General features: G+C 36.5%; 1 protein-coding gene across 1 annotated transcript; it reads left to right on the forward strand.

Annotated features, from left to right (window-relative positions):
- Positions 1-56122: 56122 nt before the first annotated feature.
- KCNH8 (potassium voltage-gated channel subfamily H member 8) lies at positions 56123-231814 on the forward strand. Its single transcript, XM_059477280.1, has 16 exons — positions 56123-56198; positions 112063-112296; positions 126725-126856; positions 141697-141824; positions 143990-144230; positions 159237-159394; positions 164513-164720; positions 186782-186979; positions 191685-191884; positions 193631-193880; positions 198194-198408; positions 213108-213146; positions 214841-215196; positions 219113-219219; positions 220317-220393; positions 231104-231814. The coding sequence occupies exons 1-16, from the start codon at positions 56123-56125 to the stop codon at positions 231812-231814; spliced, it is 3330 nt and encodes a 1109-aa protein (XP_059333263.1).
- Positions 231815-288358: the final 56544 nt, after the last annotated feature.

The following is a 288358-nucleotide window of genomic DNA, read 5'->3' on the forward strand; positions in this document are numbered from 1 at the left end:
GTGCTTTGTGCAAAAGCTCTGTCAACATGAGGGAGAAAATCCATATAAAACAATATTTATAGCCTGTAGGAGCAAACAAGAGTAAAAATTTTGGCAAGATAAATGTTTCATGCTTCAAGGAATGATATCCAGTTTGAGGGATAGGAGAAGCATTATTTAGGCAGGGAAAGATGTAAGGTTCAGTACAGGAAGCCAAGAAAAATAACTCCCAATCTTTTATTCTTTCTGTCATGCTTATGATGTCCTCATTCCTGATTTTCAAACATATGCACTATACATTACAGTCCTTAAAAACATGACTCTGGTATTTCTTGAGGGGACTGAAACCTTCCTTCTGCTGTGTCAATAAGAAAGAATTTATGAGAAAATGATACTGTCTGCTAACAAAATTAATCCAATCCCTTCAGGACTGAGTAGGACTGAAGCAATCCTTTACAATAATCCAAGGTCTTTGCAATTCTACTGGACAAAATGAAGTCCACTAAAATGAGAAGACAATCTCAGATCTACAGACTGGATATGTGGAGGGTCAATCCACATGGCTTTTAAGAACATACATGTTTCTGTACCGAGGGCAATCATCCTGAAATAGCAAAACATGAACATTCGGAAAGGAAGACTGATGGGCCGAATGTCCTCTACCTCTTTACAAAAGGAAAAAAAAATGGTAATAGAAGAAAGCAAAATCCTCTTTACTTAATGTGAACCTCTGTCTCTGGTGTGCAAGTCCTTCGTGTCCAAAGATAATTAGCACTTTATAATGCTAATTATTATAATTATGTCTGAGAAAAAAATCATTAAGGGGTAGGGCTGTTCAATGATTTTCAACTGCCCCCTCTATTAAAAAATAAGGTCATTGTTTGATTAGCTGGTTTTAGAAGCTAGAAGATGGAAACTGTTACAGAAAAGGCTTTGGTTATTTATTTTCTCATCTAAGATATTTGGTAAATACTTTAATAAGAAAAAAATAATGTAATAAAATATGGCTGTCATAAAATTGCCTCAAAATTTCTAACTACATGGTACCAACATATATAATAAATAAGGTATTTATTTTTATAATTTTTTGGCATAAGAATGTGAATCCAGAACTGAAAGTAGCTAAGAGAAATCATCTTATAACTTCTTCTGTCACATATTTATTGGAAATACCAAGGGTAGCAGCTGAAAATTGAAAAGCATATGTTGTAGAACATTAATAGGAAGTTTACTTTTGGACCAAAAGTAAAAAATTCAAATTGCAACATTCTACTTGAAGTGGAAACAACCAAATGAATAGAAATTGCTTTTGTCCCCCCTCAGTCAGTTTAAAATTAGTACAAGTACAGTTTAGTTGCCGAAAACTCTAAGTTTCAGATTGTGTTTTTAGATGTACCTTCAAAGCACCCTAGAATTAACATTATGACCAGTAATTAAACTGTGAGTGATGTCAAGTGTTATGTTTGTTCCTGAATATAGTGAATTAATTTCGCTGCAAACGTGGAAAGATAGTTTGCCGTGAATTCATTTGGCTTAGTTTTGTTGCTGAGCAGGGAGCCAAGCTGGGGGTTATTTTCCCAGAAATATACAGAGATATGAGAGAAGGAAAATGGTGACTCTGAGTAGGCTGTACTACAAATGGAGCAAAAGTTGTGTTGATTTAAAAATATCTAATAGATGACTTCTAGAAGGCAATGTACCTTAGCTGTCAATTCAGAAAGTGAAATTAGTTGTTCAGATACCTTTATAACACAATCTATTCAGGTAGACATAGGCACTAAAAGGAAGAGTATTTCATTATTTTTACAAATTAGAATTATAGAATTGAACTAAAATTAGAAAATTACTCTTCTGTTCCTGATGAACCATGATCTCTGACTTGGGCTGATACGCTGTCTTAAGTATTTGAGGGTAGAGAAGATATGACTTCTAACATATGCCTTAACTAATATTTTGTGAAGAAGGTAGTTTAACCACTTATATTCCATATACCATAAAAAAACTTTTGCAGATTTGTTTTAATGTGGAGCTTAAGCAGAAATAAAATGCTTTGGCACTCTGGATCAGACACTTCCCTACAGCTCTAGAGACAGCCCAGATTTAAAAAGAAAAAAAAAAAAAAGTTATTCAGGAGGAAAATATTTCCCTCCCAAGGTTGTGAAGAAAGATCCTCACTGATGTCTCCAGATGGAAATTAGCCCTTCACATATAATTTGACATATTAAAAGGAAAAGCTTCCCAGGAGAAAGCAAGATATTTGTTGCATAGATTGAACTCTTTAAAAGGGAAAAGCTTGAATGAATTTTGAGATGGCCACTTCACATTTTCAGAAGATGGATACTGACAAATAAAGAAATGTAATGAAAAAAAAACCCACTAATATAAAAAACAATAATCTGTGAATACTCTCTTTCTAAACACATATGCAGGATTTTTTTAATACGATGACAAAATTGATCCATGTATGATATTTCTAAAAGAGAAGAAGAAAGAAAACAAAGTAGCACTGGAGAACACTGGCTTAATTATTTCAGAAAACAGTTTAAGTGCATTAAATATTAAGTTAACATATGATAAAACCGATAAACCTTCTATTTTTCTCCTCTGTCTCAGAATTTCCATTATTATGATTTCAGGCAACCATCAGAAATTCTATGTTGAAATTCATTTTAGTACAGCACTCAAGCCTGTTCTTAATTTTGAAACCCAATGAAAGTAACAGAATTACTTGCATGCTTAAAGTTAAGCACACTCACAAGTACTTGTTCCCTCCAGAGCAGCATCCCTTCATCCCTAATGAAATCAAAAGAGTCTCTTATGCCTAAAATTAAGATGCTGTATCTTCTATTAGTATCCTGTGGATACTGAGGTCAAAAGCTGATCTGAATGAATGAGGCAGTCAGGCATCCCAAATTGCCTAAAGCTAACACTGATTCTAGGGTGCCTTTATTTTAAACACCAGTAGAATGTATAAGTAAGGATGTTTTTTGAATTAGCTCTTTTCTTGTCCTTGGTACTTCTAATATGTCCTTGACAGTGACCTTTTCTCACAATGCACTACTCTATGGAAAGAGAGTAAGACCTCAGCCCAAGCACTCTAGTCATATATGATATCAGTTGCCATCACAAAGACATTTGACAGGTACCAGTTTAAAGCCATTAATTTTTATCATTTCAGCAACCTTGGTCCATCTAGCTCATCAATGTTGAGTACCTAAATGATTATGTAAAGGCCGTGTTGAATGGGTCCTGGAGCCATCTGGTCAAGTGGAAGATGTCCCCATGACAGTGGAGCTGGAACTGGGTGGTCTTTAAGGTCCCTTCCAACTCAAGCCATTCTACAACTCTATGATTCTATGATGACATTGATTCTTTGCATCAGAAAAAGAAGGTGGGCAAGATTGATTCCTTTCAGTTAAATTATAGCCATGACAGGGACAAATCTCAGAGTTAAAGAGTGATTCATGGACCACTGGTATTGATGAGATCATGGTGGGTAAGCCTGCACCAATATGCAGATTTAGTGTGAGAATTTTATGTTAATGGTTCAGCTAAAAAGTTGATGATAATGTTACTTGCTTGCTTGCTTGTGAAGAACTGAAAGGGATTTCTAGATCCAAAGAACCTAAGGAATATAATTTGTTCCACTACAGACAGATTTAACATGCAATCATGGAATCACAGAATGGTTGAAATTGGCAGGCATCGCTGGAGGTCATCATCCAATACCCTGCTCCAGGTGGGTCACATAGAGCCAATTACCCAAGAACAAGTGTAGATAGGGATTTTTTAAATCTTCAAGGAAGGAGACTCCACAACCTCTCTGTAAAACTTGTTGCAGAGTTCAGCCCCCCTCCAAGTAAAAAACCACTTCCTCATGTTTATGGAACCTCTTGTGCTGACACTGAACATTGTGGATTTGTCCAATGTGCATGGCCTCTTCAGGTGTTTACATACATTTGTAAGGTGCCCCATTAGCCTGCTCTTACGAGGCTTAATTGTTCCAGTTCTCTCAGCCTTCCTTACATGTGAAGGGTTCCAGTTCCTAATCATCTTTGTGACCTTTCAGTGAACTTCATAGAATGTTAAACAGAGTTTCTGTTGATAGAAATATTGGCACTTTTATGTGCCACAAAGGAGAATAAAAAGTAGACTTTCAAAGGAAATGTCCCTGTGTTTTGCTGTAAAGTAGTGAACTCCAAGGCATGATTGGAAAGAGCCATTTCACACCTGAACTGAGTTCTGGGAAACACATAATTCAGCCATAATCAGCCATCTTTTATTGGAAATAATATGTAGATGGCATAGCCAATTGTTTATAGCATCTTCTATTTGAGTAGTGGTTCTGCCACTATTCTGATCAGCATTACTCAATAAGTAAAGAACTACATAAAGAGGTAAGAATTTCTAATAAAGGCAGATGGTAGCTAGACTGTAAAAATATTGCTTATTAATTTTTTTTCCTTTGCTTCATATAGTGATTCTGCTATTGCAGGCTGGGTGCCAATAATTTGGGGTGGTGAGACATGGGACTAATACAAAATGTGTTCAATTTATAGTTGGGCTAAAATAGAAGCAAGTTGAAAACAAGCAAAGTTTAAGTCAGACAGTTTCAACTTTATAAACTTCCTTGCTCTAGTTTAGAAATATTACTTGTGATGAAGCAAATCTGTTGGTTCTGGTGGGTGTAGAGCCCCCAGTGCAAGCTGTGAGATCTCTAGCCCAAAGAATCAATAAATCTTCTAATTGTGTCATGCCACGTCTGTGATTTAGGTTGGAATATATTCTGTGATTTGTTTAATAAACTTGCAAGCTTAAATACCATGCTTTTGTGGGATGCTCCCCAGGGATTCATCCTTAAGGGTGCCCAAATGTATCTCCTCTTCCAGTGACCTACGTAGGAAGTAACATGAGACATGTGGTGGTTTAATTAGCAAAATGTTGGCATCAGATTAATAAAGAAGAGAATATCCTTTTCTAGAGTTTCTGTTTCATATAAATATCTCTCACAGAGCTCTGGTTCCATATGGCAATTAGAAGTACTTGTTAACAGTTGTTTAGGTATATGAATAATGAAGGTGAATTTTCTGCAAGACTGAAAGAAATAAGGATGGACAGACTTATTCAGATGGAATCCAAACTCATCAATCCAAAGATTCATGATTTTTTAAAAACTCAGACCTATATTTTAAGCTTCTAATATTCTCATTTCTCTTTAGGTTTTTAAGCTTATAGTTATTAATTTAATAAGTTTTTATTTATTTTTGCACTGCTAAGGCTTACTTGGAAATAAAAGTCATTATTCCATGAGAAAAATCAGCATCTCAAAGAAGCGCTCATATATTAATGGGTAATTTGATTATCTGCATAAGTTGAGTACAGTTTTCAAATATAGCAAAACACTGGGTACTGGATTTTAAGAAAAACAAACCCACCAACAATAACTATAGTATATTTATTCAGTTGAATTACCTTCCGACTTTGGAACACCCATCAGAAGAGAAAAAGAAATTTTGGATTTACATATATTCAAAATCTTCCAAAGGTTCTTTCAGTCTTATTGTTTGAGAGGTGAATTGTGAAAGTCTGCATTTCCCCCAAAATATTCAATATTTTATTGATGACCACAGAATTCATAGAAATAGCAAGATTGCACACTTGTGCAAACTAGAACTGCAAGAGGAAAATTCTTTAGGGAAGCTTCAGTGAAGAAAAAACCTTGAATTAAGACTGCTCATGTATAATTTTAAGATTTTCCTCCTGGTTTGAAAAAAAAATGTCTTCAGCTTTCTTGGGTCTAGGAATGTACTGTCATGATTTGTATAATTGGCACTAAGGTTTCTGAGATAAAGGAAAATAGAGGCAAAACTATGATGAAATTTTTTCAATTTTTTATCAGCCCAAAAGTGGAGTTTGGGAGTATCCCAATCCTCAATGCATTAGGTTTTAAATTATCTTTTGCTCTTCCTTTGCTCGTTTCAACTTCTTAAAAGACAAGAATGGTTCTGTTATTTGTATGTCTTCCAAAGAGCAACTTTTAACAAGAGAAAAAGAAGACCTTAAACAAATCAGAGACAGATCTTGACAAATAGACTAAATAGCCAGACAGACAATTGATGATCATGATTGAAAAAAAATCCTTTAGTCTTCTCTTTCTCTATTAAAAGAGTGCTTCATTTTTTGGACTTCTGTCATCTTCTGTGATGAGGAAGGCCAAAGGCTCACTAGGAACTGAGGCAAGGGATATCAAGGACAACAAGAAGGGCATCTACAAGTACATCAATAGCAAAAGAAGATCAGGGAAAATGTGAGGCCACTGCTGAATCAGATGGGTGTCCTGACACAGAGAAGTGGGATTACTGAATGCCTTTATTTCTTCAGTCTTTACTGCTGAGGTTGACCCTTGGAGTCCCAGACCTCGGAGGTAACAGAAGGCTGAAGAAAGGAAGACTTCCCCATGGCTGGGTTAGGTTTGAGATCAGGTAAATAGACTTTATACCATAAACCCATGGGCCCTGAGGGGATACACTCATCGGTGCTGAGGTAGCTGACAAACAGTTAAGCCATTCTTCATCATTGAAAAATTATGGAGAATGAGATCAGTGGCCAATGAATGGAGGAAGAACAATGTTACTCCTATCTTCAAAAAAGGCAAGTAGGAAGACCAAGGAACTTTCTGGTCAGTCAGCTTCACCTTCCTTCCATCCCTGGAAAACAGATAGAGCGGATCACCCTGGAGGTCATCACTAAGCACGTAGAAGAAAAGGTCATCAGGATAGTCAGCATGGATTCACCAAGGGGAAATCATGCCTGACCAATCTGATAGCCTTCCATGATGACATGGCAGGATGTATTGATAGGGGAGAGCAGTGGAGGTTGTCTACTTTTACTTCACCAAGGCTTTTGACACTATATTCTGCAGCATCCTTCACCAGTAAATTTGGGAAATGTGGATAAGATGGGTGGACAGTGAGGTGGTTCAAGCACTGGCCGATCATGATCAGTGGAGTAGAACCCAGCTGGAGGCCTGTAGTCAGTGGAACTCCGCAGTAATCAATACTGCATCCAGTCTTATTCAACTTGTTTATCAACGACCTGGACAAAGGATAGAATGCACCCTCAGCAAGTTTGCTGATGATTCAAAACTGGGGGGAGTGGCTGATACACCTGAAGGCTGTGTGGCCATTCAGGACCCTGATAGGCTGGTAGGGTTGGGTGGAGGATCCTAATGAAATTCAACAAGGGCAAGTGCAGGGGCCTGCCCCTGGGGAGGAATAACCTCAAGTACCAGCACAGGTTGGTACTTCTTGACCTACTAGAGAGCAGCTCTGTGGAAAAGGACTTGGGAGTCCTGGGGAATGACAAGCTGACCATGTGCCAGCAGTTCTCTTGCAATCAGAAGGACCAATGATATCCTGGACTTCATTGGGAAGAGTGTGGCCAGCAGGTCAAGGGAGGTGGTCCTCCCCATCTACTCAGCCCCATGAGGCCACATCTGGTTCTGTGTACAGTTCTGGACTCCTCAGTACAAGAAAGCCAAAGAAAGGATTAAGTGGAGTGCCACAAAAATTATTAGGGATCTGGAGCATCTCTTTTATGAGAGACTGTGGGAACTGGGCCTGTTAATCAAGAGAAAAGACTGAGAGGGGATGTCATTTGCATATAAATATCTGAGAGGCAGATGCCAAGAGGATGATGTCAGACTCTTTCCAATGGTGCCCAGAGACAGGACAGGGAGCAACAAGGCCATGATACAAACCACAAGAAGTTCCACCTCAACACGAGGAATTTCTTTACATTGAGAGTAGCAAAGCACTGGAGCTAGCTGCCCGGGGATGTCATGGGCTCTTCCTCTCTGGAGACATCCAAAACCCACCCAGATGCATTCTTGTGTCACCTTCTCCAGGTGACCCTTCCTCGGCAGAGAGGTTTGACTAGATGATCTCCAGAGTTCTCTTCCAAACCTAACAATTCTGTGAGTCTGTGAATCATGAAATTAAGGGCTCAAATATTTTGGTATCCTTCTGACTGAATTAGTTCATAGTTCATTTTAATTCTCACATGACTACAAATAAACAAATTCCACTTAGTATAGTGTTTATGTTCAACTACACATTCAGAATGATATTATTTTTCACATTTGCCTTAGAATAATAGATAGAATATTTTATTTGGGAGGGACCTACAATCGCCACCTAGTCTAACGGCCTGACCAATTCATGGCTGATCAATTTAATACATGTATTTAAGGCCATTTCCAAATACTTCCTAAGCACTGCAGCTGTCAGCTGTCTTCTAGTAAGCCTGTTCCAGCATCTGACCATTCCCTCTGTAAAGAAATATTTCCTAATGTTTAGTCTGAACCTCTCATGTTGCACCTTTGAGCTATTCCCATGCATCCTATCACTGGACATGAGAGAAAAGAGATCAGCACCTCTGTCCCCTTCCCCTCCTTAGGAAGGTGCCAAGAGCCCTAATGTCTCCAAACTCAACACACACAGTGTTTTCAGCCACTCCTTACAGGACATTCCTCAGGGCTTATCACCAGCTTTGTTCCACTCCTCTGGATGCATTCAAGGGCCACCACATCCTACTTAAATGGTGGGTCCCAGGGCTGCACTCAGTGTCCATGGTGAGGCCACACCAACGCTGAATGCAGGGCATGGTCACCTCTGGCTGGCTGCTGGTGCTGTGTCTGAGGCACCCCAGGATGGGATTTGCCTGCTGGGCTGACAGGGCTCACTGCTGACCAGGACTCCCAGATGCCTTTCTGTGGGAATGCTCTTCAGCCACTATCTCCCAGCTTGTGCAGGAAAATTTGTACTTGAGCCTGGCATCAGAGTTAATTGTGGTTGAAAGCTTCTCAATTTTATTTATTTGTTTTCTTGTTTATTATCAGAATGGTTGAATATCTGTTGTAGAATTTCAAATTGCTTGAGCAGTGTGTCAAACTCTCTTTACATGTGATGAAATTGTTTTATTCTGCAAAGACCGTGCCCTGCAAAAGGAGAGGAAGCCCACATTTTTTTGTTCTTAAATGTATGTAGGTTAGCAAAAACATTTTTCAAAGGATTTGAGTGAGACTTATGGAACATAAGCAACTAAATTATGATACTTCAGAATTCTTCAAAGACTGTGCAACAGGATATGGTTTATATTGTTATCTGGGTAAAACCATAAACTCAAAGAGCAACAGATCTGCAAGAATGATTTTCTCAGAAAATATGTTACTTATGCAAGCTAGACATTCGAAGATAAAACATTGATTTAAAATACTTGGGGTTAAATTTAATGAAAAGAATAATAAAGAGTCCTGATGTTGGTTAGTGTAGACAGGCATAACATAGGCTTCCACAATTTATTTCATCTATTCCCCTTGTCCTGCTGTTACACCACTGCTATTTCAATTTTGAGCATTGTGAACAGAGGCATATCCATGTTCTGAGCTCTACTGGTTAATATAACAGTGATTCTGCTACAAAGGTAAAAGGAGAATAAAATAATCAGGTTTTCCTCTTTAAATTTTTTTTTCTCGTAACCTCCAGGTTTGAAGCTAAATTCCAGTAACAGAAAGGTTAGTATCTTCATTTAACAAAGAAGCCTTCATGGACTGACTCCTTTGAAATCAATGGGAGTTTGTGAGAATCATAAATGGCATTGGCAGGGAGTAATTGCAGGGTCAAGGAACAGTGTGTCAGAGCACTTACCTCTGAGATATTTCTCTCTGCCTATCTGTTAGCAGCAACAAAGAGAATTTCTTTCATTTTCTTGCAGCAACTGGGCCTTTTTAAATAGAGGAAGAAAACTAAAACATGAATTCATTCTTACTCAGATTTGAATTGAATGAATAGAACTAATGTATAATCTTCTTTCTGCAAAGTGATAAATATTTACAGTGTGTAATGAGATTTCATGTCAAAAATTGATGGTATTTATTGTGTTTTAATAAAAGCAGATTTGAAAATGTTAGTTTTATTAAAGAAAAGAAGTGTTGAAAATATTGCCATTTTCACATTTGTTTTTTCTATGGAGACCTTATATGCAAAGACAGATTTTGAGCTAACTATATTACTATGGAAATCAGTCGCAACAGAGCAGAAATGGTATGAAATAATGAAAACATTAATACTTCTTTACACCTTGTTTCATTTATTTATCGGTTACACTCTTCTTTTTTTTTTTTTCCTTTGCTATTAAGGCTCACACATTCCAATAATAAAATTTCTTTTCTCGATTCAAATTTCCAGAATTTATAACAAGAAACAGACATTTCATACACAGAAATATGGAAGTTAAGGGCACTGCCATGTAGGTGTTCAAGTTAAGTGCTACACAGACATTTGTGTCTCAGTGAAGAAATTATTTTCAGCAATATGCTGTTGTTAGAACGAAGCTGTATCCTCTCTCTGCTCAATGATGAGTCCAGTCATCAGTTATTTCCAAACTGACTTATGGCAGTACCTTAACAAATGTTGCCATTAAGTAATCTGCTAAGTCTATAGAGCTCAGCTTTCTTGGGGATTTAAGACACATTAGTCAAAATATCGGTACACAGGTGCTGAGTGCTTGAAAATACCTATGTGGTTCCTTCCATTTGTATAAAACTTTTAATCATTTAATGTTTCACAAATAGATGAAGCAGGTGATCAGGCTTGTTTTTAAACAGCTAAAAACTCTAAGCAAACTCTAAAGTAGTTCAACAATATTTAGTTTCCAGGTCATGTATCTTCAAAATCCCTGTTGGCTGGTATTCATGTTAAATTAGTGAATGATTTTCAAAAAGATAAATGCACAAGGAGTTTTTGTTGTAAATTAAAAATACAAAAGAGGAAAGGTGAGGGCAAAATATAGTAAGATGTGAAATTTAGCCTATTTTGTGCAGTAATGATTATTTTAGATTGTATGTATGTAACATGCATGTGTATATTAGCATGTGTAACTCCTTAAATCAGCATTTGCTCTTCAGGCAAACAGAAAGAAACCTCTTATAGCGTCCCTTTAACTGGCATGAAGCCAACCTTGCTCATTTTCTGCAGCTGGCATGAAAATAAACTCATTTTCCAGAAGTGACCCCCATTATTTCATTTTTCCTAGCTCCCAACAAGTTGATGAGCTATAATACAAAGCAAAGCAATTAATTGTTATATGGCATCTTTGTTAGAATAGTAGTGGTGATCAGCAGTTGGGGAGGAGGAAATAGTCTTGAGCATGTAGTAAAATACAGATTTTCAGCAGAGTAAGTAAGTAAAATGGCTTCAGATAGAAGTTACTATTTAGTCATGGGTGGAGAAGAAAAGAAAGGTCTTACGTAAAGAGGACTAGAGATTTCCCAACTAATTGAGATAGCTTTGGGGAGCTTCTTGGTTTTTCCTTTATTTTTGTTTGCTTTTAAAATTCTAAATATCCCTTCTGCACTTGAAATGCAAACGTCAGCTTTGGCAAGGATGGAATTCTCTTCTGAGAAGAGGTGTTGCCCTACAGTGCTGCTCTGCCATGGAGAATTACAAACCAGAGCAGAAAGTCAACAGTCAGTCAAGACTAAATCTTCTACAGAGTGACACCAGACATGGCCTGGGCTCCTGCCTATGGGACAGCTGCACCCAACCAGTAGATATTTGTTGTATTTCTTGTTGAATTTTGTTCCACTCTCTATCAGTAACTAAATATGGATTGAAGTTGTGCCGGAAGTTCAGCCTCTTCCTAGTTCAGCACTGCAAATGCGAGTCACTGGCTGTTCTGTTGGTAATTGAGGTCTCTTCCTTCTTTGTCACACTCTCTTTCTCTCGGAACTTCCCATACTAAAAACACACAGGAACTTCCAGGAAAATTTAGCCTCTTACAGACTAGATTCTTCCCTAATTCTAGGTCTGAACTGTGGACATTTAGTGGGAGGCCAAACCAGGGAAGCCCATGTTAAAAAATAAGATATTATAAAGCAAGTCAGTGAGGCCATTACTGTCATTGGAAGCAGAGATTCCAACTCTATTGTTGTAAAGTACTGCCAAAGCTGGGAAAGATGAAGGGAGGGATTTTTCAGCAATGAATGACTAAGAAGACAGACAGTACTTCCTAGAGAGAAGGTAAGAGTAGGAGATCATTAAAGTAAAAATGGAATATTGCAAATAACCCATTTTGGCACCTTATATTTGTCAGAGAGATAAAGAGAAGAGCAGCAAGATGTCGTGCTGTTGAAGAAGGATGAAAGAGGCAATTGTGATCTGGATCATCATCTGGATTCCATGGAAATGACGATGAATTAAGTCTACTACCTATGTTACTTTAGAAGACACAGTAGAAAGGGGAAGAGCCTGGGGAAACAGGAATGCAAATTGAGAAATTCTTTTTAGCAGCAGTATGACTAACACAGGTTAAAACAAATTGGTTTTAACAGATTATTTTTAATCCTTGTCAGTTCATCACATTCTCTTGCTACTGGGTGTACAGCTGAAGAGTATAGAAGGTGTGGGAACATTAAGCCAGGGACCAGAAGGATGAGAGGGAAGATCTAGGCTGTTTAAGATGGTGCTCTTATCAAGACCATTCTTCACCACACTATAACTTTTCTGCATGCTGTGATGCAGCCCACATTTCTTTCCATGATCAAACAACTAAAACAAATTCCTTCTTTGTACCTACACACAGAGATGAAAGACAAATTTGGAGTGGCGAAGTCACTTGATGAGAACTTAGGGTCTAAAACACCTCTCCAGTTAACATTTAACTTACTGATTTACTACAGGTCTTTGGAAGGCTATCAGAAGCTCCTAATACAAGTTATATATTAATGCTTCAATTGTTACCTGCAGAAGGACTTATCTTAACCAGTAGTGACTTCATTTATCTTCAGCCCTTTCTTAAACTATAGAATAAGCAACTCTTCTGCCAAACTGTATCTCAAACCTGGGCAAGAAGACCTTACTACAGGCATAAAGGAAGTAGTCAGGTATCTGTCACCTGAATGTGAGGTTCTAATTCTCATGTTTTGAGACAGCTGAACTGTAGCAGATGTCGTGGGTATGTGTTGTGTTTGGAACATCTGCCTTCTTCAAGGCTATCTGAGAATGAGGTTTTTCTCTTTTCATGCTGTATCTTTTGATGTATCTGGCAAATGCAGCAACTCCGAACCATTAAACACTAGAATGGTATGTGTACTTGTTTCCCACAAAAGACAATGTTTTTTGTCTTGCTGACAACTGTTTGAACTAACCTCCCTCACTGCAGAAATATGCAGTTTTGTGAGAAATGTGTAAAGTCTTGATATTGCTGTATGAATGTAGGAATGACAGTCACTGTGTGAGAGTAAACTGGTGAAGTAGTACTACAGCAGCAACCACAAATAATCTGTTTGGTCCTTAATTTCTTGGTAGAAACTACCTTCCCAAGGAACTACAATAAATATCTTGAGAGAAATTTGATGGAATTTGATGTAACTCAGTTTCTCTGATGGAAAACAGTTTCCACCTTTGACAGAGGACAGCAGGAGTCTTGAGAGAGAAAGGAGGGGCGACAGTGCTGTCCATAAACAAAATGTTGATGGAAGAACAGTGGCATGTCATCTCCTTGTAATGTGGCATACAAGGAGCAATAGGATGTACAGCAGCTCTCTATCAGGAAATCCACTTAGAAGAGAAGTAGAAAAACCAGCAATTATTCAGCTGAAAACTCACAACAAGAACTCAGTTAAAGGTTACCCAATGGGGTGGCATCAGTAATATTGGCTGTGACCTTCTGCTTTAAGGGAGAAAGGAAGAAAGCCTGCTGTAACTGGAACAGTAATGTCTATTAAAATGCTATTAAATTTTGTTAGCATTGTATTTGTATTTGGGAACACAGCATGTTAGATGGCAGGGCTTCTTAAACACTACTAAGACTGACTACCTATTGTAAGGCTATAGTCTTGCAAACAATATCTGAGAAGAATATATGTGACTAGTTCCCATACAGGCTTGTGAAGACAGTCAAAAGAACAATCACATGGAATTTGTAGATCAGAAAAAACATAGAAGGAGGACATGGCAATGTAATGAAGAAGAAGCACACATAGATATTTGTGAAAATATTGAACAGAGTCTGAGGGCTATAGTCTATGTAAGAGAAAAAAAATTAGAAAATCTTTAATTGGTTTTATGATTTTAAAATATCTACCAATACTGAAATGAACTTCATTGTTATTGAAGCATATTTCTAGGCAAGTCGATGACTCCACTACTGTTAAATTTTGTTTGTATGACAGTATTTTTATAAACATGTTTATAAATAGGAAAAAATCTGAAAAAAAATTTGTTAAATCATCCATAATAATTATTGTTTTATGTTTTCTGCAAAATACAGTTCATGTTGACCAAACACCAGGTAGCAGTGTGAAGGATTTTTTTGTTTCAATATATTACAACATGGCTTTGATGCTATCAGTGACAAATACATTCCAAGTTCAAGTGACAAAATCACAAAGATGGAAAAATTGTGGAAACTTTAGCCCACCAGTGAGATAGCTGGCCTGCATGAATCATATTCTACTGAATATCCTTTACTTTGTTATCAACCTGAGATTGACCACAGGATCCATCAAATCTGTAATCTTTTGCCCGTTAGAATAGCTTATACACTATAAACATTTAAAAATAACCAGATCAAAAGCCATTAATTTAGTTAGCATTGCTTCTTGTAGTGATTCTTATTAACCTTTCTTCTGATCGTGTTATTACACTTAGGTTACATATTTTGTTCTGGTCCTGGATATAAATCAAACGTAAGTCCATTTCAGCAAAGAGTGATACAAAAGAGATCAGAGCTCTGTGCTGAGATAGACAGGCTGACTGTCTCAGCTGGCATAAGCTGTTGGAGTTGCAGGAGAGCTAAGTTATTTTACCCTAGATGAGAATCTCTTTATTGTGTGTCTCAGAATAAGCCTTTATTGAACCAAGCCCAAGGGGAGAAAGGGAGAGAAGAATGATGGAAAGAAGGAGACCAAAAGGTACGCAGGGCAGAAGTAGACAAAACCCTCTTCCCCTATCACTGATTACAAATTATTATACAAGCTGAGCCCCATATTGTATACTTCATTTACAGTAATTGTACAACAGCTGTATAATAGGTGTAGTTTAAGGTATGAGTGTTGCTCAGAGTGTAGCTTAAATGTCCACAGTGAGATGTGAATATGAATATGAATGGTCCTGGCTGCATAGTAATTGGTGGTATTATGGGAGTGAATGGAAAAGCTACATATGGATGAATGGGTGGGGCTGGGGAAGGGCTCAGCACAAGAGACTAATGGTAGATTTTATTTTCTCACATAGATGGCTTTTCCTTTCAATAATTAGCCAGCGCCAGTAGAAGCAAATAAAGAGAAAGAGAAGGAGACTAGTTTGGCACATTGAAGCTCTATGCTCATTACATTAAATCATTCCAATTTCCCTCTCTTCACCCCACCTACTTAGACATTGATTCATCCACATTAAACTTGTAACAAGTTCCAGCCTGCATGGGGAAAAAGGTTTTGAGAATGTGATAGCGTTAAAGCAAAAGCATGGTTGTACAATATACCTCAGAACTCTAAAAAACCAGCCAAAAGACTACCAAAAATAACTAGTCTGGAATGGAATCATTCTTTTTCACACATACTACTGGTTTATGTGTGTTGCTGTTAGGGTGTTAAAAATGAGAGGTGTATGATGCTGCGCAGGAATGATGATTTGGAGTCAGAGCTAAGCACAAAATTATATTTGTTCAGTTTTCATCTTTTGTTACAATAAAATTTGGAAAGCTTTTTCTTGTTTTGCTTGAGGGGTTTTTCCCTTGTGTTTTTTCTTTATTATTTTTGTGAATTCAAGTGCATGGCAATCTTTGATTCGACTGAATATGTGGTTATCAGCCAAATTATGAAATTTCGACTTTTTGGATTATTTGAACAATTTATTTCTATATCCAAAATTCTGTAAGCACAAACCAAGAATTATATTTCACGACAGGAAAGGCTTTAAAAAAAATCTTGTATCTGCCGTATCACAGATACCACTTATATTGAAACTTCATATAAACTCAGAGGCTGATCATGCAGATGTTAACACTTCAGAAAACTTGAATTCAGTGTACATGTGCTCATATCCATGATTGTTTGGGGGTTCTCCCTCCAGCCAAAGTATATGAATCTGATTTTGCATTTTAGGTTGTAGTGCAAAGCCATACAGTATGAAGTAGTACATCATAAAACAATTGAAACTGATTATATATCACATTAAGACAGAAAATACATTTTGTGCTAAAAACTTGACAAGTTGGTGTTATGCATATTACTGATCCTCCAGGTCCTTGTCTTTTTGATGACCATTTTTTATTTTGCCAGACATGATTTCCTAGAGAAGACATTAAAACCAGAAAACCTAGTATTTCATCATGCCACCTATTTATAAATTCTAAGGAATAAACACAGCAAAAATTAATTACAATTATTCATGTTCTTGAAAATGACAGTACATCTTGAAAATGACAAGCAAGAAGGGTCACTATTGCTCACTTCTTTTTTAAAGCAATCTTTGTTTACCTAGTTCCCAAGTGTTAAGAGCCAGTATGGTACATTTGCATAGGATAACTAACATATACCACACCATTTTCACGTCTGCAAGTACACGTGAGTAACCGTAATTACACGTGACACCAATTACTCTATTACTTTGTATTAAATTATAATGGAAAATTCCACTAGAGAATTGAAGCCTAATTGCATCTTAATTTGCATATTTTTGCATATTAATTACATCTCAGATGAATAATAAATTTCAGCAGATTTTTAATTTATGCATAGACACAAAAACAAGTGGAGAAATAATTTACAAAAAAATACCAGCAACTATTACTTAGGGCATTCAACTAATTTTGCTTAGTTTAGCAAAACAAAACTTGGTTTGTTTAATATAGCATCTTTAGGCTGATTGCTGTTTATTGCACAATATGTCAGTTTTGAAGCACAGAGAGAAGCTGAGTCTTTTTAATAGAAAAAATAAATGTTAATTCAGAGCATTTTAAGTTGAGGGATTTTACATTTTTGAACAAAATGTTTGCAGGACATTGCTATTTAATTAATTTGAGAATGGGCTTAATTGTGATACTTTTACTTTTAAGACATCTTATTAGTTGCATTTTTTAATGAAGGAATGAAAAATAGAATATTAAAAAAAAGATTTGATGAGGAGGTTTCTCTGTTAATCAAATGTAGAATGTTTTCTTGTTTAAAGACAGCAGTTAAGCCACTACAATTTTGATGACTATTAGTTTCAAACAAAGGGCAAAATTAAGGCCAGGAAATGTGTAACACTTTAAATCAACATATATTTAAATAATTCTGGAGGTATTCTGTTTATTTCAGAGTCATTTTATACACCGGAAAAATAGCTACATTATCAAAATTCACAAAAGAATCTTACTTAAACCTGCAAAGCTTTTCTTAACTTTAGAGACAAAATCATTCAAGTTCCCCCCATTAAATTCAGCTGGACAACTCACTTATACAAAGTTAGGAAGGTAGGAAAAGACAGAGTCAATAACAATGTTTGCTCTTTTTGGCTTAGCAGTTCTCAAATCTTTATTCAAAAATAAATACATATTTTATATGTCTCCGTAAAATCTATTTAACAAAAAACAATTAACAGTATGAATTTCACAAAAAGGCTTTGCTTCCATAAATTTCAGCCACATTATCAACCCACTTACTGCTTTTCAGCCTAGTCTATAAAACTGAAGTCCCTTTACGCTGTCAATTCATCCCAAAGCCTAATCTGGTATGATGCCTTTTGTACCTGCTGCCGCAGTCAATCTGAGACTGCCTGCACAAAGAATAATTCTATTGATCATTTGCCAAATTGTACAAAGAGAATGGATGTCAATGCTCTAATAAATCAGGAGACTGTCAAGATGAATGAACACATTTGTCTTCTCCTCTGCTCCAAAAAATTTTTTAAAAACCCACACAAAACCAACAAACCCTAAAGAAGCATATATTTTCTAATTTGTTTTGTAGTTCTGCCACTGTAGTGGCTATGCAGAATAGGAGAAGACTGTGTAATCTCCAAGAGTCCACTCTATATATCTTCTGGTGCAGCATTCAGGATTTTGCCAGTTGAAACAGCCTGGGAGACTGTAAAAATGAGTACTTCATAGCATATATTTACATTGTACCAGTTACGGATCATTATTGTTACTTGTCAAGCAGGAATCTGATGAATACCAAGCTGTTCTTTTTGTTTTACCGGGACACTTTTTAAAATTAATATATCCCTAGACAAATTTTTCTTTTCTAGAAAGCACTGAATGTAGCAAATGTGTTCTTGTTGTGATGTTTATTGCTATCATGTCTCTGGCTTCTGGTATCGGGCGCCTGTCACTTGGTTCCATCTGCATAGCACACCAAATCCCATTAGTAGCACCATCTTTAGTAGCCTTCTTGTTAAAAGTTAAAGCAGTCTAGCTTTCAAAAATAGCATTCTAATGAGGATCGGGATTGTCCTTTTACATTCTGAACGTCCCATTTGGCAGGGTTCAGATAAGCAGAGGGAAATTGCGCTCAATGAACTGAAGTGGGGATCTGAATCTTCAACTGTTAAACAATAGTTCCCTCTCATGGACGTTGGGAGCTACCACAGTTTGCAAAATGTGGCTGGACAGTGGCAGCATTCAAAAAAAAAAAGAAAAAAAAAGAAGAAAAAAAGAATATTTCTTCCATGCACCAAACATGAGATATTTGCCTACAGAAGGGAGGAGAAATGGTCCCCACAACACTCACCATTACCTTTGTCTATGGCAAAGGCAGGTGGGAATGCAAGGTCTTTCTTACACTTTGCAAAGGGAGGCACTTTTCCTTTGCTTTTTTTTGTTTTCTATAAGGTGTTTTAACTGGGAGAATACTTATCAGGCACTTTATAATAACATTATGTATTGTTTATTCAGTCCTCACCGAAACAGAAAAACTTAGCATTTCATCTCAATATACAAATTAGTGTAAATAACTTGGTGAAATGAGATTATAATAGATCATATATTTTGTAGTTATATTTAAAATCAGTCTTTGATATCTTGAGATTGGGTTTGGTCTGCAAGACAGCAAAGCCTGGGTTTCCTTTTGGAATTTGCAAATGTAAAGTAATCCTGGTAATCTGCATGGATGTGAGAATTCTCTTCCCACAGCAGCTTCCTTCTTCTCCCTTGAATGCCTACCGCAATATTTCAGGAAAAAGTTATCTACTTTTCCTCAAATTGGTGTTATTTAATTCTTGTGCTGCCTACTTCTGTAATATTAGGTTGCTTTTTCCCTTTCCAGTTAAGCACCACACTGGACATCACAGAGAAAGTAGAAGAGAATTTGCCAGTTTATTTTCTGTATTTACATGTCCTAATGAAATGCCTTTTAATCCTCTGCAGATCTATTTGGGCTTTGAATTTTAATATTCTCCTGCTTTATTTTGGAAATCAAGACCAGCTTGGAGCTGCACTCTTGCAGAGATGTCGTTCCAAATCCCTGAGTTATCTCTCTTTCAGAAGCATAGTTTGATCAACCAGTTTAGCAAAGGCTGAGGACAGATGAAAGGTGACATTTTTTTCCTGGATGGAGTTTTCGGTATTTGACTTATATCAAGACAACCAGGCTATGGTACTCCTTAGATTCCAAATTTATCTTGGTACAAGACTTCTTGCAGATGTTAACAAAAATTAGTCCTAAATTCAAAAAAATACTTAAAAATTAGTCTTAACTTCAGAATTACAAAAAACATAATGAAATTTTTAGAATTAAGATGGAAACAGAAATTATTTATCTAATGATTTATTCTAGCATCTTAAAATGTTTTGGAAATTTTTTTTAAAATCCAACACAGCTGTCAAAATAAACTGTTTGTAAGGGGGGATTCTATTGCAGCATATGTGAAAATATTTTTGCTAATTTTACAAAGTGTAAGAAATTCGCAGGGAAAAGAGCAAATTCATTTAATGTGAATTTCAAAATGGAAGTAATGGACACACTTTTAAAATCAGTCATGCAAATGCTTTTGACATTTGTAATATGTAATTTCCAACTCTATGTAATATTTGTAAAAATATATTGCATGTACAAAATAAGAAAATTATAGTGAAAAAGACATGATTCTGAAAGTCACATCACAGGGCTATGTGCAGGCAAAAGATATTGATACAAAGGCTTGAGGAATAATTTCTACTGTTTGTCTATAAAACACGTAAGGAGGTGTGTCAATGCTTTCCCAAATGCTTTATTCTTGTTCTGATTAACTCAAAATTAGAAGTTAATTCTTGGCCTCTTTTCAGAAGGTGAGCTTTAAGTATCTGTTCGCACATTTATATGATGTGGATGCCTGGCTTCAGGGAGATGAGTTAGAATAACAGCTCATTTCACACAGAAGTATCATACATATAACTGAATCCTAATTTCCCTCCTTTTTAACTCTAATTGCCCCATTTCACTATGCTATGCACCTGTAATACTAGAGATAAATAGGCTTCTTTGAGGCTGTAATGGTAATTTTTGTCATCCCTGTCCACTTCAAGGAGCATCAGAAGATGTCTGTTTCCACTAGCAACAGAAAATGAAAAAGATGAATTGCAAATCTGATGCAGCCATGCCTTGTGTAGGCATGATCTTGTCCAAGTGACCAATCTCAGTTAACCCAATGAGCTCTAAAATTCAGCACTTGCCTGATACATTTCTCATTTAGGGTGTTTCTGTGATTTCCTCAACTTTTGTATGTCAGATGCCGGGAATCTGTGTATTTTGTCAGGTGAGATTTCTCATGTGCAATGCAATGTTGTTGAAGGATAAACTGGATTTGCAACAGAAAACATAAATCCATTAATCCTGGAATCAAACGACCACAGCAGCCAAGTGTGACCTGTACAGTCGGGGACTGGCTACCAAGCCTAGAGGCAAAGTAGAGCCAGGTCACAGATCACCAACAGGAGCAGTAGTTCCCTAGAAAACTGAGCTGCTCTTGTGTTTCTGCAGTGGATTAGATTAGGACCTGTGGCTGTAGGGTTCACTTTTCCATAGTAATCTCCTCTACCCTATAGAAACAGTGAATCTGCAACTTTGACTGCCGAGAGTTCTCCCTATCCTGTTTGGGCCACCTCAGCTTTCATCTGTGTGCTTATTTTTCCATAGCTGAGCATCCTGACTTTGAGTTAATATTGATCTGTCATCTTGGGATTGCCAAAATTGGTTTTAACTCAGTGCTGAGATGCTTGGTGGAGGGTCTGGTGTGAATAATATGACAATTAGAGTTACATACCTATCCAGGTGCAGGGAAATGCAGGAAACTTTAAGTTAAGCATCTGAATATAATGCAGAAAAGGCTATAGAGATTTCAGGTAATCTTTTGCTTTCATTTATTGCTTTGGGGTATTTATATGTTTTAGTTTCATATGTACTTAAAGCAGTTTTGTACTTTGTTATAACATTCAGGAAAGCTTGGAAGTAGAAACAGGAGAAAGAGATGCTGAAATAAAACGGATCCATTTCCCTCCTTTACAAGCAGATATAAAGAATAAAATCCATGTGATGAACTGATTGCAGTAGTTGTCTTGTGATTTTCTTTGACACTTTTTCATTTATTCACTTGCAATGCAGAACATAGCAGGAGAGCAGCACCTCTGTCCTATTTACTTAGGGGCTTGGAAAGAATGCTCAATGTGCCAGGTACGAAGAAATGAGTATCTCTCAAATGAGTGGATGTTACTTCAGTCTTCAGAGACCTTGGGTCTACTCTTTTCCTTAAATTAGACTCTCATTCCTTATTCATAAGATTGCCATTTTTCATCTCCGCTTATGCTTTCAAATCTCAGCTTTGGAAAAGCGAGGTTTGCTGAGTCAGTAGCTTTAACTGGGGTGGCTCACTCAGTATTTTACTTTTCCTTGTAGTTTTTTCTTTATCGCACCCATGAATGTTAATCAGGAAGGGAAAGTATTGGGGAAATCCTAGCCTTTCTTTAAATCAGCAAAGTATTAGCTGCAGAAGAAAAAGCACAGTATGATTTGTAGCTGCCAAAACATTTTTGGGTTACTAAGCTGCTTACCATGTTCTTTGTCTCCTATCTGCTATATAAAAAGACTGTTTAAAAACTGTGTGAAAATTTTCAAAAACACCTTTAAAAGATTCCATTACTTAAAGTGATTTGGATAATTGCGTTCAATGGTAGCCATTATTTAAAAATATAATTAGTTGCTGAACTCAGAGAAGGAGGGAAATTTCTGCAGGTGTTTCTCATTATTTGCTATGCATACAAAATATCTGCATAAATTACCATTATTATTTCAATGTATACTAAGAAACAATAAAGCATTAGCAAGCAAAGGAAAATGTTGTTGACCCACAATCTGTGTTAGCGGCATAGAGTTTTGGCCTTCAGTGTTTTTGAGGCACATGTGCAACAGCATTCAAGATTGAAATTACAATTTTGCACCTGTAACAACATTAAATATGTAACAAGAGTCTATCAGAAGAATATTGAAAATGAAAAAACATTTGGAAAAAGACAGTAACGCATGCTACATGAGTGTGACACACAAAACAAGTATTGATAAGCAGAACTTTTCGTTCTGTATTAAGGCTTCAGGTAAAGAAAGACATAAGATCTGAGCCTCCAAGAATATATTTTTAAAGTTTATTGATGTTGCTACAGAATGATTTGTATGTGAGATGCAGACACCATTTGGGAACTTCTGACTTTTAATTCTGGTTCTGAGCAAGACACCCTGCAACTTTGTGAAAGTTTCTATTTCTTATTCTGTGAAATGGAGCAATAGTAATAATAAGATATGAACAATAAGCAAAAAAACAATTGTCTACTAGATGAGTCATTTTGAATATGTGCATTCTTTATGAATACAAGTAAGAGGAAATTTCAGATAATCTTGAATTTCATAGAAATTTATTCAGCTTTAGAAACTTGAGTTATTCACTGATTTATATGTTAGTTTTATGAGCCCTTGTAAAAGTAAGCTTTGATTAGATTACCAGAATTTTGATGTAAAAAAAAAGCATTCACTCATTTCAACAAAAGTTTTATCTTTCCCATCTGAATGGGTTTTATTTTTGTCCTTTTATTTTTCAAATGTTATCCAATAAAGGGGAAATGATAGTAATCTGAATTCAATATATACCCATGAATAGTAAACAAATTAGTTCTTTCTTATTGATTATGAATGCTTTGCATCTTATCACAGCAAGTGGTATTCATAACACCCCACCAGGTAGAAAGAGCAGCCTTGAAGGGAGGAATAAGTTTTTCTCACAGTACACACTCAGGATGGAATGGTGTTCACATCAAGACTTTTTTAGCACTTCAAAGTTCATAAATTGATGATGAACTTATGCTCTGAAGTCTTTATGCTGTGAGCAGACTTTGCATTTTACAATACAATTGTATGATGTTTCACTTCAATGTGGGAGATGCAGTCTCTCTGAGACTAAAGTCCACAAAAAGTCTGAAAGGGCAAAGGATCATAACTAGAACTCCTAACAGAAAATATTAATATAGACTTCAAATAACCATTTGATGGTTTTTATACTAGATCAGATTTTTTTTTATTAGTTTTACAACCCCCTTTAAAAAAAGTAAAAATCAAACAATAATCCGGTGGTTCTTGAATTGCATTTGTTACTAAAAGAATGTGATATGTATAAATGCAAGATAACACAGTGTGAATAAAAGGTTTCAGGAAGACTGAAATGATGCAGTGGCTATCTGCGTAGGAACAGATTTCCGTGTTCTCCGTCCCTTATTCCTGGGATAATGCAAGACCTTAGACAAAAGTGTATAGGAAGTGACTCAGTTTTTTGGAGAATTCTGTATTTGTAAGTCTCCAAAGGCCCCCCCTTGAATTCAAGGATGGAAATTGATATTTAAAGTCACTAGGAAGCATCTTAATGTGCAAGTTCAGAATCAAGAGCAGAAAATATGTTGGTTAAGTTATGTCTTATGGGAATCAAAATTTATCAAAATTTTTGGAAATCAATTGCATTGGTGAGTAGTCAAGTTAGAAATTTTTTAGTAATCCACTGGTGATTTGAGACCAGTTTATTCCATGTACTTACCAAGTTTCAGGGAGCATTGTCTTCCACTGAGCAATACTCTTCTATTCTTACTATTCTAATTTCCCTTGCTTAATGTAAAATATTTTCTCTTCTGACTAGAATGTTTCTTTGTTTTTGCTTTGATCTGTAAATTCTTTTTAATTTGGAAGGCCTATTTTTTTTGTACTGTTCTTGGTGGTTTCCTTATTTTTAACTGGAAAGGGGTAAGAAGTTGTTTGTAATTAGTTGAAGTATGATTATCTGAAAACATAACAGTTGCAAAATTTAAGTGAAGGAAGAGTAAGAATTCCAGAGCACATGACAAGTGTAAGGATATACTGTATAAAGGTGTCTAACCAGAATAACTATGCTGTGTGACAAAGACTGTTCATTTAGAAAGCACCATATATTTCATTTACCTAAGAACTAGCTCCATTTAATGAAGTATTACATTTAAAGAATTATTCCTCATCCTCCAAAAAAAATCTTGTAACTTAAAATTCCATGTGCTGTACTAATATTTTTAACAGTTCAAGAGAATAACTGGATACCAGCCTTGAAATTTATAAGGACTCTGATCTCCATACACTCTTTGGTGGTGTATCACAGTAACATGAAGGAGCAGATTTATTCATTCTTTCTTCTGAGATTAAATGTAATTGGTTTAAAGAAATAATAATTCTTTTGTTTGAGTTTTATGCATTTCTTATGAAGAGCTAACACATTTTTCTGCAGTCTGACAAAGTGTACAGTCTTTTATCCTCATTTCCCAGTGGATAAATACTTTGTTAATTAATAAAGTATTATACTAGTGTCTGCACTAGCACTTAGTGTCTGCATTTAACAGTGGAAGGATTTTATTCAGATTATGTTAATAGATTGTCTGCTTTATTTTTGCATTAATTACAACCTTTTCCTGTGATGTTGTCATAAAAGAATTGTCCCTATGAATACAGGGGACTTGTTTGGATTATTTTTCTTTAACTGTCCTGAAACAATGCCTGTTGTATATTGTTATTTATGCTATTAAGCTGGATGATTAATCATATACTTACAATTATAAAAATTACAAATTCAGCTTTTCTTCTGCTTCTTAATTGTTTACAAGTATATCCTGATATACATATGTGGTATTGTATACATGTGTGGTATACATATCATATATGTATCTGTATATAAGTATTTAAAGCATGTACAAATTTGTGAATATTTTAGATTTTCTTGGTGCAATTTTTTCTGATTATGTCACTTTTATAATATCAGCTAAATCACATCCTAGAGTGGCAGAGTTGCTAAAGAAAACATATGAGATTTTTTATTAAGCAAGATTGAGGAATGAGAAAAAATAATTATCAGAATGAAAATAAAATTTCACCATAAATACTTACCTTTGTAATGGTATTGTAATTCTCTGCTTATTGCTGGATTGAGTTGGTCCAGAGAAATGTATAATTGCAGTGGCAGGTCTTTGCATCGAGTCTGTAAGACAGTGTATGTCTGTGGGAAACAGAGGAGCTTCATGGAATTGTATTGTAGGACATTCTTAATTAGCTGTTACCTATGTCTATGTCCATGTCTATGTCTATGGAGTGAGAAGAAGAAACAGTTTCATTTTCAATGTCTTTTGGACACATTTCTTTGAAAGGGGAAATTCTTTGCCACAATAGGAAAGCACATTGTATTATTTGGTTTTGTATTTATTTTGTATCATCTAATGATAGAAAGAGAATCTCCTTGTTGGACATTTAAAATTAGTGAAACCTCATTGTATTCTGTAGGAGTCTGATTATACTGGCCTGTAAATAGAAAACACGTGACATTTTTAGAATACTCAAAACAAACCTAGATGTGACCCAAGGAATTAGTTCTATTGAAGAAGTGTTTTAAAATATACTGCAATTAATATTTTCTTTCTTCTCCATTTCCCAATGACTCTGCTGAACTGCTGATACATTGATAATGAAGTGCCAAGTTTTCTATTTAACCTCTTATTTATTCAGCTTGTTCTTCTTATTTTCAGATAAAAGGACCCCTAAAGGCATAGATAATTTTTAAAAATCTATCTGCAATCATAACAAAGATAATTGCTACACGTGCTTCAATTAAAATGTCTGAGGTACTGGAGATATTTTGGTGGAGTTCCCAAGTTAGAGCTTCACCCAGGTGCCCATGACTCAGAAGGCAAGAAGCAACTATCCATGGCTTTGGTTTTTTGGGGGGTTTTTGGTTTTGTTTTTTTTTTTTTTTTTTTTTTTTAATAGTTACAAGTATTTCCTGCAAGCTTAAATAAATAAATAAATGAATAAAGGCCTAATTTTCCTGTGTTAAAGCTGATGGTCTATATATCACTATCTGCAACCAGGACATGATTCCCATCCCCTCTCACACACCCACCACAATAGCTTAGATGGCAGCCTCTGCACAGAGGTGTACCACCCTAGGAGAGCTGAAGCTCTGCAAACAATCATCAAGGGACATTGGCAAAACTATCTGCAGAACCTTACTCACTGTGCTCACAGTGTGCTAACACCTATCTAGACCTCTCTGTTGGTGCTGCTTCTATTGTATTAATCCAAATTCACCAAGGAAAATAGGTGAAAATAAAAAGGCAAAAAATACAGATACACCTTCCAGTTTTTTATATCCTATAAGCCACTTCTACTATCTAAATATTGCTGGGTTTATTTACTTTACTAACCACACTCAAATAAAACCCCTCAACTGAGTGTTAGATAGAGACAAGTAAGTTCAGGCCTGGGAAGTCTTCTGACTAAATGAAATCTAAAACCTGTGAATCTAAAAAAAACCCATTTTATCAATTTTTGAGACATCAGTTTGTCTCTTAAGAACTTATAGAATTTTGGAGGCTAAAGCATGAAGAAGCTTTCAAAGGAATTTTTCTTGAGGTCAGGAGAATTTTTTTGCAGTGAATCACCTCTCAATCCCCATTGCCATCATATTTGCATTTTGAAATGGTTCAAACTTGGAGATGAAACTGAAGTGGAAGCTGCACTCCCTAATGCATGTTGGAAGAATCACCAGGAGTGTTCATGTCAGGTGTTCAGCAGCTACAGTTTTCTTTCACAGATCTGTTCCTGATACATGACACAATTTGCCAATACAGAGTTGGCCAACTGTATACCGCAGAGGATCTGCTAGCAACTGGATACACAGATTGTGGGAAAGAGGAATTTCATGAGCACAAAAGCTTGCACTTGCTCCAAGTGGGAAATTTGTATTACAGAAAGGTTCTTAACCTTCTGCTGTTTTCCAAGGGGACTTGAAAATCGTCTCCTTGAGAAGACAACGTGGACAACATTGAACTTCTCCCAGTTTCTAGGAGACCACGCAAGTCATGATGCTTCTGGATCTGAAGCATCAGTCTGAAAGCTGCCTGCTTCCCATGACGTGGTCCTACCAGCTGCTCCTCCATGCTGAAAACACTGTGAAGTTGTAGGAAGAAGCAGAAGACATGGACAAGACTGACAATTACCAAGAGAATGATGCTCAACTAACTAAAAGAAGGTGTCTCTCTTTTTTCATCACTGGAATAAACATACATAAGGGCAGCTTTATTCTACTAATTCAGAGGTGTTGACTGAAGTTCTTACTTGAAAAAAAAATCAAACTTGAAAAAAAATCAAACATGCCCAGAAATTAATGGTATGAAGGTGATCTTCTGATAGTACAAAATCTAGTTTTTCTGTGGTAAAGAACTGAGGGAACAAGAATGCATTTGTTCTTTGGAATGAAGTAATGTTTTTAATTATTGTGAAATATTTAGAGAAACCAGCAGACCGGTATTAGCAACTTTTCCAGATAAACAGGAGTCTTTGTCATTAAGCATGTTAAAATTTGATGCAAACACATTGCTACCTTTAAAGTGGAACATTTTTCTTTATAAACCTCTAAATATTGTGATAGCTATCAGCTGTCATTCATCTAAGGACAGTGATGTAAAATGGCTGGAATTTCAGAAGCAAATCTGCAGAACCTATTATATTTTTGTAACATATTTGGAGGCTTTCCAAGCCACACTTTCAATATAAGACTAAGATGGGCAGTATTATTGGACTATTTTTTTGATAATGCATTTTAACAGTTTGTTTGGAAGGCCCTGGGCAATTTGGTTAGTGCTGTTTGATGGAGCAGTGTCATCAGCATGAAGTGGAACAGTTCTGCTTGTAAGTGTCTGGCAGGAGATCCGAGCTTCTGAGCCTCATACCGGCATAAGCAATAAACAACATGTTATTGTATGCTCCAATTTATATTTTTATAGCTGAAGAAAATTAATAATGCATGAGCATCCAATAGGTCTCCATAAGACTCTGCCTTGAAAATAAAAATACAAACTACAGCTTGTGGTAGTATAAATGTCTCTACTTCATATCTGTGAGCACACTTTCCTGTCTCTCGAGGCAGCAAGAACCTGGGCTGAATTTTGGTCCTGCTGAAGTCAGAGCTCCACTAGACCCAGATGTGCCAGCATCTCACCCTGGTTTGCAGTGCTGAATTGTGGCAATGTTGCTGCTCTAGAGACTGCGTCAGGTGCTGCTGCTGCTAGGCAGTGCAGATAGAGAGCAATCCCTCTTTGTAATGCTCAGCTGCCCTTTTGTTCCCCCATGTTGGGTTTGCACACCAGAAACTGCATAGACATTCCTCATCAGACGATATATTTGAATTCAGATTTCCCTGTGCCCGTACTCTGAAAATTTATCTTTATTTGTCTTAATTTATCTTTTATCCTTTTTTTCTGCCAAGAAAAGTGTTCCAGATTATTGATTGTGTGAAGCTGCAGAAGGACAGAGGTACAATGGGGTTTTTGACAGGTGAAGAGTTGATAGGGTCTGCCACTAACTGTGCTTTTTGGTCCAGAATTGTTGAAAACACATGAGAGCTGGAATGAGTGTGATTGTTTCCATACCATACCAGAGCCAATGTGTGAACGCTGCTTATCTGAAACTTTCAGGTAAGATTTATTCGTTGATGCAAAACCAGAAAAAGAAACACCTTGGAATTGAGCATTATACCTCAATAACTAGATAATAATATTGCCAAAGTAATATTTGAAGTATTTTTAATTTGCATTTTGCAGGCAAACCTTTCTCTGTTTCATGAGATGGAGTTGAACTGGCATGAGCATTTGAAGCCATTTTCTGGTCTTTATGACACAGCTGCAGAAATCCTAGTTGGTTATTTGCAAATTCTTGGATGCTCTGCCATTGAATTAGATCAAATATTGCTTTTCACTTGGCCTTTCCCAGGATCTACACATGCTTTACAGCTGCAGTTGTGTGGTAACAGATTTGGGTCTGTGAAGTGCAGGATTACTTCACAGTATACACCAAAGTAACCAAAGTTAGGGTTAAATTGTCCAGTGTACATAAACCAATGTTGATATCGGTTGTGAGGGAGAAAAAAAATCACATTTAACATAACAGTGGAGCAGTGTTGGAGAGTTGGTGATACCTAGTCTAGGGATGATGCCTGCCTGGAAGACATAATTCCACAGTGTTTTGGACAAACGTCAATATGAAAAGCATATTCTAGTTTTGGTCTTCGTATTGTGGCTGTGGTGTTTCTACTCTACTTTGTAATGCTCTGAAACCTGATTTACTGTATCACGTAAGGTAAATTAGAATAAATAAGCTCAAAGGCAAAGATATAATCTAGAAATTCAGCCCCACTTTGCTGCCTCTGACAATGAACCAGTCTTTGGCTATATAACTCACCTTTACCAGAAGTCAGGCAGAATTCAAGTGTTCATGGTAATATATAAAAACCCTTTATTTATCCTTCACAAGAGCTAGGTTCTAGTTCCTTATTTATTTATTTATTTATTTATTGTTTAAAGAGCAACTATAAGATGAAACCTAAGAGGAAGAGATTTAATTTTCATTTTTAGTGTTTGATTGCACAGAGTGACACCTGATGGCTGCATAGAAGATTGTCTTAGTAGTGCACATTGTGATAGATAAACACATTTTCAAGCCAGAAGGATTCTATTAATGTGAGCCACCTGGAAATTAGCACAGGTCTCATAATTTCCTCAGGTGATTCTGGTCTAGCATAACCCTAATGAAACAATGCTATTCATCACCTGGAAAGACAGTGAATCCTTCAACGTGTTAAAGTCTGCCTGTAAAAGGATGTAAATTGAATTAATGTGCCCTTGTCCTAGGGTGTTTAATGATCTAGGTAACTATTCTGGTCTCTGCTTTTCTATATTGTTTGTTGTGTTTTTGTTATGTTAAAGCTACTAAGGTGTAGAAAGTATGCAGCTTCCACTGGTAAGTTCTTCCATTTTATACATGACGTTGTGATTAGCAAATGAATGTATCTTGATGGTTTATTTTCTCTTTCCACAAATTTTCTAGTTTTGGCTAAAAATTCTGGAGCATAGCTATTATCATGTGAGTTTTTCAGATAATGCTTCTTCTAAAGGTCCTTGGGTGCAGAGGTGGTGGGGTGTTGCAGAGAAGGAGAACTTGCTGGAAGTTTTCAGTGAAGACGAGAGTTCCTCCTACTTGCAATAGAAGAAAGGATTTAATAATAAAATGTCATTTTGGGAATTTTCCTTTTCACATTTGTTCTCTGTGGCTGTACATTTGAAGCAGATCTAGGTGTCTCTTTCATGTGATGCATGAATATTCACTAGGAGCAAAGTAACAATTCCTGGTAGGTGAACTCTGTACCATTAGTCTAATATAATCAATTGCATTTCAGATTAGGGATTTAGTTTAAGCAAAAGAAAATGAAGCTTAAAAACAGGGAAATAAGATGCAAAATCTGGTTAACTTTGTCTTTATGCAGTTAAAAGTCTGACGACTTCTGTGGTTAGTAAAACAGATTAAGTTTCTATGCTCTTAAGTACTATAGTACTTAAAATACCTCTTGGATTTTATTATTGAAATTTTCTAAAGTTTTTAGTCAACATGAATAAACAATAGATAGATAGAAGAATATTTAAAAATTACATTACTTTAAATGTCGACTGTTTTGAACTCCATGGAAAAAGAAACTTGGTCAACACTTACAAGCAGTATTCTGGTGCAAAAGTTAAGAGAATACAATAAAGAGCCCTTCATAAAAAAGTATAATATTTGCAGGAGCAGGGATTTGCTTTTCATATCAGTAGTTTCATGTTTCTTAATTTTTAGGGATTTTTATAAGTAGCTGTATGACAGCTTTTATGATAATATAGAGATCTGCAATGTTGATAAGGATTTAGATTACTAAAGAGAGAAAGCAAACAAGATCAAAAAATATGAGGGACAATGCAAAGTAGAGTCTTATAAAAAGGCTGCCTTTATAGCTCATCAGTGCAAATTTCTTGTCAAAATGCTCCTTGAGCTAAGTAAGGGTTACTTATTCATGTGAACACCTGACTTATAAAATCAATCAAGCACTGATATCAAAGATGTCTGGCTTTTACATCTATTCAGGTTGATGCTTCCATTAACTTAACTTCATACTCTAAAAGCGTATTTCAGTTCTAAATATGCTGTGTATAACTCATTAACATCAGAGCCCCCAGCAGTAATTGCTTGAAAGTGAGTAAAGAAAATCGGAAAAGATGAAGAGCTGAATTGCCACTTAATGAAAGAAAAAAACCCACAGACACACACTTAAATTGGCTATCATGCAGTAGCAAGTCTCTTCTCTATGGAAAACATTCAGACTGCATTTACAGTTTGTGTTGAGATGTTTAAAAATGTGTTAAGTAATACTAAATATGACTTAAAAGCTCAATGTGCTTCTAGATGGAATTTAGCTCAAAAATTATGCTTGTTAATGATCTTTTCTTTATATTTACAATATTTTATGCTTCTTCACTCTACATATTGTGGTTATGCCAGTCTTTAGAAAGATCTTAAGAATGAAGAAAAACTCAATTTGGAGAAAGTATGAAGTAGCAGAAATCTGTTTTTCAGAAAACTTCAGTTCAGGCAAAGCAACACCACTACTTCCATTGTCCGATTGACCTTTGGGAACTGAAGTCTTTTGAGTCCACAATAGGCCTGAGAGTTTTCTTGCACGTGTTACTTGCGTGTGGTCACCATGTAGCAGAGGGGATGGCTTCCCAGGGGAGTCTGTCAGTATGGCTCCATTTGCCTTGGTGCAGCGGGACTGACTTCCATCAGCTGCAGATCTGTGTGGGAGTGTGCAGGGAACATCATGGAGGCAGGCAGGCAGCAGCTTTAAATATTTTAACATCATGAAGGCAAATAAAGGTGAGGAAAACTTTTGTCAGCTTATCAGGTTACAGCAATAAATGTTTGATTTGATTGTTATAATGAAGCACTAGGATGTCTGTGTGAGTGTGTGCTACTAGAAGCTAGATTGAAACATTTTGCAGGAACTGTTGGATTTGGATTGAAAACTGATTGTTGTTGATGCAATTTATATTGATTCCTCTGGTGCTTTTACTCAACCTTTGTGACAAAAAATTTCTTGTTTTCAAGACAGTTCTTCCAAATTCCTTCAGATAGCTCTTGGGAAAAAGAAGGTGATACAGTGCACTGGCACGGCTTAACTCTAAATCATTCACAACTCTTGCAGAGACTCTTACTGCAGGATGAATATTTGTTATTTTTATCCTGGGAACTAACATTTCAGTTTAATAATGCAGTAAGATCTATTTTTAAAACATCTATGTAGATGTGACCAAAGTAGAAACTAAATATTTAAGTACATATATGCTGTGTGCTAATGATGGATAGGGATGAAAACTGCTCCACCACTGATGTATGGAAGGATAGATTAATGTTTTACTGGAGTAGCTGTAGAGATTAATTTCTCTCTTTTGCTTTACAGTGTGTTTTTCAAAGAGATTCCAGGTAGCAAGTTTTGGGTTGGATTTCTCTCATTAGAATCAAACTCTAAGCTTGACAGGGTCAGGATGGAGAAAAAAACCCCACCACTTTGCTTGGCTGCTGAAGTTTAAAAAAAATCCAGTATTTTCAAAATAACAGTGAAGTTTACTTTTTTACCTTAGCAATAAAATTAGAAAACAAGATATTTATTTTCACACTGCACCTGTTTCTGAACACCTTCCAGTCATGAACAATATGATTCCTATCAGGCCATGTGCCACTACTGATATTTTATCTCCCTAGAATGACAAATGCACACAGACTTTTCCCACACATATGTATGGTATTTTAGGTGTGTCAAAGCTGTGCTGCATGTTTTTAGCACTAAAGGGAAAGTTGAAAGCTGATAAGCCATTAACAGAAGTAAACAACAGCAGTTTTCTGTTTGTTCTTTGGATCTACAAAGCCCCATTTTACAGTTTTCAATGTGCCCCAGCACAAGTGTAATTTTTCTTCTTGCTTCTACCGCTACTAATTCCTATTGAGTCTAATTAACCACTGTTGCCAGGGTAAGCACTTCTGTATATATTTCATAAACTTTTCTTGGATTTAAATATATTTTTAATGCTTCACAGCTTTGTGGTTTTATACTGTACGTGTTCCAGAAATCTGCCTTTGGTAGCTCCTACCCTTTTCAGGCACATGTTGAGCAACTCCATTTTGGCAAACCAGTATGACCATCTGCCAAAGCACAGGCACAAGAATGGCAGAGGTGTGGCTTGCCCTGGGACCTGCACCCACAGGTGGCCCGGTCTTGGTGGAGTGACATTTTGCAAAGACTTGATGGCACGTGCTTCTGTTGAGAAGGCAGAGCAACTTTGTCTTTGCCACTTCAATGGTGCATTGTTTCTGGGCCTGTTTCTCCTACCTCAACCATGTATGATGGACACTTTTGTAGCTGGCATGGGAGATGTGGAGTGAGAAGGTACCACTGTTCTTCAGAACGTTGTACACTGCTCTTCAGAACACACAAATGAGTGCTTGGACCTGTGCTAATGGGTGCCATGGAAACAGGATTTGTTCCTCACCCCAGTCTGGGCTTACGACCACGTGACTTGTATCAGACAAGTATGAACTCAAGCATAAGGTTGGACCCATGCTTAAAATCAATCCTGAAGTAGCCGTAATAACCACTCCACTGGTAGGGCTGAGTTTGCAAGAGCTACTTTGTGCCCTGAAAATGTGAACACGGTTTGCAGTAAGTTTCCTTAGTTGGTAGGATTTGTAAGTACACATCCTGACTTAGACTTTTCCAAGAATAGAGTCTCTACACTGAAAGAATAATAATTAATTTCACAGGAGACAAAAGTCCACAATGAATGAAGTATAAGGGCTTAAAAAAAAATTACTAAATCTAACAGTCTGCCAAAATGCCCCCACACTAATTATTAAGCTTATATAATTTTTTATGGTACTCATTAATCTAAATTGAAAACATGAGCCACAAATTTGAGTTCACCACAAGTCAGTAACCTGTTACCTTTTGTTTTCATTATCATCTGCTGTTTTTCTACGCACACAAAAAAAATCCAATCTGAATGTCCAAGTATTTCATAAGTACCCTAGATGAGTAACACTCTTGTTCCAAGAAAAACATAGTCTAGTATGGAACAAAGCACAAGTAATTAAGAGGAATAAAAAGGAGATTAGAGATAACATAAACAGGATCCGACTGCTTTCCTGTGATATTTTTGCTTCATTCTGGAGTTGTCAGATACTAAATGATAAATAAAATCTGTTATTTCCAACTGCTGCACAAACATGCCAATTGCCATTTTCTGGGCTTTACTGTTGGGCCTGCCTTTGTAATAATGATTAAAGGGGTCAGTTTTCAAGCAAGTAGTTTTGTTGTTAAGTTGGAAAGTATTTCACAATAGTGAGTAAATGCAGAATTAAAATTTGGAAATGCTGGAGAAGCTGTAATTGGAGCATTCAAGACCAACAGCATTAGTGGAGTAGGAAATGTGTGCCAGTGTGCTTGCATAGTACAAGAAATATTGTGAGACAGGAAAAAAATGTGGGCTGCTGAGGAGAAAGACTTGTAAGGGAATATTTTAGGTAGAGACAAAATAGAAGTAACTAAAGGTTAATGTAGTGTGTTTGGCTTCATTGGGCAGTAGGAAATGGCAGAGAAATACGGCAGAGAACTCCCGTACGGCCTGTGGGAAGCTGGCAGAGAGAGCTCAATTAATTGTGTGCTGTTTTGAGAGTGAAAGTTTAGGTATTCTAGGGACAGGGCTCCAATGGGACTTCACTGCTAATTCGAAGATTAGGCTTGCCCCTGAGAGTTCAAGGCTCCAGTTTTTGATACACAGACAGAGATGCAGCTATCTGCCATGTTAACATTCACAGTTTAAACTGCTTTATTTTTCTATAAGCTTCTAAGTTATCCCAAAAAAAAAAAAGAAAAAAAAAAAAGAGAAAATATCTTGCTATGCCTGTTTCTTTTCTCATTCTCAGCTTCCTAAAACATGCAACCCCAATTTTACATAGTATCCTGTAAAGGTCAAAAGCAAGCCCTGCTGGATCCTACTTCACTTAAACACTTGTACCACGTACAGCTGCTGTGAACAGATAGAGGGACAACAGGCCTTTCTGAGCTATCAGACTTCACCAATTAATACATTTCTATAATTTGGCCTCTGTCATTAGTAACTTGTGGGAGGTGTAACAGCAAAGCACAGGATCCGTTTTTTTTATTTTTCCCATTACTCCCACCTAAAGTCAAGCTATTTCTTTTTGTATGACTCCCTCATCCTTCACATAGCAAAGAGGAGGAGGAAGACAGCCCCCTGTCTAAACTCCTGTCGCTGGATGAAGCTGGTATGAAGGATGTTTAGAAGGCCGGGCGACGCTGGCTCGTCACCGGCCTGCCTCGCCCCGTCACACCGAGCGCAGTGCGCGCAGGCGCCGCCAGGGGGCGGCCGTGCCACGCCGGTCACAGCGCGGGAGCGATCCCGGCCCGATCCCGGGTGGAGCCGCCCGGGGGCTGCTCGGGGGAGCCGAGGGGGAAAAAGCGCTGAAACAACACCCACAGGAGTGTTATAATAAGAATCCGCGTGTGACTGTTGTTTTCCGGGACACCGTTAACCCTGCTTAAACCAGAAGTGTTGTGACAAACTATATGAGAAAATATTTTAGATGTGTGCAATAAGAATTTATTAGTTGTGAGGCACAATTTATAACCCAGAATTTCTGAGTGAGACACTTGAATATCACAAAATAACAGGATAATGAGGTTGGAAGAGACCTCTAAGATCATCGAGTCCAACCTATGCCCTAACACCTCAACTGTACTATAGCACCAAATGTCATGTCCAGTCTTTTTTTAAACACATCCACAAATGGTGATTCTACCACCTCCCTGGGAAGAGCATCCCAGTACTTTATTATTCTTTTGGTGAAAAATTTCTTCCCAATATCCAGCCTATACCTTCCCTGACGTAGCTTGAGACTGTCCTCTGTATGCGTTAAGATTGCTAACAGCCTGTTTCTGTTGCTGGCTTGGTTTTGTGTGCACAGTGCGAAATAAAATTTGTCAGATCTTGATTAATAAATAAGGTTTGTGCAAAGAATGACACAACAGGACTGTTTAAAACACCTGTTGCTCTGATTTAAAAATCAATACTGCTGTGCCTTTGAAGAGAGTTAACCCTATGCCTGAAGTGGGTCAAAATATTTCTTAAAGTGCTGGAATGCTGCTTCTTGAGGTTGAGTCCAAATATGAATTTCTGTTTTGGGCTCACTCTTTTTGTTTGTAAGATATGTGAAAGGCCATGCTAAGTAAGAGGTGAGGTAGGTGGATATGAAAGAAAATAAAACAGTGAAGGAATTATTAAATAGCCATCTAAAAAAGTCCTCTGAGTTCTTCTTCAAATGAGGTTATGAATGAAGGATTCAAAATATCAATATTAGAGAAATATTCTGTCTCTGAACAGCAACAGTATTGAAAATCTTCTTTTAAGCATTAGAAAAAAAAATTATGGAGTGTTTAAGTGTTTGAAATACCTAATTTTGCCAGGAAAACATCCAACACTAGATAAATCTAAAATTTTCACATTTGAAACAGAATAGGTTTTAAGCGACATAATTGGTTTTGAGGTAATGAGACAAAGTATGAGACCTTTGGGTTTCTCCCACAGAAAATGAGATTCGAGAGGCTTTCCTGGAAATAGTTTGTAATGTTCATTGGAAGTAAATGCATCAATTGGTTTTCATAATTGCTGTTAATTTCACTATTTAGGATTGTGAGATTAAGCTTTTTACTAGGTTTCTTCTCTCAGTCTTTAATCTGACAATCAATATTCAGAATTCTTCCGTTTGTAATCTCAAAAAGTTCACTCCTTGGGTTAACATAATGATGAGGTTTGACACTGGCCAAATGCCAGGCACCCAGGAAAGCCATTCACTCCCTCCCCTCTGCAGCTGAACAGAGGAGAGAAAACTTAACAAAGGTTCATAAGTTGAGATAAGAGCCAGGAGTGATCACTCATCAAATACCATCACAGAAAAAACAGGCTCAACTTAGAAATATGAAATTAATTTTTTTAATTACTAACAAAATCAGAGCAAGATAATGAGATGTGAAACAAGCCCTTAAAAATATCTTTGCCCCCCACCCCTATAGCACCTCCTGCCCTTCCTTCACCACTGACCTTGGTGTTTGCAGAGCTATTCTCACTCTGCTCTTCTCTAATCACAATTGAAACTGCACCACAGCTTTTGTTTTGATTTCTTCTCAAATCTTTTATCCCAGAGGCATTACCACTATTTATAATTGGTCCAACTTTGGCCAGCAACCTGTCCATCTTTGGAGACACCAGCAATTTCCTCTCCTGTACACAGAAGAAGCTTCTAGCAGCTTCTCACAGGAGCCACCCTGTAGCCTCCCCGCTGCCAAAAACCAGGCCATGCACAGCCAATACACATAATTACCCACAAAAGTGGGTGAAGCACAGGAGGTCTGTGCTGAGTTTTTGAACAGTCACATTCACATTCGTAGTGCCTTTTGGGCCAGCTCTTGCTGTCACACAGCAGAGCGGCAAAGTTGTTTCACTGAACAGTTTCATACAGTGTTTTCCTGTAGGTTCCTTCTGGTCCCTTTATGCATGTGCTTATAATGGTGTTTTCTTGATAATATCATCGGAAGTCACATTTTTGAGTAGATTCTGAGGAAACACGTATGGCCAATCCCATAGCACACAAAAAAGAGCAGGCTGTGTCTGAGCAAGAGAGGGAGTTATGCAAGTGTTCCCTCTTGATCTCTAAAGGCTGAAGTAATTCTGTAAAGGTCCAGAAATATAAAGTTTAATTATTGCAATTACACACCTGAAACAAAAGGTTCTCTAAATGACCTGGGGATTGGGAGTTCGGTGAGCAGATGATTAGAAGCTAGACTAATCATGGTCGGGTCTTGGTTCCTTAGAGAGCTGGTAATTTCAAAGTGAGTGACTCCCTGTGTGTTGTTGCATTTACAAGTTGTGGTATGCTTAGACATTGCAGTTCAGCTTGATCCTTACACAATTTGCTGCATGTATTTGAAACTTGTGTGATTGCCTGGTGATGAATGCATGGAATAGATGGAAGACCATGACATATGCTTAAAATGCTGCTTATATATGATGTAGGAGAGAAGACGTTGTTTGGATTTTCTGAACCAAGCTCTTAGATGGCTAGGAAGCACTTGGTATTACAGCCAGGCTGTATTTGATGCCTTTCTTCCCCTAAAAGAGTCTTTGTATTCTTCTTTTAAGGTCCTGATTAATCTCACAAAACAAGCTGGTTATGTTAATATATGGTACATTAATAAAACTTCATCCTGCTATATATCATAAGTTTGTGCAGTGAGTGGTAGGACTTGTAGATGGATTGATGCCATTCTTTCAAGATCCCTTATTTGTTGGCTGTGGTATTTTAATTCAAATAAAAAAGTTGTCTGATTCTGTTAAAGAGGTAGTACTAATCTAGTTCAAAATTAGTTGAGAGTAGCGGCAAAGTACTTTCCTGCTGGCTTTAAGGTGTGCAGGACACCCAAAATGGTCTCAACACCCTAGGAAAATCTATTATTTCATTCTCTAGCCTGTAAATCAGTATGTTTTTCTGTTACAAATTATCATCTCTGGAAATTGCAAGTGCTTCACTGAGGAGTTGTGTGCAGAACCACAAATGGAGGTGGAGGGTGTCTGCACTATTTTTGTTTGCTGTTCAATACTTCTCTCTTTTGTAAAAAATATAAAGCATTTGTCCAATTGCTGTGGCTCTTTCCTGACTTGGTAACACATAATTAAAATGTGATTGAAATGTCTGTTTCATTTCAATTTGTGAGCAGAGGACTCACTTTAAGGAACTGCACTGTGCACTGCCTCTGGCAGCAAAGGTGGCTTCAGAAATCTGTGTCACCAGACCTTGTGCTAGGAACCTTGTCCCACACATTGTGCTGACACAGATTTTGGCAGGGCTACAGTATAACCTGAATCAGAGGAAACATACAGGCTGGCAAAGGAATTTGATTCTTGAAGTTTACACTGAATCTAGAAGAATTTTCTGTTTTGATTCATTGAGCAGCTATTAAACAAATTCTACTGCCAAAAGTAAGGAGGCAGAAACTCTTCCAGGGAAATTAGGAGCACCAAGGAAGGAACTTGTTAAGCTGATTTTGTTTGCTTTAGGCTGCTTTTCTGTTTGTTTGTTTGTTTGTTAGTTGGTTGTAGTAGTAATGAATTTTTTTCTTAGATTATATGAGAGAAGGCAAAGACTTATAGAACACTCTGCAGGTAGGAACATTGGAAACATTCATGTACATTTATAGATATGTTGCTAGCCAGGTTTGAAGCTGAAAGTAAACTGCCTATGCCGAGTAGATAGAATATTTTTATTTCTACCATAATTTTCACTTTTTTCCCCCAAACTGTAACAAACTCTTAGATATCAAAGCAATAATCAGCGACTTGCCCACTGAGCAAACAATCCAGAGCTTTTGAGCCAAAGACTTCCTCTGCTATCTTCAGTGAACTGGAATGAGAGAACAAACTTGGCAGGCAAAAACTAAATTTATGTCACAAAGTGATGCTACTTTCCATAAGTATAATCTTACCTTTTGAGTGCATATACTTTTTCAATTAACTCGAAAGAACTCTGCTGCTCCAGCAGTAGAGCACCAAATTTTACATGATAAGCTGGGTGTGAAGCTCTTTTCTGAGAACTGGACTTTTGCATCAGAATCATGAAACATTAGTCATTTTTGCTTCCAGGTTACCTAATGACATTAGGGAACTGGTTTCTCTTATTTTTAGTTCAGGCTCTTTAGCAGTAGGTGGCATCCTACTTTAAGATTAGAATGAACTGTAAAGTTCCTAGCATGTGTTGTCACTCAGTCTAGAAAGTTCTTAGAATTTCTTTTCTATTTCTACTCGTGTGCAGTATGACCAAGGGAGGACTTTTTTTGGCTTAAAGTAAACAGGAATGTGTATGAGTTCTGATGTGAGTACCATATACTGCCAGCTTGCTAGTACCATGCAGTGAAAGTCCTAGTTTAAATTGAATTTGGAATTTGTTTTGCAAGATTTAAAGCAGACCTTTTTAAATCAGGACAGATGAGCAAAATCAAATTATTAAAGGCTTTTATGAGAAGCTGGATTGGTTTCAGCTTTCTCGGATGCTCATTGTGTTCTGTCTGCAGTACCGGTGGGAAGTGAAAATAATTAATCCTGAAAATTAGATTGAACGGCTGTTGAAAGCAATAAAAGGAAGGAAATTAATTGCTAGTATTGATACACTATCCTTAAGTCATCTCACTCAATATCACAAAGTGTCAGATTATGTGCTTAGGTAGAAACTAGGGAAAAAATATACACTCATATTCCATGTGTTTAATGGAAAAAATCTAAAACAAAGTTTTGAAAGGAAAAGAGTCAGTGATGGCTCTAAGTGATAATGCAGAAGGAAATTGGGGATGGTAAGAGTCTTGGGAGGTGGATGACAGGGAAATCAATCAGTAACTGAAGCTGGTTTTGTGGGATCTTAATATGCTTCACCAGAATCCCTGTGACTTGGATTGGCTATTCTCTTTTCAGACTCTATAAAGGTTGTCAGAGCTGCTTTAGCAGCCTCCAAAAAGGTTCCTAACTTCCTTTTCCTTCCTCTCGGTCCCTTTCCCCTACCCTGAGGATTTTGTGTATAGAAATACACTTTCAGTACAATTTAAGTACAGATTGCTGAGGTATCCCTGAGAGCATTCTTTGAAATACCAGTGCTCACTGAAGTGTGAATGGGAACTGCCAGGAGAAGGTAACATTTGACACTCAGTGTCCCAAACTGGGTGAGGCACCTCTTTTGTTTTAGTATGTATTTATTTATGTGGATTTTGGCCAGCACAGATTTACCTAACAGCTGCTCATTCTCTTTCTAATATGATAATTGTATCATGCTGAAAAGGAAGAATACTCAGTGCTTAAATGTTTTTGTGTATCTAGCCCTTGTGATGCAAATAAGCAGCTTTTGTAATATTCAAAATCACATGGGTGCACAGCAAAAAAATATTTCATTTATTGTCTAATCTTTTCTCTTTAGCTGATCACTTAGATTTTGCATAAGAGAGCCGCTCTGTTTTAATAAGTGGTAAAAGATTTAGGCCTTGTTAAATGTTCCATGAAAATGTACAAAGACATTAAAAGGTGTTTAAATGTTAGTTTGATAGGAATTGTGTATTTAACTTCATTATAATAACTCATTTGCTTAACATCATTCATGTACTTATGTAACCACCTGAATGTGGGCTGTGGAGAGACAGGTTTATAAAAGAATTTTTATGGCACACACTTTCATCTCAGTATTTATATTTCTGAAAGGAAAATGTTACAGCAATATGATAGGTCTTGGGCCAATGCATCTTGTATATTGCTGTCTCTGGAGTCTGCTTCATTACTGATGTATTTGTGAAACATATCACTTGCCCATTTAATAATAAACGATAACACTGAGTTACATGCAGTCCTGTATTGCAGATAAAGCCTTGCTAATGTTAAAAACAGTGTTTGGTGAATGGGAATGGTACTCCTCAAATAAAATAATATCTTCCTGTTTATGTTCAGTTTTTACTAATTTACCATCCATAATCTAATTACAAAATAGGCAAATAGTTAGAAATGGGATATGGGAATTTCAGCATGTGTAGGCTGTTTAAAAAGTGAGAATACTAATGAAGGAAACATAGAATAAGTTGCTGTGAGACAACACATGTGCAAAGCATATAAGGGAGAAGACCCCCTCCCCCAGTTTTAGTGTCAATTTTACATTTAGACCATAGCTGGAAATATTGTGTTTATCTTTTTCCAATTTCAAATGTTACATAACAGCTATTGAAACACTTTCTTAAGGTTTTTAAGGAAAGAGAATGGATTGTTGCCTTAACAAAATCTAAGTGAGACTGCTAAGAAAGATCCTTCTTTGATAAAAGTAATTCTGTGTACATCTAAAACTTAGTTTTTAAAGCCACATCAAATACAGACAAGTGAATTAACTAATCATGTATGGGTATTATTTCAATTTTTAGGCTTTTTTAAAAATGTTCATCTGATTGAGGTCCATGACACCTGCAGTGAAAGCAATAGATCTTGTGGGAACTCAAAAATGTATATGTTTATAGTGTTTAGAGCCAACGACTGGAAGCAGTGCTGTATCTCCAGTGCCATCAGTATAATTACACCAGCAGAGACCTAGGCTTTCTGTCTATTCAGGAGCTTTAAAACATATAAATAATCAGGTCATGCTGTGGCTGGAGGCAAACATTGACCACAGTCGTGGAAAAATGCATGTTGAGAGTTTAATACTTGAGTATGCTTATCTTACAAAATACACTGCAGCAAGTGCTAAGGGTATTTCCCTAAACAGAGCTTAATGTTAAGCATATTACCAGTCCTATATTAGAATATGTTTTAAGTGTTTTGCTGGATTAGCTCTGAAGAACAATAAGCTTGTGCTTACAGTACTAGAGCATTGATTCAAAGTTCTTATTCAGAAAATTAAGTACAGAAAAAAGCATGTATTTACCTGAGTACAAGTTGTATTTAAAGTATTTGCAGCAGTTGTGTATATGGCTGAATTGAAGTGGGCCAAAAAATGCTCATACAAGCTCCTTTCCTGTAATTCAACCTGTGGTCAGTAAAAATATGAATTTGAACAAACTTCTGCTAGTTATAATATTCATAGTAGCATATTGTCCAATTAAACTATAGAAATGGAGGCACATCTAGCTGTGAAAATAGTATCCAACCTCTTCTACAACATTTCTATAACCCAAAGCCACATGAATGATGGAACTGCTATCAATCTGCAGGTCAATAGCTTGTATTTTCACCTGAGGAATCATCTGGTCCAAATTAATATTTCAAAACACATTTTAAAAGTTAATTCTTTCCAGAATATTTCACATACTTCTTACATGTTCATTAAAATTGCTTCATGTGGTAAGGCTGCTCTTTTAGTGATGTGACTACGCTGGAGGATGAGGGCCCAGATCACACATGATGCAAGGGCCAGACTTCCCAAGTGTTCAGGGTCTGACTGCATCCTCCTTCAGCAGCTGCTGCTGCATGGCTGAGGAGGTTCCTGCCCCTGATCACTCATCTCTGCTCTCTGCTGACGTGTCCAGCATTGCCTGGCATGGTGGTCCTTGGAGCAGCCTGCCTCACTCGGATTTATCAAAATGGGCTGGATAAGATTTAAGCCTTGTCAAATGTTCCGGGTGAGCGAATGATTATAGGGCAATATTAAGACTGGAGAGAAGAAGAATGGGAGTCCTGATGGCTACAATTAATTTTCTTCATTCACAGTAGAGGAGAAAGTGAGAACAACTTCTTATGCCTCCATTGAGACTTCCAGAAAAAGCCAAGTGATCCTCAGGAGGCAAAATTACACAAAGCAAATAAACATTTTTGTAAATCCTCTACCTTTCCAACCTTCCTCTTTAATCACCTAAAAACCTTTAAAATCTCATCTTTAGTTGTTAGTACCTTGAACTCAGTGTTTTACCTGACCTTAATTGAAGTTTGAACAGGCTGAAGCTGATCCATGCCCTTTATTTTAGTCAATATGATATTGCAATCTCAACCGAGATATAAGATTCTCTACTGTAATTCTTGTTATTCTCACCTATTAGTCACAAGATGCTGTAAATATTTTTTAAATATTTGTAAAATTTTTTTAAATTTTTTGTAAATATTGCTGTCACGATATTTGTAAAGATACAAATATTCCAAAGATAAACAAAAATAAATTGCAAAAGTTATTTCATATTACTCTTCAGAGTAAGAAAATGTGGTAATACTTAATGTGAAATACGATGGTTGTCCATATTTTGGTTTAAAGAGTGTGAAAATCCAAATGCAATCTTACATTTTGTGCTATTTTAGGTAGGATAAGAGGCCCAAATATCAGGGGTGTTAGAATAAGCTTGTTACTATGTGAAATTGAATGAGATGAACTTTTAAGAGAAGGATATCAATATTTAGCAGCTGTGAAAAATGTAGAGTATTCATTCCAAAATCTGGAAGTGTACTCAAATATGCCAATATTCCAAATTTGGAAGACTCATTCAGAGTTTTGAAATTAAATGTTTGTGAAGAACAACAGGATTAGTGAAAAATTATTAAAATAAATCTGAGAACCACAGCATCAATTCATAACCTTTGCGTGTCTTGTCAAAGAGGAGAGAATTAATTCCAAAGGCAGGTTAGGAGTTATTAAGTGACAACTTACACTTTGAATTGTTTTTCTGAGTTTTGTACAAGAAAAATACTAAATGAAAGTGATAGAATAAGGCAATAGGACTCTTCTTTTACTTATCTAATAACTTACTGTGGCCTGTTGGTTGCCAAATGCTTTCTTGTCTTGTTTACCAAATATTATTTCAGTTATATCACTACAATCCTTGTCTTTTTCAGCAGGCATTTTCATTGACTGTTTGCTTATTGTTTATTATAATAATTCTTTTTGTCTTGTAACTGAAACCTCTTAAACCCTGGTTTGTGCAATAGTTATGATCACATTTCAGTTCTTTACAAGTTGTTCAAGTGTTTATTCTGCACATAGTTTATCATGAAATATAAAAATAGCTATATGTTTTGACAATTAGAGAAAAGATAGAAAAGTGCTTATCTCAACTGCTAAAAAAATATAACAAACTAAAACTACTGTGAGTGATGATTGTCTGCCCAGGGCAATAAACTATAGAATGTTCCAGCTGTAAATTTATCTTTATAACCATTTACAGAGCATAGATAATGTCTGTTTCTTTACCAGCCTAGTAAATATCTGACCTAAATTTCTAATGAAAAAACCAGCTGTTTAGATTTCAAGAGCCTAGAAGTTTATTTGGCATGTATATTTTAGTAATGTTAAATTTACTTAGGAAAATTGTAAGCTAATACCAATGAGATAACACCATAAACTGCACCTACATATTTACCTGTGTATATATATCATCAAGAAAAATTGGATAGAGGTTCCCTTAATTCTCTGTGTTCATCTTCTGTCAGATGATCAGGTAGTGGAGAAATACATAAAGTTCATATTGTTCATATATTTCTTAGTTCACTTGAGTAAGCTTGTGAACTTGTATTTTTGTGAGACTTTTGATTGTTGTTTCCTGTGAATAACCTGGTAGAACAACTTAAGTAGAAAAAATCATACCAAAAGGTGGGAAAACTAATTCTGTACAAATCTTGAATTCCCAACTGAATGTTTCAGCTCATCATGAATTTGATTCCACATTATTTGATCCCACTAAATCACTAGATAAAATAATTCCCACCTCTGCTGTTTGACACTAGATCAAGTACATGAATGTGATCACAGGTTTCTGTTCCTTAGTATGAAACAAATTAATTTAAACCTTAATCTGAGGAGGTTTTTAGTACAAGCAGCATAATAAGATGCTATTTCTTGTAAAATAAATGTGCTTCAGAAGAACACCTGGAAACCTTTTTCATGGCCAAGAAATCCCAAAACAATACTTAGAAAGTGCCCATGGATTTTATATTCTTCAGTTATTATGAGCTTGGAAGAAGCTGTGAGCTTTTTTCTGGACCATGGCTACATTATCTACTTTAATGTTTTAATTTCAGCTCTTTATGGGACAAAAAGTGCTGACACAAATTCTGTACTGAGCTCTAAACTGCACTGTAACAGCAAATGCCATCCTAGATAAAAGATTAGTCTTGAAAATTGTACCAAGAATATACCAACTAGTCTATGCAAAAAGGATAAGGATATTAATTCAACCTGACTTGGGAGCAGATTATACTATAAATAGGACTCTGAGGCTGCAACTAATGCAAGGCTGGTAATTTCCTACAAAATCCATTGCATGTATATGTGCCCTAATCCTGTAATATGATCCTCAGTCTAATCCTTACACCTACCTATTATGTCACACTAATTTTCCTGCGCAGAGAGCTCTGCACACCTGAGGCTTTACTTGTTTGCATTCATTGTGGGATCAGAGAGATGCTTATAGATGGAACATACAAAAGTATGAGGAATATTTTATATAGAAGGTAAGCTAATAGAGGATTGACACATCTGAAATCCCAAATTCTTTGAAATATTGAAAAAAATTGGGATACATCAAAATCTAAATAAAAACAAGAATTTTTCAGGTTCAAAGTGTCAGGCAGACTATTTTGCAGTGCATTTTGGAGCTGACTGAAGTTCAAGATTCATTTCTTCAAACAAAGTCCAAAAATAACCTGTTTCTGCCCCGTTGGAGGTTTGCTGGAAGAAGAGCACACAAAAACTAGATGGATGCAGCATAAAACTCCTCTTAATCCTGATTTCCACGTTCTCACAACTGTTTCAGCTATAGGCAAAAATGCTGTATTTTTTTTTTTTCCTTTTCTTTCTGTTTTTTTTTCCTGGTCTCTGCATGATTAAGCATTGCTTGAATCTTCCTATTCATTCTTAGACCTGGTGTGCTGCCCACTCTCCTGTCCTTTGATTTCATCTCCTTCTACTTAAACCCTGTTTTGCCTGTTGTCACAAGTGTGGCACAACAGATTTAGTCCAAAGTTCAGTCCTGTGCCAAACACTTCCACCTGTTAGACATTTCCTTAACTGCCTACTTCCATAGGATTTCTTTGCCAATTCTTCAACTTAGTCGTTGAGGTTCTTTTTATCTGAACAGTAAAACTTCTCTCCTGCAGTCTTTCTCTATCTCTGTCCTTTTGCAGTGTTCTTCCTCTTTGCAAATGTCTAACTCAAAGTACACTTTCAGGGAAGATGCATTTTTGAAAATCTCTCCAAAATAAGGGAGCAAGATATATGTTTTTTTTTTTTATAACAGTGAAAACAGGGTAGTTTTTATTATTTATCTGTGAAGATTTGGAGTATCTTCTAGGTAGAGAAACATTACTTCTGACTACTGAAGTATCTACTGGTTCTCCTGTTTAAATGGCCTCATGAGAAGAACAACTAATGAAACTCTTATTAAGATGGAAAAGAAGTTGATGAGTTGGAGAAGATTAAAAAGCAAATCAATCAGCATTAAGGCTGATCTGTTACAGCCTCGATGGATCAAGTTAGACTCTTATTCCTTAATTACTTGCTGTTTAACTGTTGTCTTCTGAAGAACTTGTTATGTAGAAGTAAGATTTACTGAAAAACAAAGTGTTGTGGAGGATTTATTGTGTTTCAGGAGTTTTCAATTTATTTTCAAACAGTGATGCAATTGACTTAAGTAGAAGAAAATTCAGTTATCACTGTTATAGTCAAAAAGTCACGTAACCTGAACTGTAGCTAACAAGGGTTTTATCTAAAATCAGTGGGAAATGGTGCTTTTATTCTATTTCTGAAAAAATGTATGTGCTGCAGTATCTTAAGCAATTTACCTAGTCTAGTTGATGCAAGGATTCTTGAAAAAACTCCAACCACTTCAAATATTTTTTTGATCAGTACTCTGTAGTACTGTAGTAATGTGTCCCCTGTTGACAGAGTGACAAAATTATCCTTTGTCTCTTAAAAAAGAAAAGAAAGTCCAGAAGTTTCTCTAGTTTCTCTCCTCAATTAGGTAAAATGACACCTCATAGGACCTTGGGAACTTCACCTAAAACTTAAGGATAGCCAATTGGACAGAAGCCAAAAAGTCCTGCCTAAGCAATTTACTAGAAAAAGAAGAGAACAAAAGGAAATAATCACTTTCGTGAGGTGATTTACCAGGAGCAAGAACCTCTTGCCCTGGCTCGATTTTTCTCTGTAAAGAGCTTTGTTATTTTGCCTTTTATTGAAACTTTTCTGTTTCCAACTCTGCCACAGAAGCCATCCTGCCTGACTTTATGCCATCTGAGGTGGCTGAGCCGTATCGGGTGTGATAGAAATCTCCAAAAGCTTATAAGACCTGGCTCGAGGAGACCCTCATATCAGTACTCCTTTTTTTCCTTGTCCCTCTCACTCTTCCTCCAATTAGGAGAAGGTATTATTACATTCAGTGGTCTGACAAATTTATTATTGCTTCAACTAACTCTTGGCAAAGCAATTGATCTTGTTGAGTCTGTACTTATTCTAATAAAGCATCTTTGGGTTTTTTAAGTGCATTTACACTTTATAGACAGGCATTTTGGAACTATAGAAATATATTTTCCTCTAACAATTTGGAAATTTTCTTAAGCTACTGCTCATGATATTTTAACAATACATTAAATACACTTTTTTTTTGTCTCTGTGATCATTGTATTTACTATCTTCTATGGCAAAGATTAAACACCTCAAGATACCTTTAAAATACATGTCAATTAAGGTCACTCTACTATATATTTTGAAGTAGAAAGTACCTTTGACCTGCCATAAGTATTGGTCCTGAATTATTTCTGTGTAAAACAATGCTGAAATAATTAAGTTCTCATTGTCCAGTTATTGTTGAGAGATTATGAAAGGTACTGAAAAATATGCTGATTATACTGATATAATGGGGAGAACTTCCATTTTCTCTGTTGGAAGTTTCTAAAGCAAAATTTAATATATGACTTCAAGTTATTGCTGTTGACTTCTGCAAAGCTTGCCAATTGCACCTTAGAGAAAATGTGCTATTACTGTTAACACCCAAACAAGCCATATATTGAGTGGTATTAATATTTACCATCAAAATCCCTAAATATCAGAGAATTTTCACCTGTTTCTCTCTAGGAGGAAGTTTTTGGTAGATAAATTAGATGTCAGGTCTTATTTATAATTAATATAAAGGTCTATTTAAAGTACATACATCATAGCACTAATTTCTGTGTCTTTATGATATGAAGTAATTAAAAATACTTGTACATTATGAGTCAGGAATTTTCCAATGATTTTAACTTGTTTTAAACATAAATCTTATATTTTAATATTAGATTTTCACTTTTTAAAATGCAGTAAAGTCCAAGAGAAAAGAAAGAATAAGACCTAGTAATGCCACATAGGCTTTTTATTAATGAATCCTCTGTCAAGGCAATTGCAGTGATAAATCTGAAGATGACATCTAGTGAAGTTCTACTCTGTTTCCTTTGGAGTGTTCTGTGTCTTGGTAGTCTTTCATGACTTGCAGTGATTTATAACAAACAATGTTGCTCTCACTTCCTGCTCTCTTGTCACTTCATGGATGGTCACAAAATCTTAATTCCCATCAGCACCACAACAGTGCTGGGGACCAGCATAGCTGAACTGCTTAATTCTTTTAGCATTATCTGTGGTGCTCTGCAGGTCAGAAAAATTAATAAAGTCAAACCAGCTGGCGTGTCCCAGCCTCTTCTCCATTGCACTGGTGCAAGTCAGGAAAAATATGGCTGAGTCATGGGAGTTATTTTGGTGATGTTGAAGAAGATTAAGAAGAATATAAATTGTGCTCAAAAAATACCAGGCAAGGAAAAGAAGAAATTGTTTTAGACTGATCTGGTTTAAGGATTTTAAAATAGGTGTACTTATGAAGGGATTTGTTCTGTCTTTGGAGCTGCTTTTCAATAATGGTATTTAGAATGTGATCACGAAATTTAGATAGCTATTTCCCAGCGTTCAGGGGATATCTGTGTGGAAGCATGGTAGCACAATTTCTAATTAACTTGGAGGAATCTGTGGGAGGAATCACTTTTTACACCTACATGTAGGAAGGTGATGTTTAAGGCTTAAGAGAAAATCCCATATCTAGAGCTGTGCTTGTGATTATTCTGTATTCAAAGCATCCTTCTGTGTCTCTTATACAATCAGTATCACCTCTTAAACTTTTGGACTGAGTTCTCCTTTGTTTTCTCTGAGCACAATCTTGCCTTGCAAATAATTCTGGTTCTGTACTCTTTGAATCCAAGCAGATAAATGATAATGGATTGCATTTTATAATGAAATTATTTTAAACTCCAGGTCATAAAAAAGCGAAGTTCTGGCATTACTATAAAGAATACTGTCAACAGCTATTTTGATATTCAGAAAGTGAATTCATTCCTTTTTAAAAGAGAGAATTTGGAAGAAAATTAGTACTCCTTATTAACAGGTGAACTGAATTGGTGACATTTTTTGAGATGTGGAATAATCTACAACATCCTTTAGCATCAGCATTGCCTCTAGTGCCACAGTGAGGGTGAAAGGCTTATGATGTCTTTCATACCCAGGAAATACGAAATAAGCCATTACAATGCCTCAGTCTCTTCTGAATTTAACTTTCTTTTTATCTTTATTTTACTGCAACAATTTTAAGAAGAAAATTTGTTCCTATTTAGTTAAACATAAGGTTCATCACCAGAATTGTAGTGTAGCTATTTTATTTTTTATTTTATATTAGTAGTATTATTTTTGAGGGCTTTGGCTTTAGTTTGCTGGGGGATTTGGTTTTGTTTTCTGGTGAAAACCAAACTTCATTGAAAACAGATATTGTTTATTCAGCTTTAGATGTTAATTTTGTGCATAACTCCTTTATGCAGTATACTTTTTTCCAATAAACAATGAGTTTTTCCCCACATGATGGTGCTCAATTAATGTGAGAGCAATTGAGTGTCTTCTTAATTCCTTGTCACTTGAAATGTGGTTCAATAACTTTCTGAATGCTATCCAATCTTTTCAATAACAGCTGCTAATTTGTTTCTAGCTTTATCAGAGGTTTTTGTGAAATTTTGTTGTTTTGTGAACATTAACCATATCCACACAATCCTTGGAGGTGAAAATTGTGATTCTACTTTTATAGACAGGAAAGTGGAAAACAAATTTTATAGTCTTATTAATTTTGAGATCTGATAGTCTATTCACCATTTTTTTTTTTTTGACAACAGAGCTACCTTTAGGTCTTACTTCATTTTCTACTTTGTAGAAAACAAGAGGCAGCATCTTCTCTCATCGTAAATCTGACAGAGACATGAAACCTGGATCTCTGAATGTATGAAGAGATTTCTAACCATACAAAACACAAATCAGTATTGTATAAATCATTCATCTACTTAGCTGAGCAATATGTATAATGGAATTAAACCTTATCCATGATTACCTATATATTTCAAAAGAAAACAAAAGCATAAATTGCAGCCTAATAGGGTGGTGATATCAGTATAATCAGGACCTTGTGCATCTACCACAGTACTTTTTCAGTACTTTAGTGAATGGCATGTCTCTGAACATCAGGTTTGCATCCTTTAACACCAGTGCTAAAAAGAAATGAGACTTTTGCCAAAAGGTACCATGGGTGTCTGCCAGGAGCAGAGGAAAAGCGAGCTTTAAATCTTTAACTTCAGTAAAAGCACCACCATGTGTGGATTCTCCTGTTTGCTTGCAGCTTCATCCAGTTTGTAGGAACTCAGTCTCCTCCTGAGCCAGAGGTGCTGGCTGTGCATTTAAACTTCAACCCAAACTGTCCCTTGTTTGTTGGAGTTGTAATTATGCAGCTCTATTCTTGAAAATTTCTCTTGTTGGCATATGCACAACAAAAGGCAGGGGCCAGCATTTCTTGAAGTGCAATAGTCATTTATCAGGATAATATTCTTAACACACACACTACTTCAGACTAAATTAGCCTGTTCATTGCAGATGAACAGCAGGTTGCCATTCTTTGCCATTTTCTAGTATTTTCAGGCTTTTTAATTTCTTTGTTTTCCACTGCATGCCAGGGTTAACAAACAAATAAGTGGGTGGCAATTTTAAGCACAAAAGTAAACTGCAGGCAGTCCTTGTTAATTTGATTTTCACTATCTCCTTTCATTTGCATAATTGTAGCAGGTAAGTTGAGGTCAAATGGTTATGCCAGGGAAGCAACTCCTGACTTCTTGCTTCATGAGGTAATTCATGATACTGTGAAATATTAATAACAAGATTTGGGAGCAGTTCTGTTGGATAAATCATAAATGAGGAAAAGTTATGAGAAAAAATGCTACAACATGCTGCTCCTTGCTTATATTTTGCGCAAAACTCTGCCCATGCCCACATTTCTGGGTAACAAGCAATAATATAGATTATACCATGCCTCACAATGTAATGTGATATGTTGAGTGCTCAAGTAGCTGTGGATAAGTAGGGGGAAATGTAATGCTGAGGTTTTATTTACATACTGTTGAGTAATTTGAAGTGGAAAACCTCATTTTCTTAGATAGTCCTTCTGGTCTAAACTCTAAGCCCCTGAATAAAGTTCATTTGCAATCTCTGGATGTTAATGGCATCCTCAAGAGTAGCAGCAGTGCTATCAGTACTTAATTTCTCAGCTTTGGTACTGTTTATCTGTATCTCATATCCATATATTTTTACATATATTTATGCTTTTGAATTCAGCAAAATGCTCCACAGCAAAAAAGAAAGGAATATGGGGAGTGGGCTATTTATGTAAATTGGATATAGACTAATACACAAAAAATCAAAGTTAGATTCCAACTCTTGCTTACCTGTCCTTTCCAGCAAAAATAATATTTTATTAGGCACTATGGTCCGATATTCCAGATATTAGAAATTGATACAGCAAAACTGAAAGCTGGTTTCTTAAAACAGGCTAAAATTCACCCAGGTTTTTAGGTTTTTATTTTCATTTTCCTTATACACACACACACACACACACACACACACACATATATATATATATATATAATATATATCTGTGACTATTCAGATTACCTTTTCTTTTCATTTAAAGCTTAAAAATAATTTTCCAAATAATTTTTGGTTGCAAAATTTCAACTCCTCCCTTTTATATATGTTCAGCTCTTGTCTGCTTTTCTTAACTATTTCTTCTTTGCTTACCAAAATTTCAGCCTGTTAAATTTGTCTGCTTTGAGCAACTTTAAGAGTTTACCGTGTTTTGTAGTAAGCTCTCTAAAGTACCACTTTGTATTGAGGATTACTCTTATAAGTAAAAGTCTCTAGAATTTGCTAAATACAAGTGCAAAATAAGGTAGTGCACTTCAATTTCTCATCTTTTGTAGTTTGAGCCTTTTTATGTACATTATTTTTGTAATATATTTTATTAGCTTTACTTCAAAGGCATTTGGGTGGTTGTTTTGTGATACACAGAACACAAACACAAAATTTTTAGGGGCTTAATTGTTACTAGTTGTTCATAGTATGTAGACATTTCCACAAGCAATTGGTAACAGTATAGCATGAGTGTGAGTACTTGTGAAGAGCAGCAAACTTCCTCTTTCCTGAAGTTCTCAGAGATGAAGAGGCTTTCCAGCAGCATTTGGTATCCTTCCCTCTTGTGCATCAGCAGAATTTCCTTTCAGTGCCATTGCTATCACATCCCCCTGGCTAGTGGTGAATTTCAATAACTAATTTCTGTTCACACCTATTAACATGGAATATGCCATGCAACTCCTCTGGCACTTACCCATCCTTTCTGAGCTGTGTGTTTGCATAACTTTTTGGCATTCTTTGTCCAAGTTAAGTCCCAAGGCTTTATTAAAACATTTTTTGTCTCATGATTAAGAAGTTTCCAGGAGCTCTTAATAAAGCTCTAAACTTACTGAAGCTGTTATGTTATACAGCCCTCAAAACACTTTGATTAGAGCTCAGACTTGATGTGGCCATTTATGGCCTTGCAGACTTATCAGGCAACAACTTGACTCTCCTTGTCTCTTTTGCCTTTTGTGATGACCAAAATTGAAAAATACATTTATATGTTTAAGTGTATATGAGGGTTTGCTTCTCCTGACTGCCTGTACTAGGAGTAAGAATACACTCCTTTCTCTTTCACTGCATCCCTACTTAAATGGTGTTTGGTCAGGCCATGGAGAAAAATGCAAACTGAAACATAACTGCAGCACCACAGGCTACAACATAGGCAAGCCTTTTGTCAGGTTTCAAAGCTTTGGATTTATCTTAACAACCTCTGTTGCTGAGCACTTTGGCAGAAGTGAAAACCTGATCATGCTTTTCAGAGTTTTCCAGGTATTGAAATAGGATTTTCTGTATTTCACTAGTGAGTACGTGTATCATTAAATCCAAGTAGCCAGAGAGGCTAAATGGAAAACTATGAATAGAAATTAATTTTGTGACTCTGCTTATATTGAACTGGAAGATATGAGAATAATAAGGAAAATTTAAAATTGCTGGTATAAAAATTGTGTACTTTAAGGACAAGGCTGACATGAATTTGAAGATTATTAGGTAGCAAGAAACTGATAGTACTTTGAGATCTTGAAGACTTCCAAAGTACTGTACAGACAGTCTCTCAGTTCATGTGCTACATCTGAAAACTGATCTGGCAGCTCTGTATCAACTAGTTTGTGAAAGGCTTCTAGTACAAGGGCAACTGGACGCATTCATGATCTCAGCAAAATACTGCTGCATTCTCCAGAGCCAAGGTGAGGTTACCATGGGTAGGCTTTATATTGTACAAGAAACCCTGTGTATCAGCATTTTCTGAGGTTCTGGGGGCTTTCTGTGTTTCATTATCTGTTGTAAAGAAAGACCTTTTTTTTTCTTTTGTAACCTCTCTGTGCTGCTTATGCTGAAAAGTGGGAATCAAAGTCTTCTAACCATCTGGAGAAAGAGAATCCTAAATAAACAGGAATAGCAAAAAATACAAATAGCAGTACTGTAAAATAGCAAGAACCCAACAGGCTTCCTCTTCACAGTGACTTTGTAGATTAGGGAGTGTACTCCCACTACTTTTCTCTAGAGTCGTTTAATCCTGAAAGAACATGGGGAAGTTTTTCCATTGCTGCTACAGTAAGTGAAATGACTGTACTATGGAGAATTGACTGGCAGTTTTTAAAGAGTCATGATACCAGTCTGAGCAGGTTACTCATCTGAATGTGGAATGCCACTTCTTTATTACTGTTGTTCCATATTTATTTATTGGAATTTACACAATAGACCTTCTGGGCTAAGATATGCATTAATTCTCTCTTTGGATGGCAGAAAACAAATATTTCAGGAATTTTTCAGGGAAGAATGTTGAAAGAATATTATAGGATGTACTAACAATCACAGAAAAATATATATTCCTTAAATGAAATAGCCTAACCATGCAAATAATATCTGAGGCCGCACAACTGGTGGGGAATTATCCATGTCCCAGTCTCACTTTCCAGTGAGCATCTCCAGAAGCATTTGCTATCTATCAAGGGTGTTTCTTCTTGCAGCAAAGTAAGAGGCTGCGCTTTACCCTGCGATATCATTACTCACAAAGCAGGGTCCCTGTGAGCTGAGATACCTGGGATCCTTCTCAGGCGCTGGAGCCGAAATGTGTCTGAGGCTGCCGGGGGGGGAGGAGGCTCCCCGCCCGGGGCCCCGCCGGTCCCTGCGCTGCCCCGCCCCACCCGGCTCCGCTACAGGTGGATAAAGGTGGCTCTTCCCCGGCTCCCTGCTCTCCTCCAGCCCGTCCTTCCTCACGGCGGCTCTCCCCAGGCGCCCCCCTCCCCTGGCCTTGGGAGAGGTGCGGGGAGGGGGCGCGGGCGCTGCCGGCCGGGGGCGCGCCCCCGCACCTGTGCGCGCCCCCGCACCTGTGCGCGCCTCCGCACCTGTGCGCGCCCCCGCACCTGTGCGCGCCCCCGCACCTGTGCGCGGCTCCCGGGGCGGGAGCGCCGTGCGGGGCCGGGGCTGACGAGCGGGGGGCTCCCGGCGCCGGAGGCGGCGCGGCGGCATCCCCATCCTCCTTCTCCTCCCTATCCCTCCGCCTCCTCCCTCCCTACCTTCCCCCGGGCGCCCTCTGCACTTTCTTCTCGAGCCACCTTCGTAGACAAACTTTGATGGGGAACCTCGCACCGCGCTGGAAAAATGCCGGTTATGAAGGGATTATTGGCACCCCAGAACACCTTCCTGGACACCATCGCCACCCGGTTTGACGGCACACGTGAGTCGGGGCTGGGGCTCCGGACTGCCGGAGAAGGGGATGCACGGGGGGCATTGCTCCTACGGTGGGAGCTTCCCCTTCCCTCCGCCCCCCGGGGGTTCCCTGGCGCCAGAAGCCGGCAATGAGGAAGGCGAGGCGAGGGAGCTCCCAGGCTCTCTCTCTCTCCTGCCTGGCTTCTCCACAGTTTTGCAGCGAGGAGAGCGCCAGGTCCCCTCCGCCTGCGATGCCCTGCGCGGGGGCTCGCAGGGGCTGGAGCCCGGCTCCCTGCGGGAAAGTTGCGCGCTGGGCTGGGGCGTCCCCCGCGCCCCGGGCAGCCCAGAGACCGCCCGGGAGAGGCACGCTCAGAGCCTGGGCTGGGCTTTGCTAGGAGGTTTCGGGAATCTATTTTGTTGAGTACCCCCAGCCTTGAGGCGTTCGAAATGTCCTCAAAAGCTGAATTTCTGTGAGTCGAGCTCGGCAGTGGCGGAGGCTGCGGCAGGGGGTTGGTGGCGGCAGGCGGGGCGGGACCGAGGGTCCCCCGGCGGTGGCAGCGGTGTCGGCCCGGCTGCAGCACCACGGACAGGTCCCGGCCCGGGCGGGTCCCGGCCCGGCTCGGCTCCGCTCCCCCGGGCGGGCGCTGCCGCCCCCGGCACGGCTGCCGCGCTCCCCCTCCGGCCCTGCGGGGGGACCCGCCTGGGTCCTGACTTCTGTTTCCTCTTCAACGGGGCTCACGCATAATAAAAGGAGCAGGGAGATAGCGGATTTGGGCCAAAATGGACTGCCTTCCCTTTAATTCCCTTTTCAGAAATCTAGTCATCAACAGGGGAGAATAAACAAACTCAGGTTTGAGTTGCTGTTAGCTGTTTCTTGACTGAAAACATTGCTATCTAATTGGTTTGGTATCTTCTTGATTATTGGCATTCCCTCTGTGGTTCAATTACCGTGTGATTAAGACAGCTGAACTGTGATTACTGAATCAGCAAGTTGTAAACCGTCAAGAAAATGATGCAGTCACAGAGATCAATTGCAGAGAAGCACAGAACTGCATTATAACTGCTCTGCTAGTCTGAGGATACACAGATAATTACGATCCAGGGTTGTGTGTAACTGATACTTCACTATAAAGCAGTCTCTTGTAAGACTACTTAGATGTACCTTTAAATTCCTTTGACTACAGAACTCAAAGTCCTTTCCCTCCTCCTCCAACCTTTTATTTCTACAAAGTGTATGGGTATTATTTACTGCGTATTGGAGCATGTGGCTCTTATTAGAGTTTTGTTGCTGATATTGCTGTTTGCCAGAAAAGCAATCCTTTTCTTTGTGCTCAGGACCCTCCCCCTTCACAATGGTTTCCTTTCAAAGGATGGAGCACACAGCCTGTGAGCTGTACACACAAACACTTCACATATTCTATACTGCTCTTCAAAGATTCAATTTAGCAAGCAACATTAGTGATGACATCCAGGTCTCTTATTAAATGAAACACCAGAAAAATGTCTAATCCCCATCTTCTCACTGACACCAACAGGCGAGTGTGGTAGAAAGCTCTTTTCTTAGCTGGATTCTACACTCATGCTGAGCTCCTTTTAAAGACAATTTTGCTGGCTTTCACAAAGTGAAGGACTGACCTTTTCTTAAACAAAAACCAGAACCCAGCATCTTACATTGAAATTTAATGCTAACAACTCATCTGCTTTTTCCTGGGATATAATTGAAAAAGAATGTAATTAGGTGTTTAAGTTCACCAGAGAGTGCAGCACATTACCTATTTGAGTCATTGAAATATTTCTTTTTAGTTAGCCTTCCAGAATCTGGTTTAAATATTAAACAGGTGTATTCTAGAAGTTCTCATTGTATGATCATTGGCATGTGAAATATTCCAGAACGTTCACACAGAAACATGTTTTATGTACTATGTGGTTTTACACCTAGAAAAACTTTGAAGGAAGACACTGTTCCATGGAAAACTGCTGGCATGTCTCTTAAAATACAGAATAATGTAACATCTCCTTTAGAGCGTTAAAGTGATGAATCAGCTTCATGTCATCTGAAACAAAGTTTCAGAAATAGAAATTATTTCAGTTCAGAAACAGCTCACCTGCTTTGTTGATTTGGAAATGCTAAATTAAAATATAAAATTAATACTTCTTTTACTGGCCAAAAATTTTCAAATAAAAAAGCACAGTTTTTCAAAATATGTGCACATATCTGACCATCAAGTAAAAAAGTTAAAACCAATTTATTTTTCATTTAAATTGCCTGTGTGGCTGGTATTCCTGAGCTTGCTCAGGTGGCTAAAGCTAGAAGTAGTACCCATGGCTAATCCTTGCAGGAATCAGTCCCATGCCTTACTAGTTTTATGGGTGATACAGTCTGTGGAAAGAGTAGGATTGATACATGGCACTGAACCTGAGGTTATGTTTCACAACCTTTGACCTCCCACATGCTGATATTTAAATTTTAAAATAATGTCTCATGTCCAATGTAATTTTTTTCTTTTTCTTTTTTTTTTTTTTTTTTGCTGTTGTTTTAATACAGTCTGTAGTTAACAGACCTCTTTTCAGTTTAAGCCTCTGGGAAGGATATATTATGTTGTCATCAGTGATAGACTAATCCACCAATGCATCTTTAATCCAGAAGAAGGATAATTCTAATTCCGGGCAAAAGTGCAAGAAGGGATTCCAGATAATATTAGAAAATATGCTTTGCTTTGCACGGAATTTTCAAAATTTCATTGACAGAACTTTTTAAACTATACTGTTGCAGTGACTTATGTCTAATTAGCAGTTATAAATTTCACTATGAAATACTGCATATCTCAAAAATAAAGTCCTTGGCAGGTGCTTCAGCTGCTCAGAATTCTCCCAGTAGATTTTTTTTCTAGAATGTTACACATCAGTATTCTTTACATATAAGACCAATAATATGTGCTAAAGAAAGCAATTAGATAAATTTTGGGCTTACTATTAGCTGTGCAGGAGATTGCAGAAGTCTCCTGCATATTTCCCATTACCTGTGTTGCAGATGTGGAAGAGCAGCATTAAAGGTTTGCTTCTCTGGATTTCCATGGCAGAGCTCTTGTCTCTGCCTGTGTGCTGTCATACAGACACCTTCTTCCAACCCAAAAATATCTTTTGTGGTCCTGCATCTTAATTTAAGTTAATGGTTTCTCACAATGTTTTCCTCTCCATCCAAAATGTAAACACTAAGTCATCCAAGACTTTTTGTCCCCTCTGTGAACAATGTGTTTATTGCCTATGTGGAAAACAAGCATTTCAAATGAGTGGTGTGGGGTTTAGGGGTTTTTGTTAGTTTAGTTTTGTTTTGTTTTTTATATTTTCGAGACAAAATAACATTTTAAAGTGTGAAAATATTAAAAATATAAACCTATAATTAACCCCACCACGAAATATTATGAAACTGAATGTCTGAAGTGAGTTATTACACTTCAAGCTTTTCAATGGAAAATTTGCATATTGTTGCTTCTTAACCCTATTTAGATCAGGCAAAGCATTCTGAATTAGTTGCATGGTAGGAAATTATGTTCTATTATTTTCATATGTATATACACACATACATAAATGTTCTTCATGCACTATTTATTTATTTTAATAAATACACACCAAAGTCATGGTTTCTGGAAATGTGTGTGACTTTCTCGGAGAGTAAAGTTAACAGAGATTCAGCAAATAGCCTTATTAATTTTTATTTAAAAAAAACCAACAATTTTGTGTATGGTTATACTATGAAATGACAGCTGAAGTTCTATAATTATCTCCTGTCTGTCATATGTGATCAGATTCCACATTAACTTCACATTCTTATTGACAATTTTACACTACCCAACCTGAAGATCAAGCTGAGTAAATTTCTTCTTGCTCAGTGTCAATGGTGATAATTTGTTAATTCTCTATTTGCTGAACAACTTTTACATTCAAATATATTTTCCAATTAAAGTCGTGCTCAAGTACTAACAAAAGGATCTTTGCACCTAAACAGCAATTTTCAGAACTGTTTGGTTTTTTTCCTTCCTGATAAAATGGAATCAGTTTTCTGATTGTTTTAGTTACACTTGAGATATGGTTGAAAAGCACCTGATGAGAACATACAGATTTAAGCGTACTTCTGCTGGCACTGTGGGTAGAACCAGGTTGTCTCTTTTGCATCATTGTCAGTTGGTAGAGAGCTGAAAGCCTTTGTGTGCAGTGATCTTTCCAGATTGCAGATTGCCATTGAGGGTCATATTCCTCCCCCACTCTTTCCCAGCTACCCCCAGCACTTGCTTTCCTGTCTCACAAACAAACTGGTGAGGTCTGCTAGGTTGAACCAAGGAACTAACACTTTCTGTAACTTTGTTGTCAAATTCTGTCTCATTCAGGGTGAATCCTATCCTCTCTACACCAGTCAATGTGCTGCTTAATAGTATCACAGAAACTTCAAAAGCAGAAAAGTGCTTCTTGGCTGCCTGGGGGTTCTACCTCACACAGGCTCAAGGAATTGCAGCAGTATCAGGTGTAGGGGAAGCAACAGCTGAGTTTCCAGGGGGAGGAAGCTTTTCATCAGACTCCAGGACCAGAATGTTCTACCTGACAAAGAAAAAATATGCTCCAGTTACACACTGGGAGCAGAGTGGCTGGAAAGCTGCCCAGCAGAAAAGTCCCTTGGGGTGCTGGGTGACAGCTGGTTGAACGTGAGCCAGTGTGTGACATCCTGGCCTGTTTTAGGAATTGTGGGGCCAGTAGGACCAGGGCAGTGATCACAGACCATACACGGCACGGGTGAGGCTGCACCTTAAACACTGTGTCCAGTTCTGGGCCCCTCAGTTCAGGAAGGACATTGAGGTGCTGGAGTGGGTACAGAGCAGGAAAATGAAGCTGGTGAAGGGTCTGGAGAGAATGTCCTATGAGGAGCAGCTGAGGGAACGAGGGTTGTTTAGCCTGGAAGAAAGGAGTCTCAGGGAGACCTTATCACTCTCTACGACTGCCTGAAAGGAGGCTGTAGCCAGGTGGGGATTGGTCTCTTCTCCCAGGCAACTGTGACAGGATGAGAGGACAGTCTCAAGCTGTCCTAGGGGAAGCTTAGGTTGGGCTTTAGAAATAAATTTATCACTATCCCTGCAGGTGTGCAAGGAAAGACTGGATTTGGCACTTGGTGTAAACATGGTGGTGTTCAGTCCTAGGTTGGACTTGATGGTCTCAGGGGTATTTTCCAACTGAGTTGATTCTGAGATTCTGTAAAATCCTGCGACCAAGGAAGGGTGACTCAAACTGTGATAAGCACTGATCAAAGTCAAAGAGAATTCAAAGCAGTGACAGTGGAAAATCTGGTGGTCTGTCAAACTATCCTTCTGAAGGAATAAGAGCAGGGAAGCTGGTCAAATTCCTTGTCATAGAGATGGGGTGAGTTGGCCAGAGGGAAATTTCCAAAGATACTTCTATTCTTGCTCCTATGTTAATCCAGAATTGTTTCGTGCTTTTACTCATATCCTTGAACAAGTAAATAATGTGGTGTTGTGAATTAATCATTTGTCACTGGAAAAATATACAGTCAACACTGGAAAGAATATTGCCTGTTCTCAGCTCAGAGCCCCAAAAAAGCAGACCTTGCCTGTCTTGACTTTTCTCTGTAAGATGTGACCAGCACTGCACCTTGCTGTAGCTCCATTACTAAAAAAGGCAAATATGATTTTTAATATAAACCAGGGATTGGATGCTGGAACCTGTTTTGTATTGTTGCTTTTTGCTGGAAGTAACCAATTGGCTAGATTAGGCAGCTAACTGGAAAATCTTTTCCTCATCTTTTGGCACAAGTTTTGGTGGTGTAGAACTTCATAATTTAAGGTCAGTTTATCTGTTTTTCTTCACTTTCAGCAGTTAGAGTGAATTCTGATTCTAGCTTGAGCTAAAATTGGACCTGAAAGATGGAATTGGAAGGGTTTCAAGGCATCTTAAGACCATGTTTTGCTTAATTTTTCAGTTCTAGTTCTAAGGACCTGATTCAAGCAAACAAAATGTATTCAGGCATTATTTTTAATGTGCAATCACTTTAAAATCATGAAAAATGGTCATTACAGCATGTTTTATTCAGAGTCCATGTTATTGCTAGAAAAAATACTGATTTATTCAAATTCCTGGGTGATGTTCTCTTATTTTTTGCTAGACAGAAATAAGGCAGGATCTGTAGTTCCTCCATTCAGAGGCTATATAATTCAGTAATCACACTAATCTTAGATTAGTATTATAAATATAAAGCTGGACTAATAGCACACATCATCACTTCAGAAATAAACCCTGTATTTGAAGTCAAGGCAAGCATTTGAAATTTAAGAGTGAAAATATTAATTAAATAAGGGATTTTTTTCCTTAGTAGCAAAATAATATTATCTTCTGTATTGTTTTTGGGTAGAAACTTGATTCACAGTGCAGTGATCAATTCAAATCTGTATATTTGAAGTTACATATATTTGAATGAACGTGTAGTTTGTGTTAGTGGAAGAATTTTTTAGTGTTTCTAAACCATAGCTGATTATCTGGATTCCCACTGGAGAGTTTCTGTAAAAGTCCCTTTATTCCCTTCCCCAGACATGTATTACTTTTTTCTCTGTCTATGCATTTCAATGAGTAAATAGATTCACCCTAGAAACAGATTTCTCTTATGGCTATCATTACATTTGTACATTCAACCTCTATTATCAATTTTTATTTTATTTGTGCAGGTAGCAATTCTATATGCATTCCCAGCCTTTTTGGATGTAAAGGAAAGATGCTCAGAGTATTTTTCAGGGCTCTAAAGAGTAGAAATGCAGCAAAAACACTGCCTCAAGCACATGTAGGAGTGTAAACAAATAGATGTACATGAATATATTAAAATATATCAGGCAAGATAGGGGTTTACAGAGCATTCACTGCTCCTAGTACTAGTCTGAGGAAATGAATTTTTGAAAGAAAAACAAGGTACATATATTGCATTTGCTGTAGCCTGGAAAAGGTTAACAAAGACAGTTGCTACAGCAGTTTTGCATCATCACAAGCAAGCTCATCTTACCTTGTGTTAAAGTGACTAAAAGGAAAAAGCAGGTAAGGAACAACCTGCTCACAGAGTAATTTTGTTTCTTGCCCACTCACTCTAAAAATAAATAAATAAGAAATAGGGAAAAAAGAAAGGGTGGCAATAGAAGGAGGTGGGGGAAGGGGAGGCACAACAAGATAAGAAACCAACACAGCATTCTCAAATCTCAGTGAGGAGAGAGATTTCCTTAACAGCAAGGAAAAAAGTCTTCTTTTGTGCTTTATCTTGCCAAGAGCTTCTGGCTCCTTCTGTTTTCTGGGACTGATAGTAGTATTCAAAGACTTTGGAACAGGTGTTGTTCTTAAAATACAAGCGCATTCAATGTTGAACTTGACATTAAATATCGTCTGAGCATCCCTAAAGCTTAATGCTGGCTGTCAATCATTTCAGGGACAGCTGAAGACACTTGTGTTATGGAGAAATATGTTGTCTTCCCTGTTGATCTTTTGAAGAGAAAACAGCTTCCAGTGTGCCAGCACTCAATTAGCTTTCTCCTCAGTCCTTAGTCCTAGACTCCTAGTCATCAGAAGTATTTTGGTTTTTTCTCTTTTTTAAACTTGTAGAAATATAGAAGGATTAATTCTGAGCTGAATAGACCTGAAATTCATTGTTACAGCTTTTTTCGGTGGCCTTTTCTTTTTGCCTTCCATCTCACTCAATAGTGAGTTATGACATGTGACTAGGCATCTTATTCCAAAGGTATGAAAGAGAATTCTGAGATGGTCCTTGTGTCATTTATTTGATATTTGGAATGAGAAAATTTTCCTTGGACAGATAGCTTGATTTTATTTTTTTTCCCTCTAAATGTCAGATAATTCCTGGACAATTGATGAGCGTGTTTTTGGATAAGTTCTGCCTTTTCTTACATTTTTAGTTAGGAATTTCTCACAATCTAGTTTAGGAATTTACACTGATATGAAAAACAAGAGGGAAACTATATTATTTTAGAGGAAAGTACTTTTGCAGAAAAAAACAATCTTCTTTGTGGAAGATCAAAAGGACTCTTAGGAGAGTAAAAAACCTTCAAAAGTCAATAATAATCACAGTGTATCATTGGCAAGCTGTTTTCTCTACTTTTTGTATGTTTTTTAATGGTTGAAATCAAAATACATGGTATTTCAATCCACATCTTTCTTTTTTCTGTATGAATTATGTTTGTGAGATGATAAGGCATTCATTGCATTTATTAAATTGGATTGTTTCTTTACTGTGTTAAAAGATCTTGAGGCTTGGAATTTGGACTTAACATTTTATTTTTTTCACTTCCAGAACTGTGGGAAGAAGAATGCACCTCATAAAACGTGTAGTTACAGAATTATATGTTAGCGATTTAAATAATTAAAAGTTCAATGTAGAAAAGAATAGTTAATAAATATTAATGAAAGGTCTTGAGCTACGCATTTGCCAAGATTAGGGAAAATTAACAGGATCACTGATATACAGAGGAATATACATAGCTGTAAGTTGTGTCTGCTTCAGTGCTGTAATAATTGGGTGACAGCATGGGAGGAAAAAGGTGAGAGAATAGTGTGGTTGTGCACTATGTTTTGGGGGCCTTTCAAGGTCTCACTATAAATTAGTCTTTGTGATTTTTAAAGCATGGTTTTAATGGCCCTCTTTGAAGCAGAACTATGACTAAGTTATCTTCTTAGTCATGCTCAAGAATTCTTCTGCACTGGAAACAGAAACCAGGATGCATTAGAAATCCTGACTGTCTTTGCTACCTCTTTGCATGTTTACAGGAATATTTCTATTTGTTGTTGGTTTGTTTGGGATTATTTTTAGTTGACGTATGTGCCATGTTTAGACTTCACCAGGAGAGTGACTCTGCTGGCATGCCTTGCAGAGCATGAGCAGGGGATGGTCCATGGACCTGTTGCCTGGTCTTCCTGCCTGGAATTGGGCAGGTGATGCTCTTCCATTGTACAGCACTGAGCACTTTCCCTAAGGAAAGGGAGGCGTGGGAGGCTTGGCCGCCCACATCAGTCATGTGAACTCACTGCAGCGCAGTGTGGGACCACAGACGCGGTTCATCCTTTACACACTTACAGCTTAAAGCATACTTCCAGATTTTATTCTGATAGGGTGGAGATTTGCATCCAACTATTATCAGTTCCCTGTAAAATCTTGCTATTTTCCTGTCTGAATCAACGGTTTTTGTTTTCTTCAAATTCATTAGCAATTACAATTAATTATTAATTAACAAATTTTTGTACCTGTAGAGAGTAGCCACAAGTGATGTCTGAATTTTGAAAAAGCAGTCTCTTATCCTTTAAGAACCTTTGAAAACCCAAGATTATAAGCAACCTTAAACACAAAATTGATTATTTTTTTAAAAAGTTTACTTACAGAATGAACTCAGTGGTGATTGATTTTTAGAGATAAGGGATAGTCCGGGGTGGTAAAGTGTACAAGTGATGTTTGGCCAAGAAAGGAAAAAAGGAGGGAGCAGTTGTGAAGAAGCAGAGATGGATTGACTGATGGGCTTGCTGAGTGAGCAGCAGGCATTGCTCTGGAATGAACCAAATGCCTCCCCACGCTGCTGATCGATCCCTGCAGCAGAGGCAGTGATCAACAACAGTCAGGATGGACAGGCGGAAATTGCTGCAGACATTTAAACACATCAGTCATGATTCTTACATAAATAAGACAAGCAGGTGTGGAACTGTGTTGATACTGCTGTGAGCAGGATCCAGATGGGGATTTGGGATTTTGGTTCCAATTACAACTCGGTGCTAACCATCAAATTAGATAGTGGGAGCAGTAACTCTTGGAGAAATAGAGACTTTGCTGGCTGCATCCAGTTGGAGCTAACTGAATTGCAGCTTCCCCCCCTGCTTTTGTTCTGATCCAATAATGCAGTTATGTATCAAAAATGTGCTTCCTTTTGATGCCAACAGTATGTTCAGAAAAGCAATTATCTATCTGGACATTTCAATACTTAGTATTTCAAATAAGCTTATAAATAGAGAAACATATAAGCTGATGATAACCTGCATTAATTACAGAAGAAATCATTCTTCAGATAGGATAAGCACTTCATTTATTAATTTTTTTGCTGATATGTGTCTCCTGGGAATGATTGCTTGAACTGTCAGGGGAGCTATAGACCTTCAGTTTCTGTCTTTTGTAGTGAATTATTGTAATGTTGCTAATTTCTGCTGGGGCTTTTTGTGGGTATGCTCTTTAAGCATAAACAATCACAACCTCATACTGTAACAATCTCATCTGGAGTATATCAAATTACTGAAGCAATGACTTTTATATAAATAGGTATGATCACTCAAAGAAAAAGGAGGAAATAAAAACAGCCACTTCATGCATCAATAAGTCAGATGTGAAGTGCAGGTAAATAGTTAACTGGCACTCTCACAAGTGATAGGCATGAGGAGTGTCTCTTCCAGGGAAGCAGCAGACTAAGTTCAGGGAAATAAAATTCATTCAATAAATAAATAATCTGGTATTATAGTAATTATTTTGCAGTTTCATTTTACTCTTCATTTAAAAGCAAGTTTCCCTTTTACGAGTCCAGTGTCGGCAAGGTCCTCTCACATCCTCTCACAAGGAAGACAAAGGCCAGGAAGCCCAACAGTAGAAATACTGTGTGACCCACACCATGATGGATGGATCTTAATAAGCTGAGTTTTAGGAGCCGAGTGAAATAATTACGAGTAAAGCTAAGAGGTTACAATTAATTGGGAGAATATTATTAGGTTTTTCCCCAGCCTGATATGGTTGATATGTCAGTTTATATGAACTGTCATTGAAAATAATGCCTCTAGGTGCTCTATTAAAGGTTGTGAGACATCTTCTGTCAACTTTACATATTCTGTTTTATGGTATGACTTTCTAAGAAAAGCAAGAATGAAGAAGAAAGAAGTTTTTTACATTTATAGAATGAAGGCATTGGCTTCTAATCTTTTTGATGCTCAGGCATCTATAAAATTGATTGTATTTAATTAAGATGTACATAACTATTTATTCAATGAACTATTTTTCTAAAGTGAAGTTAATGAGAAAGAATCCTTGTTTCTTAGTTTGATAGTAGCTGTTTTTCTAGCCGTTAAATTTTGACATATTGCTGTGCCGAGAAAAGTGATTTTATTTCCTCTGTTTTAATGCTTAGAGTATTGTAGCAGTTTGCACAGCACTTGAATGTATTGGTGTTCATTTATCATGGCTAATTCATGGCTTCCAGGGAGGATCTGTGAATGGCACAATAAACTAAATGTAATAACAGAATAGTTTGCTCCTGAAAGCAGGTGCTTCCTGATAGGTTTTTCAGGCTTGGCAAACAAAGTTTGTGGCAGCAAAATAATGCAGTGAGTGTTCTAATAGTTTGGCTGTGCAATAAAATGGAATCCTTCCTTTTTGACAGACCAGTATTTTCTTTGGCACATAACACAATGCCATCTTGGGCCACATGATGCAGAATATCTCTGGGGCTGGTGATGAAAATTTGGATATGTCTTTCAACCAGGCTCAGCCCAACTGCAGGGCTTGCTGTTCTGCTGCAGGGAAGCACCAATACTTCTCTTGCTCTGGGAACCTCTTTTCCAGATAAGTCCTTGAATAACAAATCAAGTGTCAGAGCTGGCATCTACATAAACAGTGTAGACCCCTGGCAGTAAAGGGTCTAAATTACAGCACTGTCTGATGGTCCACAGGCCTGTCTGCTGGAATTGTGAGACAAGAGTCAAGAGCTGTTCTCTGTATTTTCAAGAAAGTAAAATAGTCCCCAGAAATAAATCGAATTTTCTACAGAAATTTAATTTCTTTCTGGTAGCACTGCTGCTCCATACTGAGGGATATGTTTGTACACTTGCTAAATCCTCAATAGCTCCTACATGAATTTTATACTTGCACTTAAAATCAAACATGTGGTGCAATTACAGAAAACCAACCAAAATATATTTCTGAAGGCAAAAAAAAAAATCTTCAGTTTTTAATTATCTGAAATTTTGGATCAGTCCTGAAATTTTATCAGGTTTTAAGCTTTTGAAGTAATTTTCAGTAACCTTTCACATTTTGTTACACAAGAAATGTCATGACGACCAAAATAATTTCAAGATCTCTTGTAACATCTAGGTATTTCTGTTGTTAAAATATGGTGCTAGAGAACATAATAACTACAGCAGAAGAGAAATAGAGAAGTAAAAAAAGTGAAGGCTGTATCTTATTTTCAGAAGTGTAAATTACTATAAGAGTTGCAGATGCAAGACTTTCACCACTAAAAACCACTCTTGCCCCTTATCTATCTTATTCTTGCCATGAAAGGGACAGGTTTCACACCCTTAATCCTTCCAGTATGGTTCCTTTATATGAATGGATTGTTGCATATGAGAAGCATATTTCCATCCCTGTGTTTCCAAAATTACTCTTATAAAATGACATCCTGACAGGACCAGAGTAGCTGGAAATGTTAAACTTGGCTTAGACTGTACTGATGACAAACAGGAAGGAACAAAGCATGGAACTAGGCAGTCTAGGCCATAGAAACTCCTCTTGTATTAGAAACAGAAAATATCTTGCTTTTTCTAATCTTATAATGGTCTCAATCACGGACTTTGAAGAAATGAAGAGGATTTTTCATGACAGGAGATTTGTAACAACCTACACTATGATGAAACAGCACGTCTATAAAGAGCAATTCTATCTTTACTTGCAATGCATATCTTTCAGAACATTAACGCTCAGTCAGCAAGACAAAACCTTTTCATATAAATGTGGTTTTAAATGTCCAGGAGGAAAAAAAATGTTCCTCTAAAAAAATACTCTACTTTCCAAAAAGTTGTTCTAATGACACAGCTTTCACATAGCTTTCAGACCAAAATCAGAAAGCAAATTGCATAAATGTTTAAAAGGCAAAAAAAGCCTCAGACTAAAAGAGGAACTCAAATAAACTTACATCATTGAAAATGTGGCAATAATAAATTTATGTATTTTATCACATTGATATATTTTTATTTCAGAACTTCAGGATTGCAATATTGTGTTCTACCACATTTTGGGAAGCATCAAAAACAGAGTAGCTTTTACTGGTATTAACTGCATTTTCTGAGGGACAGCTGAATTTGTTTTCAATCCACTGAAAGTAAAAATAAAACTACTATGAATACTCTAAGGTGTCACAGTATGTTTTCCTGCTTTCTAAATCATCAAGACCAGAACCTCCTAACACTTCAACCAAGTGCACGTAGCTGCTTCTTCAGTGTAGTATCTTTTCCAATTCCTTCCATTCCAGCTGGATACCAGTGACCCAACCTGACTTTCTCCGAAGACAGCTCTTGACCTGGCTCAGATCAGTTGGAAAATTTCTTGTGCCAAGTGTGGGAGAGTTGTCCTTGAAGTGTGGGGACATTTAGTTGCTTCCTTGTTCACCAGGCTAACTGTAAAAGAACTCGGAGGTTTTATTTCCATAAATAATACCCAGGTTCCAAACAGGTTTGTGAGAACAGCAGCACAAGCCCAAGTTTTTCTCCATAACTTAAATATAAAATCAGTGATGAGAAATGAAAACCATTAGGCCCTAGCCCTGGACTGCTCACCTTTATTATGCAGTGAAAATGGTACCAATTCAAATGGATAGCTGGCAAATTACTTTGGATAATCCTTTTCTCTTATTTTTAATTAATAATTTTGTTTCCTAATTTGACAAAGTGCTGAAATTCTAACATTTAATATTTGCTAAAATATCAGAGATAAAAATCTCTTCAGCTCTCGCAAATATATGAAAGGGGTAATAAATGAATCTGTGTGCCAAAGAATCCTTGTTTACCCTTGCAGTTGAGCTGCTATATGAATATTCTGTAATCCAGTACTGTCAAGCTGACACTGAAATTTTGTGAAATTAGGGCACGAGTCATTTTTCTTGGGGCTATTTTATAAAACTTATTGTATTTCCTCTTCCCTGATAAATATTGTTGAAAATAGGCCGGGGATTTAGTGTTGAGAAGAGAGGAGATGGGGAGAAGAATCTGAGGTGTATGGGAAACAGAGCCACTTAAGTCCTATTTATTACAAAAAGCAGCAGTACATTAAAGCTTCCTTGAGAGATTCAGCAAGCATGGGCAATCCATTGCAGTTCAAATATCACCCTTTAGAACACTCTGAAATAGACACCTAACTGATTCTGTATTGAAGCTTTCCAATTTAAGGATTTTTTGGCTTCAGTAACCTGAAATAAATGTGATGCATTAAGTCTGAGTCTATTGCTGTGAGGGAGAAAATAAATCAGTTGAAATGCTCAGAAGATAGTCATATATGCTATTTGTCCTTCTTGCTATTTTAGACAGGAAGGTTTTTTTAGCACTGAATACCTCTGAAAGGTATGCTGAATGTGGCACTATTTTTCTTTGCTGAACTGGTTCAAGTTATTTGCAGAATGGAGTACAGGAAGGTGCTTTTTTTTCTTTTGTCTGCAGAGGGAACCTTACATTCCTAATCTTTAGTGCTTCTTGGATGCACTCTAATTAGAGTCTAAAATAGACTGTATAACTCCCCTTCATAGCTGCATAAAACTTATAAGCATCTCGTAATAGCTCCCCTGAAATCTCTCATATCTGCAAATAGTGAAACCAATTATGTTTGAGAGTTGCCTTTTTCTGCTTTTATGGAAGGATCTTGCATAACACCCTGAGAAGCACACCTCTTAAGAGAACTGATGTAGAAAGTGAAAGAGTGGTCAAAAGCAGAGTCACCTAGTTTCTTGCCTTGCATTTTTTTCCATGCAGATGAATTTGAACTAATTTCATCAATAGAAATTACTGCTTAAGTGGAATAATTTGTTTTCTTGAAACAATTTAGAAATAAATGACATTTAAATGAATTTTCTAACAACATTCATTTTTGCACTGCTTCAGCTAAATCATATACTAACACAAAAAATGAAGCAGCTGGAGATAGTTCTGACACTTGAGAAAATACCCAAATTTTTAGCCATGAATTTAACCCATCTGGGTATCAAGAATATTTTTTTAGATATGTGTGATATTGGTAACAGTCTTAATATGCACATCATGTGTTTTCTGATAATTAAACCATTATTTGAGTATATATTCCGTTATTTAATATCTTTAACATTGCTGAATACAGTTTTGGTTTTGCCCAAAAATGTACTTAAGCAATATGAACTTAGCTGGTTTTGTTATTAGAATGAAAATCTGCTTGCTGTTTGTTTGGGTTTTTTTAAATACTGAAATAATCACTAATGTAATTGCCAATGAATCACACATTGCACAATACTCCAAATCTTTCATGCAGTCTTTTGTGGTTTTCCTTATGAAAACAATTTCTTCCTAAAATAACAGCATTATCTGGCATGCAGTGTCTGAACATCATGTACTTACTATGTCCTCTGTTGTTGTATGCAATGGTAAAGATTATATCAGAGCAGTTTCCCTATAAACTGAACCATTGATTTATAACATTTTATGCCATTAAGTACCTCAAAATAGTTTTATCCACTGTTAGGATGAGTTATGAAGTTATGCATTTATAACACAAAAATCAGCAGAACAGAAATACTTTTAAATATTCCTTCAGATTCAATGATTGTAAAATGCCAGAGCTTTATCATTAACAATGAAAAATAACTCTCCAGTTTGGTTGCCTTGGCCTGCATTCATATTTCCATGTGTAGAAATGGGGCAATAAGGAACAAGTTCCCCTGACAGATCTCAAAGTACAGGTACAAAATAATTTTATACAAAATCATCCATATCTGATGAGTCAGCATGTTATATATAACTTGCAGTGCATTATCTTTTATAAGTGACTTCATTCTTGGAAATATAATTTTCAGATAAGTCCAAGGAATGAAGTCAATTTTAAACTAAAATTTGAAACTTCTGGAGGACCAAATGTTTCAGTGTCTTTATTAGGAATACACTTACTAAATAGATTGCCAGACATAAGAAGGGGACAGGCGGGTCCAGATGGTGTTTTCACCATCTGAAAAGTGTCCTTCTCTCCATTGATTAGAGTACAGAAGTATAGAATAAATGCCTGAAAATTAACAAGACAAAAGGGATCACCAGTAGTGTTTTTTCACTGTGTTTAAATGGCCACAGTTATGAAGTTCAATCATTGAAGAATCCTGATTCTTTTAAATAAATTGATTTTAAAAATATATTTTATATATATATTACAGCAAGTTCTAATTGCTGCAGTGATTGAATTCAAAACCAGTTCAGAGATAAAATTTCTTTCTGACAAACCAAGTTAGTATTAATATCTGAACTTAAGTCTACTGGCCATAATTATCATCAAAAGCAGGTTACATCTGCAGAGAAATGTATTGAAAGCTGTGTGCCAAATTAAAACTGGGAATGGCATTTCACAGGGTTGCTCTGATTTTACTCTAGGTCTGAACTTAATTCTGTTTTTAATGAAGCTAAATTGCAAATTAACACCCCTGTATAGCACTAGGCTTTCAGTGCAGAGGTAAATAGAGTAGATGTAGAAGCAGATGGAAGTGAGAAGCTGCCCACTCTAGGTTTAAAGGAAACAGGTGGGTCAGGAGCGACTGGGTTGTTGTTTGCCACTTACCTCATGTTAGCTCATAATCCCATAAACCTTTGGGAGATTACTGTGATACAGAGCAGTCCTGTAACAATGCTTCTCATGGTCATAATCAGGGAAAAAGCTGTTTCCCAGTAAGCAGAAGGAGCTCTGTGCACCCACCAAACCATAAGCCTTTTCAGGGTGAGCCCTCTCAGCCTGGAAATACTGACTGCTTGCCACTGTGCTCTCCTTCACTGCTCCTCAGGAACTCGCAAGCCCAGACTTCAAAAAGGAAAGAGGGCTGAAAATGTCACTCCACAGATGAGATCATTCACAGATAGAATATTTTCCATGGGAATGTTATCCTCATCTCTCCTGATACTACTTGCAACTGTGCAAGGTGTTTCATTGCATAGTGGGAAAATACACAGGCAGTAGGTTCATGGGAATACTTGATGTCTGTGCTTTGTAACATTATTATTACTTTAACTCAAACTAACGCGCATCTTTGCCTTTAAGGAGTTGCATTAAAAATGAGGTGTGGTCCGAATAGCTCATACCAGTAGAGTTGGAAATTTAAGGTCCTTTTGAACCCTAATCATTCTATGATTCTAAGAATAGGTCTCCTATATGTCTTTTAATGTAGATAAAACCTGTACGTGTGACCCCTGTCTGGTATCTGCACTGTGTTTCACAATTGCTGGATGCATTACACCAATCAGAATGCCCTGCTAATTCCATGCAGTCTGTGGGAAGGGGAGAGTGGGCATGGAGACCTGGTTCATTCTGGGTCTGGAATGGCAGGAAGCATCGCTGGTGCTGTAGCAAAGTGCCAGATCCAGTGAAACCACAGTAATATGCACAGTAGACTGCATTTCTGCAGTTTTCTGAAAGTGATGATCCACATGTTGCATTGCTGCTCTGTCCCTCAGTAAAGGCTTTGCCCACTATTTCTGGATTTCCCATGGTCATGCTTTCTATCTTGCCCCTTCAGAAGTAAGTCCATGGCAATGTACTGCACAAAAATATAGGAAATTAAATTCTTTCTAAGTAGGAAGATTGAGTGTGGTATGAGGGCAAATCTGAGGGGAAATTAAGATATCTGATAGTTCTAGAGTTGAGTAGAAAGGTAGCATTTTGGATGATTTAAATTATACCTTAATTCTGGCTCTTGAGGCAGTTACAAGGCTGAGTAAATAACAAAATTCCCTAAATCAATTCTTTACCGTCCTTGAAATGAGACTTCATGTACACCTAACTTGCAAGGGAGCTCTGAAGAATATTTAATGCTTTTAAAACATCTTGAAGATGTACAATGATCTGCAAATATTGGCCTTAATTACTAAGAAATTATTCATTTCTCAAATCCATTAACACTGTTATTATTTTATCTTGTTTAGTGCTCTAAAATAAATTTTTAAAAAAAAAATGATGTCAATTAAAGTTAAAAAAGAAAATTATTTTTACTCTGGTCCAACATAAACCTCCTTTGGGGTAAGTGGCCATTTCCACAAAAGCCCCACCCTGTTTGGCAGAGCAGTAGGGCTGTGCTAAGTTCCAGCTGCTGCTCTGAAATGTCACCCACAGAACAATATCAACGCTATAATATTTTTTGTTTAACTCCAGCCTAACTGAAACTTTCGGTTTCTCAGTTATGATGCTAGTTTTGTTTTGAGAAGATATATGATACCTGTGTAGTTTCATGTTCTCCAGGTATCATTGCCAAATTAATTGAAACAGAAACATGTTGTAGAAAAGGGTTTATTTCCATGTTCTTTTCAAAGTTAATATATAATGTTGCTATTACTCCTTATCATTTTGTGTTTTAAATACTCTGGTTTTTGTTTTCTTGTAATTTTTTTCAGTAGGAGTTATCCATTCTTTCTTAATGCAATGTAATTTTTTTGAAAACATCACAATAAGAAACAAATTATAAAGGCTTCTCTTTTTTTTTTTTTTTTTTCCTTTCTAAGCACTTCATTTTCATTTTAAAGTTATAGTACTTACATTTTCTTCCATTCTATGTGTGAATGCTCCACACTCACTTTCTAGGAGTCAGAGTGATGCATGGATGGGACAGATCAGAGAACTTAATAGCTGGAAGACCAGAGATTCTATTTGTTAAAGACTGCTGAATCTTAAGACAAAAATGCATATATATTACTCTTTCAGAGACTTATTGTGGAGAAATGCTACTATCATGGACCTATTAGAAAGCCTTTTCCTGGAATTTCCATTTTCTTCCCTTCCTTGACTTCCGAAAGTCTCTTCTTTTGGTTTGTTGTTTTTTTTTGTTTTGTTTTGTTTTTGTTTTTTTGTTTGGTTTGGTTTTTTTAACATCTATTTGATACTATTCAGTATATTTTTACATTCTTATAATGCCTTTTTTTGCTTTCCCATAGAGACTGGGTGTACATGGGCAATGGAGAGCGTGATCACAAATCTCTATGGCCCTCATCCTTTCCAGCTGCACAGCTGGCTGTCACTCCAGCTGTTGCTCTGCTCTTGTCTAGGAAGAATTTAATTGTTCACTGACTAATAAAGAAGTGTACTCAACCCTGCTGGCTCCCAACTTATCATGGACCAAGACTCAGTCTCTTCCCATTTTTTGTGCTTAGTAATTTTTCCAGGCCCACTTTTTAACTTTTTGTCTATAAATCACAGGAGTGGTGGCACTTTATCTTAACATATTCTTCAAGATTTCACCAAAAATAGTTTTTGAAACATATAAAAACAAGGTCTTACATAATCTTAGGCAAGAAAAATATCTTCTGAATTGTAAAGTAAATAATTATTTCATGGGGATAAATTCCAGAAGTTCATGCTTATTTAAATCTTAACCTTTAAACCCTCAGAGGAAGGAAAAGTGTCTACAGGACACCATTGCTCAGCAACAGCTTACTGTTCAGACTGAAATATTTAAAAAACTCCTACGCCTATGTGCAGCCAAAAAATATATATAATAAATGATGAATGGTGAACCTTAAATCATATTTTTATTTGAAAGATAAGAGGAGAAAATATGGGGTTTTTTTTAAAAACAACATTATAAGTCTTGTTTGCCATCCATTTTTAGTAATAGGTTTTCATATTATGTGCTACAGTCCGTGCTATTTCTTGAACATTTTCATACAGTCTTTCAGATCAGGATGTGCCATAAATATCAGAGTATAAATAATCTATCATTATACAGATATTTAATAAATAATGTATGGCTGTGACAAGAATGAGCAAGCACGACTTCTAAGGCAACCTTTTGCAACACTGATAAATATATGCAAAAAAATTTGTAAAATTTATTCTCAAATTATAACAGCTACACACTGATGTAGCAAGGAGACGAAGTGAATGGTTAATACACAGAAAAAAAGTGTCTGTCTCCTGCAGAAACTTTTAGTTGTGAATACAGATTTTAATTTTCTCTTAAGCTATTGCAGTGCTAGGTGAGAATATTACTACACTATTAGTAAATCAAGTAAGGAAAAAAGCTGATGTATACCCCACTTCTGAAAATCACGATGTTAAGTAATGGTGCTCTGTGCAATAGTCTATGAAAACTTTTTTGGGTGTATTATCATCAGATGATAAACATATCAAAATGCAAAAGTATAACAAAAAATTCTGCTCAACTGTTGATTAAAAATGCAACATCATTTTTTCCCCACTGTTATTGATTTATCACAGCTAATAATTTTCTTCTTTGTGTGTGAATTTGAATCTGGAATACTTCTTTGTAATTAACTACTTTGATTTCTTAAGAATATTTTATATATAGAATTGCTTGATGAAAACCATTCCTTCCCCTGTTATCTCTTCCAGTGATGAAATGTTCCATTCACTTCTGAAATTTTGTAGATTGTAGCACTTTCTCCCTGAAAACCTTTTGATAATAGTTTATATTCATGTTTGCACTATTGCTTTGAAAAAATACACAATTTAAAACTAGAGGCAGAGATAAAATATGTGGGCAATTTGTTAAACATGGAGTTGTAAGTTGTTTTCCTAAATATAACATATCATCATGCCTTTGGGTCTTCCAGCTCCATTAAATGATATGGAGATACCTGATTTTAGTAGGGAACAAGAAATATTTAAATATCTTGCATTATGCATGTTGTTAAGTAGGCATATATTATACTTTTATTTAATCAATTGCAGTTAACAGCAAATGATGTCATGTCTAACTTCTGGTGTAATACTGAGTAAAACTGTGATCATGACATACTTTGATGACATGCAGGGCTCCCAGTGCTCCAATTGTTTATCACTACAGGATCATTCCTCTTCATTTTTCATGTGTGATTTAGAAGTGGTAGGTCAGATGGGCTTTTGATGAGTGAAGGAGCACTAGGCACCTTCTACTTTCCTGTAGAGTCAGATTATCCATTTAGACTAATTATAGTGCAGAAAAATGCCACAAAGATATTCTGTTTATTAATAGTTTTTAAATGCTGAAAGGAGCAACAAGAACCAGAAAAAAGTGAAATTACCCTTCTTAGTGTTTCTAAAAGTTGCAGCAAAAAAATACCCAGAAGTACATGTGGCTCCTGAATAGAACAGTATTTCCCTACCAGCCAGTGCTGTGCATGCAAAATCAGGGGGGGGGGGAACACTCATCTGGGATTGAGTGCACTGAAAAGCACACTGAAATCTTACATTAAAAAAAAAAAAAAAAGTGGGGCTCTGATTATTTTGTCAGAGGACAAATCCTTTGCCTATGTTCTGTGTCCCAGTGGCTGGTTTTAAATTCTGCTCAGCAATTTGGCTCCTTTGATAAGTGGCCTTGTTATCACATTGACTTCTCTCACAAAGTTGTTTTTCTTTTTGTTCCTTATGCTTTATCATCACACAAAGTATCTTCCAGTCCTCTCTGTAGGGAGATTAAGAATAGGTTTCTGTATATATCAGATCCCAAGGGGAAGAGGACATCTTTGGGACGATAAATCACATTCTTTTGCTTAAACTACTTGCCAAAACCCTGATTTAAGAAAGAACTGAAACAGAAACTTGAGAGGAAATGTATGTCCAAATCTAGAGACTTTATTTTTCTCTTTACCCTTCATTTTGTTTTCTTTAGTTTCTGCTTGAGTGTAAAGGAAGGACATTACGTGATAGGTTTTTTCTTCTGATGGTGACTCAAGCTTATGGTTTACTAGATTGTGTCTACTCAGCTTTTTTACATTTGTTTTTTTGAAATGCAGAACTATATAATACAGGTAATACATCCCTTTATTTCATCAAGAAAATGATAGTTATTACTTTTGTGGCCATTAGGTCTCTGTTTTTTACCCCACAAAATAGATGGTCCTCCTAATATACCTGTCTGATCTTTCTTTTTTTTTAACTTTTCCATATTATTTAACTCAATAAACTTGGGTGCTTCTCAGTTAGTCAGGGTTTGTATTTCTTTGGCCACAATCACAATTTGATGATTAGATATTTATTGTGTATGTATGTGTAAGTACATATGTACATTTCATAACTTCATTTTGTATAAAGAAATTTATATGAAATACCAGAAATAAGCCTGTGTAAATAAAAGATTTTTTTGAATTTGGGGAGCCTAATAGAGTCTAAAAACTAAACAAAAAAAAAAAAAAATTTTGGAGCATTTGTGAAAAAGTTTCCAGAGCTGCAGTGATCTTAAATGCTTTCAAAACATTTTGAACAATTGTTCCCCTTTCAGTCACAGTCTCTGGGATGAAACTAACCACAGAATTCAACCAGTAAGTGATGTTAGCTCAAATTTATGAAAATGTGGTTCACGGAGCACTTGTTACTTAACCTACATCCTTGTTTGTAATTTAGTTTCTGTTAGGCTTAGTTTCAGTTACAGAACTTGTCAGAACCAGATTCCTGCTGCATCCTAGGGTTATCTTCTGCACTGCAGGGTGTCTCAGTAATGATGGAATAACATCCCCACCGCAATTACACAAAGTAGTGTTACCACTGTATTTAATACTCTCTTATCTATTTTAATACAGTGTAACAGGTGGAAATTGAAGGCAACCTGCTGTCAACACAGCAGCCCAGCATGATGTTCTACCATTTCTGTGAGAGCTACATAGATGGTAGACAGATTATGATAAATGCAAGTAATAATATAAAGTTTAACAATCTCTGTCAAAGGGGAGATAAATCAATAACACAATGGTTGTTTTCTGCTTCAGATTTGTTAAATAGATACGAAACTAAAGAGTCCTAAATGAAAAAAGACTCCTCAAGCAGGAAAAGATATTATGATTTGTCCATGATGTATGATTATTTGTTTCATTTAGGTGTAAATACAAAGATTTCTTCAGAAATTGAACATGTGTACTTATTAATATATAACTTGCATTAGATTATACTATTGTAACTCTACTTAAAAACCCATATTTAATAGACAGTAATCTGTCACAAATATTTTGATTTGGTATATAAACTTTAGGAGGTGAAAAGCCTGTGAAAACAGACTTTAAAAAATATAAACATGAATAGTGGTCATAAATTTGTATTTTTAAGTAGGTTCTAAATGTTGATAAGGATTAATATTATTTTCTTTTCTAGTCTTTCTAATTTTATTTTGATTTTCTTTTTCCTCTGAATATATGAAATTTTCACTTTTTGGAACAAAATCTGCTTTAAATTATTTTAATTTGGTTTTTCAGGTTTTTTTTTTCATTTCCTTTCCATACAGTTTTGATTTTTGAGTTGTACAATAGCCACTGCAAGTCATTTGCCTCAGCAGTCAAGCTAGCTCTTTAAAGCTTCTTTACAGAGCTTTCCCTGTCAATATGTGGTGAAAAGAAGTATCTCAGCACACTGCTGGTTGCGATTTCAGCTTCAGCCTGAATCATGCATGGCATTTCTATAGAAAAGGACAAAACCAGCTCTTCAGGTCAAGTCTGCATTTCATGTACAATCCCAGCAAGCTAAGTCTGCTGGAGAATGGTTCTAAATTAATTCCATCTTCACTAATAATAACAACAGGGCCAGAGTCTGCAGTCATTCCCTTCAGCCATGGTCTGATGATTATTTCACAAACAGCCATGTTGATTTACAATGTTGTTTGTATTCTCTCGGGGGTGATTAAGATCTTCACAGTGCAGCCAGTGTGATGGATATTATTAGTGTTCTTGATATGTTTTTGTGCAAAAATCAGCCAACATAGATTAATATAATTTCTGCCTACTTTGTAGAGAGGTGGTGAGGAATACTCAGGAGAAATACATGGCAACTGAGACAAGGGATTGTGGTTTCTCCAGGTGAAGACAGATTCAAAGAGGAAGGCTGCTCACTCAGTACTGATCATATAATGACTTTGCTTAGTACCTTATGTCACTAAGAACTCCTTTAATTTCAGTTGGAGCCACTTTCAGGGCAGATATACCCCAAGACAGAAATTATGAGGATGGACAATTGTGGTAAATTATCTGTGTGGGGCTCGGTTTCTAATCATCTCCCAATAGAATCCTGAACAAAGAAAAGCAGCCTTTTCTCTGGTGCTGCTCTTCTTCAGCAGAGGCAGGCAGGTGGGTAGAGAAAAATTGTAAGGAGCAACTGAAACCTTGAGAGCTCCTTTCTCTGTCATCACATCACCAGCTGTAGCTGAGGGGAAAAAAAGAAAAGGGTCAACTCCTCTTTCTTTCCAATTCTCTATTTCCTTCCCTAAATCACAAAGAAAAGAGGGGATGGAAACCAGGTTTTATATACTGGAAGGAGCACTTACTAAATTCTCAGACCTATTTGGTGTAGAAGGAAAAATGCAGAATATGGCCCAATGTTTTTTTTTAAGTTTGAGGAAGTAATTAAAATAAATTTGTTTTGGTTTTCACCCTGCTCTAATTACAACACAGAACACTTCAAACACTTCAAATGTAGTTGTTGCCAGATCTTTTTGCATATTCAGAGTAAATTAAAATAATCATCGTGATTATCTGACAAGATCTATGTAAAGTGATCATAAAATAGGTGGAATACAGTATTAATTTTCTTACTATAATATGTTGCCTAAAACTGAAGTGTTGTGGTCCCAGGAGTGATGTATGGGTAAATATTAATCTATGAACTTGATATTACTTTTCCATATCATGCTTGTAAGTCACAGAAAAGTACATAAAATATTTCATTCTGTCTTTTCCAGTTTTGAGCAGAAAGGTTATGAATCTGTGACCTGTCATTATGATCTCTAATAACTGAAGACTGTAGTTAAAAAATTGCTTCTGAGGAAAGTTGTCCTAGCATAGTGAGCTAAACTTGTAAGAGCTTTCTTTAAAAAAAGCTAAAAATGTGAAATGAAAGACATATTGGTTACACATACATTTAAAAAGGATAAATAAGGGAATTACTCATTTTCCCTCCAAGGGTTTGGATGTATCATTGCAGAGAAGAATCTGGCTCTAGAATAATATAGTCATCTGAACTCTTCCTATTTAGACTCCACATGGTATTTAAAAAACTTAGCTATTTTTTTGCTTGTTTTTGTAACTTGAAGACATGCTCAACATTAAAATAGTATTGCTGAAAATTATTCTATAGGGCAAAACAAAGCTAGTTGTGTCATTTTCAGCTGACTAAAATGCTATGTATAAAGGGAAAAGATTTATTTTACATAATGTAGACATTCTGATGCAGAAACGAAGATTTTCCGTTGCCTTTATTACCTCCTTTAGCTTCTTCTCCATTTCATCCCAGACTTTTTTTCAGAGAAGTACACAACCTGTATTTAAGGCATGGATTCTTCTATACCTGTCCTAAAATTACTGACTCCAAAAAAGTAGGAATAAGGACTGACATATCAATTATGCTGAACAGCAGACTGTCAGCAATGATGCAGATGCAAAAGATGAAGAAGGAACAATGGAAAAATACATTATGAATTACATGCTTTGGTGAATCTTTCATGTAAGTTTTATTTTGGTATAACAATTATTTTTTAGTGGAACTTGTTTACACAGCATTAGAATAGAATTGATTTTAAAATTCTCTATGAGTACTGAGTAAAGTGCTTTAATCTGCAAACTGGCATGTAAGATGTTCATGCAAACGAGATTTTGTGTCTCTAATATCTCTACACATATTTCTAGGTTTACAGCAGATGCAGCTATGGTTACAAGTATAATGAATGCACGTACTAGACAAAGCACAGATATTCACAGTTCCATTGAAAAAAATGGGAAATCGGTCTGCTGTTTCCAGCAGGACTTAGCCTGTTCAGATTTCATTTAATTTCTTGTTGGCAGTGGTATCAGTCTCTGCTTCTCTTTGAATGTTAAACCATGTGCTCCTGGCATAGGTAGGGGAAATGAGCAGCAACTGAAATGGTCATACACCTGCTGGCAAGGAGAGGAAAGAGCTACTGGAAACTGCCTTGGTAAAAGCACAAAACATCATCACAAGGTGCCTAAAGTAATACCAGTGTGGTGCCTTGAGATTTTGAGATAGGGCACTGGATTTAAAGACTTTCTAAGGTGTTATTTTGGTTTTTTTTTTTAAACTGCAAGGTTTACATTTTAGCTGAATTTTAGGAAATTTTAATTTTTAATTAATTTTAATTTTAATTAATTTTAATTTATATAACTGAATTGTGTACAATGGACTTTGGTAGATTTTATTTAGCAGAAATTGCTAAGTTCACATATTTGTCATCTTCCTAAAGCATGCAAGATTATATATACATATATATATATATATATATATATGTACACCTCTTCCATCTGTACACCTTTTCCTTCAACCAACAACATCATCAGCCATTTCTTGCAGAGCTGCTTCTGAGGCACAAAAACATTATTTATTATAATATTAAAAATATGTTGTCCTCGTACAAGGAACACTGAACAGATAGTTTTGAGTCACTACATCTCCTACCATGCTATTAGAACTGGTGGAGAGAAAGAATTAAAATTTATTAATGTTTACTCTTTAGTAAATAGTCTTTCCTAGCAGATGAGATATGGAACAGTGAATAGACATGCTAAACACTATTTTTGATGAAACTTGCATCATAATGTCAGATAACATGTGTTTGTGTTGGCGTCTCTCACTAAGAGATCCTGTGTTCCAAACAGAACAATGGGCAAGACTGATCTGGATTTTGTTTATAGAGGTCCTTTCAGAAATTCTGTAGACTCAAGCATTGCCTTTACTGTTCTGCAAGCTTCAATAATCACTCCATTACAGCTCTATGTCTTTTTTGCTTTTTTTTTTTTTTTGGCATTGACTAGTTAGTTTAACATAACAAAATGCCATACAATCAAGAGACAAAAAAATAATCATACAAAGAATGAAGAGTCTTACAGGTGCAAGTCTTGCTACCAGTCTTTAAAAGGTGTATTTGTAAGATTTCATCCTTATTGTTCCGTCTTTACATATCCATTTTTTAAAATATCTTTGAATTCTAGTGAACCCTTTGAGAAATCCATAATTATAACCTTTCTTATTAACTAGTGTCTTGAAAGATTTAGTATATTGAAAAGGAGGAAAAATCCCTTGAAATATTTTCACATTATATAAAAATGTCTTGGGTTTGACTTGGAGAGTATGCTTTTCTTTGAAAAAAGATTGTGAGTGACTTTGATGGATTACATCATGCAGATGAAATAAAATATTAGATGGATTAGAGATGATGGAAGGTTTTCCCCATTGTAAGGAGGAGAAATGTTTAGAAAACAACAGTTTCTGCCTCTCACCTACATGTAATTTAAAGACACGTAGTAAAGTACTGTCCAGTGAAATATTTAGAAGTGGAGTCTTTGGTCCAATGAAATTTTTTAAAAAAGTTTAAGTGTTGACAGACTGATCAATTTTAGCTGTTGATCAGGAAAATATGCATTTTACATAAAGGCTTGAAACTCTGAACTGCCATGGATGCCTGTGATTAAGCAAATGCAAATGTTCTTGGAGAGGTTTGAATAGAAAGACACAAAGCCCAACAGCAACAATCTACATCACATTTTAAATGTCAATCCTTTCCCTAATGTCTTTCTGTTAGGATAGCAGACCTATTTGGAAAAGAGGTGCTGACTTCCTAAAAGAAAAGTGAATATCTTGACTGTCTGAGATTACACTACTTCTGAAAACTCCTGTGGCTGGTGATTCAGCCTGTGACAATTTGCTTATCAAAGACAGGGTTAGGCTGTGAACCAAGAGCAATACTCCACCAGCCCAGCTGATTGAATATGCAACTTTCTATAAGCATTTCTGTGTTTATTACTTTGTGTATGAGAGGAAATATATATGGGAGATAAATGTGAGCGCAATCCTGATGTATGTGTTTAATATACATGGAGAACAGGATTGAATCATGCTAACTAAAAGTTCCAGTCCTGTCCCAGTCAGAAAAATGTTCCAGCTCATAAGGGAAGAAATCTGCAGGAAATTGCTGCCTAATTAGATCTTCCATTAATTTGTTCATTCCAGGCAAACATTTCACTCTGCTTCACTTATTAGTAATGGATTTTTTAACCATATGCAATAGAATTTGGTCTGGGTTTAGGTGAAAGATTTGCAACAAAACTCTCAAGTTATGTCTTTGAGGTTCTTTCCTTGAAGGTATGAAATGAGATTTCGTCTGAATCCACACCTCTTTCATAAGCAATATTCACTACAGCAAACATTCAATTTAATCTGCTGGTGTCTGTCAAACTCCCACATTTCTTCCTCTGTTACTAGCTCCTTCTTTATAGAGGGTGCAAGATTAAATAGACAAAGTTTAAGGTATTTTTGTAACTGTTTTAAGTAAAATAACTTGGAAATTAAATAAGTACATTATTAAACTGCAAAGCTAAAGGACTTTTTTTTTTGTTCTTTCCACTTTGACTTTTGATGATAATGATCAGGTGAAAAAGAATAAGGTAAGGGACTGTGGTGTAACTGCTGAGTATTGACTTGTGACTGTACATATATGTGCAAAGATAAGCCTCTGTGTCATGTTGGATAATATTAATTTAGGAGCCACAGGGAGAGAGAGAATCATTCCCTTTAAGAAAGAGGAATAAGGAAGTTTTATGCAAGTATAGGAATCGGTCTGTCTTTTTGTCAAGAGGGTGAGAATGAAAATATAAGTATGAAAGTCAATGTCAGATTTATCAACTACAAATATTATAAGCAAAACATTTGTTTAAAGTAGATGACAAAATCCCTTCTGTCTATACACATGAGATATTAATGTGTCTTACAATAAGCCAAAGAGTAGTTTTGGAAAAATATTGAGTTTGGAATTATTAAGTTAAAATAGTCATGGTGACCCTTGTTATAAACTGTGATTTATACATTTGTTAAATTGCTTTCTGTTTCTAGATATATAACATTTTTCCAATTCTTCTTCTTCAAAACAAATTGTGTTTCATTTGGGTACTTTGAATGAGTGTTTGGAATTTTCATCTTCCATCCTATATAAAACTTGTCTTCAAACTATTTCATTTTTTAAGTATCTTAAGTACAATGAACTTTTCTGCTCCTGTGTCCTTAGTAGCAAGTAAGGATTTGTCATACATGAAGAACATTACATAAAATTGACCTATTTTAACATAAGTAGCTATGCAGGCAATTCAATTCATAAATATGAAATTATAATACATTTCAATGAAATATTTCTTTTATGTGCTTGTAAATAACTGCACTTACTAGGAGATAATTTGTGACTAGAGAGGCATTTCCAAAGTATAATTGTTAAAGTTTTTCCCTCAACTCTTAAATAAAATTACATTGATATTCTGAAATAGGAGACTCAGGAAGCTATGACACAGCCGTATCTTCAAATGAGTCTCCAGGACAGAAATACAAGCTGTATATTTCAGCAGTTCAGCACAATAAAATGGGAAAGAGACATTGTGGTAAATAAAATCCAAACATACTCATAGGGGACTGGCATGCCCAGCGAAATTTGTAGTTGAAGCAATTGGAAGGAAAAAAAATCAATATTATAAAAAGTTGAAATCACCTATGTTTATCATCACAAAAAGTATTCAGTCATAATTACCAGAATGGAACAGTTAGATGCTCTTCCTGTCTAGGTTTGCCAGTTTGGCTGCATTCATCAAAACTGTCTCTAAAAATAATTCAGGAACAGTATAAACAAACTTTAAAAAATAAATAGAAATCCTCTTCAATGTTATTATGCATTCAGTATTTCATGTAAGTGGTATAACATTTGCTGTTAAGAATTCTGTATTTATATGAAATGAGCCCATGACCAACCCTCCTTTGTACCTCATGGGCCATAGGGTGGAAAATTCTGCAGGATGCTTCTGAGTTCTTAGCACCTGACAAGTTCCATGTCCAGTTTTTGGCATTAGATTTTAATGCTGCTGCTCTTGTTTTCAGACCATTTTCTTCCAAGGAAATGGAACACAGGTCTGCAGGTACTTGTTTACAGAATCTTATCTACATTTGCTTTTACATGAATTATATCATGACTTCACTGAGTTGAAGGAAATAGAATTATTTTGTTTTTGATTTGTCCCTTTATGTGCACTTACTGTTTTCCTGATTATCTTGTAGTGTTTTGCAGGAAAATACAATGCTGAATAACATCTTTCACTCATTTAAATCTGAATTTTCTTGAAACGTAAGGGTAAGAAGTAAAATGTCTGAGCATAATCATTTGAATGCATTCGAGTTTTTTCTAAGTTACTTTTTCATTATACTTTTTTGACATTTTCCTTTTCAAGGTCAAGTCCCCGTGCCTTTAGGGGTTGCTCTGTGGTGCCACATGGGTGCTGCTAATTTTCTGAACTTTGCTTGGTTCTTGTGGCTGCTATCAGAGTTCAGGACCAAGGAGATTGTTTCAGGAAAGCTACATGACCACTTCTTTCATAATCAAGCTTGCTGTAAATGTCTTAATTTAGAAGGATAGCATATAGTATTGTCTCATTTAAGCTTATGGCCCAATTCCCACTGGAATTCCCAATTCAATACAACATCATCTCAAATACACTTTGAGCTTACTTAGGCAAAGAACTGAAAAAAAATCAAGTGGTATTAAAAATACCACCTTAAACTTTCTTGTATTTTTCTTGTGATGTTTCATTTTTTATGTGAAATGCATGTTCTCCATATGTATATCACAACTGCCATGGACTGGAGAATTTTCCAGTATGCTGCTGACTTTCCAAGATCATTTTCATTGTTACAATTATTTTTGGTGTGTTATTTATAGTGGGTCTTCCTTATTTTGAAACCATACGTGCTAAGAAAATTATGTGAATCTGCAAATGCAGAGCTATCCCAGACCTTTCAGAGGAAAACAGCACCAGGCAGAGTCAATCTATTGCATCCAGACAGAGGGCAGGAGCTCAAGGATGGTGTGACCCATCAAGGAGTCAGAATGTTACAGCAGGATGCTGAGGTACCTGCCCTGTTTTCCTCTCTTGCTGCTGTGGTCCACTTCAACTTGTGTTGGGTTACCCTTGATCAAGTTCATCAGGGGCAGGTAAGACCCTATAGATTCTTGGATTGGGTCTTTTTCTGGTGTTGAAGGTAGAATACTTTCTATTGAGCATCTTAGACTATTTCCTAGAATGTCTCTATTTTTGATGTGCTTGTGGGGAAAAAGAGATAGCAACGCCTTTTTTTTATAAGTAATGCATTGGCCTTTCAAGTCAGAGAAATTATATGAAATTACTACAATGGTGTAAGAATGTATTCAAAGTAAACATAAAGCAGAAACAGAGCTGAAGATATCAGACATATTCAGTTACAGAACCTTTTGCAGATAATTAAGGAAGATAACCGATCACAATTTTTGTCTGTTTCACTGGGAGTCGTTTAATGCTGAAGATGGAGCAATCACAATTTAAAAGCCACATGCAACCTTCTCATTCTGAAAGTGCTGTTGTTGTGGTCTTGATGTTAATTAAAGCAGTTTAAAGGATGTGAACTTTTCAACACCTGCTGAAAATTAACATCACATAGCTGCAGTCTTCTACTTTATGCTCCCTTCAGACACCTTTTCTGTTTGGGGATGGAACCTGAAGCCTGTTGGTACTGGCCCTGTTAATATTTGCTTGAGAGTCAAGAGAGGAAAACTTGCCTGGCCAGCAGCAGCCAAAATCTGGCATCTTGCTGTAGACTGCATGTTAAGTAAACAAGAAGAGAATCTCGTTCAAACATGAACAGATGATGATCTTCCATAAATGTTTTAGTTGAGAAATTAATTTTTGAAAGCTGTTTGCACTTAGGCTCAGTCATAAAACAGGAAATGCCTTCTCAGTGATTTTCTTTTGACATTAAAGTCTTTCTAATCCAGTTGATCTAAAAAATGACATTGTTAAACAAGACAGGCTATTACAAACCTGTGAAAAGGTCCAGCCCCCAGTCAGGGGACTGAGGTAGAAGCTTTCTGTTCAGGTTGTGTATGTATATTCCTTAGGTTGATGGTCAACTTATGCTTTGTGATATATACGCAGGAAAATAGGAATGGAACATATATGCAGATATGCCTGTAAATCCTAATAATAAGCTTTACTTGGATTTTATTTGCTTTAATTTCCTTTTCATTTTTGAACAGTAATATATCTTACACTGGCATTTCACTTCATTTTATAGGATTCTTTATAGTCTTTCACTGAAATCATTATTGTTATTGTACTCTTACATTGAAAAAAGAATTGTCAGGCAAGTGTGGAATTAATTTCCTCCCTATAAATCTAGACTCATGATGACTTTAAAGGAAGAGTAACTTATAATAAAAAGAAGTAAGATTTAAGATTTTTATTTCATTGCAATCTTTCAGTATAATATCATAAACTACTAGAACTGCTTTGAAATTTTCCAATATTGATTTCATGGATGTAAAGTATCATCTCTAAGAAAATGTGTGCGAATCATTATTCCACTGTTTTTTCATTCTCAGTTTATTTTTTTTTTTCTAGATTTAAAAAATCCAACAAAACCAAATCCAAAACAAACAAACAAAAACACCTTAAAATAACCTTGTCTATATTTTAGTCAGACTGCAAGGTTTACTCTTCATTAGTATTTTAAGATGTAATTTATTTTACTAAAATTCCTGAGAGGTGTAATGTTCAGTCATTAGTGAATAGTGAGAGGTTTCAGAGGATGGTACATAATGTCCTGAGCTAACTGTTTGCAGAGTATGATTCCCCAAGCTCTCCCTCCTCTTTGGCTTGTAGGTGCAGAGAGTATCTGCCAGAGAAGACAGGTCTCAATTCAAGACGCTGGTGTATCTCACAAATAGCCATATATGTTAAAAGTATTTGAGGACAGAAAAGGAAATGTGTTTCAAGTGTGTTCTCAATAGCCAATACACTCTCTAGACTATTGGGAAAGCCAAGATATTGTCACTGAGCACAACCTGAAGTATATTGCATGCTGTAGTGACAGTGGGAAGCCACAGCACAAACCTGAACTTGTGTTACTAGTGAAACTTGTGATGCTAAACAAATTTAAGGCATATTTTCTTTGTTCTCCTGTCTTTTTTTTTGCCATGTCTAGCTGTTTGATATACCAAAGCCCTAGGTTCTTTATAGCCAATCTTTGAAATTAACTTCTTTTCAGAGAACTTGGTCCAGATAAATCATACTGCATAGCAAAAAAAGCCATATATAGCTAAAATTGATTCCATTGCCTTGTCTGTCAGGCCTCATATTGCCTGTAAGAAAATATTTTATGTAGGACCTGTTCTGAAAACAGTTTTACACAAGGGCACATTCAGAATTTCTGCCCCTATTTATAAACAACATGAATCATACAAGATGACTCATGAGAATAACTGCATGTAGAAGTGTGGGACTGTACTGGGTAAGGTTAGGCTGCTGGTTCTTGCTTAAGAAAAAGAACCTGACTTGTAGATGATTTGTGTGCTCCCTTGGCAATGTGAAGCTGTGTGCTATGCCAGTGTGGAGTCTCCTGGAAAAGAGGAATCAGGTATCCAGGCCAGAAAGGCATTTTCCTGCCCAAACATATCAGGAAATTACGATGAACCAGCAAACTTGACCATGCATATTAGCTGGTGCTTCTCTATAGACTGCATTGAAGGCTTGTTCCAGGACAAAGTCACGGGTGACCTCAAGTCAGAGGATGTTTGAAACACTTTTGTATTTATAGTGGAGTAGAGGAATCCTGAAATGTTTGTGCAGGTGTCTTCTGTAAGCAAAAGCAGGCACAAAACAGAGATTAACCTTTCAAAGGATTGAATTTAAATTGTTTTTCAGTTTCAACAGTTTACTCTTCTAAAATTTGTAATCCAGATTTTCATAGACCATGGTTTACCTTCTAAAAGAGTAGTAGAGTGTAATAATAAAAGGGAGGTGACCTCTGTTTTTCCATGACTTTTTGGACTGTATTAAATATGCTGCTCCACTTATCTAAATATCCACCTTAAATCAAAGCCATCTTCTCTCTTTATAACTAGGGGATAAAAATAGACAACTTCAGGGCATGATTCATTTGACCTCTCTGTGACACCTACAGTAAAACAGATGAAAGGTGACCAGGAAACACCCATCATCCCTCTAGATCTCTTTACTAGACCAGAAGTCTTGTTCAGATTTGAAGTATTTTGAATCAGTGGAGACTTCACCAAGATTTAAGGAATGGACTTTCTTTAAAAGTACAAGGAATATATACCTTGTCTTCCTGTGTGTGGCTGTTGTTTCAATCCTGAATGTGTGTTGTCTAGGTATCTCTGGGGAAAAAATAGCTTCAAAGACTCTGCTACACAAATATGTCAGAACATACTGTTCTGTGGGTGGCAAGGGCATGGAATCCTGAAGTCTCTGTTTATAATACTAATTTCATTATACAAGAATTGCAAAAAAATTAATAACAAAACTAGTAAATTCTTAAGTGTTTGCTGTTTCTGTCTTAGATCTTGCAATAGATTTTATGGTGTCAGACCTGTGAAGGAGATATAGGAGTCTACAATGGCAGCCATGTCACAGAAGGAGGTAATTTAAAAGAAAGATGGCTAAAATTTTTCTTTGTTCCGATTAATAGTATGTTTGAAACTATGGTGGTGTCCCTCTTCTTAAAAGGAAGGCAGCTTTTTCTCATGTACTCTATAAGAAATTCAGTCAGTCTATTAGCATTAGAAAAAAATTCTGGAGAAAGAAGAGTTAGGGGTGACTAAAACCCAAAATGTGTAATATCCTGGGATATTGGTGACTGTGATCAGCCCAGTCACTTTCTGACTCAGTGAATGTTATCTTTCATGTGGAGTAGAAAGGACTGAGAGACAGAAATTGAATATGTAATTCAATAATCCAGGTATTTTACAGATTCAACCCATTTTGGATCAAATCCTGCATGCTGAATAAGTCTTTTTAATTTCTGGTTACTGGTAAAAAAGAAGGAAGGCAACAAGGACAAAGATGCATGCAAATCTCCTTTTCTGCTAGAAAGAGGAGGCATCTCATGTTGTACAGAATCTGAATTTCCAGACTACAGCATTTCTGATGAAATTGGTTCTCTGTTCCACGGGTACTCAGTTCCACGGGGCTGTGAGTTTAAAGTCTTAATTTTGTTCCAAGCTTGCTGAAGTTATAGTTGACACATACTGCTGTGACTCTTTTGTGTATGCCTCATGTTGCCACTCAAGTTTATGCTCCTACAGTGTAATAAACTTGAATCACTGTATCTAGAGACCACTTTCAAAGCACGCTTAATAAATGCAGCCCCTCCATAAACACTGCTTTTAAATTGGAACTGGCAGGGTAGAATACATAATAAATGTCTGCTTAGTTGATGGAAATACCCTGATTTCATTCGCTCATAGAATGAAATCCAGAACAAATAAATGTCAGTTTTAGAGTAGGGGAGTCCTGTTTGCCTGCTACAACTCTTTATTCATAATGGGAAGTCTGCTCATTTAGAAATATGCTCCCCTGTCAGACTCAACTTATTGATATTTCTGCTTATATAACTTGTTTTACTTCAGATTATTTTTGCACTCATACATACGTCTAGAGTGTGTCCAAGGAAGGCCAATAAAGCTAGGGAAGGGTCTGGAGCACTAGTGAAGGATCTGGACTGAGGGAGCTGAGGTTGTTTAGCCTGGAGAAGAGGAGGCTGCAGGGGGACCTTATCACTCTCTACAGCTGCCTGAAAAGAGGCTGTAGCCAGGTGGGGATGAGACTCTTCTCTCAGGTAAGAACAACAACTAGAACAACGAGCAAGGGACTCAAGTTGCAACAAGGAGGTTTAGATTGGTTATCATTAGAAATGTATTCACTAAAAGAACTGGCAAGCATTTGAATGGGCTGCACAGGGAAGGGGTGGCGTTACTATCCCTGGAGGTATTTAAAAGACATGTAGAAGGGGCTCTCAGGAACTTGGTTCTGTGGTGGATTTGGAAATAATGGCTTAATGGTCAAACTCAGTTTTAGAGCTCTTTTCCAGCTGAAACAGTTCTATGATTCTAAGCTTTTATTAGCTGACTTGGAAAATATTGTTAAATAATTAGTAAGTAGTCATTGCAGGTGACATAATGACTGCTTAATTAATACTTATTTCTGTCTATGTGCTTGAAGAAATACAAGTACACATTTTCAGCTTAAGCCAGCTTCATTTATTCTAGATATTGTTTTTAATCTTGAGGCTGAGCACAGTGTCTCAGCTTAAAGTAAGTTATGAACTTCAGTCAGCTTTTCCCAGTCTTGATGAATCTCTTCAAGGTGACAATCTTCTTGCAAGTCAGAGGAGAAGGTTTGTACTGGCAAGGAAAGCTGCACATGTCCTGTGTCTATACCACAGATCTATTGAGCTATATTAGTGGGTTATACAGTTGGCTATCAGGAAGGTTACCTACCCTTTTCTCTCTGTTATATTGCACGTTATAACTGGCTGCGTGAATAGGTCACAAACAATTAATTTCCAAGCTCAAAAATAATACACAAAAACTAACTCACATTTTCAATCTTTCATCTAAGTTGCAGGCAGCACCTTACATCCTTTTTCAGTAATCGTCTGAGTGGGAATGTGGGACTAGAAATGACTTGTACTGAGCTAGAGAAATTAGTCAGAAAAACAAAAATGAGAAAAATTAGAGAGGCAAAAGGGGAGATACTAGAAATCAGAGAGGGAAACCAGAAGTATAAGTCTATCCCATGTGACAAAAAAAACAGATCTCTGTCCCCAGTATAATAATTCATATGGATCCAGTGGGTTTTATTGGGGAAGACTGAAACCCATTTTCATATAATTCAGTCTGGGCACTGATTCTCATGCACAAATCTACTATATTGTTTCTGAGTTAAGATTGGTTTTGGATTTTATGTTTATTCAGTTTTGCTTTACTTCTGGTGAAAGATCAGTTGCTAAAATTGTAAAATAATAATCAGACTTGTAGAATGAGTATTAAACAACAGTTTCCTCCAGCAGGCCTTGTATGCTGGAGCGGGATCAGTTCAGACAGCAGTTCCATGCAGAGGCAGGTCACATAACAAAGTCCATCAGAAGTTCTCTTTTCTTTTAGCAGTAGCAATGAAGGTACGGTTTTACTCTCTGAAATCTTTTCATATTTCTGCTGTTAGTGATTTGCAGATGGATGCAATATTGCAGAGCTTTGACATGAATGCATCTTGAATTAACTTCTGATCTGGTGTCAGGGAAAACATTGAATTTGTTATAGTTCTTATAGAGAAAAAGATGGGGATTTTTAAGGGATTGAATCAAGGGAGTAGATACTCAGTATGAAATTGCAGGGGAGATCTCAGAAGACACAAAAACCTCCATTCTAAACTTTACAAAATGGTCTGTGCATTAATGATTGGAAAATCATATTATAAATTAAATTTCAAAATTTGCATAACACTTTTAATCTCTCTGGAATGTCTTTTCTATGAAAAATCTTTTGAACAGTCTATTAAAATGCTTTTAGAGAGATGCCAATGATGCTTTTCTTTTATAGCTTATAAATATTCTAAGGGTATTAACTTATGAAGCAATTAGTCCTTTTGATACTATTGTAATTTCTCTCTTTAACAGATAAAGGGTGAAAAACCTATTGATACATGTTTCAAACTTGTCACATATTTTCAGATTGACATCTTAATGCTGTTCGGCACCCTTGTTTTGCAGGGAGAAATAATTTTAAAAATGAAGCATCATCAAGCTAAAAATAGCAGGAGAATAAATAATCTGACATCTGTTGTAAAGTGGAACAAAACAGTTTATAAAAGAGAGAATGTGGAAGTTTAGAAACAAATTCTATTTATTGACAGTAAAACATCAACCTAAAATGATTATTGCCTTAGTTGCTGTTTCACTGGCTCTCTTTTATAATAATGATGTAATTCAATAAAATTGGTTAATTGCTAGATTGTGATCCTAAAATCATTGTGTCTCCTTCAGTATGCAGAGAAAATATTTTGCACAAAATGCAAATGAATATTATTGAAATCAGAATCTAATTTGCCAGCTGCCAGGGTAAAAGTGCTGGATTCAAATGAAATACTTTCAAAAGTACTAAAACTTAATCCAAGTTTCCAGATTTCCATCTTTTCTAGAATAAGATAAATTTATTACTGTTAAATGAGTTGCCCTGGAGATGTACCAGAGTAACTGAGAGTGTGGAGAATGTGATTTTAAATATATGTATCTCTGAAGATGAAGATTTGAATGTGGAAGAACATATATAGATAAAAATGGCATTAATTCCTTCTCATTATGAATTGTTTTTCTTAGGGAATCAAGGAGAGGAAATTATGCTGCTTATCAGAAAAGGGTTTTTGTTTGGCTCTCGTCTCCCATCTTTCTTCTTACCTTCATATTGAGTAGTAAAGTACATTTCAAGTAGTACACAGAACCATGGAATCATAGGATCATAGTATGGCTTGGGTTGGATGGGATCTTAACGTTCATTAAGTTTTAACCCTTTTGCCATGGGTAGGGTCACCTTTCATTAGAACAGGTTCTGAGTCCCATCTAACCTGGTCTTGAAGCACATCCAGGAATGAGGCATCTACAACTTCTCTTGGCAACCTGTTCCAGTATCTCGCCACCCCCATAGTAAAGAACTTCCTTCTAATGGAAACCTACATTCTTCCAGTTTGGAGCCAGTCCCACTTGTCCTGTCACTACATGCCCTTGTAAAAAGTCTCTCTCCATCTTTCTGTGGGCTGCCCACAGGTACTGGAAGGCCACAATTGGGTCACTTTTGATCCTTCTTTTTCTATGTTGAACAATCCCAATTCTTTCAGCCTTTACCTTTAGGAGAGGTCTTACATCCCTCTAATCATCTTTGTAGCCTTCCTCAAGAGGTTGATGTCCTTCCTGTGCTGGGGACGCCAGAGCTGGATGCACTCTTCCAGGTGGGGTCTCACCAGAGCAGAGGAGGAGCATCACCTGCCTAGCCCTGCTGGCCCAGGATACAATTGGGTTTCTGGACTGTAAATGCACCCTCCTGGGTCATGTCCTCTCATCCAGCAGCACCCCAAGTCCTTCTGGACAGAGGTGCTCTCAATCTCTTCATGGCCCAGCCTGTGCTGGTACGGAGTGTCACCCCGACCCAGAGGCAGTGAGTGCCTTGCTCTTCGTCCTGTCAAAACTCATGTGATTCCCAGGGCCCACTCCCTCAGTCAGCCCAGCTCTCTCTGGATGTCATCCCACTCTTCAGGTATGCCAACTGCAAAGCTTGGTGTCATCAGCAGATTTGCTTTATTCTTTTTTGATAACATGATTTTGGTCTGCACACTCATGACTCCAAAGAGACATCAAGGGAAACCAACGAGGTTGTACTTGAATAAGCTTTTATCAGGATCCATTCAGCTGAGTATTTTTAGACAGATTCAGAAACTATTAAATGGAGAATAACTATGGGAAGCAAAAGTACAGAATTTAACCTTGAGTTGCTAATATCACACTTACAAGAATAATCTTTCTTAATGTATATTGTGACAGAAAAACAAGATGATATGAGACAGCTTTTGCATACATTTGGAATCAAGTAAGAAGTAAAGAAAAAAAAAGAGGAAGAAATAATAATAATGGGAAATAAAGGGGAGTTCAGTGCTCTCACAGCTCCTGTAGGAATCTTATGAAGGATTGTAACTACAATTTACATATCCAGTCAATAGCAAGCTCGAGAGTTTCTATTCTAGCTACTACTTTTTAGTTATGGATACGGTGTCTTTGAATTATGATCAATGGTACTTAATTTTTAACAGATTTACAACCCAAAGGAAGAATTAGGTTCAAAACTTCTTAATTAAAAAAATTAAAACAAAATGAACAAACAAGAAAGACCACCCAAACCCCAAAACCAACCAACCAAACAAAAAACGCAAAACCAAAACCAAACAACAACTACAAAATACAGTGGGGTTGTTTTTGGCTAAAGAGTCACTGGCTAAAAAGCCCAGTGACTGAAATAGGAGAGTCACATCTGATTTGAGCTCTTCTGCCCAGTAAAATTACAAAAGTAGATACATTGGACCTTTATATTGCGCAAAACATGGTACAGCAGTGACCTAAAGCTAACACCTTTGGATGAGGAAAACCAGTGTATTATAACAATTCCAACCAAAAGTAAGCATATTCTCTAACAAAGGCTTTACTGAATCTGAATTGATCTAAATCTGCATCAAGAAAAAGATGTTGTTTAGAGATTTTCACTTTCATAATTTTCGTTATGCAATACCATTGCATCATCTTACAATTCGGTTAATACCATAATGCAAACATTTCTCTTTGTCTTGATTCCAAGAAAACAAGCTGTGAGCTGTATTATTCTCTGCCAGCTCACTTTCCCCAGAAAGTAATCTTGGGAACTTGCAGGATGAATTAAAAAATATTAAGTTTGTGCAACTGGCCTGCAGAAGAAACAATCAGAAGCCATAGAAAGTATTCCGAGCCATTTGTTTGGCTCTCAGCACCTGAGAAGTTTGACTTGGCTTACTCTCCTTGAAATAGGGACCTCAAGAAGAAAGGAAGGAATCATGAGGGGCACATGTAAGGAAAACTGCAATAGAGAAAGAAGAGGATTTTAAGTACATGGCATAAGGAAAGGAATTAGGAAGATGCTCTTTTCATAGTGGACTTCTGTTACGAAGTCAGGGGCTAGGAGCTGCACATCCATATACCTGATGACCTAGGGTCTTTTCCAATCTAAACAATTCCATGATTCTTATATAAATCTCATTAAAGAAACCCAAATTTTTGTTTCACAGCTAATAATTAAGGAATGTCTATAACTCACTTGCTATAACTCTGTTGTGAAAGGCTTCTTAGAACTTTTTTCCCCTTGCAAATAACCCTGAAATTTGAAATCAATTCCAGGAAACACAAGTACAAAGCAGAAATCTTGCATGCACTTCATTTGCCTTTCAAGACAGTTTTTGGGTGAAAGCATCACTGATGGTGCCAGTCAACCATCAGTAATTCTGTGTTCTGAGATGGGGTGCTGTATGCAGTGGAACATCCATGGGGCACATCTGTCTCACAGCTGAGAAACAGGTTTCTTGTGAATTATCATGTTCCTGAAAAGTTTTATAGATTGCACATTAATCTTGTTATGAATGTGGTCTCTGTTTACTTGTGACTTTGCAGAGAAAAAAATCCTTTTGGAAATGGAACACCTCAGTTACAAAAATTGGATGTCATGATCAATACAAATCTTGCTTACATGTCCGTGCAACAGACGTTTTTGGCTAGATATAGATTTTAATTTTTGTCTGAGCTTCTTTTTAGAAACAACTCATACTGGGTTTGGAAGTGAAATAAAATAAATAGGCCATTTGTCTCTTCTAGTTTGGTTTGAGTTACAGAAAATGAAAACTTACTCTTTAGATTCAACAGCTGAATAGGACTGGGTCAATTACCATCAGCTCCCACTTTTTCAGCATAATTCAGAGCAGTACCTGAAGATGTCTGGCATGTCAGTAAGAAATGGAGAAAATAATAATCAGAAATTAAATAAGCAAATAATTACATACAAATATATTGAAAAATGTGAATGTTACTGGATTTAATTGAAAATGTTGTAACATGGTATATACTTGTAAAGTGAAATCCTTAACATTGCCTCTTTTTACACAGGAAGATATTAAATGTAAATTTCACAGTTTCCTTCACTTCTTTTCGAAGCTGAAATATATACAAAAGATTGTTAGGTTACTCACTTTTCTACTGTGGACATATAACTGACAGAATAATCTGGTTTAGTTGTATCTCTTGAGGGCTGGGACAAGATCAAGGGACTCAAACTCTGAATTAGGCTATTCATTCTTCTCTGGGAAAGCCAAAATGGAAGAGAAAGCTGTTCAGGAAGGAGATTAGTTGTTAAACGCTGCAAAGGCAAAGGTCCACGTGACTAACCTTGTGTTATAACCTTTTAGTACCATAGATTGAGAATGTGTGATTCTCAGATTCTTGCTTAATTCAAGTTTGAGGCAAATGCTATTTCTGTCCCATTCTTGTTATTTTCTGTCTCCTAAATCCAGTCAGAGACAGATACCATAATAATCAACATAAAGCCCCTTTCCTAGGGATTCAGATCACCCAAGGAAATAGTGATAATTTTGGGAATTGCAGTGGCAGTGGAGGCCAGAAGAGGTGGGAAAAGAGATGAGAAACGAGTTTGACCACTGTTTAAAGCAGAGGGCCTGGATGACCTCTACAACTGAAAGGAACTGCTGAGAGTGGCTCTGGAGAATGAAATTTAATGTCTTTGTCATGGAATTTGGTCTTCTAAATGCCATTTATACATTACCAATTTGTTAATTCATTAAAATGTGGGGATCAAATGCCAAACTGAAAATCCTTTACAGAAATATCACCAGTGTTCTTCTTTCCAGAGCTCCAAGCACATTTACCTTTCCTGCATGCTACAAAACTGTTGGTTAATGCATTACAGAGGCTATATCCCGAGAAGAATAAAAGCTTCGGGAAATGTTTTTCTTTATTTCTTTTCTTAATTGATTTTTCCCTGTGTGCTGTTTTATATTTTCATTACCATGGTGCATGAAACAGTAAAAAAATAGCTTATCCTTTTTACCTTTGGTTTCTTCTTAAATTTTTTTATAAAGTCATTTTTTCATTATAAAAATTCATTTACTTGAAACTTTGATTAAATTTTTATTTCATTTTAGTCTTAGTTTAAAATACTTGGATGCGTTTGAATAATTTTTTGAAGTCATGCTATTACAATGTAGAGATTATTTGTACAAGGTATTTTTAAAAGCAAATTTAAATGTTTAGTAAAAGCTAGTTAGTAGTACTTCCAGAGAAATACATAATACACTTCCTGCTTCTGAAGAACCCTTTGAAATATAGTCAATTAGTTGGTGGGCTAGAAACATGGGGAAACACTGCTCTGGGACAGGCCCAAAGTTTCATCCTATGACAGTATTCCAATTAACTTTGAAGACTTCTAATCAATCACATATTTTTATACAGTAAAAAATAAACTTCAAGGTGTTGTTGTAAAAAAATATTTCTTATGATGGCTTCAATAATAAGAATACCTTAATTACATCTAAAACTCACTGCTTATGCACTTTTCTCTTTGAAATATCTTTAATGAAATGGAATGAGGAAGTGAAGCCAAGAGGTTAACAATCTGGCCTGTGCAGACATCTGTATCCCACGGTGTCCTCTGGATCTGGCAAGCCAATTATGTCACTAACATCTTTCCTGATTTCACCCCCATTTTTTAATCAATTGTTTTTCCCTATTTCTAATTTTTTTTCTCTCTCTGTTCCCTTCTTTAGTGTATCTTAATTTAAATTTTGGCTCATGATGAAAGCAGCTTAGAGGACTTTATAAATTTTTAAGTGGATATGCTCATAAAGCAGCCTAGACAAAGTGCAAGTAGTTACTACCACTGACAAAGGATAGGGAATGCAATGGGAAAAGGGAAAAGGAAAACCATTCAGAAGCCACCTTGGAAAGCAGTGACAGTATTCATTGAAGGGCTCTGGGCAGTTCTCTGGTGCAGTGGTTGGCAGTGAAGTAGATGATTTTTTACCTGTTTTTTCTCTATTGCTGTTCACTTTTATCAGAGCCTTGTTTAACCCTCCCTCCCTCTCTTCCCCACTGGTTGTTATCATTAAATGAGGCATTAGTGCCAATTGATGAATTAGCCAGCAGTGATGTGTATTCATGGCTTGTTAAGTTTGTGTATATACATTTTACAGGTTAACATTTATTGATACATAGATCATTATCAATTACTTGCATGTGCATGGTGTTTCAGTTCTATCTGATAAACTGATATCTCGTGAAGTGAGATGAGGAGGCAGTGGGAATGGAGGGGCATTCTTAAACCAGTGTTGGGTGCTTACTCTGAGAGGCCACCACTATTCAGCCTTGCAGGTGCAAGGCTGGGAGAAGTGTGATATAAGATCTTCAGTATGTGGAGAATAAAGGTAAAATATTCCTACAGAAGTTGAAAACTGCCTCAATAATGCAGGCAGAGGTTACAAAGCCATAGTATTGCCAAGGGTGTGGTACCAGAGACACCACAAAACATTTGTTCTTCTTTCTGATGCAAGTCCACTGTGTCATATTTTCTACTCTTATGTGAGGTTATTTAACTTTAAAGGTCATGCTTCATACCTTTTGTTTGTTATTTTTTATCAAGAGTTGTAGATTTTGTGAAGTTTTGCCCAGAGTTTCCATTATTGCTAATGTAACTTAAGAAAGTTAACTTATGCTGCTTTGCACAATGTGTATAATTACCCTGTTTACTTATATTTAGAGATATAGAGTGGTCTGAAATAGAATAATTTTCCTACATCACAATACAATCCACAAGTTCAGACTCTTATTTCATGCACCTTATTCAATTAGCATTAAAAAAATGCCAAAATCAGTAACTAAAAAATGTATATTTTTTCTCTTTCCTCAGAGTAATTTCAAATTAAGAAATTAGTTCTACAGTATCTCACCTACAGATGATTTTTGACGTTTCTTTACAAGAAGGAAAGACATGGGCATAGTCAGGTGCATCTACTCAACATTTAGAGCTTGGCTGAGTAAATATAGTACAGAAGGGCTCTGATTTCTATCCTGGCTTGATGTTGATGTTACCTACTTCCTCTGCTTTAAGATGATGTTAAATCTGAAGGATTTTGGTCACCACACCCTCCACATATGATAAATATAAGTCCTTATTCTGAGTAATGCCTTGAAGATATCACTTCCTAGCATTCCAGTGGAGCTGAAGCTCCTGACCTCAATATTGAGGTTGAGTAGGTTAAAGGTAAGGTTTTACACTGCTTTGGTGGTTTGATCACCTGTTTTACAAATATCATTTTTGCTGGTGTATATGATGCTGTTGGTCAAATTCTCCAACTGATTTTTAGTCTCTGATTATTTTTTAACTTTCAAAACAGTATTTAAAGCAGCAATGAATTTCCACATTTATAACATCAGATTGCATAGGAAATGTGGCAGTATAATCATGTTGTAAATTATAGCTTTCTTCTACTTTTGGTGTTTTCAGTAAGTGCAATTTATGGAACCTTATTTCTGTATTTTTAGTATTTTTCTCTGTTTGCTCAGTGCCACTTTTACTTGATGAGATAAAGATATAAATATCTGACTTTCTACAAATTACTTCCAAACTCTCAGAATGAAAAAAATTATTCTCTCTAGCATGAAAACTTTGCAACCAGATACAAGCACCTGTTGTTATTTGTATAAATACTTTTCATCACTTTCTTCAGATTGGGCTCCAGAAAAACTAAGCAAAACTTAAAACTTCCTCCCATAACAACACTGGAATTAGACTGCAGCATTCTTATACCTTTTTCCTGTGGAGCAAAAAGTTGTGTTGCTTTTGTCTAGCAAGTACAGCACCAGCAACTGGGATTTTTTTTACTTTAAAATATTTTGGACCAGTTAGAAAAATTTAATTAAAAACTCTAGCGGAATTTGTATGTTTTGACTGATAGAATTCTCAGAAACATTACCTGGCTCCCTAATGATACTGATTCACTGCAGTACAGTTAATAGGTAACATTTTCCTGGGATTTTGGAGGTTTGGGACTCGCATTAATTATTGAGCACTGGCCTGTTGTTCTCCTGAGAGTCTCTTTCTGAAGTAAGGTTCAGACTTTTTTATGTTTAGGCAGCGCTTTGGAAAAAAGAGGTGGGAAGGAGTATTGGTTTTGTTCCATGGCAGAATAAAACTTTTACTTTAGAAATACCAAAGCTGGTTCTGTGATACTTAGTCTCTTTATTTCCTGTAAAAAAGAACTAGAAATAGAAAAAACAACAGACAAAAAAGGTCTAGATTTGAGTAACTGTCTTCAGTCCTGTCATTATTTTGGTGCATTTCCTCTCTTATCTGCACTGTTCAGGTCCTTAGGGGTTCAGTTCAGTAGATTTTTTATTATAGCAATCTCTTCCTGTACCTAATTTCTTTCATTGAGAAAATATTTAGTCCAAACTTGGTTTTTTTCTCCTTCAAATGTAATCAAAACCCTGACAAGTCCACTGTGTGTTTATATACATATTTCTTTACTGCAAAGTACCAGATGTTTTGTATCTTCAGATCATATTCATTTCTTGAGCCAAAATCTGGATTTTTCTCCAGAAGACCCTCTTATGGCAGTGTTAGTGTCAAACCATTCTGATTTCCCAAGCAGCTCCTTCTGTAACTATTTGTATATTTTGCATAAATCAGGAGGTCCAAGCTCAGGTACTCCTGATGTAAACTATGCCAGTCCTTCAGGAGGTCCATAGAAACTTTATGATAAGAAATAATAGCCCATGTCTACTTCCCACATCTGCTTTTCCATTAAGGTTATTCCACTTTTTTTGTTCTACAACAAAACTCATCCTTCCACACATTTTTAGCCTTTTTCCTCTGGATTTTTATGAGATCATTCTTAGTAGAGAAATCCACTACAAGATGGTTATTTTTCCTTTGAATATGATAACATTCTCACCTGTAATCTCCCTCTTATCATTTTCCACCCTCAAAATATTGTTTTTTTACAGATGTTGCTCAAGACAATGTCAGTGATTCCCGTATTGAAATTCTTAGGATATTTTTATTCAGAAAGGGTGAGTTTAGGATATACTGTGTAATTGTTTATTATGGCAGACAGTGCAGTATACAACTCTCCCCTCTGGAAATGACATTTCCTGGACACTGGTCATTATTTTATGAACCATTTTTAATATGATTTGTGTCGATTTTTCAGAAGAGCATTCTTGGAATAAGCTTTCTTTTCCAAGGCATTATTTCAGATCAGTGTTCCTGCTCTAAGAAAACTGTGTGCAGAAATCCTTGCTGTTTACAGAGAACTCATTTCACTGGAATGGGCACGAGGGAGTCTGCTTTTTCTCCCCATTAAAATTAACTCAAGATTATCCTTTAATTTCAGGGATTGAGAGATGAGCATATAAACTACAAAGGTTTGAAACAGTTACTCTTAAAGTTCTGACACCTTAATATTGAAGTACAATATTTAAAAGGGAAAATCAATAAGTAAAACTCACCACTAGCTGTCATGAAATTGTCATGGGAGTCATAGGGGATTATAAAAGTGACAATGAAAAGCCCAGAATTTATATATAAAGGCTAGTATACATGAAAATCAGCTTTGAGCCTCTTTGAGTAACAACTTCAGGTTAGTGTAGCGCTTGTATAAAATGGAAAATGTTTCTTATTCAAAGAATATAATAGCAACATGTTGTATCTGAACAGATAGTGGCTTTTGCATTGGCATTTGGGTAACCTGCCTGTGAAAATGGAAGTCATATGCAAAACTGAGGATCCTGCATCACCCTCTGTGGAGCCCAAGTGCTGCATTAGGCAGATGGTGCCGAGGAAGGATGACCACTGTCCCTCCTGCCTTCAATTTAAAACCTAGATGTGGGTCTGGTTTTATTCTGAGGATACATAATTTTGTTTAGGTGAGGAAACTTTGTATAAAATGCCCCACTGTCACCAGAGGAGAATTAGTATGGTTATGATTCAGGACTCACTGGAGTCTCTCCACAGGGAACAGCTTGGTCTGTTTCTTTCATGGTCAGTTCCAGGGCTGCAAGTGGAATTTCTTCTCCTTCATTCTTGGGAATGGTGGCTGAAAGTTCCATTTGCTCAGCGTGTGGACAGTAAACACCTTCTGGCCATGCATGGTGGAAGCAAGTGGAAGGACCATAAAGATTTTCCACTCTCTTTGCACTAATATCTTTTTATATTTCTGTTGAAAAGATTTGCTTTATATCCTTACTGATAACATTCTTTTATATAGGATTTATAGAAGCCACAATTTTTTTAACATGGTCACTTTAAAGAGGAAACAAATTTCCATGAAATCTCAAAACTAATTTCAAAACCCTGGCAATTTCTCTATGTGTTGATATATGTGGTCCTTTACTGCAAAAAGATATTTTGAGTCTTCCAGACCATATCGACTTCAAGTGATAAGATGAAACTTTCCCAATGACAGGTAAATAGTCCTTGAACTTCACATCATCACCTCATAAAGAAATTTAGTTTCTTGTTTCCAGTATAGATGATATCAAGATATTTTCCAAGTCCCCGAGATACCACTCCATAATTAACATATTTTCATATGAAGAAAGGAGCATTAGATTTCAAAGAGCCAGGAACGTGATCTTTCAAAGCCATTTCACACTGGTTTCAAAATGTCTACCTTACGCTCTTCCTCTCAGTTGTGCAAGAATAATGCCTGGTAAATCTTTTTTCCTGTATTCTTCCACTAGCTCTCTTCTCTTAGCAGAATCTGTAACATATGGCTGCTCATATATTGCACTGTCAGTAGCAGGGCACTGAGTGCAAATATTCAAAGGGTTATCCACTGCAATAGCGTTATAAATAGGTTCATCAAGCATGTGTATAGTAAAGGCAAGTGTAGGATTCTAAACACACAAAATGTTATGAAATGGTGAAAATTTAGTACTCCTGTAAACCAAGCACCAATTGTGAATAGCTGGCATATTGCTTAATACAGCTGTAAGCCAAACAACTTTCAACTCCTTATTTCATTTCTACTTCAGACGAGTGACAAAGGAAGGTATGGACAGGATCACATGAATAAGTATTTGTTGATGATGTGGCCCTTGACTTTGAAAATATTTCTATTCAGGAAGAGTGTTTTCTGCAAATCTTCTCAGTTGAACACTTGAAAGCAAGTCATGGTCCCGTGCTCTTAAATCATTGGGCTATATGATCTGAGTTTATGAGAACTCTATGTGTTAATTTGATTTATAGCAATTCCATTTCTAAATTCCTGGTGAATCTTAAATCAATGGAAAAGCTGGGAAAACAAAACAAACAGCAAATCAGATATTGCTGGGCTAAGCAAATGGTTCTTCTGCCTAGTGGATGAACTTAAAATTTCCATGTATTTTATTGGAGAAATTACAAAACATGATTCCCTTGGAAATGTGAACCTGTGCACCCTGCTGTGCAGTGGGCACTCACAGAATGCACTGTACAGCAGCTGGACTCCCTCATGAGGGGTATGGAGTTCAGTTCTTTCAGAAAAACAAGGATCTGGTGAGTAACTTCTGGATGACACTGAACATTGTCACAAAATGCTGGTGACTCATGAGTTGCAGTGTCTCTTGATTGGTAATGTCTTAGTTTTTCTGGTTTTTTTCCCCAGTGCCATGTGCTGTTTTACTTGCAACACTTCAATGCCTATGAACCCTGCATGTAAATATTTGACAGCTGCAATATAGCTGTTTTAGTTACATCTGCACTGTGTACTGGCAGTCACTGCACAATCAATAACACAAATAAAGTTCATCAAATGTAATAGTTTTTTACTGAAAAATAAAATTTTTGTTAATATCCAAAAAGAGTGGGAAAAGAAATATTTTGTTGCAGCCTTGATTCAGCTGACATACGTAAGTTTGTAATTCCAGGTAAATATAAAATCAAAAGCAAAGATTTATTTTGGACTAATTAATATTTCCTTTTGAGGAAAATATGTAGCTATTTGCTTCTGCTAGTGGAGCTTAATTTTGAAGAATTTGAAATTCATCTCTACTGAAAGTTGTTCCCCTTTACTATAGTACACCCTTTACAATTGCACTGCATGTTTATCTGAAAGGTGCTCAGTGATGATAAATGAGCAGCCACAGCAGTCCTACTATTTCAACCAAGTCCTTCTCAGTCTTGTATTTTAGAGTTTAGGTAGATTCAAATGATACTGAGATTGGAAAAGAAATAGGAACATGCACAAAGATTTCTAATGGAGGAACAAATTTTTTTTTTCCTTGCTAATATGCCAGAAGCCCAATTCACCACGAGGTTCACTACTGCTTTTGTTTCTCACTTTGTTTCTCTTTGATACAGTCTGGCTTTTGGTCTGCTCTCTTACAGGAGTAGGTAATTTTACTGGTCATGCAGAAAGCTGCAGTCATTATTCCAGTATTGACCTGATGCACTAATGACAAAGAAAGCTGGGTTGGAGATTGTTAAACACCAAGTCTCTTAAGTGGCTTAAGATCTTGTGTTTATCAACAAGACTGGGAAATGATTGAGCAACCAGATGCCCAAATTTTGCTTAGATATTTCCATGCTGAACTGCATTGCAGATTACCTCTTGTAGCAATAAATATTGTATACAGTAAAGCATTTGTACTGTCAGACTAAATATTATTTTGTAAATATAAAGTGAAAAGTTTATTTCTTAGCTGCTGAATTCAGAACTTTTCCACTTAATGTAAGTTATTCCTGTCAGTTCAGGTCAAGTGGGACCTATGGAAGCTCACCCCTTTAGCTGAGTCCATAGGTCTGGGTACTTCAAATACTGATTCATAACTCTAAATTTGTAGCCGTTACCCAATTTTATGAATCCTTGTAATTAAATGAGTAGGCCAATTAAATTAATTTTAAAGGTTACAGTGAGTTACAGTAGTAGGTATTTGTTCATAAGTCCATACTTGTACTTCATAATGCAATACTTTTTCCTCTCACTGTACTACTATAAATTCATTGGAATATGCATTCATTTTCAGGGAAGAGTGGGAGAAAATATCATTATAATCAGTTTGGGGTTTTTTTATTTAGATCTAGATAAATCTTCACCTCACATTAGTGACCCAGTCAAGTGTACTGAGATTTTACAAAAGGAATTTTAATGTCTGGAAGTGTATGCATTATAAAAATCATCTTGGTCTCAATCAGATTCAGAGGACACTAGCTGGCAAATGATTTTGAGCTCTAATTAAATTCACTTGCATCTAAATGTGCTGACATAAAGCTAAATGTTTTCATGCACTGCTTTAATCGTTCAATTAATCAGTAATCTTAACTGTTAATGTGGTCGTGTTCTCCGTCACGGTAATTTGCATGAACCTGGAATGAGATTTCCCTTGTTAACTTGCCTGTGTACAAACTGTGGAATCAAATTTAAGTGCAGTACACCCTTTCAACTAGAAGAATTATAGACTGCTCTACAATATGTAGAGTAACTATGAGAGTCACTTGTTTATTTAATGCAGCTTCTTCAATTGCTAAAGATTTTTTCTGTTGTAGGATTTTTTCTTCCTCTTTCATTTTTAAATAATTTAACTTATAAAATTAGAGCGCTTGTTGGGTTTTCTCAGTTGCAAAAGAAGTCAGGTGTTCTCCTGATGAAAACTTCTGGACTTTGATTGAAAAGAGCTGTGAAAAGAACTGTGAAAAGAACATAGAAGCACAATGATGAGATTTACATCAGACATAGCCACGGTATTAAAGCAAAAATCCTTTTGTCATTTTTTGCTGGATCCTACAGTAGGATTCATGAAGGGAGTGCAGAGTATAAATGTAACACAGTGTCATTGCAAACAGCCAGATAAATTGTGGGCATTAATTAGGAGGAAGAGTATAAAGCCTTTTTCTTTAATTATCTCAATTGTAAAACTCTATCATGGGATGTTTGATGAATAAGATTCTCTGTATAAGATAGCATGAGATCTAAATTTTTGTCGCTCCAGTTATGATTTTGGGGTATCACATCATTGAAACAGGGCAACATTGTCTAAGCCTGTGATTGAAGGTACAGTTGTCATGGTTCTGGCTCATCTTATTTGATTGTCTCTGGCTTTATGCTGTATTTCTGGCAGAGATTTATGAAAACCACGAGTCTTCCATTGATCAATGTCCTATCCTCTCCAGTATGTTCTACTTCTGAAATGAAGGCCGACATGCAAGCTCCTAATAGTCTTCCTTCAAACTTTCATGTGAAAAAGTAACTTGATCTTCATGGAAAATGAGCTTAAAGTAAAAGAATCACAATTGAAAGAAATCTGCTTTTAAATTGCGCTGGCAAGCCAGGGACCTCTCTCACATTCATCCATCTCTGCTGACTTGCTGCTAAAGGAAAACCTCGTGAATGTTGGATATTTTGTGTTTAGGCTTCTTCTCATCTTAGCAGAAGCACTTTTAAATCGTCCTTCACACAGCTCTTGCAGGCTTGAACAAACAATCAAGAACTTTTATCCAAAGCCAATATACAAATATCCAATTTGAAATTTTAAAAATTTATTTTGTAGAGACTTACACAACTTAATTTCTGAGCTGAAACCTAGGGTCAAGTGGTTAAAAAAGCATCCAGTCTGCCCATTCTCTGGAGTCTCTGGCAGTCTCACTCCCAGCTCAGAGACTTTCACTGCTGGCATCGAGGTCCCTTCCCTGTGGGTGGCTCCTGTGACCTGACAGGTGCCTGCTTGACTCCCTGTACACCCCACACTCACAGTCAGATCAGGTTTCCTTCCCATATCCACTACAGCTCTCCCAGAGCAGAGCTCAGATGACTCTTTCCATAAAGACATTTGTTCTTGGTGCAGCAACACAGAAACATCCCCAGCTGATGCCTCCAAGGAGGACCCTCAGCAAAGGAAACCCAAGGATTTTATACCCTCACAGTCTCTCCTCACACAAGTCTCTCTTTCTCCTGAGTCCTCTGCTCCTGCTGCGTCTCCCAGAGTCCATCCACCCATCTTTGCACCCTTTGCTGACCAAAGGGTTGGCAGCTCATGGTCTCTTATCTCTGGCTCCCACTCGAAGCTCACTTTGCATCTCAGTGAGCAGATGGCAAACTGAGCTACCTGCACCAGATTTATTCCTCAATACTCCAAATCTGTTCTTTCTTACACAGATTTTCAGCAGCTCTACTCTGTTGCTCCAAAGGCCCTGGGTTACATTTTTCTCAATAGATCAAGTATTTTGCTTGGATGCATTTTCTTATCTAAAAATTGAATTAAAAGGAAACATCCACCAGTAATCTAATATTGTCTCCTGATAAACCAACCTGATCAATGAAATAACTTAATATTTCAGCCAAAGTGCTGAAAGCATAATATGGAATTCAACAACTTCTATATTATTATGGAAGTGTTGCAATCTGCACAGAAACATATACCAAAATATACAGACCAACAGGTTTGTATCACTCATTGTAACTTTCCTACTGCAAGTTCAAAAATAATAAAATATGTTGTCTTCCAGTCCATAAGTTTCTAATAAATTATTCTGAAGAATATTTCATTTATCTTACTCTAGATTTAAAAATCCAGCTACTTATCATTGAAGATCATGAAATTAAGTGCTGGATTTGTTATTTGTGCCACAATGAACACTGAATGATAGAAATTTCACCCTCAATACTTCTTTTTTGAAATATTTTATAGCGTTTTACATACACAAGTAATAACTAGGCATATAAAAGATTTGAAGCTATAAAAATAAATTACAGAACTAAGCAAACCTTTAACTAGAATATTTTGAGGTATGGGTTTGTTGGGCTTTTTTTTTATTTTCTTTATGCAATAGGGAAATATTAATCCCTTTATAAATGTTGCTGAAGAATTGGATTATACATATAATTACTGGGCATAATATTTCTTGTATGTTTTTAGTATGACAAGAATTTTTTCACCAAATTATTTAGATATGTCCCTTAGTTTGTGATTATAGGTGCATCACTCATTATTTTTTTAATTCAAGTTTAAGAAGAGCAGCAAATATAATTCTGATTGCATTTTCCTGATGCTTTGCTGTTGTACTACAAAAAGTTCAGTAAAATTAGGCTTACAAACCTGCTGATATTAAGAGAAAGATTCGCTGTTATTCTAGCTGGTACTGAATTGGCATTTATAAGTAAACTGGTTTATTTCATGAATGTTAAAGCAACCACAATTATTCCAGGTTCATTTTGGTGTAACTGACAATAGAGTTTGGCCACCTTATATTTTTCATAAAGCCATGGTATGCTTGGTAAGCTCCAGTGTATTCCTGTTCATACTGACATTCATTCACTACTTCACATCCTCTCCACCTTTTGTGTCCTTTTGGTGTTCCAGATTCTGCTTCATACAACTCTCAACAACTAGAATTAAAAAAAAACCAAAACCCTACAGCAGTCTTTGCATCACATAATTGTATTGTAAACAACAAGAATCAGAGCAGTAAATTAATTTTCCAGCTATAAATATATTTGGTATGAATGATCTGCTGGTCTTGCACTGTAACACTTTCATTATGCACTGCAGTATATGATTTTAATTCTCTTGGCAGTGTGGGGATTTAGTTTTGTGTTGACATGGGCAGCAGCATGTTAGTGCATGAATGGTAATGATACTTTTTCCCCAGTTAGGCAAATAAAAATGACAGGCTAAGTCAAGCACTGCACTGAACCAGAATGAATTTTAAAAACACATTATTTGGTAAGTGGGAAAAGACTGTTTTAACATAACAATCATTTATTGAAAGGATTTAATTAAATCCGTACAAAATGTGGGTAACTGAAGGAAAGTCTTGAGAGAAAATTGGTCATTTAATAAACCTCCATTACCTTTAAAATACTGAAAGCAGTATAAGACATAGTGTTTTATCCCTTGGGTAATTAAAGAGTAACATAGTTGGGTTTTGGGATTTCACAAATGTAGAATTCTTGTGACAGTTCAGATTGAAAAACAGACTTATTTTTTCCTCTATTTTAGTGTATGGATTCTGTTCCTCCCTTCCCAATCATAAATTATACATGGGGATTAGGTATATCAACCTGAGTTTTCCATTAAAATAATTCATTTCTTTCTCTTTAAATTTATGAAAATTTATCAAGGGATTATGAGTTAGTTAATAGTATTTCCCCTTAATACATACACATGAATTCACTTGCACATAAGTCTGAAAAATGAGATGTGTCTGTCTTGGGACTAGACTGCTCCTAAGCTCCTGTTAGCAAGCTGTAAGGCAAACACTCCTTAACAAGCAAAGGGTAAAAAATAGTCTTTCTCCATGTGAAATGTAGACAGATTCTGCCCATAAAACTTTTTTATTTTTTTCACTTTAAGATAAGGATACACAGGCAAAACACTTGTATCAGAAGTTCATATGTTATCTGGAAAGGTTCTCCCTGATAATGGAAAAGTGCTGTAAAGGGTCAGAGTTGTTGACATCGGCTGAAGATGAAGTTCTGAGGTTCAAAGCCTTCAAAACCGTTTCAGAGAAGGATGGGAATGAGCTATTAGGCTGCCAAGAGGTTCAACTGTTAGATTTACTGAAGATTTGAAATCAAATTAAGACACCGCATTTATTTGATTGATGTCCATGTCAATATTCTACTCTTGAATGTATCATACACAATAACTGCAGCTTCAACACACTGAAAAAATATAAAGAGCATTAAGTATAACAGAATGGAGAATCTTTGATGTGCCTGTTTCATATGGGAGAAGTATGGTGGGACTCCAAAAGAAAGGTGACTGATTTTGAATGAAATATTTTTTCCTCAGAAACAAAGAAAACAAAAAACAAATTAACAAAAAACAAAACAAACCAAACAAAAAACCCCAAAATCAACCTCACCTCCCATAAAGGACAAATAATTCCTTGTAGTTTAGAATGTCCTTAATTCCACGTATCCTGGTGTGTCGCTCAACTGTGTTTTTAAGGATTCCCTTGCAAAATTCTATAGAATAAATTAGTTTGCTGACATAGGTCAGCATTATCTTATTGAGACCATGGATATTTCTGGGTTTTATGGTGTAGCTGTGTCTGTTTAGACCGCAGAGTAGTCTAAATTGCAGCATAACATTTGAAATTTCTCCAAAATTTTGGTATTTGTCACCAGTCCTTGGTCAATGGTTGTTTCAGTGTGTTGGCTTCTATCTCAGAGGCAAATATCATAAAGTATTCCTAGAGGAGACAATGAGGCAACTTGTACCAAGCCATGAAGAACTATTGTATATGATCTGTGGACTAGATCTTTGACTCAATTTCAGAATACTAGCCTGAAACCAGAAGTTATATCCTTGTTTGCAGGCAGTTGGGACTTTGCTTTACAATATCTGTCCAGTTGTGCCTTCTTATGATGTTATAGAAAGTACTGTGCCAAGCGGTGCAGAATTTGGACTTTAATTCATATTTTACTTTTGTGTTCCTCTGCAGATAGTAACTTTATCCTTGCAAATGCTCAGGTGGCTAAGGGATTCCCCATTGTTTACTGCTCTGATGGCTTCTGTGAGCTTGCTGGATTTGCACGGACTGAAGTCATGCAGAAGAGCTGCAGCTGTAAATTCTTACTTGGTGCTGAAACAAATGAGCAGATGATTCTTCAAATTGAGAAATCGTTGGAGGAAAAGATAGAATTTAAAGGAGAAATCATGTTCTATAAGAAGAATGGTAAGTCTTTCTTTCCTGTTCTGTTAGTCATAAAGAAAGAAACTTAGCATAAATGCATATAATATATAATGTTCATTTCTAAGTAATAATTTAGTTGTCTATCATGAAACCTATGTGAATAGATTTGAATCATGTCAGTAAGGTAAAATTGAGACCATGTGTATATTGGTGTTATTGATTTTATATGAATGTGTTGCAAAGCTACACAGATTAAATTCAGGGTTCTAAACTACATTGTGAGATTTTTTGCAGTCACTTTGACACTCTTTTTACTGCTTTTTCTTCTTCTTATACTGAAGTTTTTACTTCTTATTGTTGGAGTTGGAATGAAAATATTCATATTCACCACAAAATATGCTATGTAAATTTTTCAATGCCATCAGTAAAATGCTCGAGTGTCTGAATGAGCCATGTAATTTCTTCTCAACTGCTATTACACATGAATAAAATAATAACTTTCAAAAAGTGAAAAATTTATATTCAAGTATGTATTGTCACATAAAAAAAAATCCAGGCATTAAACAACCCCATAGACTATTGGAAATTTCAATTTACACCAGCAGTTTTGACTCTTATGGCAAGACATTTATGAGGAAAATTTTTTAGTCAACTTGTATGAGGCACAGAAGACAGTAGGCCATGATGCACACTTCACAGCTCCTTTGGTTTATATCAGTGCACTTATTCCATATATTTCTATTGCCACATTCATGTGATCTTCAAACAGGTGACACTAAGTTTGAGATAGTGACAGGATTTCAACCATGATAACAGAAGCAGTGATCCGTGGACTCAATGGATCCATGGTTGTTGAGTATCACCTTCTCTTTTATTACATGGCTAGAATTTATAGGCATATGTCTAGACTGCATTTTCCTCATAGGTTTTCTCTTCTTCTGTTTTTATAAATGAAATATTTTCCTTTCAAATAATATTACTGCTATTATATGCTTTAAAAACTTATTTTCTAAAAGTGATTACTGCATGACAACAAAGTGATTTGGAGTGTTAGGAGAAGGCAACTTCAGTTTCACTAGCAAAAAAAAAAAGGAAGAATGTTCCTTAGTTGGCTTGTGTTCCTGATTGCTGCTCTTCATAGCATAAAAGTTTGACGTTAATTTGGAAGATTCTGCTAAGTGCTTCCTAGTCTTGACTTTTTGAGGAGGCTTCAGAGTGTGTGAGTGTGTTTGGTTTTGTTTTTTAGCATATAGAAGAGACTCACACAGTTTCCTGAAATAGTTTCAGGAAGGTTATGCAAATAAAGTAGTTCCAAGTTGTAAAACATGTCTGGATATAGGGGAAAAGTTATTTTAACCTGGAAGGATAAGAGCTGCTTTTTTCTAGTATTCCATAGTGATAACCAAGCATGATAAGAAGATACTTCAAGGTATTTAAATTACAGAAGTAAAGCTAAGACATTCATTAAATTGTCTTTGTCCTGAATGATAAATTGTGATTCCTTTATATTTTGAAGGGGTGCTTCAAATCTGTAATAGCTATGATTAACACAGGCAGAGAGAGATTGCAGGTCAATTATCAGAGAAGTAGCTGAATCACAGATAAATAGATAAAGAGAAATTGTTGAGGCCAAAAGAATTCCCACTACACATCCTACATGCATCCCTCTGCATAATTTGACTGGAAGCTACCCCAATACATTTTCTGAATAAGAATAAATTTCCCCAACTGCCCATTATATTTTTCATTTCCATGTGTTTCTGTACCACTGGGTAACAGAAATTAATAGGTATTAAAATAACATGAGAGTTTCTTAGTGTAAAAGCTAAATTTATCTTAAAAAATAATCTTGGTTTTTCAACTAAGCTGCAAAGTGCAGGCTCCAAATTTGGCAAATCAGCCGTTTTAGCTAAATGTTTTTGCTTTGGAGTTGGGTTTGGGGCTTTTCTCAGAGGAAAAATTGAACTTCTGAAGCTGTTAAACTTATTCAACTTTTTGTCCAGAAAAAGGTTTTAAAAATATTTTAAGACATAAGAACTTTGGGAATAATATACTTGAAATGATTGTGTGGATACTTTCCGGTATATCCAATATGGAAAATCATTGATTTTTTGGGCTGATATAATGCCAGGAACATAGGTCACTGGGAGACAAGTAGCTAGCAATGCCTAGTTATCACAGGGCCACATTTCAATGTCCTGTTTGGGCTTTAGGGTGGCAGAGGGGAACCACCATCTGCCTTTAGTCTGCTACTTGGCACAGCTTTGCTTTGTTGGCTAACTACAAGACCAAATAAACGCTCCCAAGCCTCAGGGGTAATTCTGAGCTCACAGAATTCTTCTTGAAATCTTAATAGTTAGTACAATATTATGATAAAAAATTACTATGAGAGACATGGATGTATGAATACAATAATTTACTCTTGGTTGGTTTTTCTGGATTTGGTCTGAAATGTAGATCATATGTATCCTGTTTTTTGGGGCAGACATTCAAGGTTACAAAACTGAACGTGCATCTACTCCTTAATTGTCACATTTTTCAATATTTTAAATTTGATTTAAACTTATTTCAAAGCTGATTCAGTTTTTATCATTAAATTAGACGGTTCATTCTAAACAAGCAGCTTTGATTCAAATTTATTAAGCTTGAATGCGGACCTTTCACAGTTATTTAACCGTCATTAAAGAATTCACAAAACACTTATGCTCAGTAATTGTTAATTAAAGGAATGAGTGCTATAACTAAAGCAACCCCAGCAATCCACATGCAATTTCATGGAAATTCCAGCGTGCTCTGAGCTGATACTGCAGCAAGAGTAGTGTGCTAGGGCTTGGGCAAGAATCTGAGTAAAGTGGGTTATTTGTCTGTGTTGGATGAACCACAGTCTTTCATTTTCTTTGTCATTTGGGTTTGAATTTCAAGGGAAAAATGATCTTAAGTAGTTGTGCTCTGACCAATCCTTCTGAGACCACAAGAAGTGGATAAGAAATTTTTCTCTGTGTGTTCTCGTTTGGGAATTTTAATGAATTCTTAGAATAAGATAAACTGGTTGTAACTCCTCATCCTGAACATTTTCTGCCATACTAGCAACAGAGCAATATTAGAAGCATGGCAGCCAATACAGAAGCTTCAGAGAGAGATGTCTTTTGAAAATTCAACTCAAAATATACTTTTCATCATAGTTTCAGTATTTATTTTTGTTCCTCTGAAAGTTTCTTGCTTTTTCTTTGACAGAGCTATACTAGTTTCTTGAAGACTATCAGAAAAGAATACTATTAAAAGACAAGGAATTTTATGATTGTTGCCTTCTTCAGAGAGTTTTAAAATTATATTGCTTAGGAGCTGATTTTTAAACTTTTTTTTTCTGTTACTATATCTACATTTTCTTTAAAACATCTGGAACAAATTAAGTTGTCAATTATGAGAATAGAAATGCAAATTAACCTTTTGGAATTCAAGTGAGTTGTGAGAAAAATGTTCACTCCTGGATCCCTTGTTTAGAACAATCTAAAAGCAGTTGGACACTATGCTGTGGAATTATATTTAAATAAACCCTTCTTTTTCTCCCTGTCAGACCTCTTCTGAAATTTGTCAATAGCAAGTACAGGCAGTTAAATGAGGTCTTTACATTTCCTCAAACTGAAGTACAATTAAGCACCTATGTGGATTTTTTTCCTTTTCTATTACAGCCTAAGATAATGCCACAACAAGCCCTATAACCAGTGACCTAGTCCAGTCTAAACTCTCCATCTTTAGTTGCTGAGAAGGTCATAGCTTGGGTTCCCTATGACCCCATCAGATTTATTTCCTTTGTCTCAAAATTAGGTTTGTGGTGTTTGAAAAGAGGTCTGTGCTTACACAACTTTTTAAAACATGCAATAATTCCACAACCTTCCCTCATTGAAAGGAAATTGGCCTCTTTCAGTGTATGTCTAAGTTGTGTGAAACACAATGCAATCAGCAGTGGCCTCTTGTGATTTATGGACATTTGAGAGACTCCACTGTGGTGACCATCATATCTGTGCACCCCAGAAAAAGGGCTGTTTGCAGCCTTTGTGCACAGTTAAAAACCCCCACTGTAAGAGGACAGGAGCAAAGAGATGTTGCTGGGACTGTCTTTACAAGGTGCCTCAGGACTTTGGTGCAAGCAGAGTGTGCTTTGTCTGTGACAGGTAACCAGGACTCGAGGGACGTTTTGTCAGCTTCTATGTGTACACTGATTTAAACACTTTCTGGGTTTTGTCTTAGGCATGTTCTTGGTCCCTAAAGGTTTGGTAAGTAAAGGAAGATACAATGTATTCAATTTCAATATTTATTTCTTCATTTATTACAAGTCAGTAAGATTAAATGAAAGTGTTATATCTCTTCTCATCATTGCATGAGAATATCTGTTTTGGTAAGGCTGTATCCATATCTTGAAGGTTGGGATTAAGGTATTTCAGATGGGCAGAGTATGGCTAGAGACAGGGTGAAAGTCAGACCCTGTTACTGAGCTCCTGAATTCATCAGGCAAAAGGCTGTTTGAAGTTAGCAATGACAGCCACAGGTAAATGAAATAAGGCTCAGGCCATGAGACACCATCCATTGCCTCTGCCACGTTTGTGGTTGAATAACTTGCCTGGAGAATAGCAAAGGCTAAACAACATCATTTATATTTAATGCATTCCTTGTGTTATGAAAACAGAAAAGGTGTTTTTTCAGAAAAAGTGTTCAATGTTATTTAAAATTATAGAAGAATTATGAAGAAATGGAAGAGAAATTAATTTCTTTTGAATTGAAAGAAAATTGGATTTTCCTCAAGCTTCTCTACAGAAAGTACCTGCCTTCTTTAACAAACTCTTGAAATACATCATGTCTTTTGGAAGTTAAGCCCAGCATTAAGACAAGGGGCATTTATTAGAATTTTCTGACTGTAAAAAAAATTCTGTACAGAGACTCAAATTTTCTTGTGACTACTTTCTACTAGTTTTTAGTGACAATTTTCTACTTACTAATGTAGAGGAAGCACCTTGACAAGTTTCTTGACAGAGCAGTTTGTAGCAATGTGGCCTCACTGCTGCTCCACTGCTTCTCTGCCTTGAAAACCTCATCTAAAAATAAGAAAGCTAAAAAGCTTTTTTGGTTGGCTTGCTCACATTTGCTAAATTATAGTACAAAATACAGGAGGAGGGGAAAAAAAAATGCAAGCAACACTGAAAGATTAATCTGAGGGTAATACTTAATTGCAATTACCTGGGCCATAAAAAATAATTTGTAACTTTATAAAAGAATATGTTTTTTTTTTCTTTCTTTTTCTCTTTACTTCTTTTCTTGTTTTTGTTTTTTTTTCTGTTTTCTTGTTCTTTTTCATTTCTCTCTTTCATATAACTCATTAATCATTAGAAAATTTCACTGGTTTTTGGGATGTCTTCCTCTTTAAAAAGCAGTATAGAATATAGACAGAAGACATGTCCTTAATTTCCTCTGCTTCTCAGAATAGGGAAGTTTTGTCTCCTTTTCTCTCCAAACCCTTCATTTTCTTGACCCATGGCTTCTGATGGAAGGTAATGTGTACCTCTGAAATGTTTTGATGTTTTAGAGAGAGCCCCAGCTTCTGCAGCAGAAGAGGAAGGCAGAGCAGGCTTGTGCTCCTCTGTAGGGCCCTGGCTGAAACTGCACAGAGGCCTGGGTGAAGTGGTCAGCAAAAGCCTTAAAGAAGACAAAGTAAGGGAATGAATTTCAGTTATAAGGCAAAAGAAAAAAAAGGCAGCAAAATCCCCTTTGTACAATGTGATCTAAACTATCTGAGGTCTTTTTCTAGAATTTAATGAGACATCAACAAGACTGCAGCTCACTGGCAGCGCTGATACGTCGTTCTGATGCATTCACAGTGATATTGGCTAATAGCTTCTTTCAGCAGCAGCATGATGTATTAAAAGCATAATTCACTGAGAAAAGACTTGTTCTTCTAGAACCACATTGATATGTAAATAAATATGTGTGAAATTTTCCTGTTCCTTGTTATATTGCTACAACGTGATGCCCTCCACTGCTAACAGATGCAATTACTGTTTCCACACAGGCACCCTGGGCATCCAGCTGCACATGGCATGAATGGCTGTTGGTACTGCTGGATGATTTTTTTGTCCTTAGTTTTTAAAAGACATTTCATTGTACTACTTTTTATGCATCCATTTCTAGTAAGAGATATTGGTATTAATTTTGGAGTCAGATGTTCATAAGACATCAGACTAATCACTTTTCTATTGAAATTTTTTCTCACAATTTTATTGCCACACTGAGTCTGCTGCCTTTTATTTTTTTTAATGAGATTTAAATCAAACTTTGGTAAAAGCTGACTTGGGTGCCTGTGCTTCAGCATGAGTTAGGCTGTTCTTTGGATAAAGAAAGTTCAAAGTGTCATTTCTCCCAATGACCATATGCCTCTCTTTGGCTGGCATTTCCTTATTTTGTCCCTGATCCCTAAATCCACATTCTGGATTATGATGCAGACTATTTGCCACCCCTGTGCTGACCACTGTGATGGGTTCTTGCTTTGGCTCCATAGGTTTTGGAAGGTGATAGGAGGCTCATGGTAGCACTGTCTTCTGAACCCTCCCATTGATTTGGGTAGGGAATTGTAAAAGCAGTTTGATTTCATAGAGCAGTTAAATAACTAGAAGGTTAAAACCTGCTCCTTTCCAGCTGGTGGGGTTACAATAATTTCATTGGCCAGGCTCAGAAACTGCTTACAGCATGTGCTCACATGGGCTGAAGTGGAGAATTGGGAAGATTAATCCTCTCTATCATGTTACATAATTGCTCAGTGTGTGTTTCAAAACCCTTCTGTACAAAACCCTTGGACCTGACAGGGTGGGATTATCAGTTCAGATCCATGACTCAGCTCCATCTCAGGCCCCAGCTTTAGCCCCCTCCTTCCAGAAAGGTGCCCAAGGGCTGCATATGAAGTACAGGTTCAAGTTCTTGAATCACAACCTCAACAGAAAACCTCTAAACTTGCTGAAAACTTCTGAATAATATGAACAGATAAGACAAGGATTACAGACAAGAATTATAAAGCAAAATATTTTCTGACCTAACCGTGTGGGAAAAGCAGTGTAAAATAACTTGATCAGTTTCTAAGATGTAGCCTTTAAGTGTAAGTGCATGAGTAACCAGTATAATCCCCTTTTTCTCCATGTCATGCCTTTAGAAAACTTTATGAATAAGCACGAGGTTACAGCCAGCACCTCTTCCAATGGTGGGAGATCTCTTATTCTGCAGATTCCAGACTTCTGTTTCTAGGGGCTGCCACTGTTAAAGACACCAAAGTGAGAATCACAAAAGTATTTTGCAGATATTTTAGTTTATATAATTATCGCTTGTTTTTTGAAACTGAAAATGTGATTTTTTTTTATAGGTGTAGTGGTCTGTTTGGAGATTGCTGGGTTTTTTGATTGCAGTAAATTTCACATTATTTTTGAAGTCTCTCTTTTCAGATAATAGAATAATGAGCTAAAAGCAAAATAATATAATTTGAAAACATGTTTATGTTAGGTGAATGTGTGCTTTAACTCCTTCAGATTTGAAAATATAAGGTGAAATTTCTGAATAATAAACACATTTTTATTCATGTATATGTATATGAATATATACGCAAATATATATCCAGACATACATCATGTATATGAGAGATCATCCTGTTTTAAAAAAGTTTCTTGCCCTCTTTTCAAGAGTGCAACCCTCAGTAGGCTGAGAAATCATATTTACTACTGTGTTTATATCTACCTGTTGACTCTGAAAGTCCAAAAGGAATAAGGATCATAGGTTATAAACACAGTTTTAATAATAGATTTCAAAACTACAGTATTCAGTGGAAAGAAAATGTGGCTTACTTGGAAATTGCTTGAGTGAAAGCAATTAAGTACAGACTAAACTGATCAGGAAGGATTGAGCATGACTATTTCTGAAGCAGTCTGTATAGAGATATTGAAGAAACTCCATTTTGTTTTGGTTTCTGTTGCTTTTGTTTGGTTGGGTGATTTTTCATTTTAGCCATAGGTGTTGTATATTTGTTTGTATAAGTATATTGTCTCAATTAGTATTTTCCCAGGAGTTAGTTGACAAATGCTGAATGCCCTGTACTAATGTAACTGTGACAAAGTAATTATCATTGGAGGGGGAGGGAAAGTGGCAAACTGATAATGTTTATGAGTCTGCCCTGAAGCTCTTTGCATTTAAACAGAATGCATCTCACTGACTTAACTTAGTTTTTAGATAATCCTGTGTGTTTTGCTAATTGTCATAACTGCAACCCAGTAAATGTATTACATCAGGGAAGTACTTATCTCCCTAAATGTCATTTTCTTTTCTAATCTGGATGGAGATAGGAAAAGGAAATTAGGGCAGACAAAAAGAAAATGGTACACTTAAGGATAATGTATCTCACGTGACATTAAAAGGCATTGCTTAGTTCTCTGATTTTGTTCAAGGAAACTCAGGGTAACTAGAGGATTTTGAAATGGTTTTATTAATTAGGGGAGATACTGGAGCTGTACAAGGAAAGACCAGAAAGCTGAGTAAACAAAGCAGAAATGTAGATGTGCTGGAGCTTATAAATCAGTTGTATAAAACAGTCACTGCAGACTGTACTAGCTGTTGCATGGAGAGACTGTTCCATTAAGGATGGAAAGGACGTGCACTCAAACTAGGAGCTGCCATAACACTGACAGTCTGTGTCCAAAAAGTGACAAACAGAAACTTTGGGGTTGTGAATTAAGCTTCTCTCTCCTTAACATTGGCAGTTTGCAGGAGAGGCAAGGATAGGAGATTGCTGTGTTGAAAAATCTCTTCTCTTAGGGCATCCTTTCCCTCTTTTCATCCCTCCATCATGAGATGGTAGAGATGGCAGAGAAAGTTGGACATGCTGGGCAGTATGAGACATATGACAAATGAGGCACTGAATTACCTGGCAGCAGAAGGGACAGAGCACAGGCTGGAGCTGGGCACAGAAAAGGCTGGGAAGACATGGAGGGGTGGATTTGTGTATCTCTGATGAGATGTGATAGATTTGAATAATTTTCCATGGTACTCCATAGGGTATATAGAGGACTAGGAAGCTATTTTTAACAAGTTTTAAATCAACTCCACAGGATTATTAATTCCCTACTTATTCATACTGAAGTACAATTTTTGCTTTGTTATTACAGTACCTTACTATCATATTTCATCTACCAAATTCTTGGGACACGACTGTATTCTGCTTTGAGATGTAAATAAATTTTGGAATGGATCCATTTTGGATGCATCAATGGATTACAAATCCATTTTGGAACAGATTTACATTGATTGTTAAAACTGGTCAGGAGACTTCCAGAATACAAGTATGACCTGGTGATCACACAGAAGTAGGGGAAACAAGTTCTTGAATCTTCTTTGCCACTTGTATGAAAATCTAACTCAACAACCTGTTCCCATTTAAGTTAGTTTCATCATAGCCCACATGAGCTCTTAATTTTGCAATTTTTTCTGATCAATGTCACTAGGTGTAGCAGATGAGCGGACACCTTCAGTAGCAGAATTCAAGAAAAATAAATTATAGATTTTGTTAACTTATAAATTTGATTTTTGCAGGGATAATGGAGAAGAATGAGGTGATAATTTGCTTAAAGCAGCAGAACTTTTCATTAGCTGTTTTAATTGATCATTGTCAAAGTTATGATATTTACAAAAGAGAAAGAATGTATAGATATAGTTTTCTTGCAGCTCATTTCCTTTCCTGTTCAATCCAGTTGCAATTTTTTTAAGCATTGTTTTCTTTGCACTTTTCTCTCCTCAACAAAATGTTGACATCATGTCAAAACCACTTAACTTTCAAAATGAAGTGTTATCAGTGAGGCTGGGAATTTTTGGGTAAGCTGATGAAAGAGACAGTTTGGTTTCCTCAGACAAAATCTTTGGCATCCCAGCCTGCCAGTCTTGAAGTGCATACTTTCTGTGGTGGAAAAGTGGAAATGATCAGGCTCAGATATCTCTGGTGTTATGATGCAGGTTTATTTTGCTAATAATTAGTAACCACCAATGAGACACTGAGGATTGTAATGCTGAGGATTGAACATCAATCTTGTTGACAAGTTATTACAGCTATTTAAATGAAAATATTTTTATCTTTGTCTTCTACATGAGTCCCTGGAAATAGAGTGATGTGTTTTAATAGTTTTCTTTAAGGCTTGATTTGCATCTCCCTACAAGAACATTTAGTTTACTAAGTCACCTACTTAAACAAAAAGAAATATTCCAGATTTATGATGGCTTGTGAAGCCTAATTCTGCCCTCTTATGCATATATATAATTATTCCTCGAAAAGCTATTGTTTTGTGACACAAGACTTTTATAGCTAGTACGCAAACCATTTAAACTTTCTTTTTTTCTTCATATACTTGGGCTCTTAGTCTAGGAACCATTGCATTTGGTTAATTTTATATGTTATGTGCAGATTCAGAGCTTCTTAAAAGAGCTGATCCCTCTTCCTTGTGCCACAGAGAAGTGAAGATAGACCACAGAAATTTGTGCGTTTCTTATTTCTGAGCCCTGATGATGAAAGGGACAGCATAAAGTGGCTCAGCATCCCTCTGGAAAGCAGTGTGGCAAGAAAAGTCCTGAAGATTTGAGGGTCTGGAAGTGCATATAAGCACACCAGTCAAAAAGTAAAAGGAAGCTTTAAGCTTTTCTTGCTGGACAAAACTATTCACAGACTGTCAAGGGCAAAGGAAGCCATAGCTTGGCATGAGTAGCTCTCATTCCAAGTATTTCTTAGATATTTCTATTGCTTAAAAAGTATGAAGCAAAATTTTAACAAGATGGGTGTAGAGTTTATTTATTTTGTTAAAGAATTACATAAACTTTGCAGACCATCATCCCACATCATACCTTTATTATGAAACCTCTCCAATACCCAAATATCCACCAAAGATATTTCTGTTCTGAGTATTTCATTGGGCTCTGTCTGGGGTGGGCATGACTACAGATTCCCTTTTATCATACGGTGAGTGCACACAGCTCATCAACACAGCTAATGGTCTCAGTCTGTCCCATGGTTCAAGCAAGCTTTATCTTCTAGTGAAAAGAGTGCTTGGTTTTGAAGGCTACTGGCATTCTAATGACAGAGTTTTGTATAAAATCTCCCTTTTAAATGCTGTGGTCTGTTGACCCTTGTTTTCATTTCCGTCTGAGGACAGACTTCTAGCTGTCAAAACAAGGAAAGGTAGAAAGGGTGGTTGAGAGAGTGACCATAAAGCACTCTCTTTTTTTGTATATATAAAAGGTGGACTATAGCCAAATTGCCTTGTGATAAGATTATGCTTCATTTGGTTTCTTTTCTCCTTCCCTGTGATGTGCTTATATAAGCCTTGAGGATATTAAAATATATTTTGACCCTTCATAATGCAAGAGAAAGATTAGACCCTTTCTCCAAGAGTGCTGGCTTGAAGCAATAAAAATAGTCTGTGTATAAATAAACCTCCAAAAGAAATTTCTTTGATAGGCAACTCTTTACAATACAGAAAACCTTTGTATGCATCATCTGAAGCAGGGAAGGAATTTCTGTCTCACAGACGAGTGCATTCAAAAGAACCGTAACAAAATAGGGCACTACTTTTTTTGATGTGTAGAAAGTTCTGCTTTTGGTTTATAGAATTATGTGATGCTGGCTTTCAGTAAAAGCTATGTAACAGATTGCATTGCAGTTTATTTTTCCGAGGATGCTCCTCAACAGTGAAAGAGAGAGAGCTCTTCTGTTCTTGACAGAATGCAACCTTGTATTGACCTAGTCCTGACCTAAAACAGATCATCTCACCCAGTCTAAAAACAACTTCATATTCATTTTCTCCTTTCAGAGAAAAGGCAAATAAAATTGAAACACAGAGAAAACCCCACCAAACCAACTAGTTAGAACTACTAAAGATTCAGTGTGTAAATACAGCCAGAACTGACAGCCCACCACACCAGGTACTAGCCTGGAATTCTCCAGAAGAAAAGTAGCCTGTGAATGTATTGGATATGTGTTTTCCTTAGTGGCACCAAATTTTATACATGCTTGCTTTGCTTAGTCAAAATATTTTCAGATATATCTACAGAGAAGGAGAATGAGAAAAGAAAGAAAAAAATGAAAATATGATTGAGAGAAACTAAATGACAGGATGTGTGACTAGTGAACACTGGTGACTGAAAAACCTCTAAAGAATTCAACTGTATTTTGATTATACAAAAGTGACAATGCATTAAACCACTAGATATTAAATAGATTTATCTCTAATGATTAACTATGTTGTAATAACTCCCTTAAAACTACAAATTACCATTTCAGACAATATTACTGTAACTGAGTTAGGTTTGTTTGAAATGCCTGATGTCTGCAACTTTCTTTCAGGCCTTAATGACTAATGTGTATGTGTGTGTGTGTGTGTAGAAAAGACATGAAACAATTGAAAAGAGCAAGGTATACTTCCACCTCTGGAGGAGATAGAAACATCTTCTTAAAAGACCTTTGGCCCTCTTGGTGGTGCTTAGAAGGAGTTGAGAGAGACTTCTTGCCCACTGAAACTACTGCTAGTTGGCAGCTGGGTAGAAAATAATTTTGGCAGTAGGAGTTTGGCCAGTTTAGAAGTTATGATGGTATTTTGTAAAGACTTAGGTTTCTATTTTTAAGCAGTAAAGTTTCTTAATGCTTCTTTTCCTTGAATGGACCACTTCAGATTGGGACAGTGTGACTCTCTAAAACATTTCTGACAGTGATGCTACTGAGCAGTTTTTCCCAAAATTTTTAATAGAGCCAAATCTGTAAAAAAAAAAAAAAAAAGGAGAATGGAGAATCAAAGTAGGAGAAAGAACAATAGAAATGCTTTGCTTCTGATTCTAACATGTTTTACCTTCTTTTAAAAGTGAATCTTTCCTTGCTTTGTCTTCAAAATAAGAATATTTAAACCCAATAAAAAGCAAGTCTGCTTCTTTCTGCAGGTTTTTCTGTCCTCCAGCTTTCCTTTCTCTTGTTCCAATTTCTCCATGTCCCTTTTTTAAATACCTTAAGTGGAAATGCTGCCAGATTGCTGAACTAGTAATGTTAGTCTCAAAGGTGCCTGTGTGACTCTTGGAAAGTTTGATCAGGGCGCAGAAGGCCAGATGAATTTCCTTTGAAGCATTTTTTTTAACCTTTAACTGTTGTGGTCCTTCAAAAGAAAAGCTGCTCTTTCACCTATCATGCTCATCTACAGTGTTCAAAAGGCAGCCAGGGAACTTCCACTTGAAAATCTAAATTATAAAACTTAACAGTGATCTTCCTGTGCCCAGTTCCTTTTCAAAACTGGAAACTTCAGAAGACTGCACAGCAGGAAGTGCCTAGTCTGCTTGCTGTGCCCAAGGAGCCCTCCAAAGCTCAGCTGATCATTTGGCAGTAGTCAGCTGGGGCAGCAGTGGTGCAGGGAACCAGTCTTGGTTTTTTTCTGAATTTAAGTAGACTTTTGTTTATAAATGAACACTAAAAATAGCACGTTGTGAAGCAGCAGATTGTGGAAGCGTAAAGATGTACAAAAATAAATTTTAAACTCTCTAGTAACACTTATATCTCTTATAAATAATATTTGTGGGCTGATGGTGGGTGGAAGAGACAAAAGTCTGGTACCGGGCTGAGTTACCCCAGAATGGATGGGAGTGGGATTTAGGATGCTTGTATCTAGGTATTAAATATTTTCTTCTTCCAAGTAGTGTTGATAGAAAACTTAGGAATTATTTCATTGGAATTAAACAACATATCTTTGTAAACAGTAAGAATTTATTATAAACTGCATCATTATGTAGCAGGTGTGGACAGAGAAAAGTTGACAAGAATTAAAAATATTGTCAAACTCAGTTTTGTCCAACTTCAGTCTTACAAAGATGAACATTATGAAATTAAAGCTGATTAATTTTAGAGATGATGTGTGGTATTATATATCTCACTGTCTGTGCAACAAGTTTTGTTTCAATTCTAAGTCTGATATTTGATTAATTTAAATATCTTTGAATTAGTGAAATGATGCTCTGACTAGCAGGTCTTCTGTCAAGAGGTTTTAATGAGTATCAAGTCAGATGATTAAGGTAGAATGATTCTGTAGCAGACATGAATGCTTCAGATGCCAAGTTAACAAAGTGAAAGCTATTCCCGGAAATAAGCAACATCAGTGGAGAGTTCAAAGGAAAGCGTGGTTTCAGAGGAGTAAGCAGCTTCATTAAACGCTATTAATGATCCCTGTAGATAAATTTTGCATTTAAATTAATGTCTTGTGTCTGGAGAAAGCAGTATTACAGAGCTTCAACCAGTGATGCAAAGTGATTTACATGAGCTGAACATCTGTGATTCCCTCACTACTGACCTCCTCAATAAGCAGTTCACTTTTTTCCCCCCCTCTCTCTGCCAAAAGACAGCTGTTTGAATTAAATTCATTCTTTATCCTTGCAGGGTCTTCATTCTGGTGCTTACTGGATATTGTTCCTATAAAGAATGAAAAAGGAGATGTGGTACTCTTTCTGGCCTCTTTCAAAGACATAACAGACACAAAAGCGAAGATTGCCGCAGAAGACAAAAAGGAAGGTTTGTGAGAATTGCAAAAACATTGATAAGAACCAACATTTATATATTTTTAAGAATTGCACCTGCATGAGCATTCTCTCACACGTGCACTATCCAATATGGAAACCTCTTTTTTTTTTTTTCCAAAGAAGAAATTAACATATGTCATGTAATGATAAATAATCTCTTTGGGATTTTTATTATTTACATACTGCTGCAGTTCTGTAAACATGGAATTTAGGAGACAGAGTATTTTATCCTAAAAATTAAAATTGTTTTTATGTACCATGATTTAATGTATTTACTTTCTGGATTTACAGAAGTATATTTTGGTATTTTAGAGAAACTTTGGACCTTTTCAAAGGTTCCATCTATGAATCTGATTTCAGCATGGCTGAGAGTAAATGAATGTGTTTTTTCATGTTTTCCAATAAGCAGAATTTAAAACAGCTTTAGAAATTATTTTGCCTATTGGTAAGCATATATTTTTTTTGTGTCATCTCATTTGCATTACACTTTAAGTTATAAGACTTATTATATAATCAGAATTATCCAATAGTATAAGAAATAATTTCTCTCTTTTGTTTGCTTCTGAAAGGAAACACTGCAAAGATTCTGTTCCGTGAATCTGGAAAGTTGTCTTATGGTAATGGCTTACAACCGCTGTAAAATAATTTTGACTGTGTGTGTAGTTAAGGTTTGCTAAATTTTGGTAACACAAAACAAAGTCAGTGTAGGGGAATGAAGGTTATGCAGTGAGCAGTGAGTTGTGCATCAAAGGCAGTGAACTTATTCCAGACTGGCATTTTGTAAAGGTATAGTGGACCAACTCTTTAGTTTTGTAATTTTTCAGTCTCTAAGGAACTGCTTAGAAAGATTTTCTCTGTAGACACCAGGAATGGGTCTCAGAATTCTTTAAAACACCATTGGTGTTGAATTTTCCAACCTGGTACTGGTCTGGGGTCTATTGTAGTTTTTCACCCCGTGATAGCCATTGATCTCTGCATAAGTCAACAACTACATAGCTAAAGCACTTAGAACACATTTACTCCTCGTGGATTTCTAAAGTAGGAGAACAATTATTAAACTTTTTTAGGTTTTAAATGTTCATTTATCAACAAAAAAGTGATATTTCAGTTACAGAGGTGTGGGATTCAGTATTCTTTTATGAAATTTTAATACTTTAAACTGTAAAATACTATGCTTTCTTGTGCTGATTAATACTTATGCTTATGATGTTTGCCACTTGTGTATGCTTGGACAAATAATTTCACCTTTTACGTTATTTTCAAGCTCTGAATATTAGCAGGTTTTCTGGGGGAGTTGTTTTTCATCTCTCACTTCTTGCAGTGAATATATGTGAAATTTTCAAAGCAGGAAGACTGAAAAACAGTTTTGAAGTAGCACACAAGTACATTTTACTGCTTTTCCTTACATTCAATTTCAACCAATTGCTATCTCCTGAAGTAAAAAAATAAAAATATGAAAAATATTTTATCGTGTTTCTCCTTAAGCCTCAAAAACCTTACTCTTATAAAAGTTTTAGGAAAGTAATTTCTTAAAACCTGATACATGGAACTATGTAGGAGAGAGATTGTCAGAACATCTGTGCTCTAAAGGCTAATGATTTACTTACAGGTGATACAAATTTTCAGGATAGACTCAGTGAGAAATCACATTAAGTATGCCAGGGATGACTTGAAATAGGTATGTTGCTGATTACTTGCAAAATGACAGCTATTGTTTATCTGATAAACATTTTGTAGCTGCGTGCTTATTTTAGGATGTATTAAGATGGTCTTTGATGTGGTTTCATATCAAATTATAAATCTAAGCAGATTTTAACTCCAATTTCCTGTAGCATGTTTACAAATTAATACAACTCTGCTGAGTGCTAACACTTGTGCAGGGCTACACCACACCAGCAAATGCCCATTCAATTGCCACAACGATGAACATGGACGCTTGGCTTTCTTCCTTGATGTATTCTTTGGAATATCATCCTGAAACTTGGTTGTTCTGTTGCTTCATAATAATTTTAAAACCATGACCATAATTTTCTGTTGTTAGCATCATGGAAGGAGAAAGTAGCACTTAGTGTGGGGCTCTGGTAATTATTGCATTTTATTAACTAGAGTGAGAAAACAAACAAGATTTAACCATTTATTCAAATTTTCTTTTTAAGTTCAGCATTTTAATGTTGTGTATATCCACTTGACTACATAAAAATAAATGTAGAGGTATACCAGGTCTTTTTTACTAGCATTAAAATTCTTCCTCTGCAGAGTGATTTGCTAATCCTCCTGTGGTGAATATCATCTCATTATTTCCAAAAAGAATTCCCAGTACAATCTGTGCAACTCATTCAGTACCTGAGATTTCAGAATGTTTAAATTCTAGAAGTAATTGGTGCTTCTTTACTTAGACCACAAATACTATCAGGAATGCACAATGCACTTTGTATTAAAAAAGGCTTGAGTTTGTTGGGGTTTTTTGGATGTATGAAAAAACCTTTTCAATGCTTACAGATTGGTTTACTTTTTCAAAGATCACTGAATTTGTCCTTTCAAAAATCAAATAATTTTTAAACTTGTACTTGAAACTGAACTATTGCTACAAGGTAGTTGCCATCGTGCACAGTTTTCTATTGCCTTTTTAGCATATCTCTTGAGGTTAGACTGTGTATGGAAGGAGAACCTAGACAAAAACATTCTCAGTGTGAAACTATCCTGCCCATGCAAGGCCCCTTTAGCAATGATTTTGTTTCAGTTGCTCTCTTCTGTTTTCTTCCCAGGACTGACTTTTATAATTTCATGGGTCATTAATAATTATATTCCATCTCACTTTAATGTCTAAACTCCTTAGAAAACTTATCTAACAAAATTCTTTCATGCTCCTTTTCTCTTAAATCTGCCTCTTTGACATGCCACCAGCACTTTGTGGTAGCACACTTTTACTGGTTGTGCCTCCAAAACCCTTCTCCAGACTCCTACTTGCTCAGGTCTTTCCTACTTTTGATATCACCTGTTTCTTCTGTAAAACTTGTTCTCCTTGTACTTTTACAATGACACCTTCCTGAACTTTATCTTCTGGTTTTATGGCCTCTTTCTTCTTGTGCATTGTGTATTTACTTTTGCAAATCTCAGGAGCCAATGCTGTCTGATTTTCTGCAGACATTTTGTTATCAATTTTATCTCATCTGTTCACACAACTTCAGTTGGTCCTTTGTGCCAATGTGCCTTGCAAAAGTCCACTTTTTTACCTTATTTTCTTTTACCCAGCCCAAATGTCAGATGTCGTCTGTGACCTTTTCTTTTGAATGTGTCATTCTAAATACAAATTTAACAGGGTTTTTTCCTGCTTTTCTTTTCTCTATAAAAGTTTCCAGTGAAAAGAACTCTATCAACCATTGGGAGAAGCAGACATTTTCTAAGACTTTCACATAAGAAAAATGGAAAAAGACATGCCTGAGAAGTTTGACAGTCTTTAAGAACTCCTGCGAAAGTCAGCAACTTTCACACTTCTTTGGTTTGGTTTGGGTTTGGTTTTTAAGTCAATCTGACAATATTCTTAAAGGCTTCAGTTTTTCAGTATTGCTAATTTGCCTTCAACAATATATGTTTACCCTACCTGTAAGTTTACTGTAGAAATATGCTCTGCTTTCCAGCTGCTTAATAATAGCTGTAATCATTTTGCTGTTGAAAAGCAACTTGCCACCTTTTTTTTCCTAAAATTGTGCACTTTAAGAAAATTGATGGTCTTTTCAATATACAGGAAAAGGTTTGTTTGCTTGTTTGGTTTTCTTAAAGAAACTGTTTCTTAAGTGGATTTATGGAATTTTATTTTAACATCCTAACTTACAATGAGCTACTTTTTGATTTGAAGTTCCATTGTCCTTTTGGAGGAAAAGTGATTAAATTGAAAATTCTGTTCTCCAAATCTGAACTCTAGTGAGGCTTAGCTGGGTCAGTGCTTCTTCATTTCTGCACATGGCACTAGAACATATGCAGGAATTTAGTGAGAATAAAGGAATCCAGGTAGGAAAATAAGAAATTAAATTATTCTGTGACTATTTTTAGACCTCTAATCTGTGTGCTAACATGGAATAATTTAGATTACATAGAATTCCACTGCTATAGTCACTGCTAAAATTCCTCGGATTAATTTGACTCATTTCACAAAGATATTGATAATCTATTTACTTTTTTTTGTTTTGTTTTTTTATTATGAAAATTTTGAACTCTTTGTTTGAAAGCAATTATTTTAGGACAGATTTTCTCAACTTTATTCCAGAATTATTATAAAAATGTGCGTAATATATAGTAACCACAGAATCACACAATATTTGTGGTGGGAATCTCTGGAGATTATCTGGTCCAATGTCCCCTTCTCAAAGCAGGGTCAGATTGAATGGATTGCCCAGGAACACACGCAGATATGTGCTCAAAGCATGAAGGATGGAAACTCCACAATTTATCTGGGCAGTCTGTTCCAGTCTTTGACTCTTCACAAAGCAAAAAAAATGGTTTTTCTTAAACAGAATTTCATGTTTTAGGTTGGTCTGTCTGTTGGTAAAGATGCCTTCACTCTCGAAATAATGTGAATTAAAAGTTGGACTACACCTTCTGCCACAACAGATTAAACTAAGCTGCATGTTATGGTTCAACTGTCTGGCTTTTTCTGGCTTCTTAGTAATCCTTTGGTCCATATGAATTTCTGAGGAGACAGATTTATTTTGATTATGCATCATTTGTTGGAGGGAGGAGTTGTTCTTTTCAGTGTGCCAGAAGTGAAATACCATGTGCCAAACATTTTACATTCCAGATTTTTTATGTTGAAAATGTCTATTTGGAGCAGTACTGGTCTCTTGTAAGAAATTCTGCAGTGTGCACTTTGATTTATTCTGCTTAATTACTGTCTCAGCTACTTCATTATTGCACAAGCTACTGCAGTGAATATTCAGGAGACAATTTTTCATTTTAAAGCTTCTTACGCCTGTCAGAAGGCAGTATGTTGGGATGGGAAATATAACCATACAGTCACCTAGACTTACAGTAACCAAAGCAGCTAAAATTTTTTTCAGGATACACAGGCACCATGCAGTTCTATCAATGGAGGAGGTGGGATAGAAACAGAGTTTTAGCCCAGTACTCCTGCTGCCCAAAGGAAGACCGCATTTATTCTGCAATGAATTACATTTATTCGGCAATTAATTACATTTATTCTGCAATGAGTTACATCCCCCTTAGCATGACTTTGCTCCTGGCTCACCATCAAAGTAAGAAGGGTCTGAAACTCTTCTGCCATCACTAAAGAAAAACTTCTTTCCTCCTGGTCTGCAGACCATAGTTTAAATAATTAGGGGACAAAATAGAGGTGCCTTTCTCTCCCAGTTCCTTTTGGCATTTGTGAGCATGTAGATGTTCTCCCTCTCACCTTTTCACCTTCTTATCCAAGCAAATAAGTTTTATTTGAGCCTTGAGTCTTTAGAGACGTATCAATCTTTGTAGCTCTTGCTTTAGCCTTGCACTGAGTGTTAAACGCGAGTGGCAGCTCCATTCCAGCAGCTCCCAGAGAGGCACAAGGCATGTTCTGGAGCTGAGGGAAAAGTGTCCTTGTCCTTTGTGATATATGTAGAGAGAAAATGAGAAAAAAGACAAGCAAAGTCTGATTCTTGAGCAAATGCAGAGCAGCAGACTGTTCTGGGATATTCTGGAAGGTTGAGAGAATATGTACATTAGCAACCAAAAAGTTCGTACTCACCAGTTCCTAGATAAATTTATGCCACTGCTTCCAGATTTTCCTTAGAAAACAAGGCTATCAATGTGGGGGAGAAGTTGTTTGTCTGGGTTTCTGTTTTGTTTTGTTTTTCATTTTGCTGACAGATTGTTGAAAAGTATCTTCAGATATTCCTTTTAAAGTTTGAAAAATCAGCCACGTAAGACAGACAAGAGAAAGCATGGAAGAAACAGGGAAAATCTTCAGTACATATGTTGCTGAAGCACTTTTCAGAGTTTTTCAGAGTGTGTGTGTAGTAGGTGATTTTTTAACCAGTCAGACATTTTACAACCTTCCTATATAATTTACAATCTTTCTTATTTCTGTGGGGAAAAAAAATCTGAGAAGGGAGAAATATCTTTAAAGATTTTTACTGGCCTAGACACAGCCTGGTATCTTACATTTTATTAAGGAACCATGAGGACTAGAATGCACATTTCATGTGTACTTTGTGTTCTGAAGCACATTTAGAAGGCCTTGGGCCTCTTGCAAAATTTAACTGTAATTAGAGTTATAGGGCATCTAGGTCATGCTGCATCTCCTCAGAGCAATTCTGAGGCCCTGTAAAGACACAGCAGGTAAGATCTCTTACATCTGAGTTTTGCATAGCTGTAGAACGGATGGATTTACAACACTCCTAAATTCTGTACTTAAAATTGTAAAATAGGCTGGGCTTAGGACCCGTCACTATCAGAGACTGAGCATATAATTCCTTCAGGGATAATCAGAGAATCTTCCTGGGTCTTTATATGGCCACATAGAACATATACACAGATATAACAAGATTTTGAATTAACATATTTCTTAAGTTTAAAAACTATTCTTTAAAAAATCTATTCCCCCGCCCCCTGCTCTTTTAACTCAGGGCAAGTTCCATGGATTACTAAACATTTTTATGGGGGATTTATCTGGTTCTATATTTTACATAAATCTATTAAGAATGCAAGTCTTCATTCTCAAAAGACATGCTTTCTTTACAAGATAGAAATTTTTCAGGGACTTGTTACTATTTTCACTTGAGTAAGCAAGGTGTACTTTAACATCATCATCTGTGCAAATTTTTTTTAAAAAATTATTTTTGCAACTAATGACTTTGAAATTATTATAATATTTTTTGAATATAAAAAGAGGAAAAAATATCAATAGATAAAATACATTATTAAATTTTATGGAACTAAAGGAAAAGAGAAAACCCTCAGGTTCCATGATATTGTGTCTTTAAATACTGCACACTTGCAGAGGAAGAGATATTAAAACTTGCTGAAGAGAATGAAAAGTTTCTTGGTGAGTTAAATAGTTGGCCTTATTTCAGTTCTAGGGGTTCTTGAAAAATATTTCAAATATTCTCTTTATTATTCCAGTTACATTTTTGTTCATAACGATTTATGAGCATGTCACTGTCCCATGAGCTTTGTGGGTATTTTCTGGGGGAAATGCAAACTATTCATGGAAAAAAGAGACACTAAAAACAGCTGGAAGTGACTGATGACCCAGCTGTAAATTCAATGCTATATTTAATTTTGTAAGAACAATATATGACCACTCATTTCAGTTGAATCAATAGACATGTCTCAAATTTGATGACATAATAAAAACGACAATTTTACAATTTGTGAGACAATTCTAGAGTAGTAACAGTAGAAAGCAGGCAAATAAACTATTTTTACAGTATTATGAAATAGCTATTTTTGAGCTGGAATATTTTACTTCATTACAAAAGTTCTGTAACTTTTGGCAGCAGTATTAATAAATGAGAAAATAAAGTAATTCACTTTCAGAGTTCTCTTCTGCTGAAACTCAGCCTATTTGAATCAGTTGAAGAAGGGTAAGTCTTTAGGAATTTTTTTCCTAATTCTTTTTATTATATTTATAAGATAGGCCCAAATACAGGTACCTAAAAAGGAAAATTTGTTTATTTATTTAGTTGTACACTACCATGAACCACCAAAATGAAAGAGCAGAAAGAACCTTTCTTTTGGTTTTGTGTGTCTCTTTCCTCACACCTTTTTTTCTTCATAGTGGAAGAATCGGCAGACCAAAATGTGGTTAAGGATTTTTATCTCATAAGCTGTTTTAGGTTCTTTCTAATTCATAAAAGCATTAATAGTTATGTATAAAATTGCTTCTTTTCTCTTTCTGTTCAAAGTGAATTTTCTCTGAAGGCATAATACTAAAATAATGATAATCATACTGTTGATTCTGTGTAAAATTTGCCCTTTTAAAAAATGTTCTGTAATAATGTTTACAGGGTATGGCTGGTATGTGTGTTAAGTACATCTTCTTATTGAATCAATTAATCAGTTAACAGAATTAAAAAAGCAGCTACAGGCTAGCCTGGATCCACCATACAGCAAAGAGTTTTGTGAATTGTTGGTTGTTGTTGACAGTGAGAATGTGTCATACAACCAGCAGAACTCCTGCAGCCTCTTGCCCATGGTAGTGCTTTTATTCTGTCATTAACACCAAAGAAGACTTTCATCAGTTTTCTGTTTATTGGCAACTGCTGGTGTGTTGTCCCCTGAATAATAACTGAAATTTTTTCTAGATTTTTTTAAAAGACTAGAAATAAATTAAACCAGCTTTCCATATAATCTGGTTTTAGATTTTTTTTTGTTTTCATTCAGAGTTGCTTTACCCCCGTTGTCTCCTTCAGAATTTCCTTGGTTGATTTGCTTTTCTTGAGGACTGCCTATGAATTATGTTTTGTGTGAATCATACTGGATATGTTTTTAACCATTGTGTTAAAACATTATTGTATAGACATTATTGTATATATTTTATTGCACATGAGTTATTCATGGTGGCCTATTCAAAGACCACACTTTCTGTTGTGGTATTTCTTACCTTATAATGCAAGTGATGAAGGTTTCCCAAGACATGTGTTAAAAGGACAAAAAGAACTTTATCGCATTTCTTACAGGAAGCCTTTTATAAATAGAGTTGTAAGATGAATAAATGAGGGACAAATTCTTTAACAAGTTCTTTCACTGAACTCAGGTTCAAAAGGGAACAATTCAGTACTTGTAAGATATTCTAGGTAAAAACATCTCTCTGTGTGACTGGGCTGTGTGGTTGTGACAGCATAAAGATATACGCAGGAAAGGTAATGGGGGAGGTTTATTTCCCTGCCTGATTTCAGAATAGAGCAGCAGGAGAGACCACACAGGTACAACAATATACCACTGTGTCTTGAGCAGGGAAGGGTCCAACCAACATTAAAAATCACAGCATTAACCTGGTTGCTATGCATTTTCACAGTGCTCCTTCCAGTGTGTGCATGGAGCAGCATCATGGATTTCTTAAAGTCTGTCTGTATCTGGATAGCTTTTGGCAATGGAGTCCATTTGTCCTGTTCTACTCTGTTGTTGGTGTTATTGTTCAAATCTAGTTTACACACTCAAAATGATGCTATTTCTATGATAAATTTTCTTAGGTAGGAGTTGGCATTACTTGCTGTTTCATCTCATGATTGACTTCAATTTTGTAAACAATGAAATAAATGAAAAGTTCTTATCTACTATGCCAAATTACCTAGTTCTTTGAGTAAAATGCTAGTAAAATAAAATTTTTAGCTTTCTATTCCTCATACTCCTGGTTTAGCTCTCAAAATAGCTAAAATGAAGCAATCTCATTATTTTATGGAATATATTTATAAAGTTGTACACCACACTGCTAAAGAAACAAAAAATTTAGAATTTTCACGGAGAACACCTACTATAGAGCTATAGAGTTCATGTAAATCTGGTGAACATCTGTTACATGTTCACTGTTTTTCTTCAGGACTCTTTGTGCAAAGTATTTAAAGAGATCTATGTCTACCTTTCCCACTTTTGTCCAGTCAGGGTTACATACCATGACTTCAGATGGTCACATTTACACTCTTTGAAGGGAATAGTCAATGTGCCTGAATCAGTCTTACCCTAAGCTTACAACCCCACATGCCAAGCAAACAGGACAGCGGTGGCAATCAAGTAGTTGCATCTGGAATATAATTTGGGTATGGAGCTAAAATTCTTGTGGAAATAGAAAAAAGCAGCAAAGACTCAGGGTCCTGTCCCTAGTGGTGAACTTGTCTTTCCTTGGCCACCTTCCTTTCCTAAGCAGAAATACTGCTTAGACATCCGGGTCTGCAGCTTCACAGCCTTTAGGACAACTCTGTCACACTGGTTCTTGGTAGAAATACCATCTCTGAATAAAGTTGCTCAGTTGTGCATGTGTTTCCATAACTAAACTCCCAGGCTACTTTACATCATCCCTCTCTACTTCATTCACATTTTGCCAGGATATTGTGTTCTGGGTTAAATTTGAGAGGTGCAGATTGCTTTAAATCATTCTCTATGTTTTAGGTGAACACGGGCAAATATCTTGGTGTCTTTTCTGGTGTCATATGAATGAAATGCTAGATCTTAATTTTCTATTTTGTGTCCATGCACACTTGTATTGAAATTTTTCAGCACAAAATCATGGGTAATGACCCATGATCAGACTGGCAGATGTTTCCATACAAGAGTATGTTTGGTATGTATCACACCAGAGGGAACGGTAGGTAGTGGTTTTAATTAATGCATGAATGAGAAAAATGAAAGCAGTTCTTTTGAAAGGATACAAATGAATGAGGAAAAACCACCAAGGCTGAGACTTTTATTGTAAATAAGGTGTAAACTTTCTGACCAGAGCAGGTTAGCTCAGTTTGGTATTTGGAAAAAAACGCACTTCATGGTCTCATGCCACAGGTTGTTTGCTATGGAGGGAGCATTGTGCTTCTGGGTCATATCTGGGTCATATTCACTAAGAGAGTGGGGAGGCACTGGAACAGCTGAGAACTGGAACAGAGAAGTGGTCAATGTTCCAGTCCTGCAAGTGTCCAAGGCCAGGTTGATGGGGCTTTGTGCAACTGAGTCTAGTAGGAGGTGTCCCTGCCCATGGCAGAAAGGTTGGAACTAGATGATCTTTAAGGTCTCTTCCAACCCAAACCATTCCATGATTCTATAAATGTGTCAGACTTTACCTGGAGAATGAGATCATTATAAATCATAAATTCTGGACTCTATCTAATGCTTTGCTCTGACTATCCTGATTTTAGGAACACTTCACCAAAAGTGTTATCAACCTTGGAACAGGCAGCCTAGGGAAGTGGTTGAGTCACCATACCTGAAAGTATTTGAAAAATGCATCAGAGTGGCACTTGGGGACACGGTTTAGTGGCAGAGTTCACAATAAGTGATTGTGAATTGATGATCCTAGGGGTCTTTCCAACCTAAATTATTCTAGGATTCAATGAACTGCTTAGAAGGAGAGCAGACATACATTTTGTGTCAATTTAACCAGTAAAGCTGACTTTCCAGTTCCTCTGCATTGCTAGGGCAGCACATACCTATGAAAGCTTGTCAGAAGCTGTCAGGGTTTATACTTCTGATTTATACCTAAGAAGTGGATCTTTTGTTTTTTTCCAAAGGGACAAGAAAAGAGTTATGCCTCCTCTTTCTATTAACCTTAAATGGATGATTGAAGCCTCATGTTCCTATAAAAATACAAGAAAAGACAAGAGTTACAAAGACATTTTTGTCTGGATGTGCTTTCTTTTGCTGCAATCTTCCCTCACAAGATTATAAGAAGTCTTAAACTGTTAGGAAACTAATGTTAAGCTTAGCAAAGAGGTGTTCTGTTACTTTCTTTTCTTAGAAAATATTCTGTAATTGTCATGTCTGATGGTTGTGGCACTATATCTATGTTCATTTGAAAGAAGAACAACCAGAAGGACAGCAGTAAGGGTTAAAAAATGTATTACCACTTTTCTGATAAAGGGCAGATAAAACTAAATCGCAAGCATCCTTTTTAAGAGCTATCTTGGTGGGAGGAGTACCTTTGCACAGGAAGGGGTGTGTAGAAGCACCAGGAAATAGATCCCAAAAATCTGGGATTTTTCTAGAATAAGATTTCTCACTGTTTTGGGGGAAATGAGAAATCCTTTTGATTTTAAGCACAGGGCAAAAAGAAGCAAGTTTTATTAAAGTGACTTTCTGCTTATGCTTTATTTTATTCTTGGATCTTATTTTCTAAGATCAGCCATGGAAAAAAATAAAAAATAAAATCTTTCAGGTACCTAAATTTTCGAGGAACCAGAGAAACAGATGGAAGTTTATAAAAAATGAGCTGTCTGTTCCAGAATAGTGAGCTGTGAACTGAGTATGACAAGAAAAGAAGGTAGTTACAGAAAATAATCATACACATGTAGATGCACACCTGAGCAATGTAGTTTGCCAAGGCTCAGGCTTGATTTCTTTCCTGAAGGCATTGGGAGACCAGAAAGCAGAAGAATTCATATATGTCATTCACTTATTTAAAAGCTACTGACATGTGTTCTGATGGCATCTTATCCTTACAATTAATTAATTTTTTTTTCACTTCTAATAACAACCGTAAAACTTCTGCCACTTCTGGTTAGTAAGAAAACTACTACTTACTTCATAATTAATGTAATGTTTCCTTATTGATGCATGCTTTTCTGTCTTTAGGAGTTGAGTGACTCCCAATATTAACAGAGAGGTAGCATTAATCCTGTGCAAATCGTGTAATCAGCATGTGATAGAAGTCACTTGCTGTGAAAACATGCAATTGGTATGATTTTAAGTGCCATATCAAGTCCCATAGCCAGAGCAAGCTACTGAGTACAACATCCTTAGTGACTGAAACTCTGAACCTAGGTAGGAGAGATAGAATCTGTGTGAAGCCAAAAATTTCCAGCTGCTGGCACATAAAATTTAAAACCTTGCAAGGAACCTGTTCTCATTTAAAGAGTGGATAGAGAGTGAAACTCTGTGTCAGTAAATATATGGGGAAAAAAGGAAATAGTGACTGAATATGTGTACAATGACTGTTTCCATAGTCTCATGGCTTTCTGGAAAGAGATGGAATTGTGGACAGCTTTCAGCTCAGTGCTCAGCATGTGAGAGAAAGGCACATCTGAGGCTAGGAGTTACAGAGAAAAAACCTGAAAGCAGTGTAACACCATTGTACCAGGCAATCGTGTAGCTGTAGCTTGAAAGCTGCATGTTGTTCTGCACATAGCTACTGAAAGGATATGTTTAAAGAATATATTTAAAATGGCATGGGTGGTCTAGCTGAAGTAAAGACTTCCAAGACTGACCAGAGGTAAAGAGATCCACTTCCATGCTGAAAGGCCTCATATTGCTGGGGATGTTGAAAGAACTCAAGGAAACTCCACCTGAAGGTACCTGGCTTGCCTTCTGAACAGAGCTCAGTGTAGCTCTCACAACAGACCACATCACCAAGGCTGTTTTATCTGCCAGCATGGACTGCCTCAGGCTCTATGGGCTTAGGACAAGGACAGGTGTTAGATAGGGTACAGCATGAGGATGAAGCCTGTAGCTGAAGCATCTCAAAAATATTGAGAAGCTCAAGAAGAGTGTTTTCCCTGCCTGCCTCCTAGCAGATCTGAAGCCTGTTTTATTGACTTCTTTTGGATGCAGTAGAGTGAACTGGGTGGCCTCGTACAACATGGCAGTTTAGGTTGAGAAAGGGAAAAAAGAGAGGCCTGCAAATGGTTTAAAGAGAATTTCAAAGTCATATGACAAAACCAGACTACTAAAGCTGAACAGTTCTACAGTGGAGACCAAATTCAATTGACTTAAATTCATTTTTCCTCAGAGAAAGACATAAGCATTTTGTTCTTACCCAGAATTTAAGAAGACTCAGAATTTAGTTTGAGTGTAAGTGGTTTGATGATTGGGAGATTATTTTTCTAAAAAAACAACATTAATTTATTTGGGTCATTTCTGAAATAATGGTATTTTTGTTCTATATTTCTTCATTGTAGCTGATACCAATGTGTGTTGGAGATGGAAAAGTTTGAGGCTTCTCCATCTGCCCCCTTCAACTTTTGAGTAGTGGTTTAGCTTCACAGTACAGAGATTTTCCCTTCTTGTTTTTTTACTTTTCTTTTTCCCCCTTCTCTTTACTGACAAGTTAAAAAAAAAATCCTCAACTAGAGCGTGCTTTTGCATGAATTACACAAAAACTTTTTTACTGAGAAGTTTGGAAAATTTTCCCTCCTACACATTTTGTTATGTATGGTTTTGCACTGTTAAGCCAAAAATACATCAGTCTCCTATAATACAAATCTTTCTTGCTTCTTTAGGCAGGTTTCAAGATGTAGTTATTTTGCTTGCTTCTAAATTCTGGCTCTGCTAATTAGTTTTGTGTTTTGCTAATTTTTTCCTCTTAATTTGTATGCATTCAATTGACTTTAATTAAACCTCCTTGACAGACGGCTTCTTCCTTTCGTCCCATAATTTCTTTTTTCTTAATCTTGACACATCACAAAAAGTCTGCTTTCATTTACTCTGGCATCAATTCACTGTAATTCCATCAGAGTGACTGGAATTACTTTGAATTTACTGCTTTATAAGCAAGAACAAAATTTGTTCCCATGATTGACAACTACAGACATTTGAATGGAGGTAAAAACCACAAACCTTTCCAAAATAATGTTCAGTCTTTGCCCTTAATGGGTTTCATTTCACCAAGGAATATGTCACGCGATTTTGCCATTGGCCATGTGGTGGGAAAAGGAATCTAAACACATGAATGTAAGAATTGGCTATTACTAATGAGCAAGCTTACAAATTAGCACATTCTGACATAATGGAAGCCTAGTACAAGTCAGACTCTCTGTTTTTTAAAATTGCAAGGGATTTTTTTCTTTCTGTGAAGTGAGAGAGAGAGTAGAATCACCTCAAGGATATTTTCAGTGGTTACATCTAGACATCCTTCCCTCTCGTCTGAAACAGTAGAAAGTACATTTATCTTATCTGTGAAATCAAATGTTGCAATTACTTGCTTTTGAGTTCTGTGAAGGCATTTGACAATTAAAACTTTACAGTGGTTTTTATTTGCCCTTCAGGAGAGGGAGGGTTTGTTTCTTTGCTGCAAAAGATTGAGCAAAAGAAAATATGTGCATAATATTTACATTTCTACCAATGTCTGAAATATCAGTAGTTCAGGTCCCAAAGATTATAATGCTATTTCCTGATCTTTAATGCACTCTCACTTCTGTTCTGCAGAAAAATGGAAAGGAAGAGGAAGAGCAGGATCACATTTTGAGTCGGCACGCAGACGGAGTAGAGCTGTCCTTTATCACATCTCTGGACATCTACAAAGACGAGAGAAGAACAAATTAAAAATTAATAACGTAGGTGAAACTCTTTTCTTCCCCTAAACCCCCCCTAGAAAAAAAAAAAAAGAAGAAAAAGAAGTAGCCTTTGCACTAACTTAAAAAAATTCAAGTGCTGTAAAGGGTCAAAGAGTATTTGAAATATATCCTGATCACAATTTTATAGCAACAAGGATTAAAATATTTCTCACTGGAGCATATTTCTTCCTATTGTGGAATTTGCTACCATATAGCAAGATAGTGCATTTAATCATACTGTAAACAGACATTGAATGCCATGAAAAAAAAAAAAAAAAAAAAAAAAAGATTCAAGGTCTTCCTCTAGCTGAAACTCTTAAAAACTCTTAATGCTGTTAAGCTCCAAAAGGTCACACATCATTTAGGCAAGTTTTCATGTGAATTTCTCCAACTTTATGGTGTGATATCTATCTTTTAATTTCCTAAATGAAGTAGTAATGTTTCTGTCTTCAAATTAATTCTGTATTCCCCTAGTAACTATAAATAATGAGTAAGTTCAGAAAGCATGCTGTGAATGTTGCTAACACTAAATCACACCATAGACAAACCAACATAATAGCAAAAAAAAAGACTTCTAAAGAAATGTTAATGAGAAAAAATAACTCGCTTTGTGCAGTACAAATTAAAAGTTAAAAAAGTCTTGCTTTAGATTAAGGACATGAAAATGCACAACTGCTATTTATGTCATAGGGCAAACAGCCTCTTTCATTGAATTTAAATCTTAAATGTTAAAAAAGATTAAATATTGAAAAAATAGTATTTAAAAAAAATTACAAGCGTTTCATATTGAAGAAGCATAAAAAGCCCCACAAAATATAACCAGGTCTTCCAGGGATATTTTCATTGTATTGTAATACGATAATATTTTTTAGGAACCTGACTCTTAAATAGTTTTTGATGCCTTACCTGTACTGTCAAAATGCTAGTGCAGATGTTATTTTACCATGTTAAAATATTTATTCTGAGACTAATTTACTAGCCTTAGTACATGGGTTTTTGGAGCTATGAGTTGGAAATAATATGAGGAATTCTTTCTTTTCCATGATTAAAAAATGGGCTGACTCTAAGAACAGTGAGAATTCAGCTGCCTGAATTCATGAATAAGAACCAAGAATAGAAAAGGCAATGACATCAGTATTTCAAAGAGAAAGGCTGTGACGGACAAGGCAGGTGCAGTTAAGTGTACGGTTATGCAGGTTTTGTCTTTTTAATTTCATAGCGAATAACTTCAAGATCAGAAGTAATCTTAGCTTGCTGAATGCACAATATTGTTTTGGGAGGCTCTTTGTTACTGGAACAGCATTAACCAGGAGCACAGTAACAGTGAGCAAGAATTTTGTCAGTAAATAATGCAAGACAGGTCAGGTCCCACATGCTGCTTTTTGGGGAGGGTAGGTGTTTTTTTGTTAAAGCTATAAAAGGTGAAAACCAAGAATTTCGACAGTTTAACACTGAAATATTGATTGCATAAAACAGTGGTAAGACACAGACTCAAGACAAAGCTAGTCTAATAAGGAAGGTAGTCAGTTCTGGAGCCATATTATGGTAGATTAATATTTTGATTTAGATCAGGAGCGCAATTTTAAAGAAAACCTAAAAGCTATTCCTACTAATTGTGCTTTTACTCACATGAAATGGATTTCTGCAGATGAAGTTAAACCAGGAGAGGTGCTCCCAGTACTGGAGCTGTTCAGTGCCTAGGACCAGGCTAGAGATAGTCTGGAAGAACCTCCTCGCATCTCTGTGTACAGGATGCTTTTTTCAATACCAGTTACTTCATTCCATATATTCCTATTTACAGTACTATGTCTTTGTGTATACAAAGATCTCACCTATCTATCCTGTAGAATAATATTGCTCTGCAGTGAGAATTAGTTCAACAGAGGAAGAAACAGTTTTTGCAGACGCAAACCCCTCTTACTCCATTTAATCTGTAACTTATTAGTCTTCTTCCTGCCTCAACATTCACAAAAGTTATTCCATTAACATCTGTATAAATGAATGTGAGGTCTAGGTTAGAAAAAAAGTAATTTTTATTCTTGCCTGCATATATTATGATTTTTTTTTACAAAAACATCAACTACCTAAGGACTCCATTGCAAGAAATGCTTCTCTGTAATCAAATAATTGTTTTGTCTTATTTAACTTTTTTCTCTCTTTTTCAGAATGTTTTCGTAGATAAACCAGCATTTCCAGAATACAAAGTTTCAGATGCAAAAAAATCCAAATTCATATTGCTGCATTTTAGCACTTTTAAAGCTGGCTGGGACTGGCTTATTTTACTGGCAACGTTTTATGTTGCTGTGACTGTACCTTACAATGTTTCCTTTATTGGCCATGATGAGCTGTCTACAACTCGAAGCACAACTGTCAGTGACATTGCAGTGGAAATTCTCTTTATCATCGGTAAGATTTGTTTGGGGATTGTTGTTTGGGATCTCTGTTCTGACATTTAGGATTTTCACAGAATTAATAATATTTTAGAAAAGGAAATAATCATCCTTTTTGTGACTTTAAAGAAAATCAATTTTAGCTGTATGGCTTGATATTTTATCTGAACTTTAGATCACCTTTTTTTAAAAAACTTTAGATTGATTTGGGAAGTTCTGCTGTTAATCTACAGGGGCTTTTGATTTCAAGGAAGATTGTAACCCCTTGTTTCACCCTGGGGATGCCTCAAACCTTCCCAGTATAGGGATGTGCCCTAGAAATGCTACAGTTTTGTTCTCAATCTGTGGGATAATATTTTATTTCACACTTAGAGGAGTCATGGACCACAAGCTGAATAGATTTTTTTAAATGTCAATGTAAGATTTAAACTCATACTGCAATAACACACAAATACAATATCAATATGCTACATTGATAAGTGGGACAGACTTTGAGAGGTTTGAGTCTGTCATCTGATCCATTCTCTAAACTTTTTATTTCTGTGATGCATTTAACTCTTATATCTCTTAACAATCAAAAAAGAGACAAGGTCATATCTAATAATAGATTTGTACCAAAGAAATGTTTGGGATTTTTTTGGTGGTATATTTTTTCAATTTATTTCTGAAGATTGAAGAGAATCCCTGAATAGAGTCAAACAGATTTTTCCCCAAGATTTTACTGTTATAATATCACTCAGTGCTGTCACCCTGACAAACCAGAGCTCAGATCTGTTGCTACTTGCAGGTGGAGAAGCTATAATTTTTAAGAAATAAGTCAAGTTGGAGATGTCTTTCTTGAACATGAAAAGGGTTCAGATGGATTCTGAGAAAATGCTTTGGTTTGAAAAGACAGGTGTCTGCTAATGAAGGCAGGAGCCTCTCTTGAAATGGGAAATGCAAACCCCATTCCTCCAAATTATAATTTTGTAACTAAGGGGCTCTCAGGTAAAGACATGAGAGTAGGAATAACAGTTCTTTATTAGGAAAAATAAAAACTAAAATGCAGTAATACAAAACAACACTGACAGAATTAGAATATGACCTGACACCCTGTTGGTCAGGGTGTTGGCAGCAGTCCCATTAAATGGTTGCTGCAGTCCTCCTGGAGTGATAAGCATGGTTTTGTTGAAGCAGTGATCCTAATGAAGGGTGTAGTTTTCCTCTGAAGGTCCATTGGTGATGTAGATGGGCCTGGTCTTCCTCTGGGAATCCAGTGTGACTGTGGTGTTCCAAAGCTCAGATTATATCCAGGTAGGAATGCTTGGCTCCTCCCTCTGGGTGGAGCTTCTCATAATGGGATGATGTAATTTCATCAGTCATGCAGTGACACTCAATGGGCCCATTAACAGAAGAAATCTCCCTGGAGGGAGGATTGGTTGCGCAAGAGATTAAAAAAAATCTGCCTCACTTGGTTCTGACAGATGGCAATAGAATACACACCCCTGGCCACATCTTGCATTTGCAACCTAAGACAGAAAGAGAACAAAAAAACCAAGAAAATAGTTTTCAGGTTGAAGCTTCTTTCCATTTTAATCTTCCTTATTTTTGTGAAAAAATACAACTTAGCTCAAATATTAAAAGCAATGTTACAATCTTCTCTAGAACTAAAGAAAATTGAAGCACCATAAACACTTATAAATAACTCAGAAGATTTTCTTAGAAAAAATTTGAAAAGCTTATTCCTTTTCTCTGTCAGCTTTATTGTAGACAGTAAGACTGGTAGGTGATATGACTGATGGAAGAATCAGATGTTATGATGAATAAATATTTGTTTCCTCCTTTAGTCATTGTTTTTTTATTAGACTTAAGGTCTAAATGTACATTTTGTGCTCACTATTAGATCTTGGTGGACTTTCACATTAATGCAAACAGTTCACATTCAAAGATTCTCAAGCACTGCAGTAAGGAACTTGCATTCTGCAATGCAGATCATCAACCATCATCCTGTGTCTTGTGTAAAAAGCGTGAGGTTGTGACTCTAATAATTTTAATCTAGTCATAAATTAATGTTACATTAAGAGTACTAAATCAAATAAGCCCACTTAATGTAACTGGGTGACTTTACAAAAAGTGTAGACTCAAGGTTACAACATTCTGATAATGGTGTAAATAACTGATTTGTGTTATAAATGTGTTTATTTGAATATAAGCACCAGTGAGTATAATCTTTATCTAACTGATTTATGTGATATAGTATTCATTTGAAACATGAAAGATGGTAAACTGCTCAGTGTTCCTTTTCTGGTTTTATATTTTGCTGGAAATATGGAGTCTTTATATCAGTAAGTCAAAAGCAAAGACACATCTATGATCAATAGAATGGCTGAGTAAGAAAAATAAAGCAAAGATTTTCTGTAAATTTTACTTCATATTTTCTAGCTAGATTTTTAGGTCTGTATCTGTAGTCCAGGTAGTCACACTATGGCTGTAACTAGACGCATTCAAAGAAATGTGCATGGAGCACTAGAAGAGACTTTGATTAATCATGTAACTGGTAACCACTGTACTGTAGGATACTGATATTCCTCCCCCAGAGTTTGAATAACAGCTAAATTTTCCCCAGAATAATTTTCTTTTTCTAGAGTTATTATCTGATTTAAATCTCCAGCTCTAAGAAAAGGTTTATGGAGTATTTTCAAGACATTGTAACACTGCTTTTAAATCCCTGCAGTGAATTTAAAGAAAATAGTGTGTTTATGATCATCTCTCAAGGGTCCCTTGTCTGTTAAAATGTTGAATTAATGTGTCTCAGAACATGTATAACTGCATTGAAAGTAGTAAGATTGACAACATACTTAAATTTAAGCATAAGTTTCCAGGCATTTGTTGCATTGTGGCTCTGACAAGCACATCTTTGATGGATGATCTATATTCTCTGAGAAATACCAGAGAAATGTTGAGAGAATTCTTCTTATGTCGCTGCTGCCTCAGAAATGCAGTGGGGAGATCTATCTGATATAGGATCTTCAGCTGTATTACAGCTTTGTAGTCATGGATTGAGGTATCACAAAATAGTCATGGATTGAAGAAATAGTCTATCTACTTTGATTTTATTCATATTTCTGAGAAGATGGAGCAATATCCCTTTTATGAGCATGGTTTGCATAAGCACTCATTTGGACTTGACAAGGTCTTGGTTTTTAGCTGTGTTACCCAAGACTGACTGTATTCTTGAGCATACGGTGTGCCTCCTGGGGATGGTTCTGTGGATGGCCAGGAACTGGACCTGATGATCCTGGTAGGTCCCTTCCAACTCAGCTTAATCTGTGATTCTGTGATGTGTGTCAACCTGTGCTTAAGCATGACAAAAATACATATGAAAGTGTTCTTCTGACTTGGGGTGATACAAGTAAGAGCATGGATATGAATTAAATTATTCATGAGAAAAGCATCTAGCTAGAGGTGTAACTGCTTTAGCCTTTAAAGTTCTCTAAAACACAGACAGAGATAAACAATAATAACAGCCCATTTTGTGACATTGTCAGGGAAGAGGATGAAGGGAGAAAATAATTAGGGCGTCTCATATGAAACTACATTTTTCAATTGATGTTTCCTATGATAACTTGTGTGATGTTGTATTTGAGCGTACTTCCATTATCTGTTTCCCTTTGTTATGTGTGCAAACCTTCTCTAACATCCTCCTGTAAATAAATCTTTTCCTTCCTCTAACCAAAGATAAAGTAGAATTGGTTTAGTTTTACAATTTTTATGTTGTCTTATGTATTCAAAAACCATAAAGAAGTGCAGAAAAAAAAGCTTGTTAGCTTTAGTGTATTTTAAAAACTCATTAAAAATAGCCTAAGAAGTGTTTTATCTGGTGGGGGTTATTTCCTGTTTTATTGCACTATTTGCTTCAAAGTTTATGCTCCTATATTTGCATAGACAGCAGCTGAGTCTTTCATTTCTAGATAGGTATGTCTGGGAGCCTGAATATCAATACTTCTAAGAAGCATAATGGATCTTGGTTACTTTTCAATAATATTTTTAAAGCTTTCTGTCTTCTGGGAAAAGAAAGGCAGGAGAACATCTCACCAAGTTCATTCATTTTAATTAATAATAAGCTTCCAATTGTTTAATTTTACTCTTCCATAACTATCCAGTGCAGTGTTTTTAACTTCTGCAACCGTCTCATTCCAGTTTTCAGATATTGCCTTTCTTTATCTATTTTGTTTGTTTTTAATTTTATTGAATTAAAATTGAAGAAAGCAGTAATATCTGAAAAATTATCAGTACTTTATTTGTCTACTCACAGGACTATTTGAATAGGAGACCTTCAAAAGGAGTTGAGATCAGTGCAATGGTTCAGTGAAAATATGCACAGGCTTTCTGGGTAATGGCAATGCATTATTTGCTGAATAAGAACAAAAGGGTTTGAGTATTTTGTATCTAAGGTGGAATAACTGTAGAGAGAAGAATAACTATAGAGAGAATAACTATAGAGAGAAGAGCTCAATTTTCTGTTTGTGGATCATTTAGTTTTTGGTGGAAGACAAACACTGGATACTAATTATGGCCATAAAATTATACTTTTTATGAACAGACTGGAGAGTTATTTTAAGTGATTCCCTGCAGTATACTACTTTGCCACCTGTGGGGGGAAAAAACCCTATACCCATCCCTTCCTCCACTCTCCACACACACACTGGCATCTCAAGACTTGATCTATGGTTTACATTTTCAAGAGAAAAAATTGATCTTGATTTGCACTAAGATTTTCTCTATTTGTTTGTATTTTTCTCTCTATCTCTCTAAATATTATTTAACAATTAATGTTTTTAAAGCAGTATGTTTAACAGCGCTAAAGCTCTGATTTGTGTGGCATGACACTGTAGACTTAGGAGACTTGTGTGGCCATTGCAATCTATCACAAATATAAATGACTCAAAATCTTTCAAAAACTGTTTTAAATCATATGAATTCCTTGAATCTCACTTGTTTAATATGTAGAGATTTAAAACTATGGCATAAACCTTGTAGAAATTAATATAATCATTCATGACTTACACAGTAATTCAAGCATATGTATTGTACTGAAAATAAGGTGTTGAATGAAATTCATTGGAATAAGATGAGAAAGTATTAAATGCTATAAATTTTATTAGATTGCTTTAAAATGGAAGGTTTGTTTTCTTTTTCCTTTCATCTTTTTAATCATTATTATAATGATTATCATTTCCTATCTTTGCAAGTGCACAGAAAGTCATTTCATCAACAATTTCTGTGTCTGGAGGACACCTCTAAGAAAACTTCTGCATTTTGAAAGGAAATAGCAGTGTCTTGAAATTTTGAAGGTGTGGTTTCAGGCTGTAATAGTCTAAAATTCAGGAAAGGACAAAGGGAGTGGTTGGAAATTATCTCTGGGAATTTATTTCTAAGCAACAAATGGTCTCATCTGTGAATGCATATGAACAGAGCATGTAAACAGAGTCACATTGTTGATACACCTAATATGTGAAAGAGAAGGTAATAAGAAAATGTTCATGCTCTATGGATTGCCTAGTAATGTGAAAAAACAATGCAAAATATATATGCTGAAAAACAGTAGTAAGATTCTTAAAGATTCTCCCTCAAAACATCAAAGTCAAGTAGGCAAGACCATTATAATGTCAAAAATCTTAACAATAAGCTTCCTTGGATACTTGTGAGGACAAGAGATGCTTTTCTGCACACAAGATGCTGTTTCCAAGCACAAAAATATCAACCTCGACCTAAAGAAGAAAAATGCAAGCCACAAGTGATCATTCCATGGAAGTATTTCTGTATCTTCAGGTAGATGCAGATAAGTGTTATGGTAATGGAGGCACCCTGAAAATTTTACTTGTATTACCTCTACTAACTCCTCTTTATTAGAGCTACAATCAGAAAAAAGTTTTATTTTTCATTTACTGTCCTATACTACAGTGATAAGACAATATTGCATTTTTCAATAAGATTAAAGTGTTTAAATCTTTTCTAGGTAATCTAATCTAGGTAATTTCCATGGAAATGATTTGATGCTTAATAGTTTACCATACTTTTTGTGAATTAGCATGTGGTCTTTTTTCCCTATTATTGGTATGATTTATGGCTATTATCTATGTGAATTGCTGTCAAACTTCATAGAGTAAGTCTGAGAAAAATATTTCAGGTTTTCCCTTGGAATTGGTCAAAAATTGGAAATGAATGAAGCAGTTATGCCACTTCCCACTGAATATTTTATTTATTTGATCTTTGCTTTGTTTACTGCAATATTTGTGTGAAGGAAAATCTGTTCATGAAATACCCAACATCCATGTCTTCTTTACATAGGTTAAATTTAATGAAAAGCTATATCATGTGATTGATATTTCTCCACTCTTTGGAATTACTTCTTTCTGCCATATTTCTGCAGGTTCTATTTAGAAAATTGCCCATGAAGAAATTTTCACACTTCTTCAGTCACATCTACTAGCTTCTTTTCAAAGCAGAGCTAACAGTTCATTTTTCAGACATATTTCAAGTCTTTTGCTTTTCTTTCAAGACTCCAAAGTCTTTCTTTGTAGAAAAGTCAATAAAACATATTTTAGCTATTCAATATGTTCAGGGATTGAGTCTGTTTTCAAAAGATACAGCATAGTATATAAGAAAAAAGTCTTTCCAGTTTAGTGTGTTATTATAATGGTCATGATATGTTATGATTTCCTGGTGTGTCAGCTGCTATGGGACTGAGATTAGCTAATCACAGTGAGGCACCCTCATAGTCAAAGAAAGCAACTAAAAAGGACAAACCCCAAAGGCTAAAAATCAAAGAAGCAGGTAAAAGAAATGACCCCCCTCTCTTGACATTGGGATGCTGGCCGTTCATGTGTACAGCAGCCAAAGTATGGAGTTTGATAGAACATATCATGTTAGTGCACTATATTAGTGACCACATCCTTCTGGTGGGAGTGACTCTTGTTATAAAAATACCCACTCAGAAGATGCCTTCAGATTTATTTTTTTATATGTACTAATGAGTAATTTACCCAAGAAAAACAGTATTTCCACTTGGATGTAACTTCAATATCACATTACTTTCCACTGTAAGGACAAATAGTAAGGAAGAGCAAATCAGACTGTCAGTTACAGATGAATTTTGGGTGTCAGTGCTGCTATGATCCATCACACCCAAAAATGAATTTTCTTCCATTAATATCACTGAAAATGTTGTTTACTTGACAAACTTGAATGATTCAAGGCTTAGAACATATATCATAGCACTGCCTTAGGATAGGGACCGTGCCACTCCTCATGTACCATGCAGTGATAAGCAACTTGGTGTCAAATGGTAAATAAACTCTTCTCACTGGAGAAGTTTGGTAAAACTGCTCAGTGTATTCAATTGTGACTTTAACAGCAAAAGCTCTGAGTTATAGTTACTCCATGCTAGCAGAAATCTCTTATTCAGAGGTCCATCATGTTACATAATATCATGTGAATTGTGGTAAAGATTTTAAGAATTTGTAGTTTTTAGCCATGTTCCTGCTGTTCATCCGAACTCTAGTCATCCAGCTAAAGCCACAAGACTTTTAAAAAAGAGCTGCTTTCAATGGAGGTGTACTGTGGCTCTTAAATGTGTTTTTCAGATTCTGACTGCCCACACAAATTAAATGGGGTTGTTTGCACAATATTCTCAAGTGCTAGTGTCCAGGAGAAAATGATATTTGGGGTTGTGCCCAAAGGAAAATAGGAGGGAGAGGTATATTCGATAGCCATATTTTACATTTTTAAATTTACAGTTGCTTAAGGGCTAATTCTAATCCTTTTCCATAATTTTCTTGAATGATAATGTTCCTCAATGAGATTCTTTTTTCTTTTTTTTTTTTTTTTCTTTTTAAGCAGGAGAAGAGAAAAAAATTTTCTACTTAACAAAACACCATCCTGGTAGTACAATGATGGGTCTTGATATTCCATTTTAGATACCAAGTCCATTAGGATCTAGACATTGTATCTTGAGATGCTTAATTTCTTTAAGTTCCAGCAGTATATAATTTGGTCAAACTTCTTCTTTCTCACTTTCTCATCAACACAATGCACCTGAGACTTCAGTTATATGTAGTTTTGTATGATCTTTCAGTTCTCAAAGATTCTGACAAGAACTAGAAATTTTTACCATCTAGTTGTGTCTTAAATAGAAGCTGTCATATTTAAGCCATGTATTAAAGAAGCTGTGTTCAGATAAAGCATGTTTTCCTGAAGGTCATCAACTCTCTTCAAAGACCTTAAAGAATCCATAACTCTATTTACTTATGGCTTTTAAACCACATATTTCTGTTTTTGGAGGTTTTTTTATCAACCTGCAGAAGTGACATCTAGTTAAGTGTTTGGTTTTTAAACTATTGCTTCCTTCTGACTCTTATTTTGGGCACACTGGATTGTAATTTATCATCTGATATGACACAACCTTGCTTTGCTGTTTCATTCCAAAATTACCTAAGTATATAAGACGTATTGAATGCATCTGGACTTTCTGTGAGATTATTATTAGCTTCTCTTGTAATGACACGAAACTATTTATCATTATCCTTACTATTTACAAAGGAACTCAAGTTTGCTATTAGTGTTTTTTTCCTAAAACTGTATTTTTCCTTCATCATGGGCACCAGTGATTTCTTTCTCTTGCTCAAACAGGTCTAGGTTTTCATTAAAAATTTTCTATAGTTTGTACTGGTTGTTACTTAATATCTGTTCACTCTTTGGTATAACTTTCTAAAAAAGAAGAAAAAATACTGTTTCTCAACCACCTTCAATAGGCTTTCAATAAGACATAATTTTGATTATGTTATTTATATAATATGTATTTTATTATATTTTATATATCTATTACAAAAAATTTCTACATTTTAGTACTTAGTTTATTGGCACTTAACCTTTCTTGTGCCTTTTTTTTTCTTGTAAGCTTTACTTGATTTCATAGTGGCTCAAGCTCTTACACAATGGTATAAGATGAGCATTACTTTCTTTTCCTATGTAAACCCAATTCCAGCTCCCTCACCTGATCATGTCAGCCTATGAAAGAAAATCATCAAGCTAGTTGTGGTTATAAATGTCTGGAAGGAAGATGCTGAACTGAAAAATCATGCTTCCATTTGAATAAATTGTTCCTAGACAATTTACTAGGAATGTTTATCTCAACAGTAAAATAAAAAAAATAAGAGTTTATATAGGGACAGATAAATTGTTCTTCAAACAATATGGCACTAACATTTCCTGGAAACTTTCCTAAAAGCTCTATGGGCAGATTCTAATATCATTATCCTTGTATCATTAAATAAAATTTGCTAAAACAATCAGATACATCAGAAAGAGCCTGGACTTTGGGGAAGGTATTACTAGCTATGGACAACCAATGTAAAATCACTTAAGGAAAGTGAAAAAAAAAATACGAGAAATTAGAGATGAGTCAGTCATACCATACCATACCATACCATACCATACCATACCATACCATACCATACCATACCAAAAGAGGGAGATAATGTAGAAAACTGTCTTCCCTGAAAATCAATGGGCTTAACATACCTAAAATTGTCTAGTTTTCAATACAGGTTTGAATGGCTGCAGTCTAACAAAAACTCACTGCTTACATGTATGCCACTTGCCCTAAAGGCACAGGGGTTTTAATCTCATTTAGCTCCCAGTGAAAGACAGTTAAACTGAGGCATATTACATTGCATTTTCTGAAATTTAAGACTATGTCATGGGCAGTTATTTATTCACCTGCCTAATCCTGAAATGTTATTCCACTATAACTTGATCATATGTTTAATCCCAGCAGGATTTATTTTTAAACAATCATGCCTAAAGAGAGAAAAAAATGTTGTCACAGGGAAATTAGCTGCTTCAGGTAAAATAATCCTGTTTATGGATAAAGTGGCTCAGCTGGCCTCCAGATTACTATTTTTTTAACAGGGATTAGAAATTGAGATTCCACAAAACACATATTTAAAATTTTACAAGGCGAAAACATCTTATGATTAATAGGTTAGCTTGATGACTATCAGTTTGTGGCTTTTGTTCCATTTATATAATTTAGGAAACTAATCTGCATTACACCCTAAGTAGAACCTCCATTTTTTAACATAATTTTTTTTCCCTTTGCTGAACACCAACTTCAGTTGGTGTTTTCCTACTATTCACTGCGTAAATGTGTCTGTGTGTGAATGTGTTGCACAGTAGAAATCTAGATAAAGGCCACTTGGTGAAGGATGTAGCATGTCATGCAGAGCTTTAATCCAAGAGAGGCCACCAGTTTCAAAACCTTATGAGCTTGCTTAGATTTCCCAGCTCTTTTATGCCCAGTTATGAAATAAGTTGCCCTTTCTTAGGAATTGAGCATTGCTAGGGTGTGGATTTCACACTGGAAGCTTGTGAAAAATAAAATAGTCACCAATAGGTGAGTAAAAGCAATTAGAATGCTCAAATAAGGAAATAATTGTTTAGAGCTTTCCAGTTATATTGTGTTATTGGAATGTTATTGGAATTTGTCATGTATTTGGAATGAAAATATCAAAGACCCATGTAGACATGATAATTACAAATTTGGAAGACATTTGGGGGATAATGGTCCCAGTGTTCTTGTGTTTACTGGTGTGAATAATGTGTAAGAGTTAATGGGAGTAAAATATATAAATAAATCAGGAACTGGAACTGTATATAGATTACAATTTTAAATTCATTTCATGGCTGAAAAAGCTGGGGTTTTTTTTATAAAAATGCATTTTCTATAATCTTTCAGTGTATCTTTGCATGAGTTTTAGAGATATCACATTTGTTACAAGATTTTTTTTTTAAGGGATGTGTGTCGACCAGTAGTGGAAATAACAGACTGAGAGAATCCATGCAGATGGAGCTAATTAGCCGTGGGATCCAACCAGGAGAAAAATCACAGTCATGGTTTCACAAATTCACTGTTTATTATCTCTGCATGCATCTTAAGGACTTACTGCCTGATGGGGCTCCAGGTCTGTGTTCTATTGGGTTGGTAGGAAAAGGTGATCAGTCTGCAGGGCAGAGAGAAAGGGGACTCAGAGGAACAGGACTCAAAAAGTAGAAAGCAATTGCATCAGCAGGGAGCTGTGATCAGAGGGTGTGTGGAGCAGAAGCCCATTTTCCTACACAGTGTGCAAGGGTGATGTGATTCCTAGTTCCAAGCCTCTGAAATTGGAGATCTTGGCTCCTCCCTGTTGGGTGCTTTCAGGTCAAGTTTACCTTTGTGTTCAACAGACAAAAAAAAGCCCCTCACTGCTTGCAAGGCTGACACTCTTTGCTCAAGGTTCACACACAGCCGTGAGTGCAGAAACGAGTGGGGAAGGAGGAGATCATGGCGGGCTTAAGACACATTGGCGTTTGTTAACACAACATGTGTCTGTTTTAAACACAGTATAAGTCTTGTGGAAAAGGCCATGTGGTTAAACATTATTTAAGGACTTTTCTTAAACTCAATAGGATAGTCTAGACTCTATACTGAGCTTTAATTTTCTTGAATCCTGACTTTTTTTCTGTCTCATTTGAACTGAATTTGAATTATATAACAAAATAAGAACTCATATTTTTCCTAATACAGATGTTTCACTTTTTTTTCCCTCTCTACATCAAGAAAAAAATGGTATTTTAGATATGTGTGTGCTGTGCTTCAAGACAGGTGCAATAAGTTAAACAGTTTGATATTTTCTGCTATTCCTTCTGCTTTAGTTTTAGGCAACTTTTTAATGACATTTCTCATGTCAGAGACATTTTTAAATGCTCTGTTTTGCTTTCCTGAGCACATGATGTGTGGCTCACAAGACCAGTTAAAATGATCCTTTCCTATCTCACATTTTAAAAAATTGAGATAAAATAAATTCAGATTTCTTTTTTCTTTAGACATAATCTTTGTTATTGATGTTTGGTGAGAGGTGCTAAAGCAGAAGAGAGATTGTAGTCTTTGTCCCAGCTTGAACGAATCAAACACAGCTTTAAATATGAAGTTTGCACAGGCTGAAACTTTTGTTAGAACATACTTAAAGATAGTGTGAATATCTTTACCCTTGAATACCTTTGTGAATATCTTTAAGCATACTTAAAGATATTCAAATATATCTCTTGTAGAAAAAATTTAGCCCACTAATTATCCAAATATATTGGGGTCACTTCATATATGATTTAAGAATCAGAGATTAAATGTCCCTCTTGCCTTGTTTACAGGTGTAAACTTAAAATTGTTGCCCTTCATGTTGTAGGAAATGATTAAAATCACCTCATCTGAGAGCATTTGGAACAAACTCAGCACTAGAGAAAACCATTAGTTTTGAAGCCCTTGAATTATCTGGAATCTCCAAAACTTTACATTATTGATGCCTGTGTTGATTTTCAGATTGTTCTTTCAATTTTCATCAGTTTGTAGAAGCTGCTACACAGTTAGATTACCAAACAATTTCTAAAATGTTAAATAATGCATTGGTATTTTCTATTTTTACATTAGTAAATAAATTATTAGTGATAAGAAAACATTTATTTAAAAAAGGAAAAAGAAATCTTCACTTTCTTAGCAGAAATCTCCAAAAACATTTTAGAATATATAATTCTTAGAAATAATACAATCTCTCAGAAGAAATGGTCATTTTCTAAACTTGTGTTAAAGATTTTGTTGTGGTCTTAGAAGTTTCTTGCTTCAGGAGTTCTTTTCTTGTGTTTTCCCTTACAGATATCTCAGTAAGTACTTTAGCACAGCAGTTAAGCTGTAAATAAGATTGCTCAGATGAAGAAGCTGTTTACACCCAAGTATAGCTCAGAAAATTGTTCAGAAATGCAAGATGGGTCACACTTACTTCCCACCCTCTGGACTTTTATCTAATAAACTGGATGCAGAAAGAAGCACTTAACATTTCCTATTTTTTTTTTTTTTTTGATATAGCTATTATCTGGGGCTGTTGCCCTAAATTGCCTTGATAGGACAGCAGAAAAGTGTGCAGTGCAGAAAAACCTCTAATCTCCTCAATCTTGAACAGTGAATTGCATATGCACATTGATAGGCCTTTGGTGTACTGGATGTATTTATATTTAAAGCAAGAATTTATCCCCTTTTCTGTTAAAGCTTTAGTGGTTTCCCAGACACTAATGGGACATAAATAAGCAAATACTTTTTCTGACTTTGATAACTACACCTTGGAGTTTGTGACACAAATGAGAATGAGCAGTTTCAAAATACTAGTGGTGCAAATATCTTTATCTTTCTTATCTCTATGAAATAAATCTTCATGAAGGTATTCTGTATGTGACTGGTGTTGCCATGCTGACCTTGAAATGTGGCTAGTAACCGTCTCTAAAAAGCACCTGTGGAGTTAAACTGCCTTGCTCATTATGAACCATGTGAAGTTATGCTATATTCCCATTTTAGCTGTATGATTGAAAATTTCATAACATTTTTGTAGCTTTAAGAATGCAGGAATGAGACTACTTCATGAGGTAATCTAAATCATTATATCTCTGATTTCACTTATATGTTCTCTTCAGCCTGAGGACCTGGTTGAAGGAAAACATTCTTAAATAATGAACTAGTTATAACCTGCAAGACCTCAGTCCATGAACCAGATACCTGCCAATGTGTCTAGGTCACTTTGTGTTATGGTTTTGCAGTAAATCCTAAAAAAAAAAAAAAATTAAAAAAAAAAAAAAAAAAAAAAAAAAAAAAGCAGAATCAAATTATTCTCTGCCCAAAACCTGAGAAATTCCTCAGAGATTTCATTAATTTAGGATTTTCATTAACTGACTCTACTGGGTCAAAGGGAGGTAGAAGCCAAGGTCAAAGTGTTGGAATTAGTATAGGTTTATTACTAGCAAAGTACAGGTTATCCGGTACGGGAAATGATCATAGCAGGGTGTCTAGCTTCCAGCTGCAGAAGACAGCATAAAAATTTTCTGCTAGTGAAACCTGGCAAATTATTATTCTTCAGACCTAGAGCATTAGAACTTGGAGTTTGATCAAAATTTACTCTAAATGAATCTTTTCTGATACCCCAAAGGAGTGATCTAGCATGATTTTCTCCGTGTGCTGAACCTCTCTCTTGTTCTTTTTTGGCCCCAGTGGGGAGGAAAAAGATTGTCTTAGTGTAGCCTACCTAAAGAACTTCTAGAGAGAAATGCAAATCAATCTCATTTTTCCCCTAAAGCTATCTTGCTGTAAAACACCAGCCTTAATGGTTGGCTGCATTCTTTTCTGACTCTGTAAAAGTTACGTGAGTAGTTCTCACTAATATTAGTAGAAACAGGGTGCATAGCTTGAGGACAGATTATAGTCTTTGTCTTGTAGGACATGAAATAATTGAGACTTTGTTGTCAAGACCTGAGGTTTTTTCCGAGTGCTAATGTGTTTTGGCAAGACGCGTCAAAAGTACATCTCATACCGAAAGACACGCATCCCGGCATGTTAGATGGGAGCATACAAAATACACAAGCCACCAAGCAAATCATATCACTTTTGTGATCTCCACCATAGCCCAAAAGACCTTTTATTCAAGCATGTTCAGCATTTTTCAGTTGCTAAAAAAATGGTTATCCTTGAGGATGACATTCATCATCTGTGATAAGTAGCTATCACTAAAAGAGCTTAAATCACATTTTAAAATAAAATAATTATTGATTTTTATTTCAAAAAAAGTGAGTAAATTTTATGGACAAAAATAACATCTTTTTTTTCATTTAGCAAAATAACAATATTTGTACAGTTTAAAGGTCAGTGTGTGTGGATCAACCCCCTTTTTAAATCAGGGAGTGATAAATGTTTTAGACATTTTGTTTATTCCTTGAAAAGAATAATGTATTCATTGGTTTAACTCTGTGTATGTACATCTCTTACTACTATGTTTTTTGCTTCTGTATTAGAATATTCATCTGGTATTTATGATGCAGAAGAAAACCGAACAGCATTATTCTGAATTCCTGGTGCTGTGCCCAGGAATTAAGAAATCACTGTCTCTGATTCTGTTCATTCTTTGTCAAGCAGATATTATTTTAAATTTCCGAACAACATATGTCAGCAAGTCTGGCCAAGTGATATTTGAGGCAAGATCTATTTGTATCCACTATGTGACCACGTGGTTTATCATTGACTTAATTGCTGCACTTCCTTTTGATCTTCTTTATGCTTTCAACGTCACTGTGGTAAGTACTAACTTGCCTTCTCAACTGTTCTCATTTTCAAGAGGGGTTTGTTGATGTGGGTTTTTTTCCCCAGATCTGGAGACTGAAACTGAATTAACTAAAATAACTAGGTGTCTTTTACAGCTTTGTGGTGTATTTTCATTCTGGATCCACCAATTTTTAATTCAATTATCTTTACTTTGTAAACAGTTGCATCTATGTTAGCTTCATGTCTAATTACTTTACTCAAACACAGTTTGCTATGACTTTTGTTTTCTTATGGTGCATAAATTCAGTCAATTTTTCAAGACTCATACACTTTACTGTGGTAAAGTAAATCATTGTTATGGTCAGCATGTTTATTTAGTCAGGAATCCTCTTTCTCTTCAGTTGTGGGAATTTTCATGAAAAAATTACAGCACGACTACTAATTTTTTGTATGTTCTAACATGTACTGTTTACAATTGTCACTTACTTTGACTTTAGTTTCAACTCATCTTTTTTTTTTTTTTTAGGAATGTAATGACAAAAAGCTTAATCTGCTTTGAAAATGTTTGTTCTAAAATTAGGTGATGTCACAATCATGATGGATTATATTTGTGTTGGCTTACTTATGTTAACACGAAGGTTTTTATTCTGCTAGCCCCATTGTAGAGTAGAGATTTTGTAGAGTAGGGATCTACAAAGTGAAATTGCAATAAGCAAATAAGCAAACAATCCCTCCCCAGAAATGCACCCTCTGAATCAAAAAGTTCAGTTTAAAAAAAAATATCAGCAGGTGTTTCTTAATTTTGTCGATTTTTGTCATAAAAACCTAAGGTTATCAGCTGTCCACTTTCTAATTCCCATAATTTTGATCTTTCATAAACAGATGCACTCAATCTCAATTTCATTACAAGTGAGTTACAGACAAGTACAGAGATGATAGGATAAACACATACCAAAAAACACCCCAACAAACAGAAAAGAACTAGCCAGGAAGGGTCCCATACGAGGTGTCATGCTTGATTTTATAATTTATTTTCATTTCCTTCAATGAACTCTCTTTTCATGTCATTTATTACATAAAGAACCATCAATGAAATGCTAGTGAAGATGCTTTTTAGAACCTGATAGTTAGTTTCACATTGTCCACTGTTTCCTTATAAGAAGTGGGTAATCTATTTCAACATATTACTATCTCAGTTTACCCCTTGCACTCCAACCAAACAGCCAACATAATAATGTTGGCTTAATTTCTATTAATAACTTTCATTAAATTAACCATGTTTACTTTTACAGTCAAAGAAAAAATTAAAAAACCTGAAAACAAATTTTTGTCCCAAGTGGAAGGACTGATAAGATTTCTGTATTTAATTCTGGAGAAGAAAGTACTATCCAATGATTATTTTTACAAATAAAATATCAACGTTATTAAAAATGCTGCCATAATATGATTAATACACATCTCCTGTCGTACTTTTAAGCTTTTTCCCTTAATGAGACCTCTGTGTGATTCCTTGATGGGAACACATTGCCTTACTGTATCATATCTCCTGTCGTGACAAGACTTGGCAACTGTTAATATAAACCTCAAGATAACAATGACTTATCAGCTGTCTCAAAACACGGGGAGGTGTTAATCACACTACACTGTTTCCAGACTTCATGATTTAATAAGCCATTTCCTCATGTCTGTTCTCAGATTTTCACTTCATCGACTTTCAGATGTTGCCTCAACAGAACGGTGAGAAGGGGCATCAGGGAGCATCTCACCCCTTTGCTGCTCAGGCCTCGGCACAAGGGCCAAACCTTTAGGGACGCTTTAAATTCTGCAAGCCATAGGTATAGTGCCATACATACCTGGGTATGTATGGCACAGATTTGTCACACCCCACCTGGAGACTGATGGAGCCAGAGTGCATGTAAATGCTGTGGAGTCGTTTGCTGGTTTTGCATATATTCTGAAAGAAACATAAGTTAAACTGTATGAGTTGGCTCTACTGCCTTTACACCTTACCTGGATTCTGCCCTAATGTTAAAATCAGGGACTCTTGGGAGATCTGAGACCACAGACACGTTCCTGCCTATCTTCAGTGCCTGCCAAGCTCCTTCCATCCCTTTGTTCATCTGACATGAAGGTTCTCTTAATATAGGGAAATATGGTTTCAAATGTTGCCATGAAAACCAGGCCATTAAGCCCTAGCTATAATGATTGAATTGCTCCTTTTTGAATAGCTATCAATGTTTTTAGGGCAATAGTATCATTATTTGAGGCAAAGCAAATAACCAGGTGGACAAAAAATGATTAAAATCTCTCCCACCAGTCATTTCTTAAAATTTATATCCCATTTCTTCATTAATTCATTTTTTGTGTAGGAGATGATTCTTCCAAGCAGAGAACTTCATCATTGGTTTGTAGCAACTTTATTTGTTGTCAGTAGTTCTCAGGACTATGCTGATTGAGTTTGTGTTAGTCTCAAATAAAATTCTGTCCCTGTCATTTTGACAGAAAAAGGTTAACCCAGCTAGTCTAAAACGATTAACAAAATGGAAAATTTTGATGATTTTATATCTGTGGGCAAAGAAAAATCTTTCCAGGCACAAGTATGGGTGCTGACTCTTTATTTTGTCTTCCTAAATTTGTGACATAGAAAAAGAAGCTGCCTGATGGCATTTTAGATCTTTCAATGACATATTGGGCACAATACCAGAGGAGCATTTGGCATGACTAATGAGAAAATTCAGTGCAATAATACATGATTAATTACATCTGTGTTCAATTTTATGAAGAAATTATTTTGAAATGGGGCAGACCTTAGGCCTTAAAATGAAACCTGCTTCCAAATTAAAAAGAATATTATGATATATGATTCATGTCTTTGTAGTTTAACAAAAATGGTCAGAATTTAGGGAAGACTGATAACTGGCAGGGCACACAGAATTATAACAGTCCTTTTGCAATTTCTTGTTTGTAGGAATCTTAAAAAAAGAATGAAATAATTTCACCAAAGCAATCATTATTTAATTGTGATGTTTTACAACATAGGTTCCCATGGGAAGATGAAGGGTCCAATTTGTAGGGCATAGCACACATACAATCATTATATAAATAAACATTATACAATTGTTTGTATGTTACTGCTACACCTTGAAGAGCCAGTCATGAATTTATGTTTAAGTGCATTTATGTTATAAGTGCAACAGAACCATGTTTTATTCAAACAAGCTGATGAGAGAGAAGAAAAGGAGACTTTGTGAAATTAATTACCACTGGAACAGAGGCAGTTGGTAGAGTTTCATGGCAGTTAAAGAATAACTATAAATTAAAGCTGTATGACTGTAATAATATAAACCTGGCAATTACTTCAAGTATTTTTCAGCCTTCTGCCCTGGATTTGCAGATATTCTTGGGCTTAAGGCCACAGACATAACTAATTCCCTGGCACTGTAGATGGAGAATGCCATGGAAATGAAATGCAAGAAACGACCTTGTAAATATTTGTGTGTTCAAATGTCAGACCTTATTTTAACAATGTTTTTTGAAAAATGCCATATTTTTTGTTGTTTTTTTTTTCCTTTCTATGTACATGAAAAAAAATGTAATGGTTCTTGAGAAAAAAAAAAACACATTAAATAATGGGCTGCAAATATTGCCCTTTGAAGAGGCTCATGGGAGAATTACTTATGGACAACCAAAACAGTAGTGGCAAAAAAAATTGCTTGTAGGTTCCTTATTTTCTTCTTTACAGGTTTCTCATATACTTAATTCCTGAGAGTGGAATATAATCAATGAGTTGTTAAATCTTTGAAATAATCAAAAACACCTGATGTTACAAAATATGTCGGTCACCTCAGATCTAGCTGTTGGTGAATGCACACCAATAAAATTTAGATTTCAGATTGTTATCTGTGGTAACAGAAAGGCTGAGCATCAGAATATTCTGGATTAGAAAAAGCAAAAGGATATTGATTGAGCTGTGTTTTTAGACTTGCTTTTGGGAGAGCTCTTTACTGTGCTCTGGGAGTGCTGTGGCAAGACACATAAAGTCTGATGCTACTTTTCCAGCTGACGTGGGTATCCTGTATCAAGCAGGCCTTAATCCTACTGTCTCATTAATGGAGGAAGCTAAAAAATGCTTACTGTTATTAAAAATTATGGCTATTTAATCTTAGACAAATACATTAAAACTGTTTGGATCCTGATCTGTATATTGTTTGCTAACTCTGCCCAATAGCTGAAGCACAAGCCAAGTACATTCACAGCAAAACTGTGGGCTGTGCACAATATGGTATGGATGTCAGTTGCAGGATGCTCTGGAAGGGTTGGGGTCATCTAGAGACTGTTTGCTTTATGCTGGAACTCCTCTAAAGCCAGAGCCATACACTTCATAAACTGATGTATACTCACGGTGCTGAGCAGATTAGGTGCTGCTTTTGCCACAGAAACTTTAAGGGCAATAATATTTTAGTTAAGGAATTTAAGAAGCAGTATTAGAAGTTTTAATGAAAGCTTTTTTGGACGATTACTTAGTGCAGAGCAATAAAATATGCCAAGGTTAAATCTCAAGAAAAAATCTGAGGCTTCTCTAATTTCTCTGCTATGTTGTTCTGCAAAATATCTGCTATTTGTTATTGCCTCTTCCATGCAAAATTATAGGCTGGTTTCATCTCATACACAGTTAAATTAGGTCTGCTGTTAGCTGAAAATCATTGTGTGTTTGGAGATACTCTTTTTGTGATTTCATATTGCAATCAAACGATTTTTGGTTAGTTTGACAATTGTGTTTCTCTTCTAGAGCTGGGAAGAATCAATTTTTCACAAGGACAAATATTTATGATAAATCTGAAAGAAAACTGCATGAAAAAAGGATAACATGAAAGATATCCTAGTATTTCAAGTTTGCTTGGTTTATATCAGAAAGAGTAATTGTGTATTTACACATCAAAATTTCATATTTCTTTTTTTAACATCTTCTTTGCTGTTCTCTGCTATCTTAAGATTTATTCCAGTCAGATGCGCAGCTGCATGACGAGTGGGCAACATTTCACAGAGCTTTAGAATTTCCTTTCTTGAAACAAGAGGTCTGTGTGATAGAAGTTAGCTGCTGCCAAGGCGTTTGGGTGCTGACAAGTGGTTTTCTCTCCCCGTTGTCCCAGGTTTCCCTTGTCCACCTTCTGAAAACCGTGCGGCTGCTGCGGCTGCTGCGCCTCCTGCAGAAGCTGGATCGCTACTCCCAGCACAGCACAATCGTCCTCACGCTCCTCATGTCCATGTTTGCCTTGCTCGCTCACTGGATGGCCTGCATCTGGTATGTCATAGGGAAAAGGGAGATGGAGCAGAACAACCCCCTTACTTGGGACATAGGTAAGTTCTTCCTTCCCGCATCGACGTATACACGCACATGTATATATCCATAAATGTGTGTAAATATATAAAAATGCATGTATAACTCACTCAAAATTTCAGGTTTTGCTCAATCTTATACCATTATTTAGTGCTGTTTGTACAGAAAAGGAAGAGACTGGCAGTCTCTGAATTTCTGATCAATCTGAAGAAGCGGGTTAAAATAAAAATCAGTTGGAAAAAATACGAGATGATTTTAGATTTTTAAGAGTGATTCAAAATTCAGGATCTGTATAGGAAATGACTAGGCAGACTGCGTAGACAACTACATTAGACAACTCATCCTGGTTTTGCGAATTAGGAAAATTCATCAGTCAAAACATTCCCTCAAGTGTGCAGATTATTTCTTCCAATGCATTGAAACAGATAGGCCCTGAAATGTCTTCAAGTTAAAAACTTCCTTTGAAATTACTGTTTAGAGGATCTGCAGGCTTAGATTTTTCAGAGCAGATGTTTATCAATGTTTATCATGTTTATTAATGGAATGCTCAGTTTTGGTCCAATCTTTAGTTTGTATCCCAGCCTTCATTGTGATCTGCGTGTTCTACATCAATTCTTCAGCTTTTAAGCTTTTCATTTTTTGCAATGAAACATCTTCCATAAACAAAGTTTATCTAAAGGCAAAACAGTTCCCCAAGAGAAAAAACATTTGGTATGGGGAAAATAGTGCAAACATCTGTGACCAAAAGCTCAGTGATATGCATTCAAACTGCAGATTGCCCTATTTTTATCTCCTTTTCGGAGATTCTTTGGTTTTTCTTACCCCCATTATCATCTGTCTAAATATGACTTAATTATGATAAATATGAGGGAAAAATAACAATCATATAAAAGTTCTTAACCTCAAAGAAGTGAAGATGTTGGGTCAGGAAGAGAAAAAGAAGAAAGCTCAGGAAATATGTGTTTCTAGTTTTTCAGTATGTTACTTAAAGACTTGTGGAGTCTTCTTATTCTTCTAAGTGGATTGTTGATTTGTCTTTTCATTTGTAAACCAGGTCTGTGACCTGCAGCTGAACTCCTTATAGAGAGCAAACTTCTGACAGAAATGACTGCAGCTCTAGGGGAGAATATACAAAGAAAGCCCACTGTGCAAAAATCGGTCAAATACTGCAAACAGAGAAACAAATCCAGATAATAATAATAATGATAATAATGTCTCTGTGGTGAGAAGCAGCTCTGAAGGCACTTTGTCAGCTTATGTAGGCCACAAACAATAGCTGCTTTCAAAGCATTCATTGCAGTCCAAATGATGATGGTGGGCTGCATCCTTGCTCCCTGGGTAGGGCTGCTGGCCGTGCTCCCCATGCTCCATTTTCCCTGAGGCAAGGCCATGTTCAGAAAACACTCCTCATGGGGCTCCTGGCATTTATTACTATGAAAACATTAACCTTCACCCATCAGTTTTGTCCTTTCTTGGGCAAGAGCAGTAATAACCAAATGTCCCAACAGCCTCACTAGAACCAACCCCAGTTCAACTGGAACAGAGACATTTCCCAGAAGTCCCATTTGTGTCTCAGTGCAGGGATTGTATCTGGGTTATCACGAACTGATCATCCCCCAGTGGGCTTCCCAGGCTGGAATTGCTCCTTAACAGCCCCTCACCACCAACTTACCTCAACCTGTGGCAATCAGGGACATTCCCTGGACAGCTGTAGGCAGTGCATTTCCACATTGGGTGGGCCAAAGCACTTAGTGGTGCATGCTCTCAGACTTTCACCTTCTACATGGAAAAGGGGCTTTTCTTGAGCTTACAGATAGGTAGGCATTCTTCTAGGGTTTTTCTTTCCTAAAGGTATGAGTTTGCATTTTTGCCTGGATGGCTGTTCCACCACCTTCGTGGTGGTGGATGGTCTCTAAAATATTTAGATGCTATAAATTTATAATAAAAATGATACTGCAATGACTCCTGTAATGCTCCTACAGATATTCGTTCTAGAGCTAAGTTAAATAATTTACAGCTTTGGGGATTTGTTTGGATTTTTTTGTTTGGTGGGGTTTTTTTAAAATGAAATGGTTTTAAAATGTTAAAGGTTTAAAATGTTAAAATATTAGATACTGGTTGAAAGAAAAGGGCTGAGAAAATTCCAGATATCTGTCATGAAGCACTTGTTTTGCAAGGACCACTCCAGCACTGACAAAATTTCTGGTTAAGCATATGTGTCACATATATAAGCACAAAAATTTATATTATGTTATTTTTTCAATCAGTACAAATTCTACTGCTCTCCACATGCAAACTACTTGCTGATGCAACACAATGAAATTAAGTCTTGGTCCTCTGTGTACCTTTTGCTATGCTGGTGATTGTATGTAGCCAACCTTTCTTTTTGTCATTTAAGAAAACTTCTAATGACAAGTTCACTACACCTCATAGCATCCACTGGGGATAATTTGAGGGGAGAATAGTAGTTGTAATTTAGAGTATGAGTGATTAAGCAAAGTAAAATGAGGTCTGGAAATCATAATAAATCATAAGCAAATAATGCACACAGGAGAAATCTTGCTTGGAGTATAATTAAGGTAGTATTACTGTAAGGCACTGAGGATATTCTGTTCTCCTAAAGGAAGACCTCAACTGAAAAATTTGTGCTGTTTTGAAGAGCATGTAAAAGAGGTTTCTTACTGCAGGCAAAGCAATAGAATATGATCCTTACTCTTATACTTCAAGGTTTTAATTTTTTAACTTTTAATTTCTACATACCAGAACTGGAGATTCAAATTTCCATCAATGCATCATACACAGAGTTTATTTCAGCCTTTGAGAGGCTTTCTAATGGCAAACGTTAAAAAATGCCATAAAAAATTATAATTCTTATACTTTTTTTTAATTAAAGGAAATGTGTCTCTGCCTTGGAAATTCTATTTCTTATTCTTCACTGGAATGTCTCAGGTGATGTCCACTTGTAAACAGTATGGCACCATGAGTATGGATGCTGCAATGTATGGAATAGCTGAAGTATAGGGATGGGTTTGTCCTAAGAAAGGAAAATCATGTCTGGAATGAAAAGAAGATTAATTTGCTTTTAATGTTTGCTGCTTTTTTTGGGGAGGTAGAGGCAAAGGGAGAAAAAAGCTATTAGCTTTTACTTAACCCATTTAGTGCTTCCTCAGACAACCTGTAGCACAGATTTCAAGACTGAGGTTTGCTAACACTTAAAGCAAACATTTTAAAGCTGCAGTACTGTTAACACAATACTTTGAACCTTGCTGTGCCTTAAGATATGCACCATGGCCCAGATCTAGCAGCATTTGCTTCGTGTATCTATTTCTCTAGCTAATTTAAACAACTGTGGTGCTTAATTTGCATTCGAATAGGGGCAATGGGAGTGATAACATTGTTCCTATGAAAATACCCAGAACAGAAAATGGCATTTGCTTTGTTCTTCCTGGACCTAATTGTAAGCCTTTATTTCACTTTTTGTCCTTATTCAGCCAACATTCACATGGCAAACAATTTAAAAACGTGGTTACATTCACAAATTTAGCCACTTGGTTGTACAGTGAGAAAGGTGAAATGTCTGGGTCTCTTACTGATGGACTGTCCTGACATGGGGGCATTGGGACATAGCGTTAAAAACTGGATCTCTTCTTAGCTCTCGTATTGCTAGATTTAGCTGATTACATTATTTGGAAGATATACACCATGGGTAGTGCTTTTAGATGCTGAAAACCTTTACCTCAGCAAGTTCTCCCATCTTAGGAAAGAGTTGTTCCATGTGCAGCATTTTGACTCTAATGCCTGATAAAACCAAAACTCCTGGACATATAATTCCCATCCATTGGAGACTGTGGTACTGTTCTTGCCCTGCTTTTCCCTTTTGGCATTTTCAGGTCCCTCTCTGTTACATTTCACCTTGTTCCCCCCATTTGTTTTCACTGGTGAAACAGATGTCTCAGGGGACATGGCATGATCCCCACCAACCTGTAAAAAAATAAATTTTCTGTTCGCTGACACAGAGTAGAGGCTAGACTGTGTTTAGGCTCCTGGCTGATAATAACAATCCAGTTCCATTGGATCCCATTTCTATAGTTTAATTGGCATCAGATTTAGGCATGGGCTCTTTATTTGCTGATTGCTTTTTGCATTAATATATACTGAGCTATATACTATACACTTTAAAGATCTTATTAAACACGAGAAAATTATTTTTCTACCTGACTCTAGAGGAAACAGAAAATATTGAAAATATTTCCTGTTGCTGAAGGCATTCATTCTGTGAGAACCATGTGAGCTGTTGAAACCCGGCTGTCTTGAGTGTAGCAAGCAGATTAGGACAGGGCCAAGAGTCAGGATGCTGGCTCCCTTAGATAATCAAAACTGTCAAGTATAATTTGTGCCACTGTCTCAAAAAAACATTCCTTCCTGTCCACCAGAAATTTAGCTGCAACTTTTTATTATTCCTACAGTAACACAACATTCTGGCTATGGATGGGGTTGTTATCAATGCAAAATACAGTAAAAAAATAACCTGTGTTTTTTATAGTCAATAAATATTTTCTTTGGAATAAGCTTTAAAACCAGTCCTGTAAAGGGCATTGTTCTTCAGCTGTTTAAATCTTTATTTCCGTTGAATACCTCAATTTTCATCCCAGGTTTTTACTCATTTTATATTCGTTTTTTAATGTACAGCACCTTTGAAAACAAGAACTCACATGTGCTTGTACCACATACTCTGCAACATAAAACTTCCCACACACACTTTGTTTATCACACTCTTGCAGTCAAGAGCCTTTAAAAGGACTTGGATGCTGACTCCCAGTGAACACTCACAATTAGCTGTCAGTGGCAAGGTGCAGGAAAAGGTGCTCAGCGCCTGAGTAGTGCCAGTAGGAAAGGCTGAAAATGAGACTGTGCCTTCAGGGTTTTTCAGTCAGGTGTTATGTCTCCCACGTTGGACTGAAGTGAACAGCTTTAATTCAAGATACTGTCTTCCCCACTGAGTTCTTCAGTAAATTTAAATGGAGGGACAAGGTACTGAAAGATCTCCACGTGGTGCATATAGCAGAGATTCTCCAAGTATCTTAAACATCTAAAGATTGTGATGCTTCTGGCCCAAGGCAGAAGTTGGCTGAAATGGGTTTTCCAAAATGCAGGTGTCCTACATCCTAGATGCAAACTTTAGGTTAAAACCTTGAGTTCAGGTTTATAAATTCTGCCCAAGTCCTTTGAGCTCCCCACATAGCTTCACTCTTGTCAGAATTTTGTAATTCCAGCATCAAGCTGGAATATCCATTAAGAGAGACATTTACCTGTAATTCTCTTGAATTTCAACAGCCTGGGAAGTTTTAGTGCCAGGAAGCTTTTCCCTAGTTTATGCTAAGAAACCAGACGCAGCTGGTTTTAGTTTTCACAAGGTTCTGAGCAATTTTACCAGGAATTCTGAAGGTACAGATTTAAGCTTATCCTTCACAATAGATACTTGTGGCATTGGTGAATTTATTCAGGTTAAAACTCAGGCTATCCTCTTTTCAGAAGAAAGATTATTTTTAGGTATGTATGCATCTGCTAGTTCTTCCACAAATATTGTATGTTAGTGAACTAACAAGTTCCTGGTGTTCTTAGACCCAGCATAGCCCTTAGGTAAATAGCAGTAGAATTCATATGGGAAAAATCAGTGCCATTTTTTCCATTATCAATCAATACAATATGTAATTTTTCAAAGCAATAATTAACTTTTAACTCCTGCTGTTTTCATATTACAGTAAGTCTCAGAATGTACTGCAGAAGCAGGTAAATATGAAGATATTTTTGCAAAGAAAAATTACTTAAATGGATAGATGTGACAGAAGACTTGGTGTGAAAGTTGAGATAGAGGTGGTGTTTATTTTTCTTTTTTTATATATGAATTATCTTCACTATTAACAATCTTAGATCATTCCAGCTTTGTCCCTGTACAACATTTCCTTTTGCTAAAGAATTAAAAACTTGGGTTTGAATGTGATATGAGGACTTTTTACTAAATCTAAGCATTCTTAAAAAACATTTTAAAAATATGAAAAATAATGATATTTTTTAAAATGTGTGATTACCAGTCTGCTTTTGAACCCTTTGAGACTCATGCTTGCAACACATTCTTAGCAACGTTGGTGGCCAGAAATTTAGTTCCAAAAAAAATAAATGAAAACTGAGATTTTGTGTGATCACAAATCTCCAGGTAGTGGGGCTGTCAGGAAAATCAGCTAATAGAAGGCACATGATAAAAGTGTAGTGCTAAGGAATGAAGAGGGTTTGGACCCAGATGATGGGAATGTTTGGGGCATGCAGGCACATGTACCTACTTCTGTATCCAGACCGACCTTCTGGAGCTGTAGCCTGGACCTACATCAAAACAGCTTCCAGTAATTTCAACAAATGCTCAGCTTGTGAAGAGCTGGTCCTAATGATCTCCAAGTGGAGCTTTGGGGAAGGCTGCAGCTGGCCCCTGCTCCTGAGCTGTCTGGCAGATGGCAAGGCTCAGCACAGGTGCCCAGCATGCCCTGGTCTGCCTTAGTGGGAACATCAGTTCCGTTTGTTTTGTGGCACTGTAGGAACTTAGTGAATTCTCCTCACTGCCAGAAAGAGTGCTTGTAAATTTCCAAGGATCTCAGCCAAGAGAACTGTGCTCTGCGCTAAAATATTGGTCTGGTTTCAGTGCTCCAAACACACATCCATCAGGTTAGAAGTGACACGTGTAGATTTATGAATCCTTGTGCAGAACAAGAAAGAACATCATGCTGACTACACTGCACAGCACTGCACAGATATTATAGTGTATAAAATATTATAGTGCTAGCTCGTTCCCCAGCAGTGATCAATTGTTCACTTCAGTCTGTCATCTCTCTACCTGAATGTTTGACTTTTAATTTCTTTTCCAGTCTGCTTCAATTATGGATTTTCTTCATTTTTAGTCATTAGTGATAACAGAACCTATTCCTCTAGAACTATGGTCCTTTCTGGTTTTGAAGTTGCATCTTTAAGAAAAGGAGTTTTAAAATATATATTTATGTCATACATGAGTGCTGGTATCTTCAATTTAGTAAAATCAATTTTAATGCTCTCTTGACCTGGGGTACCTGTATTGAAGGTTCATTGTTGTGTGGAATAGAAATATCTATATAATACTCACCTGTTTAGTTTTTTGGTGGTTTTTTTGTAGGAAGCAAGGCTGAAAATTCACTGCTAATTAATATTTGAAGGAAATGGTTGATGGTTACCACGCTTGTGAAGTATTTGGAGTATCAATATCTGAGAGAATCAGCCAACTAGTTTGGGTGGTTTCTTGCAGTGTTATAGAAAATAATTAGCCCCTGGAGTGTCATGCAGAAATAGTAATAGGAATAAAGTAGACAACCAAAACAAGAAGATCACTTTGAAGCTATGAAACTTTTCAAAGTACTCATCGTACAAATGACTACAAACAGTACTTATTACATTGCACATACTTTGAAAAAGACAAGGATATACCAAAATTCTGAAGCATTACATAATGATGAAACACTGTAAAGCAGTTCAAACAGAAAATTTTAATCCCAGGAGAATATCTAACATTGGAATGCTTTCAAATAATTTTATTGCTGTTTTTATCCTTAAAAGTTTTAGTCCTCTGTGAAAGTAATGCTTTTATTGTGCACGCAATGCGTAAATTTTCCATTAATTCTTTGAGGTTCACAATATCCAGCCTTGTTAGAACAAATATAAATAAAATCATTAAAATCATGAAGAAATTAGAATTAATGTACTATGTATTTCAAAACAACCAAAAAAATCTTTATTTAAAGTCTGCTGGGTATCTTACCGATTGGTGAAAATAATTTTTTATGTAAAATACTATATATGAGGCCAGATTTGGAGCATCTTGTGGTGTGAAATATTAATGAAAGAAAAGTTTTTCTTTTTTCCCTGATTCGGTTAGACTTTTGAATAAGGCAGAAATGCGAGAAAGTTCATCTGGCTTTTGAAGAAATCCTATTTGCAGATAAACATAGCTATTCATTATTTTTGCACAATAAAAGCAGAGGCACATAGTATTTTCTGTGTCTGTCAGTCAGTTAGATTGAACACAGAGAAATTTAACTGCTGCAAGGGAGTTTCATGTGCAAAACTGTAATCACCAGAACATATGTGGGAAGTATGTGTGGAAACCTGTCTGCACATGATAAAGACCTACACTTACAAATTAAGGTTTTGGAAGGGCTTATAAATTTATATTTTAAAATATTCATAGAAATTAAGTTTGTGGAAATTTTTCATTTTCTATTTCTAAACACAAACCAGTGTGTTTGAGGTGCAGGTGTGTGAAACTAAAATATCATTTATTGAGCTGAACTGAAGCATTCCCTTTGCATTTAGATTAACATCAATTTGTATTTTAGTTGCTCTGGGCCTTAGTAAGCCTTCCCTGCTGTTCTTTCCTATAGGCTTAGTTCCTTGATTAACCTGTATTTTCCTTTACACGCCGTACTTTGCCTTCTGATTGAACCATTTTAAGCAATCACCAAATAGCCCGCGACTGAGATACCCTATTGGATTTGTAGCCCAGAAAAAAGCAGGCATGAAAGTAGCTTATTAAATGGAGTGTGAATTTTTTACATCATTATTAATACATTTCCAAGATTTTGTAACTAATAAAAAAATTTTTGGACAGTTTTAAAGTCAAAGGTAAAAATCTGGCATGCGGATGAAGCCCCCTGAGATTTGACAAAGTGTCCTGCCACATTGAACTACAAATTACCTGGGTATCATTTATTAATTCTACAAAGCGGTTTCCATCGCAATGGAAAAGCTGTATCTGGACCAATTTCTGCAACCATGGCAGAAATTCTCAGTGCCACATGTAGGGGAAAAATCTGCCTAGTGAACACACCAGAAGAGAGGGTGGTCCCAACAGGCCAAGATCTTTCCACATGGCTTCTGTAATGGGAACACCAGAGAGTATAATTATTGCAAGTTGAAAATATTGTGCATAGAAGCTCTGTTCAATCAATTTGAAGTTTCATCAGAGTCTTTAACCCTTAACTGTACTTGGAACTGTAGATCTTTTGGCTGCAGAGAACCTCCGGGGTTTATTTAAACCAGTTAGATAGTTGAATCAGGACCATCACAGGCAGTAAATCAGGTCAAACACAGCTTGCTCCATCCAAGTCCTGAAAACCTTGACTGGGTACACCTTGTACTAGGGTTACACTACCCTCCTCTGAGAGCTCTGTACAATTTGCTAAAGCATTAGTGTCTCACACATTGGTGTTATAGGAAGTTCTGTTAGAATTCGGAAATTCCTACTTCTGTTTTAAAGCTCGTGGCTTGGCTGTTCAAACTGTAACTTTTCAATCTAGTTGAAACCCACAAAGCCTTTGCTATGTATTTTGAAATCTTTCCAGCAGCTGCTTCAATAGGTGATTGGACTGCCCTTCAGCCCCATCACATAAGTAGAGATCCTAGGGTGCTAGAAAACCATGTTGCATTCCAAAGACATCCCATTATGATGAAAATAGCTTTTCTTTTCTCTTCTTTTGTAGCACATGCCTTAAGTTTTTAATGTAGAGATGTCCTTTGCATATATTCCTATTTTCTATTTATTTATCATTTTTTCTCTGCCCTTTACCAGAGCAGGTGCTTGATAAAAGAAGGGTTTTCTGCTGCCAGAATAGAAAATTATTTCTGTACAGAAATGAAGAAATTATTCAAGAGTCTTTCCAGTCTCTCTTCCATTTTCCTATACCCTGTAAAATATTTCTGTTCCTTTTGTCCTTTCAGGTGACAGTGCTTAAAGTTACCTAGTACTTACATTCAGTCAAAGAAGCCAATGTGAAGCTGTGAGAATATGTCAATGAATTCTGCAGCATGTAAAGTTTTTCACAAGACACATTCTGTAAAAGTAATTATACCTAATTATTTTAAATTGTTTTTCATTGTCAGCTCTAAGAGAGCTGGAGATAAAAATGCTAATGCTTAGGATTCCCTTATGTCACACACTTCAAAAAGATCTGTCATGTGTGCAGACACAGATGTATTATTTCAGAACTGCATCAGCTTTAAAAATGTAGTGTACTTTTCCATTAAGACACCACCTTTCTTCTTTACTTTTTACTCTTTCTTTACATCAAGCCCTTATTTCACTGCAAATTCATGGGGTTTTTTGTTATCTTTAACTATAATCCAGAGTAGCAGATCCCGTGTTGTGGATCTCCTCCTCACAAAAGCCAGATTTGTTTGGATCTAAACTTCCTCGATTCAAGTGGCACATAATTAAAAAAAAAGAATTGAAAAATGTTGCTTATGTTCTAGAATCAAGGAATAAAAAAAAAAAAAAAAAAAAAAACAAGACAAAGCAAGAGCAAATAAAGTGCTAATACCATTTATCATAGCGCTGCCTGTCAGAGGCAGGTCCCTGTTCAACACAGCGGCTCCTTAGATAAGAACACAAAGGGGAATATTTAGACAATGCTGTAAAATCTATGGAGCAAGCAAGGAGAGGATTGCAGCGAGGGTTAGCACATTTAGCTGTTATTTAAACAGCATGGATGTCAGCAATAAAACAGACAAGGAGAAATGGATGTCAGGCAGGCTGCAGCTCTCTGTGCTGACCCAAACTGAACTCCATACTGTCATTATCATCTCCTGTGTGATCATGTGCAGGCCATTCAGATGGAAATTAGTATGGTTATATTGCAATTCTGCAATAAACCTTTCCTTTGCAGTTAGACCTACAGAAAGAAACAGTTTCTATGCTGGGGCTTCTGCCCCTGTTTTGCCAAACTGGGAGACTGCATTTGAACAGGTAATAGGTGCTGAGAGTTGGCTTGATTTCTGTGGGAAAGATGGCAGGAGAGGGGAAGGTACCACCTGCCAGGGACCACTTCTTGCATTACTCAGATTTAAAAAGCAGAGTCTGGAAGTAAACAGCTCTACTCTTGCAGACTGCTGACAGTTAGACAGAATGAAAATATAAGATATGTGTAGAAAATTACACTGATTTTCTAAAAAATATAGTCCTCTTGATATCTTGCTCTTGCAAATAAACAATACTTTTTTTAACAAAGATTTTAAGATGTTGATTACCACTGTCGCTCCTTCCATGTGAATTTATTTGCAGGTTCTGAGTCAGAACTTTAATATATTAACTCTTAGGACTGAGAAATAGTCATAAGAACTGAAAGATTTTATTTTGTATTTCTCTGATGGTGAGACCCGAGCAGTGAGAACAGCAGGGTAGAGGTGAGATTAATTTACCAACTATGCCATGCTGCACACACTTAGACAAAAAGCTTTGGTAACAACTTTAAAACTTACATTCTGCAAGTCTGTGTTGTGTGGGAGATTTTGGCATATTTGAAAATAAGTATTTCATTTTAAAATGATCTCTATTGCTTGTGGAGGAGAGTTCTTATTCCTTTAAAAAGATACGAATAGCCTGCCTGTAGTAGCTCAAAACCTTTCTGGCATGATTTGGACTCCAAACACATAGAGCTGCAAAACAGGTTTCTAACTCTTTAGCTGACACCATTAAAAAAAATCCTCATTACCATCAATATTACTGCAGGAACACCTGGGGTGCTACTTATGGGTCAAGGCCCTCTTGTCTCCATTGCTGAATTAACACAGAATAAAAAGGCTGCTCTTGCCCAAGAGGATATTGCAGCCTAAATATAAGATCAGAAAAGCTCTAACAGATGGGTACAGACTGATGGAGCACAGGGAAGCAAAGAGGGCATAGATGGACGTGCTCTTTGCACTGAATGGATGACCAACACAAATGTGTCTAATTCCAAACTTAGCTGCAAGGCATTTAATAGCCTGGAAAAAGACAGTAACAGCCAGATTGCCTAAGGAGCAGTAATGTTAAATACTGAAACTCTTTCTGCAGTGACACTGAGCATTTCCTTTAAGAAGATGATATTCACATAATTTACAACTTCTGAATATGGCCTTGCAATTTTATTTCTCAAATTACCAATACATTTAGATTTGCATGATTTACCAGTAATCTAAAAATTAAATTAACATTATACTATTTTAGCAAAAAAAGTGGTTAATTTACTTATGCTGCTATTTTTTTTTAGTGTAAGAACCCTAGGAAAACATACTGGGGAGAACAAAGCAAGATAATTTTCAAAAAATGAAAAAGTGTTTTTCTTCACTCCAAATATGTTAATAGCATTGGAGCTGTTTGTAAACTATTTATAGTAAAACAATAAAACTTTTAATAGAAATAGTTAGCTATAGTAAGTGCTTTGCATGTATTGCCTTCTACTATTGCAGAAAGTCGATATTGAAAATTTCCTCATCTTGTCCTTTCTTTGGACCTGATGGTCCAGAGATCTTTTCCAATCTAGTGGATTCTGTGATTCAATGGTGTGGGGAAAGAGAGTAAACAGCTGACTTGCAAAAGCAAGAGGGATTTAAACCTCCCACATTTTCAAACACAGTCATCTAACAAATTACTGTTGAGAAGAGCTGTACTAGCTTATCCCAGATTACAGTTTCAAGAACATTCCTTTTCTAAATTACTCTTTGACAAATGAGGCTGAAGGAAGTTATGACCTAGTTCTGCAGGAATGCAGGTGCACTGACCATGCACAATGGAGCTTCTTTGCAACAGTAAGTCTAAATGTTTAGAGAACTCTCATAAAATATCAAGAGGAATGTGTTCCTTTCAGGTCTGCTGAGTCAGCTCTTAAAATCCTTATACATAGCTCTTATAGGTAATATAGACAGGCTTCTCTACCTTGGAATAAATGTATCTCTCCTGCAAGGGGAATCTTTATTACATTATACTGTGAGACTGGTACAGATGTGTATTGGAGTCCTCCTCAGAAATGTGAGCAGCAGCACTGTCTGATTTGTTTAGCCACCCACAGAATACTAGCTGCATGTCCCAGAGATGCAATCCGCAGCCTTGTGAGGCAGCAAGGCAGCAATGCAGTGCAGGGATGAAGGGGACAACTCACCCAGAGCCTCATGGAGGTGATAACCTCTGTGTTCCTGCAGAGCATTTGCTGGCTTTTTGGAGACTGTCTTGAAGCTCTGCCCAAAGGGATATCTCCCACCAGTACCACTCCTTTCTTTCTTCTCTCACCAGAATAAACTCCACTTGTAGGCATGAAATAAATTACCTGGAAAGATAATATTTTGCCACATGGTGGAGAAGAAATGTAAACAGCTAATTCACAAGAGTTATCTACCAAAGAAGCATCTAGGGCTCTGACTGTGAAACTTTATCTGGGCTCTTCCTCAGGGATTTCTGACAGTAGGAGAAAAAATAAAAGTGCAAAACTTTATTTTGCAGACAAAAGATAGGACATCATCTAGAAATTTTAAGATTTAGTGCCTCAAATATAGTTAGATTCTGTCTAGAAATGTGCAGGGCATGAAATGTGGGAAGCTGTTGGTAATTCATGTGGACTGTGTTTTGTAGAGTGTTTATGTAGCATTTTGCACTAGATGGAAGATATTCCAAACTCCAGACTGTTCTAACTCATTGGTAACTAAATATTTTAAAATATAGCTTTCCAACATTGTTTTCTAATAAAATGCTATCATTGTAAATATTTAATATCAGGCCTTTTGTTCTACTATTTTTAAGCCACAAATATGCCCAGGACTGATCAAGCAGAGGCTTTTTGCATTACAAATCTTATGGTGTCTTCACTGGGGTGGATTGCGAGCTTCAAATAGGAGGTACCTCTCCTTGCACTTATGGCTTCCCAAAACAGAAATTTAAATTGTTTAACAGACCACACCTTAATAATGACAAGAAATTACTTCCTACAAGGAAGTTTTGTGCATATCCTGAAGGTGGCATCAATTTTACCATGAGAAAAGAGAAATGCTACTTTTTTGTTCTAAGTAGTGATACTTGCAGATAAATTATCTGATAAAATTCAACTCAGAGTTGAATTTTATCAGATAATTAAAGCCTAATTTTCAGGTTTTCAGCACTTTGTGGGCTCAGCTGTGTTTTTCTTGTTACAAGGAACATTGCAATTAGATCTTAGATATTTTTTTCCTTTTTTGATTCCTTGATTGTGCTCCTCTTCCTACTGAAACTGATTAGTTCATTGAGTATTTATTTCACCATGGAAGTTTCATTTTCAGGGAAAACAATGGGTCAATATCTTGTTATGACTTTGTCAAGTTAGATGAGTTGAAGCTCAGCAAAGTGTATTATTTTAATGCTACCTTTCTAAGTGCACATTCAAGTAGAAATACAAAAGCCAATTTATTGACAAAGAATATTCGTTAGTCTTATAAAAGAATTCACCTTTCAACTCAAATTAACTTTTGGTGCACCTGACAGAGGTTAAGCTTGTATGTAAAAACGCTCTAACACAGCAAGGATTTCACATTTATCTTGGAAAGTTCTATGGGTTATGAAAGCATTTAAGAAATCTGTGTCAATGTATGTCCTTAGTAAATACCTTCCCTAAGGATCTTGGGGATGATACAGTGTCCTCCAGATTATTGCACCTGCAAAGGGTAAGGCAGGCACTCAAAAGGAACCAGATATGAAGGTATTCATGTCACCCACCTGCCTTTGACTGCAGAAGTTTGTGTATCTTGAATGTCCAAGCCTCATGAGCAATACAGGAACCTTTAATATTTATCATTGTTTTTCTCTTCTGACTACATTACGTCCAAATTCAAACTTTCCCTGGATGATGTTACAGATGCTCAAAAACCAGTGATAAAATTCCCAAAATCTGGCAGAAGATTACAATTTCACTTGATATATGCTCAAACCCTGATTTTTAAATTTCATCCATTAAAAAAAATTTTAAAAAGAAAAAGTAGATGCGAGGGTCTGAATTGTCAGCTTTATTAGGAGTGTGTTTGTGCCTTGGATTTTGGCTCATGACCATCTCTCTCTTCATGTGCTAATTTGGGAAGAGATATAATAAAAATCCTATCCAGTTTCTCTGCAATGGAAATCAAATGGCATATTTATTGAATCTATCCATTCCAAGTGTTCACCTGAATTCCAATATGACAAGGATCCTCAAAGTTGCTACTGGGATCTGTAATTTTGGAGACATGTCTCATCATAGTTTGTCTTTGAGACTGATGTGGCTTTGAAATTCTCAACTATTTTACTTGTAATTTTAAAATATTCCATTTTTGTAGTTTCCATTTTTTGCAAGCTCCCCAAAAATATGCCGTTAATATTATCACAGGGATGTTTAAGTGATGCAGATATATAACACTTACATGAAAGATGACTCGATTTTTGTTTATGGATTAGACTTTAAAGAGGTGAACATCTGAGATCTGAAGCATGAAATCTTATAAAATGTCCTCTCCCCTCTGAAGATTTTATCTGCTGAATAGAAAGAGGCATGGAGCACTTGATGCAAAAGGGATTATTTTTCTCCAATTTTGATTACATATTAAAGGAGGTTTTGAGGTGTTTGCTTTTCTCTTCTTATTGTCTGTGAAGTGCACATGCATCAAGTAAATGTATATAGATTTCCATATATGTCTGTGGAAAATCTTGTGTGGTTTCCATCAAAGTAATATCCCCATGTGTCACATTCTGGCACTTAAAAATCTACTCAGCCAGAGGTTAAGTATAATCTGCTTGTACAAATTTAACCTAGCCCTTCATTACCTGGGTTAGCTGATGCAACCAATGCACCAGAAATCTGGGATTATGACCTTAACATAGAAAAATGGGGGAAAATACTAAAATAGACATAAACTAGATTTAGAAGTATACAGAAAATGGGTTTCAAAGGTAAGAGAAAGGCAATGCTATGATGTGCGGAGGGCAGACACCCCTGCCTTGCATTGATCCAAAGCACTAATCCCCATCCTTGCTGCACACATGGCAGCTCCAAGTCAGCACAGCTGGTGTCTGGGCTCTGCTCCCAGGGTCACACAGGGCAGCCTTGAGAGCACCTCTACCACAAGGACTTCATTCACAGGCAGCTGAGGTAAAATTATGTTTCATATATGCCCAGTTAAACCTGTTTCTTTTTTATGCCATGGCAAAAATTTCCCTCCACAACATTTAAATGCTGCAGTAGGTGTTCCTTTACTTCTGTAACACTACCAGTCTCATCCATAGCCATGTTATGTCTTTCTAGTTTAAGGAAAAAAATCATTAAATTCAGCATAATAAAGACCACACTCTGATAAGAACCATATTTTTCAAAGCTAAAATAAATGGTATTTAGAATAAATTATTTTGAGACTTTAACATTTTTAAGCCATCTCGGTACTTGAGAAATATGTTATTGTCTTTATCATATTTGTTTTCCTTCTCTTTTTAGGTGTCCACTCTTTGCAGGAAAGCGTGTTAGCAGAATAAAGATCAAGGGAACTAGATTAATGCCAATTGTTCCTGATTGTCCTGCAGCCATTATAATTATGTCTGTTATATTAATATCAAAATCACTCTAGTTTAAATTTCATGCATTGCTAATTAACTTTTACTTATCTTGAATACCAGCTAATTTTCTTAAAATATAATCCTCTTGGCCAGAGCTGTTCCTTTGTACCCTGTACTTGTTGACATATCATATAGACGTACTTCTGATTTCCTCTTACACAGACAAGGCTTATTTATTGTCTTCATTTTGAAAAGAGCATAAATTCATGTCCTTTATTTTACTAGTGTGCAATTCTGCCCATTTAAGCACAGCTGGAGCTGTGTTTTCACACTCTCAGAGCCTGTAACTATGTCACATTTTCAGGACTGTGTCTTGTTTGGTGGGGTTTTTTTGGGGGGGGAGGAAAGGGGAAAGGTTTACGGGGGTGGTGTGTTATTTTTTCCCTAATTCATGTGAAAGAAAAGCCTGATTCCTGTTCTTCGTTCTTCTTATTGACCCAGTCCAGTAACATCTGGCACATTTCTGTCCATCCAGAAGCAGTGGTAGGATGCTCTTGTCATCTCTGGTGTTCTTTAATCCTAAAACCATCTGCTCTGGTACCTGGGAGCCTCCCCTAACAGGACAGGCAAAGCTCCACTATAAATCAAACCTGTAACCAGATGATCAGGTTTTGCGACAATGAAAAAGTAACAGCAATATTCCGCAGGGTGAAATAGTAGGAATGCTGTTGTTTGGTCTATTAATAGTCTGGGGAAAAACCACAAATGTTTTAGCAGGGAAAAACTGCACATGTCAGAAAAATTTTGGCTAGACAGAGATAAAAAACTTTGAAGCTCTTGTGAAGAATCTGAGTAATCACCATGAGAACAGAGGCAATGATTATTCAATAATTTAGTCATACACACAAGAAGTAAAATGATTTCATCTTATACACCTTTAGATTCTGAATGTGTTATATCAGTCAGCAACATCTAGAGAGTAATTGTGCAAAATTCTTTGGAAGAAATCTTAAAATGAAGCTACTGTTTTAATGTCTAATGAATGATAATTAGGGTTTGATATGGTAAAATGTATTCATTATGCTGTTCTAAAAGATCTCATCTGAAATGCAATATTAGCTCTGGCCTCCCCTCTTCAAATGAACTTTAGCTATGATACATTCTGAGGAAACCATACAGACAGTTGAGGGAAGTGAGTTGGACATCTAAAATCAAAGAAACTGTAATCCCATGTGCTTTTACCTAAAAAGAAGGAAATTCATCTACTTGGTCTCTCTTCATAACTGTTCTGCCTAAAGGTTTATTTTGTGGAGCTTAATACAAAGAGATATAGAGACGGATACAACTGGGAATCTTGGTTCATTGAGATCAACAGAAACTTTGACCATTTTTCCCCATTTAAAATGGAAATATGAGATGTTTATTTGCAGATCAGAGGGTGCTGCTAAGTGATGAAAGGGTGATGTACTTTGCTGTGCAAAACTACAGCTCTAGATCTGAAATTAGGAGCTATCAGCAGTGATCAGGGACAACTGAAGTAGGAACCAGCACAGCTCTCAGGCTACACGGTGATTTTCATTTAAAAATGCATTCCAGTGATGAAGGATCTAATTTTTCTTGTACAGTTTTTATCTTCTCCTTAATGGCACTAAACTTTTCACTGCAACACACATTAGTAGTCATAGGATAGTGACTTCTGTATTAAAACTTAAAATCTTTTAATGTCAGAAGGCTGCATATGCTAGAGTTCAGGACATTTTTCTATTATTATTTCTTTTCAGTTGAGTCAGAAAAATAAAACAGCCTCAGACATACTCCTTAAATATAATCCCCACTAAATACAATACACAATATCCTTCAGTTAATTCCAGCATTTCTCGCTACCTTTTGTCTTTGTCTACTATTAGCTTAGTATTGCTTATTGTCTCTCCTCACTAACATGAAAGGGCCAGGTATTGTCTTGCCCTGAATGAGATTGAAATACTGTTTAGACATCAAAAAAAGTGGTTATGTGAGAGCAGACAGGCTTTTCTACCTTGATATTTCCCATAGGAATACTTGAAATCCCTAAATTTGATGTGGAATCACAGCTGAGAGAAGCTCAGCCTTTGTCTCATACTTTTCTCTTTCAGCATCATCACTGCTATTGCTTTCAGACATTCAGGGATGCTTTCAGAGGCACTTCTTATCCACACCTTTTTACTCTTCTTTACACTGTAGTGCAGAATAAACCAGAGACCTGGGGCTTTTTTTAAACTGGAAAAGAAAATGTTGCTCTTGTTTTTAAAATAAGTACTATAGTTAATTAATGCATTAGAAAAAGGAACTAATTTCTAAGTTTTTTAAGTACCAGACAGTATTTTGATATGTTAAGTGTCTGGCATAAAAGGAAAAATCTCAGTAGTAGTATAGAATGAAGCTCCAAATTATAGGGAGTATTGTACATACCCAAGGCAGAGAAAGCACCAAGCCAGGAGAAGGACTGATTTTCTGGATGTCTAGCAAATGAAATAATGTGATTTACATCCAGTTTAAAAGTATGTCATCTATGGAGGTTTAAAAGCTTTTTTTAGGCTTCTGCTGATACTTGAGCACTTCCCAGATATAAGTAAATGAAACTCAATACAGATTCTTACAGCAATTTTCAAAGTAGCCTAATGGAGCTAGATATCCAATTCCTATTGACTTTTCCAATGGGACTTGATTACTTAAGTGCTCTTTTTCTCTTTGAAAGGCCTTCCTCTTAATTATGCTAATTGGTGCTTTAAAATGTTTTCAAAGTCAGAGAGCTGTGCCTAGACAATGCTAATTCTGAACCAGACACGATTCATAATGCTAAATTCTAGGAAGCTCCCTCTGACTACAAGGTATATTTATTTTTCTCTTCTTCCCTGAGGGCAGAAATTAATTACTCAAGCTTGCCAGAGAATCTGCTGAGAGCTGTTACCTACAGGAACTGAAGAGGAAAATGCATTAGTCAGTGATGCTACCTCATGACTATTTCCATTGGCTGATGAAAGTATTTACACCCAACTGTATCTTGCCTCTACCCTGAAACTGAAAAAAATATAAAATGCAGTGCTATCAACAAATATGAGAAATACAGGTGATCTGGAAGGTATTGCAGCATTTTATATGCTCTGGCTGGAACACCACTTTATACAATTTTTTCAGAAGTTCCTGATTAGGATAATCTCTGCCAGCCAAAAGAGAAATGAGAAGCTGTAAACATGGTCTTATCTACAAGTCAGAGAAATGTATTTTTGCGGTTTTCCCTTTCAGAAACACATTTTCTATTCCAAGTCTAAATCTCTAAATACATTTACTTCATAGCTTTTCTTTACATTGTGGGCATGATTTTAGCAATCATTAAGAAATGCTAATCATTGCTAACTACTGCTGGTTTAGCTCAGTGATAGCCATATAGCCTACTAAGGGGATGATTTGTCTGACCTTCAGTTATACCACAGAACTAGACACTGGATACTAAACTCATCCCAAATACTGGTATCTTGGCCAGAAGTGTTTGCTAGAAATCCTAATATTATTATATTGGTACTTTAGTATAAAATTTTTGTAGAAATATTATAGAAACTTCTACTGATTGACACAATATAGACACATATCTTTGTACCTCACTTTTATTAGTAGCATGAATCCTTTAGGAGCAGTAATGTTTCACTAGACTTGGATGAAAACCTTGAAAATGAAGTGAGTTGTAGAGAAACCAATTCACATATATCTCTCAGTTAAAAAATGCAGTCATCCACCTTTCCTGGATAGCACTGGAAATGCATAAAAAGTGAGAAAAATGGAAATACACAGGCTGAGAATCAGTGGGTTTTAGAACACTCTGAGGCAGGAGATTTTCTCCTGAAAGGCATATCAGTTACAGTTCTTTAAAATAACTTATATGTTTCAGTTTTGCAACTGAAACAATCTTGAGCTGATCTTGGACTTTATGATTGTATTACTTTACGTTAGGCTTAGATAGACTTTTTTAACTTTGTCCTCTCTCTGCTAGAGATTTTCTTAGGTTTTTATTCTATGCTCTTTAATGTTTGTGGTTACATTCCCTACTATAGAAATATAGGAGTTCAATCTGCCATACAAAGGACCATGCTGCTGTTGGGGAGATGTAGTGTAATCTCAGAAAAACAGTAGTGCACAGAGTACAGGTATTGACTCATCTAGGCTTCTTTTTTACTTTTTCCCATTTTGCTCTACTTTCATTTTAAATAATTGGGAGCCACAAATATAAAATAGCCCCACTTGATCAATACTATCTATCCAGGAAGAATCAAGGAGATTTTCAAATGCTTTCCTGTCTGTTGGCAAGGTAAAACATCCTTCTCACTACTGCCATTGTATGACAATGCCAATTGCTTTCATTTATGCTTTTGATCAAATTCCCTGTCCTGCACAGACTGGATCAGCAGGGCCATGGCCAGACCTTGCTGTGCCATTACCCAGCCCTTCTGGCTGAGCTTTCTCTGGAGAACAGCATGCCAGGCATCATGGAGATGAGCATGGGAACAACCATGGTTCAGCAGGTCTTCTCTAGGTGCTAAATTCCTACAGATTTTCTTCCCAACTTAATTGGAAGAGTTGGGACAGATACTCTAAATGTACCCCCTGCTTTTGCAGACATTCTGTGCAAAGAGATTTCCCCCAGTTCATATTTGGATTCATCGAATGGATGACTCCATGGATTCTGGCTGAATTCATGGATGCTGACTGAAGTGGAGAGAGAATAATCTTTAGGAGGTGATTCAGTCTGTCAGGTCCCATCTAACAAAGGGGGATCCCTAAAGAACTTTTCTAAAAATAAAACTGTCTGTCAGGACTATTTTCTTTTGGCAGTTCTTCCTGTATACCCAAGGAAGATTCCCAATCTCCCAAGCAAGCTGTTTAATAGGCAAAACTGGGCACACAAATAGATTTTTGTCCTACTTTTTTCCCCAGTCTTGATTTTTGCAAAGAATTGTGTTTATGCAATTCATTCAGGTTGTGCTTTCCAGCTGGATATTTTTTCCTGCATTGTTGCTTTGGAGTTGTTTTGGTTTTTTTTTTCAAATATCAGAGGCAGTAGCTAATTCTGCTTTCTCTGGTGCACATAGATGCGTTTATCAAAATGAAAGGAAAGATTTAATGAACAATTTAGAAAATACTTACTGAAGCATGTTTTGAAAATTAATTCTGGTTTGTAAGTTATGTTTAGTTCTTTGAATCTTTTCTACTGTAAAAAGAAACATGTGAAAAGCTCTGAATATGTAATTACTATTATAATGATTTAGTCTTAGAATGTCAAAAAGCTTTCCAAGCATTAATTAATGGAAAGAATCAAATGATGATGCATTGTTGCTGCAGTGCTATTAGGTGAAGATGTTTTTTTAGTGACTTAATGGATTTTATAAATTATATAATTAGACCTGTAATATGCAATTCAAAACCACTTGATTTCAATGCAGAAATACAATTCTTATCATAAAAAATTGCACATAAAAATAAATATCCCAGAGACACAATACTTAAAGTGCTGCATAACTTCCCAACGTTTAATGGTCTTTTTATTCTTGGAGTTATGTGAAGAATATAATGTTTTTTAAGTAGATTTGTGGGGGTTTCTAGAACTGTTTTATTAATATAATGTAAAGTTTTCATGGTGGTGTCAGTATTATAAAAAAGTAACTCTTTTTATGCTTTGTTTTGCAGGTTGGCTTCATGAGCTAGGAAAACGAATTGAATCTCCTTATTATGAGAATAATACACTTGGAGGCCCATCAATCAGAAGTGCCTATATAGCTGCCCTGTATTTCACTCTCAGCAGCCTCACCAGTGTTGGCTTCGGAAATGTTTCAGCCAATACTGATGCTGAAAAGATCTTCTCCATTTGCACAATGCTGATTGGGGGTAGGTACAATTAAGTATCATTTAAAACCTTTCCAAGGAGTAGGAAAAAGTCAAATAAAAGCTGAAATTTTGCTAAGTTCCTTAAAAGAAATCACAAACACAGAGGAAAGCTTAATAAATTTAATTTAAAATGGCAAAAGAAGGAAATAACTTTGTTTGGTTTACACTAGATAGACTCTCTCAGGCAGATATATTTCTAAACTTTTGTTCACTTATGGTGAAGAAAGATGGTGTTGCCCACTGAAATGCAAGTTCACATTACTAACAGAGGAAGTGGCCCAGCTGTGTTGGGGATTTCAGTCACTTGTGGCAGGCACTTTTCCAGAGAGCCAGGTATGATGTGCCCACCAGCTGCAGCTCCATCCCCACAGCAGCCCTGGGAATGGTGATGAGGGGAGGTGTGCAGCCCGCAGGACAAAGTGTCTGTGAGCTGGTGTGTATCCTCATCTGAAGGACCAGACCAGAAGGAGAGGCAGGACAGAGCCAGGAGACTGTTTGGTGAGCCTTAGCGTAAAAAAATTTAAAACTGCCGTTCAATTGTCATTGATAAACATTTGATTCAGAATTGAATCAGAATGCAATTTTTTTGTCATATTTGGAGCTCTTTGTAACATTTTTATTTATGCTGATTACCTGGTTGTACTGTTGGAGTAAGCCACATGCTCATTCATGGTCCCCTTCCTTCTGCTGAGGCACCTGGGGGCAACAAGCAGAGATTTGCAAGCCAAATCCTTTAGAGAAAGTACCAGAAGCTCTGTCTATACATTCATCATCCTCCCACAAAAAATCTGATGTGCTGATGAAATACATGATGTGTACATTATACAACTCAAAGGTGTCACACTGGCCATGAAGGGTAAAAGCAAGTCACTGCTAGAGTACTCTGTCCTCCCTTTTTATTTCTGCTGGCTTAGCTGTTCTGGAAATACTAGTAGGTGTTTCTCCAGGGCTGGTCAGTAAAGCCCTGGGTGTTAGCTTTGCACTATAAATTCTCCTGGCAATAAGAAACTGGAAATTTGACACTTGAAAGTCAGAGAACACGATGAATTACCTGTAACTTATATATTTGCAGCCTTAAGTGGTAAAATAATTTTTCAATGAATTATTTTCCTTTTGCTCAGTCCTGAAAATGAGAGGCAATAATATAATGAATCATCCAAGAATGAAATAATTTTGGTTTTCACAATGTCACAAAACCATGAGCAGCTTATGAATTTCTTTTGGTGGTTGCATAAAATTATAGTTTTAAAATACACTGTGGTCTCTGTTCTTTGGGACTTTCACTACATAAAATGTGTTGTAATGAAGGAAGGAGTTTCCATTTCTATCAAGAAATCAAAAGATCTGTATAAGGCAGAAATGAATATTTAATTCACTTTAATATGTCAGAGCTTTCATAAAAATAATAGAGTAGAATATAAAAGTATCCTATACATTTATTTAATCCAGTTATAACAAAATTTCACATTTATTTCTTGTAATATGCTTGTATATTTAATAAATTGTGAAGAACTAGTTAGGTGAGTGGAGTAAGAGGGAACTGATGACTGTAAGGTGAAGTTGCTTAAAGACAAGTAGGTAGGAGACTGAATTTATATCTGCAATGGTCCAGTGAACAAGATATGTCCAGGTAAAAAAAGCAGAGCAGGCCAACCTGTAGCTGTTTTCTTGAGGAATCATATTTTAGATACTTTTGAGAAAACTCAAGGAAACATAAAAGAAGTGGAATGACACTGTGAAGATTGGTGAGCATGGTTTAGAAAACTCTGTTAGGAATAAAGTGCTAATCTGTATGCTTAAGGACATTATGTCTTATCATTCCTTAAAACCTATTTTAGTGTATCTTCTTGGCTGATATTTAATTTTAAAATTCCCTAATGGAAAGTGATGTTCTAAGAAAAATTGGTGTCAATTTTCAGACTTTTTGACCAAGCCATTAGTTAATGAAATTTCAGGTGTAATGGATAAGGTGAGTTAGTTTATCAGTAGATTTTGCTGTATCTCTTTAATGTATGGCACTAAAAACTGAAAAAAAAAAAGAAGTAAATTTAATTAAACCTTGAAAAAGTTGAAGACAGAAAAAAATGTAAACTTAACAAATAAATTGCATATAGAATACTTTTTTCATATTTACTGGCCTCTTCACATACATTTTTATTTTGAAATTTATAAAATTGAAATTTATAAAATTGAAATTTATAAATTTGAAATTTAAATTTTTAACAAGTCATATTCTGAAGATGAAAGATCTTGTTCAATACAGTAAGTCTTCTTAAAGTTGGAAAGAAAATTTACTTATTAAAATGTAACCAGAATTCCTGGGACACCCAGCATCTAAAATATCGATCAGATCTGCCCTCCAACAGGTGATCATACCATATTCTGTCTTATACTCTTCTTTCTTATACTCTCATGTTCTTTCAGCAAATAATGTGTATTTTTGCATTCAAGAGATTGGAGGCCTACTCTAGTAGCTCCAGTCCTATATGGGATCAGAGGTGTTCCTCTGTTCCCTAAGCAAAATGTGATTTAAATTACCTATTAAAATAAAGGCCACTGCTTGAAATATAGTTCCTAGAAGTTTTGAACTTGTCCTACTTGAGTTTAGAGAGAGGTATAATAGGTTTTGTTACAGAAAGTAGGATAAGTGTATGATTATTTGATAAAGAATTCTAATGCCTGTCACAGCCAAGAATAGCTTGTCATTATAAGAAGCAGTTGCCTTCCAATGTATATAGGCAAGGACAGATTCTACCACAATAATAAAATTCTAGGTGATATTTGTGCCTATAATAACATCACTGAGATCTCTCCACTGTCAGCTCCTAACCTTGGAGGCTGATGAGCGACTTATATCACATGTGAATTTTATATTTGCATTCATACAGCACCTAACACTTTATCCCACCCCCTTTTTAAATTGATTATTGCATACTTAAAGAGGTTACACTATTTCTTTAACCTATTTATCTGTGTCTGGCTGAATTGTTTCAAACCTAGCTGTCATATTTCTAATACAATATTCTGTATCTAATATTATACCAGTCCCTCACATTCTGTTGCTCTAGTTTCTGACATTAATGACTTAGCAATTCACTGCACCATCATGACCAACCCCTAGTTGTAATAGCTAACTATTTTTAGAAATAAATTTCCAGTTAGGCTTACTATTCTTACTACATCCATAATCCTTTTCTTTTCCTGCTATTTCTACACTGCAGTTCTTCACCTACTTTTCTGCACTCCTTCACAATAAGGACATAGATATTGTTACCAACTCCTTTGCATTTTTCTCAGCCTGTAAAAGTTTTCTAACACTCCAAACTACAGAATTTCTATTATTTCTACCATTTAAAAGTGCATCCTTTCCTCCTCCTATTTAACCTTGTCTCTTCTCATTTACATTGGACTTCTGTAAAGTGACATACAAGGTCAACAACTTGTTTGTCTCATTTATAAACCAATTCCTTTGTCACTCTGAGAAGTCAGTCTGCTTTCTTTCAAGCACCATAAAGACAGAGGTCTCTTTAGAGAAATAATCAAGTTTTTTAGTATTTTTTTAAATCAGCAGTTTGTAGATGTGTATGTTCTATACATCAGATCAATATCACATGACAGACAATTTTTGCAGTGATATTTCCAACTCAAATAAGCAAACATATTTCTGCACAGACAAACCCAGATGACCTATATTTGTAAATATTTCTTCAATTTTGCTTCTGGGCTTTTTATTCCCAAGACAATCACTAATTCCAGACAAACTCCAGGATGTTAGAGCAATTTTAACCATATTTGACCCTGTCCAGCAACATAAGAAATCAGGTTGTCTCCTCAAATGATTCTTTTAGCCTGAATTTCTGCTTTAAAATGGGGTTGTTTTCTGACTTTTTTAAATATCCCACCCAGAATATGATACATTTTAAAATGTTATTTACAACCTCTTTCCTCTACATTGGTAATTGTTTTTATTTACATGAGTTCTCTGAAATCTATTACATTCTGTGTAGTTTCCAGTTGACCATTTGAGTCTAGTTTCCATACTGAGTATCTCATTATTTTCTGAGCATACCTGCCTACTTGTGTTCCTCCCTGTGCTTTTTGCAAAGGCCTGCAGTGACAGCACAAGTGGGAATGGTTCAAACTGAGAGTAGGCTTAGATTAGATATTGGGAGAAATTCTTTACTGTGAGGGTGGAGAGGCTCAGGAAGATGCTGCCGAGGGAAGTTGTGGATGCCCCATCCCTGGCTGTGTCTAAGGCCGGGTTGGATGACGCTTTGAGCAACTTGGTCTAGTGAAAGGCATCCTTGCCCATGGCAGGGTGATTGGAACTAGATGATCTTTAAAGTTCTTTCCAACCTAAACCATTTTATGATTCTATGATTCTGTGCTCTGTTTTCCTTTTCTCTTAGACTATGAACTTAATTTGACTTAATTATTTTGTTAGGTACCCTGACTAGATAGAATAAGTTGTTGTTCTACCCTGTCCTATGACAGTGACTTGTAGTGTCTCAAATATGAGGAATGAATAATCATATTAATACTACAGTATCAATATACCATTACTCAAGGAGTTTTGTATTCAAAAGCTTTCTTATATCTCTTAATCAGAAAATTTTCGCTCTGTGAAGATGCTGTTTATGTTCTGTGTTAAGTTTTATTGATCAACAAATCACTCCACACTGCGTGTAATTTCTGTGCTTCCTAGCTCTGATGCATGCCTTGGTGTTTGGCAATGTGACTGCCATAATTCAGAGGATGTACTCCAGGTGGTCCCTTTATCACACAAGAACCAAGGATTTGAAGGACTTTATACGGGTCCATCACCTGCCACAGCAGCTAAAGCAAAGGATGCTTGAATATTTCCAAACCACATGGTCTGTCAATAATGGAATTGATTCCAACGAGGTAACCAAATAAGGGGGATTTGTGTTTGATTGTTTTGACTATGAACTATGACTATGAGGCAAAGAGGGGGGTAATTTTTCTTTTGTAATGCTGTGTCTTGTGTGAAGTTACATAGCAAAGAAAACCATGCCTAAAAATGAACCTGGATTATCCCAGGAAGAGGGTACACAATTGAAAAAGCAGGTTTAAAACATCAGATAATGCAGAAAAATTCAGTCTCTCTGTGATTCTCAAATGCTGAAGAGGCATTCATCAGAAACCTTTTAGATGAGGCCAGGAGAAATGCTATAATGGGCATTTCTATCTTTCAGTAAACAAAACATCTACATGGGAATTTTAGGTCATTTGTAAAAGAGGGACTTTGATACCCTTTCCTTCTTCCTTCATCTTACTTATTCCAATACTATAAACAAATTATTTAGGCTGAATTTTTATATTATTTATATCACTACCTTTTGAAATATTGCACAGTGTAACTTGAGAGTGAAATCAAAGACATATTTCTGGTGGTGTCTGTGCTTGCTTGTTTTAAATTACTTATCCAGGTTATGTGTTACTGTACTGCAGGAGAAATAATGGCTTCTCTCTGCTGGAGTGTTATTTGAATGGAGAACTCCCTTTAGGCTTCTTGTTATCTGTGTTATAAAACTCAGTGGTCTCTAAAGATAATGTGGAAATAAGCAGAAAGATTTGGGGTTTGGAACATTCTTTTCCTGATAAAATCTTTTTGTGTTGTGCACAGCACAGAGAACGGGATTTTCAACAGCATCTTAGCAACAGAAGGAGCTTAGTAAGATTTACAAAGGTACAAAAATGACTTAGATGTCAAAGCTTTCCTAGATGTGGTTAATGATCTCCTTCAGCTTTTGTACTTTCTGTACCTTTAGTCACACTGAAAGTGAGTGACTGCTGTACTACAACCACAGCTCCTGGAGAGACCATCAGTCTTTCATTATATCCCTTCTATGGATAAAGCCCCTTGTCCGAGCCCACCTGGTCAAGCATTGGCTGATTGCACTGTTCAGATGCCACATCCCTTCAAACTACAAAAAAACCCTGTATTTTGTGGACTTGCAGCTTGGAAGGAAAAATGAGACCTCATGGTCTTTTAGTTTCCATATGTTCTTCCATTGAACGTGCAACTTGTCTCCATTCCTTTCCCACCCCTCCTTCAGTGTCCAGTTACATTATTAAAAAAATAAAAATAACAACAAGAAAAAAAAACACATTTAAGGCTGGGGTTTTTTTAGTTATTCCTGTGGCAGTGGTTTCACTATAGAAGAGGTAATGTCACATATTGATGAATTTTATAAAATTCTCTGTTTTCATTGCATATGTCACTGTGTACAATGGTGTACCTGAGCAGCCTACTGTGTTCTATCACAGAGAAGAACTTCGACGAAATTAAATTGTGCATTAGAGGGGATTCATACAAACAATATTGTTGACCTTTTTTCCTGAGGTGGTTTTTTTTTTGGTTTTTTTTGGGTTTTTTTTTTTTGTGAGGCTTTTGGGGATTTTTTTTTTTTATAGTAAAAAGACATTTATTTATTCATGTTTTTCAGGAATTTATTGTTAAAATTTCTTAAAATATCACATCTCATCAAGGGGATAAGAAAAATCAGAGGGAAGTATTTGCGACAGTATGACGTGCCCCACCACTAAATCAGTCCACTTCTGCAAAGGTGGAAACAAATAATTTTACAAATTTTCTCTTTTTCATCATTTTTTTCCTCTTTTGGACAGCTTTTAAAAGACTTCCCAGACGAGCTGCGTTCAGACATCACCATGCACTTGAACAAGGAGATTTTGCAGCTTTCCCTTTTCGAGTGTGCCAGTCGTGGTTGCCTCAGGTCTCTGTCTCTGCACATCAAAACCTCCTTCTGTGCTCCTGGGGAATACCTCCTGCGGCAGGGAGATGCCCTGCAAGCGATCTACTTTGTGTGCTCAGGTTCCATGGAAGTCCTGAAGGACAGCACTGTGCTGGCAATCCTTGGTATGTTCGCAATCATGGATCTCAGAGGAAGAACTGTCCCCCAGTGCAGGAGAACCTTCACTACTGACTGGTGGCTTAGCGTGTCCTAATTGTCTGATGAGAAATACTTTTTTTTTTTGTTTTAATCTGCAATATCTATTCTATGTAAACTCCTATTTTTTTTTTTTTTTTTTAGTTTGAATTTCCTTCTATTTTGACCTAAAGAGCTTTCCATTGCCAGATTGTTAGCTGTTCAATATTTCACTTCTGGTTTCCTTATACTTATTCTCTCTTATTTTCGTGTAAACACGTACTTGCAAGCTATTGACACTGCCTGCTGCTTTCTGCTATATTTGGTGGTGGTATTGATAGCTCAAAGAACATTGATCATCAGTGCCTAAATCTTTCATGAAAATTAGTGTCCAGGCAATGCTCCCATTAATAAATATTGGCAAAATAAAATTTTACTCTAAAGGAATAGAATTATTTTATTATTATTTTAATATCTGTTTAATATCTGTTTCTAATAACTTTTAATATTCTTATAAAACAGAGTTAAATAGAACATTTCCTTTTTTGCTTTTCTTCCTGTTTTGTGGAATTACACTAGACCATTGATAATGGAAGCTTCTGGTCTTCTGTAATTGAATTTCATTTATTTTACTAAAATGCATTTCATTGGTCCTTTTTAGAATATATAAATGTGATATAGGTCTTATTTGTTTCAGAACTCTTTAATTCTGTTAGATTGACAGACCACATCACTCCATCTCTTGTTTGTTTTTAGGAAGTTTAAGAATCTCTTGATTTCATTGGATCACATAGATCAGAGGTATAAAATATGAATTAAAATAAGACATAGGCTAAAAGCCAGCAAGAGTTCTAGAGGTAGTTTCATTGGAAATATGATTTTTCATTAATGATTCTATCTTCAGGCACTTCTGAAAGTGTTAATTAAAGCATCATTGTGTAATGGTGACAATCAAAACAACAAGAAAGTGATTAGAGGATTTCTGAGAGAAGTTAATGAAATCATAATGCAAAAAACATAAACATAACAGAAAATAATGTTTCGTTACAGTGAATGGGAGCTTCATAATTTAAACCTAATTAACACCAGCAGAAGGTGAATGCATCAAACACATAGGTCCCTATGGGAAATTGTGTTACTGATGTCATGTAAATTCAAGACAGCAGTATTTTTCCCTGACAATGCTGAGTTACTTGCAGTTCCCAGAATATTTTAGAATTCTGTCCTGATTCTAATTCTAGTGGATTAGTTTTTGTTTACTGAACCATTCTCACTAACAAGCAGTGCAGCTACAACTCAGTGAAATGCTCTCATTAAATACATCTTTGCTTCCTCTAGAGACTATTACTTTATCTCTAATAATGATGGATAGTTTCTATTTTATGGTAAAATATGTTTTAATATGAGTTATGTACTGTTTGAGCATATATCATTGATTTCTTAAAAATATTAGCCATAAGTTATTTGAAAAATATTCATAATGAGAACATTTATAACTTTGACTACATGTCCCTGATTTATTGAAAAACAGATGTGTCTGTGAGAAACATGTATATATAAGCTTGTTATCCAATTAAAGAAAAAAGAAAAGAGCTACTAAGAATAGCTGAAATTATTCTGTTATATAAAAAATTTTGACGTTCAAGGTAGAATCAGTTAATCACTTCATTAATTCTACATGAAACTTCAGGTTATTACCTACAGCCTTTGCTGCATGATTTTCATTTGAAAAATAAACATATCTGAGGACTAGCAGACCAATTTTAGTATCTTTAATCCTGAAATTACTCTAAAATTTTAACTACAATCCAATAAAAATCTAACATTTTTTCAAAATGTTTATGAAGTATGGATACTAATACAGTTCATATATCTAAAAAGTTTCTAATTAAGATGTTAGAGGATCAGTTTTGGTATATTTGAAAAATTCTTTCCCTTGTCCAGCAATACAAAATGTCCAAACAACAAGCAATTAATTAACACTGACAGCCCTGAGACTTAAAAATCTCGGTTAGTATAAATGAGAACTAGAATGAGATTGGGTCAGTCTGGGAAAGAGAAATTTGTAAGGTACTGATAGCATCTGTCTTTGCTCAACACAACATGTATTGCTACATAATAAAATACAGCAGAAAGCAAAGCAGTTATACACTTTTACATTTTACTGTAAATATCTACAATTCCTTAGATTTCTTCCATTCTATTAGAATAGAATGGAAGAATTGAATAGATATTCTATACAGAATTCTAGATAGAATAGAATATTCTATTCTAATTCTATTAGAATAGAATCTAAGGAATTGTTGATATTTACAGTAAAATGTAAAAGTGTATAACTGCTTTGCTTTCTGATGTATTTTATTATGTAGCAATACATGTTGTGTTGAGCAAAGACAGATGCTATTGTTACCTATCAAATTTCTCTTTCCCAGACTGACCTAATCTTATTCTAGTTCTCATTTATACTAACTGAGATTTTTAAGAGACACCAAAGTACATTAATATATGTATATTCCTAGCATAAGAGAAAATCCCTCAAGGTAGGGACCTTGAGTTTATGACGTGTTCTGTTAAGAAAGTTGTTCAAGCTCCACATAAATAAGAAAAAAATATTTTAAGGTACTAAAAATTATACATTACAGTGTGAAATTATCCTATTTAAGAAAGTTCAGGGATGGTTGACTGATTAGTTTAACTTACTCTGTAAGCTGCCCATTTCCTGTGTAATACACAGTTGGAATCACATGCTGGGTGGATTTTCCGATGTGACAGCCTTGACTTATTATTTATTCATCACAGAATAATGTAAGATTGAAGGGATCTTCAGACTTTCAGAAGCTACCCAACTTAAACCTGCTTAAAGCAGGGCAAATTTATGTTAGTCGTATTGACTATGTCCAGGCAAGTTTTGAACATCTCCAAGGATGCTCACAATTCCACAGCCTCTTTAGGCTGGCTGTTCCATCATTTCTTGACTTTCACTTCCTGATTTGGAGTGAGAATTTAATTATTGCACCCTGTGCCCAGTACATCTTGTTGCCCGTGCACTCTGAAGAGAAGTTTAACTCTGTTTTCTCTACAATTTTCCGCTGGGCTGTTGAAGACAGCAATAATATCCCTCCTTTGCCTTTTCTTTGTAAGATGGAGCAATAGCCCATTTTTTCAGCCTTTTCTCATAAATTATATTCTTTAGTCTCTTATTCCTGGTAGTCTCTTTTGGACTCACTCTGTCAATATTATGTCTTCTATTGGGAAGCCTAAAAGGGGACACAGTGCTGCAGGTGAGACATGACAAATATAGAGGGAAAGAGTCGTTTCCTGGGACTTGCTGGCTCCACTCTTGCTAATGCTGCACAGGAGGTCCTTGAACTCCTTTGCTGCAAGGACACATTGTTGGCTCATGTTCAGCTTGTCCAAAAGGACCCCCAGGGCCTTTCCTGCAGAGCTGCTGCCCAGCTGGTCAGTTCCCAGTCCATACTGCTCTAGGGAGGGTTTTCATCCCAGATACGGGACTTGGCATTTGGTTTTGTTGGACTTCATGATATTCCTAGCAGCCATTTTATCTTTCATTGAGGTCCCCCTAAGTGCAACTTTGTCCTTCAGTATCATCAACCAATTCCCCCAGCCTGGTATCACCCATGACTTGCTGAGAATGCATTCCATCACACTGTCCCGGTCTTTAACGAAGACCATCTGCTTTAACTTTTGAGGAAAACCTCTGGTTCAATGACTACACTTTGGAATTTATACCTTAGATCAGATGTTTATGGAAACTTCTAATTGTAAAATTTTGTGCTCCTCAACCGATGGTCAGTTGAGGTTTCTAATAGTCACAGTGCTCTAAGGCAGTCTTGCCCATAAATGAAAACAAAACCAGCACAAGAATTCTTTCTTAAGCATTTTTTTCTTTTGACAGAAATGTTAAAATGCTACCTTAACACCTGCATGTTTTAAGACACCACAAAAACACCTGACAACATCTTTTTTGAAAAATAATTGCACTTGTTATTAGTTACTGGTGTAAATCTTCATTTTATACATATTTAATTTATTGCTCCCTTAAATCAGCCAGTTACCTGTCTGGAAATTAGTTTTTGTACCTCCAATTAATTGTGTCTAAGTTTGCACCTGCAAAAAGAGGAAAAAAATTAGTCTATGATCCTTTAACGTAATATTAATTAAAAAAGGTATTAATAACAATGGGATTTCAGGTTCAGGTATACCACTATATCAAACAACTTTATGATTCAAAAAAGTAAAGAATTTAAGCTTTGAATATAATTATTTTTGTATTCTCTTTCAGGCAAAGGAGATTTAATTGGAGCAAACCTATCCATTAGGGATCAAGTGATTAAAACAAACGCAGATGTTAAAGCTCTAACATATTGTGACCTCCAATGTATTATACTCAAAGGTCTCTTTGAAGTGCTCGACCTGTACCCAGAGTATGCTCACAAGTTCGTTGAAGACATCCAGCATGATCTCACTTACAATCTAAGAGAAGGCCATGAAAGTGATGTAAGTATCTTTAAAGGTCTCTGCAGTTACTCTAATCTTTCAGGTGTTTCACATACCTCAGTAGTTTCTTATAATTTTGCCACAATAAAGACATAATATGTAAATTGTGTTGAAGGAACCGCTGATTCCATTTGTTTGATAATTCAGATATTACCTATTTTAATTTTTTATCAGTTGGTCAGATCATAAATATCCAAAGACTTCTCTGCTTCTCATTTTCCATAACACCATCCATGAAACAAAATTCTTTGGTTTTTTAATATTTTTTGTCTATGTCTAAAAATAAGTCATAGTTATGTAAGCTATGTGTCCAAATAAAGGGTTTTAGCCATACCTTTTGTAGAAGCTCATGTGCCAGCCTAATGAACACTCATTTCATACATCATTGGTTATCACTTTTAGTAAAGAATGTCATCACACACACTGAAAATGAAAAACAGTTGTTTCCCATACACTGCAATTAAAGTGTGCTTTTCCACTTAAACGAGTATTTTATTTTTGAAAAAAAAGGTAAAACAAACAAAAACCCCAAGCAAATACATAACAGGAAGAAATTCCAGATAAAGCACTCCTGAAAGGCTTCAGTACAGACTCACCAAAGTAATTTCACTGATTATATGATTACTTTCATTATTATAGAGAAAATATGTACATTTGGGTTTTAATAGTGAAAAGCTTTTATGACATCTCTCTTTTTCTGACTTTATCACATGAATGCTCAAAGACAATTATAGCTAAACTTCCCATTTGGTGTTTAACAGTTCAGGTGTTTGTTCTGTTGTGTTCTTCTCCTAACACAGAGAGAAGTAACATTAGAAAAACATCAATTTTCACTAGGATACTCTCAAAACAAGGGACAAATATAATGCCAAGGGAGAGTGCACCAAAGTATTTTTCAGTGCAAAACCCAATGAGTTTGATATATGTGCTGATTTTTCTACATAGCTTCCTATTAGGTGCACTTTGGTGCCAGTGTTTCCACAGCAACACTCTATTAAACCATTGCAGCAGAAAGGAGCCCATATATAAGTGTGTACTTCTGGAGAGGAAAATAACCAGGGTATCTCATTTGTTTGTCTCTTGAAATGTCTCCAAACTTCCTGCTGCTGAAAACAGCAGCTGAGACTACACAGCTGTTCTGAGAGCCTGGTGATCAGTTTGTTTAACACTTTTCCCTCAGGGAGGAATATTTGATCCAAAAAGGAGTAAAACTCCATGCAAAGATAGGGTTTGAAGATTATTTCATTCCCCACTACAGTTTTGTCATGGAACATGATGGATCCCCTCAATGCGTTGCTTCATGCTTTTCTGTATGGTGACAAATCTGGGGGTCACCCTCTCAGCTGCATTCAGGTTTTATAAATTCAGGGACAACTGTGGCCAATTAAAGTCAGCTGGGTGATGTAGGGACTCTCTGCTGAGAGCGAGCCTACAGCAGCCTTAAAGGTGAGTGTTTTTCAGGCTCTGTGAGGGATTTAAAGTAATGTGGGACACATCCAAGTAACTTTTCTGCTTTAAAGTAGAAAATATTTAAAGCAGTTTTGAATCTATTCCATATTTTCATTGTATGATCTGTTACCTTAAAATTAAAGGAAAAAATATCCTGACATGGAATAATACCCAGTGTCACAGGCAGATAAACAAAATCCAAGACAGATTATGAGTGTCACTTTTGCCTACATCCTCTGCTTAACTATCCCCTCAGCTACTACTTCTCTTGCAATAGAACACCTCATTTCTTTTCCAACCATTTTACTTACCAATAAGGATAAACAGCATAAATAAGGCAGCCAAAAATTGTGCCACCACAAAAACAGGGTTCAAAAATGAGGACAGATATCTATGTCAGTAGCAAGTGTTCCTGGTCAAGCACTCACTTTTCTTCAGCAGGAAAGTACCCTGTCTTTGCTTCAGCTGGAATATCCTTGCAAACAGAAAAAATTGGAGTTATCTGATGGTTACTCTCAGAGGAAAGTAAGAAGTCTTCAGATGTAGAGTTTGTGGGTGTGTTAATATGGCTTTTTGCTTCTTTTTGGTTTTTTTTTTTTAAATACAGCACTTAGGAATGGTGTTATGGGAGAGCTTTGTCAGCTAGACCGCTGTATCTGAATTCCCTCTCCCTAATATAAGCAGATTTTACTTTTGAGAGTATCTGCAATTTCTTTATGGGATTTTCTAGTTTTGAGAACTTTTCCATAGTTAAACAGTAGATCTATTCATTTGAATAAGTCTGTTTCTCACTCTCTTTTTCTTGGATGTTTTAAATGACTGTAAATCTGTAGCCAAATGTGAATTTAATACTTAAAATTAATCATCAGCAGTATTTAGGGTCAGGTGAACTGCAGGGTGAAATAACATGAATTTCCCCACTATGACTTATGAGCTGTATTTCAGTCTTGACCTAAAATGTTTTTGCATTTTCAGTCAAAGTCCATAAAATCTACTGTAGGTTGAAGATTTATTAAAACTTAAAGCCAGCATTAAAATCCTGAGAAGGAATAAGAATTTATTCCTGGTTGTTCACTATCCTCTTTCCACCTTCATTGCTCTGATTAAAATTGAATCAGAGATTTGAACTGAATTAGAAAAATATGGACAAAAAGGGGGTCAGAAATCATTTGTAGTGTCCTTCTCTTAAAGTGTCAAAATTGTATACTTGGAAGATTGCATATCCTCCCCACCTACACAAACAGGAAATATTTTAAATTTGTTTCCTTCATTCATTTGCAAGTCTAACAGGATATATAATGATGTGGTTCATCTGCACTAAACTCCAATTAAGGTATGACTGTGGAAAAGGCTCAAGGACTTCCATAGTTGTGTCCCTTTCCAGTAAAATGAGGAGATGCAACCAGCTGTCCCAGTTACCAGTAGAAACTGCAACTGTCTGATTATAGACTGAAAGAGTTTAGCAATCTTGGGAGGAAAGCCCAGATTTCAAGTATAGGAGCAGACAACTCTTTCAGGCTGTAATGAGTAAAAGGTAGAGAAACAGACACAGAATCAGAGAGATAGAGTTTGAACAATTCCTCATGATAACTCTTAAGCCAAGAGTTATTGTTTTATTATTTAAACCATTGTGTTCAGCTACACTAGCAGTGCTATTTTGCCATCTTTTTATACATTTTCATCACAGCAAGCTGTGAACTAGGAGACGAGACTTTTTGTTGATTTTGCTTATTCTTCCCCTTACTTTCTTTGCCTCCTTTTGATCAATAAACCAGCAACTGTGGTTTTAAATGTATTCAAATATTAGGGGCAGTTAGAAAATAATAATCTTTCTGGTAGCTGGAGTTGACATTAAAACGATTCACCCATTTCTACCAATTTATCTAGGTCTGTGACTATGTTGTCATAGTAAGGAAATAGTTTGCTGAGTGACACAGATTTTGACACATGCCTCACTCTATCTGTATAATTTTTCACTATGAATTACAGATTTCATATGTATTAGGCAGTGAGAATGACCCATATCTGATTTGATAAAATTGAGCACTCAAAAGAGGGCTCTGGAAAGGTATGTGGATACATCTTATACCCATAGATTAATATGACAGAAACTGGAAATTATTTTGTTATCCACCACCCCTGGAAAATGTGTTATTTGATGCATTCAGAGAGTAGCAGCAGCTGATCATAACTCTGAATTATCCTATGAATATGCTGTGAAGAACTCAGAATAAGTAAATGTTTGACAATATCTTTGTGGGCTTCGGGAGAGTTTATTGTTTCTAATTATTTCTTATATACGCACAAAATAATTTACAGTGTAGACAAAATTTTTCAGATTAAAAAAAATAAAAAGCTGGTTAGAGTCACACTGATAAAAACCTATACCATCAAGCTTTAATTTAGTCCCAAAGGAAGACAAGGCATATGCAGGCACAATCTTTGTCTCACTAAAGCTGTATCGATGTGAGTCATTTTCAAAAAGTTATATTCCTGGAGAGCTAAAAATCTCTGTTTGTAGATAGGACTTACAATTAATAAGAATCTGCTTTTCCTTTTGTAGGCTTAAAAGTAGTGTTCTGGCTCCTAGAAAAGCTGTTCCTTCCCCTCTCCCCAAAGAGGAAGCTGTTCTCTAAAATGAAAACACTCTCTCTGTGAATCATGAGGAAGGGTTGATTCAATCAGCGCATTGCCGTGTAAATGCAACATAAGGACAAGGTTTCATGAAAATGTGGTAGATTCCTTCTTCAGTAGAGAACATGGAGTCTTAGTGCACCTTAGCCAGGCTCCTTGATAATAAAATAAATAAATAGACAAATACATTTTAAAAGGCAATCTAGCAACCAAGAAGCGATAAAGCCAAAGAATCTGCCCCCATCTTCCCTCTGGAAAGCATTATCTTACAAATAGAGATTAATTCTTGTCCTTTGAGGAGGCTGGTGTTTAGAATTTATTAAATTTTAATGACTGAGTTGTGAGGAATTTTTAATATAATAGAGCTCAGGTTGTTATTAGCAATATCTAAGAAATTCCAAGGGATGCTCCTCATTTTGTATTGGAAAATCTGACAACTGACCAAATAATTGTTTGTAAAGGTGAAAATAGCTCTAAGCTCTGGTGGACACAATAGAGGGCACAGCTTGGGAAGAAAAATGTCTACAAATTCTAATCTAAAATATACTGAGCTTTCTGGTTCATTCGAGCTAAGCCTTAAGTAATTTAAAAGCATAGGAGTAATTCCTCTCCATGTCATTTTAGCTGCTTATTTGAAGACTTTTATCTTTCTTTGTTCTAACTGTTGGCATTGCCCTTGTTGTCAGAAAATGAATAGCAAAAAATATTTTGAATGCAAGCACAAAATTGAGATTAAATCCTGCCTTGCCACTCTTTGGTTTTCAGCTAGTAGATTACATATTTGACAGAAATTCATTCTTGCCTGTTTAGTCATGCATTTTCTAGATCTAGATTTCTACTATAGGTAATCTGAATTTATGAATGCTGTTTTCCAATATAGCAATAACACTTTCAATTATATATTTGATTATCTATTATGAATCAGCATTGAAAGTAGTGTGACATTTCAGATTTTTTTAATGCACTGATTGTCTGCATAGAAAATAGTATTTCACTTTAACGAAGCAAACAACTTATATTTGCTACTCTATAAACATTAAGAAAAAAAAAAGTTGTTTTTTTTTATAAAGTTGTTTCTAACTTTGGCAAGTTTTATGAGATAAGTAAACCTGATAGAAGCAGTCACATGATTACTTATTTATCGAAAAGCAGGGTGCCCCCAATGCAGGGAATGATTGGCATCTGACTCCATTGATTCAGAAGGCTGAACAATTGCTTAATTAATCTATATTATATTCCATTATACGATACTATGACTATACTACAAAGAGTACTAAAGAAAACTTGTGACTGTCTCCCGACAGTCAGTACATAGCTTTTTCCAATTGGCCAAGGAAAAAAAATAATCCTCAGCAGAATCCAACAGACAAATCACTTCAGGTAAACAATCTTCCTAACACATTCCACAAGTGCAAAACAACAGGAGCAGCAAGTAGAGATAATTGTTTTTCTCTTCTTGTCTCTGTCCTTCTCCCGGAAAAACCCCTGAGAGAGAGAATTATGTCTCTCTGTTCAAAGATTGTGAATGCCACACTTATTGATGAGTTTAACTTTCAAAGTAAAAAGAAAAAAAAAAAAAAACAAACAAAACCCAAACCAACTTATTTCATGGGCATTACCTGAGTGTTTATAATAAAAGTCATGCATTGAAAAAATTAATTTCCAAATCAGCTCTTACTGTGCTGCCATACTTAGTCACTATTCCTCTACTCCAGCCTAGAACCCAGTTCTTCCTGCACACGTGTATGACAGTCAAAAGTTGCAAAATATTTTTAATAATAAGTAATTTTCATAGAACATTTCCCAAATAATTCCAACCAACTTTTTAATAGAGGAGATGTTTTTTTCACAACACCTAGCAGCTATGTAAAATGAAGTGGTTTACCTTAAAAAAGTCAATCAGTCCTTTTTTAACAGTAGGGTTGGATAAATTTGATGAAAACTTCTAATTTTTAAATATGATTAGAGCATATTAAGCACCCATCTTTGTCAGGAGATTGTCTGGTAGAGGATCATGTATTATTATTGCAGCTGTAACTCGCTGGTGTTTATTGTCAGTAAGTACAAATCTTGCAGAATAAGAGACCAATCAATGCCAGGTTTTGTGTTTCTATGCAATTATTACAACAGATAGAATATAGAATTGAATAAATCACCTAAAGCAATGGAAGTCTTGTATTTAGATTATTAGTATCTAGATTATTCAAAAAGCAAAACCCTACAAACAACTAAAATAAACTGTGAACCAACTGTTTATGGCCTTTCTCTTTCCTCCCCGTGCACATGGTTCCCTTTGCTCTGGTTGTTCTGGTAGAAGCCCTAAGTGACTGGTGGCTGAACAGCCACTGCTTCTGCCTGAAAGACAACATATATTAATTTTTCCTTTTTACCTCTTGATATGGAGCCTATAAACTTCTCAAGTTCTCAGTGATTATAGTGTAGGAATGAAGGTGCTCCTCATACTGTCAAAAACTAAATTTTAAAACTGGTAACATATAATTAACTTTGATTCCTGTTATGCTCATTGGAGTAGGTCTCTTACCTGCCTCTGTGCACGGACTACTCTCCAATTAGGGTTGCTGTCAAATATAACTCAGGGCTCTCACGTCTTACAAGCTACTCAGATTTTTCATTTATACTTCTGGGACGATCTGGAATTTTTTCCTACTTCCCCCTCTCTCTCTCTTCTCTTCACAAGAAAAAAAAATAGTTATTCTATTGCTGAACAAGGCAGCACTCACACAATGAGCTCAGCTTCTTTATTCCTATGGAACAAGTCATGTAGATGTACATGGGTGTGAGCACTGGCAAAAAACAAACAAAATCAAAGCAGTTCATTCACCTATTTTACACTTCATTTTTATTATTAAATGGATGCAATGTATTTTGGGAATGAGCTCTGTCCAATAGCTCTCTGCAAAACATTCCATAGGTCTCCTACCCGTATTCACAGCAGTAAGTATGTTTTGGTGGGTCTTTGGCTATTGAGTTGGATGCTTGTTTCAAACAAGGAAATGTGCTGTAATAGCCTCCTCCCTGTGCAGGTTTACAGTCAGTTCTTTCTCCAGACCCTCAGCTTGACAATTAACTTCTTCATTTACTACAGGAGCAAGGCTGACCTGAAACTATAGTGCAGGCCAGTCTGATGCCTTTTTTTCTGGTCTGGTAGCTCATAAAGCTTTTTTTCTAGCAGTTACAGGTGAGCCTGATGTGTGCCTCTGAGCCACCTCTTCCCCCCGGTACCTCTCAAGACAATCACCTCACTGTTGTGTTTCTAATATATTCTTCAATATGGTAGGCTGCTGAGAAATAAGGCAACGAAGAAACATGTAATTCAAGAAAGATAGACTGGTTGGCCTTTTTTCTTTCCTAGTATCTTTACCTGAAGAATCTTTTTTCACTAATAATCTCCTGTTTCATTTCTGTAGCCTTCAGTTATTCTAATATTTTTGAAAATAATGACACAGACACCTACACTGTCTGGTTTTGTCTCTAGTAATTTATTCTGCTGATTTGTGGTCATTTTCCAGTTAGAAGATTCATCCCATCACAACTTATTTCAGCAATTATAAAATCTTTTCTATTAATATTTTTTAAATTTTTTTCTGGATTTTTAGACATCTTTCCCATTTTGCACCTAAAACAAGTGGCCAATTCACTGTAAGGGTGAATCACAGAAGATATGGAAAAGGACAAAGAGGATGGGAGGAAATTAACCTATTTACATTAGTCTGGGACTATGTTAGGTATATGTGACTCATCCCCAAATTCCAACTCTTTTGCTTTTGTGAATGGATTAAGAGACAGGAATTATGAGCCTTTTAGTATTTATTAAAAGCTTTACATTATTTATTAAAAGATTTTCACAAGTAGACCTTAGCACTTTCTTGACAAATACAAAAGAATTTCATAGTAACCAGAATTAACATGTTTAAATAAGTGATGAAATTTTACTTCTAATTTTAGCTTTTGATTCTTTTTGAGTACTCTCCAGTCCCATTCATTCAGCTTCCTGGGATTATTACATTCTGCATCAGATTATAAAGCTTAACCCGAGGGTAACACATTGAAAAAAATCCAGGCTAGCAAAGCAGCTTATTGATGTTTCTAGATGGTTGTATGAGGAGGGTATAAAACACTGTGTCAAACAGAATTTTAGACGGGAAAAGCTCCTGGCTTTCAGAGTATTGCCTTGAAATCTAACCATATTTCTATTTTAATTAGACAGGCATGCTAGGGGATAACTTTTTTCCAATATGTCTCAGAGTGCCTTAGGGAACATGATAATATTACTTTTACAATATTAATATTATCTTTGTCTCCACACTGTGAAAATGGAAAATAGAATTAATCCTAATATAGCTAAACTTTAAATTATATCAATTTGGAAAGTGGATTCTTTTTAAATTTTTTTGTATTATTATTCCTTTTATTTTGTGTTGATAAAGCACTGATTCATTGGGGACCTTAAATTTAGAAGCTCTTCTACAATAACTTGTCCTTTTATTATTCCGGCTAATATAGTACTAATTAATGAAGAAAATTATAGTACCACAATATCTTCTATAAAAACATTAGTTCTGAGGGCAGAGACTATCTTGATATCTAATGTTCTGTCAGAGTGGCTTATGTGGTGACATTTCTACATGACTTGCAGAGTCCTCATAACCTCAGGATACACGCTGAAATGTGTAAAACTAAATGTAGTGTAGTCTTTGAGAAAACTGTCTATAATCTGTGCAAGTTGTGTATCAAACTGGCATTTTACATTGATGCAAGTGTGTGTTCTCAGTTTTGAACTGGTAATGTTTTTAGTGCAACTTTTCTTTAAACATAACAGAGCAGTAGAATAGCAGAGCTTGGAAAGGACCTCTGAAGGTCATCTAGACCCACCATTCTGCTCAAAGATACGAAAGCATATGAAAACAAAAATTATTTATGTACAAATTCGGCCAAAGTTTTACTTATATCAAAAATATCTGCATATTTTTCTTTTTAATAATCTTTACTTCTACCCAGTAAAACCAGAGTTACAAAACCAGCCTACATAAGTGCAAATACAGTTGTGCTGAAAATAGATCTGATATCCAAGACATAAATTACATTATATTATTATGATCATGTTATTGTTTACCATATCACCGAAAACATTCAGTGAATTCAAACAATGGCAAATACTAACATGATTGTAATAATAAATATATACATACATTTTATACACATATACTGTATACACAGTAGAGCGCTGCCGAGATAGCAAGCGTTCAGAGGCAGAGTCCACTGCTAATCACACTATGTTCACTGTTCATTCCACCATTGTCCAAAACTGATACTGGATTTCTATTACTGAGTTCCTTTTTATGTCATGCTAATTCAAAGAATTCAAGCAATTTTCTTAAAAATTCTCCATGGATATACTGCAATCCTCAGGGAGGCACTTGCTAGCACTCATTCACTCATTTGAGCTGTGAGTGTTAACAAAACACCTGGCCAGCTTTGGGAATATGTACAAATAGGCAATTGGCAGTAATAAATTAAACAGGAGATTATTCTGAAATATCCACTTCATTGTCCCACTCTGTTCTTTTCAAGACACTCTCTGAAGTTAGATATACAAATTTACAGAAATACTAGTATGAAGTTTCATTTAAAGATAAAGCTAACAATAAAACACAACTCCTTCACTGTATCTACAGCCTCAAATTGAGGAGTCTAGCAGAATATCAATCCAGGGCCAATCATGCAAATATTTGTGTTTAAAACTTTAGAGCTGCTTGAAGTTAAGCATATAAGTTTTATTGCTTTGGAAGGTGTTAGCCTTTATTGTAGTTTCTATTATGTAAGTCTTTACTTGACTGTAATCAAACTGTAGGAGTATTAACAAGCTTTCTCAACCATATCTTTTTTCTGCAGTAATCTGAAAGCTTTTCCAAAAATACAACCTGCCAGACAGTACAGTCAGTGCCAGGTCTATTGTCTGTTTTAACAATTCCTTCTTTTGTTTTTTTTCATCTTATTGATAGGCTGTTCTTTTTTCTTTTTTTTTCTTTTTTTTTTTTTTAATTCTTACTGCTACAGAGCTACAGATTGACTGTGAAAGATGCATTTTTAGAGCAGCTGAGACCCTAATTTGTTCTCCTGCTTTGGGGTGCAGAAAAGGGATGTAAGCATATAGAAGTAAAAAATACTAATTATACCATCCACACTTCCCATTTATTTATTCTTAATGTGGCAAAAGTGGCAGAAATATTAACTTTGGCTTTCTTTATAATCTTTTTTTAACAAGAAATGCAATATATCCTGTATTGCTAATGAAATAATTAAAGTATAATTTTAAAAAAATGAATGCAGTGAGGTTAACATTCAGGTTTTAAAGAAATACATGAAAAGTAAACTTGAACACCAAATATAAAAGCTCATGTGAGAATTTTTAACCAAGAAACTATTCAATTGCAAAAAAAATGAAAACTATCCAAATTATCCAGAGCTAACCACAAGCAGTCAGTTACAGAACATTTGTACCAACTACACAAGTTAATTACAAAGAAGCAAAACTCTCAGGACAGCAACTTAACAGGAGATTGCAGAGTTTATGGCAATTCACATTTACTGTCTCCCCCGGACAAAACACCTGTGTCAGATCTGCTGTTCAACTTTTGCTGCCTATTCAATGTAGTCTGCATAATGAGAATGCTGGAAACACCTTCTTACACAAAATACTCTTTCTTTATCTGTCCATTAAGAGAGATAAGAATAACCCTGTGAAAATACAGAAACAAGTCAATGAACAATAGAAAGTCTTAAAAAGAAAACAAAAAAATAAAAACACAAAGGGGATGGGGATGGCAAATTGCTCAGTATAAAACAATTATATCTAACAAGTTCTTTCTGCGTGATTAAGTGTTTTGTGATTTAGAGGACTTGTGATATTTCATTTAAAATTTCCTAATTACAGAAAACTGAGGCCTGAGCACATGTGAGGCATTAAGTTTTGCAGCAGTACCATAATCTCCTGTTCTGTACTTGTATATTTTCCAATACCCTACAGTGAATTTGCAAAGAATAGAACCTCTGGCGTGCACTCTTGGGGCTTTTGCCCACCCTGCCAGTGCTACTAAATGGGCTTTTCCCATTTCGGCATGCTGACCAAAAACACTGATACTCCAGTTTGATTTCAAATCCTTTCCTGAAAATGTATTTTATCCTTTTGACTCCTCAGTATAAAGAATTATTCATGTGTTTTAGTACCAAAGATTACAATAAAATAAGTGAAATTATGTTTTTATTTTTATTCCTACTTTTTGTGAATGCAACAAGATTCAGACCAGCAAACATGGGTAACATTCTATTGGGCCCCAGCATGCAAACTTGCTGACTGGACATATAATGAATTAGCCTCCAATTTAGCTGTGTCTCTATATTTTTCTCTATAGGGTTTTATCATTGGAATTCTTCTTCAATCATTGTATAGCTAATTACCTGAGCTGGTCCCAGTTCCTGGTAGAGATTCTTTACAAATGACTACTGCCTCTTGACACTGAAAAAATTTTCAGACCACTGCTTTCAACAGCAAACCACTTGTGTTTTCAGATGGAGAAATGTTCTTTTTGTGCTTGTAATGAGCAATGTTAAGGATTACTGAAATTTTAAAATCTTTGTATTAAGATATTAAAAATTTGGAAGATTCTAGATTTGTGATTCCATACATGGAAGAATTTTATGAGTCTACTTTTGGTACATGATCTATTATTGTTTTGTCTTGTAAAATTAAATTTTATAGCTGGTTTCACAGGACATAAAGAGAAACCAGGGCTGAAATGATACTTTACTTAGGCTCTTTGACTGTATTTCACATTAGTCATGCTAACATCAATCTTTCTCGTTTTTTCTCAGTGCACAGCAAGTTAAATATCTGTGTTTTTTCTTCCAGCAGCCCTTATCCTTTAAGAGTTGTACTTCTTTTAAAAGGCAGGCATATGAGGTATTTGCACACTCTTGGCATAAGGAGAAAATGGAGCATTTTATAGAAGACAGCTCTAGTGTGTTGCCCTAAATAAAAGGTTTTAGTGTCCTAGAAACTAGGGCAACACCTCCTAATTATTTACTCTGATACTACAATTTTACAAAGATAAAGCTGTGTGCAAAATGAGGGCTTCTAATTTACTGCACTTGGACTGGCTTTGTCCAAGTTCTTTTTCATCTCTTCTCTTTGAGACTGGAGGGAGAGACAGAGAGGAGGTGCTGGAACCAGTTTAGAAGCAAAATCCTTGAGAATTCTCTCTGGGCACAGATTAGTTTCTTTTGCCAGCTTTCAGCTACTAAGCCATAAAGCCCAGGCCCCTGTTGTGTGTGCAGGACAGGCAATGAGTATGGCTGCTGTGTATCTATACAGAAGCAATTAAAAAGCTTTTTACTGTGGAGTTTATTCTATGGGAAAGATAGCTTATGGGTCCATAGTTTATTGTTCCATAGTTTCAGTCTGAAAATATAGATATTTTAGAATAAATAGTCCCCAGTGGATTAAAGGAGGTTGTTTGGGGGAGCAGGAGGAGTCTGATAAGCAGCTTCTCACATCGTGGGCTCCATGTTCGTACTTAGTCTTCTTTTCTGCTACACGGCCTCCTGAGAGCACTCCCTCGTCTCCTTGCAAAAAACAACCTGCCTTCAAAAATTCCTTTACCCTTCTCTTGGGAAGGTCACAAGGCAACCAAGTGCTGCCGCTGACCCCGTTTGCTGCGCAGGCAGCTTCCCCCTGCTGCAGTGGCCAAGGCAGGGTGACGCAGAGCAGAGAGGCACCGATGCGCGCCTGTGGCTCCTGTGCTGAGGAGCAGCACGGAGGCCCAGGAGCAGGGGCACAGTGCTAGCAACCGGTCATACAGCTTAAAACCCACATAATGATTTCTTTGTCTGTCTGTGTTTTCAAGATGTACAGTCAGGATTAACAAGTACTCAGGAGGGAAAAACAGCAACATTGAAACAAAAAGTGAGAGAAATCTTCACCCGCTTTACAAATTACAAGTGACAAGTCACTTCTAAAGCCATCAGCAGGAAAATGCATACTTTCTGAGATGTTTTTTGTGAAGCTGCTAATATTTTGGATTTGCCTGGAATTTTAATTAAGGCTGCTATTTAACATTCCTGCTGTGCCTAGAAGCCAAGCAAACTGATGTCCCAGAATTCTGGGCACAATTTTGAACTAATATTTTAAGCATATGTGCAAAGAAGGCAAGTAGTACTTCCTAATCCTGACTTTAATATTTTAGCACATTTCTAGTTTCCTCTCATCCTGAATCTTGAAGATATTGATTTTTCAGTTGGCATAGATTAAAATGCCACTTATGAGATTTCAGTATCTGACATCTCATTCTCTGCTAATATCACCTAGTACTCTAACTCAGTAAGAACACAGCAGTTATTTTGTTTACATACCCTCATTACTGCAGTTGCTCTGTTTGGCAGTTATTAGTATTAGTATTTCTACATTTAATGATACACCTGCCACTGGCCTGGATTTTGTGGAGTAGGATTTCTGCTTACAAAAACTTAAATATTCTATATTAGTATAATATACCACTACTAGTACCCTCACTACAAAACAGTTTTTAGGTTAACCTGAAAGAATTGGAACAAAATAAAGAAATATAAAGCTAAGCAAATTATTATTTTCAAATCTGTGCCTAAATTTGAATATTTAGGTGTTCTGAAGACATTTGTCAAACAAACTGAGACATTCAAATGACTTTCAGAAATGCCTAACTTCTACCTATGTTTGGAGAAAAATTAATTGACTGATGGGTTACAGCACTTTTTGCCTTGATATGTGGTTTTAGGAAAGGAGAAGAAAATCTATCAAAATTTTACCTGGCAGACTGAAATATTTATAAATACAGTATATAGGCTGCCAGAGACTTGCCCACAGTCAATGTATGACCATTCAAATAAACAGCAGAATTTTCACAACAGAATTTTCACAACTCAGCAGTTCCAGTGGATTTTATTAGAAGTAGTTATTCTTGAAAGTTGCATAATTTTTTTTATTTTTCCCTTTCTTTTGTTTTACTTTCTGTGTAATTCAAGAAAAGAAAATATTAGGGTCTTGAATAGGTTGGACAACTCTCCCTCAGGACTATCTTGCTCCTAGTTGCTTCAGTCTCACCACTGCTTTTGTAAATTCCTCAAAGATGCTGGAGACAGTTCATCTTCACATACAGACTAGGCTGGCACAGGAGTTAAAGCTGAGCAGGGCCAAAGTAGAGTACTTGCTCCTGCACTTCCACCACACCAGCACTGAAATCTACCAGCCATGCTTTCATACATCTACATTTATTTGCAGGTTTGGAGTCTTGATTTACTTTTTATTAAAGTAAAATAATTTATTTTTTATTACCTCGCTTTTTATTTAAGATGAAACAATGTTTTTTTACTCTCACAGCACCTGTTTGCAAGGATTATCCTTAGTTCTGTGTTATGTCATCATTTAATTTAATACAGCCATTTTATCATGAGTGTCTTTTCTTGTATTGACATAAATGTTTTTGTTTAGATGTTTGTATCCCGTTGGAATCCAAACTGTACAGATGTACATACTTCCTACCTCTTTGGTTTGTTTTTTGCAGGTAATATCAAAATTATCCAACAAGCCTACACTATCCCAGGTATGTTGATCACATTTTAATTATGCCAAGCTTCACTTTGAATATGCACATAATTATAACCAGAACAAACTCCTTCCTTTCCTTCTTGAAAACAGACTTCAATTTTTTTCAGAATGAGAATTCAAATAGCATCCTGCAGATAGTTCTGCCACTGCCCATTTTATGAGTAACAGCTTATGATCATTTTTTCCCAGGTGCTAAATTTGAATATCCTCCTATAGCAACTACATTTTAGATACATGGCTACCTAAGGCAAAGTTTTGAATATGGGTAACACTCGTTCTCTGTAGAGTATAGGCAGTATCAGTGCCAGGTCCTGTACAGGTAAATCATCATAACAGCCTTTGAATGACTACTACAGTTGATGACAAGGCTTTTCTATATTATAAAGACATGCCTTCTGTCAAAACTTGGAATTCTTACCTCTTCATATATACCTCAAATTAAAAGATACTACTAAATCTGTCAACACATACCAAGAGAAAAGCTTACATTCAACCAAAGTGTGTTGTAACAGAATTAAACCTATGCTGCAGAACATTTAGACAGATGCTAATAGGGGCTTAGAATATTTGGATAAATTCCCCAAATCTGTATTTTCACCCAGCCAATCTCACTTGGCCTGAACGTGGGATTTTTGACTGTGCAGGGTCATCTGAGGTTTTCTATCTAAAGCTAACAGTGCCTTAATCAAGCTTGATTAAGAAGACTAGCCTGTAAAAAAATTTAAAAACAACAACTCCCTTTGAAACCATGAAGTTGCACTTGGTTTGTTAATTTGACCTAGAACCTGAGTCTGCCTTAGGCCATTCACCTTCTACCAATACAGAGAAAGTTGTACCATGGGAATAAATGGAACAATTTCTGAGTTAAGGTCTGATCTTGTCTATGTTGGCACGCGTCAGCACTCATGATCAGCATACTTTGTTACTCCAAAAAAACCATTGATCACCTACATTGTGCTTTAATTAATACATAAATTATAGACCACAGGTCTATGTTGGCTCTAAATTTCCATGATTCCAACATCAAGCATCTAAATTGCATTTTTTTTTCAAAACCAGACATAGCTCTGCTTTCTGATGACTCAGCTCTGAAGCTGAAACCATCACACTATTGGTGCATTACCAGGACTTGGAGTGAACTGAAAAGTCTGTCTATCATCCCAGCAATTACTTCAGTTACAAAAATTTAGAAGGACACAGAGACCATTGGGCTTGAGCTGACTGATGCAAATGCCATTTATACTTTATAAAAAGTTCCATGTGAAAAATTGGTATTATTTGAATAACCAGCCTCAGATCTCTTCTATGGACCACCCAGATTCCGGTAGCATAACATTCAAGAAATAATGCCTCAGCTAAACAAAATTAATCTTCTCAAGTGTACATATGGCAAATGGCTTGTAAGAACTAGTTGTGTACTCTTTCTTGGTAAGAAAACATATTGCAGTGGGTTTGCTGACTGCATCACGAGTGACCTTTTTTAATTTGTATTTTTCTTATATCTGCACATACAGCCATAGCTGAAGGTGTGGATAAGTTACAAAAGCTGCTCTCTCTAATGAGAAATGAAAGCTGTGTTAGGTCTGGGTTTGTTCCAGAATGAACAGCAGAAAAAATGTGTTTCTGCAATATCAGGCTCTGAATTTTACACGTATTACAAATATTACTATGTATTATTTGTTATTTTAGACAGAGCTCAAGGGAAATGGAAATATAAAAAAGAGACTTCCTTCTATTGTGGAAGATGAAGATGAGGAAGAGGAGGGAGAAGAAGAAAGCAGCACCCTTTCACCAATTGATACACGAAGCACAAATAGCTCTCAGCAGAAGAAGACTGCAAGCAGCAAAAGCCACCTAGGGAGAAACTTGAAGCAGCTGGCCTCAGGAACTGTACCCTTCCATTCCCCCATCCGTGCTTGCAGTTCAAACCCCTCACGAGCCAAACATGAAACAGAGATCCATTACTACTCCAAAAGGAAGGATAAAAACCTTAAATTGTACCTGTCAGCACTGACTGCCAGCGGCCCACCTGATCTGAGCCCAAGGTAATAGTTATGAATGGTCATTCTCCTATCTATAATGTGACTCCTATCAAAAATACCATCATTTTGTCACTATAAGAATTATTCTTTAATAGTTTATACTTCTGTTCATCCCACAGTATTGTAGGAACCATTGCACACTATGCAGAATGTTATGGCTTTAGAAGTTTACTGTAAACTAAAGTATTTTTGCCCACAAAAAGGACAGTAAAAAAAGCGAGCAACTGCAAAAATGGCTATTTAAATAGTCTGGCCTTATGGTATCATTTTGTCTATAATATTAATTTCCTCAATAGCACTATGAAACCTTCTGAGTCCATCAGAGGTAGAAAAATTTAGAAAGCAAGTGAAAGAAATTATAGCATAGCCAAGAAAATAAAAAAAATTACTGGAGTACAGAACTATAATGGAAAACAATTGCTAAGCAATTTTGGAAAATATTTAGAGGGTTTTTTAATTGGAGACAGGAAATCTGATAATGGAAGTTATACAGACATTAAATACAGAGTTTAGCAAATCTGTTTCACTGTGTCTTTTAACACAAAAGTATGACAGTTCATTGAGATATTACTAGTGTAAAATGTAAAATATTTCCATTTTTTAATTTGTACACTACTTACAAGTGATTTATGTAACCTGCTCTTAAATTGCTGCAGTGCAATCCTAGTTTTAATGCCAGTTCTTTAGGGAAATGACAAGCATACATACAAGGAGATGCAGTAATTCATTTTCCAGTTCAAGCTTTGTCTTCTATAAATTGACGTGGTTTACATGTTCAAGCACTTCCTTTATTCATTAGAGGCAGAGTGGAAGTTTCAGGAACTTGCCATTGCAAATGTGAAATACCCACAGCTTGAACAATATTTGTTTAACTCTGTCAAAGCACGAGTCCCTAGACATGCAATTATAAAAATGACATGGAAGATTACACAGAACCCTTTCCCCCACATCATATATTTTAACAGTATGAACAGACACGTTTCAACTAGTACCCAGATACAAAACAATTAATTTTTTCATAAAATCATAGAAATCACAAAACCATTTAGGTTGGACAATACCTCCAAGATCGGGTCCAACTTTTGACAAAACACCACTACGCCAACAAAACCATAGCATTATGTGATATTTTCTCATTTGTTTTTCTAGATCTCATAGGAATTTGTTTCAGTCAGCTATGAGTAAAGGTCATTATCATTCACAAAATAAGCGGTAATTCAGGGAAATCTACTTTTTATATTTTCTGCTGAAATGTATTCTTGCTCATTATTTCTCAAACTTATGCAGCCAGACGTTGGCATCTAAGGCTGCAAAAGGAAATATGAAAATGTATGTTTGAATATATTATTTCCTGTTTCCATTAATAATTTTATAATTGTAGGCTAATCCTGTTAATAGACTGGAAAACTGGACCAATATGCATGTTTTTCAGACTTTTTTTCCAGACAAAACATTTTCATGTTATGTCCTGGAAGGAGTTTATATTATTAGAATATTTAAACTTAAAAGTTAATACCACTTCAAAAAATAGTCTTAAGTGTTTCCTTGTGAGCATTAAGGAGCAAATGAGACCCTAATTAAAATTTATGAGAGCTTAATTAAAATTTTCATTTACATTTGGTAAATGTTGGCCAAGGAAGGCAAGGGAAAGTCAAGACTCTGATTGAAATATCCAGTCAGTGCTGTCTGAGATGTATAACCACAGCTTCTTAAGAAACTTCTGCTGCAGATATTTCCTAGAGGAAACTAATTAGAATTCTTTACAGGTGCTTCAGGTTCTGTCTTTGTACCCCACAGTGAAAGCAATAATGCCCAGAGACTGGGTCAAATTTTTAAAGAGCTCTTTGAGCAAGGAACAGAAGCTAGATTTGTAGTTTCTAGAATACAGCCCTGGTCTTCCCAATTGCTTTTTGGGTTCTGCCTGTGAAGTGGAAAAGCACCAAAAGGAAGAAAATGCAAGTGATAATAAAGGCAGCCCTAGGAGGAGGTTTTATGTAATTGAATCTCCTTAGACCCGCACAGACGAGTGCACTCCAGCCCTAAGCAACTGGATAGAAGAGGTCACATGTTAATATTTTCTGACTTTTTGGCTTCTAAGAGTGGTGTTTTCTTTCTTCAGGAGAGAATTCAGGGCTGTACAACAGCTGATTCAGAGAGGGGTGAGGCTTACCAATTACCTTTGTCCCCTCATGTTTTCAATTTATTAGGTTATGCACTTCCTCAGCCAGATCATTGTATATGAATAAGCATATTGCACATTATATATTTTCCACAGAGAAGCCTGGCACTCCTAACTAGGTATTCGTGCTAATATAATTTCCTTTTAGACTGAATCTTAAAACACTGTAAAGAATGTAGCATGTATAAATTCCAAGTCACATCTGAGTAAGCTTTCTCCTGTGTGCTTTAAAGGCAGTTATAATGTTAGCATTTTATATAATTAGAAACCTCTACAAAAGTGATATTGGTGTTTAAAATTTGCCTTTTGAAGTAGTGAGGCCAAATGACATTAAATGGGTTTTATAGAAATTTTCAAACAAAGTAATCATTCTGGTTTTCAGCTGCAGACAGCAGTGTAGGCCAGGGCTGCTCAAGCACCACATTTGAGCCTCCTCTTCTACCAGAGGCTGATTAAAATTAGAGTCAAGTCTAGTAACATCCATGAACACTCAGACATGACACGGAGATCTAAATCCACGGGAAGAGCCAAAAAAGATGAGAACATATGGTATTCATACAAAGGTCTGAGTTACATGGGTCTTTCAAGCCCAATACATCACAGATATCTCTGTGTTGTTTGTTCTTTTTCTCCAGGCATTTCAAGTCAAGAAGCTTTCCTGAAAATATCTTTATTAGATGAAAAGTATAATGTCCATCATGACAAATTTATCCCAAAGGACTGGGAGGCTAAGAATTTTCTATCTTAGCCCTTCCAGATTAGTATTTAACTCATCTGTCTGCTGTAAGACAGAATATGAAGCTTGTTCCTGGACAAAACAAGAAATTGATGCTTCATATCAGTCAACTGGCAGTTGTATGATTCTCTTTTATTGACTTTAATATAGTTCTCTTTATAGCACAATTTATTTTAGCTGAGAGCAGAAAATTATTGTCATAATTATATATATTTTTATACTGTATATTGATTCCTCCAATACCTGTTATCTATTCTTTGAATGCAGAAATCGATTATTGTATAAAATAATGTTCCTTTTTTTTTCCCTTTGGCTTTCTTGACACTACAAATTACAGATAACTACTATGCATGGGTAGAAATAACTGGCAAAAAGGTCTCTAATAGTCAGATCCAATACCATTATTAATGTAACTGGGACACTGGAGACTGGTCTGTGCATCTTCCTATATGAAATTTGTAAACAAGATTTCCCTGCCTGAACTAGTTCATTTTAAAGAAATTTAGAATAACTATTTGCATGGAAATTATACTTTTGACTGACGTTTACAGAGATGCTTTCATAAATATATTACGTTCAGGCTTAGGCTCTGCCTAAGTAAACCTAATATGAGAGCCCGATTATGGGCAAGGAGATTTTAGTTGCACAAGAGCATAGTGAAGCCTCTGTTGCAGAAGAATTGCAGCAGATTACTGTAAATATGAAAGACAAAATATAGTCCATGTAGTTTTGGATCGGACCTAGAATATGCTGTGAAAGTCATGAAAATTTTGAAATCTCAGTTAATTACACTTGGCCTGGCATTCCTTCCATTATCAGTAATTTTCATTTTTAGTGACTAGCAAGAAATTACATCAATATAATAGGTTCTGCTTCTCTCTATACTTAATGCTGTGAAAAATTTACCATTGCTTAAAAATGTGCCCTTTAGGAGTAATTATTACAACATAATTATGGACATGATGTTTATGAAACTGCTCCATTACTCCAATTTTTCTCAACAGAATTGTCGATGGGATTGAGGATGGAAACCATAACGAAGAAAGCCAAACCTTTGACTTCAGCTCTGATCAGCTCAGGCAGGAATCCAGGTTATCTCCTACAACTGGAGGTGAGCATCGCCTGGGAAATCACTTTTTAGAGAAAACAGTTTTCATAACTGCTTTTTGTTCCCCTTTATTTCTTTCATCCTCACTAGTGGCATAAATGGATTAAACATATATTTGTACTCTCAGTACCATTTCAGTGCCATAATTGTAAAAAAAACCACAACAAGGTCCCAAAGGTCATTTGTTATTTTTGTGCTAACAGACAGTCATGATAAAACAGTTTGTGGAAGGAACTGGTTTTTCATGCATTATGCTTTACCAGAAGAATTGTACAATCTGCCTCATGCTCCCAAACCTTTGGTCATGGAAGGTGCTAAACACAAGGACAAAACTGAATGTAAAAATATTATAATACCAAACTGGGGAAAAAAAAAAAGCCATAAATAAGAAGAAAACAAAACAAAAAAAAAAAAAAAACAACAAAAGAAACAAAACAAAACAACCAAACAAAAAACCTACCCAATTAATTAAAAGCCATATGTAAACCTGGCTCTCAATATTTTTAAAGATATTTAGAGAAGTGGAGGGGTATGGAACTATATAGATTTTTTAAAAAGTGAAAACCTTGAATTACAAGGGGTTTTAGGAAGTCTTAATGACCAACAACTGAAAAGGTTGGTGAAGCAGCACCATAAAGCAATAGAATTTGTCAAGATGGGGGGGGAAAAGAATTTTAAAAAGAGACAGAGGAACTGTTTCCAGCATCCCCTCTTTCAAAAGTAAACAGCTCCCACATAGCTAAATGCCTTTATCATGGGGGCAACTAGGATGTATATTGTTTCTCTGAAAGCCAAGCAGGAAAATAATAATTTAAGTTTAGTCATATTTATGATTTTTAAAAGTGTCAAGCTGTCATGTGGATGGCACCAAGGTTGTCGTTTTCATTCCTTTCAGGTCCAGAGTGAAGAGAGCAGTATGGACTTTATTAATTGCACTTCTCTCAAACATTATAAAATGAACATTAAATACATGGTTTAATTTTCATTCTAGCCAACTGCAAAACAGGTTTAAATTTAAAGGATTGGTGTAGTGCAAGAACAGTATGATAATTTCTAAGTGATTATACTCTTGTCATTTACATGAATTTGAATCTTTTCAGAGGCTGAAATTGGTGCTGCTGTGCTCATTATCAAAGCAGAAGAGACCAAACAGCAGATCAGCAGGCTTAATAATGAGGTAACAAGATTTTGTGGGGGTTGAAGGATATTAACAATGATTCAAAGAATGCTGGAGAAAACTCAGGAATATGATAAATGTGCTTAGAAAACTGGATGAGGTTCCTATATGTAGGGCAGTTTGGGGCCTTTAATTCATTCTCAGATTAATTTTCTACATGAAACCTACATAAAAGTTTGTGTCACGTGCTTGGGCTAAAACCAGAATGAGGTTAGTGTATCTGGTTTTCTTAGGATTTAGTCTCTTCTGGGTATGCCCCTATTTGTCTCATTCCTCTCATTATTTCCCCAAGTTCCTTCTCCCATATTTTCTTATCTTGAGATGTGTGTTGTGCTTTTACAGAATTTCTTTGAAAGACGTGCAAATCCATTCACGTTCAAATTTACATAGAATGATTCAAATCACTTTACCTGTGTTCTACTTAGGATGAAAGAAAATTCCATCCCTTCCTGCTCAAGCAATACGACCTGAGGAATGCAGGGCCAATAGTGTTCAGTGACACTTTCTATTCCTCCCTTTTAATAACTCCAAGCCTGTAATCAACTATCAATCCAACACTAGGGAGATGTTCTGTGGCTAAACTGTTTCATTTACACAGCCCTGGCACTACTTTAGCTAACAGGAGTAAAGCAACAGATAACTTCACAGTGGTACTGCAATACTAAAATCTGTTCCTAGCCTACAATGTCTTTCAATAGAAAAGATTAGAGACAACTCCTTATACTTCCACGTGGGGAAACATTTAAATAAGTCCCACCACTCAGTTTCACTTCTTCCCTGAGCTCTTTGGTTACCAGAAATGTCCAGTTTGGGTTTTTTTCCTTCTTCATTGTGTATGTTTAATCTAGCTATTATTTCCCACTTACAAAGTGTTGAGCTTATAAACCTCCTTCATCCTGAGTCAGCTTAAGTTGATTAGGTAACTTAAATATCCTGAGCTAAGACTGCATGTGTGGTTAGTTAGTTACTATGGATGCATCAACTCATTTGTATGTAAAACTGTGGAGTTCAAAAAAAAGTCTCATGACCCATTGACTATGGATCATGAAAAACTGTGTTTTTATAGGATTTGGTCAAAAAACTCAAAAAAAACCTTCAAGGTGTTCATTGACACCACCATCATGACAGAAAATTATATTTCCTATGTAATGCTTTTGAAACACACAAGTCATATTGATTCATCCCTTTTGAACACAATCATTTTTAAAATAGGAGGATGTATTATATGGCTATCTGCAAGAGGCAGTTGGAAAATATATCATGGTGACAGATGTTCCAAGGCAGGCATCTTGTGGATTAAACAAACATTTCAACTGGAACAGTTCTGAGTTTCTCATTGCTTTTCTGGTGAAAAGTGATAAATAAATAAATCTTGGAGCAGGGCAATATGTTAATCAAAAAAAGAAAAAAAACCTCCACATGTTCAAGGTCATTTCTCTCCACATGCAATTTTAATTTTGCCCTAGTAATACTATCTGAACAAAACATTATGCAACTTGTTCGTTCACATTAACATAACACAGGCAGTAGGACTAGATTTAGATTTCATAGGTAATATTCTGGGCTCAAATCCCAGAGATGGATGGGTATCCTCCAAGTCCTCCCATGGATGAAAATTTACATTGGAAAAACCGCATGACTGAAAGGCTGCTTAATTGCGTATTCTATGTGTACTCAAACATACCCAGCTGGAGTTTCTGAAGTGATAGTACAGAGTTGGTGCTTACCCAATTGAGCTCATGGTAGCCTTGCTGATCCACAGTAGCTGCTCCTTGCAGTTTTTTGTTGTTGTAAAAAGTATAGAATATTTTTAGACCCAGTGCTTTCATCATTCCATCATTTGACCAGTAATGGGAACTTAGCACTGACGCTGCATCAGACTTGTAGCAGTAGTTAAAATACCAGCAGAGTCAGAAACAAAGCTCTCTGTTAAAGACATGCAGTCTCCTCCTGGTAAAGAAAATATGAGAAAAGAGGTCACAAGTAGCCAGTAGCAGTAAACACTGTCATTAATACATTTTCCCGTGGAGATCAGAAATCAATGAATGAATGCAAAGATAACTGCTTTCATGAAAGGTAATTGTATTACAACAGTTCACTAGTTAGCTTAGAAACATTTCAGCTGTTCATGGGGGGTAAAAGACATGTGTCTTTCCATTCAGACTTTCAATACAATCTCTTGTTAGCAAAGCAAAATGCCATCCCAGAGCAAATTCTACAAAATTAGCTATATCTAGTTTAGAAATACAGCTGAGCTCTTGGCAGTATTTTAGGTATATGGCATTCACTACATAATCCAAAGGCCATTTCTTTTACCTAAGAGAGTAACAGTAGTCAGTGCCTTGATTTCACTTCTCAGATTTGTTAACTTAAATAGTAATGGATGCACAGACTTCCTCTAAGGAGAGTAATCTCCAGAGTCAGCACAGTGAATGTGAGACAGACTTGAACACACCCTTAGTTGCTGTTGTACAGCTCCATGGCTTGGCTGCTCAGCCAGTTAATCACCTCCTTCACTTCCTCACCTAACTTCACTGCTCACTGAGCATTCAAGCTGATACAGGAATTTCCTCCCAGTTCAGTATTGCAAGGTAGAGTGGAATTGGACGACTTTATCTCCTACCATGTTTGTCCCTTCTTCTTAGAATAAATAATCACTAAATAAGGCAGGCATGACATTCATTATAGTTCAGTAACTTCAGTACATGGCAGGTGAAAGCTAGGGGTTCAGGTTCTTGTTCTAGTAAAAACAGAGTTATTTAAGCAATAGTTCCAAGATTAGGTTACTAAATATTTACTGGCATTGTACATTTTCTGAGCTGGGGAAAGCTTGATTCAAAGACCTGCTCCAAACTAAGCAGAGCAAGAATTCAGGAAGAGTATTCTGCCTTACAACACTGTGTCCTTCCTTTCCAGAGATCTCTACACGTAACCTGGTCTTTCCAATGCATTTGTCTGCAAAGGCTGAGCAAATGAGTGTATCTGAACATTTATCATATTTTTCAGAAGCACCACTTATCTGATGCAATCATAGGTAACTACTAAGGAGCCCACAAAGTAAAAATAGGAAACCACTAAGCAGATTTTATGAGGTATACAGATGGACAAGACATTTAGATTAAAGCACTTGCCTATCACTGTCCCATTCCCATTGCCTGTGTCCTTTAAGGCTTTTAACTCTCTATCATTTGAAAGCTACTGCAAGAAAAGGGCAGAGAAATACCTTGATTCAGTTTGAAAAACCAAACCCGAATTATTTACAAGAGATCAGTTAAAATAAGAAAAATACACAACATTTAGCCATATTTCCTCCCCTAAATACAAATACACATTCTCCATTCAAAAACACAGGTACATGATTTTGAGCTCAGATAAAAAGGCCATCTCATACAGTGCATGAAGACAAACTCAAGTTGCTTTGTTGTGCAACCCAGCTTCAGTGCAACCTCCATCAGCTTCAGAAATCTGGGGGCTGATTCCGTGTCTTAACGTCTTACCACATTGGTAGATCCCACAATTACAGTACTAAAACAGTATAATGAACACAGTACTCATATTTCTCCCATTCAACTGAAAAACAAACAAACATGAGGAAATATGAATAGGGTCAGGTTTTGAGCTAGATAATTACTTTCTATTTAGCTCCACATTGGAGCACTTAGTGGAAATTCAGCTATTTTTAATTTTAGGTTTTAAATGCAAGTACTTAAAATAAGCATCTGGCACTTACACAGAACAGAGAAAATATATTCATGGGAATATTTAACTTTCACCTAACAAAAGGAACAATCCTAAACAAATATGTTTATTTTCCAAATCATAAATTTTATGCATATATTATTTTTAAATGTATTTCAATTCCAGCTGTCGAAAATCAATTTCATTCTCCTCTCAGTACAGAAAAAAACATTTTTAATATTAAAAACATATGCAAATGATAACCAAGGCCACTAAAGACAATTTGGTGAAGCCAGTCAGGCTTCTAGTTTTACATAGGGGATATATTGTTAAAGTTCAATTTGCGACTTGAGAGTTCATTATATGAACTCGCTTGACTTAGAGTAATTAAATACATGCTCTTCTTAAGAAGTTCATAACTCTATCAGCACACAAGAGAAATTACTTTGCAGCAAGGCTATCCCAGTGATTTGGTTTGTAAAATACCCTTCAATCAAGAAAAATGTGGCAAAAAGTGAATTAATGACATTTATAGATGATGAAAACTATTAAAAGTAATCTACTCATTTTGGATTTTAGCCATGTAAATTTTACATTAAATCAAAAACATAAAACCAAGTATCATTTGTATGAAGAAATAAAAGCTTTCTAAACACTACATGCAGACTGAATTCATTTTGCCTACTGAGATTTTAAAAAATACATCTCTTTTAGCACTGATATTCATGTTTCCAAAGAAGCTTGTTGTTTTGTCTCTCTAGCCTCATAGTTTGATAGCTGTAGAGAAGCCTTTCCAGCTAACTTCTTTCTTCTTTTAATGTTAAATAGGCATTGGCTGATGAAGGTAAAAAAATAGTTGATGCTCTAAAGCCTAGATTATATTTTTTTAACCAGAGCACACTGCACATACATGCTATAAGTCCCATATGGTGTGGTGTGCCCCTGGCACTTTTCCTTGGTGGAAAGGCACCTGAGACAAAGGAATTAAGCAAGAGGCAGCCATGCAGTATACAAATCATCTGGACGCCAAAAGCTGACTTCAAATTTGAATAAAAAATATTGTTACCATGACAGATGATGATATTTGTCCAGTTCATATCTAACAGGCATTTCAAAATGTTTCTGTACTCATAAAATCTATTTTCCCAACATCTAAATGTGAATGCCTGTGGGTATGCAAGTTCATAAGTTCACATCTTTTTCTTTTTTGCTTAGAAGAGCATAAGAAAAAGTTGATTGGTGTTCTCCTTCTACAGTCAATTTATTCTGGAAACACGCTATTCCAGCAGATCTCAGCAAACCAAATTTCTTTTGACTTTCTTTGCCCATTACATTTGCTAAAAGCTCTTCACTGGTATAATTTTCTTTTGAATTGTCTTCTCTTCTTTGAATTCACCGACAAAGTAGACAATGTCAAGCAGCTTTAGTAATTCCTTGTGAAGAAAACCCCCTTATAGAGTTCAATTAAAGAAGATACGCTGTTTATGTATCCTGGGAGTATGATTGATGCCCACAAAGTGTCATTTAGCAGACCTCCATAGACAATTTTCTATAATACCCTGCATAAGCAGAACATTGTATTTATGCCTCTGACATTTTCTTTTCAGATGTAATGTTTAACATTTATCTTTCTTGAATTTCATATTACTGATATTTAAAAGTGAACATGAATTCCATTTAGACATTCAAAATAAACATTAAATAAAAACAGATCTGGATAGGGTGCTGAAAAGGATATTTTCAAATGTCCATGGATGACAGCTAGCTATTGGTCATAAATCTTTCCAATCATGTAAGAATCCAGCTTATGGTGGTTATGTCCCCTTCATATTTTCTTGTAATTCTAGAAGAATGTCAGATGGACAGTAACATCTTAGAAGTCTTTTGACAAGATGTATATTACGTCTAAAGTTTCTTCTTATATTTTAAAACAGCTCTTCAGTTAAGAGAATTATAGTTTTACCGTGGTTTATTCTTAAGAACTGTAATGTTGCCTGTCCTCTTTTAACTATTCGTTTAGATGCTTATAGAAATTGTATGCTTAATATTTTTGCCCAATATCATATATGCTACCTCAGGTTTCCTTTCATCAGTACTTATTACCAGCTTCTCCTCTCCCAGCCACCTGGAATTTCCACAATTTTCCATTTTCTCTCAATCAAGGGCTAGTCGGTCAGTTTGTCTCTGGTAATTTTTAATTCCTTGCAGCAGTAGTTTCCAAACCTGATTTCCTTATTGTCACCATTATGCTGACACCATCCTGATTCTTTGCCAATCAGAAGACAAAGTCCACATCCAACAATCATCGAATCATGAAATGGTTTGGGTTGGAAGGGTCCATAAAGATCATCCAGTTTCCACCCCCCCTATCAGGGGCAGGGACACTTTCCACTTTCCAGAGACCCATCCAGCCTGGCCTTGAACTCTTTGAGGGATGGGGCACCCACAGCCTCCCTGTGCAATCTGTCCCAATGCCTTACCACGCTCACTGTAAAGAATTTCTTCCTAATATTTAAACTAAATCTACTGCCTTTCAGCTTGAAGCCATTACCGCTTGTCCTCTCACTACATCCTCTTGTAAATGATCCCTCTCCACCTTTCTTGTAACCTCCCTTTAGGTACTAGAATGTTGTTTCAAAGACTTCTCTTTTCCAGGCTGAAAACTCCCAATTCTCTCAGCCTTTCCTTGTAGGACAGGTGCTCTATACTTCTAATCAAGTTTCCTCTCATACCGCTCTGCCTCCACTCCCCTTCCCACCAGATTCACTCCCAGTGAAGAGCCACAAATTATTATTAAAACTGCAGTTTGGGAACTCTTTTTTCTAGACTGAATTTCATGGGACTTCTGTTAAGTTGAATATATTTAAATACTCTAGTCCTTTGTACTTCTCTTGTTTATCCTTGTGTGTTTAATAGCAATAATCTTGGTGTCCTAATTCACCCAGACAAACTGGTCACTGGAACTACCAAAGAGCTGGCTAGAGAGCCAGCAAATGACAAAATTTCCTACTCTTAGATGGTAAAGCCAATTGCACAAGCTTCCAGATTTCTGGATTTATGTCGCTGAAACTGAATCATCATATCATTGCACAAATCCTATAGATTTAATCTGAACTCAGATTAGCTGCACTGGAATTTTTTTTTTTTCTGCAACTAGCTTTGTTTCTAAAGCCATTAAATCAGAAACATCTGTCACCACAATTCCAACGGCCACAGAGCTGCTGATAGATGATCAATGAGGAGTCTGTCCCTGCTCAATTCTTGTTTCATTCATTCAACAATGCAGTCAGTAAGAAACAGAATACCAGCAGTTAGTTAATCTGAGCTTTAAAGACAACTCATTTTATCTGGTAATCTCCCTAACTTAATGATAAACCAGAATAGAAGATGTAATGAAAGACCAAGCAAGGGAATAGAGAAGCTGGCGTATACAGCCCAAGCCAGGCAATTCCTCCACTCTGCCAAAATACAGCTTCCATTTCTCAAGAAGCCAATATTCATCTTCATTTCTTTGGGTGTTCAGAAAGAGTCAAAGCAGGAAGATATTTGGGTCTGAAGTTTGAATTTCAAAAGGGAGTAAACAGAGGGAGAAAAAAATATGTACAAATAAGAATCTAATCAGTTTCTAATCAGAAAAGAAGTCTTATTTCATCCATTATTTAAATTTAGGGTTCATTATTAAAGTCACCCTAGGACATTCAGAATTATCCAGGAACAGTGATGAGAGCTAGGAATTCCAGTTTAAAATTTGTCTTTATAACATAGATATTGGAATATATAATGGGAAGAAAAATAAATCTGTTTAGCCATTTAAACAAGCAACAAGCATCACACCATTCCTACCTAACTACATGGAACAAAATACTCAAACTGCTGAAAAGTTTAATACTGGTAGTAAAAAAAAAAAAACTCTTTCTTCTGAAACTGTCAAAGTAATTTTAAAATACAAAATAGATCTGCTAAAATTTTTATTTTAACCTCTATTTTGAATATATTCTTTCCTGATAACATAGTTTACTAAAAAGGCACGAGCACATTGCTTTCAACCAGTTTGAGAAGCACCTCTTGCTACTTGAAGCTAAATCTGTCTAAAACCCAGTTTCTACAGCCGGAAACATTGCAGTATCTTTTCCAAGCTCTAGGAAATGTTAAGGCAGCATTTCGAGTATATTTGGGATCTCAGAGATAATTTTAAAGCTGTCTGCCTAGAACAGCAGGAGCCATTTGTACCAGTAGCTGTTTTGCCTAGCAATAATCAGTGATCTCCTGAAAAGAGTGCAGCCTTACTGGCATGCCAGGAATTAGCCCTTTTTCCTCAGGAAGAAACCATATTGCTTTCAATTTCTCTTTCACAGACTTAAAATTCCTTCAGCTTTTAATCCGTGTTATTTTGCACTTTCTCAAACATTGTGAAATTTTTAATAATACTGATAACATTTTTCCCCCCTTTTACACCATTTTATTTGCATCTGCTCAGGGATCTCTTTAGGGTATAAAAATAATAGCATTAACAGGGTAATGTTGGTAGGAACACTAATAGTATGCTATGCATGTATAGAACTACAATAATATAGAGACATATGATAATTAATAGCAATATAGATACGGGAGGTTTAATCTATTCATCTTGTCACTGTAAAATCCTGAAAGCTACATGTTTTTTTGTGCATGTGACATCCAGAATAGGTCCAAACTAACTGATCTTACTAACTGATAGTGGTGAATTAAGTTTGGCTTAACTATTCTGACTATCATCCTACTGGAAATGATTAAAGCCTACTTTATAGGGGTTTATCCTATGTTGGTACAAGAGCAAGTTTGTGAGAAGAAAACACTCTATGAGCTAGCTGAAATATCAAAAATAGAGTGTCTGGGCACTACAGCAAGTTGCAATGATCAGAAATTCAGGGCTGCCACAAGTGCTGATCCTGGGATTGATTTTTGCTGTATTTTCTTAGTGATTTGGCAAAAGAAATACGCTAAACGATGATGCAACTTCTAAAAAGCTCATAAGTGATGAGAAATGGAAAACAAAAACAAGGCTCAAACCAAAAAAGACATTTTAAAATTGTGGATATTTTCACACAGCATTCATAGTTTAGGTAAGGTACATACTCATAAGGTAGTGTCAATATTTTTATTTGCACATCTGCAGAAAGCCCTGAAAAAATGATGCAAGTTGGGATATTATGCACAGAAAATCACTGCTATATCCATGAGGTGTAGGGGCCAGTGATGAACCTAAAAAGAACTGATGACCAGTGAATCTAGATAGCCATGAGTTTGATTGTCTGTCTTCCCCCATCCTACCCAAAAAAGCTTCTGGAGGTTTTACAACAACATGTCCGACAGAGCATAGGAGTTCTTGTGAGGTTGATTTGTCCAGAAATCTCACTGTGTTTTCTCACAGTCTGACGGTACCAAGAACCTTCACTGGCTGCTTTGACCCCAAGGGAAACCTGCTCACAGAACACTTTGGCAGCATATTTAATTTCTCACGTTGACTGAAGTTACCAGGCATTCAAAGCTTAATCTCTGCTGACAGAAGAGGATCTCATGGTATTTTCTATCTACCATGACTCAATTAGACAAGGCAGAAAGAAGTGCAGAGACAGAGATCCTGTCACCTGTCACTCAGAAGTCTCCTCCCTTTAAGGATTTTATCTCCAAAGGCAGTGTGATCATTACAAAATTATTAAACAATATATTGGTTTTGACCTCTAAGCTCAGAGAAAAATAAATAGATCTATAGGAGCTGTATTGGAGCTTCCTACTTTCTTCTCCAAATTTCTTTATAATTATTATGTCTGGAATAACACAATCAAACTCAGCCTGAAATATATTTCCAGCAGATTTCTTCAGAACTATCCTGACAGAACAATGAAAATTAGTCTGTGTAGGTCATCTAATCAGTGATGTCTCTACGTGATGTTAAAGAAAAGCTCCTTGAATTAGCTATTTTCTTTTTGACATGTAGCTTGAAGATTAATGTGCAGTCATGTCGTTTTCCAACAGAGTAGCATCAGTATGAGAAACTCTATTTTACTGATAATGATGGTGCTTTGACCTGAAATAGATTGATAATTATCATGGAGACAAATTTATTTTCTATCCTTCAAAATTATGAATGGGTTACTTTTATGTTTGAGCTATACTTTTCTTTGCCCAGAACATCCTTATAAAGGCATTAAAAAATGTCCCCATTAATGTTCAAATGCCAGTCAGCTTTAAAACACAGATTCAGAACTTGCCAATCTGATCCCCACCCAAAACGGCAGTGTTGAGGAAAGACGTCATGTATTTTATGGAACCAAATGGATGCTATCAACTGTTTCAGCATTTAAGAGAAAAAATCTAATTAAAAATCTGATTCTCCCTTTTGCACATGCACCAGAGAAATCCATGCAATGGATTAATGTCTGTTATATGTAGTACCTTTCAAGCATACCCAAAAGTGCATGGAAACAAACTGTTCCACAGTCTTATATTTTTTAAATAATTAGAGGTAGCAAGTGAGCTTTAGATTTTTCAGGTTCCCCCCCCCATTTTTTTTTTGTAGCAGTCCACAAGATTTTCATTTAACTAGTATTTGCATCCAGCAACTTAGAGTATGGACTTCTTTTATTTTGCTATGAAGACAGCAGTATACTTCATATGTATTTCTAAACAAGATTTCACAAGACCTCATTTTTACATAATTCATCAGCATCAAATTGTTTAATAGGAAAGTTTTATGGTTTAAAATATTTAATGATTGATCAAGAGAATATTGATGTGATACAGCATCTGGAAATCATCTGAGTTCTGACCCTATAACCATTTTTTATATACAGAGAATAATTTGAAATTAGGTAAATTAAAGTATCTGGAAGGAATATTTCCCATATATGCTAGCAAAATGCATTTCTTTAGTGTAGAAACACTGTGCCAAAGATGAAAGTTGCTATTGCTGGAAAGAAAAGAAGGATGTATGTGCATATTTTAGGCATGGTGCATTAATAAATACTGTGATATTTTGCCCTTTCACAACAGATAACATCTTTAAGTCAGGAAGTCTCACAATTACGTAAGGATATGAAGAATGTGATGCACCTTCTGGAAAACCTGCTCATGTCCCAGAAGCCTCCAGGATTCTGTGCTGTGCACAGCCTATCTCGAAGTCCCACAATGGACAGTCTGCAGCCTCGAGTGGCTTGGACTACACATCAGCCTTGCTCTCACATGCAAGCTGGCAACTTCTCTTGCACCAAAGCACAACTTTGTCGTGGAAACACACTATGTGACATTTGGAATACAGATCTGTCTTCTGTAGGCAGCAGTCCCCAAAGGACTGAACCCAACCTGCAGAATTCTATGGATGGTGAATTTTATTATACAACAGGCCTTCAAAATTCCCCTTCCCAGTATCAGGTAATTCAGAAAGACAATCTGCAATTTTTAAGATGCACCTCTCCCCATTCAGACACTACCCTGACTCCTCTTCAGTCTATTTCAGCAACCCTTTCTCCTTCAGTATGCTCTTCATCAGAGACATCACTGCACCTAGTGCTGCCCAGCAGATCAGAGGAAGGGAGCTTCAGCCAAGGAGCAATCAGCTCACTAAGCCTTGAGAACCTGCCAGGATCATGGGACCTGGAAGGAACAGCCGGAGTAACTTCTGCACAGAGCCCAGATTTCCCAGTAGACATTGTGACAAGCACGAGGGATGTTAAAGATAAAGACTGCCAAGCCATAGATGTATGAGAAACAGTGAAGTGGTACTCAAAGCATGTTCCACAGCTGCCAGTTTTAACTTTAGAGAGTACTGCATGACTGCTTTATTTGATCCCCGTTTTGGCGATCATGGAGACTTACAAACGTGAAAATTCAGACTTATAGAAAGTAAGAAAAGGTAATGGTTCATACTATAGGAAAACCAACAAATTTCTAGATTCTAGAAGCATGTTGAAAAAACATTTTGAATACATATATAACCTGTCTGTTTGACAGACTTTTGTGATAGTCCAAAGACCCTGAGGGTCAGAGCAGCTGGAAGTCTAGCACAAAGAACTGTCGCGGGTGGCTTTTGTTCATCGAAGCAAAGGTTTTCCCTGAGTGTCTGACTGTTGTTCCCACACAATATCTATGGCACTGTTTGCTTCAGGTGATCGTGGGTCCTGCTGGTCTTTTTGTCAGTTCTGTGAAGGCAAAGGACATTCGCTGCATGTCATCTAGACAATCAACCAAATAGAGCTGCTAGAGAGTGCTTAGATGTTGCACGTTATTTGTCATGTAAATGAAACCTCTTAATTTATCTTAAAATACTATTTTTATATACTTGGTATGAAACATGTACCTAAAAATTATTTAAAATATTTATAAAGAGAATAAGAGTTTGGTTTCATTTTGGTAAAAGCTTGCAGTTTTAACAAGAAATGCACTACCATCGTGTATTAGATCAAATACTATTTATTGTTAAGATATCATGTAGTTTACAAATGACTTCCCTTTTATGTGCATGCAATTTGCAATGAATGTACTCATTCTGGTGGAATACAAATAAATTAAGGTATTATTTTATTTAAAAAAATAAAAGAGCTGAAATGTTATATCCTATAATAAGGTATCACTACTTAAAAAACGAGTTGTTGTACTGATACCATTAATTATTCTTGGTTTATGTCTTAGTATTGCATTGTAATTTGTAAGACCAAGTCAAAATTTAAAATACTTTCCTGTTTAGGGGCTTTATATCTGGTTAAGAACATAAAAAGGGATGAAAACTAATGAGCAAACTGAGGAATATTAAAGGAGAAAATTACAATTTTAGTAAGTCTGAATCAAAGAATTAAGATTAAAGTATTTATTATTAAAGTAGGTATTAATTGATCTTTTTGTTTCATCTCTAAAAACTAGCTTTGATTTTTAGTCAGAATTTTTTCAAAGGAAATACTATAGATTTGGTGAATTATTTAATCTAGAATCTGACTTAATGTACCCCCAACATTTTTTTCCTGGTATTTAATGTACTAGAAACATATTGCTACAGTGCAACCAAGGCTACAGATTTGCATTGGAATTTTGATTTTTATATATAAAGATGTGCAGCGAACATCAAATTTACATATCCTTTAACAAGCTTTCTAAAAAAAAAGACCACACAAGCCAAAATAAATGTCCTAAAATGGATAAGTAAACTAAGTTATATTTAATAATTCATGCAAACTGCTGGGTATCAAAATTTTTAAAATTTTTACAGAGCACAGATTTATGTTTAACTTCCTTAAGAGGTTGTTTTGGTGGGATTTTTAATAGAAACTTCAAAGACAAAATATATGTTAACATTTGGCTGTGTGTGGGAATACAAACCCCAGCTGACACTCTGTGACCAACCTACATACTTCCACAGCCATTTTCCTACTGGTACAAATTAGGGATGAAATGTCATCTCCAATTTTGGGCTACCTGAATTTTGCCAGTGTGTCTACACCTCAATGTGAGTGTTTGTATACAGGGTTTCTTACTTTCCCTTTATTCCAGTTTTTACTGAGTTTAAGGTAAATAGAGAAGTACAGATTAAATAAAGAATATCCCAGAAATTTTTTAAAATAATAAAATAATAATAGATAGTAGCAAATAAAGTAACAAGTACCATTCTATGATATTTCTGCAAACAGTCCTAGTTCCTCTTTAGCAGTCCACTGTTGCCCATCCTACTTCAGCACTGGGCAGGAGGCTGGGGGACGCTGCCTGCTCCCCACTCCAAGGGCAGGAGCCCCACCTCACCTCAGCACCCTACAGCCACAGTCACCACAAGGTGCAGCTCCTTGGGATGCACTGATACATGCTGCACAGCTGTCCACAAATCCTGATTCCTCAGCCTACCGTATTCCAGTTACTGACTGAGAGTGCACAAACACACCATGCCTATTTCCCAATATCATTTAACAATTTCCATTGCCCACATAAACAGGGAGAAGCATTTGCTTTCTCATTTTATGACATATAAACCATTATGTATATGCATTAAGATTTTGGCATTGGGTTTTTTAATTTCCAGTATAAACAGTGGTGTCATGAGATTAAAACTGGATGTTTTGTCCTGGAGTTTTTGTGTCGGTTTTGTATGAAAGTTTAAAAAGGTCAGTGGAAACACAAAAATCCTCTTTGCATACACAGCCTTAGCTTTAGTATTGTACATTTTATTCTCAAATAAAATAAAAAAAGGCATGTACAGTAATTACGTAGAAATAACACCAGGATATCAGTGCTAAGTTGTTCTGTTTCTGCAACAGTCAAGCACATCCCAAACAAAGCTGGCAAACACTGTTTGTACTGGCCATAGTTTCAAGGAACACACCAGAATTGCAGAGATTCTGTAAGAGGGGAATCACACAGGTGAGTGCTCTGCCTTCCAAGGAAAAGCTTAAGGAACTTCAGACAAGGCAAGAACAACACCGTCATTCCAAGCGTTATGGTTTAACCCCAGCCAGCACCCAGCCCCATGCCACCACTCACTCATTTCCTTCCTGTCAGAATAAGCAGCAAAATTGGAAAAGTAAAAGCCAGAAAACTCATGGGTTGAGCTAAAGACAGTTTTACAGGGAAAGCAAAAGCCATGCATGTGAACAAAGCAAAGCAAGGAATGAATTCACTGCTTCCCGTGGGCAGCAGGTGTTCAGCCACCTCCAGGAGAGCAGGACTCAGTCGTGCGTAACTGTGACTTGGGGAGACAAATGCCATCACTCCAAATGTCCCTCCCTGCCTTCCTCTTCCTCCAGCTTTAGCATGCTCAGCATGGCACCATATGGTATGGAATATCATAAGTTGGGGTCAGCTGTCCTGGCTGTGTCCCCTCCTGAGCTAAAGAGGAACTTCCTGAGCACCCCTCTGGTGGGTGGGGGAGGAATAGAAAACTCCTTGGCTCTCTGTAAGCCTTGCTCAGCAGTACCAAAAACCCTTTCATCACCCTGTTTCAGCACAAATTCAGTCCACAGCCCCACACCAGCTGCTGTGAAGAGCTGAAATGAAGAGCTGTGTGAAGCAAATTAAAAATCCCAGCCAAGACCAGCACACCTGGACAAAATCAAGGAAAGAAAGAGAATGGTCTTGAAGGGTTGTACTATTTTAAACTCCCTGACACCATCATAGTATGAAGGTCCCAAGAAAAGCATTCCTCAAGCAGCTTTTGCAGAAATTATCTGCAACCAGTGCAAAAAATTTCACTTTTGAAGGTGAAATGAAAATTCACAGGGACAAATGTGAAAGCTTATACTTCTGAAATGGAACAGTATCCAAGCAAGATTACCATGGACATAATAATTCTACACACAAAGTGGCCATTGAGGATATATGGGATTAAAGCGACAAGCACTGTAATATTTACATGCTACCTTCAAAAAACTTTAAGTATGAAAATCAATACAAGCATCCCATACCCTAACATCCAACCATCCAGTTCAGACAATTTAATTTATTCCTTTTTACACTAAGCTTTAGAAAAATAAAAAAAAAAAATGTTTTTTGCTATGGATTGTTCTTCTCATCTAATTCTGCATCAGTTTACTTCCTAAGTTTTTACATTTCCTTCCTTTCTTGCATTTACCATCACCATCCATTTCTTCTTTTGTAGAGTAACTGTATTTCTTTTCCCCTCTCTATTTATTTCCCCATTTTTTTCTCTCACTTATTCAGTTTTATATTCTCTTTCTAACTTCATCAAATTCAACCGTGTTTTTTATTTTCTGGTAATTTTTCTATTAAAAATCATCCCAAGTCTGCCACTAATAAATGGTTACTGAACTCTGTCATGCAACAGGACACCATATTTGGTCTCTGGACTCAGGCAGTAAACCACTGGACTTTAACCAAAATCTCCTGCACGTTATATTCTCACAATGCTGTAGTTGCTTTCACTGGGAATGGGAAAAAGAATGGAAAACATGAAAAAGATGCACTGGAAAACAAACAAATCAAAATACCCAAAGTAGGAAATTTGTCTTCTGCTTCAGGTACATCATTAAAGATAAGTATTTGTCTTGGGCCCACTATAACTACTAGATTCAATTTAAGAAGCACAGCTTATCACGAATTCTGCAAATACTTATCATGTTTTCACAAATCATAGCCAGCGCTTGTGATAACCTTGCTTTGACCATTGGCTGGTTATCTACCACTATCTAAGTAGTCCATCTGCTATCTGCAGGTGAGATTTCAATACATTTCCCTTTGTGAGGCAATTTTGTAACACACTGTGTCAATAACCTAGGTGGTAGCTTGTAAAAATCCTGTGTTCCACAAATGAAGCCTTGGGTTGAAACAAACTGATCTCAATATTTTCTGCATCTTCTTTCCTTAGCTTAAAAGCACATGGTTCTTACATGCCTCTCAGTGGGACACACTTTAGATATTTTCTACTGCTGGGACTGCCACAAAAAGTGTTTAGTCACGTTGCCATGTTCTAGAAAAACACTTATAACAATTTACCTCAGTCTTAAAAGAATGAGGTTATAGCTGGTAATTTAGCAATGGAGTAAGAAATAAGAAAAGGAAAAGGGCTGGTGCTTGATTTTCTGGATCACTCCCCTATCTCAGCAACAGGAATTTACCCAGTTGTCATCAATTCCAGCAACCTGCATGGTACTGAGTCTTTGTTTCACACAGAAAATCAAGTAGCTTACCTCAAGAAATCCAAGCTCATCTCATTCATTATCTGAAAACTGTCAAAATAGTTAGATACCAGTAAAAAATAATTCACAGCTGCTCATTCATTAGATAATGCCACATGCAAAATCAGTTTCACCCCTTTCAAGATGAGTATAAAAATCACATCATCATTCCCAGACCAGCCACTGATCTCCTGTGTAATTTATAAAATTCCCTTCCCAGGGTTTCCTCATTTCTCCTATCACACATTGTCAGTGGCAACAACAATGACAAGAAACAGCAATTTCTGGTTTCAAAACCACAAAGAAATGCCACAGATCTGATAATTTCATTTAGAGAAAGTGGAATATGAAAAGCAAATTTTATCTATGTACCTTGACACTTGATTTTCCAAGTCTTTGGAAATCTCTCAAAGAAGCAAGTTATTAATGTTTAAGAATTGAAGGACTCATGTCAGTCACAACTTGGTACCACAAAAGTTGTGCAAGAGGAAAAGCCATACCTTCTTCTTTCAAATTGTTTTAAAATTCAAAATTTAGTATGGATCCTTACATTTGTGCCTTGATGGTGTCTTTAAAGTCTATGCCCTTATTTCCAAGAGATTAATATTTAAATTGTTTTCTCTTCACAGATCTTCTAGAACCCATTGAAATTTTTGCTGTGGTAAATCCAAAGGTTTTAGACATGACCAAGAAATAGAAAGGTAGGAAAAAAATAGTGAAGATCTTTATCTCCAATTACACCGAATTTTACAAATTATACATTACAATTGTAAATGGCTAATATGTATTTAACCATAGAATAAAATATCAACAGAATTAATATGACATGCAATAAATGCTTCCACCAACAAGCTTCTGAGAAGTATTTCCTCAGTTTTCAAATTTTATTATCCTAGATGCTGTTACCAACCTCACATATGCAAAGTTGTCTGACAGAGTCCCTAAAAGAGCTACAACTTCAGACAAATATTTGAATTCATTCTCTTTTTCAAATGCCTTTGATCTATTACATTGATTTCTCTCAAAATGCAAAGTGGTGCAAGAGTTGCCACTGTCATAAATGACAGCTGTAGGAACAGCTGCATAAACTTCAATTTTGCCTTTTGCCAAACATTTTGTTTGTAACTACTGTGATGCCTCAGGGTCCTTTGTGCAGAAGAACCCAAGCATCTTAGAAAACAATGGTGGAAGTTTTAAGTAAATCAAAGTGCAATAGAAGACTTCTCAGGGAAATGTGCAAATATATTGAGGAATTTTTTTAAATTAAAATTTCATAGGCCTTCATATTTAACATCCACAAATCCTCAGGACTTTTAGAACAGTCAGTGCAAATTTCCAAATGTCTAAGCACACTTTATCTGCCCTTAAATTGCACATTTCATATGGAGTAGGTAATGTTATATGTATGTATTGACCCTGTCCTGGCCTACATAGTAACTATTCTGATTCTTTATTTTTAGTGTAGTCTACCTCTGACTTCTTCATAGAATTAAATAGACTATGTTCTTCTTCTCACCCTAATACAATGCAAAATAACTGTAGTGACTAAAAATCCACATATTTTGAAGGGTTTGCCTTCACAAGGCACTTTAAAGAGTTTGCTTCCTATTCAAAAAAAGCAAAGCTTCCTTCAAGAAGGAGATTAAAAAAAACCCACGCAGTGTTAACCTCCCTATGCACAAACAATCAAATCCCACGCGCCAGTTCCTTCTTGACTCTGCAGTCAGACACAGGACAAAAACTGCAGCACCCTGAGACAAACTGGAAGCACAAGCCTCAATAGGCAGCAATACTACAGACTAATTATACCTTTTTAAAGGCCAGCATTGTCAATCATTTACTTCCTGACTTTCCTTACATGATTTTTTTTAGCCTAACACATATATCTAGTGCTGCTGGATTTCATTTCCCCACCCCTACACAGCACTGATCCACAGAAATACAGCTGGTATTCTTGTTAGAAAAATGCCAACATTATTTCAGTAACCATGCAAACTGCTTTTGGGCAGAATTTTAAAGTCTGTAGTATATGCAAATGAATGAACAGGTTTCTTGCATTGTACTTGTTTATAGGAAAGGAAAATTATAACCCTTTAATAGAAAATGTTTTTCATCTCACCCACAGTAGTCTGAAATTTTCCTAAAGTAAATAGAAAAGGTCTTTTTTATGCCTTTGCTTGCAATGAAATTGTGGGAAGCAAGGACATGGTCAGGATGGACAGGAACAACACCAGCTACACACACTCTCTCAGAATGCTATACTACCTCATAACATCATTTTTAAATGTTACTGAGTCATGATTGTCAGGCAGCTTAAATGTGTTCAAAGACAAGCAATCACCTGCTTATTTTTTCCCATACAGAACTACCAGTGTGTGTTACAGATCGTGCCAGAGAATCTCTGATGACTGTATACATAGATCATAAAAATAGTTACTGGCACTTGTACCACAATCACAGAGAAGGCAAAAATTCCTCATTCCCCACCTGTCCAACAACATGAAAAGCTTTTTATAAAAAAAAAAAAGAAAATTGCTGCTTGGTATTTTGTAAAACATTATACTTGTATTAGGTTTGCCTGGCCAGATTTTGGTAGCAACGGCAGCAGGGGTGGCTCCTGTGAGGAGCTGCCAGAAGCTTCCTCCATGTCCAGCTGAGCCAATGCCAGCCAGCTCCAGAACAGACCTGCCACTGGCCAAGACTGGGCCAACCAGAAATGGTGGGAATACCTCTGTGATAGCAGATTTAAAAAGCAGGAACAAAAAATTTATTGTACAGATGTAATTGTGGCCAAAGAAAAGCAGGGTAAGGATAAGTGAGAGGAGCAACTCTGCAGACACCAAGGTCAGTGGAGTGCTCCAGGCACTGTAGCTGAGGTTCCCCTGCAGCCTGTGGTGAAGACCAGGGTGAAGCAGCTGTAGCCCTGCAGCCCATGGAGGTCATCAGGGATGCAGACATCCACCTGCAGCTGTGGGGGAGACCCAACTGGAGCAGGCTCCTGGCAGGCACCTGCAGACCCAAGGACAGAGGAGCCCACATTGGAGCAGGTTTCCTGGTAGGACTTGTGACCCTGTGGGGGACCCACGATGGACCCAGCTGTGCCTGAGGAACTGCACCCCATGGAAAAATGACCCGCATTACAGCAGTTCATGAGAATTGCTTGTGAGGTGGACTCACTTTGGAGAAGTTCAAGGAGAGCTATTGCCCATAGGGAACACAGGCTGGAGCAAGGGAAAGATTCCTCACCCTGAGCAGCAGCAGGAACAATGTGTGGTGAACAGACCACAATCCTGCTTCCCTGCACTGCTGAGGGGGAGGAGGTAGAGCTGGGAAGGTGCTTTAAGGTCTGTTTTTAATTCTCATTACACTGCTCTGATTTTCATAGTAAGAAATTCAAATGATATCCCAAAATTGAGTCTCTTTTAACTTGACAGTATTTGCTGAGTGATCTCAGACCTTATCTCAATCCATGAGCCCTTCATTATGTTCTTTCTCCCCTATCCAGATGCAGAGGGGAGGGACAGAGAAGCTTTGGAGGGTGTCTGGCATAGAGGGTCACCCCACTAGACCTTTTGGGGTTGAAACCCTGGAACATAAGGGTTTTGAGAAAAGGATGGTAAGTAGGAGAGGCAAAAAGGAGCTCTGCCTCAGCCAGACCCGATGCAATCCTTAATACTCTCCTTCAGGACCGAATTCTGAGCAGTAACAGGTATAGGGCATCCAAGGTGATAAGCTGCCTATTCCTGGTGCATACCAATATGTAAATGTTGTGCTCTTTCAAATGTTGGTGAGAACAGAGACTTCAATCAACCAGCTGTTATCAAAAGCTGGTGTCTATATAGCTACTTACTAGCAGAAAAATGAAACAGGCACATCATAAAAACTCTCAGGGACATTTGACAATATCCTTACCAGAGCCACAGCACAGCACAGAGCCTTTTGAAGCACTGGTCGCCCTTTGCTTCAATAAGAAAATTGTATTTGAAAATCAATGGCATCATATGGAGCTTAGTTTAGCAATTATTCACATTGCAGTAGAAACTGGAGCACCTAAAAGAGTTCAGGGGTTTGTTGTAGTCACCACAGTATCTGGAGATAATACAAAGTTCAGAGAGCTTTCAACCTAACAAAAAAAAACAAGAAAAGGAGTTGCACAAAGAGAAAAAGGAGCATGAAAAATTTATCCAAGGCCCCCCAATGGCTTGCAGGGAGGCAGGAGCAGAACAGCTGGCTGCCTCCATGGGTCCCTCTGCCCAGCCTGGAGGCAGCAGGCAGGGGTGGGCTCCCTGCCTGCCCTGCTGCCCAGCAGTGGAGGAGCAGTGTGAGCTGCACCAGGAAACAGAGCCCTAGGAGACCAGAATATGTTTCCAAGCATAAATGCTAAAGGATTCTCAGGACCATGCTCTGTGAAAATAGAGTACCTACAAACAAGACATTGTCTGCAGTGAGGGCTGCGTAGCAACAGCAGTTTGTGAGCTTGTTACGTTTCTGAGAGCAGGTGCTTGAATTATGCCAGACAGTTTGATAATTAATTAGCCTCTTTGTGCGTGCAAGGTAGAATAAAAGAAAGTCTCTGAAGGCCTTGCATAAGGTTTATTTCACACCTGCAATCCCAGCTTAGCAAAAGCAGCACAGCAGTCCTTTTCCTTAACCTGCCATCAGACATAAAAATCACATCTGAAAAATACCAACCCATGAGGATAAAGTTTGCCTCAGTCAAGTATTTTCAGGGGCAAGAAGGCAGACAGTGTGTTCCAGCAATATGCAGCACACCTGCTAACTCTGCAGGCACAGCTGTGCAAGCCACACTGCTGCTACAGTCACCCTTGCAACCACAGGCAGCCAAGTCCTTGAGAGGAATTTTACATCCTGTGCTTTCACTTCTTCTACACCTTCTCCCCCAATCATTGTGCAAGCAGTAGGCAGAAGACGCCAGGCCCTATCTGAAACCAGAAATCAACAATAATTTGGGAAATATTATAATAAAAATTAAACAAACTTGGAAAAAAAGGAAATAATTATATACAATGTTGCCTGTCAGCATAGTCTTTATATGACTTAATATCCACTGAGACACTCAACAAGGTAAGGAAAAAGCTGGCAGCTTTGGGAGTGGGAACAGGCTCTCTCCACATCAGCAACAATTAGGTCCTTAACAGTTATTTGCAGCCAAATGTCAACTTTAAAATTTGGACAAATTCCATATTGTTAAGACAGTTGGATAATTCAATGTTTGACTGATTTGGCAGGTGATGCTGAATAGGCCAATGTAGACACAAATTCTGGTGTGGATGAAGATGTTAAAACTGGAACCTGCCACAAAAAAGCCCTGTTTTTTTTCTAAGAATAGGAAGTTTAGGTATTTTGTTGTATCTTTAATTTGAAGAAAAGCAAGGCCTCCTCAACATTCATATCCTTAAACAATTATGTTCAACTAACTTGAGATTGTCATATGCACATTATTTCAGACTTTTATTTTCCATTTAATTTAAACTCTCTACATGTGGTCAGTTTGTCCAAGGTTATCTTCTGCAATGCCCCAGTTAGAAGTCCAAAATAGACCTAGGTACAGGACCTTCCTCTTGTTTTTTTTGAGTGACCATTTGGTGATTAAATCTGCAAGCTGTTGTCTCTCCAATGTGTGTTTTGCCTACCACTGTTAGTGGCATTTGTTCTCCAAACTATATTTGAGAAGTGAAAGTTTCCAACAGCGAAACACTTCCCAGTTCTCTTTCTCTCTCACAAATAACAGCACTGAACTTTCCAGACACATCCAAGTCTAGCCTAGGGAGTTTATCACAAGATCCTAATGTTTCTAGGGTCTCTTGCCAGCTCTGAGTTCTGCAGGGTGGAAGAACATTTAAGGGTTTTTTCAGTCATAAATGCCAGTGGAAGAAATTAATCTTTTTTTTTCTTAACTTCTTAACTACAGCTTTATTGTATTTCCTCAGCCAGGGTATGACTCCCATACAGCCTGAGCTTTCCAGACTGAACTCTTAATTCTTAATATTGATGTGAACCTGTTCTCACTTTCTGCTTTCCCACTATTGTTTGGTTTAAACTAGAATGTGGTGACTTAGAAATAACCTTTTTCCTCTCCACAGAGAGAGTTCCTGAGCCTGTTTTGTTTTGTTTCCTTAGCTTGTGTAAACTCTGTCATGTAAGCAACATTGGTATAAAATAAATGGCTTAATGGCAAGATAAAAAGAATTCATTGTCCTATTCAGATTCAGCTAAATATTAAAACTGCTGATCCACACAGAGTCTAAATCTATTATTTTTAAATCAGTGACAAACGAATGCTGGTTTTAATATTCATTGTATTTGGGTTAAGTGGCTGTTACAGGCTTTATTTACGACAGAGGTGCAAGGTGGCCTGGAACAATGTACTTTGCAACTAATGACTATGAAAAGGACATGCATTTCAGTTTGCTATTGTTCTTATTAATAAATAAAGGATCCCTCAGAGCAGTGGAAAGCAGATAATGTAGCACATAATGATTCACTGCCAGCTGGAAAACATTTAAAAAGAAAAAGCTGCAAAACAACGATGAAAGACCAACCAACTGCAAGGGACGGGAAAGAATCACCAACACACAGGAAGAGGATTACAAAAGCCTATAAATGTGAGGTTCATCGGAAATCTGTGGCATTATCCTGAAGCTGGGATAGATACAAGAGCTGTCTGAAATAAATGAGGAACCTCAGGACTTAAGTCTTCTTAAGCACTGAAGTCTTCTCTTGTTAGTGTCAATAACAAAAATCAGACAAAAATCTGATGCCTTCATTTTCAGCTAATGACCCAAAGAAGGCAATAACAGAAACCCAGAACCTGCTAAAGTTGTCTGGTTGTTTAAAGTACATCAGACTACAACTACTCAGAAAGAATTTTTCCCACTAGACACTGTTTACTTAATCTTGGGTCCTAGTTTTGTTTTTCCACACAGGTTCTTCATCTACACTCCAGTTTGTTAGCCTATGTTTTCATAAAAGCATTTCTGAGTGTTTTCTATTTTTTCTCTATATGTTTGGTTACTCCATTTTTTTTACCTTCAGGGCATAATTCCCTTTCATGCTGGTTGTTGCCCATAAGAAATTTTTTTATAAATTACTGTATATTCTTCAGCTAATCAAAGATGGAACATCCCTATCCATCATATTAAAGCTAACAGAGCCTCTGCTTCACATAATGAGAGAAACTGATATCCTTCTTCTGCTTTCTACTTATTCTTCTTTAGGATACAAGGCTGAACGAGCATTGGCATTGATGTGACTCAACAACAATCATAGGTAACTCTCAAAACCACCAGGATTAGATGCCCACTCAAACTAGTGGGCCAAAAGCTGTAAAATAATAACTTAAATACACATACAGCAATGTATTTCATGTGCTTATAAGCGAAGAAGGTCTGTCAAAGACACTTGCTACACTGGGAATTTTCAGGTGAAACAAATTTAACTGGAAAATTTAGAATTACTGAGCCCAAAATGCTTTCTAAAAATATCTAAGTTGCCACTGATGTTTAACAAAACCAAGACAGGTTCCAGACAGTAAGCTTGATAGTCTTTGGGCTGTCCAAGTCTGCTTCCAGGGTAGCAGACTGCTATACACAACACCAGAAGTGTATACCTGTGTGATACCAAACTGTGGGTGCACTGGAAATTTAGATCATGGATACTAAGGAACCCTAGACCCTAATTTCTAATCTCAACGACTTTGAGAACTCAGTTTTGAAGTTTCAGAAACTATGTCATATGCACACTAGTAAATAATTCCATTTCAAATAACTGCATAAGAAAAGATTTTGAAAAGCTTTTTAAAATCTCCTGTTTGCTTCAGATATAGCTAAAACACCAGCTTGCTGATATTTCTCATTGAACGAAATTCCAGCTTTGGAGCACCACCTCTCAGGTATCTTGCAAAGGTGTACTTTATTGATGCTGCCTCACCAAATAAGTATCCTCCTTTGCTATGCTCATTCTATGTGAATATTCCAGAAAATTATTTTCAGCTGTTCTTTTTCCATTAGTAGCTACTATAGAATGCTGAAAGGCCCCTACCCCTGTCTCGCTGATCTATTGTGAAGAGACCATTTTCTTTCTGCCAGTGCTTTCAGCCGGCTGGGCATGTGGAGGTCAGGGACGGGTGGTTCTCTCTGCAGGCAGAGCCAGCCTGCAAACCACAGATACCACTTCCCTATTGTCTTCTGCTCCAAGCAGGAGCATGCATTTCTACTCTATTACAGGATGAGAAGCAGCTCACTCTCCAAGCTACAACTTTTTGAGGACACCTAAAAAATTATATTAACCCATTATCTAGGGAGGGACATTTTCTGCAGAACTTAGATTCAAAGAGAATACTTCACTCAGATGGCTGCCAATTAAGGCTTTACAATATGTAATCAATCTCTCTCTCCTCTACATATACAATCAGCAAGCTGCCAGAAAAAGCTTTTTCACATGATTCTCTAAAACTGTTTTTAGATAAATTTCTAATACTTTATGTGTTATTAACAATTTCTTTTCTTTTGATAATTCCTTGCCTTTTACTTCTTTCACTTCTAAAGTGATGTGCTGTAGGGATAGGAACACAAATTTCCAACCTGCAGGTAGTTTTCTGTTTGTCTATTTATACAATACTTTTGTCATCAGGTGCAGTTCCCTGAGAAGCCTGAACTGTCACAGCAGAGTATATGATCAGCTAAGGAAAGAATCAGACCCCACCCTGACCATATCCACACAACAACAATAAAAAACTTCACCTCTCTCACCTCTGTCCCTGAACTCTCCAAGGGACCACTAAGCATCACATGGAGAAAGCTGTTACTTGAATGGCAAGTGAATGTCATTATAACTGAAAACTAAAATTGTCTGAGGTAGGCTCCACTTCAGGTAAAATCACTAACTAACAGTTTCCAGCAAGGGAAACAGGACTTCTAAGACTCCAGTGCTGAATCAAACATATAACTGTGCTGTTAAGACAAGTTTCTTGCTGTTTCAACCTTTTCTTTCCATTCACTTTAAGACCAGCTGTAGAAAGCCTGAAAGCAGGACACTGAATATCCACTTAAAAGTCAACTATTTTCAAACTTCCAGTTCAGTAAAAATTTCAGAACTAATTTTTTCTTGTTCAAAGTGAGATAGTCCCTATCCCAGCATTTACATTTTCAGGGAACTAAAAGCATGCGTCTTTTTTTTCTTTTTTTTGTTTGTCTTCTATGTACTTCTGCAGCCAATGATAACTAAAACACATTTAAATTACAAATAATTCAGGATTAGACTAAAATCAGTGTCAAGCCAACCTAGGAAAAAAGAAGACAAAATTGAAAGCAACTTCAAAACAGATGGCCCAGCTGGAGCTGAAATTTCATCCTACTTTCTTATTCTTCCTACCTATCTTCCCTCAGCTTCATTTCACTCCATACTCCATTTCACAGGAAGGAAACAAACAGCCCCCAGATTTAGCTTCCTTAAGGAAGCCCATTAACAACTGCATCAGTTTCCACTAAGTTAACTCAGACTCAATGGGTCCTTTGCCCACAGAACAAGTCTTATCATTCAGAGCTGAGTACTCCAATGCCCAGGATGTAAAGGACTTTGTAATCTTTATAACTTTTATAACCTGAGTGATCTTTGGCTGCCATTTTAATTTGCTTCCTACCCAAAAATTTTTAGTGAATTGTGATAATCCTTCAAAAGCAAAGTCACAGCAGTAGGTAAGAAGCAATGAACCTGCAGGGAGGGAGGCACTTCTGCTGCAAGGAGGAGAGGAACAAAGAAAACCCCATGAGAAGCAATAAGTAAAATATTGGGAGGAGCGTGCGTGTGTGTGTGTGTGTGTGTGAGTTAAAAAATAATGGCAGTAGAGCTGGTAATTGCTGGGAATGGCAAGAAGCAGGCAAAAATCCCCAAACAGGAATGGACAGAATGGCCACAGCAAAATATTCTGCTGAGGAAATTATAAAGGCTTTTGACAGCTGAAAATTCTCTGGGATTTTTGACAGCTTACAGCAATGCCTTGTGACAGCAAGGCACAAATGCATAGTGCATACTCTGTGACAATGCGTACCACCAAATCTTCCTTTTTAGTAAAGATACATAAACTGCCAAAGCAGCTCCACCACAGACAGGGAGAGCAACTTGCTGGGGAGAGATACCCAGCAGTCTGGCAAGGAAAGCAGAAGCAGGCAGGAGCTATCTGGATTCACAGGACAGATCCCCTCCAAACAGCACACACCATCTCCCCAGCATTGCTAAACACTTCACATGCCAGCTTACACCCAATCCACCTTGGTACCAGTGCACATCCTGCATTTATTTAACAACAGGCTGGCCACCAACACCAACAGACAGGCCCCTGACAGCTTGCACAAGCCATTCAAATGCCCAAGAATTACAGGTTACATATGAAAATTGTACCAGTCCCCATCCCCAAGTTCCTGGTGACACTCAAGGTGAGAACTGTACCCTTGTTATGTTACTCAATTACAGTAAGAAATGGATGCATCATCTTTCTACTGCTCTTCAGGCAATTCACACGTTTCCTGAATGTAATTTTGAATGCTAGTAACACCCAATCCCTGCCATACAGAAAGCAGCAGGTAAAATTTAAAAAGGCAAAAAAGTCAAAATACACAGGTATGTGCCTAGGACAAAAGTGTTATGAGTATCTCTGTCAATATATGGATAACAGGAAGAAATGTTAGAGGCCTACAGTGATAAGAAACCCTAAAATAAAATAAGGGTATTTAACAGGGTCATATATATCTAGATATTTGGAATTTTTTTTAATACCAAATAATTCATTATATGACAGCACCCTGTTTCACAAGGTGTATGGCTCTGATATACGTAGATCAAAAGCATATGCAGAGACTTACATGAGTACATGCAGTGCAAAAACAGGTGATATCATGTTTGTAGTGTAACTTCAAACTTTTGGGGGGTTTGTAAATAAAGACCAAGTTAATTAAAGTTATAAAGCCATCACTGACAATTCTTTTTCTGCCTGACATGAACACAGTGTTAAATTCACATAGCACTTTGCAGTCTCTCTTTAACACTGCAGAAGAAAACCTGCACACAAATCATAGCTCTAGGATGAGCGTTTACTCTTCCTAGCACAATTTCCAGCCTCTGCTCCTGTCCTGGATGATATTGTGAGCATTGAGCCCTCTCTTCACAGCCTCCAGACTGCCAATCCCTGAAGGCCATGATGCATTACTGGAGTCCTTTGCAATCTGAATGACACCCACATAGCTTTTATTTACACAACTGAACTTTCATTTTCACAAGAAACCCTTGCTTCTTATGTACTAGAGGGATAATGCTGAGGATAAAGAAGTTGCACATTTCTGTCATGTCCCTTGAGAGGCACAAATTTCAACAAATGAACAAAAAAAAAAACTATCTTTTCTATGACTTTTCCTCTTTTTAGTACCCTCCCTCTTGCCACATCCTTACAACAGTTATATTATATAGTTATATTTCTCTATTTCTTTCACACATTTTCATTTTTCTTCCTCCACATTTTTTATGCTCAAACGCTGTCTAATATTTATTTGAATAGTAGATGTTACCAAGAGGAATAAGTCATGTTCAAAGCCACTTTTAACTCGCTCGTGCATCACTAGTGAATGACTTGTAACAATGGTTTGTTATAATACTGTTTACAGAAGAATTTTTGAGTGATTTTCAAAAGGAACATGCCTATTTATCATCTCTCACTTTCACAAAAACCCTGAATAAGAAAATTCTCATTTGAGTGTCTACCACATCTATTAAGCTCTCTGAAGAACAAAGCATATTGCCTCTGACAATTTTACTTATCGTTAATCTGCTCCTGAAAAATCTATTCCAATTATCAAGAGAAACACCATATAAAATCACTACATGAACTATAAAGTCACAGTAGAAGGGATGCCAAGGCTTCTTCTTCACAGAAAGAGCAGCTAGGCTTTAGGTTGGGCTGCCCAGGGAGGAGGTGGTAGACTCACTGTGCTCAGAAATGTTTAGGGAAAGCCTGGATGTAGTATAATGTGACACGTGGTGTCACATTATAATTTACAGGGTGGTGTTTGGTCATAGGTTGGACTTTATGATCCCAAAGATCTTTTCCAATATAGCTGATTCTGTAATAACAAGGAACATCCAGAAAAGATATCAGGCTAGCATGTGAATAAAAAAAACCCCTAGAAACTGAGTTGTGATGTCCTCTTACCCTTTTGCTGCCTTATGAAATTATTCAGAGAAATTCATATACAGAGAAACCAGAACCAGGTAAACAGCCTGAGCCTGTATACATAAAGAGATTTTTTTATGGTGGCATGGAAAAATGAGACGTTGAAATCAGTTGTCTGAACCAGTATTTAGATACAGCAAACATGAAAATGCTTCCAAGAACCAGAGGCAGGCCATGGAGCTGCTTGCATTGTTTGATACCTTTTGAAAAGACTGAGGTTTTCATTTGTTTGAAAAGTAAACGCATTTGGCCTTCATATTAAGGTGAACTCTGCTATAGTGGAGCTTACTGCAGCAGACTGGAATGCAGAGTGGGATTGTGGGAGCACCCAACCAGACTGCTGGGGCACCTTGAACACAGGACCTCTAAATGTTTGGAAATTGCCCAAAAATCTTCTTCTCCTCTAAATGTTTGGAAATTGCCCAAAAAATCTTTTCTTTTCTGAGAAAAGTCATTATGACAACACTCATTCTTAAATGTGTCATGTGCAATGCTGCCTTCAAAATAAAGCTTAGGATGCTAGTCACAGAAGTCAATCAAAACATTTTTTGCCTTTTGAATTCTGTGCCAAACTTGCTACTGCTTTCCCTGACAACTCTCCCATCTTTAATAAGGAGTTAAGGTATTAAAAATTTTTGAAGCCAATTTCCTTGAAAGCTTCATGGTCATTTTTCTTTCCATGGGAAATACAGACTTGTATCAGTTGTCTTTTTTATAACTTCTTACATTACCCTCTGTATATGTTTTTTTTCCCCTTTACATCTTTCTCCTAGAAACCCATCCACCTATGTTCACCCCACATGCCAAATTATTTCTGTCATCACATTACACAAATGACTGTTACAAGAGGTAAGAAAAAAACCAGAAGACCATGATGACACCCATCTCCCCTCAGCACCCTTATTATCGCCATCGTACTCTATGCTTTCATATTGCAGGGACGTGAATTCAAATTTCCCCTGTCCCGAGACCCAGTGTGCAATGCCATGTACCACAGCACACATGCAGGTGATGTAGGTCGTCTCTGTCATGACAAAAATGACAAGCAGACGAAAGGAGAACGGTGAAAAGCACTGCTTAGGAGAGTAGTAGACGTCTAGTCCCTACCACCTCACTGCTGTTTCCACTCAACCAATTCTTTGTGTGCCAAGACAAGTCTTGGATCATTACTTTTTTTTAATCAATTTGTCCTGCATCTAAATATTTTTAAATAATTGTAAAAGGACTGCTTATTGATGAGTTGTTTTTATAGCTGCAAGACATGCTATACATTCAAAAGAGGCATGTGTTTCAGCAGAGGCAAAGACAACTATAACTTAGAGAAAACTCTGACTTTTGCATGACAATTTTTAACTGGATGTAATTGTGGTTTGAAAACACCTGCCTTCATAACACATAACTACCTTTTTCTTAATAATCTTTGCAGTACAAATGTATCTCTTTGAGCTGTGCTAATGCAATCAGCTGAGTTACAGTACTTGAGCATGTTGTACTTCCTTAAAACTTTTAATGATTGACTGTCAGAGTAGTTAGATAAGATTCTTCTGTGAACTTGCAGACTACACATAGCAGATACTCAGATCTGAATTATTCATGGGCAACAAAAGCAGAATTACTTGCATTAACATTTTACATGGTGCATTTAAGCCTAACCTAAGAAAGTTATCTTGAAAGCGATTAAATACTCTGAGTGGAATACCGTGTCTCTTTCTACGCTTGACATCATTTGCAGTAGAGCGACTGCTGACTGTCTTAAAACAGATGTGTTTGTTTATTTACCTACCATACTCAAGAATGTCTAGTGACTTACTTTAGAAAACATGTTTTAAAAAGTGTATGCTTGTCTCCTTTCAATGAATGTAGTCAGATTAAATGCAATGGAAAATTTGCTAACAGGATAGATTGAAAAAAATGCATTCTTCAAATCCACAGTAGTGTAATGGTGTTCAGGTGTTATTTTTAACTACAGCAGTATTGTCAGGAGGTGCCATATGGCATTTGTATGTAATACATCACCCCACTACGTTGTGACCTTCTGACAGCAGACAAAATATCTGCCAACTTTGGCACTCCCCACAGTGATGGCCTGTCTTCCTCATCTGCGACCAGCGCCAGCGCTGTCCAAGAGGTCTCACAAGGGTTCTCAGCTCTCATCTCCCTTCGAGTAACTCTTCTTTCCCAGCAGGTGAGCAATAAAGCTAAGAATCTCCCCCTTCTTCCCTTTCCTATTATATCATGAACTTCAATATTTACTTGCTGACCAGGACTTACTAAAAAAATTGTCCCAGGACCAGTGGAATATTTTACTTTTGTTGAAGAAACTGAAGCCTCCAGTCAGAGTTCCTGGTAAGGCAAAAGACTGATCTGCTGACACCCTTCAGTTAAAGCTAAAATTCAGCCTCACACAATAATATTTCTGCTTTTTGTGCACCCATTAAACCAGAAGTAAAAGGTCATGTTTTGTTCTGGCTTGGCCTCATGGTGCTGTCCTCATCACTCAGACTAGCAGTAAACTCTGATTGCAGGGAACACATCAAGTTCAGAATCATGCCTAAGGAAGAGAAAACCAACACACAGGGGCTACTACCATATGAAAGACCACGTTCCACAGATATTAGGAATATTTGAAGGCCAAATGTGTAGAAAAACTAAAAAGAATAAAGAACTTAACTAGAAGACAAGTCAAAAATACCTGCACAATGTCAGTCCCACACAATGAGCTGCTGAATCAGGCTTCTACTAAAGACTCCATATCATTATTTCGATCTATGCATCATAATCCAAACTTTTAGTTTACAAGCAGATTATTTTACAAAGAATGTAAGTCATGCCTTAATTTAAATTTATTATAGACTGTCAGCAATTTTTTTATCTGAAACTGAATTTGATGCATTTTTAGCTACATGTATTTTATCTGTATAAAGCATACTTTTAACACCAGATCATATTTGTAACAGTAATGTAAAAATTCCATTTTGAAAAAAAATACACTGAGAAATGTCTTCAAGAACTTAAGAGCATTTGTGGTATCTCATTCAGCTGGTTTGAGGAAAACCAGCTAAAAGGCATAACTCTAAATTACACGACTGCTCTTTCAGTGACCTGCAGACAAATATCAGATTGCAGATTTGGATTTTTTTTAATTGACAAAGGCATTGTGTCATAAGAAAAGACATTGCATGAGCCTACTGCAGTTCCAAAAAAAAGGCAAATCCCTGCTGAAACAACTAAACACCTGAACTCCACTTTGCTACTTAGTTCCACCATGTCAAGATACAAGACACACAAACCGGAAAACCAAAGGACCCTTTCTGCACTACTTGTTATTGTTCTAAGAGCTGTTAATACTCTTTAATTTGGTAGATGGAGGCCTTTGAGGGCATGGGTGGTGCCTTTGCAGACTTTGCATATGCATTACACTTCCCAACACAGCCCTTCCTTTTGCCTCCTTAATGTTTCTCAGTACTGCTGACATTAGTATCAGCTTCCTTGTGTCTTCCTGCTTCCCTTCAGTCCTTCTGTCAGGCTGATGAGCAGCAGCCTCCCTTTAGCACCCACAGCCCTTCATTGTCAAGCACAACAGCTGTTTGTTTTGTCAGAGTCACAAGCTTAGTTGGTTTTCCACAAGCAATTTGCTTTCACATTTTAAACGCTTGAGCCAATTTAATAATTGTGAGTGATAACCTGACAAACTTTTTCCCACTGAAGAGAGAACACGTTAGACTTTCCAAAACAGAGCAATGTTTTCTTCATCTTCAATACCAATTTGCTTTACTCCTCTGATGATGAAAGCAGCTCCAGTCGCTAAGTTCTGGACCATGAAGAAAACCCACAAGAATGTGAAAGGCCCATGTATTATTCAAGTTTCTCTGAGACAGACTTGTGGTGAGCAGACCTTGGTCTCATTTAACATAAACCACACGATAATGAACAGTTAGTAAACACCCAGCAGGTGATCTACAAGTATAGAGCCCTTAAAGTGGTAAAAAATTTCAATAGAAAGTTACTCTCCTATCAGCCAGCCATTAGCATGTGGGTTTTATAAGAGGTAAGTATTTACAAATTTTACAAATACTATTTACTATCAATGGTATTTTCCAACTACTATTTCTTTTTAAAACCCTAACATAAGTACTTTCTACAGATTTTATATGATACACAAATCAGAAGTTTCCTTTTGCACTGAGAAGTGATGCATGGCTGTGCAAGAGGAGCTGAAGCAGCATGTTCTTGGCTCTATGGTTTTGATTTATTACATTAGGTTTTGAGAAAACAAAGGTTACCTCAAAATACTGTAGCACATATGTTCATAGAGTTATTTTTAGACTTGCATAGATTTCACCTAAGAAAACAGGTTGGCTTATGCTGTGCTGTGTGTAAACAATACTCTGTGGGCCTGAATGTACCTGAAGAGTCTGTAAGCAGTGTGATTTCATTAAAAAATTAAATGATACAACAGGGAAAGATTCATACTTACTGCTGTATTGCCAGCATCTGCCTACAACTCTTCAATATTCTGACAATCATCAAGATGGTATTGATGCTGTTACTTGTAATTAAACTTAAATTGATGTGTGTCATGTTTGGGGAAGATGATTTTTACTTTTTAGCATCAACTGTTTGTGCTTTTGAAATCAAAATATTCCAATTTAATTTTAATTTTTTTTCTTCATTATAGACTGCAAACATCTAGTAAACATTCATTTGTCTTCTACTAAAGAATTTTATCGTGGAAGGGAATGACAGATTAAATAGCTTTTCTAGTACCAAATCTACTCAAGGGTTGAAATAGTGAGGATATCATTACTGAAAAAGTTCCATTCAATCATTTGGTAATAAGATCCACCCCCATTTTCCTTCACTGATCTAATAAAAATTTGTGTCAGTGCCAAAATTTTCAAAGCCTTGTGTTTGAAATAAAATATATTTGTTAACTTAGGAAAATACCATAAAACAAGTTCTGTGCTTTTCCAGAGCAAGGTTGAGAAGACATGTTTCTATGGCTTTCTCAGATTGGAAAGCTTTTTATCATAACTGAGTAAAATTTTTATTATTTAAAGCAGAGACAATGCACATAATAGTTAAACAGATTCAAACAGATTCTAGAATGCTAGTACTTATGACTATTAGCATTCTAGAAAAATAACTTCACATCTGATCAAGAGAGGCTGTTGTGTATGTCTTCTCAATAAGTTCTCTTTATACTAGACTTGTTCTAGTGCAAACTTTTACAGTTTTCCCTACATTAGTTCTGTGAAAGGAATTAAACCCAGAAGAACTCACTCTCTGCTGCTTGCTCAATGACTCAAACTCAAAACCACTACAGAATATACTGGGAGTAGTAGAGGCTGAGAGAACTTATGGAGAGCAAATATTGTGCCATGATGCATGCTCATGAGAGCTCCCATGCAACCTAAATCTTGGCCTTTTCCAATTTTCACTGCTTAATTTATCAACTTAAATTGCATACCATTATAGTATGTTATTATATAGTTGTTATTATATATAGTATATTATATATGATATTATAGTATATATTATAGTAAATTTTTTTTCTAAAACGTATTCATAAAAACATCTTTTTTTTTTTTTTTACCTACACATGTACTTTTCCAGATTTGCCAGCTGTCTTTATCCTTTCATTTTTTTTTCAGCACTGACTGCTATAGTTCTAGCTAAGTTAAATGAGAAACTAAGTTTAAATCCCTGGTTTTGTAAATTCAGTTGCCTGAGAACACAGCTGTGCACCTCTTTGAAGTGCCCCATTCAGAGACATGAACCTGATGTTCAGCCAGCATCTAGCCATGTTCAGCCAGTTTAGCCTTGGAAAAGACAAAGCAGCTTTGCTGCAGGCTCCACAGGGAAGTGTAGGAGCTCTGGGCTCTGTGTTTCTTGCAGGGGATCTCAGCCTGGCGCCAGGCAGAGCGGGCAGTCACCCATGGAACACTGCAAAATGCTGCTAACGATTCCAGCTGCAGTCTCAGCTCCACCAGATGCTGCCAGGCTAAGCTACAAACTGGATGAGAGCAGTGGAGTGACTGTACCACTCTGTTTTGAGTTCTTCTAACATGAGCCTGGGAATATCTACTTACCATTTGCAGAACATTTTAATACTATGAAACTTATTGAGGATAACATCTAATTACATTAAAGTTTGAATATCTGATTTAAAGGCAATGTACCTCAAATGTAAACAAAAATGTCTTGAATAGAACACTTGAACATTTTAAATGACTACTAATATCTTTCTTCATTTCAAAATTTCACTTTTCTGCCATTTAATTATACATATATATATATATATATATATATATATATATATATTTGATGTCTTTCTTGCTCACAGAATTTCTAACCAGTATTTTCAGAAGTCTTTCTCCACTCTGATTATGACTACATGATTACTATCATTTGTGAGATGGAATATTTTAAAGCATAGAAGTGTCATTGATGGTGGTATTCACTTGGTAGGAAAACAGCCAGCTTCCCATTAGTTCTCCAGTGAAAACATTTGACTAATGAACCTGGTGATAGACCAATTTTAAAGTCTCCTCTGGGGCACATTTCATGGCAATACAGCGTGCTTCCTTTCAGCCCATTACTATCCTCTCTAGATTTCAGGATGAAATAAACTCGAAAGGAGTTCCAAGTCTGATTCTCATTTTAAAAGTTTCTGGATCTCCAAAGGACTAGCAGATGTGCTTGTCTGTTAACTTCTCTCATCCTCCTATCTCTCATAAAGAATTTTATCAGGTTATTAATTGCAATGAAATATCAATCATTAAATAAATATGAAAGCATTTTACAAGGCTTTAAAAATCTGTACATTCTGTTCCCCTCTGCCAAACAGTAACAGATGTTGAGCCAGCTTTCAAACAGATCAGTGACATGGAATCAATGTTTGTTTATACATATCAGTTCCTGAACACAAATGGTGTCAGATAGGTTTGGTCATGATCTTTTTGACAAAGTATTCTATGTCTTGGTTCCTTTTATTTTTGGTACAGATGAAGGCAAAATGTCAGAAAATATTAATTTGCCAAAACCAAAATTGCTGGAAAGACAATACAAACTACTAATATCAACTCCCTAAAATAATTTAATGCACTACCTTAAAATGTGTGACCATCTTTTAGGTCACACATGCAAGCGAAGTATTTGAACTATAATATTTGAACTAGACTGTTAGGGCTTAGACAACACAATAAAAATTAGCTGCAGTATGTCAGCCACCTCAAATCAGTTATCCATGAACCTGTTCTTCCCCATGTATGCATCAGAGCAAAGAGAAAAAAAATGTGACTTTAGACAACCTTGCATTTGCCAAAAGAGTTGTTCTGTATTCATAATTTTTTGTTAACTATCAATACATATTTTGTTCAGGTATCACAGTCTTTAGATTTCACTTGAGTGTTATTTACCACTTAAAAATGCCATTAGATCATTTAACTTCTTTTTGTATCAGCCACAAAAACTGTCTATCATAGGTCAAAAGGGTTGAGAGCTGCATGCTGTAGGGGTACTTCCATGCTCCATGAGCTGCTTCACTTCAATCAAATCCACTTCCTATCCTCATCCTTGCAACTACATAGTCTCTCCCTCAATTATCAGTCTGGTTGTCTCCCAGATCACAGTGAAAATCCTGAAAATGACTAATTTTCAAATTATATGTATTTAGCTAGAATTTTTTTTTCTTATCTGAAAGTTTCCAGCAGTAATTTGTCGTCTTAGGTTCCCATATTTTCCTTTGTTTTACCCAAAGACGCAGGCAGTGTGCATCTTTTTGAGAGAGTAACAGCTAGTGGCAATACCTGAGAACTTCACAGCACTTCTAGTACTCTAGTACATGGGAGGGCATGGGACAATTGGCCATATCTCAGCATCCTTGCTTTCTTTCACTGAGCCAGAAAAAAATTCTATGCAGATGGGTCAATGCTGCTGATTTTACTCTCAGCATAACTTGCATCAGGACTTAAAATGAAAACTTACTTACTAAAGCATAGGACAAAAATTATTCCCTCACAACCAAGAATTTGTCCAGGGTACTTGTGGCACACAGTTGGTCTCCTTCAACAGACCCTCTGCTGAAATATCAACAGTCTGCTGCTCAATACTCCAAGCACTCTTCCCTCTGTGATTCCCAGCATAAATGAGTTCATCCTTATGGTACAGCTAGATGAGAGCCCTGGTGGAAGACATGCCTGTGGTCAGCCTCATGGAAGTTGCCTATGAGCCTGCTGGCTTGGCTCAGAGCTACTGCCCTTCACAGCACTCCTGCCAGTGGAGCTTCATGTCCAAAATCAGTTGCTGGGGATGACAGTGCATCAGCACTGGAAGCTGTCTGTTGTGACAACAAAAACTTAGATGCAGCTGGATGATGATTTAGATGAAAAGGAAGTATTGTGATCAAGGTATCTGTTAGATCCTACCCTATAACTTGGTAGCAGGAAAGTGAAATACTGACTACTACTACTACTACTACTACTAATAATAATAATAATAATAATAATAATTATTATTATTATTATTATTATTATGTTGCTGTAAATAAGTTTTTCTGTTCTTTATGGAAAAACAAAGCACACTATAGCTGATCACTGTAAAAAAAATGCTGCTTTTACTTGTACTACCTTAGGAAATTTCTCACAGGCTAACTACTAGAGGGCATGCTATAAAACAGACTGATTCATTTACACTCTGTTAATGGAAAATTGTGTTTCTTGCTAGTTGTCTGAGACCGAGTTAGGTGTTATAGGGTGCCCCTGAAATAATCAGTCCCTTCAGATCTCTGCCATGAAGGGCAACAAGGTTGCCATTCCAGAGAATCACTATATATATATATATATATATATATATATATATATATATATATATATATATATATATATATATATATATAGTGATATATATACACATATAGTGATATATATATATATATATATATATACATATATATACAGATTTTCTTTCTAGTCTCCTCTCAGAAACCGTAATGCAAGCATTCCACAATTTTAACTCTTATGGAAAAGCATCTTTTGCACTACGCAGTAATTTTAAATTGTTCCTACTTGCACCATTCTAAAAATAATTTCCTCCAAAGCAATTTTAAGTTATATGATTTTCTTGTATTGCTCTTTATGTTCGTTATACATCTTTTGAGATTTGCATTACAGATTGGAGAATTTCTCTCCTGCAGAAGCCAAACTTATACTATGTTTATGGCACTCTCCATCTCAGATTTATATTGTACGTGAATGTATCTCAGGCAACTTAGCATGGAAATTTTATTTTGACCGGGTACAGGAACAGAGCTTTCAGAAGCTGTCATAAACATGAGTCTCGCCCATGCTATTAAGTCCTTTTTTTTCCACATCTTTTCTCTCTATAGTACTCTGCCAATATGACTGCTCATCTGGATAAAACAGGATATTAAAATTGCAGCTAGGTTCAATGTAAATCTTTAAAACTTTCTCATATCAAATTTTATTCTTCTTGTAGTCCTTTTCTGGGGTATTGCACTAAAAAAATCTTCGTCCTCCTTCCTTAGATAACCCAGATCTGGATCTCTTCTCCCATTCTCCTTTGGGTTGTATAAGAAATGCTCTGTAAGCACGTGCATGGTTTTGCACTGCTGTAGACAAATTTAGAGGTAATTTAAGAAACATAGTAGTCAGCAGTGATAAAAATTATTGCCATGCAAGGAAGTGTTTAAACACCCCTCTCAGAGATTCTGATGTCAAACTGCCAGATATTATAAATTTCCAATCTTTTATTTATTGACTCTTCTAAAGAAAGAGAGCTTAACTTCAGCTAGATTTGGTTTTGAGCCTTTCCATCACTGACAACAGATAGCAAAGATGAGTTAGGCAAGTGTCACTCAATGAAATTTATTTCTCTCCAACATGATAATTTTGAAGAACGTATTTTGTGAATCTCTGGTTTCAGAAAGCATCGTAACATCAGAGGGAAAGAATCCTTGCAATTCTGTGACAATGCAGACAACAGGAAACACCTAATTTCTATTTCACAATATCTGGAACAGTCCCACCTTCAGCAATGAAGGATTATCTTTCACCAGAGACAGTGCTGAGGAAAGTACCTGACAGAACTTAGGCAGGAAACGACAATTAAGCATGTTCCCACAGGTAACATGTTGTACACTCTTGCCTGAAATGTCTGGTGGCAAAATTTGGCTGAAAGGTGTCTACATTTGAGGTTAACACAGGCAAGGAGATGGATGATGTGTGTGACAGACCATTTGAAAATGGAAAAATCTAGTAGCAGAGATAAGGATTGCTCCTCACAAGCCTTATAGTCTGTGCCAACCATCCTCACCTCCATTTGCAAGAGTCCTATATTGTACAGTCCTTTCCTTGCACAGCCTTGCCCTGATGCCTCTTGTTTTATTTCATTCAACTGTATTCAATTAAAACAACCCCACTGCTGATCTTACAGCTTCTGTGTAGAAAATCACTACTGAAATTAATGGATGAGAAAGCAAATTACCTTTGGAAGGAGCAAAGCAAAATAAGAATTGCTGTAGCAGAAACTCTCAGAGTAACAGAGCTTTTCTGAAGAGCTCTGGAAAGCAGAAATACAGTCATCCAAACAGATGCTGTCATCCATGCCAACACTATTCTCCATGCCAGGAAATGTGTACTCAAACAGAAGCCGTTTTTTAATGTATCCCAGGGATGAGACATAATATATAGCTATAGCCTGAACTGGGAACTTATTTTACCCCTGAAAGACCTCATTGCCTCTAGAATGACACTAAATGATTACAGCCACACTTTGCTGTTGCAGACTTTTCAGCTTCATGCATTTCCATTGACAGTCGCAGTAAAATTAACCTCTGGAAAGATGGAGCCAAAGAAGAGAGATTCCATTCAACCAGAAAGTTTTTACAGGAGAAAAAATTAAAAGGGTTAAAAATAAATTCATATTATAAATGAAGTTAAAAGAAAGCAATTCAGGATACTCAAGTATGGGAAATTGTTCAACAGCAGCCTGTGAAGCCCATCAAGGAGAAAGCAAGAAGGGTGTCAAAAGCAGCTGTCATGTACATCCAAAAAAGACAGAAACACCAGTCTGCCAACTGAACATGCCTTCAGAGGAAAGAAACCCTTGTTTATACGATAAAGAAGGTATAATTTTTTTTTTAAACAGCTGTGTATAATTAAACTTGAATAATTTTTCACAGCAATTGTACACAAATTCCGTATATACTGGCAACTGAGACATACATTAGAAAAACTTCTTTAGAATGTGCCTTCTGCTATAGTAACAGAATCGCAACAAATCACAGAATTTGCTAAGCTGGAAGGAATCCATGAGGATCATTGAATCCAGCTCCTCTCCCTGCACAGGACCATTCCCAAGAATCACACCATGTGCAGAGTGTGGTCCAAATGCTTCCTGAACTCTGACAGGCTGGTGCTGTGACCACTTCCCTGAGGAGCCCATTCCAGTGCTCCATTTTTCACAGAAAGGGTAGAAGCTTAATTTTCCTGGATAGCGTTACTTCTCTAAAGTATGGCTGCAATTGGCCATATTTTCAAAAGCCATTTGAGAAAAAGTGAAAACAAGTCCACATAAAACAGGTGTATATGCACACTTATAGCCAAAGGAGCCAAATAAATGGCAGAGCAAATCAAATGTAGCAGGTTTATTGGACAGGGATGAGGTAAAGAAAATTATATGAATGAGCATTAGCTGAATCAAAAAAAAAAAACCAAACCCAAGCCTAGCAGTGATCAAGGGGGCAAGAAACAAAAATAGCAATGCAGGAGGGAGAAATAAATTGCTGCTGCACGCTAGGTCAGCACAGGCATCCAATCAAGCAGCAGGAACCATGCTGGGGTTCACTGATAAAAAGCATAAAGTTACTCAGAAAAAATCATGGTATCAGGAACACAATCTACTTTGCAGCAGCAGAAAGATGGAAATAGGAAGTGAAAGGAATTAGTCTGGAGGATTGGGAGGGCAGAAAGGGCAATAGCAGCTCACTCACAGGGACACTGTAGCAAAGGAGGACTTAGAATAAACACCAAGATTCACAGATTAAATGTCTGGAACAGACTGGGACAACAGCTTGTACCAGCAGGAGCAGGGATGCTGAGAGTAGTAGGCAGAATAACACAGGACAGCAAAAACAAAGTTGAATGATATAACTACAGATGGAAGAATAATTGTCTTCATAAAACTTTCCTCATCACCAAGAGCAAAGGAAAAATTTAAGAAGTATTATTATAATTCGCAAATCCCAGAAGGAAGACACCTTTGTAAAAGTTACAGACTGAACTTATACTTGGTCCACAAAACACTGGGATAGCCTTAACAGCAACACAGCACAAAATTTCATTAAATGGGATCCCAGGTGCTGAAAAGTGGTTTAAACATACAGACACACAATTCTTCAAAGATTCAAACAACCTGGGGAGTGTGTGTGGAAAGGAAACACATGAAACTGTGCTCAGATCCCATAACAACTCAGATTCATACCATAAAGTATCTACAAGTAAAATATTTTACCTTTACCTATTTACCTTCTCTCTTAATTTGCTAAGGAAGAGGAAGACACAGAGGCAAGGAACTCATTTTTGATGCAGATACATTTGTCACCTTGAAAAACTCATGATTCAGACTTGGAGTCCTTACAGAATGTAAACACAGTGACAGCATGGATTACATTAATGTGAAGGAAATAATGCTCTTCCTTTTAATGACCTTCCAGCAATGAGAGATGAAAGAACTAGCAAAGTCAAACACGTTTTCAGGTAGTAAGAGAACAGGTGTCTCTCCCCAGTGGTTGCTGCTGCCTCAAAGGAAAGCAAGATTTTAGCTCACGTGGCACTGCTAACACAAGATTGCCTGTGCCTGGCACCTGGACAGGTGAGTGCAGCTTCATGCACGTTTGACAGCTGGGGAGACAGGTTATGCTGCTCTGGATGCCTAGCAACTGAGGGCACTGATGGGCAGTCATGTAAGATCAGCATCAGCAAGGCTGCCCAAGCTCCCTTCTTCAGGGGCTGGGATGAGAGCTCAAGACTGTTCTTCACTTTTCATCATCTCCATTCTCAGAAGTATCAACAGGTGCTGAGATTTCACCTACTCCAAATTGCAAAGCAGCTTTAATTTCTCTACATCAAGCAAGAATCTCATGCAGTGCCACCTAGACTTAAGGTGCCAAGCCAAAGCTTGTGCATAGAATCTCTTGTGAAAAACACTGAGTACATCTTGCTTATTTCTGAGTTTAATTTCTTCCAGTCCCTTGCTATCTCTTTTCCTTATTCTGTTTTACCAGAATTTTTTTCTTTGCCTCAACTGTTCTTTGTTAGTTGCAGCTTTCCCTCAGTGCAGGTACAGCACACCCATGGTGTTTCCTCTGCAATTAAACTGTAAACTGTGGTACTGCACAGCCTGGCCAGCTTGGCGTTTACTAAACAAGAAAGCAAGCTGCTCAACAAAAATTTTTTTAATCATTCGCATCTTTCTGAGCAGCAGAGAAATCCTGGCACATCCTCTCCTGTGGACCTGCTACCCACTGCAGGTTCAAGTGCTGCTGGCACTCGTTAAGAAAGAAGAATTTCATTGCTCTTTGGCAACAAATGAAAGTCATATTCCTAGTGAAAGTGATTCCCTGATCCAGCTGGTGGACTGCCCAATCCTCCAGTTTCACATCAGAAGCCGCTCTGAGGGTTAGCCAGGCTATTGGAATGATGAGGCACAGAGCATTGGGAAGTTTAACTTCATTTACTTCCCTCATCACATGACAGACAGACCCATCTGCTGGGCTTCTGCTGACCCAAGCACAGAATTCCTCAGTAGCTGTTACCACAAATAAATTTTATTATTTTTCACTGTTTCAGGTTATTTTGCTATATCCCAAGGTTCCCTGTGTGCCAAATGCCTGATGTTTTAAGTCAGAGTTTTTCAGGAAAGTCACTATATTTTTGGTGACACAGTTAAATGTGTGGGTGTTTCCATGGCAAGCAGTAGCCCTAAGGGAAGGAGGAACAGCAGGAAAGGGGAAACTAAATCCTTCAGCGCTCATTGCTTAACAGGTATTGGAGTTAAAATCACTAGGATACTTTAAAACCTGCCTGTAGTGAACAGCGATAAATGTTGGGGAGTCACTTATGCCCTCTATCCTGAACATTCAGTTCAGTAAAACTGCAGAATCCAGAATTCTGGAGCTGCTGAAGCCTAACTGGATATTAGATAGTGAACACTCTTGATTGTACTATTTCGAATTATTGTTCTATTTATTTTGAATTAATGTGTTATTTAGCCTAACTGTACTATTTTGTAGGCTGCTGTGATTTCAAGTAATTTTTCTCACTTTACAGCTGTGAAGAGTGGGTGAAAAATGTCAGTTCTAGCTACCAGTAACCTCAAATTATATCCTTGTATGAACAAGGATAAAAAAATCAGTGCATTCCTAGGATTCCTGTTCTGGACTACCCCTGTATTACATTGCGCTGGATGAAACTCATCACAGTAAGAGAATCCATCATGATTCTCTTCTAAACCAAAACTTGCCACCACATTCCAATGTTCAGAATCTCACACTTTTCCCAACTCTTCCCTTTCATTTGCCTTTTCCCTTCTGATAGTTGTGTGACACTGTCAGCTTCTGATCCATGCTACCTCCCAGATTTTTAGTGAACTCCTAACTGCACAGTTGTTCTTCAGGTTAAAATCGAGCGACCATCCTCGATTTTGTCATCATAGTAACAGATAAAAGCATTGAATTTTATTTGTGATATGATGGATCCCTTAAGCATCCTACTTTGTATTTCAGGATGGATTCCTTAGGCTTCCTACTTTGTTTGCTCATCCAGTCTTTTTGTCCCATGACTACTGAAGTTCTTTTTTACTGGTTACAACTAAATGTATTAATCTAGCTTGCTTGTGAAAATATAGTGCATATCAACAGGAAAGCTTTACTAAAGATATTCAACATCTGTTTCTTTTTTCTATGGAAAGACCAGTTACCTTGCCACTGGAAGAAGTTAGATTGGTTTGACATGACTGTTTTCAAAAAATACAAATTGACTGTTACAAGCCAGAAGTTTCCCACACATGTCACACAGGCTAATAAGATGCCTGTGAAAAAATGACATCAAGACCTTTAGCTTTTATCTAAAAGGCAATTAAAGACATTTCCTTGGTATTATAGAGGTAGCACCTTACTCATGTTGCATTTTAAATAGTTTCAAATGGCCCCAAACAACCACATGAAAGAAAAAGTCTGTAGGAGGACAGAGATTAATAGAACTAAGCTCAAGGATTTTTAGAATTTTAAATAGTACCTATAAACAACAGTGATCTTAACAAAAATGTCCAGATTTTAGGGGATGCAAGCCTTTCTTGAGCAGAAGAAAAAATATATATGTTCTTCTCAAACAGAAAGAAGTTATTTGAAATCTAAATGCTACCACTTCACCACAGTGGGCCCTGGCTTTAATCCTGACAGCATCACCTCCAATACTCAAAGTCACTAAACTTATCCAAATTTTAAATCAGTTATGGGTTCCATTGATATCAGTGGTCTCATGGAGATTTGTAACTTGGTTTCATAATGGGCTTGATTGTCTTCTGAATTACTTAGCATTGATTTTTATATTAACTGTATCAAAGTTTACTGAAGCCATTGTTAGCTGATAACATTAAAGAGTGAGAGAAGATATTTATGTTTTTTTCTGAGATAGTCAGTTCTTTCTTTGTTTTTCACAAAATCCAGAGTAGCATTGGGGAGGTTGAGGTAAATGCTATATGCCCTCCTAAAGCACACATATATCAATCAATAAAGCAATTAAAGACTTAATTCTTCTGATGTAACTGAAATATTTACATTTTCAAGAAAATTTACAGGGCCTGTATTTCCATTTCTAGACCCAAGCAGGCTTTTTTTCCAATCATACCAGCAAAAAAGTCCTGCTAAAACATCCCCCTTGATTCAAAGATCAACAGTGACCTTGGTAGAGGTTAAAAAGAGGGAGGTGGGGATCTGAACAAAAATTAAGCACTTTCTTGAGTGCAAACCATTCCTGATGATTCCTCTGGAAGCACATCTGAGCACTGCAGAGGAGCCTGCTATCAGAGATGTGCATAAGCACCTTTATCTCCAGATGCAACCATGGAAGAAAATCCAAACATTTTTCTGTGTGAGAACACTAAACCAGTCCAGGGGACAACTAAAAATCCAGACAGCTTTGATTGTGAGGCTCATGCTGTTGAGATAAGAGAATTGGCTCTCACTGCACCTTGCAGCTTACACACCAGTAGTGAAATGGCTTTCAAAGCTGTTTAATTCTAGTTCCTACTGCTCTCTCCATGGGCTTTACTGCTGCAACCAACACATATGGCATTTTGCCTGTTCTCCATGACATTTCTCTTTTTTTGGCTTTTAAATCACCACATGCTTTCTCATATATTTTCCAGGTCTGGAAATTAGTTTGCTTGAATAAAAGATTCATCAGCATGGGTATTGGGACAGAAGGGGATATATTAATGTCTTTGCAACTAAATATAAGAGAAGATTGACTTTCTCTCCACATCTCATCTCTCAGTCAATACAGGAAGATAAGCATCCCAGGAAAACAACTCAGGCCACCTCCTTCTCTGCAGGGATTATGTAGGTGTGTAAATTAAAAGCCAAGGCTCTGTTAGATACGTCAAATCTCACAGCACAAACAAGTCCCTTTCCTCTTCAGAGACAAAAGAGCATTTAGAGCTGGATGAACAATAGGAAGATTTACAGCCATTTTAGGTGAAGGCTGTCACACCTGGGGTGTAGATCTGTGTAGGTGTACAGGTCTGTTATACCCATGCTGTGCTCCTGAACACAACATCTGACTCTGCCTTCCTTGCACTGAAAAGCAGAATTGTGTAAAAGCCATGTCTTCTGTTTAGACAGCTCTGTATTATCAAACCAGACTGTGTATTCCTCTGCAAGATCACATTATAAATCCAGCTGCTCAGGAACTGAGATTAATTCACCTAAATTCACTAGGCTGGTTTAGGAAACACACTCATAGGATGTTATAGGGTTGAGGGGGAGCAATCTGCTTTCAGACTGTTAACATATAAGGGACATCTAACCCATCTTTTTAAGTTTCCCTCTATGAGCATATTTTTTCCACTCCTCAGCTGCTGCCAGATGAAAAATCATTTGCACCTGGTGGGTTAATATAATGCTTATTCTTCAGAAACCACTGGCCTATGGAGGCACACAATATTCATTCTGTAGGAAGAACTGGAAATCAACCAGCCCAGTTATGCCAGCTTTTACCACTTTACCAGGCAGTCAGGTATGACTTTGGGGTCACCAACCACCAGGGACCACCAAAGAGACCCCCAGGACAGAAGAACACATGAACAGAGGGCAGGGAACATATATTAATGCATTCAGAAAAACCTATGAATATGCATGTAAAATATCCAAACATGTAAAATATCCTTTTTCTGTACTTAGCAGGCATGATATTTCAGAGGAGATATTCCCTCGTGCATCCAGCCAAATAAAGAACATTAGAAAAGGGAGTGTATCCAGGCTGGGGGAAAGTCAGACAGGACACCTAAGCCCAGCTCTTCAAGCAATCAAACCCATGACCTTTAATGGAGATGAAAAATCACCCTGAAGCGGTCCAGGGGAATCTTCCTCAGCTGACCCTCTGGTCACATTAGTTCTGGGGAATAAAAAGGTTTGGTTTGGTTTTTTTTAATTTGTACAGAAACAACTTATTCAGTATTGAGTACCTGCAGAGAACTTAACTCAGAATATATTAAAACCCACTAAGAATCAATAGGGATGGTGGACAGCCAACAGGTTATAGTTCCATCTGCTCTAATGAGGAAAAAAAGGGAAAAACAACACAACAAAACCCATTGGGACACTGATGAGTCTATGATGTCTAGGCTCCAAAATTCTGTACTTTGTGTGTGAATGACTGAAATAGCAAAATCAATAACAGTGAAATGTCCAATTTGTTTAAAAAAAGATCCTATAAATCAGAAAAGGTCACCTCCTGCAACAGTAAACAGGGAAATTCACCTGGAGATTTCAGGCAAACAGGTTTCTCTGAATTACCTAGACAAAAAGGGTACAGGTATCTGCTGGTATTGGTAGGTACATTTTCTGGATAGGCAGAGGCCTTTCCCTGTCATACAAATAAAACTAGGGAGGTGGTAAAAATTATGCTTAAATTATACCAACTGGGGATTTTGTATATGTAAAGACATGGAACCTTGAACCCTTGAAGGACAAATGGAAAAGACATTTCCAAATCCTCCTGATAACCAACACTGCACTCAAAGTAGAAGGAACTGAACCCTGGGTTTGTCACACAGAGGTAAAACCATCAAGCAAGGTGAAGCACAGCAAAAACAAGACTGACACTGTAGAGAGGTTTTTTTTTCTTTTAGTTTTTGTGGGGTATTTGCATTGCTGTGCAATGCACTGTTCAATGTATTTGCATTCTGTTCAGAGACATAAATCCTATTTACTGTTTTAAGTGTAGAATATATTTTTCTTGCTATTTCTAGCTCATGTTCCTCCCAGAGAAGGCGTCATCAGGTAAAGAGATTTTCAGTAACACTGCAAGAATTCCAACAGATAGGCAGCAGCCTTGACTTACACTGTTTACAAAGCAGAGACCAAATGTGAGTGATATACTTGGAAGGAACAAAAGTAAAGAGAAATCTTCATTGAATGTTGCTATACTGCAGAATGCCAAAGCTTCAGCAAGTGTACCTTTTCTAGGGGCTTGAATGTAATTATGAGTGACGTAAAATTTCTGTTTCTGAAGGGGTCCAAAGCAAATTTTCCACTTTCATTCTTCTCTCTCTGATTTTCCTCCATGTCAGGAGAATGGACAAATCCTCCTTTACTTCCATGACTATGCATGGAAAATATAAAATTTCTTTATCAGACTATATTGCAGCAGATAATAAAAGAAAAATGAAACACAAGAGTATTCTCAATCTGCTAGTAGTGTATGGCAAATCATTTTCAGCTACAGGTGTAGCAAGACAAGCCTGGAGGCTGACAATAAATTTATGTAAACCTAGAAATTTAGATTTCTATTTCAATAAAGGAGAATGCCAAAGGAAATCCCTTCCTGAGATGGGCTATTGAAAACTGGAATGTATGAGAATGAGCAAAGAGGGAAAGCCAATGAAAAAGGCTGCATCAAGAAAGGATGGAGCCAAATGTTTAAGACTCCACTCTTTCACTTAAATCAGGTGTGAACTGCCTGCTTTTAAATCCCATTCACAAGCGTGTTGCTTTTCTGAAAAATAATAGCCCAGTTTGTGAAGTGTTTCTATCCTTTCCCATCTCCCCACTCCTCACTGGTAAAAGCTACCACCTTTCTCTCATTCAAGGCTTCTTTGTCTTCACCAGAACAGTAACTGTGGCCTTAATCTGAAGTTTTTACACTGCTTACATAAAAAGGCAACCGTGGTACAGCTCCACAAACTGTTCAGGTGTGTAAAAACCTTCCAGAGATAGCAACAAGCCAGGTTGCCAAATGCAGAAGTTGATTGACATATTTAATAAAATTTTGAATTTTCATTCTTCCTAACTGTTATTGTTCCATTTTAATAGCTGTGGTAGAAAAACGTGTGTGAAACTGGCCATGAGGATGACTGAGAATTGGCTTTGCTGCCCTGGCACTCTTACATGCATTGAATTAAAACAACAAAGTTGAAGGCGTTGTCCTTCTTGGTCACATTTGGAAATGTATTCTCAAAAACCTTTCCATCGTAAAATACCACCTGCAAGACTCTGAATGTAACTGCACATTACAAAGAGTTTTATGCACTGTAGCTGTTACATACACCTGGGCTTTATCAGTGCTTTTTAAAAAATGAAACAAAACCAAAATCCTTTGAAGTATCAAACATTAAATTTCAATCTTAGCTATGGAAAAATTGCAGGATCTAAGTTTTCAGACAAATGTACTTGAAAACACACCTGTGCATAGGTGCAGCATGCAGGAACCAACAAGCCACCTTACCATGTAAGTCAATGAATCTATTTTTTCAAAGTATTTATACAAATGGGTGAAGACACAACAGGAAGCTTAAAGGAACATACTTGTAGTTAGCATGAAAGGCTGAAGGTAGCCTTAAAAATTCCAGCACAAACAGAAAAGGCTTCTCACACAAATAAAGAACAAATGTAAGCTGTGGCTCCAGGAATGTTTTGTTTTGAATGCTAACTTGGAGAGATGTCAACCTTGTATTGCTGCTCACTGTCCACTCCCCAAATAAAACAAGCAATTTTGTCAGTGGAATAATATATTGCCTTTCTTCCTTTCACAGCATGAAAATAATACTTATAAATGGTTTCTAAATTTGAGACAGTTCAGTTTACATATGCCCCCCTTCACCCCTCCTGTTATTCTTGTATATGTTCACAGACTGGGTGGGAAAGACAACACTTAGGCCTCTTCTACAACCAAACCCAGAACCTCAGGTGTGGGCAGAAACAGCCTGAAAGAGCATTAAGGCTAAAAACCTTTTAGAAGCATCAGTAATTTTTCAGTATTTCCCACACGCCCCTTGCTTGCAGATTTATCGTAAAGGTACACCTACCCCCGAGAGCACAGATACACCAGACACACCTTTCTCGGAAGTGAGAGCAACTCCAAATGTGGGAACAGGACTAAAACAAAAGGCTCTAGGCGATGCAGCCTGGGGGATTTGGTACACCAAACACACCTGCTGAGCAGAAATGTCATTGCTTCCCTCCCTATTTAGCAGGCATATTGCCAATTTGCCCCACATCTCTTTCCTTTCCCCCACTCAGTGCTCACCTTCCCCTTCATTACAGCTTCCTGTGGCATCCACAGCAGCCATTACCCTGCAGTGTGTGCTTCAAGCAGCAACACAATGCCTCAGGTAGCCCCCAGGGGCCAATGTTAGTCACAAATACAAACAGGAGAAATACACATGAAGTACACCTTGATGAGCAATATCCACTTTAGCCTCCCAGACATTAATTGCTTCATTCTTCTCAAAGCTTTAGGAACAGAAGTTCCCACAGGATGGAGAGTTGGCACAAGGTGTTTTCTTCACAGTAACCTCTTGTTTCTATTTTGTCCTTAGTGCAGTACAGCTGATGGATAATAGCTTGCTCCCAGGTCAAAGCTGAGATATTAAAATGACTATCAAGAGCCATTTACGGTGCTTCTGCATCTTTACCGTCCTTCCTCACTTCATTTCATAAGAGAAAAACACACAAGTGTTCCAGGGGGACACTCTATGGCAGGAAGTGGGGAGCAGTAAGACTATTCTCTCTTTCCAGCTCACAAGATATTCTGGCAAAGGCAGCTGTTGGAATTAAGCTGGAAAAAAAAAAGTGAATGTGTCCATATAGTACTGAATAACTCCTAGGAGCTCACATAGGATGAGAGGCCAGTGCCTTTCTGTATGGCCTGATCTCCGGCTCACAGCAGGTCAGCAGCAAGCAATGGATTTCAATTTATATCTGCATTGCCATCAAGCTAAACATAAGAGTTTGAATAGATGCATACCATCCCTCCAAAGGTAATAAGCATGCACAGGGTAAGGTTTTGTGAGTTGGGTTGTTTGATAGGGTGTTTTTCTATCCCTTATCTCATCCATATTGCATCCTGCTCAAAATGGGGAGGGGGGAAAGTCCTCATTTGGGTTTGGAATCACTATTTGAACAGAGGGTACTGGACTGCTAGGGGACAATATCTGAGAAAAATTTTCAGAAATTATCTGAGAGCACATCTGATGGTTAGCTATGGGAGCACTGTTAAGCCATCCCACTGCTCAGGGTTATAATCTTTCTCTTATGCCTGTGACCCTCCATAAATCCCACTTCCATAAGATGCACTTGATCTCACACTGGAGCCCTGACATCTCAAAGTTACAGGAGCAAGTTTATTCACAAAGAGACTCTAAGAGCAGAGCTAATCTCGTCTCTACATTGCCAACCAAATTAGTTAATATCACTGGGGTGGTTTCATTTTTAAGAAAATCCATAGGGGAACAACCCATTTTGTCATGGAGGAATGTATGCAATTGCATAATAACAGCAACAAGAACCCCTTCTTCCTTCCTACACTCGAAACACTAGAATAGAATCAGGAGCTGGAAAAATTAATTTCAAATTTTTTGGAGGAAACAGACTCCTGATTTATCAAGATAAATAAAGGAGTCCTGAAAAGACAATGAAGCCTCTGTTCTTTCAGTTAGGAAAAAAACCTCCAGCATATAACACCTCTTTTGAATTACGTGCTTTCTTCTGAACAATTTGCATATTTTTCTATTGAATTTCAAAAGAGTTAAGAGCAAAATTAATGTGATTCACTGTGAATGCCAGGAAGACAATTACGGCCCATCAAACCTGCACAAAAGAAGGACAGAATTGATGTGCGCAGTAATGCAAGACTTTTTTTCCCCTTCTTTTAAGGGCTTTCTTTAGACTCAGCTAAGCACAAATCTAGAGGTTAAGTCTTTTATATTCATGCTCTAGCCCAGCTGTCCAGCTGTCCTGGTGTTATCTTACAATGTGTTTACTAGCCTGACTTTCAGAGACCTTACATTAAAGAGCAGTAATCTTTTCTTTAGTCCATTCAGACTGAAACAACTATTTTCTTTACTTGACATTCCTTTAAAAAACAGTCTAAATATCCTTCCTTCTGTGGATTTTTAGGATTGCTTTGCTTTGAGTAGCATCGTATAAGCTTGCTCAAGACACCATGCAACTGGTTCAGGAAAGGGAGTCACAGAAGTTTGACAGCATGTTGTGCCAGTGAAGGTGTCCCAGTACTTTACTGAGGAGGAAACACCTGATAATCTCACTTTAGACACCCACTCTGCCCACTCACAGGATCCTTTGCACCACTGTCTGTGTTGGTTTATAACACATATGCACTAATAATATGCACCCTGCATATAAATATTTGTTCTCATGTGTAACTAACCCACCCCAGAGGTAATAAAGACACTTTCCACACTTCTTTTTAGCAGAGCCACCCAATCTAATGCATACTCTATGGCAGGGAAGCTGTGCATTCTGACATTCTAGAAGCATGGGCAAAGGAGAAACACCAGGTTTCTGGCTCCAGTAGCCAAAGATTTAGGATGAAGTTACTGCTTCCATTATGGAAAAGTTCATACAGACAGCATTAATAGACAGATTCCTACTATCTCGATGTTTGTTTTTTTTAAGTTCAACATGTGAATCACTGGTTTTGACCTTACCTATGACATTATTGATGATTTGACTTCCCTACCTGCTTGAATCCTTGGTTGAACACAAAGTATGTCTCAAATGTCTCATTAAAGGAAAAGGTGATATTCTGTTTGAAAAAAGAAAACTTTTACACAAAACTGAGAGTTCAATGTCAGCCAGCCTCTTTTTATTTAAAACATGGATCTCTTCTTAAACACTCAATCAAGTTTCCACTATCAGATAGGGAAACTCATCAATTCAGCATATGAAAATTCTACTGCTGTAATCTCTACAGCTCTTGTTCCAACAGGACCCAGTTAGTTTTACTAAAATGTTTTTCTGACTGACCAATATCCCACATGACAGCTGACAGCCTTCATACAGAGGAAGCTCAATTATTCTCATAGGAGAGGATCACAGTTGGGTTAATATTTGTCTCCCACTTACAAAGCACCTGACTTTTTACTTATCCTATTGCTAACAAAGGTATCAAGCAAGTAAAAAACTTGCAAAAAAATCCCTCCTTAGTTACTGGTCTGAAGTTCTCCGCTGTTTTTCCTTGTTCCAGTGTTGAAAAGGGAGATATGATACAATACATGTAGATCACGTCCAGGTCTTTAAAGTGTAGCAAAGATGAAACTGAATTCTCTTCTGTCATTCAAGAGAATTAGTTAGATGTTTTCCCTGTAACAAACTGGTGCCATGTAAGTTGTAATTTTTGCAGGAGATGCATAAGCAACTTTCACTGCTGGAATATTTATCTGCGTTGATCTTTAACCCAGTAGTAGAGAGTGGAATGCCTTGTCTGTAAGCAGTGTATTCACTTTCAGTTCCAAAAGGAATTGAGATTTTTCATGGGTTATTTTTGTTAGCCTAAATGAAAAGTGAATCTAACATCACTTTTACTTACAGCATTTCTAAATGAGACAATTAAAAATGCTGAAGGAAATTTGGAAACAAAAATCGATTAAATGTGTCTTTCCATTAAATGTAATCTTTCCATTACTTACTACTAGTTAAAAATCTAAATTAGGTCCCCAGAGTTCAAGTTTTATTTAGCCTAAGCTTTTGAAAATTAATATACTTCTCTCAGAAGAAATTCTTTTCCTGATTTGGCTAGAAAATATTCTGTGGTGTATCTCCTTCAACAACATGTTTTCAATTTGTTCCTTTCTATGCAGTTAATAATACTTAGAGACCTGTATTCACTATGTCCCTCGTGGCCACAGGCGTCTTATTTCTGTGGCTATTCATAGAGCCATAGAAAGGTAAAACTTCAGACAAAAGTACAAGATTTCAGTGAAGATCTTCTGTAATGTGCTTGCTGAAGGCAAAAATTTTGGCAGTACTCTGTTACTTCCTAAGTTATAAACAAAGGACATATTACATAAATCAGAAAATGTAGAAATCACTTTAATCACATTTCCCTGGCAAAATTCTAGGGTCAGACTGCAACCTGTAGTTTAAATAGCTAAGCAGTTTGAAGAGAGCATTCAATATGTAGTTATTAAAAGAAAAAGGGCATATGGTCCTAAGTCATAAAAGGATTTGGTGATTTTCACAGCCCTTCTAGGTTTTACCCCATTAAATAGGAAAGATTTCAGCCATCACAGCAAGATAAGATATTCATCATTGCAATAACAAGTAAATTCTTGTCATGTATTACATCAAAAAGTAATAGAGGATGGAAACTCTTCAAAATGGGAGAAAAACACATCTTCCTTTGCTCCCAATAGGTGTTTAGCTGTGTTAGACAGACAGTTAAGAACCACTGCTGCACACTACAATAGCCATTGTCCCAATTTTCCAAGCTGCTAAAGACTTGCTATTATCCTGATTTCTGATTGCTGCAGCATTAAATATCTGATTAAAGAAAAGCCTTTCCAAAGCACTAACAATTGCTTTGTTAAAATGCTGGATAGCTTCACAATCCTAGCAATGAAAAATTCTATCTTAATTCTTTATCCTGTGAAGCATTCAAAGAAATGCATTAAAAATAAAATAAAAAACTCTGAAGATTGAAAGGGGTTGAGGGGGGTGATTTTTTTATATTTTGAGAGTATGAAAATAATATTTTATGCTTCTTAGGGAAAAAATGCAGAAGAGACTTTTTAAAAACAAGGCTGAAATATTAATAATAAGGATACAATGTCTACCTTGGAAGCAGCTTCAAAATATAAATCCTGTTGAGCCATTTGCATTACTATTATTTGAACGCTTTAGCAATAAAACTGCAAATACTTGAAAGACGTATTATTTCAGAAAACATAAATATTTTAACTTCCTCCCAAAAATGTATAGGACTAGATTTTTTTAGTGGCAAAAGCCTCATAAAGTACAGATCAGAACAGATTATTTACTCTGTGTTGAAGTCTGATATGTACATTGAAATATAAGACTTTCCCCAAAAAGAATTTGATATATCCATCATAACAACTCACAAAATAATAGAGTAAAAGTTTATGTTCTTAAGAAACACAAAATTACTTTTCAGAATATAAAATTCTGACAACAGGTTTTTATTTCAGGAAAGGAAAAAAGGAACAAAAAATACACACACAGAATCTGTCATGTCATAAGTCAAAAATCAACAAACTTTTCTAAGAGTAGTTTAATAATTCACACAAACAGGAAGAAAAAAAATAAAGTTGTGTGTTTCAGATGGAAGAGCCCATAAAATAAAAAGCAAGATCTTAATCTAGTTCCATCTGTACCACTCCCACACAGCACAACGAGAGTTGAACAGACCACACAGAATAATGTGACATTCCAAAACTGTATACATTTAGGAAATTGTACGTCACTGTCTCAGGGCTTTAGAGGAATACTTAGCTAATACCTGCTTAAATACTGAAGTACACAGACATGGGGCTCTAAAACCAAACCATTTGCCTGGATGCCATTTAATCCCCTTCTATCCAAGTAAGATCAGAAGCATTTGAGCCATATCCAGGCTCAAGAATGGCTCTAATAAGAATGAAGAGCAAAGCAGCCTTACTCTGGAGATCAAAGGTCTGGTGTGTCAGCAGCAGACCCAGGCATGCTGTGTGATAGCACTGGAGACAGTTTTCCTGCCTGGGCCTATCCCATCCATCTCATTTTCCCCCACTCACTGCAAAGCTTACAAGAGTCACAGAAAGGGAGATCTGGTACTGACTGGCTGGTGGAACACCCACTGGCCACCATCAGTGTCTCTACTTTTTCCTCCAGAGGAACCTTTGCAATTCTCTGCTGGAACCCAGCTCCTACTCTAGGAACATCCCAACTCTGTCTGACAGCAACCATCCCATAAAAGCAACGTATGTGTGGCCCACTATGGGGAAAGCTGTGATCTCAACTCTATTCAGGATTCAGTACCTTTTTACCTGGTCACTCTAAAAAAGAACCCCAAACCATAAAACCAAACAAATACCAACAAACTTTATCTATTTTTTGTCACTGTCCACATCAGAGTTTGAAGGCCACAGTAGGTGCAGTTTCTGAGGTACCAGGAAAGAGAATAGGGTGGTTGAAGCACACTTTTAAATAACCAAAATTAACCCCCAAACTAATAAAACATTTAAGACATTCTTTTACCTTGTTATCACTGCATGCTATTTAATACGATCCAAACAGAAAATCTACTGAAACTCACAACTAGAAATTTCTCTAACTCACAGTTAGGAAAAATCCCATTTGATTTTGCCAGTCAAAATGACCATGTTTCCTGTCTGCCTGATTGTATGATAGAAAGTCACAAATTAAAAAGAAATGTGAAACACATTAGCCTGGATCAGCAAATTCATAGTGGTTTGATTGTACACACCTTACATCAGTAGTTTTTAGGAGACTAATTTGACTCATCTATATGTATACATCCGCATTTCTTTGTGAACTGGCCAAAAAAAAAAATGAATCCTCACCAACCTGAGCACCTGAAATTTCATCATCCAACACCTAAAGCAGATTTCCCATATGAAACTAGCAATGTACTGGAAGAGAAAAGCTGTTTAAGAGCAAAGGAGCAGATAGCTCCTCATGTCTCATACCACATCCTACAGCTCAGATTCCCAGGGAGTTTATCATGCTTTACATGAGACAGATAAATATTTTAGTGTAATCAATGTGTCTTATTCAGATGAAGCCGGAGGTCTGAGATAGACATGCAATTGTCTGTGCTTTTCTAATGCCAGCATCAAATGTTGACGAATACCTATTACATTCTCTTTAAGGGAAAGGAAAAAAAGAGTACCCGAAATTAAATTTCAAAAAATATTAAGAAAAAAACAAAAGAGATGGCAATAAAATGAGCTTTCCATATTGTGATAAAACACTCTGCAGCTGTAATCCCATTTTTTTCACCTATGAGCTGAACTGTTTTGATATGTATAAATTATAGTGCTTGTATGAGAACAAGTGGACAGTATCAGCCTGGAAGCTTGAATTAATTTTGATTTCCTCTTTATGGAAGTTTAAAAGTCAGGTTTTCTACAAAAACAAAAGAGAGAAACAATCCAACACCCATGGAAACCAAGAGAAGGCAAGGAATTTTATAGAAGTAAAATACCCTAGGTAAATCAAAAGATATTTTCCAGTCACTAAGCATTTCAGTTTTTTATAGGAGCTTAGATTTAGTGCTCATGTCTATCTTTTATATTGGTTATTCAAGTAACTTTGCTCAAGAAAGTTATTAGCTCAGCAAATAAAAAAGGAGATAACTTCAACATTCTTTCATTTCAACCTCTTTATTTTTAATGTCGTTTTCTGAGCTGTATTTCTTTCCCTCACTTCTGCTCCATTGGCCTGAAAGGAAGAACGAAGGATAGGACAGACAACGGCCAAAAACACACAGTAGAAAACAGTTGTTAGCAGCAGGACACAAAGCTCCTACCCATCACTCTGTCTCATTTGTTCCCTATCCTGCCAATCCAGCATTTCCTCTACATTCCCCAGTCAGAAAGAGGTCCGTTTATGAGAGATATGCATTGCTCATACAAATGATACAAGGAAAATTAACATGGACAAGAAGGTATTCATTCCAAGAGTCTCAGTTCATCGAGGCTGTTGCCCAAGACCAACACTTAAATCTCCTGCTACATGGATACCAAAAAACTCCTTTTGTAATACAATTTAACATTTGGCATAACTGAAGGTTGGAAGAAGATAAAAATGCAAGCTTTTCCTTTTGTGACTTCAAATGCCCTGCTTGACATCTGACCTGACATTGTGGGTGAGAGGACAATATAAACACTATAGCAGTACTGATGCTTAACAATTTTTACCATTTTTGACTTGACAATTCAAATACAACCAATGGTACTCAAATAATATAATTTAGTATTGCTAAATTAAGCTATACCAAATTATGTCTTTTTGAAGGATTCTACAATGGTATTTCCCTGCTATTTGGACAGTGGTAAAAAGTACCTGATGATTAAATTGACCTGTTTTCCCCTTCATACCTTTTTCTTGTTACTTCTGATCATGTCAAACAAGCTTTGTGCCTGCTTACTTAGTACTGATCCCTTTACCTGCACTCTCTGACAATCCGATAAACTTAACCTAAAGCTCGCTCCTCCTATACTTCTCTCCTTTGGTTCATTTTCATCAGCTTCTCAAAACTTCCTTTACATTTGTCTCCTATTTCCCGACAGTTTTGGTTTTATTCTTGCTCTTAGAAAATTTTCTTTTCCTGTTAAGGTTCCATTTATCAGGTTTTACTACTTGGCTGACTCACATGACAATGAGATGCAAATTCCCTTCAAAACATGTTTCCACAATACCTGCACAATTCACTCAACTGTTTAAAACCAAGGAATCCTGGGAACCTGTGCATCCCTTATGACAACTGAACTGTAGCCTTTATCCTCATATAATGACCTCCCTCTGAAAGCAAAGACTGAAGAGTGTCAATTCCAGAAAAATTAATTGAATTGCTTATGTTCAGAAGCAGTCTGAAGCTGAAAGGGAACTGGGGAAAGACGAGAATGAAAGGAATCCTGAATCCCAGTGTCTGGCAAAACCACATTTTTCTCTTTTCTCCCTACAGCCTCCACACATTATTCTGCGAAACAGATGGACACCTGTTCATTGCAATATTTTGTTCTCTTGTTGTTTGGTTAATGTGAAGCCCTAGATTTCCTTTACTTCATATATTCAAGAGATTCAGTCCCAGGCCAGACTTACCGTTCCATTTCTACCAGATTTCTAGTTTACATTACATATTTATAATTACAACATTCATAGAATATAAATATTACATTATCCAACTTTAAAGAACCCATCTCTACTGTCCTCTCAAATTCTAGATATTTGTAGTTTATAGACAAGGAACCAAGGAGACCAAGCCTTCCTTGCATTTGTGGAAAGTCAGTTTGAGTGGTTTGTTCTGGGCTCCACTGCCAGCACCCCAAGTCACCTAGACTCTTAACAGTCCTGAGCTCTTGACTTAGAGCTCTTCAGCTACATTTTCTTCCTTTCAAACTGTATCTCAAAGGACTTGGGCACCAATAGGCTTGAAATTGAACTTTGCTCAGCCACTTTCAATTATTCCTCTAGCTTTTAGAAGCTGTTCTTTCTTCAGCTGCTGTCTTAATGCTCCTACTTACTAATCTCTCCTGATTGTCTGAAAATGCTTGTGCAGGAACAACTTTCCCCAATGGAAATGTAAATATTCCAAATGAACTTGCTACAAAAACCAGCCTCATGACGGTGGTCACAAGGGTTTTGAGGTGAAGAGAGGCGAGAATGTTGATTCCATGATCAGAAGGCTTCATTTATTATTTTATTATATATATACTACATTATAACTATACTAAAAGAGATAGAAGGAAAGTTCTCAGAAGGCTAGCTAAGCTAAGAATAGAAAAGAATATATAACAAAGATCTGTGTCCCGGCAGAGAGCGAGAGCAGCTCTGCCATGAGTGGTAGGTAAATCCAAACCTCCACAGGAGAACAATCACGGAAACACCTGGTGCATTCCACAGCAGCAGATAACCATTGTTTATGCTTCGTTGCTGAAACTTCTCAGCTTCAGCAGGAAAAAATCCTAAGAAAGGATTTTAATGAAAATATGTCTGCAACACAGCCTTTTGATTCCTTCACTTGCTGATGAATATCCTGAACATAAAAATTAAGAACATATTGGGTTGCAATATGTTGAAACCCCTACTTTGCTATGTTCATAGGCTAAAGCCCAGTTTCATTAATAATTTGAACAAAGGCTGCTGTTTGGATCAATAATTTCCCACAGAGTTCATGCACTACAGACCCTGAAACTTCATCTTTGAAGGGAAGGATGCGAAAAGCAGGAAATGAACATCTGGATCCAGGTGTTATCAGATGCCTGCACAGGTAAGTCTCATACTTAATTGGCAATTGCAGCTGTTAAACAGCTCCACTGCCCCCTTCTAGAGCACATATGTACTACTGCTGCTGAAACCCACTCACTGCAAAATTGACTGCAGTGCAGAGCACTGATCTACAATTCTCTGTACTAGTTTATCACAATAGGCATAGTAAAAAATATAATGTTAAGACTAATTTGTGCAACTGCAGTAATTAAAAGCAAATACAGCAAAAAGACAGACATAAGCACTAACCTGGCTGAAAGAGAGAGAAGAAAAACTAGGAATTATATTTTGTAACCAAACCAATATGCAAAGATGTAGTCCACATACGAGGAGAGAGCTGTGAAAGAAAAATGCTTTGTGGCTTCTTTTAAATGCAAAAGTTTTGTTTTTTCATTGAAGCCAAACCCAGTTGTTTCCATAGTACAATGTTTCAGAAATAATCCAGTTCCTAGCAGATGACAGCCGTCAGGTTAGGGACTGAAGAAGTTTGGCAAACCAGCAGAAATAGTCAGACCATACACTACTCCAAGACCTCAATTTGATCACTCCTAGTCATTTTGTCAATGCACCAAAATATTTTGAGACTTAGTCTTTTGTAGCAACATTTCAGGATGGGGATACCTCCAAGTTATTTTAGAGACAGGACATAGTGACTCTGCCCCTCTGTCTCTTTCTTTTATTAGGACCTTTGAAGAAAGAGACACTTATTATCAAATTTAGCTTTTTTTAAGCCTTTCAATATCTTCAAAAGCAAGAATACACCTGGTAAACTGGAGACATCATAATTCCCCTAACACGTTTTTTCTTGTTTAGATGCTTGCTTCACAGCATCATTATCATTACACACAAACTTTAAATTTGAAGTTCTTTTCAGTCACCAATATAAATGCTCTAAGATGTTCCTCCTCCAAGGCCATGGGCACTAGTGAAGAAAATAGAAGGGCATTGGGTCAAGTACATTCTCCATGGGCACCCTGAAATGCTAGAATTGTAAAATGATTGTGTAAAACTCACAAGGTTTCATCTGTTACACTGCACCTTTAAAAAAGGATTAACAAATACTAACAGAGAAAGCTTGAACATGACATTTCTTCATACTTTCCCCTGTTTGCAGGTAGCCAAAGGAATTTTCTTTCTAATGGTGTTATTATACCAACTTTCTCAAAAAATATATTCACTTTTAAAAAAATCACAAAACCTCTGCAGAGCACAGAAGACTGCTATATATACATATATATCTGCCACTGTGCACATTGCTAACTCAAAGATTTCTTCTTCTATTCAGTGCATTGTGCTCCTGACACATACTTTCTATAAATAGACTTTACTCTGATAGTCTCCCTTTACAGTTATTTTGATATCTCTACTGAACATGCATTTCCCAGAGCCTTGATTTGGTATTTCCTATTTTTTTATTTTCTTTTTTTAAGATATTATGTGCCAAGTAGCTTTGCCTCACAGGACTCTGTCCATGTATAACATGATGTGCGAAAACTTTATGGTTTTGATCATTATTAAACCAGGGGAGATGATAGAATATGCAAAACTGAGATAACAGTAAACTTGCTTAGGTGACTCTGACCACATAAAGGGATGTTGGCTTATCCGCAAGGGATTTTGTGCCACTGTGTAGGACTGAAACTGCATTACAAGCTTATCCTGGTTGCAGTGGGGGTCTGAGAGTGTGGTTCTTACTCCATTGCTGTTTTACATTCAGTAAATTGTTATCTCAACCAGCAGTCTACCTTTGTCCCGCTCTTACCAGAAGGAGCAGAGTAAAGAGACATGGCTTATTTGGAATTTAATTTCTGGCCTGTGTTAAACTACCACAAATCTGTTGATTTTCAGAGAGTAGAGCATTCTCTTTTCTCCAGTGGTGTATTTTTGGAAGTAATATGTAACAAGGAAGTATTAATATCTGATTCTGTATTATTCTACAGTAGGATTATATTTCAGTAAACCTTAGACCTTATTAAAGAGTAGTAGTTTTCTGCAATACAAAATTAGTATCATAAAAAGGATCCAATTTTGGTTGCAAGTGTTTTTGACAGCTCAAAAAAAAAGAGAAAAGTTGATTAGTTTGAAAAGAAACCACAAACTTCACAAAAGCTTAAAAAATTATAATATCACCAACTTGATCAATCACAATGTCATGGTGACATCAGTCCAAAAAATCATGTTCAACTGTGGTAAAACGTTATACAAGCATTATTACTTAGCACAGAACTGTTTAGATTGTAAATTAGGATACTGAGGAATAGACATCCTGTTTTAGCAAATAGTTTATCAATTAAAAATGACAAATAGCTGATCCAGATTTTTTGCAAGAATAATTGTCAAGTCCAGCTCAGGAATACTTTGGTTGAATAGAAATGCAGTGCTGTAGAGATGGCTTCTGATATCCTTTCATGCAACACATACAAAACTCACAGAATTTAGCTGAGAAATTCACTAACCTCTCTCTAGCTCTGCACATATCCCTGCCATGAAACACATGCTATTCCTGTGTTGAACTCCCTCTAGTTCATTTTGAATCAAATATTTGGCAAATTCAGGAAGAGAATGTGGGGTTTTAGTCCCCATTTATCTGAGTAAACTGGCATTTTGGTCTGGGTTCTGACTTAGACAACAAAAATCTGTGAACCAAGCTGATCTGCTCTTAATCTTGAGTGTCCTCCAACACTGGCTAAAAGGGAGGGTACAACACCACTACTGCCACTGCAGTATGAGTGTATTCACTGCATTTTATTTAAAACTCACAGAATTAATTTTGTTTCATGAAAAAATTGAGCAATTTGACTTTTCAAGAGGGAGGAATTCTTCAACCTATTACATATGCACACAGCTGCTGAGTGCAATCCCGAGGACAACCATGACTCAGAGACTTTATTCTATTAAAGGGTAGCTGAGCAATTCAGCTAAGAAAATCTGAATTTTGCAAGAGTTTTTCCTTATGAGTTGTTACTTTTGAGGAAATAAGGTAAGCTCTAAGAATCAACCTCCTGCTACCCATCTTCCAGATGTAACCCAGACAATATTTATGTGATTGAAAAGCTTAAAAGTTTACTGGCACATGTAGCATCTAGCACAAAAATAAGTTATCAATAATCATACAGATGTTTCTAGTATTCTGGTGCTGTAGTCCATCCATAATGTCATAAAGGACTTTTACTTGTTTTAGTGTCATATTTTAATTCTCTCCTCCTCGAAAAGGTATGAATTTGCTTCCATTGAAAACTAGGTTTTTTTGTGGAGTTACTAAAACCTGAACATTTGTTTAAAAACATTTAAGTAGCCCCTTTTTGTTGTGCAGTGCCAGAGCCTCATTAGCTAAACATTTGCTCAGGAAGGCTCCTGATAATAAGGTAAGACAAGATAGTCTCAAAAAAAAATAGCAGGTGGCTTAGCTGGGGAAGGGGAACAAAAGGTGTCTCTGGGACCTCCTCAAATCAGTGGATGTTAAAAGGCAATGTTAAAAGGACTTGCACAACAAGGGCTTTTTAGGGTTAGGTAGACAGGAGGGAAGGTGGCCTTGCTAAACATTAGAATTTGTGATGCTCTGGAATGAAAGTTTAACTTCTTCTGTAGGCAACTATGATTGAGAATTAAATTTCCAGAGGTGTCAGAAAATGCATCTTTCAGAAGCAGAGTCCCAGGCAGTGAAAAGAAACTGTCCAAAATCATTCAAAATAAAATTTTAGACAAGCCATAGAGCCTGCAAGCCTTAAATCAGAGTGTTTTGCTCAAACATGTACAATATTGATTCTTAACCATAAGAATATTTGACTCTACTAAGTCAAGAAACTGAGCAGGATACAGAACATGTATGCATGTCTCCAAAGCAACAGGCTGTCAGGCATAAAGTCCTTTGCTCCATGAAATCCTGTAAGCAGGTTTTCTCAAGAATATATTCTGTTTTACCTAGATTTTAAGCTGTGCAGCTCATGCTCATGCAAGAGAGATCATTACAAATTTTCAGAAAGGTAAACAAAGCATACAGGAAGGAGAGATTTCCCAAACATCACAGAATTGCTGCATGGCAAGAAACCAAACTTTTCTGCACTGCAGCCAAGTGCCCTACTTTGAGACCATACTGCTTGACAAGAACAGGATCTGCTTTGTCTAAACAGTTCCAGCCTTTCATTAGGTCCCTTACACCCCTCACAAGGCTCCCACGGCTTTACAGGTAAGAATAAAAGTTGTGAATGTAAATCAAAATTTTGCTGAGCATATTATTGCTATGTGGAGAACCATTATTTGTTTCAAAGGTTAAACACAAAGGAATTTTTCTGTGGATTCACAGTCTTAGGAGACCACTTCCCCTACAGTTGATTTCTTGGTACAGAATGACTGCTCCAGGGTTATGTGCAGTCCCTTCACAGCTGCTCTAAGGTTTTCCTTGCCTATAAAATGCTTCCAGAAAAGAACTTGCTTATTTACATGTGTATTCACAAAACAAATGCAAAATGGATCCTAAGAATTCTGTAAAGTGTCACAAGGACCACAGATGTACTTTTCCCTCCATTATGCTGTCTAAACTCATGCCTTTAACTCTTGAGTATCCTTGCCCCAAACAGTCTCAAGTAAATATATGGAAAACATGCCAAACCCATTCTTGGTATTGTTCCACAGTCCATTGGAAGCTCCCCCTTGCCTTTAGTGCAATGTAGTGCTTAACCACATTCATCTTGATAAAATTCCAATTAAATTCTAATGAATGCTGTCAGAAAGTGTGTCTGGTTGTGGTGCTGTTTCTTTTGTTCTTTTTTTTATAAAAGCATTCTAAATATTCATTAGCACCCACACTGCTGCTCCATTCTTACAGAAAGAAGGAAAAAATTGCTTGGATATTTCCTGTAGGCAACTCTTCACAAGGCTGAAATATAATTTAACATAAATTGAATTTGTACAGCTAACGATGCTGTTTTGAACAAGACATACTATGAAAAACAGCAAGCACATAGCAGTGGATTTAACTGGTATGCAGTTAAATCCAATTAAGTTATTGATGGCCAGTATCAATAAAATTACTGATGCTTATTCTGGGAGTTAGAGTCAGTGAAACCTTCCCCATGAGAGACAGCACCACTGATTTGCTTTGTCATACCAATGTCTTGTCTTCCTATTAGGAATCTCAACAGTTTAGTCCTACAGCTTATTAGGAGCTGTAAAAATCACAGATAAAACAAGGATTGGAAAGCTGAAATGATGAGTCATCCACTCCTTTATTTTCCAAACTGAGGAAACAGCTGGGAGTGGAGGAGATGGAATTAAAAAACAAAACCAAGGAAAAAAACAAACAAAACAAACCTAACACAAAAACAAACAAATCAACATTAGCTCTCTGAAGCACACCAGAAAGCAAGACCTTTAATTGTAGGGAATCATCATTCTCAAAAGGAGGGGCAGGGGAGGGAAATCCTGCTGCACATTTGCAAAGATCAGCCGCCTGTGTTGCAGAAAGCCTTTGACTACAAACAGGCCCCCCAGGACCCTGATCTTAGGAGGCAGAGTCCTTTCAGGGCTCAACCCCTACTGAGACAGCTGAGGCTTATGTTGCAGTGCCTGAAAAGAGATTGAAATGCAGTTTGTCCTGAGATGTGCAGCAGGATTCAGATCACCAGCAACAGGATGCAGGAACAGTCCTGTACAGTATGAGCCCACCATTTTCTTGATTTTCATGCATTGTCATTGCAGTGAAACTTTTTAGCTTGAAAATTTTTCTGAATAGAGTAAAAATCTTTCAAATGGCAAGTAGGGTGTTTTTACAGTCCTCATACAGTCTGGGCTGGGAGACAGCCAAATTCTATTCAAAACTGTTGTCTGAAAATGCTAAAAAACAAAAGAAAAACCAAAAAAACTCCAAAACAACAACAACAAACACTCCCACACTCCCAAGCCACACAGAAAAACAAAACATGAAGTAGGGCCAACTCAGCCCACCTGAGGGGTAGAGGATGTCAAAACAGAGAGCCAGATTTTTTTCAATCTTCCTCTGCATAAAATCAATCTGCTAATTTGAGTGGACTCCCTACCAAGCCAGCTGACAGGTAATAAAGATGCTCTCATGTCCCCGCAAGTCTTGTAGCATAATATCATGGAGACTGCTTGTTTTCTGGCTGGCATGGATCTCAACAAAGGTTCAGTGATCTGAACCACAGCACAACGCAAGAGAAGCAGCATTCTTTAGTAGAATTGGGTATCTCCAGTGGTGATTTCTTGACATCTATAGGGAGCAGTAGCCTCAGAACCTTAACCCCACACTACGACTTCCAAATTACCAAGAGCAAAAGGCAGACAAAAATCACCCTGGTTATAAATATCATAAGAACAATTACAAAAAATTAATGATTCTTTCAATACCTAACTACCATTTATTAAACACAGAATGTGTCACCTCAGGTAAGGTAGCAGCAACATCTAATATGGTAGAAAATAGCCACATTCCCAATGGAAAAAAAAAATGGAAAAGTCTACTATACTGCTAATTTTTTAGCTATACATCCACATTTCAGTTCAATGAATTATTAAATTCAGCTAGAGCATTCTAAGCCACTATAAAAGTATGGTTTAAGCTAGGAACATACGTAATTCCAATGCAGAAGGAATTAAGTCAGAGCATATGGAGTTTCAACAACAACCCTTTCATTTACAAGTTCCAGGGCCTTTACCCCCTTGAGGACATTGCTGAGTTAATATTGTGCAAAAGTGGTGGATTTAAAGGTTACCTCTCTTTTTACAGACATGTGAAGCACACACATAATGTCACACAAAATCCTGAGCAAATGGATGTTTAAAGCCATTCTAATGAAAGAAAATAAGAACAAATGTCAGCCAACAGAAAATATCTATTTTGCCTTTTAGGTGCACTTGATGCTCTGCTTCATCCTCTGCACAAATTCTGAACAAGCCATCAAAAGACAAGGATTATTTTCTTTAATCACCAGCTCTTGCCTGTTGGCAGCAGTTCCAGTCCACAGGATTTCAGAGAATTTCTTTTATGCGGACATGGATTTACTGAGGAATATAGATCTGGCCCTTTGCCTCACCCCTACTCATTGGTCCTGCTTGATGCTGTGCACGAACGCTTCCGTGCCGCGGTCAAACCACAGCTGTCCCCTCACCCGCCTCATTTCATCAAAAATCTAAAGCCATCCACTCTTCTCAGAATGACTAACACCCCCAGTGTGGGATAACAGGGGGTAACAGAGCCTTGCCTTCTTGCACTTAGCAGTTAAATCCATCCTGGACACTACAAGTGATAACCATGTGATAACTAAGTGATTGCCATGGAGGTCTCACATTTTTCCTTCCAACAAGTTTGACCTCTGCTATTTGCACAAAACCTGAGCTGCAAGAACTCCTGCAGGTATTTAATCTGCATCAGTGTCATTTAGATATGAATCACTTCCTCAAAATCTCCCACTCTTTATGCCACTTTTTAAATTTTTTATTTAAAAAAAAGGCAGAATAAAATCACAAAAGGAAACAAAACATTCATATTAAATGTTGAGGGTTTTTAGAGACTTTTTTTGGAAATGTAGTTGAATGCAGCTGAGATTTCAGGGATTTTTCTCAATTAAACACCTAATACCTAGTTGTCTAGAGGAAGACATATGGTCCAGTTTCTATGAAAGATTCTATTCAGATTAGTACCACATTTCTGAAGCAAAACGTCATTTAGGTTTACATTTAAGTTCAGGAAAAAGGAGAACAGAGGCTTAAAGTTGGGCACTTTCTACAAGGAACAGTAGAAGATAATATAATCAATCTCGTTACAGTAGTTGATAAAGGCAGATGTTTGCCTTTAAATGAGGGTTTGCTGTTTGGTTTGGGGGTGTTTTTTGTATTGTTTTAGAGATTGATTTTGGAAAAGTGACATAAGCCCATTTTCTAGGGAGTTTCATATTAGGGCAGACCTGTCTTCTGCTGCACCCCACCTGCCTCAGAGAACTGCTCCTCACCAGCAGCAGCTCCCATTTGTCCCCTGGTTGTGACTGCCAGCTGTCCTTCAGTCACAGCAGCAGCTGGCACTGGGATGGGTTGTGTTCTCTCCTACTGCAGGACTAGGCCAGAAGGGGTGTGGAAAGACAGTGACTGATGCTGCAGCAGCTCTTGCTGCCATCTGAAGGCTATAGATCTTTAGAGGTGACAGACCCAGCAAACAAAGCACAGCCTTTCTCAAGGCAACAAACAGCCCTGGGATCATTTTCTTCAACCACAGCTTCTCCAGGCCGTAGTAAACTTTACAAGTGTTCAAGTGGTTTCACATTGCTCTGAAGACTGGTGTCTGCAATTTATTGTTATGAACCCTATCATATGCAAATACTTCTAGAAATGCTATTGATAACAGTAATCATAAATAACCAAAGATGCATTAAACCAACAACAATTAATACCAGAATTTTCCACATCAGCTTTACTGGGGAAAAATTATTTTCTGTAAGATCCAGTTTTTAACCTTTAAAGTTTGCCATCTCCTTACAGCTATAACAAAGTAAGGATTTTCAAGCTAGGTTAAATCATGCTTTGTGATGCCCACTTTTTTAGCAAGCTGTCTATATTTTAAGCTGACTCTTGTGGCTCACTTTTATAGCATGGCTCCACATCTCAGAAATATATAATTAAACTTCCCTGATCCCTATGAAAGCTTAAAACATCAATGCTTAGTTGAAGATGTTTATGGACATTATATAATGAATAAATTCAGATATGTAACACAATCTCATTCACCTTTTCTCCACAATTTTTGAAAAGCTCTGGCCTATCTGATCCATTTAAGAGCCACAGAAAAAGTTATTTCTATTGTTTTCAGAAAAGAATTCCTAACTCCCTCAAAGCACTCT

This window comes from Ammospiza nelsoni, chromosome 1 (assembly GCF_027579445.1).
Source record: "Ammospiza nelsoni isolate bAmmNel1 chromosome 1, bAmmNel1.pri, whole genome shotgun sequence".
Taxonomy (NCBI): domain Eukaryota; kingdom Metazoa; phylum Chordata; class Aves; order Passeriformes; family Passerellidae; genus Ammospiza; species Ammospiza nelsoni.

Bases quoted from the DNA above. Each gene is read 5' to 3' on its own strand.
- KCNH8 (XM_059477280.1), top strand. From the start codon at position 56,123: ATGCCGGTTATGAAGGGATTATTGGCACCCCAGAACACCTTCCTGGAC. The intron at 112,297-126,724 runs GTAAGTCTTTCT...TTATCCTTGCAG, and splicing joins CATGTTCTATAAGAAGAATG to GGTCTTCATTCTGGTGCTTA. The intron at 126,857-141,696 runs GTTTGTGAGAAT...TCTGTTCTGCAG, and splicing joins CGCAGAAGACAAAAAGGAAG to AAAAATGGAAAGGAAGAGGA.